Below are 262,299 nucleotides of genomic sequence, written 5' to 3'. Positions count from 1 at the left end.
TCGTTCATATTCCGACCTATGCAGGATGACGACAGCACCTCCTTTGTCAGCCTTTTTGATTATGATGTCAGAGTTGTTTCTGAGGCTGTGGATGGCATTGTGTTCTGCATGGCTGAGGTTATGGGGCAAGTGATGCTGCTTTTCCACAATTTCAGCCCGTGCATGTTGGCGGAAGCACTTTATGTAGAAGTCCAGTCTGTTGTTAGGACCTTCAGGAGGAGTCCACACAGAATCTCACTTTAATTGAATTGTCTTGACTCCCCACTTGGTAAGGCAACTCCCACCTTTTCATGTACTGCTATATACATCTTTCTCCTGTATTTTCCACTCCATGCATCTGATGAAGTGGGTTTTAGCCCACAAAAGCTTATGCCCAAATAAATTTGTTAGTCTATAAGATGCCACAAGTATTCCTCGTTGTTTTTGCTGATACAGACTAATACGGCTACCATTCTGAAATCTGACAACTCAGTAGCTTTAGTTAGGATGGACCAGAACTCTGGTGGGCTTTCTGTGGGGCTAAAGAGGGGAGCCTGTGGGATGGACAGATTTGTAGAGTGCGGGATTGATGCTGGGGCTCCTGGGTTGTGTTACCAAACTCTGTTGCAGACTCAGTGCACAACCTCAGGCCTGATCTACACTTAAAAGTTAGGTCGCTATAGACGCATGGGTCAGAGGTATGAAAAAACACCCCCTGAGCACCACAGCTATGCTGATCTAACCCCCAGCATAGATGCCGCTATGTTGACAGAAGAATGCTTCCGTCGATGAAGCTAGTGTTGTTCAGGGAGGTGGTGTTCGCTCACCAATGGAAAACCCCCTTCCATCACTGTAGTCTGCATCTACACTAGGGGGTTAGGCTGGCATAGTTACGGAAAACACAGTGTGAACATACCCACAGACAAACCTCATTATCATTCATCACTGTATCCATCTGTGAAATGGATCTGATAGGAGTGGGGTTGTGAGCCTGGTCTACACATATTTTGTGCATGCTTTAAGTCAGCTGGCTTCTAAACTGATTAAATTAACTCAGTTTAAGAGTGTCCACACTATGGGCCTGCCTACACTGACAAAAAAGGTGAATTTTTCAGTCGAGTTAGCTGAACATCCTTGAACCCCCTCCAGCAGTTTAACACCTTTAAGATGCTTTGAGCTGGTTGTGTTGTAATCTATCTGGCAAATGTTTTGTGGACAGGACTGAGGGGGTTACACTGATTTAACTCAACATAGTTAAAAAAGTCCACAAACTGGGACTAGCGCATCCCTTAATTATGAGTGTTTAGATGTAGTTTTGAGATTCTGAGCTGAAAGGCAAAATGTGGTTCTTATATTTAAACTAAAAATGCAGAGGTAGGGCCTGTAGAAATGGCTGAGCTCAGCAGAATATTGGTCACTGCAAGTGACCTGGCTGTATGGATCTACAGAATAAAGAAGTCCATTAAGATACGTGTTTGGCTCCAGTGGCCTGTATTGTCCAGCATCCCTCTTCGAGGACTGGTACTGGGTATGTTACTAAATGTACCAGGTTCTTAGCAGCACACATAGCACTTTTCCATGGGGCTCTCATCCAGATGCTCTGGGGGTGTAATGTCAGGGCAAGCTGCTGTCATCCCAGATCTCAAGAAGAACATGGTCCCATCTGTCTATGGGCACTGTCCACACTCAAAAGCAGTGCCCCACCTGGCAGACATTAGCCATCAGTGTGGCACACCAGCGGCTCCAGCAGTGATTCTGGGAGCCTGACCAGTCCCTACAAGTGAGCAGTGTGACCTCAGTTTCTGGGTCTATGACACCTTGCGAATGCCGCCTCAGGCACTTCAGGGTGGCTTTTAAAAAATTAGCAGAAATCTAATTTTTTTTCTGAACAATTAGTGAGCAACTGAACATTCACCCTGGCTCCCATTTTGAGATAATGGCTTGAAAAGACGCTGACACCAAGAAACAGATAAGAGTTCCCAGGGAATTTTGAGAGTTAGGCTGTTTCTCTCCCAGTTCTCACTGTGTCCTCAAAAGGTTAAATGAACCCCACTGCTTCTGGGAGCTGTAGCAGGAAGTGTGGAATAAATACTCACAGAGCACTGTGATTGCAACAGTGTAGTATAGTGTTATGATGGATGTGGGTCAAAACTGCAACCATCTGTCTCCCAAAGCAGATTATGTAGTGACAGTACACTGCAAGGTTGATACCTACAACAGTGCTCTTTTACTGGTTCAGCTAGCAATGGTGCAGTTTTCCAGGGCAGACACAGCCTGATTTGCGCAAGGTTATGCAGGTTGTCTAAGGCAGAGCCAGGAATTGAAACATTTCCTGACTCCCAGTCCAGTGTCTTCACTGCAAGACCAAGTTTCCTCTTGCTCTGCTCAGTAACTTAACAAACTTAAGGGCCAATCCTGGACAAGGAATCCTTGAGTAGAACAGCCTTTTGTTGGTCAGCCAGGGCATACATCAGTCGAAATGTGCAGCTGGAAAATACAGGCCCCTGCTGCATATTCCTCTTCCTCCTGCAATGAAGATGAATTATTGGATGAAGTCCTCTGAGCTGTATGATATGGTGTCAAACTAAATGATCATAATTGTCCCTCCTGGCCTTAATAATCTGTGGAGCAAGGATAATGGTTTTCCAGCTGGTGTGTGGTCATTTTGACATACGGAACTTGGTGCAACTATGTCCCTGTCAGGCCACATTTACTGTCAGACTAGCTGTTCGCCAAGTATCAGTGACTGAGTGGGTGTGTGACACATTTCTGTGGATGTTTATGAACATAAGAACGGTCATACTGGGTAAGACCAATGATCCATCTAGCCCAGTATCCTGTCTTCCGACAGTGACTAATTCCAGGTGCTTCAGAGGGAATGAACAGAACAGGCAATCATCAAGTGATCCATCCTGTTATTATCCACTACCAGCTTTTGGCTAGAGACAGCCAGAGCATGGTACTGTATCCCTAATCATCTTGCCTAATAGTCATTGATGGACCTATCCTCTATGGCTCCATGCATGGGAAACCATAGCTCCATATAGGCAGCGAAGGAGCAATAAGAGCTCCGTTTTTCATGCAGAGGGCGCTGAGAAGCAATGATGGTAAATAATGACCAGTGAGAATGAGGTGGCTTTCCAAGGATGTGCTCTGTGCCCGTGACAGCACATTGCCTGAGCAGCGTGTTTTAACACGATTCTGTGTTCAGAGTATGTGTGTGTGTGTACGAGGAGAGCTACGTAGGCCCAGCTCCTCAAAAGTATTTAGATGCCTGGCTCTCACTGATTTCCATTGGGCCGCATGGTTTTGCTGCGCTCAGCTGGACACATATGCATGAGGAGAACCAGAGGGTGTTGGGGGGTCTGATCCAGCCTGGCCACCCCCTGCCACCCACTCTCAGTCCCGTGGCAGGGGGTGAGCAGGCTGGCTCCAGCAGGACGGGGCAGGATCGGACCCCACCTGCACCTAGGCAGGAAGTGTGGCACTGTCCCAGTGGGGCTGGGGCTGGTGTGCAAGGCTGCTGTGCCCTGGCTCTCTACTTCCATAGCTCCCGCCACGTGGGCAGGACCCGCCCTGGCCCGGTAGCCCGTCCCTGCCGCGCCAGCTGATGCTTCCCCACACGTGGGCCTTGCCCTTTAAGAACCACCACTTGGCCTGACGCGGCACTGCTGAGACATCGCGAGATCCAGGCCTCTCCCTCTGTGACCAGTTCTGCCCCCTCCCGGCCCGGAGAACTACAAACCCCGACATGCGCTGCACGGGGGGCGGAGGCTGGTCTGAGGTAGTCAGCCAATAGCGATGGGGAGAGCGCGGCCCGACGGGACCAGCCAATGGCGAAGAGCGACTGGAAAGGCGCCGATTGGCGGAGCCGGAGAGTCCCGCCCCCTTTTCTCCTCCCCGCCCTCTCCGGGGTCCCTCGGAAGTGATGTCACAGGCCCCATGTGAGCGGATTGCAACACATGCAGCGCGGAGAGGGGGAGAGAAGCCGGTTTCCGACGTCAGAGCCGCCTCGAGCCCCGAGCCGCCCCCGCCGCCGCGCAGGGAGGAGGAGCCGCCGCCGCCGCCGGGGGGACAGGGCCTGAGGTGAGCGCCGCTCCGGGCGGGGTCGCGGGGCGCGCGGGCCGGGACTAACCGCTGTGCTCTGTGTCCGCCGGCCCGGCCGCCGCAGGGAGGAGGCGGAGGAGGAGAAGATGGCGGACGACCCCAGCGCTGCCGACCGGAACGTGGAGATCTGGAAGATCAAGAAGCTCATCAAGAGCCTGGAGGCGGCCCGCGGGTGAGCAGCAGCGGGGAGCGGGCGGGGCCTGCGCGGGGCCGGGGCTGAGGGCGCCGGGGTGGGGTCTCCCCGGTCCCAGCTGGGAGCGGACGGGCGGCCGCCACTCCCGCGTGTCCCCGGCTGGGCGGAGGCTCGGTTTCCTCGCTCCGCTGGTCCGGGGGCGGGCTGGTTTCCGCCGCTGGCCTGCGCGGGGCAGCGTTTGAACCGACCCCGGGCCGGGCGCGAATCGCTCGGGCCAGAGCGAGCCCCACCCGGGTGGAGGGGGCCTCGCCGGCGCCAGGCTTCCCGGGCAGCTGGCCCCTGAGGCTACTCCGCCCTGGGCGATGAGGGCCAGGTCGGACAAGCTATTGGGCCGCCCTCCCCTCCCCGTGCGCGGCTCCCGCGGGTTTGGGAGCGGCACCGTCGGGCAGCAGGGCGGGCAGTGAGTGAGGAGCCGCTGGCAGCTCTGCCAAGGCCCGGCACCGAGGTGATCATGTTATGCTCATCGGTGCTGGAGCCCTGCTGACAGGTTGGCGGGATCTGAACGCGAAGATGTCCCTGTGTGAGGACAGCCAGGGTGACTCAAAACATGAGGTGGAATTGATCAGGGTAATTAAATTTTTGTGTTTTGGGGTTTAAATCAGTGCGTCTTCCCCGGTGGACAAATGACCCCATAATAATCCCTTGTGGGTGTCCTGCAGCTTCTTCTGAAGAACTAAGTACTGAGCGCTGCCGTACAGGATACTGGACTGGATGGCTTCATGGCTTGATCTCATGTAAATTCCCTGTGTGTTGTGGCATTCTCCCTTAAACATCTGCATAGGCATCTAGATAAAGTTGGGGATCTAGAACAGTGGGCTCTCCGAATTGCCAGAAGTTCAGAAATGTGCAACATGTGATGCTTTGGGAGTCCAGATACAGAGACTCTTTTGATGATAACTGAGGGGAAAGGAGGTTTAAGTTGGCTGTGATACCTTAACTAGCTGCTGGCATGTACTAAAAGCAACTGGATACATTCTTGGCAGAAAGTAAGCTATCCTAGCATTAGTAGCTTGTAACTCGAGATGTGCACATATCACTGAGTAAGTCTGGCAGTTGCCATGTGGTATGCATTTTGGTCAGAGGTGGTTTGAGATGAAGTTCCTAAAAGCTGGCATTTTCTCAGCAGAGCTAAAATGCGGGGGAATGTTAGGTGTGTATAATGAAGTAACCATTACATGCCCACACTAAGCTAGAACACTGAATGTCTGTTCCAGCTCAGGGAGTTTTAAGATATTTTCCATTCCCTTGCAGTTGTTCCAGTATCACCGGGTGGGGGAGGGGGGAAGCTTCAGCTTTCTTTAGCAGCCTCTAATAATCTGTCTAAACAGGCTGTTGAAACAAGCAGGTGCTTTCAGTGTTTCAGTTGATTTCGGCTGAAAATAAAAACCTTTGTGTTAAAGGTTGGAGTATTTTAAATGCAAGAGGGAGAGTGAAGTGCTCTCTATAGAGACACAATGATAAAAGTTTCAGTACAAAAGCAAAGCATGGAATTGATTTTTCTTTTGGGGGGGAGTGGGGGGAAGAGAATTGCAGTGTCTTCCTCAAGGCACCATTGTGAACCTAGGAAATAGGTTTGTGTTGCAGTCGGTAGGTCTATGACTTGCTTCATTAAGCAAAAGCTCTCTACAGCTGTTTGCCCATGGAAACACCACAGCCCCTCTGTGTTTTTCAGCACTGAAGACTAATCCTGTGCATCTAAGGGAAGTGGGGAACCGTCTGAGTGCTGCCTTTCCTGGTGGCTGCAAGAGCACCAAGCTGAGCATTCCAGGGGCACAGCCCTCCTCTTGAATGGGGTGGAGTTGGGAACTCCTAATGGCCCAGTTGTCATGTCAGCTGGATTTTAAGAATGTCAGCTTCTAGTCTGGGGTTTGTGGAGGCTTGTGCAGACAGTCCTAATGCTGGGTTGGGTTTTACCCTAGATGCAAGGGTATGCTGGAGAAAAGTGGGCTTTTGTTCAGTTCTTCTGCAGTCAGCTAGGTAGAGCTTTATATACTTCCTCTACTTTCTTTGGTGTGAGTGACTAATGGTATCTTTTCTCTTTACTACCACAGCCAAAAAGTGATTGTCTTGCTGTAAAAGAGTGAGAACCCCTGACTCCCCCAAAAGCTGGCAGCTAACCCTTCTCAGAAGTATATGGTCACATTACATTATAAGCCACTGAGTCCGTCTGTGCCTCAGGCCCTTTCTCCAGTACTTTTCCTTAGCAATTTAGGTGCAAAAAAAAGAAAATTGTTTGAAGCTTCTTTGCCTGGATGTTGAAAAGAAGTCAGTTCTTCACTCCTTGTTTGATGATCTTACAGAGACAAGGTGGGTGAGGTGATATCTTTTATTGGACCAACTACTGTTGGTAGAAGAGACAACTTTTAGGTGTGTATAGTGAAGTAGTCATTACATACCCACACTCATCTAGAACACTGAATGTCTGTTCCAGTTCAGGGATCTGTAGGATACTTTTCCTTCCAGTTGTTCCAGTATCACCAGCTGATACTGAGCTATTCTTCAGAGCTGTGTTGATTTCATGTATGTTTCCCTGGGGGTGGTTATGGCCCTGGGTTAATGTGACTAAACAGTGTATTTTTGCTGATTATCTAGTCTGGCTCCATAGGAGCCTGAGCTATATCTACACTGTAGCCTGGAGCGAGCCGCCTACCCCAGGAGGAGTCACTTGTGCTAGCTGTGTGAACATTGCAGCCCAGACAGCAGCTTGGATGCTCAAGCCCACCAAACCCATGAGTCTGAGCTCGGGTGGCTAGCCCAAGTCTCTGCTGCATTTTTAATGCACTAGCCCAAGCCCTGCATGGTTGGGAGAGCTGTGGCTATTAGAGCTATTGTGTCACTAATGAAGACAGCTTGTATCTTTGAATTCAGAATGCAGTAGGAAACTAAGCAGGTATGGGGTGGTACAGGTGTGTGCTGGAGTTTCCTGTTAAACTGCTTGTGAAGTCAGCCACTGTGCTCTAGCATCCCTCTCTGTTTAGAGAGATGCTGATGATAGCTGGGCTGCATGGAACATTCGCTAGCCATCATGTACTACTAGCATTCTGGTGCTCAGTTTGAAAGTGAATCATAGAATAGAATCATAGAATATCAGGGTTGGAAGGGACCTCGGGAGGTCATCTAGTCCAACCCCCTGCTCAAAGCAGGACCGATCCCTAATTAAATCAAGTGTGTTGACATAAGCAGGGTTAGTCCAAAAAGATAGTTCTTTAGAGTTTTTGTTTGCAGTAGATGACTATTGCAAGGGTCAGTAGTGAGAGAACTCAGCTAAGCACAGAAACCATGAGCTTCAGAAAAAAGGCAGCGTGGAAACTAACAGAGTGAATGCAGTTAAGGGGGAAAGAGTTTTGCACAAAGGATAATACCCTCTAAATAAAGTGTTTTGGTGCAAAGCACCAGGCTGTGGACTAGAGAAATAAGGGACACGGTGGGTGGAGGAAGAGGAGCGAGTTATGTGTTGGCTAATATATAGTAAAATCCTAGTGAAGACAAGGTAGTCTAATTTAAACTTGTGCTAGCAGGTCAGGGAAACACCAGATCCTAGGGTTCATCTAGCTCTGCAATACATGCTAGAACTGCAGCTACCATGTCTTCATTAGGATTTTACTTTGGTTTGGTCTTCACTTAAAAGTTGTTGTCATAGCTACCCTGGTCAGGCGGGTGGGGGGAAAATGCACACTCTGACCGACACAGCTATGCCAACAAACCCTTTAGTGCAGATGTAGTTGTGCTGGCAGAAGGGGGTTTTTGTCAATGTAGCTAACACTGTTCAGGGCGGTGCTGTTCCTGTGCTGACAAACTCTTCTGTGGGTGTAGGCTGCACCTACGCCAGGGGTACGTTGATGGCTATGCTGGCATAGGCTCCATAGTGTAGACCAGGGGTTCTCAAACTTCATTGCACTGCGATCCACTTCTGACAACAAAAATTACTACACAACCCCAGGAGGGGGGACTGAAGCCTGAGCCCTGCTGCCCTGAGTGGGAGAGGGCCAAAGCCCAAACCCCACTGCCGTGGGTGGGTAGACAGAAGCCAAAGGGCTTCAGCCCCAGGCAGGGTGCCTGTAACTTGAGCACCTCTGCCCAGGACTGAAGTCCTCAGGCTTCACCACTTGGGGGAGGCTCTGGCTTCTTCCTCAGGCCCCAGCAAATCTAAGCCAGCCCGGTGACCCACTTTGGGGTCCTGACCCACAGCTTGAGAACCACTGGTGTAGACATGTTAACCAGAGGGTCCGAGACTGAGAGAGGTCTTTTAAAAACATGTTAACTAACTGTTATAAAGAGCCTAGTGTAGACAGGACAGGTTATGCTCTAATGTGTTGGTTGCAGGAACCCATAAGTCGATCCCTGATGAACACATTATATCTTATGCTGCTCCTCAGATGGGGATAGGCTCAGCAACTACCTAGTAGCTCGAAGTTCTTCAGCACAAGAGAATTGAACCAGTGGAACAGGTTTTTCCTGTCCTCAGGAGTCATTTCCTTTCCCTGTGAAGTTGGAGGACCAGCTCTGAGAATTCTAGGATGGGTGGGTGGCAAGCATGGTCCTGGAGAAACAGGGTGATGCAAAGGTTAGGGACTCAGAAGTGCATTAGTAAGGAAGGGTGGAGATGCGGTAAACAGTAACCAAAAGCAGTGTCCCAGTTCCATGTGCTGGGTGTAACTGAGGTGGGTCTAGGTCTGTACAGCACAAGGTAATAAGTAGACACATGATGGCAAAGCTATTCTGGCTCTTTTTTGACCACTTGTAAAATCTCAGTGAAATCTGTAGGGTGTTCCCGAAAGGGTTAACAAGTGAGTGCGATGCCAGGGCATACTTTTATCATGTCTATGGAATAGATGAGGTAAGCAGCAGGAATGTGGCCAGAAAACTGAGGGAATGGAACAGGACTCCATATTTACCAGATGCTGACTAGGCAGAGGCCAGTACAAAAGAGGGGTCCCACCAGAGAGATTTGGGGCAACATCCCAGACAATACCAGCTCCTGGAAAGGTGGTGGAATTCCTGTCAAGGTGCTGTCCCTGGACCCTGCTCTCTTTCTCTTCAGCATCTAGCTAGTTAAGTACCCATTGAATCAAATTTCTCTTCCCTTTGCTGCTGGAAGGGAACAGCTGTGGTCAGGGAGTGTCTGATGGTCCAAACTAGCCATGTCTTATTAGTTACTCCCCTTTCTCCCAAGTTAGATGAGCTGCAAACTGATCGTTGTAAAAGTTAATGAGGCAGACTCCTTAGGGAATGATGAGGGAAGGAGAGTAGCTATCTGCTTCTTATTGTGTGAGTGAGAGCAGACAGGGCCTGAAAACCTACGTACTTGTGACCCTGGTGACTAAACTATTACTAGCCAGTGGCAGACTGGCTGGGGGCCAGTAAGGTGAGTGCAGTACCCTGGAGAGAAACCCAGCCCCTAGTCATCTCCAGCTGCAAGGGAAGGGGAGAGTGCTGAAATTCTTACTAAGGTGCAGTGCTTGGTCATTTTTTTGGATCATCTTTGGCTATTACATTCTTACATAACTGACTCTTCACATTGTCCATGTGCTGGGAGAGGAGTTCTCTTTGAGCCTCCTGGCTGCTGCAGCAGTGGGCTGGTGTCTCCACTGCTCTAACTATTCCTATCCACTGTGGTCTGGCTGCTGCAGAGGGCAGAAGAGAAAGGGTATTGGCCACTGTACTCCTCCCTAGCCTCTTTTTATTTGGTTGGTCCTCTTTCATCCCTCCCCCTTTGAATAATTCCCCTGCATGCTTCTGTTGCTGCCCACAGCTTTCCCACTAGCCGTATAAAGCTGACACAATCTTTGAATTTTCTTGGTGACCAGGGTGGCTGAACTAGATAGCTGTGAAACTGCCAGACTCATTAACTTCAACTGTTGCTGCTTGGTAAACCTGAATAGTGGCTCAGTTTCTGCAAGCCATCTTGATCATGCTCTTATCAAGCTGAGGTGAAACGTGTTGCTGCCCCGTTTGGGGGGTGAATGGATTTTCAAACCCAGAGTAAGGGAGTACAAAGGAGGACTGATAGAGGAGCTGTTCTCCCTACAGTAAGGAGGAACGCTCCTGATGGTGCCTGTACAGCAGAGCCTAATGACATGAGCATGTTGGCCACCTAAATCCATCAGATAAACTGAGGGTATTGGGGAAAGGGAGATGATCATGAGGATGAATGCCTACTAGCCAGCAAATAATCTCCAACAACTGCATTCAGGACTGCTGAGCCTGTGAGCCCTTATGTGAATCCATCCTTACAGGGCTGGAAGAGAAGGGTGATGGAGGTACAGCTGTAGCAGCAGCTCTGCACCCGAGTAGAGGGATTCCCTTTCAGGGGAAATGGATCTTGCTAAATGCTGTTGAAGGGAAATAGATCTTACTAAATGTTGTTGAAATGGGGGGCAAAGCAGAAACTTGGAAGGAGTGTTGTGGGGGCTGATAGTGTCTGCAAACACAAGTAAGGCTGACAAATGGATGGGTAAGAGTTGAGGGCAGTAGCCGGTGAAGTGACTGTGGAATACCCCTGACCCTCTAGGATTGTATAGTAGCTTTACTGGCCCATGATAGATCAGGTTTCCTTTTCTTCCAAACTAAGTAAATAGCCTTAAAAAGAGGGGTTCACTTGGGAACTAAAGCAGATGCTTCCTTTCATAGCAAAAGGAGAAATTGACCTGTTCAGAAGCAATTCTGCACCTAATCCTAAGAACTAAACCAACCGGGGTGGGCCGGGGGGAGTCTTAGTGATCGGGATCATCCCTGTGAAGGCAGAGCCGTGCAGGCTCTTGAAGAGACCTGCTGGATAGCATGCATCTCCCTGCATGTCTTAGATGTAGGAAAGTAAACACAGTAAATACAGGTTTCAGAGTAACAGCCGTGTTAGTCTGTATTCACAAAAAGAAAAGGAGTACTTGTGGCACCTTAGAGACTAACCAATTTATTTGAGCATAAGCTTTTGTGAGGCATCCGATGAAGTGAGCTGTAGCTCACGAAAGCTTATGCTCAAATAAATTGGTTAGTCTCTAAGGTGCCACAAGTACTCCTTTTCTTTTCACAGTAAATACAAAGTGAGGTAAAAAGATTGAGGTTCAAAGTTGCATGCAGGAATGCCTGCAAAATAGCATACTTAATAGCTGATCTGTTTCAAAACTGGTTATACTTATAACTTAACAAAAGGTGGTACCCAGTATGTGTTGCAGAAAGCTGCCATTGTTTCTGAATTTTCCTCTGACCCATCAGGCAACTTACTGACCCATGTGGAATGGCCCAGTTACAGGAGTAGCCTCAGGCTGCCCATTGCTTTCCAGCCCTGTGCTACACTAATTGAAATCCATTCTGGGTAATGGCACGCTGTCAAAGCTGGGAGGGCTTCAATTAGATCTACATGCATTGTTTTGGTGCATGCTCGTACCATGCCAGTCTTGTGAGCTGGCAAGACTTTTTGGGCCCCCTGGAAGTTCACGTACCCTGCTGGCTCTGGAGAAAAGGCAGATTTAGTAGTTGGTGTGATATTGGCATGACGGGCCTCTTAACAAATGACCCATAACTTTTATTAAGTGGGGATTTTGTATGCTTCATAGCACTAACCTTGAACGGCTGACGTTACGCTCCTGTAAGAATGAATGGGCACTCCGTTTTGAGTGAGATGTCCCTTTACACTTTTGCCTAGTTCCTGTCCTGTCTGAGGACAGGGCTCTGGCTAAAGGAAAAGGTTCAGTAGGGGCATGCTGGCATTTTGTTGGTGTGTACGAAAGAGACAGGCTTGTCTGTTTTGATGAAGATAATAAAGAATATATCAAAATTCAGCAACATGAGTATTTAAACTACTTATCGAAACAGATCTTCCTGGCTGTGAATGGCTCACTCTATCAATAGCAGGCATAGCATAAGGCCTTGTTAATACTGGGTTATGCTGCCTCAACTACACTGGTCTAGTTAATGCAGTACAGCCCTCTGGATTGGAGAACAGGTATTAGGCACCTTTGTAGCAGTATAATTGCATCCACATGAGGGTTTGTACTGATATCGCTATTTCAGTAAACCTGCCCCTTCCCCCCCCCCCCCCCCCCCAAAACAAAACAAAAAATAAAAAACCTGACAGTTATACTGATCAACATCCAAGTGGAGGCCAGGCTTAAGAAGGAACAAGCTGCAGTACCCGTTCTCATTTTGCACACACTCTTCTGGCGCTCTCCCCACAAGCAAAGCCCTTGCAGCTTGAATTGGTATCCTCATTTCCATCTTGACCCTACCCCACCTCTGGATCCTGGTGAGTGGGAGCTGGAAAACTCACTCTGTCTGGTTGAATAGGAAACTTTCTCAGTCCTGAGTCTGCAGCCTTCCCTGAACGTTATCCACTTCCGCAGAATCTAAGCTTTCCTCTTAGTGTCCCTTGTGGTTGTGGAAAAGCTCCCAAAGGTGAGCAGGAGTGTAAGCAGTTCTGTCTTCCTGAGCCTGCACTGCAGCCATCCAGCTCCTGTGTTGTTGCTGCTTAGAACTCTACCGAAATGCAGCAAAGTGCAAACTGACCAGAGCCTTGTCCATTGGGTCTGGTTGCTGGGCATACCCCCGGGGTAGCTGTGAAACTCTGTAAAAAAAAATCAAATAGGCTTTACCTTGCTGCAGCAGGGCAAACTCTGAGCAACAGAGGCCAGCAGTGGACTGCTCACTGAGGAGAACCTGAAATCTGAGACTGGGGAAGGCTGGGTTAGCAGAGACCGCTCATGCAGCGAATGGAAGAGCTTTGGGAGGGGAGAGGATCACATAGAACAGCAGCCAGAGGTAGGAGGGAAGTATCTGTATCACAAAGGCTACAAAATTGTCTGGGAATGGCACCGTGATAGGAATCCCAGCGCTCCTAGGGCAGTGTGGTTTGACTGATCACCTAGGCACTGCCCCGGGCTATATAGCCACTTATTGCGATGTAATCCTGTGGACATTAGGTGACAAACTGTGCGCTCTGTGAGGGGTAGGTTTGAATGGAAAATGGACAGGGAGAGATTAGCAAAGTTAGAAGAGCAGGGTTGAAAATTCAGGGGAGGGAGGTGTAGAAGGCAACAACACATGGTGGGGAATAAAAGGGGTTTAAGGTGATGGGGAGGAAGGATGGATACTGGTAATAGCAGAGGAAAAGATAGTGCCAAGATGTGAAGGCAGGAAGGAAAAGCCTATCTAATGGCATGCCGGGGGGGGGGGGGGGGGGGGAGGGAGGGAACAGGCTGTATTTTAAAAAATGCAGTAAAAAGTTGACTGCAAACAGGACACAACTGTCATCCCGCAGCAGGACTTTGGGAGAAGAGTGTGACAGTATGCACATTAACTGGGGCTACTTTCCAAGCCCTCTAGTCTTCCCTGTCTCCCTCTGTGGGCTGGAGGGATTTGCAGCCCCTATCACAATCTGTCTTGAGGCTTGGTGGGGTGAGTGGGGAGGGAAACGGGACTCTGGAATGTCTGTGAGTGGCCAGAGGAGTGCAGGAAGGAGATAAAGGTACTCCCGTCTGCACAGTCTCAGAGCATGTCTGCTTTCAAGCATCAAGCTTTAGGCGTCCTCCCATGCACTGAACAGAGTAATCTGGAATTGTAACGTGGTGGGTTCACCTTTAATAAAACCCCTTTGCCTGTTCTTGCATCAGGGTTGGGGCAGTTCCAAAGTAAATGACTCCATATTCAACCTGAGAGAGAAGGCTTGAGTTAGGTCCCAACTATTAGATCTTTATCCACCAGTAACACTATGTGAGATTTACGTTACTGAAGGGAAAATAAATCTCTTGTTTTGGGCTGAGGGTCCCTCAGTCAAGTCTGCAGCATGTGAGAAGAGTTCTATGTCTTCTGTTTCTCCTGAAGGCTCACCTAAATCTGTTTAATAGAGATGTTGCTTAGCTTCTAGGGAGTTCTCTGAATAGTTACTGCTCTGGTAGATGAGAGAAGTGCATTAAAAGTCATACAATTGACTATGTTAACTATTAACCTTAAGGAGAAGCTTTAGACTCCATAACTTAAGTTACATATCATCACTAACCTAATTCCTGTCCCATTAGTCAGCTTTTTGGAATCTCTGTAAATCTCTCTGCCTTTGCTTACAGTGTCCTGCTGCTATGAGATCTCTAGGAGGTAGAGCAATGGCAATTGTCCTGTTAGTGAGATGTTGCAGGTTAGCAAGAGACGCTTTCTCCTTGAAGAAAAGATAGAGGACTAAAACTGACAGTCAGCATGTGCTCTCAATGTCAGTTTCCCTTGTTCCTAATAAACTTGTCCTGTTAACAGATCCCTTTGTGCTTGAAGCTAAGAGGCACCAATGAAAGTAGACTTCCTTACTTTATGGTTATTCTTGTGTTCTGTGTTCTAATTGGATTGCTAAACAGCTACTTCAGTTACATTGTATAAAGAGTGCTTTATGAAACCTGATGTTGGCCATCTTCGACCAGAGAGCCCATCAAAGCTATTAGCTGTTTAGCCCAGGCTGAAGGGAGGGCTAAATGTATGTTGTGTGAGCTGGCCATTCTTGATAAGGAGTGTTTGCAGAAAGACTGCTTAGGGTATGGCCCTTTTTTGGTAGCCAGACTTCAGGTTAAAGCGGGGGTTCTCAAACTTCATTGCGCCACAACCCCCTTCTGACAACAAAAATTACTACAAGACCCCACGATGGGGGACCTGAGCCTGCCCAAGCCCCGTCGCCCTGGGTGGGTGGTCCAAAGGCCAAGGGCTTCAGTGCTGAGGAGGGCTGGCTGATGCCAAAGCCTGAGCCTCGCCACCCAGGGCAGTGGGGCTCAGTCTTTGGCCCCAGACTCCAGCAAGTCTAACACCAGCCCAGGCGACCCCCTTAAAATGGGGTCCCGACCTACTTTGGGGTCCCGACTCAGTTTGAGAACCACTGGGTTAGAGCATGGTTTTGCATCCATGCCCCTCCTGACTAATAGGCATTGATGGATCTATCCTTCATGAATTTATCTAGTTCTTTTTTTAACCCCGTTATACTTGTGGCCTTCACAACATCCTCTGGCAAGGAGTTCCAAAGGTTGACGGTGCGTTGTGTGAAGAAAGACTTCCTTTTGTTTATTTTAAACCTGTTGCCTATTAATTTCATTTGGCGACCCCTAGTTCTTGTGTTCTGAGAAGGAGTAAATAACACTTCCTTATTTACTTTCTTCCCACTAGTCATGATTTTATAGACCTCTATCATATCTCCCCTTAGTTGTCTCTTTTCCAAGCTAAAAAGTCCCAATCTTATTAATCTGTCCTCATATGGCAGCCGTTCTGTACCCCTAATTTTTGTTGACCTTTTCTGAACCTTTTCCAGTTCCAATATATCTTTTTTGAGATGAGGTGACCACATCTGCACAGTATTCAAGATGTGGGTGTACCATGGACTTATAGAGGCAATATGATATTTTGTCATCTTATCTATCCCTTTCCTAATGATTCACAACATTCTGGTCACTTTTTTGACTGCTGCTGCACAGTGAGTAGATGTTTTCAGAGAACTATCCACAATAATTCCAATTACTCATAGTGATGACATACATTGAGTACTATGCTTGCTCTTGGCTTATTGGTCATGTGTATTGTTACCCAGCTGTGCAGCTAGGTTACTTGGATGCTGGCCTTTGTGTTGTCCTTAGGCTTAGGAGTTAAATATGCAAATGCTGAGTGGCTGCCATTCACCCTTGGGAGCTGGTTCTTTCTAAGGCAGCATTACACTCTTTTGTAAAGAAGAGCTTGCCTTCTGCAGTATGTCATGGAGCTGGATAAATATAAATCCAGGGGGTGGGTGTCCGAGACCCCTGTTCTAACTAGTCTTTCAGGACACGAGTTTTCCTCGTGTCATGTGTGTAACTGTAAAGGGGAGCTGGCCATTTGCCCATTGCCTTCCTTGCCTGTCAATTCCAGAAGTGTTTCTTCAAGCTTTTTTCTTCCCCTGCTCTTAACTTTTCTATTGAGCTATGCTAACTGTGCAGATGTGCTCCAGGATAGCTTGCTGCATGTCTTTCATATCTGATGCATTGGCAGTCAGTGTAAAGAACTCTCTGGGGTGCATCTGATTGCCAAGCTCTGATGCCTCTGGGTTTGGGAAAACTACACCATATGATGTCAAGGAAGCATTTGGAGTGACCTCTGTGCCCTGTAATCTTCCTTCACAAGGGTGCATGAAGCACTACCAAACAGCATGGTTCTTGCACAGAGCATCATTCAGGAACAGATCATGACTGAAACTGACTTATCTGAAAGATAGACACAGTGAGAGGTGGGAGTGGGAAACTGAGAAGGGGACAACTTGCTGTGCTTACTGATGAGTGCTTTGCAATCACTTCGCTATTCCCTGTGTACCCCTGAGGCCTAAAGATCTGAATATGCAATTCTGGCCTTCTTGCTTCAGTAATTCAGGATACATCTTGCTCCAAACTGACTAGCCTAATAGTGTAGTGCAGCTAAAATATTTTGAATTTGGAAAGTACAGTAATTGGTGGCAGAGTATGGTGGCAGAACTAAGTCTGCTAGTGAGTCATCAGTGTCTGAAGTATAAAAGTGTTCACATGGGTTACCAATATCTGCCTCACTGCTCCAGGAGCACCCTGGTGCTCCAGGCCTGCAAGGTTCCACTCAGAACATGCCCATACCTTGATGCTTTGAAATTCTTGGCTGAAAGGTGAATACAGCAGAGTGGCAGTAACTAATTCAGTTTCTGCTCCCCTGTGTGGGAGCTATGGGATATAGAGAGAGAACTTTACCCACCAATGAAGTGCAGTGACCATGGGCAGATCAGTGGTTCATTACCATCATACGTCAGTGCTCTGCAGCAGTACATGGGCAGCCAAAAATGCCATAGTCTGCTGGAACGGTAGGGCATTCATGGCAGCAATACGGCATTACCTAAGTTGGGATCTAGTAAGGAGACGAGCTGTGGCAGAAGTTTTCAGAGCAATAGTTGCAGCTTAGGGACCTCCAGAGGGGTGGGCGAAGGGAAGAGGCCAAACTAGAGGCTTCAGAGGGGAGTTGGTGGGTCTGACATGTTACAAAAGCCCAGCAGTGGCACCGGGCCTAGTTCCTGCTGGATGAAAGTATGAGGAGGTACATGACCTTGTTCTTCTCATGACCTCCTCTCCTCTTCCCCCTCCCCTCCCCGCAGATGTGCCATGCATGCTGAGTGCAGGAGTCATTGCTTGCAGCAGGCCAGCAGCTGCTCAGGGGAAGTATTGGCTCTGGGTAGCATCTCACTGAGTGTAAGCAGTCTTGCATCGGCTCCTTCACTCGACACCCACCTGTCTCATCCTTGTGGGGCTCTCTCCCACAGGCTGGAGTGGGGTCCCTGCCTAGACAAGGGGTTGGGGGAGAAGAGCCTTGTCACTTAATGTCTCTTGCTTGTCAGTTTCGGTGCTTGGCTCCCCAGCTTGCGTCCAAGGGTTGTGCAGCAGCTGGTGATTGTTCCTGCAGCTACCCTCCAGAACTCCCCTCCATGGGGGGACCATCTCTTCCCTGAGGCAGTCCTTGGTGAGACAGAGGAAGTGGGGGACCTTGGACAATCCAGATGATCCTCGGTGTGGCATCTTTGTTTAATGCTGCCTAATCTGGCACATGGGGCTGAACAAAAGCAGGGATTGAGTTTACAGGGTGAGAACTATGTTGTGGGAGACTGGGCCCAAGCTGTCACTTCAGTCCACAATGCTGTTAAGCATTGCAACTCCCTTCAGTGCTTCTAAGCTGCTCCAGTTTGCCACAGGGTGGAGTGGGGTACTACAGGGCAGCTGAGGTACTAGCTTTGCACAGATCAGAAGTGCCTTTCAGGGCAAGGAATTCCATTTCCTTCGAATTCCAGTTCTCCCTCCTTACACCCAGATCAACAGTTAGAGAAGGAGCAGATCGTACTTTTGCCACCACAATCCCAAGCAGAGGGTCCTTCTCTTTCCCAGCTGCTATCAGATACTTGATCCCAACTTCCTTCCACCTAGCAACTGGCCCTTTTCTCGGTAGTTGAGCAGCGCATTCCACGTGGTCCAATGAAGATGCTGCACAGAACGCTAGCACCTCCCGCAACCTTCCTTTGAAAGGACGCTGTGCAGAACATGGGGTGGCGCTTTGCATCTTGGTGCACTTGAGAGACCCACACAAACGGTAATGTATTGATGAAAGAGAACATGGGGCTCTTACTGAGTCTATATTGAGAGGTGCAAAATATTTGCCACTTACAGTGAGTAAATGCTCCAGATGACCTGGGTTTGAACTCAACCTGTATTTGGGCCCCATCAGTTGCTGCTTGAAACTCGCCCTGTCCAAACTGTTAGCTAATTTCTTGGCTCTCTTTAAATATCTGTGAATCATTTGTCTGCTGCTCAAGGGACATTTCAAGATTCTGATTACTTGGAATGGATCACATGGCGTTTTGCCTGTTCCTGATGGGCTGAGACCACCTCAGGAAGGGCCAGTTCTGTAGAAAGCATTTTCACTTCTCTTCTTGGAGGTTGTGTTAGTTCCTCTCTGGCAGCAGAATATGTCAGCTCCTTGAAGACTGAGCCAGGGCTTTCTATTATTGGGTGCGTTTCAAAGTGATGTTGGTCTATCAAGTCCTGAATGGGTTTGGGCAGTGGCTACTTGACACTGCCTCTCCTTGTTTCTGCGGCAGTGCTGGTGCCTATCTGGGAAATGATTACCCTGTCTGCGTGCTTCCCAAAACATGACTTTCAGGGTGCCATGTAGGTAGGATAGCATTGTCAGGTACTCATCCTATAATGCTAGGTGCAGAAAACAGACTGAACAGAATTGGGGCATTGCCTAGTTGAGGGTGAGTGTCGGTATTCAGTAAAATGGTATGTGTATAAGACAAGAAAACCAAGACTCTCAATGATTTTGGGACTTGTATATGCAAAATCCATGTTGAACACCCATCCAGCACTCTGAGCATAGAAATGTAGAGGTAAAGTAAAACGCCGCCAGAGCGGCAGCAGCACCTCTTCCTCCCACCCTACCATAAACCCTTTGATTCAGAGCCACGTGGTCAGCATGTGTTATACTTTCCCACTAAACACCAGTCCAACGCAGTCTCTACTTTGTGCTGGGAAGGTCAGCAAATTCAGGGTATTTCAGACCTTCGGGGGGCCAGAGCATCCCAAAGGAAAGGAGGAGGCCTTACAGGACTGCCAGCAGCTCCTGAGCAAGGGGATCAAGCTCAGGGGCCTCATTGCAGCTGTGGCAGTATGGCCTGGGGAGAGGCGAGGCAGCATCAGGTCAGAGTGAGTTTCCAGATATTGTATATTTGCAGAATCCTGCCTTTTCTGAGCCTTCCTCCCCCACTAATGTAGCATTCTTTGTTTTTGCTGTATTGGATTCTTGAATTTAATGGACACTTGCTGAGCCTCAAACACCTGGAGGCCAGTGGTGCCTATTGATCATTCAGAAGTGTGGGCATCTGGATGAACATGCAGTACTGACTGAAACTTTCAGTGCACAGCTTCCATCGGTCTCCCATTTGGCTATGGGACATGTGTCTCAATGAGGCATAACCTGTAAGTCAATTATGTATGGCAGTGGGGAGTTGTTCTGCCCAGCCCGTTGCCACCACATTAAACATGGAGGGACTTTGCTTGTATTCTCTAGTCACTTTTGGAGGGAGAAAATACACAAGTACATCCAGGAAGGCGATTCTTCTGATAGCAGTGTCTGGGCTCGACGGTTCAATAGAAAGTCTTCCAGCTACAGTATGTAGCTAGGATAACTTATCTGCACATCTTGTTTGTGGTAGGCTCTTTGCAGTCTCCTGCAGTTAAAGAAATAAGGGCTTAGAATAGCCCTTCGAGAACATTGCTCCCAGCTTTTATTTCCTTCAACTAAAGCAAGCCAACTCTGCACTTGACTGATAGCATTTAGTTATTGGAGAGACCAGATGGGTGAAGGTAATATCTTCTATTGGACCAACTTCTGTTGGTGAAAAGGGCAAGCTTTAGAGCTCCACACAGCTCTTCGCCAGCTCTGACTACTGACATTCCTTACGTTTGCTGATATCTGCTCATTACACCTTGTGGTGATAGAATAAAATGGTCTATTGTGGAACAGCTACTGCTCAGTTGCTTTTTCTGTGTATCTAACAAAGGTTCCTCTGATATTTCAGTGTAGGCCACTAACTCTTATTTTATGTAGCAAGGTTGGTTATAAACAGTTATCCTCCCTTGCCAGCATCAGGTCAGTACGGCAGCCTAGAGTGAGCCTTGTTCCTCAGATTTCCACCTGTGATCGCTGCTTGCTCTCCTAGCACTCTGAAAGGAGTGCTGAGGGAAGAATCGCTGTCACTATGAATGATCTGTGCGGTACCAAACCACATTGGAGTCTAGGGCAAGAGGCAGCCAGTTTGCTGAGGTGATGCTGTTTGGGAGGCTGTGTACACCCCTTCTGGAAGAGACTAAACTGCCAACTTGGCTTATCCGTTGAAACTTGAAAATGTGAAAACCTGTTCAGCTCTGCCTAGAAACCAAATCCCTTCTCAGCAAGATGGCCGCCTCTGGTAGGAAGCTCAATTGCCAATAGTAATTAAAGTAACCTTTTACAAGTACAGAAGGCAGCTTGCTCCAATGCAGTGTGCCACCTGTCTTGTGAACATTCATACGGTGGCTGTGCTCTTCCTTCAGACTGTCTAGAAAAGACACAGAAATGAGCACAGCTTGGAGTGGCAGCTCCCCAAGCTGGAAATTCAGCACAGCCATGCCAAACTGGTTGTCTAAAATGTCTGCTTTGGAAGTTCCACTATTGCTTCACACGAGAGCCCAGAGGCATTTTTTCTGGTCCTGCAGATTCCACAACAGCCTCCAGAGGTTGCAGTGAGATGGACGAGGCACTTGGGGATACTCCGACTGGGAGGTGCAAGAGGATTTTACGGGGAACAGGAATATCTTTAAGTGCAAGCTGTTGCTGAATGCCTCTGTGCCTGATCAGCAGGGCACAAATCTGTGCTGCTCAGTTTTTTCATTTTGTGCTTTACAGGAATAGCTTGGCCATGTAGCAGCATGATGAGTTACAGATATGTAATTGCTTTGAGACAGGAAAGCTGCTTTCCTGTGGTAAGCTATTGCTTTGAGCTGGCATCTTACTAGATTTCTAGTTTCCTAGGTCCACTTAGTATTAAGTTACAGAAGCTGATGGGCCTGTCTCTCAAAAGCATTCATGGATCCCAGTTCGGGTAAGTGAAACTACTTCAGAGCAAAAAAATCGCTCTGAACCCAGAATGTTAAGACTTACTGTGTTTGGGTTGTCTGTTGACCTTCCTTACCTTCCTTTTTAATGAAAAATAATTTGGCTGCTTTTACTCACTTACCCAGCAGATGGCAGCAGAATGCTCGGCATAAACTGCTGAATGGACCTGAATAGTCATGGTAGTGTCTGGCAGAAATGGCTCAGTAAACTGGAAAATGACACTTGAATAACTGAGCTGTCTGTTTTTCCATGCCAGCTTCAAGCTCAGACAGTGCAATGCCTTTCTAATGGCAAATCGCCTTTCTAATGGCAAATGCTGTCTTACATGATGCTGCAGGAACCGGTTAACACTGAAATGGCCTTCACTGTGTGAATGGTAGTGAAGCATGTCAAATCAGAGGAAAGCACCTAGCATGTTTCACATGAACTGGGAAGGCAGAATTCATTGAAGTGCTGGGTAGAAAGCAGAGTATTAATGCTAATCAAACTCTGGCTTGAGCAAAGCAATTCGATGTGCATTCTCCCTCCTCTTTGGGCGCCTTTGCTCTTGTATTGCTAACTGCAGTAGCAGACTACAAGGATCTCTGAAGCCGGTTGTCCCATTATGGCCGAAGATAGTGGGAAGATACCCACTGTCTCATATGTTCTAGTCTGTTTTGAATGTGGCCATGAGTGTTTCATTGCAATGGGGTTCCTTACTGCTATGTTGGGATAGGATTTACAGGTGGCATGGTAGTTTGGCAATGTACTGTGGTTTCTCCAATTCCCTTAATCATGGGTTGTCCAAACAATCTGTCACGCTAGCATGAAATTGGATGAGTAATCCAACATGCAGTGATGGCTCCTGTCTCAGGGAAGCCTGCAAGATGTGGGATTGCCTGATCTGCTTGCTGCCGTAGCTTATGTAGAGCTGTGAGGGAATGGTAGCAGGAACTGGGCAAGCTGTGCCAGTACCTATGTATCAGATCTTTGTCTGAAGCTAGAGTAGGAAGATCGGCACGCTCTAAGATAGTGTGAAATTCTAGGCGAAGAGGGGCTTGAGGAGCATGGGTTGATGGGGAAAGAACAATGAAGTTGGGATGTGAAGGGTGATCTCTGCCATTCACTGAAGATCCATCAGTTATGGATGATCTTATACTGGGCCAGGAGCACACTTATGGAACCTCCTAAATGCTCTGTCCATATTGTGTTCTACACCAGGGCACTTTTCTGCATCAGCCTATGATCTCTTTCCATCGCTGTTCTCAGTGGAGGAGGGAGAGAGAGACTTGTGTGAAATCTCCAGGGCTCTGCTGTTAAAAAGCAGTGCACAAAGTGTATAAATCTGCACATGGCAAAAAACCTTCTCCCCTGTTGGAGCAGGACTATTCTTAATTCATGCCACAAATAAATTGTTTTCAACTAATAGTGTGAACTAGGGAGATTTCTAGTCTCCAGGTGTCTCAGGGTGCTTTCAGAGGAGATATCTGTAGCTGTTTTTCTGAAGGTAGCATTCATTGAAGTTAGCTCCTATTCTCATCAGCCTTTCTCTTAAAAAAGAACCACCTGGGAGTGTTAGACCATTGTGTCTCCCACAGGTTCATGCCATTTAGTGAGGTAGCTAACTGCTTGAAAGAGTGGTACGAAGTACTCTGTGGCTGCTATGACCTGGAAGTCAGAGCTGCACTTGCAGATCCGTGGCTCACGTTCCCTTCAAGGAATAACTTGCATGCAAATGACTCTTCACAGCTGTTTTTCTGTGTGGTGGTTAGGGATATTTAAAACCAATTAGTCATTTTTAAGGTTAAGGACTTGTTTAAACTTATGCTGTTGGGTCAAACTTGGCCCAAAATGTAGGTCTTGGAAAACACCAAGGACGCTTGTTCATTCAAAGGCTAATGGAAATTAAGCTTTTCTTTTAAAAAACCTTCCCCTGTGTGTTTGTCGCTCAGTACTTTGGAGGACTATGCTAGTACGTGAGAATCTGAAGAGAAAGCTGATGAGAAAATGACACCTCTACTTTCCCTCCCAAACTGAGTTGCAAAAACCAATCTGGCTCTTAAACTGTTCTTGCTTGGCAAAGTCAGTAGTAACACTAATTATAGTTAAAATAAAGGGATGTCCAGCTTTTCTGGTAGTTCACTTGTTTAGATGCTACATGCATCTCTTGTTCGTCCCAGGCAGTTACTAATGGGTCAGTTTGAAAAAGAACAGGGGGATGAGGACTCCAGAAAAGAGGAGCCCCCTGTACTTAGCACTGACTCTCAAGACTTTGAATCTCATGATACTTGGTATCTGTCTTCAAACCCCAGCTCCTGGATTCCTGTGATTTTGAGAATCTCACTTTCATTTAGAAGTAAATTTTCAGCCCTTGTGGCTAGAGAAGTTCAAAGTAAACCCCAGAGGGCTCAACCCAGAAGACCAGATCAAAAAGAATCCCAATCCCATTTAAAGCCAATCTGTGACTCTTTAGGGGGCCTGTCTCATGATTTTTTTTTGGACTCTTGGAGTTAGCAGTGCTGAACAAGCAGATGTGCTTGCACAGTCTAGAAGCTGCTTTGCAATCCCATACCTGTTTGTTTAAAACTCGTTAGCTTGAAATGGCTTCCATGGTTGCGTGCAATGGGAAGGGGCTTGTGGTTACACTGCAAACTGTTATTTCCTGAGTCACTTTCACTTCAGACGTTTGTATAAAAACTGAAATGGAAAGAGGCGCAGAAACCAGCTTAGGATCTTCGTGCTCTGAAACTGTTGTCCTGTGAGAACAAATAGAACTGATTAAAAGATGACCCTGCAGTGAGAAATGTGGAGGTGTGACGTTTGTTTACATAGTTCTCATTAGCCTTCCAATGTCCACATCCTTTAGATGCAAGGTGACCAGGTTGGAAAAGCATGCTTCTGACAGATCTACATTGCTGACTCTACTTATTGGCAGGGGCTAATCCAAATGCTGATTTGTTAGCACACCAGTCTGCTAACAGTGCCACAGTCAGGGAGCCAAAATTCTTGTGTGACGAGTTTAGTCCTATTAGACGACAAGCAGTGAGTGGTGGAAGGAGAATGAGCACAGTGTGAATGGGGAGGTGACATGCCCATCTTGTCCTAGGGCAGTGGTTTTCAAACTATGGGTCACAACCCAGTATTGGGTCATGGAATGTAAGGCACTGGGTTGCAGTGGCTCTGATCAGCACTGCTGACTGGGCCGTTAAGTCCCATTGGCAGTTCTACCCGGCTAAGGCAGGCTAGTCCCTACCTGTTCTGACAACACGCTGCAGCCAGCAGCAGGTCAGGCTCCTAGGCAGGGGAGCCACAGGGCTCCACGCACTGCCCCCACCCCAAGCACTGGCTCCCAGCCAATGGGAGCTGGTGGGGATGGTGTCTGCAGACAAAAGATACACGGAGCCACTTGTGTGCCTCAGCCTAGGAGCCAGACCTGCTGCTGACCGCTTCCAGGGCGCAGCATGGTCCACGGAGCCAGGACAACCTGCCTTAGTAGCACCGCTGACCAGGAGCCGCCCAAGGTAAGCCCATGCCCCAGCTCCGAGCCCCCCAACCCAGAGCCCCTTCCTTTATCCTAAACCCTTCATCCCCAGCTCCGTTGGGTCATGGGGATCAACAGTTTTCTTAAACTGAGTTGACAGAAAAAAAAAGTTGGAAAATCAGTCCTAGGGCATTGTTCATACCAAAGACATTCTTGTATTCTCCCCACCCTAAGCAATATGTGCTGTCTTAATTTCTGTGATTAGCCCCATTTTTTTTCCTTCCTCAGCAATGGTACCAGCATGATTTCGTTGATCATTCCCCCCAAAGACCAGATTTCACGAGTGGCAAAAATGTTAGCGGATGAGTTTGGTACTGCGTCAAACATAAAGTCTCGAGTGAATCGCCTTTCAGTACTGGGAGCCATTACATCTGTACAGCAAAGACTCAAACTCTATAACAAAGGTAACACAGGGCCTGTGTGGGACTCCTGCTTGCTAAACGTTTCCCCAAGGCAAACTGTCTTTACTACAATATTTGCTTGGGCTGTTACAGCAAGCTGGCCAAAGCAGACCATAAGTTGCTGTTCAGTTGCATGTTGTCTATTGCTGCTTTGCACTAGTAAATTTCTCCCCTGCCATTAAGATGTTTAAAGCAAGTCACCCAGGGTTGGGGGGGAGCAGGGGAGGGACTCCTCCAATCCACTGCTTTGAAACCCTAGCACATTTTGTAAGCCTATGCAATCTCCAGCATGTTGGTACAAGGGCCAGTACAGTGGGGCCCAGTCCTGTCATGAGTGGGCTCCTGGTTGCCTTTTTCTTTGGCTGTCTTTGTGGGCCCAATTCTGAAACTTTAACAGTTTAAAATGGTGTGGATTCTTCAATGTTAAATCCATGCTTTCCTGCTTAACTTGGCCTTGGCTTATCTTTTAGCCTCTGTGTATGAAATGTGACACGGATGTGCAAATCTGGGGAGGAAATAAAGCCTGCCATCAAGGTGTACACTGGAAAAGGGTCTAATTGTGCAGCTCTTATTCAAGCAAGTAGTCTGACTCCAGTAGGACTGTGCACACAAATAAGAGCTGCGGGATCAGGCCAGCTGTCGGAGAGCTGCCATATAGGAATTGGTAGAGTTTTTATGGGGTGATGCTGTTTAACTCATTTCCACACAATAAATATTTGCCTTCTAGCTGGTTTAAGAGCTGGGTACATGTTCTTAACTTAGTCCCAGGGAAGTCTTTGTCGTCATAATGCATCAACTTGCCAATAAATAACTCTCCTGTTGGCAAGCTCAGTCCTTTTAGCTAGCTTCTAGAAGTGCATTTGTGCATTGCTCCCCATATAGCTATGATAAGAACACACAAATTAGTCCTTCAGGTTTCTTGAAGGAACAAGTGAGGTGGGGGTGGGTAGTGGGCTGGGGGGGTGGCAACTCCTGTAATAGTGTGTGGGGAAATTTGAAATTAAATCCATATGTCCTCAGATCATTGAAATCCTGGTGTTCATTGTCAGCAATACTGAATGTAATATTTGGTGATCTAAAATTATGGTACTTCGTGTCCTTTACAGTACCTCCAAATGGTCTGGTTGTTTACTGTGGAACAATTGTGACAGAAGAAGGAAAAGAAAAGAAAGTGAACATTGACTTTGAGCCTTTCAAACCAATCAATACATCGTTGTATTTGTGCGACAACAAATTCCATACGGAGGTAGGAGAAATCCTGTACTGCTCACAGGTCTTGCTGTAGCCAAAGCATGGTGATGCATTTCAAACAGCTGTGCTAGACTTACTAAATAATTCATATCGCACTTGTATCCAGACTCCCCAGAGCAGTAGATCTTAACGGGAAACCAGCCGCTCTGTGTAAATGCTGTGGGATGACTTATAACTGGCTTGTGTTCAGAAATGCATGATATTTGCTGATCGGGGTTTTCTTATGGAGAGATCCAAAGTTCTTATGTCCTTAAACTCTGCTGCAGCTAATCTTAATAACCAAAGTGGGTAATTTTGGCTGAGTTTGTATAATCCACAGGCTTTTCTTTGGAGTTGATGGCGGGACTTGTCTTGCACCAGAGTACTGTGACTTCATTCAGAGCCATGCTTGAAGTGAGGCTTCGTAAAAAAGAGCTAGGAAAGCTTGGCAGCAAGGTGTGCGTGAGAACTAGTGACATTAGTGCTAATGTCACTAGTTCTCACATGCACCTTGCTGCTAAGCTTTCCTAGCTCTTCTTGCTGGAGGAAATGGAGCAGCATGTTGGGTGAGGATTACCATGCGCTTGGGGCCGAGCCATTCAGGTTTATTAATTCAAACCTTTGAACCAAAAGCATGGCTTTGTTTTCAGTTACTATAAAAGCAATGAATGACAGATTTTATATATAGAGAAAAAGGTATTGATCATTACCTTCTCCTGAGGCATAGGCAGGTCACAATGGATTCTCCTTTGAGGGTCCCTCTTATCCCCCAATGGTTCAGCATATTTATACTTTTTCACATTATCTGACCATCCAATCAACATTAAGCATTCTTACATAACCCATATGTTACACATGAGCAGGCTTCAGTTTACATCACTTGCTGTCTGTGCAATTTTCATGTCTCTCTCCCAATTGGTTTACTTACTCGGATCATACCATTCAATGCAGGGACTTTTTGTCCGTATCTTGTGTTTGTTTTGTTGTACTGATTAACTTCCTCTTTTCTATGGGCTTCAACACACATCACCTTTATCCTACATAGCAGCTGTAATCATGACTTACACAGCTTCATAAGGACGAATTTAGCAAGCAACACTCATGTCAAGCAAAGACCAGGCTGAAGCCAGTTAGCTTAGCATAAGTATTACCCTGGCCTGCCTAAACTCATTACACTTCTAGCAAGCACCACTCTATCCTCTGACAGCAGAGGGTTAATTACTACTCTGGCAACTGCCCTACTGAGGTCCATCAGTGACTGAGGAGGCAGATTGCAGCCACCCTTGTGAAAACAATGTTGAGGTCCCTTCCACCTGGACCAGGAGGGAGCATGGCATGGCATGCTGGAACTTAAAGTCCTTCCTGGCTGTGTTTTCACTTTGCAAAGGCCTTAAAGTTCATGGTAGAGTTCTGGCTGCACTTTGCACTTGTGAATTGTACATGCATCTTTCTGAGGTATACTTACCTGGCATCTAAAATGAAAGCATGCGACTGAAGTAGGAAGTCAGTATTTGGGGGCACATATGTGTCAGTGGCTGGAGTCTCACCGCAGCTCTCCACTCAGTGTTCACGCTTGGGTTGTCGCATCGAATGGTGATAAGGTCCATTGCCAGCCTCATAGTGGATTATAAACACTCTGGGGCGGAGACTGTCTTTTTGTTCTGTTTGTACAAAACATGAGATACCTACTCCGATCCCACCTCTCCTTTTGGGGATATCCTACTCCTGGGAGGACTCCCAAACACCCCTTTGGCCTGCCAGGAGTTGCTGGCACTGGCGGCAGCTCCCTGCCTAGGTGGTACACCAGCCTGCTGTCCAGGAGGGGCAGCGCTGCTAGAAGTTCCAACTCGCACTCGGCTGGGGAAGACCATATGGAAGAAGGGAAGGGAAACCACAAAAAAGAATAAAAAGCAAACCCAAGGAAATGGGAAAGACCAGGAATACAAAGGCATGAGACATGGCAACTGCTCCAGCATACTGTGTGGGAACCCTGAGGTTTGAGACAGGAACAGTAGTCTGCAATCTGTCACAGACATTGGAGCCTCCAACAAAGTTAGAACCTTCGGCTTCAGTGGGCTAAACTCCTTCTGAAAAATGTAGCTGTAGCCCAGCAAATAACTTCTTAGCTGGCGTTGCACTGGTCAGCAAGAGAATGTCATTTACTTTGGAAAATTGTAATAGCTAGAAAGTGATATAATAGCACCTTGTTTCTTGACCTGTCTGCTTTGCCCATCTCCACCGAGTAGTGCTTAGTTCCAGTTTTCCTAGCTCTGCTTGTGGTGCAGAATCTGTATACCTATGAAAGAGCATGTTGTATTCTATTCTGTAGTGCCAATTGCCACTTATGACCGGATGCCACAATTGCTGGTCATTTTGACGGGTAAAACGGAAAGTGCAACACTTGACTCCTGAGATCCCAGTTTGCAGCTGGGATACAGGAGGTGGCACCTTAGTTTTGGCAAACAGAAGTGGATGGAGGTCATGGAGCAGCAAGAGACACCCAGGCTGAAGGAATAGCCTGAACAAAAGCAGGAGGCCCTTCCATTAGGCTCTATAACTAGAACAATAGAATCCATGGCAGAGCAGTGATGAAGGGGAAATCACTGGTGACCATTTGATACTTAATTTAAGAGTGAATCAGGAACACAGATTTTAGTCACTTACATCTTGGCAATCGTGAGATCTGCTAAGATTTCCTCAAGATACTTTATTGCATGTGTGAAATTGAAGTAACTTCCCAAAAGGGGTTTGAACTCTGAAATCTGTCTAAATAGTGGATTTATGATCACTTTTTGATACCTTGGCTGGAATGCTCTTCTTGGTCACACAATTTGCTTGGCTCTCTCCCAGTTAAATAGATTGCAATGTAATAGGCCACTACTACTACTACACCTCATAAATTAATAAAATATTTAGCTTGGCCCAGGTCCTCCATTAAACCTTTATTTTCCTGATATTTAGCTCAAATACTGGATTTTGGATAAAGGTGACTGATGCTTTTTGTTCCATCCATTCAGTCCAACAGTCTACTCTGGGAGACATGCAGACAGCTTAAGCCCTGTGATAGCAAGTTAACAGCATCATTTCTCCAGCATTCAACAAGCTGCTGAGAACTTGTCAATTTAAAATTTATTTCAGGAACCAGTTAAATTCTGAAACTCCTGAATTAGGATTGGGCAAGAAACAATCTAACTTCAAATGCTAATCTCTGCTCACTGGCTACTTTAAATAGTCCTCCCTGCTTTCCATAAACTGGAAGTGGAAGCAGTTTTTGGAAGGAGGCAATTGATAAGACCTAGCCAATGAGCAACCATTCTAAGGCTTGCTGGCTCAGAAGGGAACAGTCAACTCAGAACATGCTGGAGAATCAGACCCTGCTTAACCTTCTTCACTGCAGTAGGAAGGAGACATGAGATACCTGACCTTCCAATAGGTGTTGTGGCTGTGTCCCTCTTCCACCCATAGCAAATAAATCAATAGAACTGTTATTACTAACCACCCGTTAGTCTGTAAGGCTGAGCTTTTGTCACAGTTGTCATGGATTTCATAACTATCAACATTGTGAGTCTCTTGCTGGTAGACATGTGATAAAGTTGAAATTCCTTGATAGCGGCCGAGCTAAAGATTGGGCTGCATTGGTGACTAATAAAGTAAACCTAACAGCATTGCACTGATACAGCCAGATCAGAGGACTATGTGAGACATAATCCCCCAGACAGGAGTATTAGGAAAACTAGTTTAGCTTCCTCTCCACACATCCAAACAGAATAGGATTTTAACTTGAAGAGCTAATTTGGATACACAGAGGTAACCCTCCAGTTTTTTCTCCTGCTAAACCTGTCCCTTTAAGCAATGGACAGTTGGTCAATGGCATTGCAAATGGTGGGGACAACTTGTGTCTGACTCCAAGCACCGGCATCTTGCTCCAGCAGTGGTACCGGGTATAAGAAAGTAACTAAGAATCAAGAGTTTTCTCGGGTATTTTTGTCAATTTCATCTTGGCTGCTTCATAAAAATATCCATGATCACCAAACCATTGTTTCAGTGATCTGTACTGTGCCTGGTGTTCTCATTTAATGAACTGCTGCTCTGCTTAGTAATCAGACCGAAGTGCTGATGTTGGCTGATAGTGGTTATTACTAACCATGTTGTGTTCACATTTCAGGCTCTGACAGCACTACTGTCTGATGACAGCAAGTTTGGTTTTATCGTAATAGATGGTAGTGGCGCACTCTTCGGAACTCTTCAAGGAAACACAAGAGAAGTCCTGCACAAATTCACTGTGGATCTCCCAAAGAAGCATGGTAATCAGTAACAAAGATCTTAACTGCCTCGAGCAGAAAGGGAATGTGGAGGCAGGGAGAGGAATGTAAAGTACAATTAGTGATTCCAAGGCAGTGTGTAATTCCACACTCAGGAAGAAATATTTAGCTGACTTAGACAATGAAATGTTAAGAGACAGACACATTTGAAAGAATGGAACCAGTAGTGTCCAAATCCTGTAGTCCATTTCCCTGCCATCTTCTGTCTCATAAACTGTTAGCAAATCAACATGACCCATATAAAAGGACACTTTCCAGTCAAATTTGACCCCAAACTTGGTGTTCACAAATGAATTTTCCAAAACAAAGACCAGTAGCTCTTAAATTGCAGTTGAAAGTGCCTTTGAATCTTGCCCTGAAAGTGTGTGCATTTCAGACACTGGCCTATTGCATGAGAACCCCAGTGGAACTGACTTGGCCCCTTGTGCTGTCAAAGCAACAAAAAATGCCAAAAGGTTTAATGGTACTGAGTTCAGTAAACTAGACTCTAAATGTTCAGTCTGATGTAAGCAAGGATATTATCTTCCTTTTGTCTCTAAATATTCGTGAATTAAGTACTTAACCAGCAGTTGCTTAGTCTTAGTTGAAACAGAAAGACAGTTAACTAATTTTGCCCCAGCGGTATCCCCATTAAGGAAGTTTGCCCCAATGTAGCTAAACCCGTATAGACCCCTACTGCAGAGGTACTGTGCTAGTATGTAGCAAGGCTTAAGTTAGTACAGCATAGTCTGGTGACGTACCAAAGTAAACTGCATTGGTGTAAGCCTCACTTCTCCAGGAAGAGCTTGTGCCGGGGGGAACTATCAATTCAGTTATATTACTGCAAATGGCCTTAATGCGAGCAAATCTTAGCCATTCTTCAGTGTTTCCTTGTGACATGTTTTCATGTGGGAGACGTGTAGAAAGTCACCTGATGGGTGGGTCCTGCCTGTTCGCTCTTTGCTGTCTTGAGTTCCCTTATCTCTGCTTGTGATAGACTAATTTGCATCATATCTTGGGTTCCGTTGCTCTACACCCAGTTGGGGCCACATGCCAACAGGTTCTGTGGCAGTAGACCTCAATGGCTACATCCCATCTGTTCTCTCTGAAAGGTAGAGGAGGTCAATCTGCCTTGCGTTTTGCTCGTTTGAGGATGGAAAAGCGACACAACTACGTGAGGAAGGTAGCAGAGACGGCTGTGCAGCTGTTCATTTCGGGTGATAAGGTGAACGTGGCTGGTCTCGTTTTAGCTGGATCAGCTGACTTCAAAACTGAACTAAGTCAATCTGACATGTTTGATCAGGTAAGTGAAAGTGGACTTGCTGTGCTAAATGAAACCTACAGCCTGCCTGCTTAAGGACTGTGACTAATGTCCTCATGGTGCTAGTGGTGGCAGTGGCTCATGGCTGACACATGCTCTTCAGGAGAAACCCAACTAAAGTACCTTAATGTAAGAATACAATTAAAATGTAAAATTGTTGTATTCTGTAGGGGGGCCCCTTTCTAGAAACGGAGCTATATCCCAGTGACCTGAAAGAAGCTAGGATTTCACTTAGTAGTGGAGCATACCTGATGGGATGCTTGTCTTTTCTGGCTAAAAGTGGAATTCATGTTTTCGTTATATTCCAAAGCGAAAAGCAGAGGCTTTAGTAGAACTCAACTCCTCTAAACTTGATCTGTTTGGCCCTGCACTCTGAAAGTTGTAGTTACACACTGAATGTTCAGAACTATTTTGTTTCACTTCCATGCAGAGGTTCAGAAGTCAGATTACCAGTGTACCTTTTGTCAGGCATTTTTATTCTGATGAGTTTCTGAAGTAGTTTTATGGCAGTGCTGCTCAATAGGTTGGCTAACACTGACTTTCTTTGTATGTAGAGGTTGCAGTCCAAAGTGTTGAAACTAGTTGATATCTCGTATGGTGGAGAAAATGGATTCAATCAAGCAATTGAGTTGTCCACTGAGGTCCTCTCCAATGTGAAATTCATTCAAGAGAAGAAACTAATAGGTATGAATAGGCCTACATAGCTAGCCTCTCATGAGTTGGATACCCATCCTGCTTTAGTACTCACCCCAGTGCTGCTGCTGGATTCAGTGCACTAGCTCAGTCCTCATGTGAAAGTTGGGCAGAAGGGGATGTCACTGATGACCTCCATTCTCCAAGCACCACCTCAAACACTGCTTTCAGCTTGGAATAAATCCTCCACTCTCTTCTTTCTGCCTTGCCACAAAAGTGCCCTCTGAGCAGTCCTCTGAATGCATGTGGTGTGAAGTGAGACATCACAGCAGCTGGCCTGGTATCTGTCAGTCACATATGCTTCTTTTTGGGTCCACTCTGACACACTGAAGTGCTATCAGTTGCTGCTTTTGTCAAAGACCCCCAAGTTTGTCAACATATGGAGTACTGGAGAGGAGTGTGAGAGTTGTGGTTAGGGCACTGCACCTGGGTTCAATTCCTTTGCCTGCTACTGACTTGCTGTGTGACTTTGGGAAAGTCACATCAACTCTCCCTCAGCTCCCCATCTGTAAAACAGTCCCTTCTGGCTGTAACACATGGTTCATAGCATCCGAAAAGGAGTCCCCACCTGTACAGACTAAACAGCTCGTTGGATGTTACCTGCCTCGATAACAATATTAGACTGATGTGATCTTGTGAATAGCCTGCTAGGGAATGACTGGATCCTTAAATACCCATGGAAATACAGCTGGAGCTGATGATGGAGATTGCTCTCCCTTTCCTACCAGTTTGTCTCCATTGTGATCTTTCCATCCATTCTACCCTATTTTTTATCCTTTCATCAGGGTCAGCTTTAGTTTCTCAGGCCTCCTAGTACAGTCAGGGAAAACTCCTCCTCTGCTCTGATCTCTCCCATCTCCAAGAAAATGGGGATTAGACTTTTGCTTTTCTTTGAAATTGCAACAGAAATGATCCTCTCGTCACACACCAGTAGGAAAGCTTAGTAAGACCCACTCTGGGGGATTGTAACAGCAGCTGCCTTACGCTGAAGGGGAATAAAGTTTAGTGCCTGCGTGTGGTTGGTGGCTCGGTGTCAGGTTAGCCTCTCCATCTCACTTCACAGTGCTCCTGAGAGAGCTGCCTAGCTGGCACTGAGACTTCCAAGCTGAGGGCTCTGAGTGACATGTTGCCAGCTCCCTAGCTGGTGATGGATCATTCAGATTCTGCCTGGAATACTAGTGAGTGGCCTGTATAGCCAGGCACAAAACCGTCTCGCTTTACTGTAGCTTTTCTTCAAACGAGGCTTAGTAAAACTTCATGTGACATGATCTGTGTTCACGAGTGTTTCTCTGGTTTCTCTCCAACGCAGGCCGATACTTCGATGAAATCAGTCAGGACACGGGGAAGTACTGCTTTGGCGTTGAAGATACACTGAAAGCTTTGGAAATGGGAGCGGTAGAGATACTGATAGTTTATGAAAATCTGGATATAATGAGATACGTTCTCCACTGCCAAGGCACGGAAGGTATGTCATACTTCAGAGCTGGACTAGGAGCCTGGAGGGGATTAGCTGTTCAGTGTTCCTTGGGAGAACTCTGCTGTTAGGCAGGAGCCTGTGCTTTAAAACCTCCCTTTAAGGAGTTTTTCACAGAAATCCTATAGACAGTCACTAGCTTGTCACTTCCCTACTTGCATGATGATGTGGGAGGAGAAACAAGCAGAGACTGGGTGGGGTGGCATAGCAATGGTGGGAGGGGGGCTTGGCTAAGCAGGATATAGCTTTGTGAAATAGTGTTAAACCCTGCGTTGTGATTGCATTTACACTTCCATAATACAGTGGGAGATTGACTTGACCCTGCAGCATCTAGCCACCAGCCCATTTCCCTCTCTCCTCTTCCCCCCCCCCCCTTCCATCACCACCACCACCCACATTCCTCCATCCTCCTTTTGGCCAGATCCAAAATTCTCTTCCTGCCCCAGCAAGGGCATTACATGTCTAAAGACCTTTTCTGACTTGGCACCTCATGTGCTCAGAGCCTCCATGTGCAGTCTTGCACTGTGTGTTCCCAAACACAAAGGAAGGGATTCAGAGACCTTTAAGACCCCTGTGTTGCACTGGCTTCTGCAGAGTTTCTAGCCTGCTGCTAGTTGCATCAAATCTCTAACACTGTTTTTCTCTCTCAGAGGAGAAGATTCTATATTTGACACCAGAACAGGAGAAAGATAAATCCCACTTCACAGATAAAGAGGTATTTCAATTCCTCAGAATTGTAGTACACTCAGAAAGGATGATTATGCTGTACAGGTGCACGGCTTTGATTGACTCTAACTATGCTTAATGCTCCACACTTAGCTAATGCTCGAATGTTTCGCACCAAATTATGCTCTCTGGCTCCTTACAAAGTCTTGATTTGATGGGCTGCGCTGCAGTCTTTCCTATTCGCTTTGAATGTTACTCCAGATTCTCACCTTGTTGGCTTTTTCCTAATTGATTTCCTTGCTGTTCAGTCTTCATTCTCTGGTCAAATGAGCTTGAAAGGTGAAGTAAAAGGGACTAGGTGAGCACAACTGAATCTAGCTCTTCTGCTTGAGCACATATTCTTTTTGGTCCATTCCTCACCGCCCCGCACCTCGTGCAGCAGTTTACACCAGCGTGAAACATCGCCATTCTGATTGGGTGGCATTAGCACTGGTCTAAATGACTGCTCAAGGTGCAGGGCAATGGAGAATCGCCCCCTAGATATGCTAGGGTTGGTGGACAACTATCCACCATAGTGTGTGCATTTGGGGGTAATTCCCCATCCTTAACTAGAGGACCTTAAGTGCTTTTCCATACAACTTTCCCCTTTCCTTGACTTGTCATGGAAGTCAGGCAGGACCCTGTCCCCTTGGGAAAAACAGCCCTGAAAAGAGACTGAGCTGCTGCAGTTTGACCACATGGCTAGTGTAGCCACTTCCGTCTTGTTTTGTTTTGCTGTTATGGCTGCCATTTAGAGGGCTTGCCGAGGGCCCTAATAGTGGTGGCGGCACAAGGCTCTCGGCTGTCGTGAGAGTGGTCAGTGGTGGATAGACCTTTAAACCACTGATCCCCCTGCCTTAGTGCTCATCTAGGACACTCTGTTCAGGGCCCTCAAAATGAAGAGCATTCATGGGATGATTGTAGGGTGTCTGGTTAAAATGGCCACATTCATCCCACTGCCTTAGATTCCCTCCCCTGCACTCACTCCCAAGTGTGGAAACTAAATGTAGACAAGACTTTCCAAAACTTCCTCTTTCTGAGCTCTCCCTAGCAGGCCCAGCACCAGAGTCTCTCTTCAGGCCTGTGCCGCGGGCATGCCTGGATGCCCATCAGCTACATGCTTAAACAATGGTGTGCCTACAGAGCCAGGACTCTGACAGCACCAGCAGTCCTTTTGTTTGTGAGACCAGAAAGTGCTTATGAAGTTAATGTGAACTGGGACGAAAGAGACCCCTCAGTAGATGCCATGATAATTGACGTCAAAGAAACAGCACTTAAGCCGTGCTTGCTATAGTGACACAGGTACGGCGCTGTAGTTATGCTACTGTAGCACCCATAATGCAGACACTTCCTAGAGCAGTGGGGTTTTCTGTCGTTGTAGGAACTCCACCTCCTTGAGCGATGGTAGCTAGGCTGATGGAAGCATTTGTCTGTCGACATAGCTAGGTCTGTGTCACAGGTTAGATCTGCATAGCTGTGGTACTCAAGTGTGGATTTTTCACCCCTGAGTGCCATAGCTGTTGACCTAACTTTTGAGTGTAGACCGGGCCTTACTTTTTTTTTTTCTTTGTCTTTAGACTGGCCAGGAACACGAACTGATAGAAAGTATGCCCCTGCTGGAATGGTTTGCTAACAACTACAAGAAATTTGGAGCAACGTTGGAAATTGTTACAGACAAGTCACAGGAAGGATCCCAGTTTGTGAAAGGATTTGGAGGAATTGGAGGTAAATTGCAAGAGGAAAACCTAGGCTAAGCCGAAAACGTTGGCCCTATGTAACCTGCTGTTAATCTGGTTCTGAAGCCAGAATAGGAGAGGCTACATTCCCATAGTGTCATGTTTCTCTCTGCTCAGTGAGTCAGTGACTGTCTTTAATTATCTATGTAGTAAGGGCCCCATTCAGTAAAACAACTTTGTGTACGCTACATCATATAGCAGGGGATCTCAAACTGTGGCCCAGGAACAACTGGTGTTCCACAAAGCGCATTTTGGTTCTCAGTGGAGAGGTGGCTGGTCCCATGATGCTGGCTCCCCTTGTATCAGCTGAAAAATGACATTACTGCCCTATCACTCCAGTGCCCATAGTCCTAGAAGGATGAACTTCCTGATTATTGTTCACTTAAGCGAGCATTGCTAAGGATCAGGGCCTTCAGAGCACTTGGGGGCGGGAACTATTCTGTCAAATAGAACTCTGCTCATGATCCCCAGTGTCAGACATTTTACCTAGGCCCTCCTTGGCGGGAGATGAATTCAGAGCTGATGGGTGACTCTCAAGTGAAGGCCTAATCTAAATGATTTCATACTGCGATAACTGTCAGGTGATTTCTTTTATAGCTAGTTACACCTTTACACCCCACCTTGTGGACCCATTTATGCCAGTACAAAGGTTTTTTATACCCACTATAGCTTCTTCCCCTTTCTGTATGGGAGTGAACTATCCCAATATAACTGCATCCATGCCAAGGAGTTGTACTGCTTTAGTTATACCGGTGCAACTTGTCTGGGTGTACCCTGTCTTTTTAGCTGCAGAATGGATGGTGGGGTCACATCCACACTAGACTCCCTGCCCTGTACAGTCTGCCTCAGCCATATTCCAGGTGTTGGGTGGGGGAGAAGATCAGTCTCAGAAACTGCCAGCAATGGTGCTAAGTGGAGCAGGGTTTGACAGTTGTCTGTCCAGCTTGGGACTACCAAGTCACTTCACATTGCCACGAGTACTGACTAGCCCAGTGTCTTTCAGTTATGGGGTCTCCAGTGGACCTTACAAGGAAGGTCCCTCTGCTCTAGCTGCTTCTCTGTGCCAAGAGTTCTGTTCCTGGAAGTCTAGTGACTTGGAAGCATATGAAATATTTGGAAGAAATAAGTGTGACGGGTTGGATCACAGAAAACCCCTTGGGTACTGCCAACTGATGTGCTGAGACTACCTCTGAGCCCGTTTTCCCTGGCAACTTGGGACTTCAGTACCCTGCCTGGTTTGAGCCAGACACGCTAGCCTGCTGCAAACACAGACTCAGGTCTGAACAACATCCCCCAAAAGCTGCAGGCTTAACTGAAAACAGCTTAAGAAGTGTTCCTGTCTCCAACACTCAGATGCCTAGCTCCCAATGCGGTCCAAACCCCAAATAAATCCATTTTACTCTGTGTAAAGCTTATACAGGATAAACTCATAAATTGTTTGCCTCTATAACACTGATAGAGATATGCACAGCTGTTTGCCCCCTCCCTCCCCCCCCCCGGCCAGGTATTAATACATACTCTGGGTTAATAAGTAAAAAGTGATTTTATTAAATACAAAAAGTAGGATTTGAGTGGTTCCAAGTAATAGCAGACAGAATAAAATAAAACACACAAGTCTAAGCCTAATACAGTAAGAAAAGTGAATACAGATAAAATCTCACCCTCAGATGTTTCAATAAGCTGCTATCAGACTGGATGCCTTCCTAGTCTGGGCACAATTCTTTCCCCTGGTACAGCCCTTGTTCCAGCTCAGATGGTAGCTAGGGGATTTCTTATGACTGCAGCTCCCTTTGTTCTGTTCCACCCCCTTATATATCTGTCGCCAGCACACGGCTATGTTTACTTGTAAGTCTTCCTGTATACCTATCTACAGTCAGTTGCCCTAGTTGATGGGAGCCATCAAGATTCCAAACCACCATTAATGGCCCACACTTTGCATAATTACAATAGGCCCTCAGAGTTATATTTCATATTTCTAGTTTCAGATACAAGTGATACTATTTATATAGATAGGATGACCACACTCGTAGATTATAAGCTTTGTACCTTACAATAGACCTTTTGCATGAAGTATATTCTAGTTACATTATATTCACACTTACTAGCATATTTTCATAAAATCATAGAGTGCAACGTCACAATAAGAAGAACTTAAAATTTCTATAGCAGGGGTAGGCAGTTATTTTTTTGTCACGGTCCAGACTCCAGAGAAACGTTTTTCACACTGCAGTAATAATCAGTAAATAGATTTCATGGTCCATTGGCGGTCCGGATTTGGCCTGTGGTCCACCTATTGACTACCTTTGTTCTATAGCATCTTAATTCCACACAGACCAAATACTAGACTCTGTTTTAAAAAAAAAAAAAAAAAAAAAATTGTGGTCTCCATCCTCTATGGTGCAAGTCAGTTTTGAGGAGATCTACAAATTGCTGACTAGCCCGTACGTTAAATGGATCACAGTGTATTGTAAGATATATTTTGTACTGAGCCCTTTCTGGTACACTGTACTAGGAAGAAGCTAAAAGGTGTCTTGTTTTTACTAGGTATCTTGCGGTACCGAGTGGATTTCCAGGGAATGGAATACCAAGGAGGAGATGATGAATTTTTTGACCTTGATGACTACTAGGTAGTCGACCTGGGTCCGGCAAAACGTGCCTCCCCCCTCCAGCATCCAACCCAAGGAGCAAATGGTGGAAAACCCAACAGATCCCTGCCTTAGAATTGGAACATTTCCAGAACTTGATCCATAAGCATTGGATTTAAAAAAACAAAACCCTACACTTTGATTTGTCATAGTGTCAGTACAGCAGCAAACTACTAAGTTCCTGTATGCCACTTTGGACTAATTTAAAAGAATCCCAGTTTTTACTCTTACTCGATGGTGAAATTGGTTGCTCTTGTATTTTATGAAAATGATTTTTTTAACCGTCATGATACATTAACTGCTGTAAACCTTCTTCCTTCAAAAATTAATAGAAGTAAGATCATACTGGTTTGTTTCTTTTATTTTGATTGGAGAAAATCAGTTGCTGCATTTTGCAGTGGCATGACCCATTTACATGGCATTCTCAGCTTAGACTGCAGAAGAAGAAATGTAGTGAGTTATTGGAGACACTTTCTCTGTTTAATATTGGGAGATTAGAGAAGGCACTCAGTGACAAAGTGTGGCTGGAACATGCAGATAGCTTGGGGGGCTGCTTTGACGAGCCAAACTCTTACCTTAATCCGTTTCACAAAAGCGCTACTTGTACAAATTAGGAAGCACACTTCATTGATTGCAATGGAAATGCTACCAGAGTCTTAGCGGGCTTAATTTGGGAATTGAGTGGTGTGGCCTTCACTCTTTTCAGTCTTGACAGAAATAAACACATGATGTAAGGGAAGTAAGGTGGAACCCCTTTGGGTCTCTCTCTCTTTTTTTTGGTAAGATTTTCCTATTTTTGCTTTAGGACTGCATAAAATTTCCTTGATTATGTGAATTTGATTGTTGGTGAACCCATAAATGGAAGCAGGTATTTCACAGGAGCAACTAACAAGATGTGACTGTGATTAAACCCTTGGCACTGGTGGATTTGGAAAACTTGATGCTACTGTTGAACACTAAGGTACCCCATTGGGAAATCCCAGCTCCCCAGCACCAAGGACTTCATAATGGATCAGCAGGTGGTCATGTACATCTGAGACTGAAGTCTAGTCTAGCCTTAGAAGTGGGTTCAAACTTCTGATTATACCCAGACTCTCAAGCAATGTCTTTGTAATACCTGTTAATAGAATACATTTTGAAATTGTAGAAATGGTTACGTTTACCTAGAGCCAAAGGTTAAAATCAGCATTGGCACAAGACCTTTCTGTTCTCTTGGGATAGCAGTTTTCTGATGGGTACTCTGACACTTTAGTGCCTAACTGCTGTCCTTCACTGATTCTTCCTCAGTCACTTTTAGCATGTTGGTTGGAAGCCACTTTTTGTTCCCAAGTGGCATACTTGCATATCGTTCCAATAATCCTGTTTCACTTGAATGGAGGGGAGTGTTTGTCTTAAAACATAGCTTCTGACTGTCACACTGTACTCCTAGAGGTCCAAAATGACTGTCAATGTGAGCAATATAACTTGTACCGCTGTTTTATAACCCAGCAAACAGGTAGTGTTTGCCATTGTCTACAAGGGATGTTCCCATCAAAGCTGGGGTCTATGAAAGTTTCGCAGTTGGGTCTGCTACAGATTTGCACAAAACCCAAGCGCCAGTGAGTTTGCGGTCTTTGAAGCAGTATGTTTGGATTTTGCCATTGTAAATGGGTCTAATGTGACATGACAAGACCAGAAAAATTGGATGTAAATTTACATTTTTGAATATACTGCTTGTTGTTTCACATGATACATTTAGGGTATGCAGCTCCTTTTTGTAGTTTTTATTTTTACTATTTAAGTTTGGAAATGATGCCAAATTTTTGTATTTCTTTAATCAATGTGTTCTCTTTGGTGATATATATTGCATTATATATTGATGTGTATCAATATATACTGATATGTATTACACTTACACATACAAACACATTAAAAGGTGGGTGAGAAATCCTAGCCTTCGCATACTATATAGCCTCTGCAGAGAGATCCCAAGCAGTGATATCTTGGTGTTGTGATGTACAGAAATGGAGAAGAGTATTAAACCATATTTAAGAATATAGCATGGACTCTTGATTTTCTTTTACTAAAGTAATTACTCTTACGGGGGTGATGTTGCTTTACTGGCCTCATGAACTCTCAGCAGAGGCCACCTAGTCAAACAACCTTATTCAATTCTCAAACCTAGGTAGAGCATCTTGTTTCCATTTAGCGCAAAAGCTTCCCCGACTGGCAGCCCAGAGTGCACTGGTCTTTGTTTGGCTTCTCTAATGTTGAGCTGAAATGTAGAATATTAAAAGCATGAGAGGAAAAAACAAATCAAATGCAAGCACTCTGGAACACTGATAAATGCAGTTCTTAAAGATTAGCTGCTTGTTTGTGAACTGAGCGTGGTAAGTGTTGGGCAGTGCCTGGGACGACTGCAGAATGGTGGGTGGTCATCTTGTTGAATGAGATGCAGAAATCACATTCCTACTAGTCTTGTAGCAAAGCAAACTATCAATGCTTTCTAACAGCCTTGTCCTCTCTCACCCCTGTGTTAGTCTGAGTAAGGTAAATTCGGTTCAGGATAGTGCCCAGTACTTGTGGGCCATCCTGTTCCGTGGTCAGTGGTGTTCACTTTCTGTCCCAAATCATTACATTAAATGGGGCCTCCCCAGTAGGTGATCACATTTTCATTAGAGGGACCAATGATTGTAAAATAGCATAAGTACGCTTGGTTGAAAGGTGCTTTCATTTAAGCTTCCCTGTTTATGATATGCACCAGGAGTTTGTGTTGTACTCTGAGTTAAACTCTTGGATAACTGCAATTGAAGCTTGTTAGCATTGGCCAGCTTTGTTTTGATATTAGGCTGCATTGTAACTTTTGAGCAGTGCTATTGTCATGGGTTAGTTTATCGTACTGAAATGTGCTTTCCATATGGAAGATGAGCTGGCAGGCTGGGGTTCATTAGCCCCGACTGCTGCCCTGTGTGACTGATCTCCTCACCTGTTACAGAGCTCTGGGTGAGGTGAGGCTTGTTTTCCTAGCACAGCAAGGGTTGAAGGAACAGATACCAAGTAATTGACATGGTAGCTTGGAATAGTGGAAAATGGAATCATTTTTAATAGAAGATAAAGGGGAGAATGCATCACTGCTGTGGAACTTGTCTGATGGTGGAAGAAGACTGCGAATTTTTATACCATCAAGGAAGGGAAAGCAGCATGAGCTGAAACAGCACAAACAGCCTTCATTGTCAGGCATGGGATTGCAGCAGCCAGTTGGGTCTTCCCCAGATGTTTGACACACCTCCTGGCCAGGTGCAGGATTGGGCATTTCACAACTAAGCAGCTGGCTGTACTGGTGCTGAAATGATTCAGTAATGAGTGAGTATCTAATGTTTCTAAAGTGCATTGTAGTGGTAGCCTGAAACTTCTGGGGGACTTACATTGGAAATAAGAGATCACGTTGTAATCCTTAGTGATTCCTTGTCCTAAAAATACAAGCTACGTCTCCTCTAAGGGAGCTAGGGCTGGCGTCTGAACTCCAGCGTGGCAGTAACTTTTTCTTTACCACTAACAGCCATCAAATCTGGTTGCTAGACCAGCCTCTTGTGGCAGACTAATGGTGACTTCAGACTACTGGCGCCATGGTTCCTTTATATCAACACTCCAAACTATGCATCGCCGATCCAGCTAATCTCACTCATCCAGCTTTGCTGTTCTGCAGTGGGCTTTTCCTCTGCTCCGTAATCGCAGGCAGAGTCAGATTTGTGAGCTGCCAGTAAGGGCTTGGCTCCTGCTTCTGGAGAACTCTCCAGTTGGATCCTCCTCCTGGTGGCAGCAGGTAATTTCCAATCCCCTGATCCCAACTTGAGAGCAGCAGAGAGCCTATTAAACTACCAGCTTGGCTCCAAAATGGCTTCCTTCTCTTCCTGCAAAGAAAAATAACCACCTGACTTGCTGGGCTGCCTTGTTCCTCATGCCAGCCGGACAAGCCCACCACAAGGCACCTCTTTGCACTTATGGCCTGCTGTACTCCCAGCAGCCTTGCCAGGCAAGGAGACTTGCAACTTTTCTTCTTCTACCAGCTTATTTTAGCTCCTGCTCATTCTTCCCACCCACTCTTTGCTGGGAGCAATTTCCTGGCATTTTCCACCTGCGCCTGGCAACTCCGTAAGACAACGAACACTATCCCTGCTTCACCCTCGGCTACCCAGCAGAGCAAAAACAAGCAGGGGAAGATGCGGCTGAGATCTCAAGCGCAGGCATGTCAGTGCTGGATCAGCAGGAGGACTTGGTGGCCCAGTCAACACCAACTGCTCCTTGTGTCCTAGCTCTGTTAGGCCACCAGCTCTCTCCTGTATCAAACATACAAATGAGGTTCCCATAAACAATAGAACTCAAACCTGTGCCTCAAGTAGTGCTGTGTCTCACCCTCTGGTCATGCTGCTGCTGGTTGCCAATGCATCTCTGGCTGGGGATACGTGCTGTTCCTTATTGGTCCTCTCCCCATCAGCAGAGGTGACTGCAATAGCCCATGGTCACCTCTTACAGGCAACAGTATGCCTAGAGCTTTCACCTAATCCCTTCCAGCTGCCTTCCCGCCACAAACGTGCAGGGGTCACATGTGGCCTACTCAAGCCAGGCTGCCTCATGCTTCCTTGTGGGAGCTATAAAGATGGACTCCTACTTCACACATTCACCTACTCTTAAAGTAGTATCAAAATCCAATTTTGCCTGCATCCCATGTTCCGCTAGTGCCCTGGAGAACTTGGTGCTTGGGCCTGATGGTGGTGTCCTTAAATCAACCACTTATCTTCCAGCTCAGGGATGATTTAAAAGTCCTTGTCTTTTTCAGGTATGTGGGTCTAGGGAGACTCTGGCAACAGCATGGATATTTGAATAGAAACAAATAAGACAGGCTGTTCCACAAGGACACCTGACTATGCTAGTCTTGATCTACGAACTCTGAGTAACAATTGACTTCATAGCACAGAGTAGAAGAATCAAGATGAGATCAGCACAAATCTGTCAGGTCCTAGAAAATGTAGTGGATGGTCAAAAATGCAGCTCTGTGGAGCTGGGCAAAGGTCGCTTCTATACACACATCTAGCAGCCCTCCAGCAGAATAACAATCGGAAGGTACATGCGCCTCGATACAAACTCTCCAGAAGCAATTAATGAGCCAGCAGAATCAGGCTGCTGTAAGGGATTGGGATGGACTCCTATTCAAGTGGGTGTACTACCGTGCTGCCATAAGGCCATGACTCCTGTGACCCACAGGGATTCTCTCTACCAAAGGCAGGTCCAGAGCAGATTTGCTGGTCTCCCCTATGCTGGGGGTAATTGCTGCAGCCATCCGTGTCAGCCTTGCTGTAGCTCCAATGCAGCTTTGTTCTACAATCCCTCTGAATCTGTTGGGTGGCAGCATTGTTTAGTTTGGGGGTTCTCAACCTTTTTCTTTCTGAGGTGCCCCCCCCAAATATGCTATTAAAACCCTCCACAGCCCACCTGGGCCTCAACTACTTTTCTGCATATCCAGTAGATTAAAAGCCAGGGCTGGTGTTGGGGGGTAACCAGCAGGGCAAAGTTGCTCAGGCTTTGGCTTCAGCCCCGTGCGGCTTGGGCTCTGGCTTTCTGCCCTGAGCCCCAGAGTGTCAAACACTAGCCCTGCTGTCTGGTTTATTTTGGCAGATGCCCTGAAACCTGCTCACAGCACTCCTCCCCTCTTCTCCCCCCCCCCCCCCCCCGCCCCACCCCTGCCCGGCGGCCCTGGACACCTGGTTGAGAACGACTGGTTTAACTCACCAGCCAAGTAATATCCAAAAGTTGCGTATCCTCAGACTTGTGATCGCTGGCATTTAATCTGCAGAGCTGGCAATGCTTTGGAAAGGGACGCAGACTCGAGTCTGTTGGAACGCAGCTGAGTGTGTACACTTCCAGACAAAGCTGTGTAGAATCCTAAAGCTTAAGCTCACAAGAGACCATTAGACCCAGTGTAGCCTCCTGTATATCTCAGGTCACTAAAATTCACCCAGTGACCCCTGTACTGAGCCTAACCTGTTTCTGACTAAAGCATAACTTGTGTGTTTGGCTGAAGCATGTCTTTCAGAAAGGCATCCAGGCTTGATTTGAAGCCATCAGGAGATGGAGAATCCACCACTTTCTTTGTCCAGGATGACTAGCAGAGCGATTTACCTCTTGACATGTTGGGAACTTCTTGTAGAGCATCCTGAAAGAGCATTTTAATCCACTGTGAAGGTGGTAGAATCAGGCTGGGATCCAAAATCCTGTTCCTATCATCTTTTTGCATGGCTACCCTGTTGAAATGCAGAGATTTGAAAAAGTAACTTAATAGTTTGGCTCAGATCTTCCATCTGACCTTAAAATAACCCAGGTAGTTTTATGAGCACGTGTTGCTTATTTGCTTCTGCTAGGGCTGCCTCAATATGCAGAGAACTACTTTTGTGCCTAGCTGGGAATGCATCCTGATAATTCAGTAGCTAAAATTTGTGAAGGGCTTTAACTCATGCCTATCAGAGTACCTCTAATGTGGCATGTACCTTCTCATCAACCATCAGGCACTGGTTCCTTTACAGAATTGGTTAGTTAAGGTGAGTTCCTCACACTCTCACGGTTGTTTTAGATAAGGTAAACTGGCCATCTGCAGCACTTGTACACTGGCTCCTTTCCCTGGATGTTTGCATTTGTTTAATTGGGCATCAGATTAGAGATGTTCAGGCTTTTTTTCCACTTTAGTCTACTTTCAAACTACCTGAACCAGTCAGGAAAGAGGTCCATGAATTGGACTGGTTAGCTAGTCTGCTTACCGTTGTTTAAAAATGTCCCACATTCCAACTTCTTGTCCATCTGCACCGTCATTAACCACCTTACGTCCCTTCTGCTAAATCCATGTCCTCTTCTGATATGTTGCAACCTGGAAGTCTGAGAACACTTTTTTGCATTTGTATGTGAATTGTTTTGGGGGCCTTCTGTGGGAGGTGCTGGAATGGCATTAAACTGTATCCCAAATGTGAGAAGGAAGAGGGGTTGGACCTGTGAAGAAAAGAGGAGCCAGCTGCTGAGGGGATTACTAGAGAAGCTTCCATTAAGGGCTGGGTTGGAAGGAAGCGCACGGTACCTTGAGGTACTGGGGTTGTGTTAGGAGCAGAAGGGCTAAAAATGGATGTGGGGCTGTTTCTTGGGGTGTTTGGGATGGTGGTGGGGGAAGTGTTATGTATATGTGGGAATTGTTGCATCTCTGTAGGTGAGGTGTTGAAATGTTGGCAGCACAACCCTGCATGGTATTTAGGTGGTGTCAGTTACTGGGTAAGTGCACTCCTGTCCCCCCGGTCTCGGGCTGGTCTCAGCCTCAGGCTGGCATCTCAATTATTTTCCAGGAAGGGGTCTCTGTAGGTCTAAGCTGTCTGTAGCCAGCTCACACCCCGCCACCCCTGCAGGCTTCCTAGAAGTCTGGCTGTCATTCATTCCCTTAACAAACCATTTCTCCCTCCCCCTTCTCAAGGGCAGAATCAAAAGTTGTTTTGAGTCAAGTCCTAGCCTGGCAAAGCAAAGTTTGCCTCTTCCTTGGATATAAGGGCCTCAAAAGAAATAGGGGTACCAGCCAACCCCTCAAAAATAGTTTTTCCTTTTGGCTGGTACCCCTAAGTGTTTATCTGAAGGTTGCTTACCTAGATCCACCGTGCTACTTCCCTGTTGGCTTTCCCCACAGCCCCTTACTAAGGAAGATCAATGAAGTCATACAGGCATGTCTTAAATTAGATATATACTCACTTCACCTCCCTGCCCAGGTCAAATACCATGTTCATAAAACCAGTACGTCTTCCTATGCTTAAATTATTACATAGCCTCGTCACCACTGGCCCAGGACAATTCCCGTCCAAGAGGAGGATACATGTCGTAACTGGCTGCATAGACTTTGCAGCTGTTACTGGATCTGTATATCAGGGCTGCAGTGTACTTGTTCTGAGCTTTACCTGTGGGAAGCAAAAGTTCAGTGAAGGTGCAACCTCTCTGATTCAGCAGCTGTGCACAGGTTTGGTTACACACTTGTTTGAAACCCAGCAGAGGAGGGTTTTCATACCCAACCCTATGCCACAGCAGGTCTGCCCCTTGGACCAGCAGTAATCAACCAGTCTCTACTGCCTTTATTTCACTCAGAAGCTGTGTCTTGCCCTGTATAAGAACAGGTGCCAGAAGAGAAATTGGGAATATTAAGAGGGAGACATAAGGGGCAAAGCTCTGAGTCTGACCTGCTTTGGGGCAGCCTCATTCCGGGATGAAGTTCAGTCCAGTCCATCTCTGTAACTATCTCCTGCTGGGAAACTGTCTAGGACAGAGGTGGACAAACTGCAGCCCACAGGCTGCATCTGGCCCATCAGACCTTTTAATCCAGCCCTCAAGCTTCAGCTGGGGAGCAAGATCGGGGGCTTGCCTCGCGTCGTATGTGCCATGGCTCCGTGCAGCTCCCGGAAGCAGTGGCATGTGTCCCCTCTGGCTCCTATACATCAAGGCAGCCAGGGGGATCCACATCCTGCCCCCACCCCAAGTGTCGGTTCTGCAGCTCCCATTGGCTGGGAATTGCAGCCAATGAGAGCTGCAGAGCGGCATCTGCGGATGGGGAAACATGCAGAGCTGCCTGGCTGTACCTCTGTATAGGAACCAGAGTGGGGACATGCTGCTGCTTCCGGGAGCTGCTTGAGGTAAGCGCTGCCCAGAGTCTGCACCCTGACCTTCTCCTGCCCTCCTTTGGCTCCCAGCCTGGAGTTCCCTCCTGCACCCCAGCCCCGTCCCAGCCCAGAGCCCCCTCCTACACCCTGAACTCATTTGGCCCCACCCCAGAGCCTGCACCCCCAGTTGGAGCCCGCACCCCCTCCCACCCCTCAACCCCCCAATTTTGTGAGCATTCATGGCTTGCCATGTATGTACTGAGCAGAGGCAGCTGGGAGCGCAGGTAGAAGGGTAAGATTAAGCAGCCTGAGGGAGGAGAAGAGAACATTCCTTCGTGGCTGAGACAGCTGGCAGGCCTCTGTCTAGCCAAGGGCATTGTTGTTTCCCCCTCCAGTCCCAGCCTGTGTTGAGTTTTCCCGTGTTCGTGAGGCTGCGTGAGTTGCATGCAGCTGCCATAAAGCAATCTCCCTTTGACATTCCTGATCCCCACCCAATGGCAATTTTCCAGCCTGAATACCAGCCAACTTCAATATTTTCTTCTCAAAATAATGAGTAGGTAAGTAGGGCAACGCTGCCCGGTTAGGTCCGGTACCCTCTGCTAGCTGAGCAGAGGGGAACTCCCGCAAGTCATCCAGGTGGAGTCCTGGACAGAGACTCCCCTTTGCGGCAGCTGGGAAGTACTGTCATAAGAGTCAACGCCTCGGGAAGCTGCGCGGGCGAATACCAGCTGCTGTATGCTCCTCTGCTAATCGCTTCCTGGCCGCACACAGGAGACCGAGTGCTCCAGCTCCTGCCTGATACCAGTCGTCCTCTCCTGTGTGTCAACACCCTGCTGCCGGTTTGACCTGGTTGTCCGATTAAGTGGGAGGTGAGGCGCAATGGCTGGGAATGCAGGGCAGCACCTCCTCCACATAAGAGTCTCAACCCATCCCAGCAGCAGTCCTCTTCAACCCAGATTCATGCTCCATAAACACCCTTGGAACACCCAGTTTCCCCCATGCCTTTTGCATGGAACCTTCAGTGTTCTTGGACTTTTCCTCCTGTTGATTGTATTTCTGAGATATCCACAACGTCACGGAGGGGGGCCGTGAAATGACTTATGGACCTGCAGCTGTAGAATACTGCTCTGCAGATGTCATAGGTGAGAGAGAGAGAGAGAGTGTGTATTTCTAAGTCACAGAACTGAGTGGCTGCTGTGCGCCACTCATCCTCCCAGCGTGGCTTTGTTCTTGTCCGAGTTACAAAGTCGTCAGTAAACCCATGTGCAATCACACTGGAAACAATGTGTGGGGGGAGACCCAGGTGGGAGACTGCATGATCCTGCGCCGCAGTGGGGGGCATCTACAGCAAAACAAAATGGTGGTGAGAAGGGATGTTCCCCCTCCCCCACCTTGTGGTTGCACCTCCTGTGATACACAATCTGTGGCAACCAAATGTCACAGTGCTGGGTCTGATGTAGACAGCTCTCCTTGGCCCAAGCCTGATCCTGAAACTAGGGTCTCTGACCTCCATCCCCTGGGAGCAGATGGCATGTGGGGGCTGTGCTGATGGCTTCACTTCCCCCAAACACAACTTAATCGTAAAATATCAGGGTTGGAAGGGCCCTCAGGAGGTCAGCAAGTCCAACCCCCAATGTGGAATGTTAATGTGGAATCTCCCTGCATTTCACAGGAATCACTTCCTCTGTCTTGATTCAGGCCCCTAGAATGAAACTGAACTCGCGCTGGCCCTTGAAAATGTGTTCTGGTCATCACATGCCTTCCGCGGGTGTAATGATCTGACCAGCTGAGGGGTCTTGTGAGCACCAAGGAAAGCAGAGATTCTGAATCACAATTCAGTATGTTATCAGCAGTAATTACTTGTACTGCAGGAGCAGCCAGAGGCCCCTTTATTTTGCAAGGTACAGTACGAAGCCAGATGAAAATATGGTCGGGCCCCGAAAGAGCTTAACTGTTTGTGTTGTCCTTTATCAAATCAGTCTGCTCCTTGTTAATCAACTTCTGGATTTTCATGTTAGCTCAGATTGTTGCCAGTGCATTTTATATTGTAAGTTAGTATGGGATCCATTGGATTTAAGCATTATGCAGAACTGCCAGCATGCTTTGGTCACTGGAGAATGCTTGAAATACCCTGAAGGGCAGCGGAGAGGGTACTTTTTTTTAGGGACATTCAGAGCTAAAATGTTCCCTGCAATACACTGGAACAGGATATTGAAATGCGTGATTTTTTTCTACATTCTCTTTTCACGTGTTCCTGTTAAACCAATCCCTTTAAAGCTCCACCTCCCTTTTCCATGTCCCCTGCTCATAGATGAGCTGGGAGTAGGTGGTGTTCAATGGGGTTTGGCCTGAGGCTTGGTTTTTAAATGATCTAGAGCAGTTTAGTGAACCTGCACATGAGCGTATACATGTTAAGCAAAGCAATGGGCAGAAGCAATAACCTGGCTGGCCTGCTCTCTAATACCTTCTGGGACCATGGGGTAAAGGGAAAGGCAGATTCCATCCTCTCTGTTGCTAAAGCCTCTTCTGGTCAGGGACATGAATGACTGGATCTCAGATATAGACAAAGTAACAATTTACGTATCAGCCAAGTCTTACCATCCCAGCTCCCCCCTGCACCAGGCCTTGGCATCCTCTCAATCCACTCTGTTCTTGCTGCCCCCGAGTGAACAGCACGTCCTCATGACACTCAGGAGCGTCTCACGGGGGCTCAGTTAAGTCCAGAACTGCTGGAGGGAACTTCTGTTGGGTTGGTTGTTAAATAGAAATATAAGTTTTATCTCTACTTTGTTGGTAAGACTCTCTGGATAACAGCTGAACTGGCACGGTTGTGCCGGCAGAGCTGCCATGCAATGAAACCTCTCTAATACAGAGAGCTTAATTTGTCATGAGACTATTTAAAACTTTTGGTCTGATTCCCATTTACACTAAGGCCCCTTTACACCACAGCAGAAGTGTTGAGGGGCCTAGGGTAACTGAGAATCAAGCCCTTTGTCTTTGGTTTGGCTAGCCCTGACTGACTCATATGCCTCATAAATTGTTCTCCTTTGGCCCTGCAAGGGAGGCTGTAGGCCAGGGGTGGGCAAACTTTTTGGCCTGAGGGCCACATCCAAAACTGTATGGAGGGCCGGGTAGAGAAGGTTGTGCCTCCCCAAAAAGCCTGGCCTACGCCCCCTCCCACTTCCCACCCTCTCACTGCCCCCCTCAGAACCTCCAACCCATTCAGACCCCCCTGCTCCTTGTTCCCTGACTGCCCCCTCCCGGGACCCCCCCGCCCCTAGCTGCCCCCCTGGAGCCCCATCCCCTATCCAACACCCCCTGCTCCCTGTCCCCTGACTGCCCCGCCCCCTGTCCACACCCCCGCCCTCTGACAGGCCCCCAGGACTCCCACGCCTATCCAACCATCCCTGTACCCCCCAGAACCTCCACCCTATCCAACTGCTCCCTGTCCCCTGACTGCCCCCCGGTACCTCCTGCCATTATCCAACCCCACCCCCTTACCATGCTGCTCAGAGCACCAGGACTGGCAGCCGAGCCGCCTGGCCAGAGCCAGCCATGCTGCCACGCAGTCTAGAGCAGCGGGGCAGGCCGATAGCTCTTGCAGCCACGCTGTCCGGCAGGAGCTCACAGCCCAGCCACCCAGAGCACTGGTGGCACAGAGAGCTGCAGGAGATGGGGGACAGCAGGGGAAGGACCGGGGGCTGGGCTAGCCTCCCCGGCTGGGAGCTCAAGGATCAGGCAGGATGGGCTGCAGTTTGCCCATCTCTGCTGTAGGCTCTGCCACACAAGTAGTGTTGAAGAAATTGCATTTGGGCAAGTCAGTCTCTAATTTAGGAGGCTCTTAGGTTCCTTATTAGGGTGACCAGATAGCAAGGCTGAAAAATCAGGACAAGAAGTGGGGGGTAATTGGTGCCTATAGAAAACAAAGCTACGAATATTGGGACTGTCCCTATAAAATTGGGACATCTGGTCACCCTATTCTTTACTGACAGTTTAAACTGACATTTGACTGACTTGAATTCAGTTTTTTGAAAAGAGAAATAATTGTGAAGTGGGATGAGTCATGGAGTGAGGGTTTTGTCTTCAGTTGTTGTGTATCTGTTTTTAATATAGTGCTGAGGGTTCGGACATGATTTGTTGTTTTATCATTCAATTTCTTGATGTCTGTGGTTTGTGATTTGAGAGTTGGATGTTGTTGAAGCTCCATTGGGCAACTACAGAGCAGGGGCATTATGACCAAAGACCAATCAAAAGGTGGGAACAAGGAGACAGGTAAGCATCCAGTGCAGCCAGCTCTCTGCAAACCACACCAGCAAGTGCTTGGCAGAGCCCCAGTTGGACATGGACTACAGTTTGGAAGCTTATAGCAGGGTGTGAGCTGATCACTTGCCAGGCTCAAGAAGCTGTTTCCCCACAATGTAGATAATTGCCCCCATTGCCTAGCTGTAATGTGGGTTAATGCTGGTTTTGCAATCCCCTGAAACAACAGATGCTGGAAACAGGAGCACCGCCTAGACGACCGGACCTGGTGTGGTAAGTCCAAGGATCCTATGTAAATAATAACCATGATATAAAAACAGATTTGTCTCTAGACTGAATGGTTCCAATTAGCTGCTCTCATAGAGGAAGTGCCTCTCTCTTTTCGCACAAGTAGGCAATTTTTGAGCACTTAATTTGTTTTGCTGCATTCCCAAGGGCTGCTAAATTGGTCCTGGTCTCTTCACTGAGATGTAACATTAATAGATATGATTTTAATAGATTTTGATGGATTAAGCCACTTTGGAAAGGCTCCATGAAAAGCAGCATCCAGGATACAATTAAACAAAGGGATATAGAGGTGGATGGGGCCAAAGACACGGTTCTAAAAACAAGATGTTTCAAAGTGTGGACACCCACAAGAAAAGTGTCTCCTTTCCAGGAAGCAGGTGTCTGTCCCACAAAGCTCTTTTGTTGCTCTGTAGCAGTGGTTCTCAAAGCCGGTCCGCCGCTTGTTCAGGGAAAGCCCCTGGCAGGCCAGACCGGTTTGTTTACCTGCCGCGTCCGCAGGTTCGGCCGATCGCAGCTCCCATGGGCCGCGGTTCGCCGCTCCAGGCCAATGGGGGCTGCAGGAAGGGTGGCCAGCATGTCCCTCGACCCACGCCACTTCCTGCAGCCCCCATTGGCCTGGAGCGGCGAACCGCAGGCAGTGGGAGCTGCAATTGGCCAAACCTGCTGACGCAGCAAGTAAACAAACCGGTCTGGCCCACCAGGGGCTTTCCCTGAACAAGCGGCGGATCAGCTTTGAGAACCACTGCTCTATAGCACTCAAGGTTTGCAAATGTTGCAAGATACAAGCTGAACAGGGCAGGGGCAGCTTCGCTGAAATCAGTCAAAAGAATTGGGCCTGCTGTCTCCAAGCCAATTTGGCCCACAGCCTTGTGTTACTATTATAAATGATGGGACCCCCTTGCTGGCCAGCCAGTGCCTGGGATTTTCCAGACCTCTGATGTTCTTTGCTTTTGCTAACTCTTCTTGTGTGCAGCTTTCAGACTGCCGGGATTCCTGCTTTGCTGGTGAGGAGACAAGTCCCTCACCTGGTGGAATGAAAGGTCACTAATAGGGGTGGTGTTGCTCTTTAGATGGTCTCACTGGGGCCCCTTTGAGCTGCTCCTGTGGTGTAACTGGGCCCCATAACTAGTTTGTCAGAAGAGGGAGGCAGGGAGGGGCTCGGGAGCACGCTGCAGTGTGGCTCTTCTTGGCTCGCTCGACAGCCCTAAGATGGAGCAATTATGAGTAGGGTTGCCAACCCTCCAGGATTGTCCTGGAATCTCCAGGGATTAAAGATTAATCTTTAATTAAAGATGGTCATGTGATGAAATCTCCAGGAATTTGTCCAACCAAAGTTGGCGGCCCTAACTATGAGCAGCCCTGACTCATACATTCACAGCTCCTGACTTGTGCTGATATCATATAATTGTATATTCCTCCAGTGTATTTTAAGCCTGAATCTCTGCCTGGACTAGGTGGTAATGACCAGTCCTTCTGCAATGAGGATAAGTTAAGCTTTGTGAAACCCTGCTCAGCTGATGCTTCCCCAGGTGAGCAGAACCAGTCACAGCAGCTCCTGCAAAATCTGATGAAGTGAGCTGTAGCTCACGAAAGCTCATGCTCAAATAAATTGGTTAGTCTCTAAGGTGCCACAAGTACTCCTTTTCTTTTTGCAAAATCTCAGTTTCCTTTGAGTTTCTGCCATTTCCAGTTGCAAATTTTAAAAAAATAAAAATAAAAAAATGGAGTACAACCAATGCAGCAGGTGCTGCAGTTACGCGGCTCAGCCTATAGGGGGAGCTTCACTGTCTCCACTCCCCAGCAGCAGGGAGGTGCATCTGCCATTACTTTAGCTGCATCCTCCTGGCTCCATGAACCTTGGACTGACCTAAGGGGCTGGGCTCCTCTGCACTCCCCTCCCTTGGGCCAGGCCTCTTTCCTGCCCCCAGCCACATGAAGGTAAACCCCAGAAAGCTGCTGCTTTGCCATGCTACAGCCTGCATGCCCAGCTCCAGCATTGCCCACTCAGGCAGAGGGAAAGGAAGAAAAGAGATCCCAGCAACTCCTGTGGCCCCCTCCTTAAGCAAGGAAGGCTAGAGCAGCAGAGCCCTGGGCTTCTCCACAGCAACTGCGGCTGCAGTGCTGCCTGGGGCTTCGATGGGAACACAGAGGCGCTTGGCACAGGGGAAGAGACTAGGCCTGGCTGGGGAAGAGGAGACAGCTGCGAAGAGCTGCTGCTGGTCAGAGGGGAGAGCAGAGGAATTTGGTGGGGGGTGACTGGTGACTCAGTTAGGGTCTGGCTGAGCCAGGGGATTGAGCAGAGTGTGCATGGCAATGGTGTGTGTGTGTGTGTTATACAGGGTCAGATTTAGCTGTGCCCTTTCCCTTTAAGGATTGAAGGTCTGCTGAGGGGGCCAAAATGGGCAGCTCTGGTTGCAGCAGCAGAATTGGGTGTACTCCAAGGGTATGTCTACCCTGCAATTAGACACCCGCAGCTGGTGCGTGCCAGCTGATGGGCTCACGGGGCTCAGGCCAAGGGGCTGTTTAATTGTGGTGTAGACATCTGGGCTCGCCTTGGGGCCTGGGCTCTAGGACCCTGTGAGATGGGAGGGTCCCAGAGGTCTCCCAAGCATTACACTGCAATTAAACAGCTCCTTAGCTGGAGCCTGAGTCAGCTGGCGTGGGCCAGCCGCAGGTGTCTAATTGCAGGGTAGATGTACCCTGAAAGACCTGAGAAGCAATGGGGCTTATGCAATCTAGGTGTGTTTTCATACTAAGTTAAATAAAACTACAAATTTCAAACTGCCCCGCTCTGGGAGTGTAAAGTGCATTTTAACTCCTGTTGAATTGTGTGCATGTGTGTGCACATGCTTGTGAGAAAGTCAATGTCTGGATGTGCGTGCAGTATGTGTGGGGGCCAGTTGTGTGTCTTGATGTTTGGGATGGGCTATGAGATTTTTGCCCTGGCTGGTACATTTTCTTGCCAATTTTGCAAGACTATATATACAAATAAACTATAAACATTGGATGCTGATAGGGTGACCAGATGTCCCGATATTAGTCTTATATATGTCAACTATACTTCCGCCACCCCTCCCTGAAAAAAAGTGTCTAGATTTTTCACACTTGCTATCTGGTCACCCTGTATGCCGAAGTTGATCTTCGGTGACAAGCAACAGTTGGGTTTTTACTTGAGACTGGCTGTTAAAAGTCAAACACGTGTACAGGAATCCTTGGGGATACTTTAAAATAGCTGCTGAACATTGTTGCCTATTGCAGCTGATGGTTGCTGCAGATTTTACTTTTATATAAGCATCCTCTGGCGATGTGGCACCCAGAATTCACTTGGCTGGAAGGGAGGTAATTTGGAGGGGACTAGTCAGGTTGGTTTGGGGTCTCTTCAAGGTCAGGGATCCGCAAGACAATTTAGCAATTGCCAGTTGCGTTCCTTGCTCCCCAAGTATTTTTTGTGCTTCCTTCAAATGTTCAGCTAAAACACGGTTTACAGCAGATGCTCGCTTTTTAGATTTGGTTTTCCTCCCAAGCCTGCCCTTGGACAAATGGCATTTCCCAAGTAGACCGAGAGAGAATCATTCGTCTGAGTTGGAATTGGTCAGCAGCTGCCTCTGGATTGCCTCTTTTTTTTTTTTTTTAACATACACAGCAGCATTTTTTTTTTTAATTCCAGAAGTTCAACAAGCTGCGCTGTTCATTCACTTCCAAAACCAGCATGTATAGCACTAGATGACGTCTCCGTGCTGCTCTTGCCCTTTGTTTTTATCTCATTTCGAGGAGGAACAAGCCCCCGCTGCATCTGCTTTGTAACTGTTGGCCACAATTTATTTTACAAGCAGTTCTTTCATTATTCATTCTAACAATTGTATATTTATGCCTTTTGTGATCTTCTGCCTGGGGATTTAACCATCTCAAGAACCAGCCCAACAGGTGAACTATCCAGTTTCTCAGCAACTCAAGAAAAACTAAAGGTCATACATTTCCATGGCTTACATGCCAGTAAGCTTACTACAAAGCCTGCCTCAGTTCTGTGCATGAGTTAAAACCCATGATGAGATGTGGATGCTATAACAATAGTCCCACACAAGACAGGCAGTGGTATAAAAGCAGTCTCTGTGTAGAACTGTGTTGCCCAAACTCCCAAAAGCTGAGCTGCCCTTCAGGAAGATGAAACCAAGAGCACTCTGCTTCAGCCTGCCATGTGTTGGTAAAGGCCCTGTCTTAAATAAGCAGTCACTTACAGCAGATTGTGTCCATCTTCCTAATTCATCAATTATAAAGCCAGAAGTGACCACTGTTGTCATAAATATAAAGGGAAGGGATTAAGAAGCTCTGATACAGTACTATACAATCTTCTTACCTGTAAAGGGTTAAGAAGCTCAGGTAACCTGGCTGGCACCTGACCAAAATGACCAATAAGGGGACAAGATACTTTCAAATCTGGGGGTGGGGGGAAGGCTTTGTCTGTCTGTGTGATGCCTCTGCTGGAGACAGATCAAGAAAGCAAGCAAGCAATCCAGCTCCTATAGAGTTAGTAAGTAATTTAACTAGAAAATGTGTTAGATTTTCTTTTGTTTTTTTGGCTTGTGAAATTCGCTGTGCTGTGTATTTTTTTTTTTTTTGGTATCTTTTTGTAACTTAAGGTTTTGTCTAGAGGGATTCTCTATGTTTTGAATCTGACTGCCTGTGAGATTATCTTCCATTCTAATCTTAAGAGTGTTTCTTTATCTTTTTTTGTTCTTCTAATAAAGTTCTGTTTTTTAAGAATCTGATTGGGTTTTAGGGTCCTAAAAACCCAAGCCTGGTCTGTGCTCATCTTGTTTGTTCTCAAACCTCCCAGGAAAGGGGGTGTAAGGCTTGGGGGGATATTTTGGGGGAACAGGAACTCCAAATGGTCCTTTGCCTGATTCTTTATTAAATCACTTGGTGGTGGCAGCGTACCCTCCAAGGGCAAAGAGTTTGTGCCTTGGGGAAGTTTTACCCTAAACTGGTAGAAATAAGCTTAGGGGGTCTTTCATGCGAGTCCCCACATCTGTACTCTAGAGTTCAGAGTGGGGAGGGAACCCTGACAACTGTGATCACCTAGTCTGACCTGCCCCTATGTGGCCCAGACAGCTGTGGTACCCACTTCTAACACGGATGTCCACTTGTCCACTAATCTCCCATCCCCCTACTTCTGAACTTATTGTCCCAATGCAGGGGCCATCTATGTCACCCAAACATAGGAATGCTCCACCGCAAATCATGGCTTCTCAAAGAACTAGGCTGCTCCGAGCAGGTGCAAACTGTACTATTACACAGCAGGACACAATCTACACGCATCACCTATATCCATAAATGGTCTACGTTCATGGCATGCTGTTCTGCCAGGCAATCCGCTCCTACTTCTGCACCTCTTCCAGTCATACTGGACTACCTTCTGGAGCTCAAACAATCTGGGCTTCCCTTCAGCTCCATAAAGGTACATCCAGCAGCAATCACAGCATTTCACCAGAAGATCGGTGACACCACTATCTTCACCCACCCTATCACAAAAAGATTCCTCAAAGGCATCCAGACCCTGTTCCCAGACATCAGACCACCCACTCAACCATGGGACCTTCACTTGGTCCTCACATGTTTGACACAAAAGCCATCTGAACTACTAGCATCCTGCTGTCAACTAGACCTATCTATGAAAGCTGCATTCTTAGTGGCAATTACATCTGCCAGATGTGTAGGAGAACTTGGAACTCTCATGGTTGACCCACCCTACACTATCTTTTTTAAGGCTAAAGTCATGCTCCAAACGCATCCCAAATTTCTCCCAAAGGTACATTCATCATTCCACCTTAATGAACCTATCCATCTACCTACCTTCTTTCCTAAACTGCATGCAAACTCTTTTTGCATTCAGGACTTCACCTAAACTTTTTATCTCAATCGCAGAGAGATCTAAGGGCAAATCAATATCCACCCAGAGAATATCCAACTGGATATCAGACTGCATTCGTTTATGCTACCAACTAAAGAAGATACATCCTCCAACTTCTATTAAGGCACACTCTACCCGTTCTGTGTCAACGTCTGTTGCATTCCTATGTAACATTCCCCTCATAGACATCTACCAGGCTGCCACCTGGGCTTTGGAGCACCCCTTTTCCAAACACTGCATCCTTCCTCAGGGACCCTTGACTAACACTCGAATGGCCAGAGCTGTGCTGTCCACAGCTTTCTCACCAGATCTGAAGTCCCTATCATCCTAGAGATACTACTTTTCAGTCACCTGGAGTGGAGCACCCACAGGGACCTCTCTCTCTCTCGAAAAGGAGGTTACTTACCTGTCCACTACCCACCCTCCTCCCCTCTACTTCAGAGTTTGGAGTGATCTCCATTGTAGAGAATGAGCTGAGGAGTCACGGCCGCGCACGCGCTGTTAAGGCACCAGCAGCACACGAGGCAGGCACTGCATGTGCACAGCCCATGTGGGTACTGCTGTACAAATCTCCGAGCGAAGGCGCAGGGACGCCCCAGCACCTGGAGTGGAGCATCCTCGGGGATGTTCCTCTCAAAGAACGTCAGTTACTGCACAGGTGAGTAACCTCCTCTTCTACTTCCATCTCTACTACTGACTTGCTGTGTTGACTTGGGAAAGTTATTTAACCACTCTGTGCCTCAGAGTTTCCATCTGCACAAGGTTAAGGCTCATCTCCGTCTCAGGGTATTGTGAGGCTTAATTGTTTGTTCAGCATTTTCACATCCCTGGGTGAAAACTGCTATGGAAGGGCCAAGTATTATTATTCTCTGAGGGCATTGCAGGCTCCTAGGTTGGGAGTTATAGTGAGAAGCCATGGATTGTGGTGCCCTCCGTATGCCCATGACATCCATGCCTGTCTTATCTGAACCAGATGTGCTCTACATGGGGCTACACCTTAAGACTTCAGAGACTTGGACTAACGTGGCTGCTTGCTTGTGAAGTGTGGCATCTCCATGAACACTGTCTGCCAGTTGATTTCCTGGTGAAGTTCTGTTTGAGTCTTAAATGCTTTGTGTCCTATCTACTTGGGAGGTCCCCTCTCCCTCTGTTTGATATTGGCCTCAGCAGGGGTTCCTCTAACAGGGAGGTGGCTGCTGCTAGGTATTTTCTACATAGATCCCAGGACTTTGGAACTCATTTTTAGCTTAGTTCCAAATAAACCTGAAACTCTTGCTATTCAGGACGCACTGCAAAACCCATCTGTTTCCTCCGGCTTTTGAGGAAAAGGGAGAGGAGTGTTAATTGTTTCCTATATTGTGTGGTTTAGCTGATTAGCTCAGTGGGTTGGGGTTGAGGCTTTTTACATTTTTATGCCCTTTGGGCCAGATTTTCAAGGACATCTAGGTGCCTAAAGATGCAGATAGGCACCTAGTGTGATACTCAAAAGCACCTAAGCAGGTTAGGTGCTTTACTCTCATTGACATCTATGGGACTCGGACACTTCTCTAAATCTCACTAGGTGCCTTGCTGCATCTTCGGGCACCTAAATCCCTCTATAAATCTGATCCTTTTGTGACTATATATTTTCTAAGTTGTGCAAAGGCCTAGAGCTCTGAGAAATAAATGAAAATGGGAAACACTCAGACAAGAGCTTGTTTAACATTAAGGGCTAAATTCATTCCTGGCATGACTCCACTAAAATCCATACAGTTGCACTGGGGTGAATTGGGTTTAATGTATTTCATCAATTGTTTGGCTATCGTGATGTCTCTTTTTTGTAACTCGCCCAGCTTCATCATATGTTGAAATGCCCTCTGTCTCTTCCATGCTGTTCTTTACCTTCCTACTTGGCCGCATAAGCCTCTAGTCCCTTGTTAGGCTTTTGTTTTATTTGACTGGGTTGGATTTTGATTTTGTCTTCCCCAGCTGGATCGTAAACACTTCCCTCTTCTGCACTTCATGTTTCTCGCAGGCATGAAATTCCATCCAATTTTCTCTAGCTCACTTTGCATTCCTTAAACATCTGCTTTCTTTAAGTCCAATGTGTGTGATTGACCATTCTGCAGACCCCTCCTTTACATTTCAATCTTGATATGATCTGATCCTTGCTGATCTTCAGCTTCTGCCTTGTTTATTATACCTGGCTCATCTCCATTTAGTGGACCAAATTCAGAGGCGATGTGTAAGGTGATGTTACTGAAACTCACCAGGGCTGTGTCTACACTTATGGGGGCATGTAAAGTACAAGCACTACACGTGTAACTACATGCTACAGTGAAAGGCAGGCTGTGTCCACACTGGTAGCTGCATACGGCAGTGACACCCACCAGTGAAAGGCTCCAGCACCAGTGAAAGGCTTCGGCAGCCCCCTTTGCTGTCATGAGGAAAGGCTGTGGCAATAGGGAGGCAGCAAGATGCTACATTGCTATTTTTTAGCAGTATAGATATGGGAGGCACTGCTTGGGAGTGTAGAGAGCCATGTAGGGAATTACACTCCCAGCTAGAAGTGCAGCCATACCCAATGTAACAAAGATTCTCTGTTGTGACAGTTTGGTGCAGCAGAGGGGTGTGTGTGGCGGGGGGGCATTAGCCAGTTACAGCTACCTGACATTCTGGCCATTTCTGCACCAGCCTCAGCAACATTTGGAGCAGCATGGGGGCTGGTCTAAATTCTTTTAACTGGCAATGATCCTCCTCAACCATCCTCCAGCTGGGAAGCACAATGCTGTGGCCACAACTCCACTTCATCCCCTATGTTGGGACCAAAAGGAGGGCTCAGTAGCATAGGAGCTGACTACCAGCTCTACACCTGCTGGGAACTCCCGGTTCCTACCTCACCCTGGGGAAATCCTGAACGGGGGAGATAGAAACAGTCTCTGACTCTTTCCATCTCCAAAGTAACACAAAGGGGACAGAGCAGGGCAGAGAATGTGGCCCAATCTGTTAATTAGGAGATCAGTACCTCTCCAGTTCAAGTGCAGATCATGTAATCCAAACAGGCACTGAGCACTGAATCCAAACCCCTCCTCCCTACCCCAGCCAGTACAGTATTTAATCTCCTCCTTCATAATACAGGTTATTATGGAAATTAAAGAGATGCTATAAATATGTAAAAGTACACCAAGTCTGCTAAAAGAGCTGGCATTCATTTCCAAAGTTTCCATCTGTTTGAAGGTGAAACTTGTGGTTGCATGCCAAAAGGGGCAGTGGGGATCTTACATCTCAAACTGCCTTGGATTTATTTTACTCCGTGGGCATTGGAAAAAGACTTGATGCAATCCAGCTTGCATTTGTTGCCACAGAAGAGATGTTTGATAGTCTTGGTTGAACACTGCCAGAGTCTGAGAGCAAGCATGTGAGCAAATCCAGGGCAATAATCCCATTGCAAAGTTTAATAGATGAAAATAATAACCTGAAAAAAATAGCTCAGACATAGGAAAAAAAATACGCTGGTGGTTTTTCTTTCTCTTACCAAGATCCACAGGTGATTTAATCCATCATTCTCCTGGTGCTCTAACTGAAGACTTCACATGCTAAATTGCATTTGTTTTTCTTGTGTCCTTTTTCACCTGTCATCTGAGCTACTCCCATGAACTGTTACTGTTTTGCTTTGTAAGGTGGATATGCCTAGTGGGGGGAAATTGGCATATATTCTTCCAATCCGTCAGTGGAGTCTCTCTCAAGAGGTGGGTCACATAAACATCTTATTACATCTGGCAAGATGTCTTGGCCACCAGCTACACAGATGTTAAGTGGTAGCATGTGGAGTTGGAGGGATGAATTGCCAGTGCTGCAATATGAAGGATTTAGTACCATTCAACATTTTGATGTTCATTGGCTTCACTGGCCAGCTGAAGATTGGCCTGTTTACACAGCAAGACCATACAAACTGCACTAGAGGAACAGTGTTTTGAGGAGGGGCCTGCTCATTTTTGGCAACAGGTAAGACATACAAATCCACATACTCAGGGTCATTTAATTTCTAGCTTCCAACAAATCTTTCCCAGACCCTTTCCAGGTATGTCATGCCCAAATCTTGGTCAAATGAGCAAAGCAAGGATAAAAGGACTTTGTGTCCAGGACCTACACAGGGGCTGGGGAGATACTCCTTTCTCCTAACATGCAGGCAGAATCCTGAGTGACATAGCATCATCTACATGCTGACTACACACATAATTAGGACCCTACCAAATTCATGGTCTGTTTTGGTCAATTTCAGTTGTAGGATTTTTAAAATAGTCAATTTCACCGGTTGAGATATTTACATTTGAAATGTAATGGTGGGGGTCCTGACCCAAAAGGGAGTCATGGGATTGCCACCCTTACTTTTGCCCTGCCTGGGGAGTGTAGCGGCTGCTGGCCTGGCGCCCAGCTCTGAAGCCAAAGATGCAGCCAGCAGTAGCAAAGAAGTGAGGGTTGCAGGGTAGGGGAGGGGTCATCAATTTTGGGGGAGGGGCAGGGCTGGCCTTATGGGTAGGTGACCACCCAGGGCCCCATGATCAGGAGTGCTGTGGTTCCTTCCCCTACTCCCCCTCCAGCCAACCAAAGGCCCCTCTAACTCACGAGCACTGGGCAGAGCTGGGCGCATCCCAGCCAGGGTCTTCTACCATGTGCTGGGCAACAGCTGCTAGTCCCAGCGGGGCTGGGGAACGATGGGATTTCCTCTTCCCCTGCATGGCCGCTCCTGCGCTGAGTCAGACCTAACTCCAGGAACCTCCCCCAGATGCAGGAAGCTCTACGGGTGCACTGCCTTCAGAGATAGGTCTGACCCAGCTACAGCAGTGGCCCCTGCAGGGGAAGAGGAAGTCCCATCCCAGCCAAGACTAGCAGCTGGAGCCCAGTGCACGGTACAAGCTCCCCTTCCCTACAAAAGCCAGATTTCATAGTCTGTGACGTGTTTTTCTCAGCTGTAAATTGTGTAGGTCTCTACACATAATGTGACCAGTGGATTCCACACAGTCATAAACTCATTGGCTATATCCTTGCATTTCCCCTACTTCCCAAATCCCCCTATGCATTTGTTGAGAGACCCCACCGTGGCCTGCAAGGGGGACGTTATACTCATGTATGCTCTCTTGATGGCTGGAGCTACCTCACAGAGCACAACGGCACTGGTTCCACTTATCCAGGCCTTCTGCGACCCTTATTCAAACTGAAGCAGCAAGCACTTTATCACAAAGGAGCTTTTGTTTTGCACATTGCACCAACACACTCCTTTCCACTCCAGAAATCCTGGCTCTGTGCTGTAAATTCTTCTGTGTGGAGATTCCTTGTCAGAGAGGGATCAGTTAACCTGCAGGAGCTCCATTAGACATCAGATAATGTGACACAGTTGGAACTAACAAGCACTGTTGCTGTGGCTATTGTGTGCATTATCCTGTCTTTTATATAATTTCAGTTCTGCCTGGTAAAGATAGGGAAAATGTCAAACAACTGGTCACGATTCATTTTCTGCCAGGCTTGGGCTTTGCTGATTTATCCAAGTAAAGTCCAGTGTTCTTTTGATTCCTCCTCACTCGCAGTAATCTGTCTCCTAATCTAGTTACCTTATGTCATATGAGATCTGTATGAGGAACGGTTGTTTATCCCTTAGTGTCTGGCTGGAGTTACTGTATCTATTATTAGGCACTAGTAAGAAGTTATTAAAAATCTGTTCATTTTTTCAGTGCTTTAAAAATCCATCAGCACCCCATCACATTTCAGATAAAATATATTTTCCCCTAAGGTGGAAATAAACATTTTGATCCTCAGAGTGCACTTGTCTCTGCCATTATAATAACATTTATGATATCATCCTTTCACCAGCTATATGTTTAAACAATTATTTTTCTAAACAGGCTCATTTGCTATGTAGCTGCCCTTGTATTCTAGTGTGGTAACTTGTTACTGCCCATTTGGTGACCTCTGATCCTTATCCAATCAGCAATGCATGCAATACAAATAGCAGGGGCAGAATTCAGTGTTTATTTTTGTATAATTTTGAGTGATATCTATATTTTAACTATTTTTTTCTGATTTTTATCAATTTAAATTTTCACAGTGGGGGAAATTCTGAGGGTAGAGTGAATCAATAATTATTTCATGGCAGGCGACATTGAGATTCAAAAAGATCAGGTTTATACCTGTGAAAATACAAATTCTCAACATCACATGTGAAAATATACAAAGTAAATATCCTTAAATCAAACTCTAATTTCTCAAGCCGCATTTTTCTTTCTTTGCCTATCTGTAAATTTTGATTTTTATTGATGGAAATATTTTTTCATTGGTTTGCGTGTGTACAGTCATCAATGTTTATTGCTATTTACCAATAAAGATCTAATCCTTCCAAGCCGAAATACAAATCATAGGGCCTGTATTTTAGAGGGTGAAATAATTAGACTGGGATTTTCAAAGGAACCAAAGGAAGTTACATATCAGCCAGTGCCCACTGAATTAAGCCTAACTGCATTTCTATTCTCTGTAAAAGAGTTTTAGATCCTTCTGGAATCTTAAATTTCCTACACCAAGAAAGCTACTTAAAATTCCATGGACAAACCACTTAGTATCAGAGTCCACATACACTAATGAGGATTAATATGACAAAACAGAGGTGAATTGGCAGATAAAGTAGCTGTGTCACTTAGGAATGACAAGTCCCCCGTTCTCTAGCCCTGAATTCCATTCTCCCAAGTACCTGCATGGAGTTTCACCATTATTTTGGTCACTTTGCCACACCATGTAGAGGGAGGTAAAACAATAGAAATATGTGGTGGGCCATGCACTGGCAAAAAATAGCTAAGCCGGGTGCTCACCATTTCGCACAACTGTCTTTTACCCATTTAATACAATCTGCATAGTCCTTTGACTGGCCTGGTGGTGGAGAGTGATGGGGGCAAGGCCTGTGTTGGGGGAGGAGACTCCTAGCCACTAGTATGCTGTGCCCAGAACAAGTCCAGTAAAAGTTATGCAAAGTTGACAGGGCTTTGAAACCGCATTTCCTTCCTTAAACGGTTTGCGATTTCAGTCAACGGCAGTATGATTAGTAGGCCAGACTAGCTATTGTGGGGAGAGAGGTTGGAGATGAACATAGTGAGTCCTTCTGTGTGGTTAGCTGGGGATCCCTTGCTTTCCCTAGTTTTGCTGGTCCCCCCAACACACACTGCTTGCCCTGTTTCTGATTGTCCTCTCTGCATGTCTTTGTGTATGAGAGAAACACAAGGCCTTTATACTTATGTAGGGAGAAGGCACAAATGATGATGATGGATAACTGAGCTGGTTGAAAAATTTCTGCTGCATCAGTTTTCCTCAAAAAATGATGATTTGACAAAATCAGTGTTTTGTGGGAACATATTGATTTTGTCCAAATTTTTGACAGTTACCTTAACATTTTGTTTCGATAACGTCAAAGCGCCGTGTTGTGACAATAGTGTTTCAACTTTACTCTGATACAGTCACAACACAGTGCTTTGACTTTCTTTGTGAATGCCCCACAGCTTTGGAATTCGCTTCCAACTTGGTTTGAAATAGCTCAAATCTGATGACCTTCAGGGTACATTGCTAGGCTCATCTCTTTTCCCAGGCAGTTGAAAATAGGAGTGGGTGTGTGAATGTGTGTGTGAGATTATAATTTTAAGGGTGGGAATTGTTTGAAGGAAGGGGATTTTTTTGCTGCATTTAGGATGTATTTTTGTTGTGCATGGCTAGGTACTTTTAGTAGCATTTTTATGCATCTAAATACATAAAATAAATTCCTCTTGGAACCTCCTGTGGACTTGAAGCAGGCACTTACATCACTAAGGAAAAGAGTCTGCACATGCTATTTTCACTTGTTCATACTCTAACCATTTTTAAAGAAACATTAATATAGTAAAGCACACATTCCTCACTGAGGATTCTGCACTGGCCAAGAGTTAGATCAAATCTCTTTAGGGGTGTTAGTCAAACAAAACTAGGAGGGTATAAAAGCATCTGAAAAGAACTGTTGACCAAAAACCGCTTTCCCCCCACACCAATAACTCAAAGAACATGGAACAGTTTTTGTTTAGCCTTTTTTCACACACACCACAGCACCAAAAACGACATTCAGAATTAAAGAGAAATATAAAAAAATTCAGGCCCAAAGATAATTGTTAGGAAAGTACTTAGAATGAAAGTTACTAAGTCAGTTGTCATTGCCATGGCTACAGCGTCATTAATGGTACACTGTTATAGCAGATTGCTATTTGTGATTTTTTTTGCCCCTAATTTCCAATGCTTACAGCTGCACTGTGTCCCTGCTGCATCATCAGATCTGAGCCTGTGTGACCTTGGTAACCCAAAGCACCTGAGATTTAATCACCACTGCTTTGTCTCCAGACTTATTAACATACTGTCCCTCCAACCGCCTTTTCTCAGCCAAAGTCTGCAGATGCTTGAGCTGAATCTGTCACTCTGCATCACCATGATGGAGCTGGTAGAGGATGATCCTGGCTCTTTGCTAGCAGGCTGGGTGCCTGGAAATGGAATGCAGACATTAAAGAGTTTGGCAAATGTTTGAAAAAGCAGCTCACTGCTAAGAATGCTGATTGCAGTTATTTCGATGGAGCTTTCTGGGACACCATCCTGTGGTCAAGCAATTTAATCGTTCCTTGTAAGTGTGGTTTGTGTCAGGGCAGTGCACCTCCTCTTTTTTGAGCTGTTGTGTTCGTCCCATTGTCTGTCGGTCTGCAACTAACCTAGATAGAAAGTTTCTCAGGGCAAGGATCAGCCATTGGCTTTTAGAAGCTGAGCATTCTCAGTACTCAGTCAATAATAATATTGTAACAAATCTTTGGCCACCTAGATCTTTATAGTTGACCCTATGCTGCATACCAGGGTCACTCAGAACTTAAGAGCAGCAATGGGAATAGAATTTAGATACACCTGCTCCAAAAGTACAGGCTGCTACCACTTGAGCTAAAGGAGAATCTCCATTGGATGTTAGCAATATAAGGTCTAAGACACATATTTAAGCATGCCTCATTTCATACAATAGAGGGCACTGGTACACACACAACAATCAATGCCTTATGTACTGCCCTAATCAGACAGTTGGTCTTCAAGAACAGGCATTGCACAGGAGTTCAGTTCTCAATTCTAACATAAGTGTACTAAATTCTTTTAATCTAGGACTCTGACAACCATGGCAACTTGGAATTTCATGGCAAGAGCAGGGATCTAATTCAGAATTTCCTCCTCCAAAAGCACAGGTTTCTACCATTTGAACTAAGGAGCAATCTATCAGCTTCTAGCAGTATAAAGTTTGACAGAAGCGAGCATTTCTAACTCCATCCAGTAGAAGGCAGTGCTGCACATACATACTAGTCTGTATGTTACTATATGTAAAACATGGGCTTTACCACTGTAAGTTGTTCAGTTTATGGGGAATCACCTTTCAAATCTATATTTGGTTGTGGTAGCAAGAACTGTTTTATTTAAACAAGACAAGTTTTAGGGTTTTTTTTGTTTTGTTTTGACTTCTGAATTACAGGGTGAATTGAAATGGAAAGCATTATTACTAAGGAAGCAATAAGGATGACAATGAAAAGGTTAAAAGAATGTTGGGAATTTAAACATGAACCCCAGTTATGTTTGGTTAAAATAAAAAATAATTATGGTAAAAATAGTTATGGTAAAATAATAGTTATGGTAAAAATAAACTTTTATTAAAACCTCATATCAATAGATTTCTAGGTCCAGGTTCAAAACTCTGTATAGAAATGACAGATATCTCAATTACTTTCACTGCAGCCCTGTGGAGGAAATTCATCCCTCGGCAGAGGCCAGCAAAACATCTAAGTTAAGGCTGATTTTGAGGGCTTTAGTGGTATTTATGTGATCCATAGTGTGGCGAGAAATTTCGCCTCAGTTGCCTGAAATGCAATGGTAAATTCCACTTCCGAGGGAGAATGAGTAAGCATAACTCCATAGAAATACACTGGAGCCCATAGGAATATATAGCGGTCATCCATAGGTCAGTTAAGAGAAACCCCATAGGAATATATTGTAGTCCATAGAAATACATGAGGCTTCCAGACAGGAAGCAGCTAGGATTCATCTAACGGTCAGCTAAGAAAACTCCCATAGGAATGCACTGAAGCCCATAGGAATGAATAGGGATGATAGGATTGCATCATTTCTGGGTGATGCAATCAAGGCATAGGATAACATCACTTCCTGTGGAGGATGACTCATCCCAATCCCATAGAGATACATTGTAGCCCCATAGAAGTCTATGGAGTGGGCCGAGCTACGGAAAGCTGAAAGCTGATTGGCTGAGGTTGGGAGAGCAAATCGTATAGAAGGACGACAGCCAGCAGGCTAAAGTTCTGTAGGGAACGGACCGGCAAGAGAGTGGAACGCTGCCAGACACCTGTAAGAAGATGCCTATATAGAAGAAGCTAGCTAAGAAGAAACATTGGAACTCTGCAAAGAAGGAGCTGCCTGCAAAGTAGCAGCTGCCCACCTAAGGTTCCAAGGTTGCCCCTGGCAACGGCTGCTTCTACCACCTGGCTAGCAGAGGCCACTGCAGCAGCTATCACAGCCACCCAACAGGCTCCTGCTGTTTCTGCCGGAGGAGCCACTTCTACCTCAGGAGCAGGAAGCCTCATCAGACTGCAGCCATTGCAGGAGATTGCTACCGGCGCCCCCTAAACATCGCACTCAAAACATAGACCGAGCAGAAGGACCTCTAAGACAGTTCAGAGGGATTGTTAAAAAACCCTTGTAAGTCCAATCTTTTTTATTTAGCATCCTAGCATGTATGGGTTTTGCTTTTAAATAAAGCTGGGTGCCTGTGGTCTGAGATCTCTCCCTACTCATTTAGTAACTGCCAGGCCAGTGCTTACTGGATGTTTAGTTTTACATGTTTACTATTGAATGTTAGTTAATATATTGTTATGTTTAATTGCTATATTGTTATAAGGTATAGAGTATTAATTGAATGATTATATTGTTATATGCAGTAGAGATAATTGAAAATGTAGTGTTGTCATTTGCTGCGCTGCTTCATTCCTTTAATTGTAACTCTATTATCTCTGTCTCTACTCTTTTACTGTACCCACTCACTTCTAAATAAACATTTTTGTTTTCAAAGAATTTACTGCTTGTTTACCTATTCTTGATCAGAGGGCTGTATCCATGTCCTTTCAAGGGAAAGTTAGCCAACTGCGGCTTTTCCTGGAAATTCCTTTAGGCGGGCCACAACCTTAATTACCAGAATAGATTAATTAAAAATAAAAGATTTTGAATTAAAAGCAGCATTTGTATACAAACATCATTGGCTTAATTTAATTGAATAGAAATCTTCCGGTAACAATAGACCCTGTGCTAGCCCTCTGCACACACATGAATTTCACCCACTGTTGGTGGGATGCCAATAATGATAATACTGCAGTGGGTATGAAAATGATGCTAGCAACAAGTTTGCAATCATGGTGAAAAAACTTATCCTAAGTTTCTGAGTGGATTTCTAATGCAAGCCTATATGTGACATCTGCAAACCTATTACTTGCAAGGGTAACACATTTTATGCAGACTGTCTCCATCCTGAGGACTAAAGTCAATCATCACTCGCCCTATAGAACCAGGACCATGCAAAACTCAAATGCATACACAGGGGATGAATATAAAAATACTCACAGAATGGGACATACCTATACACTCTCACAGAATGGCCATGGGACATACCTACCATAGATTTAGGGGACAGTTTCTTTCACAGTGTGGATGTATAAGGTGGACTGAGTTAACTATTCATAGCTTTTAACCCTTCATTCCTGACTCATAAATATTTCTGTATACTTTTAATTGATTGTCACTGGTAGAAGGTTGCAAAGCTCAGCTAGTAGCAACTACAGTGTAGTAGTATTTTTTCTTACTTATATATTCTGTCACTGCTTTTTCTCTCACCATGGGCTTTAGTTGTTTTACATGGTAAAAAATCAATGAAAAGAATATATATGTCAATGAAAACAATTGCCTTTAAACAAACAAATATTACAATTAAGAAACTGAAAGTGAAACTCACTATAAACAAGAAGTGAAATTGATTTTTTTAAGGGGTATAAATGACAAATAACATCCCATTACCCTATGTACAGATGGAGCTAGCAGTAACCTCAATTTCTTAATCTCATATCTTAATACTTTCCAGCTGTACTGGTGTGTGCTTAAGTCTTTAAGGAATCTGGACGTAAAGCTCCGTTGTATTGTTTCAACTGTCATTTTGGATAGAAGAGAAAACATTCAACTGTACCATTAAGATGAATATCAGTCAAAACCCTTACCTGAAAGTTAGGGTTGCTAGAAAGGTAGTGCAAGAGTTACAAAAAAGAAATGCCAGGAATGTTACAATTAATAAACCGTACGTTGTGAACAGGTATGGAAATGGTAATTGAATTCAGCAACTAGGGATAATGGGCACTAATTCTCAGTTACACTAAGGCAGCTTTTCATCCCTCTGGCAGTGGAAAGGGGGCAGAAATGGCATCTAAAACCACTCCTTTGTTTAGGGGCTTCCCTGGCTGGCATAAAGCTGCTCTCAGACCACAGTAATGGGGGCTTATAGTCATCTTTGTGTTCTCCACTGCTGCCCCAAATGCAGCAAAAGGCAAATTGGGACTCAGGCCAAACATACCACAATTCTGAATTAAATACGAGAATATTAAACTGTGTGAAATTATAAGTGTGACAGGATCCTCCTGGGGTGCACCCTGGGACTGTGGGATTGCTGTGCCCTCTGAACTCTCTCCAGCCTGGGCTGTCTCTCACAATGCCTTACTAGTGACCAGCAGCAACTCCTCCAGGTGCTGTTATCACTCAGCACAACCACATGTGGAGACCCCACACCCAACTAGATTGCATGAATGCTCCCAGAGCCACTCATGAATCACACAGAGATGGATTTTAAAAGATGGATTTTAAGTGATATTAAGTAGTAGGCAAAAAGTGAGACTTGGTTACCAAAATAAAATATAACTATACAGTCTAAACTCTCAACCCTATTAGACTGGGCAACATCTAGATAAAGCAGTTTTTCTCACCCCACTGGATATTGCAGTTCACAGTATACCGATTTCACCTTTGAAATCTGTGCCAGTCCCCTCCATTGGAGTCTCAAGTCTTCAGCATCCTTGTTGCTTACAGTGTAGGTGGGTGAATGAGAAAGGCCAAGCATGGGGTCCCTGTGGTCTCTTTTGTGCTTGGAGAATGCAAGTCCAGGAATGTCTGGGGGCATTGCTGAGTCTCCAGGCAAAGTTGAGCAATTCCCCTGGTGTTGCCTCATGCAGGTGAGTCATTGAATTGTAGCTCACTTGCTGGACAATGGCTATTGACACCCCACCTGGATATTGGTTACTCTCCTTGTTGTTGTCTCTGGGAAGTTAATATCTGGCATATTCCCCAACTTACAGTATGTTTTAGTGACAACCATACAACACATTCACATAACTTCATATGCATTGATGATATACATATATGGATAGAGAAATGACTTTCAGCAGGTCATAACCTTTTCCTTGGTACCTTACAAGGCAAGCTTTATATGTTAGATCACAATTATATAAGAATGAGGAATATGGGGGTTACAGGGGGCTCCCCCAACGTATGTCATAATAAGGGCCTTATATCTTTGAGTGACCTGGATGAGCTTTTCTCTGTTCATTTTATCCAACTGCCAAAAAAGTGGCTAAGCTTGGGAGAACCAAGGTAGTTAGTGCAGAGCAGGGTACTGGAGGGACTTGGGGCAACCTGGGGCAGGAAGGAGAGTGGAAGGCAGCCAGATGGGGTGGTGGTTGGAGGGGGTGGGAGAGCTTTAAGGCATTGAGTAGGAGGCAAATGAGAGCAGTCTCATCCATTTTATTTCCCATTATACCCCTTCAATCCATTCCCCTCTGAGACTCTGCTTCCCTCATTCTTTTCCCCCTTCAGTAGAGGTTAAAATAAGGGGGGCAGTGGAGGGAGCATAGATCCCTCTCTCCTCGATGGCTGGTGCTGCTGAAAGTCTAAGGAGAGCCTTGCTCCTGTTTCAACCTACTTTAACCACTGCCCCTTTTTAAGCGCTTTTCCTGTTCTGTTCCTAACCCTTAAGTTCCTATTTCTCTTTAGCTTCTGCCCCTACAATGGTGTTCCCTTCTGGCAAGGGTTGGAGTGGCAGTTGGATGTTGCCAACTCCTTTCTCTATCCTTGCTGGCAGATCCATACTAGCTGGGCTCCAATACTAGGAGCACTGAGAGCGATGGAGAGGTGCTACAATAGCCCCGACACTCAGGAGGAGTCACTAAATTGCAATCCTGCTCAGTTCCTGAAGCCCTGCTGGGTGCATGAAAGACACTGCACTTGAAACTGGAGTGAGCACACAGGGACTATAACATCAAACCTTATGTAATAATTTGAATGTTCTCAAATGTAAGAGCATACAACTACACTAATACAGGAATTTCAGGTCCCACCCAGAAACTGTTCAGGCCCAAGTTTGAGAAAGTCTGATGTAATTTTCACTTAATCTTCTTATGACCCCCTCGAGGCTATATTCAGTGAGAAAAGTCAGAGCACAGTAGTGCTCTGGACCTACCCAGTTCCTGCTCCCTATGCCAGGTGGCTGCATGGAGGTAGTTTCTGAAAGGATCAAAGTGAGGGAGATCTACTGCGTTTAAGTTGGTGTCAAGGAGATTTGAGTCATCAGAGAATAGGCCTATGTGAGGATAAAAGACTATTATTTTTATTACTTATATAGTAATGTAGAATTGCATATTGCTTTTTAACACAGTTAAAGATATAGATCCTGCTATTCAGAGGTATTGAGCACTTCAACTGCTAGCCAGGTCCCAAGGTCCAAAATGCTTGCAAAATAGACTGATTTGAGTACCATGTGACGGGGTGATACACGTAGGGAGGGTAAGAGTAATGGAACTGATCCTATGACAGTGCAATCATGTGGCAAGCTAACAAGTTTTAGGGAGCTTGATATTAGGGTTGCCAACAGGCCCTTATGACAAGGGACATCCCTTATTTTTTCATCTCTGTACAACAAGATCCGGAGTTGCTGAGTGTTGCAAAAAGCAGCAAGAAATGAAAATATAGGTGAGTACTGCTTATTATTAATACTAATACCATCAGGAGAAGTGGAGTGGGGTGCTAAGAAAACAGTCCCTTATTTTTAAAATATGTTTGCAACCTTACTTGGTATGGCCACAAGTTGCTAACCCTGACCCAGAAACAGTCAGGGATCCTGCAGCACCTAATAGCCATGGTCCTGGGGGGGTCTCTGTTCCACACGGCATGTTATGGAGTGTCCTGCAGGTGTCTCTCACCCAGGTGCTGGGCAGGCGGGTTTGTCTGTGTGACAGACCTGCCCGGGGGATGGAGAACGCAAAGGGGGCATTTCTGGTGTGTCTCAGGGAAGCATGCACAGGCAGGTGAGAGGTGCGCTCAGGCCCCAGGCATATCCCCTGTCACCCCCACTCAGGCTAGAGAGTGCCCTGCAGGCCTAGCAGCCTGGACGGGTTGAAGGCACGTGAGGCTGTGACCCCACTCCATTCTCCATAATAGCCTCTGGCCCAACTTTCAAAAGACTCCAACTCCCAGCAAGCACTACGATGGCCTCCTGGCCCAGCTTCCCCGGATAGCCTCTGGGCCCGATACCTGCTGGGCATTGTAGTCCTTTCCTCGCTGAGTGGGGAAGGGGCCGCGGAGCTTGCCGGGAGTTGTAGGCTCTGTGGGCGTTCCGGTTCGAGTGGTAGGGGGCGTTGGTGCGGCGCTTCCTGTTCCGGGAACGCGGCGCGGGTACGCCGCGGCGGCTACAGCGTGCGTGCGTGCGTCCGTCCGTCCGGCGGGCGGGGGAGGGAGCAGCTGGCGGTGCGGCGGCGGCCCGAGGAGCCAGTGGGGTTTCGGTTCCGCGCTGCGGGAGGCAGGCGCGGGGGGGGGAGGGGACGAGGAGCCGCCCGTCGCTATGGAGCCCGACTCAGTGATTGAGGACAAGACTATCGAGCTGATGGTGAGTGACCCCCCCCCCGCCGAGGCCCGCCGACCGGAACAGCCCCCCCCCCCCGGGGGCTGTTGCCGCTTCCCCAGGTTCTCCTGTAGGCCGGGGCTCCCCTTCGTTCCGCCGGCAGGAGAGCGGCGGGGCGGAGAGGGCCTGTAGGTTCCGCGCTGAGCCAGGAGTAGGCCCCGCCGTGGGGGGAACGGGCCTAGGCCTTGGGAGCCGGGGGCGCTGGGACTAAAGCCCGCCGCGGGGGGGCTCCCTCCTACCCGCCTCGAGCGAAGGTGACATTTGAATTCGCCAGGTCCTTGTGGAAGGTGCGAGATTGGGATCATCCCTCTGCCCCCCCTCTCTCCCCCAATGGCGGCTTGGTGAGCAGGGCTGGGCTTTGAGAGCCCCCTGCCTTTCCTAAGGTCAACAAACGAGCCTCCCGCACCCTTCCTGGCATCCCACTCTAGTCCCGCTCCTGTCCTCTGGCCCCCACATTCCCCCCACTCCTATTCATTGTTCCCCAGAATAACCTCGTCCTGTCAGTCAACAAATAAGCCACTCCCCCCCAAAAATAGACCCCCCCCCCCAACCAGGCTCTCAAAGCCTTCGTTATGAGAGCTATTGGAAAGGGCCTGTGATTGGTTTTATTTTTTTAGGATTTGACAAGTAGTTTAAAAGATTTACTGAATTCTACAAATAATTGCTGATCTGCATGGATTTTGCGGGCATATGTTAAAAAAATGCTAACTAAATGCTTTTTTAAACAAGATGACATTCAGAATTTAGTCATTGTCCTTTTTTGTTCGTGGAGATCCTCCTGAGATGCAGCATCTTGTTTTTTAACTTTCTCTTGAGTATAGATTATAATGAAACAGTCTTTGCTACCTGGTCTTTTTGAATCACTTGGTTAAATAGATTACCAAGTATGTAAAGGGGTTTGTCTTAGAATGTAAAAAAATTATGCCTTAGCATTCAGGTCTGTTTCAACCAAATATATTTTGTAATTAATACTGTATTTTTACAGTGATTAGTTTATATAAAATCTTTTTGGAGTTATTTTTACTCCTTAAGCCTGAAGTTTTTAGTTTGTTTGAAATGAGATTTTTTTTATTTCAGTGAGCAAGCATTTACTGAGTTAATTTATATTTTACAGTAGCAGCAGTAAACCTTTTGTGAATTGTTCAATGCAGTAAATAATTCTCCAAACTGTAACTTAACAAAACCTGGGTACTACAGTTGATGTACCACAAGACTAAATGTTAATGCCGATAAATTTAGGTTGCCAGAAAGTTGGCTGTGGGGAAGATGGAGGGAGATTTTTTTTTATAGAAATAGTAAGAGCAGTCACAAAACATTAGAGGAATTCCAATAAGATCAATTTAGGGGGGGAAAATATGTTTTTAAATTAGTTGCTGGGGAAGATTAGAATGCGTGATCAAGATTAATATTTTCTGTGTGCTAGTGTGCCTGCACTAAACATTACCTATTAATTAGAAATTTAAATGTGATGGTGCATAGCTGTCCTTGTTCTGTTTTTGTACGTTGCCTAGCACAATGGGGTCTTGTCCATGACTGGGGCTCCTACGCGCTACACTCGATAATTGCCTTGTTCTGTTCATTCCATCTGAAGCATCTGCACTGTCCACTTTTGGAAGACAGGATGCTGGACTAGAAAGACTATTGGTCTGAGCCAGTATGGCTAATCTTCTTTCAGAGATACAAATAATGTAGATAATAAGATCTCTCTTGCATGCTTTGACTGACCATTGGAATTGTGCTAGGTGCTGTATAGGCATAAGATGACACAAATTGGCATTTTTTAGGCACTTCCACATGCTGTTAGTAATCTAGTTGGAGAAAACTGCCTGGTTTGGGAAGCCTGTGAACTCCCTTTATAAAATTTCACAGCATGGCTGAGCATTGTTATATCTTGTTCTTTTTACTAAGTAGCAGAAATTCGAGAGCTTCTCTGAAAGTCATTTTACTGTCATGCTTTCTGCATTTCATTAACTCATTGTTGCTGATCATGGAGGTCTGTAGTAAATAGCTGTTCTTAATGAACTTACTTCCTTGATCCTTACTGATTTAGTGGTGCCACATTTTAATGTTGATGACATCAGAATCGCCTTCATGTTAATGGCTTGTAATGTTACAAACAATAGCTGGTGATACCAGTCAAGGCATCAGTTGGAGGAAAAATCTAGTTGTTCAGGAATGAGTTTTATGTAGATACAAGTAACAAATAGGATTGCATATAAAATATGCAAGCTGAATTCTAGTGGCTATTTTATGTCATGTAATGGGTGGTTACTCATGGTGGTTGTGTGCTAAAATTTAACGTGTCTTTAAGCCAGGTAGGTAGAGTTCTTTTGCTTAGCTTTCTTGGCGGTCTTTTGACTTCCTCATCTGCATTTTAATAATTTCTGTTTTTGCTGTGTTGCTAACTAACAGAAGCAAATAAAAATTTTGAATGATTTAATTGTGGCAAACCTAGTTATGATCACTTCTGGGAAATGGGGGGAAAAGCAATGATGGGATTTTTAGAAAATACTTTAAAGAACAAAAATCAAAGCTTCTTTGTGTTATGCAATAGGAATCCAATAAAATGTATGGATACTTTGGCTAATGTATGTATAGACTTGCAGTGCTCGTAAAGAGTGAATGTGTGGGGCTAAAAGCCAGAGCTTCTGTTTTCTATAAAATTAATAAAAATAAAGTTTAACAAGATGAAGAGAAAAAAATTATTTATATAGAAAACAGTTTGTAAATATGGCTGTATTTTTACACTTACTTTCAATGCAAATAAAGGCAGTATTAAAACATACTTTTGTTCCTGAGCTAAAAATTATACTGAATCTACACAGTCTCATAATCATTTTTTTCACAACTTGATAATGTCTTGCCTTGTTTCTCAAAAGAGATATTAGGCTTAGGAATCTGTGGAAAACTGGGAACTGTTAAGTAAGCACAAATGGAAAGCACTATGTAGAAAAAGAAGAATAGCCAAGGCCATTTGAATAGAATATGCAAGCTTTTTTTTGTCAACTGTTCTTAATGTTAGCCAGCATCTCTAAAATGGAGACCAATTTAAAACACAAGCTTTATTTCAGCACTTTTGCGTTTTAGAATGTTTCTTATAAGTGAAATAAGATACAAGCATTAAGATTATAAAGGCAAGCTTTTTTGTGCCTCCCTGTTTGGTATAGCAATTAGCATTTTGGTTACTGCATCAAAGGCTGGGAATGAATGTGTTTGACTATATGTGTGACTTTTTTTTGTTTTTTTGCAAATGTCTGGTGAGTGTTCTCAGTAGCAACTGGAATGTAATTCTGAGTGAATTCAGGGATAAACAAAAGATAATGTATCAATATTTTAATAGCACGAGAGTTTCAGAACATGATGTTCTAGCTTTCAATTGTTCCTTAGCTTGATTGCATTTATTAAAAAAAATGTGAACACTAGTGTGACGATGGTTCTGTTTGTAAAGCTAAGTGTGAAATATTTTAAGGTTTCTAAGTTGCATCTGTTATGCTCCAAATAAGCTTTAGTGAGTGTGCTGCCTATGCTCATTTATTTAAACATTCTATAGGGCAGCTTGTATTTTAGATAACCTTATTTTACTTTTGCAAATCTTTCCACCTTGACTTTTTAACTTTACTAGTACTTAACCTCTGGTGAAGATGGTCGATCATCTGGCAATGTTACTTTGGGGCTTTTATGTGGTATTAGTAGCTAAGGTTGAATAGCCTCTTTTTGCAGGCATGGAGTATGTTACTTGAAGAACATACTCTGGAAATATGAAACCTGGAAGTCTAACTTGTTTCTAGACTCTAGCAGATGTGCCATCTGGACTATGAAAATTAATCTGACACAATTGCTACAACTATAATATCAAATATCATAGTAAAGTAGTAGTTACCCAGTTTTGGTGAAATGCATTGTATAGACTGGACAAATCACTAGAAAATACACAGTGAGGAAGTAAGCAGCACAGATAATTGACTAGAGTGGTCCCAAAGGCTTTTTTTCTATCCCTAACTTTCCATGAGCACATAAAAATAACACTTTTGAATTACACTTTGTAAAGTTAGATAAACTTAACCTTCCTGCCACTCTCAAGAAATCAAATTATTTTCTGCACTTAATCCTAAGAAGATATGAAAACGAGCAAAATTTTCACCCATCCCTTTTGATAAATGGTATTTTTGGCTCCAAGTTCTGAATGGAATTTAAACTCTGAATATAATGTAACATTCAGTTTCATTATCCTTTCAGTAAAATCCATTCTGTGGTCTTTGACACTACTAGAAATATATATTCATCAAAGATGATTGATGACAACTTGTGTGTTTTGTTTTCTGTTTAAAAGTGTCCTTTCCATTCTGCTACACTGTTTGTTTTATTACCATGTTTTTTAATTGGTAGCAGAAAATTTATTGGTGACTTGTGATTTCCAAGGAGGCACTAGAGGGGAAAATATTGTATATCTAATATAAAACAAAATACATATTTGTCAGATTAATGGTGCACCATAAGATCTGGTTACAGGTGGGAACACAAATTCTTATCCTCAGGCCTTAGGTATCTTGGTGGATCCATAAGACTTGTTTATCAAGGTAGGCAGCCAAGCATGTTCAAAGATTTTTCAAGTGCTGATCTTGCTGTCTTCAGTATTTCTACAACACTCTTGGTGTGCATGTCACTTTACAAACACAGATCCCTTTTACAGTCTAAATTTAACATAACAATGGAGTGGGAGGCTTATAGAAGGACAAGGATTTTCAGTAAGATTAATTTAAGATTTGAAAAGCACCTGTTTATACCCTTCTTAAACATGTGTTTTGAAAATGGATCTATGAAACACATCCTCCTTAACAAATTACTTTTATTGCCTGCAGCTTCTGCCCATCTAATACAAACAGCCCAGCATTTAAGTGCCTCAGTGTAAATAATAAGTGAACTACAATTGAAGCTCCTGCCAAAAACTCTCCTCCTGCTCCTGGAAAAGCCATGCAATGTGTGCTGAAGGTCTTCAATCCAGAAGGCAACTGAATTCCAGAATCAGGTGTTTCACATGAGCACACCTCATCAGCAGCTTCTTCCCAACCAGGTGGGTGCTAGCTTAAGCTACCTGGATGATCACAATTGGAGGAGGTAGCTGTGACCCAAACAATGTAGGACTTAAAAAATAAAAACCCTTCAAGATTCCACCTGGAAACTAATCTGCAACTCAGGCAGCTCTCAGAGCAGCACTGTAATGTACTATCTGTACAAAACACTGCTAAGCAAGTGGGCAGTTGCATTCTTCACCAGCTTAAGTTTCTAAACGGTTTTAAGGTGCAGTCCAGTGGCATGGGCCTAGGGATGTGCAGGCTGCTGCTTCCCGCAGCCCCCATTGGCCTGGTGCGGCGAACCGCGGCCAGTGGGAGCTGCAATCTGCCGAACCTGTGGACACGGCAGGTAAACAAACCGGCCCCGCCTGTCAGGGGGCTTCCCCTGGCGGGCCACGTGCCAAAGGCCTGATCTAAAATATTGGTTGTAGACCTGATGGACACCACCACAGTGTTGCTAGAACTATGGAGTTACATGCCAATGCATTCGTATGATCATCTTGCACTTGTATTATCTGAAAATTTCAGTTGGACTTCTCCTGTTTCTAAAACTGATTGGAAGTGCATGGTATATCTCTGGGTACCTTGCATATTTCACAGACAATGTTGATTGTATCAGCATCCTTAAGCAGGATTATTCTAAGCATTACTGCAGACTTGAACTTCTGGTATTCATTGCATGATCTTTCCTGGTTACTTCAGTGCAGGTTGTACCATGGATGGGGCTTGTGGATATGTTTTGAAGGTTGAATGCAGCACCCTGTTTTCTTTCCTCCTTTCCTTCCCTGTCCTCTGAAACACTCTTGCTACCTGATGTGTCAATGCGGCATTTGTTCTTTGATGCATATTGTTTACTGCAGTAATGTTATCGACTTCAGAAGTCACTGTTGCACTGGCATCTTGACCTTTTAATCTTAGACCTTTTTCCTACAGTGGTACGTTTCTTACTGCTTTTAAGCATTGTGGCATGGTGTGCAAAGTGAAACTGCTATTGCTTCTTACTTTGCAGCTCAGAGGTTCTAAATGAAGTAGATGGTATAGTAAGGATGCCAACAGGAAAGGAAAAGATTGGGGAGAATAAGGTAGCATAGAGGTAAGGGAGTGCTGCTCTAACATGGAATTTTTTCAAAGAAGGGAGTGAGGAAACAAATGGAAAGAGAGAAGTAGGAATATATACGAAGTAATTTTAAATGAGTGTTTATTAACATACTTCATTATGTTCCTGCTTTTTCCTATAGTGACATTCTTTTATACTGATGTTACTATCTATGTTTTATTGTTATATTCTCTAAGTTCTCAGTGTGACATTTGCAGCCGAGTATTGTTAGTGGCTCATTACTTGTAGAAAATATCCACTTCTCTGAACTTTTCAAATTTGAATGGAGAAAAGATTGTGTCAGTGGGCACGACCATACATTTCCACTTAGTTCTTTCTCTGATGGGGGGGACACACTTCCCATATGCACCCATGTTAGCATTAAGGACATTTTATTAAACTATGGTAGATCGTAAACATTTTGCAAGCCTGTGGCATAACAAAATCCTTCCTCCCAATTTGTAATCTCCCTGATGTGACTACTCTGGTTAACCTGCTTTGCTATACTGTACAGCCCATCATATTCCATGTAGTGTTTTCCACAAGTTATCTCCCAGTGTTTTAGTAGTAGATGACCTGTACCTTCTGGTGCTAAAATACTTGAATGCATGTCATACTTAAAAAAATAATTGTTTTGAGAAAGGAGTAACTTCATAAAACTCAAGTAAATTTGCTTCCAGTAAAAAGAAGCTGGGGAAATCGAAGACACCTGTTTATTCACACACAGCTATAGCCCTGGCAGTAGTAATCCAAGCTTTTCCACACAGTTGCACTTGTGCTTTAACCATCATCATTAGGGGTTAGAAGGTATTTCAGCTACCAATTTTCACCCAATAATTTACAAATAAGGGTGAAAATTGTGGTGGTCTTTCTGATGTAGGCACCTGTTCACTAGGAACTGAGAACAAGGGTCTTTTTTTATATAAGCTGCTAAATTGCTGTTAAGGATCAATTTTAAGTAACTGATTGATTTTTTTTTTTTTTTTGAATCGGTGACCTAGAGGTGAAAGGCTCATGATATTGTGTCAATTCTGTGAGCCATACAGCTGCATCAGTAATTCTAGTTTTGATAAATTCTATCCTTGAATATTAAATTCTAATCTCTATGGATCTTTATAACTTGTATGTCATTTGTGGATGTACACTTTTCTGCGGTGATGGCTGAGATGACTTCATTTTATTAACAACTTACTGAGCTTTTAAAAATATGTAGCAATGCCAATTGAACATAACATTTTTAGTCTGTGGCAGCAATTTTTACAACATGTTAATTTTAATCTTCAATCTTTGTATATGGCAAAAAGTTTCAGTTTGGTTCATTGAGCGTTTATAGTTGATTAGAATTGTTAAACAAGAAGATTTCTTTGCCCAGACAACCAAAATTAACAAAATTAACAAGGAAAATTTGACATTCAAATTGGGTCTCTATGAAGCAGGTTTTCACTTTCAAAGTAATTGAGACCTATGCTGCAACATATTTACACAGAACTTTTTGGAGATGCTTTCATGGTGACTTGGTCATTCCTTCTCATGACCTTCTGACTCTATTGTTGCTTGGAGAAATGGTTCATTTAGTTATTTTGGGTGGTTTTCTTTCTACCTGAGAAGCTATGTTGTGCTCTTCATGTTTGAGAGTCATATGCCTAGACATCTTGTGGCTTGCTTAGTTGTGATGTACATGGCAACTACTGAGGTCCTTTTGAAATCATAGATTGGACGTAATGTCAAACTCTCAAGTCCATTTGTCATCTTGAAATGTTATTTTGCAGCAGACTTATTGATATGTCTGCAGTATGTAACAAAGGAACACAGAGGTGCAGAAGATCCTTTCTCCGGTTGGTTCCAGGCAGTATCAGATTTGATAAATTAGTGGTACACACAACTAATGTGAATGATGGCAGTTTTTCTCCCCTCTTTCTCTAAAGTCCCTTTGTTTTGATGTATGTGGCACTTCCTGAGGAGATACTAGAACAATGAATGCACTGGTGTGTGGGAGGGGTTGATGAGGAAAGCAGAAATATTGGAACATATGGCCCTTCTGTGGCCCTGACAGTATCTTCCCAAGTTCTGGAAAAAGTTTTCTTTCCTAATGTGGGGATACATAGATACTCTAAAAAATTATCTTTAAAACTTTACTTTTTTGAGCAATATCTGGACCAAGGGAATTCAGTCTCTTTAGGTTACAGATCCACAGTCAGTGGTGCAAGAGGCTCAATAAGAGATCTGCAGAATTCATCTTCTAGTGGTTGTTCTTGAAGGCTTCCTCTAATACAAAAAGAACAGGGAGTACTTGTGGCACCTTAGAAACTAAGGTGCCACAAGTACTCCCTGTTCTTTTTGTGAATACAGACTAACACGGCTGCTACTCTGAATCCTCTAATATGGTGGTTCTCGAACTTTTGTGTGTGTGTGGACCACTTGAAAATTGCTGAGGGTCTCGGCGGACCACTTAGTGATCTTTCCAAATGTTTGTACTGTTAGCTAACTATTACAAAGTGCTCTGGATAAAAGCACATTATATATTAAAACAACCCCTTAACTTTTTTTGTTCTACAAATCACACAACTCATATTTTAATATCAGTAGTCTTACCTTTCTAATGTGATGTGTGCTCTCTCCCCCTCTGTGGCAGCCACTGAGCTGGGGCTGGGAAAGAGGGCGGTCTCTCTCCCGCCACAGAGATGAGGCTGGGAAGGAGGACCATCTCTCCCTAGCAGCCGCAAGCCTGGAGCTGGGGAAAGTCGCCTCTTTCTCTGCACATCCCAAATTCCCCCCACGCCTCTTCTAACCCCACTGCCCCCTACCGCCTATTTTCCCCCCAAGGCCAGCACCTCACCTTACATGTGCTATGCCTGCACAGCTCCACTAATTAGGTGGGTGGCCCTTCATTCTCTTGTGTGTGGCTGCCCAGGTGTGCACCTTAGAGAGAAGTACCTGAATGGAGCTCACGGACCACTGGTGATTCACAGACCACAGTTTGAAAACCTCTTCTCTAATAGGTTTGCCACTTAAACCCACTTTATAACCTGAATATACACCTAAAGGTAGCATATGAACTGCCTTTGATTTTAGGCTTTGTCATTTGATTTTGGCAGTATAAAGGACAAATTTTTCTAATAATTATCTTTATTAAGAGAATTATTTATCTTACCGTACAGTCTTCTATGACTAGTTTTTCAGAAAGACGGTGATACTACAAATATACTGAATTCTGGTGTGATTCAGATAAGAGAAGCTGTTAAGGTTACCTGTTTCTAGGGACACTCAGGAAAAATTGAATTTGTTTTGGGACTCAGAAAAAGGCCAAGAATCATTATAGTAAAATGGTTCAAAACGTGTGTGGAGGCAGTTTAGTAGAAAAACATTTTGAGAGAGAACCAGCATCATGGGTTAATAAGCGATGTCTGTTTTGGAAACCTGTAAATTAACCTTCTGTTAATTAATGAGACATATTCCCTGGGTGTAAATGGTAGTTGAGGCTTTAGCACATGCTTCATTCTCTGAGTTATAGTTTGTTCTCATCCCTCTTAATCTTGGTAAAGAGATTTTTTTGACCTAAAAGCACTTGTTCTGGATTGGTTGATTCAGGGCATGGGAAAGAGCAATTTCTTCTCTGTAAATTAGTTTCTTTGTCTTAGATCCACCAATCCGGTGACCCCTCTAAATTTAGTTGCTACTGGAGTCATGGTAAGCTGTATAGGTTGCCTTGTCTTTCTAACAGCATTAGGAGTACGTAATTGGGATTTCGTTCAAGAAAGAAGTAGGTACACCAAGCTGAAGATGATTGGCTGCTCTCTTTTGACAGACAAGTCTGAGAAGGAAACCCCATTCGAATCCCCATTCATTCTGGATTGGTGGATCTGGAGCTCAGAAACAAAGTTTCAGGTAAGAAATTACCCTGTACTATATCTTACTGCTTCTGCTTAGTTGCATTTGTCTGAAAGTTCAACACTTTGCTTTTTCTGCATTATCTCCCTGAAAATATTAGAGGATGAAAAAACGTTAGCTATTTACCGTCTGTGTTTTAGTTTAAAAACAATAAATACGTTTGGTATATACATGTATAACTTTTTAGCAAGTTACTTTTACTCATGGATACATTTTTAGAACAGACTACAATCCATAAACTTTGTATCTCCCAGTGAAATAGAAAACCATATTTAGGCATGCATGGATGTTCAAAGTAGGTAGTATACATGATAACAGCTGGAGTAAAAAAATACTCTGGCTTTTTTGGAGGGGCTAAAAAAGTTGAGACTTTCAGGACCATTTTTGTTAGGCTCAACAATGTAACAATTAAGGCTTATCTAGCCTATGATTTTTAACCATGTACTATCGTGTTCTCTACAATTTACAATTGTTAATTTATACAAGGAAAAAGTGTTTTTCTTTGTGTGCAGTACAGTTTCTAATTGTGCATGTATTGACGAGCTAAAACACAATTAGAAATTCTAGTGTAGATTGCATTTGTTGTATGACATTTTTAAACTCTTAATAAAAGTTACATTTAGAATGTAGTTAGTTTATAAAACACAAATGAGTCAGTTTGAATGATTGGCTTTCATGAGCAATTGTTGTTGATTTTACAGTAGATTGGTATAAACAAATTGCTTTTGCTCAGTTGTAGTTTAAGTGACCTACAATAGATTTCTCTCTCTGAGAGAGATTGAAATATCTCTAAAATACTACAGTGTTACATTTTTTTTTTAAACAGCCCTCAAAGGTATTTGTGTGTAGTAGGGAGGTGGGGATCTATTTTAAGTACACAGGAGATTGCTGGACAGAAAAAGGGTACTTGTTTTAAGTTAGCAGAGGCCTTTTACTTGTGCTGCCATCCAGCTTTACTCTCACTTAAATTACTTTATAGACTTCTCTTGACAAGGTATTCCATATATTTCCAGTGCTCTTCATCCTCTGTCCTCTCATTAGTGTATAATTCCTAATGGTAGTAACACTAAACTCAGCGTGTTGAGGACAACACACCCCTTGTTAGCTTTTCAGGAGTCTCCCGTTTCCTGTATTTTTAGATTTACATCTAATTTAACCTTAACTACCATCCAAGTTTGATTCTTCTGAAGAGAATCATTACTTGTATTTAAAACAGTTCTTAAGTTAATCAGTTTTTAATATAGAAGTAACTTTTGTGGTTAGGTCTTGTGCTCTTGTGTGGTGATTCTTGTTTTGCTGAATTATACACTCATTTCCTTGGTCTGTAGTCTTTTATTTATATATGAAAAATTGTAGTGAGGTTTAACAGATTAAAATATAAATTAATGATTTTCCTTACTGGCGTCTGCAGCTTTTGGGTTTCATTTTATTTTGGCTGACTTGGATCTTATTTGGGTAGGACGAGGGAAGTCCTGGGTATGTTTCTTTCTGTTGTATCATCAATTTCTGAACTATGGAGGACAAATTGAAACTTTCAGGCTAACCTGAATTTAAGAAATATTTGCTGCTGTTTGAAATTGGAGAAGATCACATGTTGTGGATTTTTTGGGTCCTATGTACCTCTGTGGCTGAACCTAATTCTGGAATTACAATGGGAAATATTTTAGAGTAGCAGCCGTGTTAGTCTGTATCCGCGAAAAGAAAAGGAGTACTTGTGGCACCTTAGAGACTAACCAATTTATTTGAACATAAGCTTTCATGAGCTACAGCTCACTTCATCGGATGCTTATGCTCAAATAAATTTGTTAGTCTCTAAGGTGCCACAAGTACTCCTTTTCTTTTTAGTGGGGAATATGCTACTGATGGCATATTTGGTAGTTATCTGTTTTTTTTAAAACCATGAAAATTCAGCAGTGAACTTGATGTGGTTTTTGAAAAATGAAGAAATCAAAATAGGGAAACTACATTTCTGGTTGCCTTATGCAAACCATTTAAAATAAAAATTTAAAAATTGAATCAGAAAATGAGCTACTCTTGCAAATCAGGAATACTTTAGTCACTTGAATGGATTTTAATACACATTTATTTGTATGAAATTCAATTTTTGAAAGATAAAAAAGGACTGTTCATATTGAAGTGAGTGGCGCTACTTGCTTTGTAAAGTTAACCACATATACAAGTGTTGAGGGTTCAGGGCCTAAGTTTTGTCCAGTATTTAAATCTTTAAAAATAAGTGTTTATAAAACACAACACCATTGGAAATGCTTTCACAACTTTTTAAAATTACAATGTGTTTAAACTTTTTTCTGCAATATTTGAAACCTGAAAATGAAACCCTACTTTATAATGTGCTAAACTGAGGCTTTAATTTGACCAATTTTGCAAATGTTAAATACACTCTACCTTGTCTGCAAGACTGTTGGAACATGTTAGTTATCAAATCTTAGCACACCTTTAAATCATAACATAGACAAGCCCATTGATGAGAGATCCTGAGCCTGCTCTTTAACTCTACCATAACTTTTAAGACCATTTTCACACACAATTTTCTAATTGCCTAACTGCTATGCAGTAAGCCGTTGCTAGGTCATCTGACAACTCCACACTTCCACTTTCCACCTCTCATCTTCTCTTCAGATCTGATACACTGTTAGGATGATCTGCTACTGTTTCCAGACAGGTAGGTGACACTACTCTTTCTGGTGTGAGAGAGCGTAAGGTACTGCTGTTCATTTTGTCCTTCCAAAAAGACTATTTTAATGTAACACAACTGATTTGCCAGTCTAGAAGGGAACATAACTTTTTTGAATTTTCAGAACACTATTAGAGTTGGGGGTGCATGTGTGTGAGGGAAAGTAAGTTTAATTTAGATGTAATATATGTTGGAAAATACAGCTTTGTCTCAAGATTCAGTTAATACCACTTAGTGACATTGATGTAATTGTATTAGTGTTTTCTCTGGTAGTCCTCTTGGGTCTTTATGAAAACAAGATATTGCATCTCATGAGTCTTTTCCTGATGAACAAATTAAAATGGAGTAAGATTTTTTTTACGCTCAAGGAAAAGCACTTAAATCTCTTCCCCCACTGAAATTATATTCCTTTTGTAGCAAATATGTACTTTGGTCTTCAGGAACAAAGTGGGACTGTAGTTTTGATCACCCTTCTGTGAATTCATATTGTCCTGTGTTGAAGAACTGTTTGGTAATAGGGAGAACTTGTCTAATAGATCAAATTACTTTCTACTTATAGCTTACTTTAAACTAACTTATTAATGTTTTTGTAAGAATCTTCACAAAGTTCAAGGAAATTATACACAGATCTTGAATGACAATTGGAAAGCTGTATCACTGAGTTGATTTTTGAATGCTTGTCATTTGGTTTAACTGGACTATTATCTAATGGATGAGAGACTCAGTGATCAGTTTCTTGAATCTTTTTAGCACTTTAAACAATAAAGAAATGACAAATTTTCACAAAGTCTTTAAGATGAATTTGGTTGATTGCAACAGAGTAGGTATGCGCTGACTTCTGAGAAACTCAGTCTTAAAGCATTTTAGTTAATCTCAAGTACTAAAATGGCAAAGTAAATTGACTCTGTTGTACAAAGAGAGTTTTCTTGACTTGTGAATAAAATGAGAAGGTAACTAAGTGCCCTTCCTGAGTTGAACTAGAACTTTGATTTCATAACCACTGTTCCCTCTAAGCTGTGCGCGTGTGGACACACACACACATCCTAAACCCTGTGCAGACGGCGAAACGCCGTGTGCACAAAAATTTGCACAGAAGAAATTTTTTGCGCACATGGCCTGTCAAAAATTAGAGGGAACATTTGTTCATAACATGCATTTGGTACCTCACATGTTTTTGGAAATATTGCCTGAATACCATGTTTACTACATTCGATTTAGAATGTAGACACTTAGAACTGGATACACCAGTTCCATTTTGTTTAGGAGTAGGTGGTAATGTGATGCCACTATTCCAAAATATACTTTCTGGGGACTATGTGCTTACATTGCATGTGCACATGTGGCTTTGATATTAAAGGGGGAAGAGGTACTGTTGGTCTGACATAAATTGTCATGGATTTTAGAACATTTTAATAGAAATAGGTTGCACAAGACATCCTGAACTTTGTGTGTATATTTCAGTGCACAGCATAAAAAAATGCATCATTATCAAGCCAAGCTGCTACTTGTGAAAACACAGTTTATAAGCATACTTTTCTAATAGAATTTGCACTCTCCCACCACATGCAAATCTTCAAAATACTTCTCAATACCTACTAGTTCTGCTTATGACTATATTGGGTGAGTCATGTAAGTAAGGTAAAAATGCGAGATAAGGTCTGTGTGATACCTCAGGGGATTGACTGCAGCTGGTGACTACTCCCTGCTGGGTGTAAAATACTGAAGGCCCTTGAATAGCATTATCACTTTACAGTTTGTTCTGTGATTTATTCTGCTTTTTTGGGAGGGGGTGGAGAGGGGTCTAAACCTAAATTAAAATGCGACTTGTGATCGTGGAATTTCTTTCAGAAATGGCCATGTCTTGTTTTCATTCACTAGGACAAAGCTTTCTTTTTAGTGTTCCTTGTTAAGAGGACTAGGTGTAGACTACCAGTGAAGATGTCTTCTCTCTATCCCAGACCTAGAACAGTATTTTAAGTAGCAGCAGTTAACCCATGAGTCTTAATTTTCCAATGCTGAGTGCTAATGCACATATAAGCGTTAAAGATTAGCCGAGGCAGCTCCAGTTCCACGAGTGTTGAGGTTAAACCAAAGCAAATTAAACTTCACCAAGTTACAGAAGACTGTGATAACATGCATCTCTTTTGTATCCACAAATCAAGGGAAAGCAAAGGCTTAACTTTTTCCTACTGTAGCTTAATGTTGCAAATATGGATCTCTCTATGGGGAAATCCAGAATACTAACTATTGATTGACTAATTCATTGGCACAAGAGAGTGGGCTAGGGATGACATTTCAGACTCTGGTTTTAAATGTGACTCTTAACATAACTGAATGGACTTTTGGTTTAATTTTCTTAAACTGTAAAAGAAATTGACAGCTCTAGAATGTGGATAGATTGTGTATAGACTGTTCATGTACCTATAGCTTAAAAAACCCAAACCTCTAAAAATGAGGCAGTGTGCTTTACCTACTATTTAAACCTCATTTGATTTGTTGTGTCTTTATCTTTGTCATTCTAAAATACCAAAAGATCATGTCCATATTGGACTAAGTCGGCAAATTCTCATTTTTAAAGACAGAGCTGTTCTTTTTGGCATAGAAACAAATGTCCAAAACCCTAAATATTTTTCTGCACTCTGGTACCTTGAGAGCTTAATTGATTAAAGTGTGTGTACTTTTAAAAGAATCATCCCCAGGTTGGGACCTTCAATGCCAAGTTTATAATACTTATAACATCTTAAACAAAAAGGAATTATAATAAAAATGTTGATACCCTTAACTGTAGCAGTGTAATGTTACCACAGTTGGATACAGAATGAGTATTGGTTCCACTTTGGGGGACACTTTTTTTAATATAACATTTTCCTTGAGCTATCCCTGGGGGATGTTAATAAACAGACTGATAGTTACGAATGATTGTAAAAGTTTCAGAAACATTTTGATCTTCCACTTCTAGATGAATTTTAATTTTTGACTTTTGAATCCAAAGGTTTCTTGACTTGGAGAGTTCTTTAACAAAAATAGCTGAAATCAAAATAGCAACACTGTTTGCATATAACCGCTCTAGAACTGTTGGTGCCCTAAACAACAAAGCTTACAAGGGAAGCAGTTTTCATCCTCCCCCTTAAGGATGCCACAGACAAATTCTGGTATATATGGAATGAGAGAAAATTTCCACATCATGAATCCTCACCTGAGAAGTCCTAACTGCCCACCTTTCAAGACATCACGAGATGTTCCAATCCTGTTGTTTGCTGTGATGGGTCGTAGGGCAGCAAACACTTCTACAGGTAGCCTAATTTTATATTAAAAAAAATTAAATATTAAGATCTTAAAGTGCCCCTTCTGGTGTCAGACAGCCAAATTAGTTGATTATTGTTTATAGGAGGTTAACTGATTTTAGTCAGAGTGAACTGAATGTAGATCATTTTAGGAACATGGGACTTCTGAAAGATCAGAACAATGGGTGAGCAATGTATTTTTCTGTCTCTGATACTGATCTATATCTGATGCTTGAAGAATAGTATTGAGGAAAAGGGAACAATCTGTGAGCCCTATTACCCCCAAATAAAATAATTCACCTGGAAAATTGTGTGACACTGTATTTAGGAGTGTGTGACTTCCTGACCAACCACCACACACAAAGGTACTCATTTTATGCCTTGAAGCATGAGATTTGATTAGCCTTAGCTTAGCCTACTTAACTCCAAATGTTGGTCATCATATCAGTTTCACTTATAAATGCATTTACAATTTGATTGTGACCATCTGTCAGTGAATTATGCAGAGGACCTATATGCTGTCAAGTATTGACTTGAATATAACATTTTTCAGCCATTAACTCTGAGTGACTTCCAAGCATAAAAGTGTCTGACCAATTTGTGGCATTGCTTTGTAATAAATATTCTATGAAAACCTATCAAACTGTTCTCCTTTCAGTCTAGTATCCCTAGTTTAGAATCATAGAATCATAGAATATCAGGGTTGGAAGGGACCTCAGGAGGTCATCTAGTCCAACCCCCTGCTTCTACCGCCTCCCTAGGTAATGCATTCCAGTGTTTCACCACCCTCCTAGTGAACAAGTTTTTCCTAATATCCATCCTAAACCTCCCCCACTGCAACTTGAGACCATTACTCCTTGTCCTGTCCTCTTCTACCACTGAGAACAGTCTAGAACCATCCTCTCTGGAACCACCTCTCAGGTAGTTGAAAGCAGCTATCAAATCCCCCCTCATTCTTCTCTTCTGCAGACTAAACAATCCCAGTTCCCTCAGCCTCTCCTCATAAGTCATGTGTTCCAGACCCCTAATCATTTTTGTTGCCCTTCGCTGGACTCTCTCCAATTTATCCACATCCTTCTTGTAGTGTGGGGCCCAAAACTGGACACAGTACTCCAGATGAGGCCTCACCAATGTCGAATAGAGGGGGACGATCACGTCCCTCGATCTGCTCGCTATGCCCCTACTTATACATCCCAAAATGCCATTGGCCTTCTTGGCAACAAGGGCACACTGCTGACTCATATCCAGCTTCTCGTCCACTGTCACCCCTAGGTCCTTTTCCGCAGAACTGCTGCCTAGCCATTCGGTCCCTAGTCTGTAGCTGTGCATTGGGTTCTTCCATCCTAAGTGCAGGACCCTGCACTTATCCTTATTGAACCTCATCAGATTTCTTTTGGCCCAATCCTCCGATTTGTCTAGGTCCCTCTGTATCCTATCCCTACCCTCCAGCATATCTACCACTCCTCCCAGTTTAGTATCATCCGCAAATTTGCTGAGAGTGCAATCCACACCATCCTTCAGATCATTTATGAAGATATTGAACAAAACCGGCCCCAGGACCGACCCTTGGGGCACTCCACTTGATACCGGCTGCCAATTAGACATGGAGCCATTGATCATTACCCGTTGAGCCCGACAATCTAGCCAACTTTCCACCCACCTTATAGTGCATTCATCCAACCCATACTTCCTTAACTTGCTGACAAGAATACTGTGGGAGACTGTGTCAAAAGCTTTGCTAAAGTCAAGAAACAATACATCCACTGCTTTCCCTTCATCCAGAGAACCAGTAATCTCCTCATAGAAGGCGATTAGATTAGTTAGGCATGACCTTCCCTTGGTGATTCCATGCTGACTGTTCCTGATCACTTTCCTCTCATGTAAGTGCTTCAGGATTGATTCTTTGAGGACTTGCTCCATGATTTTTCCAGGGACTGAGGTGAGGCTGACTGGCCTGTAGTTCCCAGGATCCTCCTTCTTCCCTTTTTTAAAGATTGGCACTACATTAGCCTTTTTCCAGTCATCGGGACTTCCCCGGTTCGCCACGAGTTTTCAAAGATAATGGCCAATGGCTCTGCAATCACAGCCGCCAATTCCTTTAGTACTCTCGGATGCAACTCGTCCGGTCCCATGGACTTGTGCACGTCCAGCTTTTCTAAATAGTCCCTAACCACCTCTTTCTCCACAGAGGGCTGGCCATCTATTCCCCATGTTGTGATGCCAAGCGCAGCAATCTGGGAGTTGACCTTGTTTGTGAAGACAGAGGCAAAAAAAGCATTGAGTACATTAGCTTTTTCCACATCCTCTGTCACTAGGTTGCCTCCTTCATTTATTAAGCGGCCCACACTTTCCTTGGCTTTCTTCTTGTTGCCAACATACCTGAAGAAACCCTTCTTGTTACTCTTGACATCTCTCGCTAGCTGCAGCTCCAGGTGCGATTTGGCCCTCCTGATTTCATTCCTACATGCCTGAGCAATATTTTTATACTCTTCCCTGGTCATATGTCCAACCTTCCACTTCTTGTAAAAGCTCCCCCCCCAGTTGGCTCCTCTAGCACTTGCACCAGGAAATTGTCCCCTACGCTTTCCAAAAACTTCCTGGATTGTCTATGCACCGCTGTATTGCTCTCCCAGCAGATATCAGGAAAATTAAAGTCACCCATGAGAACCAGGGCGTGCGATCTAGTAGCTTCTGCGAGCTGCCGGAAGAAAGCCTCATCCACCTCATCCCCCTGGTCCGGTGGTCTATGGCAGACTCCCACCACTACATCACTCTTGTTGCTCACACTTCTAAACTTAATCCAGAGACACTCAGGTTTTTCTGCAGTTTTGTAGCGGAGCTCTGAGCAGTCATACTGCTCCCTTACATACAGTGCTACTCCCCCACCTTTTCTGCCCTGCCTGTCCTTCCTGAACAGTTTATAACCATCCATGACAGTACTCCAGTTTTTCAAGAGAAGAGTTTTTTCAATCTCTTCTCTTGTAAGTCTTGTCATACTTTTAACCCATTTTGGTGCTCTCTCTGGAGCTTTGGAATTGCTGTGCTAGTAGCTAGGAGTATGAAACTGTTTTCTGCAGTAAGAAACCTGAGTTGACTTAGCGGTGGAAATTTTCCCCCACACTCTGGCCAATGATCCTGTTTTAAAGTGCTGTACCCGTCCTATTGTGTTTAGTGTGTCTCATGTAGAGATGGCTCTGCTGCAGATTTTGGGGTGCATTTAACTGTTAGGTGTTTTTAATAAATACAGAGCTATATTATCTGGGCACCAAATAGAAAATTAATAGTTGTCATTAAGTACGTCTAAGATGAACTCTGCTCCTGACCCCAGAAAAAAATGTTTACTTCTCCTTTTTTCCTGTGGTGGACAAATCTGACATGGTCTGAGATAAAGCCACCAAATTCACTTTTACTGTCCGTTATGCATCTTCCTCTTCAGTCCTCCCTTTCTCCATCTCAGTTTGAGATCATCAGTTTTAGATCATCATCTAAGGTCCTGTTGGGCTAAAATGTGGAAACTACCAGCTTAGATCCAAATTCTTACTAGAAAGCAAGAGGTACAACAACTTCATGTTCATTACATTGACTGTGATAGGTCTTCTGTGCCTCCAGTTGTAGATAGTGGGTTGTTACACCAGATCAAAAAAACAACTTTTTTGTTCTTTGTACTGAAGTGCATAAATATTTCACTTGTATTTTCCTGTTTTATTGTGAAATCTTATGTGCGCTATTTGAAGCTGTCTCATGTTTAGTAAAGCATAATAGTGATATAGCTAAGAGTCTTCGTTTTTCCTTTATAAATCCGTTTATTCTGGAGTTTGGGAGAAAAGGTTCCCATGTGGCTTAAACTTGGCATGAAAATAAACAATGTTTCTGCCGAATGGTTTAACTAACTTGAAAGTTTATGAATTGCATATGGCTCTCCAAAACTTCATAGTTTTTCAGTCATTTAATTAGGGCATTTTGCAAACACAAATGTAGTAAATGATCTAGAAACTGGACTGACTTTCTTTAAATTAATTGAGACTAAAGTGACCAAAATATTTTAAAACTTTGTATAACTATAACTATTGTAAAACTATACCTGAAATGTTTATGAACTTGCTTCAATCACTAGCATACAGTGACATGCTTCATGACATTGAAGTATATATGGGTATATATGCCAAAAATCAGCTTTCGAATTAAATTTTTTCCCTCATATAGGCTCAGATATATAAACCACTAAATATACCCACACTGTGATTAAAAAACCTATGGCACTGAGTCTCAGGGCTCAGATCAACTAACTCAGGTTCATGGGGTTTGCCCTGAGGGACTATAAAATTGCAGTGTAGATTCTCAGGCTCTGAGACTCCCAAGAGTGGAGAGGGCCTGAGCGCCAGACCGAACCTGAATGTCTACATTGCACTTACATAGTCCCGCAGCCTGAGCCAGCTGACATGGGCCAGCTGTGGTTGTGTGCAGTTCACCAAGCTACCTGAGAATTTTTTGAGAAGCCACTAAACCAGAGAGTGGAGTTTCAGGTGAGCTGCAAACTTTGTGTTAAGTTTAATACCCTACATCTTTATTAGAATGAATGTTTAGATTTAAAGATTGCACATTTTTATTCTAAATTATTTTTGAAAATTTTAACTCACTTGCCAATATTTTCTGAGATTAGGATTTTGAGCTTCCCCTACTATAGCCAATGAATCGCTTAAAACAGTTTGGGAAGTGAAGCTTTAGGTGGGGGTACATCAGCTATTGTGGGGCAGATAGGCTTCTAGACTTGAAATTTGGTAGGTAAGTGAAAATCACTTTTTTTTTTTCAAATTTTAAATATGAACTTTGCAAAAACTAATACAAGTTTATATGATTATGCTTGAGTATTGGAGGCAAAATAATTTTACCTTCTTTGGAGTGGTAACATTTGTAGTTTTACATCTGTAAATGAGATGTATGCATCTACTCAGTCATATCTTTTCAGGCACAGTTCAAATACATTCAGAGTAGAATAGAAAATATGAATAAGTTCTGAGGTTGGCCATAATCATGGTATTTTTGGCCTTCATAGTTTTTATTTTTTAGCACAGTGTAAAGAATTTTAATTTTGAACTGAAAAACATAAGGGAACTTATAAGAAAATATGGTTTTAACCTCTCTTGCTCTGGATACCCCTTCTAAATTTTGGCACAATAACTGTTTTTCAAAGGTTTTCATCTGTGGCCTCATAATGGGCTGCTTTAACTTCGATGTACTAACTAATTTGGCAAGTTTTTAAATGAATGTGACTTGGTGTTTATAACAAAAGCTAAATAGGGCACCTGTGAATGTGAAAAGCCATTGAAAATTAGGACTGTGCCGATCGTAGAGTTGGGTTTACCTGCTGCTCAGTAGTGAATAACTGAATCCTTTTGATTACTTTTTCTATATCTTAAGTGTACTGGTAAATCCTGAAAATTAACTCTCTGAAATATGGCATAATGAGATTCCAAAGTTTTGTGTGACTTCCACATCACGTTGCCCCAGTTTGCAAGTAAAAACTCTTTTCTAACCACCAGTGCCAACAACTTGGAATCTGGTAGTTGAGCTTGTTCTTTCTGCCTTGTCATTACCAGTAATCTTCCCTCACTTATGCCTATGGTGGAACACTATTTTTTCTCAGTAACTCATTCAATGAATAGCAGCACATGTATAACTGAGAGCATAATTTTGCCGTGCAGTTTATACTTTTGTTTAAAAAAAAAATTATATTTGAGGAAGAATAAAATTCAGCTCTTTTCTTGGGCTTCGTTTTATTAGAAAATGCAGTCAAATTAGACAATGACCTTGAGTGGTTGTATTAACTAACATGATGTTTAAAGGAGACTTTGCGGTCCAGTCTAAACAGGGGCAGGTTGTGTTTGACATAATCAATGGGTGGACCTAAAGTCTGACTTAAGTCTTGTGTAATACCATGTTAGTTTAATCCAGTGCCTCAGGTTTGTATTCTGATGACTCCACCTTTTCTATTGAAGACAAGCCCATAGTTCTGTGTCCTAGGACAATGCAAAATTTAAAAAGAATTCATAAAAATTTATACTAAATCAAGTATGACTGAGTACACACATGAAGCAGATTGATTAAGAAGGTGCCACTTTTATGTAGTCACTTTTCTGACCATAACAATGCTCGAATGCAAGATTCTGAACTAATTCAAGAGCAGAATATGTTGAAAATGAATTGTGACAATTCTGGTACTGTGTTTTGTAGGCTATAATATTCAAGTAGGTGCTAGGAGCGAGCAGTTGTGTAAATCAACTCGTTAGGCTTTATGTGACAGAGGGATAACATATTTTAAAAGAATCTTCCGTAGTTGTTTTGCTGTTGGTCCCTAATCGTTGATTAACATAGAAGAAAACAAATACGTGTCCACTTTAACATACTAATGAGTTGCCTGCATTAAGTGATTTGTGGCATCTAACTGCTTCTTCTCTTCCTTCCTTTTTGTCACCCTGCAGTGTTCTGTGCCAAGGTCTTTGTGGCTAGGCTGCTCCAACCTGGTAGAGAGCATGTGCGCACTGAGATGCCTGCAGAGCATGCCCAGTGTCAGATGTCTCCAGGTGCCTTTCTTCTTTCTTGTTGTAAATGTGTTATGCGTATACTGTGAACATTGTTAAACTCTCTCGGGGCTCTGTTTAATCAAATTAAGTCTGCTAAACGTTTTTTGTGCATCCTTCTCTGAAATCTTCTACCTAACTTCTTCTAGGAATCATTAAGAGAGCTCTGTGTGAACTTGATTATTTTTTCAGTGGGGGGTGGTGAGCTTTTGTGTTTATTGCTTGAAGTTGTGATACAAATAGTATAGTTGTGCATGTTGCCTGTTACATTTTGCTTTTTCATTTTTGGTTTAAAAACTTGTTTTAATGAGCTTTGCCAATTATTTTAAAAACTACTTGCAATGTTCTAAATGGCCTATCATACAATTTTTGATTTTTCATATAGAGGAAGAGATTTTTATTAGTGTGATCCTGGTTACATCATTGTTACCATCATTGTGCATGTTTGAATACAGAACAGTTTTGTTAGCAGACAGTCCTAGAGCTGTTTTGACTTATTTATTTATATAGTTCTTGATTTAAAAAAAGATAATATGGTAAAGATGGGAGCTCCTATAAATGCAAGACCAATAAATCTTAAATTCCTTTGCTCTTCATTTGTAGTAAATTGTGTAAATCAATCCTGCCTAATTTATAGGCAGTGACTGGATGGGGGGGAGAATTTCTCTTTACGATTGTTTGGGCAGAGCAAGTTTACAAAATAGCAAATTAAAAAAAAAGTAGTTTGTATTTTTGGTATGAGTGAAATGTTTTGAATCCACAAGAAACATAACTTTGAAAAGAAATACAGAGCATATGTAGTAATTTCTATAATATTTTCTTAAGTACTATACACTAATACATAAAATGTTTAATAGCGCAAATATATACTGTCAGTATCTCTCCTCTATCTGTATTGTTAAAATATTAAACAAGAGCAGAGTTCAGTGGTGCAACCTGTTTCATGTGCACAGGAATTTAAGAACAGAAGGAATTGCTTTTGTGAATAGAAGTCCTAGCAGTTCAGGTTCTCTTTGAATTTAAGTGAACACCCTTCAATGAAATAAGTCTTTCTGAAAATGACCTCTTATTTCAAGAAACCATCTTTTTTTAGTTCTGGTAGATTTGAGGTTCTCATTTTAAAGTTTCAGAATGCTTCTATCTCAATACAAATGTAAACAATAATAGGAAAACTCAAGTATCACTTTTTCAGAAGACTTGTGTTTGAAAGCATTGCTAATAAACTAAATGTAAAAGTAAGAGAATTTTCTTCCCTGCTATGTGTCTAGGGTTGGATAGCATAATCCAAGATGGATTAACATTGTAAAATCTAACCATAGGTTGACTGAAATGGAAATTCCAGTCCGTAGTGTTACAGTGCTTGTGTTATTGTATTCATGATTTGGCTTTAATACAAGCCAGTCTCCACCTTATCCCATACCCATGACACATCCTGAAGTAGGAGGAAATATTTTTTGTACTGTTAACAGCAGGGGTTCTCAGTTTTTCCATGTGGGACTCCAAAACCAGCTGCAGGTTTTCGTCATAACCATAGTCCTTCAGTTACACCCACAATCCATTGTGGCTGTGAAGTATTGTGGAATTTGGTTCACAGAAAGAAATCATGGTTGGTTTTTTGAAGGGGCTGGTAGGCAATGGTGAGGGAGATGAAATCTGCTGGGTGGTATAAAGTAGTGGTGGGTTCGGTGGCCTATACTGTTGTTTTAAGGCTTGTTAGAAGGTGGTAGTGAATAGGTTTAGGAAGTGGTTGACTGCTGTGAGCAGTGGGGCTGAGGCAGCTGCCTGTGTACCACCTTTAAATAGTATTCCTCATAGTTGGTAGAGCTGCTCCTCTTCCCTTAGTTCACCAGCTTCTGAGAGGCCTTTGATATCACAACCCTCAGCCACCCTCGCGACCCACTTTGAGAAGTTTGGGTTTCAGAATGGGAAGGTTGTCTAAAGCAACACTTACCCTACTGGACCCTTTAAGATATCAGTTTGCTGGGCTGCAGATCTCAAGGAGAAACTATTGCAGGATCCCCACATGGTGCAGAAGTAAACTTTCAGAAATACAGCCCAACCTAGCTGATAAGTTCAAATTCAATGTTATTTCACACAGGGTTTACACCCATTCACTCATAGCAGACTTAAAGTTCAGATACTGCGAGGCATCCTTTACCATTGAGTCTCAAATAGCTTCAAAACTATCACAAACTCTTTGTAATCAGCTCTTCAGACACTTCAGTCATTAGTCAGTATGTTCAAAAAATCAACTTAGCCAAGTGGTGTTCCCCATAATTTAATTAAAACGATTCACAATATTAATACAAGAATACATATGAGATGTCCAGTGGATATCATTACTAGTAAATATACAAAAGAGATACAAAATCAGAGCTATTACTAGATAACCTTTCATAGTGTCATCTGACAACTAGATGGTATGGTGCTCTATAAAGTCTATAGATAGAAATTTAGACTAGAGGAGAATGTATATTAGCTTGTGCAGTATATTCATTATATTGGACACTCACTTTGGCCATGTTTCCTTTTATGCTATAGTTTACCATTAAAGGAGCACGTTAAGAAATATACTGTATATTGATTGCCACATTGGAATCTGGAAATCTGTGCGATATCATTGATGTGACATGTTATAATTATGCAAGTTACTAGCTAGTGAATCTGTGATGTCTGGACATACATCATGAAGCCCTTAAACATTTTCTCAATTTGTGATACTTAGTATTTGTGAGCTCTCATCTGAGTTTGTTTTAATTTTAGCTGCCATGTCAAATAGTCATTACATGTAACTGCAGTGAAATGTTAATGTCAGAGCACAACATGCACAGGGTGTAGTATCCGTTAGTCTTAGCAGATGGCACTAATAAGATCCAATAATGTCTGAATGTTCAGATTCCATCTCCACTGATGGGATTATTGTGAAGTTGGCCAGAGTGGGTTCAGTATTGTATGCAGGGATAGAAATGGTTTTTACAGTGTATGATTCCTGTTTCAACTCTGGAGATCTACTCTGTAGAAATTCCTCCCTGGCATTAGTCCTGTATGTTGCAGCTTCTGAGCTTGAGCATTATCTCGGTATCTTTCTGTTTTGGATAAATTCTTTTGACAGTTTGTGTAGAAAATGTGTGGTATAATTTAGTGGGAGCTGTAAATGGCATAAGATTTGGCAGGGTCCTGTTTAAGGATCACTGACCATTCATATTTGACCCAAAACATAAATTTCTGGAAAAGTCGTGATTTTGTAAAAGCTGGCAAGTGGTATGCATCCAAAAAAAAAAAAAAATAGGACATTTGTTTTTAAGGAAGTAATTTCCCTCTGATGTCTGCAACCCAAATACTGCCACACTGGGAATCTGAAAGTGAAACTGACTTTGTCTTCATTCTTATGATAGCAGACACATTGATTGTCCTTCACTTTTTCTAGGCTAGATGTCTAAGTTGTTTTAAAAATCAGTATTCAGGTAAAAAGAATTAGAGTATATACACTAGCTGTGCTTCATGTTCCCACAGGACAAATAAAAGTAGGGCAGTGGCTAATGCAGTTTCAGAAGGAGAATTAAAAGTTACACAGGTAACTCCTATTTGCATTATGTGCACAAAAACCTCCTGCACAGATGAGAGAATTGACCAGAATGAGGAAGAAGTGAATACTCAGTGGCGTGTGATTGAAGAATGACTTCAGTGAGCCCTCGCTGAATCTTTGACCTTTTCAAATTGTGTAACGCTTCAAGAGTAAAGTATGATCAGCTTAAAAGATGAATCCTGAGATTAGATTTACTCTGACCTTAGTTTGCATAATGAGAAATGTCATTAGCATTCATAAAATTATCCAAACCCTCTTCAAATCCAGCCAAAGGATTTGACCAAAAGTCCTTGAAGCCAGTGAACTGGATCTTATTCTCCAAATGAGAGCTGACCATTGTTCATCTATTTGCTATGCTTTTTTCATGCAGGCAAATTTATTGTTTTTCATTGCTGTGGCATGCTAGTCAGGCATCTTCAGTCTGTTGTGGATTTTCCAAGTTGACTCAATCAGTGTATATGGAAAAAAAATATTTTTTGCCAACATGCATTATTTTGCATTTCTGCAAGCTGAATTCTGTACCATGCTACTCTATTGCTCAATACATTTAAAATCATTTGGAGAGTCTCAGTCACATTTACTAAGTGAAATATTGTCATCTGGCGCTTATTATTAAGATGGGTATATTAGAAATGCCTTATGTAAGTACTTGCTTGTTCGTTATAAATATTGGGGCCCCATTTTCTTGGCCATTTTACAAGTTTAAAATAGACTGTCCGTGCACCCAAAATGTTTACCATCTAGAGGTGTTATCTTGGAATTGAATCCATACAGGTGGACCCTTGCACCTGTGCAAAAAAAACATGGACTTCAGTTGTTCCTCTGACATGGATCTGATTGCAGTATCCAGGACCTAAATGAGAGATTAGTAAACTTAACCTACTTGTGTTGAGCCACTAGTTCTATTTCTGGTTTTATAACATAGTTGTTAATGTAAGAACATCCAGAATTTTGGGAGTTTATCTCAGTCTTGAAATTTTTACCTGATGCTTCCCAGTCAGGGAGAGAAAAAGCTGATGCCATGCTTCTCCAAAGCCGTGCTCCTGCATTGTAAAGGGTAAAATATTGTGTACTGTATTTAATTGTAACTCAGTTTTCTGTTTCATTATTTTAAAATAATCTGACTTTACAAGGGCTAGTACAACAGCAGCAAGACATCACAAGTATTCAAATTTCAAGAAATATATTTGTAGATTAGCAAGAGCTCGTCAAATAACACAAAAAGTACTTAACTGTTCAATCAGTATTCCTTCCCACTCCTATGCTCACTGTGCAGCCACACACAAGGTTTGGAAACTTAAACAGATGTTTCAGAGGGCTAAACTTACTAGCCATGAACAGATAAAGAATCCAGGGAGGGCCAGTGCCCATGTGAAAAGCCAGCTTGCCTCTCCAATATCCCAGAAAGGGGAGGGTGGTAGGATCTTCTCTGGGGTCTCGGTGTGGATCCTGCTCAGGTGCTCCAACTTTTATATCAGCCTCCAGTGTCTCCAATATTTTATCCCTTCCAACAGGGGATCTCCAATACAGTACCCCTCCCCATACCTTAATTTTTGGGTTTTCCCCCCTGACAGTGGGTTAATTGTCTGCCTCACCATTAATTGCCTCACAATCTGTGGGACTCGTTACCACGGGATGTTGTGATGGCCAAAATTATAGTTGGGTTCAAAAAAGAACTATAGTTCATGGAGGGTAGGTCTATCAATGGCATATAGTGTATTTTGTAAAGCAAATGAAAACTTAGTAGTGTGAAGATTCAGTACCATCACTCTTAAAACAAAGTAGAGAGAGTCTGCTTTTTTGTTAAACAACAAAGTGCAATTTAGTATTCACTTGCCTAAGCTCCCTTTTGGTATTCTTTCATAACAAAAGTAGCTTCCCAAAATAGTAATGTGGTATTTGGGTCTATTATTCAAACACCAAATGTCAGTACAGATAATGGAACTTTTCATATATTAACAAATATTCTTTCAGTTAAAAATGAAATACTGAGCCTTTCATTTGTGGCTGACAAAGTTGTATGAACATTAACTCTCACAACATACCTTTGAGCTAGAGATATGTTATCAAACCAATTTTAGGCAGACCAGCTTAGGCACACAGAGGTTACATGGCTTGCCTAAAGATACACAGTGAGTTAGTGGTAGGTGGGGAACAGAAACCAGTCCTCTTGACTCAGTCCCTTACTGTGTAATTAGACAGGCTGCTTCCCTACAAACCCTCCCTCCATGCTTAATATCACAAGTTAGAAAGTGGTAATTGGTGGTCTGTCACAGCTCAGTTTGTGCGCCTTTTCCAAAGTGTTATTTTTGTGGTTGTGCAGTTTTAAGAAATAGGTTTCTATGAACATCCAGACAACTGAAGGAAAACTTATTAAAAACTTCCAGAGGCAGTTTCATGATTAGATATTGAATTAGGACATAAAGTTCAATCCATGTCATCACTCAGTAATACATATCCTGGCATCATCTTCTGATTCTAGTTGATAAAGAACCAGTCTTAAAAAAAAACTTAATCAGGTGGATTGAATATGCGGTTAGAAGCCAAGCACTAGTGAGTAGTAATTTTGACTCTGCTAATGATTTCCTCCATGGCCTCAAGCAGATCATAAAATATTTGTTTTTCATTCTGATAGGTAAGAATTATCATTCATTTTACACATCTTTAGGGGTTTGTGAGAGTTAATATTGAAATGCTGATTATCATTGTTTAATATTGATAGCAAGAAGATGTAATCAAATCTGACTAGAATGTTCAAATATAAATCTCAATTAGAAGGCCAAAAACTAAACCAAAGCTGCATGACCCTCCTAAAGTTGATGTAGCTGTTGCCTCGGTAGAGGCATTTATTTCTTCAGAAGGCAGATTATTAGATTTTGTAACAATAGCGCCTCTCTTGCATCTACCTGCTTTCCATCTGAGCTTAGATGGAAAGTATTTAAACACCTACCTATCAGTAAGAATCAGACCTGAAGGCACCGCTGTTTTAGATTTTTTTTTTTAGCTGCTGCTTCTGTATCCAACTTATTCCTAGACTCTGTTTCGCTTCCAGACCAAAAGCAGTTAATGAAGCAGCCAGAAGACAGCTCTGAGATTAGGACGTGATAGGCATGCATCCAGGTAGAATATCTGTGGGGTTTTTTTGTTTTGTTTTGTTTTTTTTTAAATAGGCTGAGGATAGGATTACCAGGGAACTCCTTGACAAAGTAGTGTGTTAAGGTGGCAGATGAAGGTCTGTCCCATTTTCCAGGCAACAGGGGCGAATTTAGATCTTACAGAAGTAAGCAGCCCTTCTAAGCTACGTTTTAAAATTCCACAGATCATAGGTGCTGTTCCTGAGGACAGTAGACCAGGACAGGTGGTAGACCCAGCTTCAAAAGATGACCATTTTGCAACAAGAACAGTGGGTAATGCCCTCCATCTTTTAGAGGACTTGGGGCCTTTCTGGAACAGATTCTTCTGGTATTCAGAAACTCTGCCTTCACCTTTTTGGTAAGATGGGAGATGTACAGCCTTTGCTGGCCATTTCCCATAAAATTTCAAAGATCTACAAAACAAACATGTTCCGTTTCCCATCTTCCCAGATAAATACTTCCAAATGGGTTTAAATTCATCAGTCTTGAAAAGGGAATGCTACCAAGAGACCTGTTCATCTTTCTTTTGGTTCCAGGCAGTCTGGCAGAATTGAGCAGTTGTGGTCCTGAAGTCAGTGAACAAATATTTCAGGAAAGTAAAATTTAGAATGGAGAGACTGAAATTCTGGAATGGATGCTGTCTCTCAGGACATATATCTAACACCTCTCAATAGAAGGGAAAGTATCAGAGGGGTAGCCATGTTAGTCTGTACCCCCAAAAACAACGAGGAGTCCGGTGGCACCTTAAAGACTAACAGATTTATTTTGGCATAAGCTTTCATGGGTAAAAAACCCACTTCTTCAGATGCATGGAGTGAAAATTACAGATGCAAGCATAAATATACTGACACATGAAGAGAAGGGAGTTACTTTACAAGTGGAGAACCAGTGTTGACAGGGCCAATTCAATCAGGGTGGATGTGGTCCGCTCCCAATAATTGATGAGGTGTATAGACAACGTTAACATAGATCAAAGTCCACAGATGATCTTTACTATAGTGGGCAGTAGAAATCTTTGCAGCATAAACTCTTCACATTCACAAAGCAAGATTTGATTTGACCTGCAGTTATCTCCTGAGATCTTCAAAGGGCCTTTTCAAGTCAGGACTTTTAACTCTAATCTGGTCACACGTGGCCTGCATGTTTGAATGGGGGGCTCATTTGTCTTAATTTATGCTGCAGGTCTGCTGGCTTTAGCAAGAGGCATCCTGGAATATAGATCACTGGAGCTTGGGGTCATCTGTCTGGCATTCACTAAAAGATCACTTGAAACATCACCATCTTTTGGTGATAATGGGCAATCCTTCCTTATGGCCTTTGAAAGAATGAGGGCATGAAATCCTCTTGTCCGCACAAGAAAGCAGTTTTCCTGCTCAAATGAGCGAAAAGATTTTTCTTACACATGGAAGAAAAGCTCAGTTCTATAGATGATTGTTAAGTAGGCAGGAGGTAGAACCACCTGAGCCTTCCCTAGTGACATTTTAAATGGCTAACCTAGGAATTCTGAGCTCCCAGTTATGCACCTGTTCACATCCAAGCAGTCCATCATGATTCACAGGTTCTACTCCATGAACAAGAGGTAGTCGCTCTGTATATCCTCTCACAGTGCTGGCCCAATAGCAGTGCTTTATGCTATTTGCTGTCCTGTCCAGAACAGTGTGGAAAAAGTTACGGTCTTGGTGATTATCTGAAATCCAAGCCCAGTATAATCACTATATATTGCCCTTCCAGCCAATCTTTGAAACGCTGCTTTTGACGGTCTTCCACAAGGAAGCAGAGACTACTGTTATAGTAGCTGTCAGTCATTAGGTGAAATAAGGAGCAAATTAGTGAATATAGGCTACAGTTTTCTCAGAAGTTGTAACTGATTTTAATCACAGGTCTTCCTATGAGAACCATTTTATGATTGTAGTTGTTAAACTGTAGGAACAGCATGTGGAATTAGATGATACATGCGTCTTTAGTATGTTTTCTAGTGCTTTGCCCAATAGTGCATCCACCATCTCTCTTGAGAGTGTTCAACAGTCTAATATCTCACTATAAGGATATCTATTTATGTTCAGTTGAAATTCAGAATTTCTTCTAGTTTCTGCCTTGTACTGACTTAAATCTTCCTTCTTGGAGTATACATGCTTCAAATAAATTGGCTCTATCCCAATCCCATAATAATTGTTTAGCCAAGATCTAAGTAGTTCTCTTAATCTTTCTGCCTCTGTTCTTTTTAGTCCTTTGTTTTGAACTCCATCTAATTTGTCTGCCTCTTTCTGGGACAGAGATATCCAGAACTAAAGGTAATGAAGATGCAGTATCACCAGAGTTGTGTATAGAGACTATTTACTTCCATGCCCTGTGACATGCCTTTGTTTATATGGCCCCAAATTGCTTTGGCCTATTTTTGGATAGATCAGGTTGCAAAATCATGTCTAATTAGTCCAGTGTTTCCCAGTCCTTCAGCATTATTACTTCCCAGTTCTCTTACTCCCAGCTGTACTTGTCTGTTGATTCTCTCCCCCCTTCCCCTCCCCCCCGGCCCCAAAATCTGGATTTCCTTACCTTATTCTGGGCAGAATCTCCTTTTGGGGGGGGGCGGGTACCTGTATTTCTGATCTCAGTAGGCCTCTGTTGTCCTCATGCTTTTAACACAGATTTCATTAACATGCATTCAATCTTTTAAATTGTTGCTGAAGATGTTAAATAAGTTTGGATCTCTCAATGATCTCTGATAAAATACTAGACAACTCCCCTGGATTTGGTATATTGCCATTTACTACTGCTCTCTGTTTACGGACCTTCAGTTAGTTTACAGTTCATGAGTATATTTGTGCCAGTCAACTCAAACTAATTTTGCATGTAAGATTTAATGAGCTAATATCAAATGCTTTATGAAAATCTAAAAATATGCTAGGAGTCTGGTGGCACCTTAAAGACTAACAGATTTATTTGGGCATAAGCTTTTGTGGCCAGTCCTTGCTTACAGACAGCCCCCCAACCTGAAGCAAATACTCACCAGCAATTACACACCACACCACAGAAACACTAACCCAGGAACCAATCCCTGTAGCAAACCTCGTTGTCTACTCTGTCCCTGTATCTACTCTAGTGACACCATCAGAGCACCCAACCACATCAGCAACACCATCAGAAGCTCATTCACCTGCACGTCTACTAATGTTATATATGCCATCATGTGCCAGTAATGCCCCGCTGCCATGTACATTGGCCGAACCGGACAGTCCCTACATAAAAGAATAAATGGACACAAATCGGACATCAGGAATGATAACTTACAAACACCAGCAGGAGAACACTTCAATCTTCAGGACATTCTGTACCAGATTTAAAAGTAGCTATACTTGAACAAAAAAAACTTCAGAAACAGACTTCAATGAGAAACAGCAGAACTAAAATTCATTTGCAAATTTAACACCATTAATTTGGGCTTGAGTAGGGACTGGCTGGCTCATTACAAAAGCAGCTTTGCCTCTCCTGGAATTGGCACCTCCTCATCTATTATTGGGCGAGGACTACATCCACCCTGACTGAATTGGCCCTGTCAACACTGGTTCTCCACTTGTGAGGTAACTTCCTTCTCTCCGTGTGTCAGTATATAATGCCTGCATCTGTAATTGTCACTCCATGCGTCTGAAGAAGTGGTTTTTTACCCGCGAAGGCTTATGCCCAAATAAATCTTAGTCTTTAAGGTGCCACCGGACTCCTTGTTGTTTTGGGGGATACAGACTAACATGGCTACCCCCTGATACTTAAAAATATGCTGTATCTTTGGCAATCACTTGTCTAATTACTTTGGAATTTTCAAAAGCAGTCAAGTTTGAAGTTTAAGAATATCTGTGTATATTATTTATCCAGAAACTCTATTTATAATATACACAGTGCTGACTCCATTTTCTTGTAGTTGGACAATTCACTTTTCGTGGTTTTGTGTGTGTGTGGAGGAGTTGGAAAAACTACAAGTGACTAAACATCAGATTATTCTAAGGCTAGGGTTTCTGTAATAGAATATATGTTGTAATTTTGCATCTTCTGACACCAGCTTTTTTTACTATAAAAATGTTGAAGTAGTCTAATTGCAGCCCTTGCAGTCTTCAGTTACTTTTGCAACCTCTTGGGCGGGGTGGGCTGGGGTGGGAGGGAAAGTACTTCTTGATGTGTTGTGTAATTGTCTCTTGAGCCTAATCTGTTACTGTGTGTTTATACTCATTTAATAAACAAACGTATAATGTAGGATTAACAAGCTCATACGCTTCCTTTGCCCTTGGTCTCAGACATTAGATCATACTAAGTGCTGTCAAAGCACTTCCTTCAGTGATTCTTTAAACATTTTGTGATTCTTTTCACTTAGGACTTTAATTAAATAAATCTGTTTATTTTTAAGTAGAGGAGAGTGGTTATTTGCTCTACTTGTCTTACCATGTATCTAGTGTGTCCTGCTGCCCTAGCATCTTACTGTGAACTAAAGCATCCTCGTCAGTATATTTCCTGACCAAAAGAGCAGAGGTGCTGTTCTGTGACTTTTGTTTTAAAGTTAGGAAGCCTTTTGTATTAACACTTGTATAAATTTTATATCTCAGTGTTCTCCCCAATGCTCGTTAAGTTTACAAATATCCTTACTGGGACAGTGGCCAAATTTTGACCATTTGAGGGGACTGTGTCAGTAACTCGTTAGGCAACTGAAAATCCCACCTAATTTGTAACAAACGGAGCAGATTGCATTCATCACCCTCTGTGGTATGCAGATGGAGCAGATAGAGACAACACACTGGGATATAAGATGTGGCTAGGTTGCTCATATATAAATATGAGCATTTCCAGATGATGTGTAGTCTTCATTGTACAGCCATCTTACAGGTGGTTGTAATTACAATTGGTTTTGTTAGGGGGTGGGGTTTTTGGTTGCCTGGCAAACTGCTAATTTGTAAATTTCTGGACAAAGTCTACCTATCTCACCTGATGTATGTAGTTGTAAATTTACGAAGAGTAACACTTGCACAGGCAGAACCAAGGGCCTTTCAGTGGATCTTCATCCTGCTTGCAGCTTTGAGAGCCAAACCAGTCCTATCAAGGATCTATCAAGCTGTCTCCCTCTAAACAGCCTTCCAGTTTGCGCTGCCTTTGCAGCTGTTAGTGTGCAGACAGACCTCTTTGCTGCCTTAGAATTCTTTAAAATTTGTAGTAAATTCATTTACCAGTTCAATAGCTGTTTTGTCATCTATTTGCATGTAGGGCTGTTTTGTGTAGAATTATGTGCCTAGGGCGAGACTGTTTCTTTGACTCCCTACTGAGAAACTTCACTGAACTTCTCCCTTCTGCACCAGCCATTTTTCAATGTTCCAGGCCAAACAGAAGAATAAAAATAAACCAAAGATCTGCTTAAGCTTATCCCCTTTCATAGAATGAGGTTCTGTCCATTTTCTTGCTACTAAGACCTAGGGCTTTTACCTTCTCTCAGCCTGGAAAGGGCATGTCACTGAATCTGAAGAAGGAAGCCTCTACAGAAAAATGTACCCCAGTTACTTTCTCAAGCACAGATCAGTGATCCATGGGTAGTTCTTCAAAAGCAACACAAACTACCATAACCAGTTCCGCTCCCATTGATTGCAGCTCCAGCTGATCGGTGTCCTCAGTTCCAGCAAAAACCCATCCCATCCCCCAAAAGAAGAAGAAATTACAAAGCAAAACTAGCCCAATAGACTTAACAGCTAGTGTGTAAGAGGCCTTCCTTTCAGGCCTGTCAACTCTCAACCAGTAGTGTGCCAGTCAGTGTATTGCTTAGGATCCTCTCAGCCAGACACTCAAATTCACACCCTCCCCAGCCTGAATCAAGATTTACTGGAAGAAGGAGGTTCTGACCATCTGGTCTAGCCTCATATTCAGTGGTGGTATCATGAGATTTTCTCTCCTAGGTAAAGCGCCTTGTTTTTGAGATCCTCCTCAGTAATCCAGAGGCATCTTTTTCTCTGGTGTATGGTCAGATCACCAGAGATTTAAAGGACCACCCACCTAAATCTTTTGACTCCATTGAGGAAAAATTAGTGTATCTTGCATTTCTCTTCCTTTATAAATCCAGAAAAAGAATCTTCAGGTGCCCCAAAATAGTAGAAATAATTACAGGGCCAGTTGCCGGAGAAAACTGGTATAATGCTGTTTCAACCTTGGCATTCCACAGTGTGACTGGGATAACTAAAACTGAGGCATTACCCAAAGGGGAAAGTGCAATTTATAAAATCCGAAGTAGGTTATCATTGTTCTTTTGGGGCCTTCTTGTGACAAACTGCTGTGCAGGTCACAGAAAGGAAAACCAAAAGTAAAAGCACTAGGAAAAATATGCGTACTTATCCTGAGAGGAAGTACAACTCTGTCATGAGAGAATGAAGAAATGCAGAACAGACTGTTTGCAGGTGTATTTTTAGACTGCTTTGCCCGGGATTGCTGGTCTGTCACTTCCACAGGAGAAATGAAGAAGGAGCAGAAAGATAAGGCAGTGAAACAATGAAAGAAAAAATTTCCTTAGGATTTGAAATTGGACTCATACATTACCCTGCATACACACTGGCCGATGTCCTACCAAAAGAACCCATGACAGAAGGATGGAATGCTCGTTTGGGAGAAGGTAGGAAGCAGCCTTGATGGCCCTACAAGCATTAATAGTGTCAGCTTGCTGTTCTGGGGCCATTCGTGGATGGACAGATGCTCTTTTGGAAGCCCTACATTGTAAAGCTAAGAAAATTCAAAGGACTTAAAAGGTAGTCTGTTCCAAAGTTTCTCTCAACTCACTGGATACACTGCAGTTCTTGCCATGTAGAGCTATCCTGTATGAGTGATTAAGATCCTGGGAAGGAGGCAACTGCACTCAACTCCGAGCTGTATCAAGTATATTAAAGCGGAGAGGTTTTTGGGGAGCTGCTTGACTAACTGGTGGTGGAATCCTTCAGTAAGTTCAGAGATCTTTCTCAACCTAATAGAATATAACAGAGACAACTGAACAAACTTTTGTCGAAACCCATCAGCCAAGTATGGTAAAACTGATACAGCAGAGGAAGGTTTCTCCAGATGTGAATTTGCTGGACAGAGTACTTTCATGACTAAACAGTCTGACTCCCAGAGTTTTCACTACAAAGTGGGAGAACAACCTGTTCCTCATGGAAAAGAAATGGCTTCTCACCACATCAGGCAAGTGAGTTTTAGAAACTATCCAAAAAGATTTAATAGAATTGGTCAGGATCCTTAACATAAATTTGTTCCTGTCTCCAGCCTAAAAAAATAAAACCTCACAGAAGTGATCAGATGTGCATCAGCTTCCTTCACACCACCTTCAGATTCTTCATCGATGAGTTTCCTCAGCACAAGATAAGCTGTAGTCTGTATCACATCCTGTTTTAGTGCCCTAGTGATCAGTAGAGCAGTTCATTACCTCACATTTCTGAACAAGCATGTCCCAAAACCTTGAAATCCAAGATGGAAACACTCCAGACTATCCTGGTGGCCATTGGATAGGAATCTATAGTTTCTGTGCATTCCCATCTTAGTTTCCATGGATTTCTGCCATATGCCTTCAGGAAAAAGCATTTCAGGGCCGGGCTATATCTTTTGGGTTATTTCTTATCCCAAAATGTCTATATAAAAGACCTCACTGCCTTAGCGGTCTTCCTAAGAAGTGTTTAGATGTTAAACCTCCCCTGGCTGAGGAAAGGGAAAGTGTGTAAATGGGGATATGATCCACACTTTGGAAAATAGTTGCTTTCCAATAAAAGCCAACTCAGACCCTTGCAATTATCCACCTGGAAGCCTGGATGGACATGATCATTCAGTCTTAATGCAAGCACATATGTTTCTCGGTGCAAGAGAGGCCGTGATCTGCATCTCATCCTGTTTCTAGTGACTGTCTAGGAATTCTCCATTGGACCAGCTTGTATCTCCATGGCCTTTACAGGCGCTCCTTCTATTACCATCCCAGTGTATGCTTTATTAGTCCATAGCAAGGATTAAAATTCCTGCAGAGGTAACTAGATCCCTCTGCTAGTGGACATGATTTGGCCAGTCACTGTGATATCAAAGTCTGGAGGGCTGGGGAGCTTGTTTTTTTTATGGGGCAGGGCAAGGGACATGCCTCCGTGAAAGAGGAAAAAGATATTATTGTACACTGTTAATAAAATCCCATTGTAGAACGTGTTGAAGAATTTTTAATTTTCAATAGATATTCGGGAGGAGTGGAAATGATTGAGTTTGACATGTATATCCTTTCTTCAGTTACTCTGAAAGCAATACATTCCATTACTGTTTGAGGCTGTCATGATAGGCATCTTAGAAATACTTTGTATAAATTCATGTTTTTTCCTTTTGATTTCTTAAGTGTTTTTCTAGCTGTAAGTTTGCAAGTTTTGGAAAAACATGTTAATGCAGTTAGACCTACTTCTAAAAATAATAGAAGAACATGTCTGCCGAGAAATGCCCTTTAAAGAATTCCTTATCTAGTCAGGTGCTTGTAGAGGAGGAAACAGTGAGTAAAAATTAAGTCAATAAGGGGGAAAAAAACGTTTCTACTCTTTAAAATCAAGGCCTTTGTATTTAGTTAATAAATAAGGAGATAATTTAACAAGTGTCTGTAGGGAATATGAATGTGATGAGGAGAAAAAATTATGTTTTGCACTTGGGTTAGGCTACTGAACACACAGATTTATTAATGATGACTAATACGTAAAGTTTAAAGAAATGGACCTGATCTTCCCTACTTTTGACATGGCTGTGGAATCTTTAATTGTAGGATTGTGTCATGGTAGTGGGATTAAAGTTGGAGGTGAATGTATTTATATAGATCATCTAGAATTAGTGTACTAATTGACAACTTTAGAGTATCAGAACACTATGTGGGGTGGGCTAGGGGCCCTGTTTTTAAACTGAAATTTTAGTTGGACAGAAAAGTTAAATTCTAAATATTGCTTGTATCAAAGAAAATTAAGGTTTAATTAAATATTTTTAAGTGGTTTCCTTTGAGAATATTTCATGGAACTCATTGCAGAAAATATTTGTTACTGAATAACAGTGGATTTAGTTTCTCTGGTTTTATAAGATGTTCAGCAGCTATTACTTAAAGGCCTATTCTAGTTGAAGAACAAAACTAGTGAGACAATGAGCCAAATCCAAATAGCTTGTCATTTGTGTATGACTGTGGTAATTGCATGCACAGTTGTGCACAAAACTGGGAAAATCATACCCTCTGTCTCCAGCATATAACAATCTGTTGAAGAGATGAGTAACAATAGGAGTGAAAAATGCATAAAATCCCAGAAGGATATTTCTGTAACATCACCAGAATCCAAAGAACCATGCAGGACATTAAGCTCAGGTGAATGCATCAAAAATTCGGTCTGATATTCAGTCTGAGTTTCTCCATACCTTTGTCATGGCTGTAAAAGTGCCATAGAGATGACAAAGCCATGTCCCACAGAACTTTTCCAAACTGAAAATCACTCTGTAAACCCAAGCTGCATATATTCAATCCCAGAACACAGCACCATTTACTGAAAGGAATAACCCTATTTCACAGAAGATCATCCCCCAGATCAGGAATGATCTCCTGGTCCATCAAGAATAAGTTAAGAGCAGGACTATCAATCCTTCCAAGAAGCTGCTCTGTTCACAAACGTAGCAGTTGTAGAAACAATGACATAATTGGGACAGCCACCTGTTACTTCTGGCCCTGTCATCCCTGGATGGTAAGAGTATAGATAATACCTGGAACTCCGAACAGGTGGTCACAAAAAGAAAAGGAGTACTTGTGGCACCTTAGAGACTAACCAATTTATTTGAGCATGAGCTTTTGTGAGCTACAGCTCACTTCATCGGATGCATACCGTGGAAACTGCAGCAGACTTTATATACACACAGAGATCATGAAACAATACCTCCTCCCACCCCACTGTCCTGCTGGTAATAGCTTATCTAAAGTGATCATCAAGTTGGGCCATTTCCAGCACAAATCCAGGTTTTCTCACCCTCTGCCCCCCCCCCCCCCCACACACACACATACAAACTCTCTCTCCTGCTGGTAATAGCCCATCCAAAGTGACAACTCTCTACACAATGTGCATGATAATCAAGGTGGGCCATTTCCTGCACAAATCCAGGTTCTCTCACCCCCCTCCAAAAACCACACACACAAACTCACTCTCCTGCTGGCAATAGCTCATCCAAACTGACCACTCTCCCTACAATGTGCATGGTAATCAAGGTGGGCCATTTCCTGCACAAATCCAGGTTTTCTCACCCCCCCACCCCCATACACACGCAAACTCACTCTCCTGCTGGCAATAGCTCATCCAAACTGACCACTCTCCAAGTTTAAATCCAAGTTTAACCAGAACGTCGGGGGGGGGGGGGTAGGAAAAAACAAGGGGAAATAGGCTACCTTGCATAATGACTTAGCCACTCCCAGTCTCTATTTAAGCCTAAATTAATAGTATCCAATTTGCAAATGAATTCCAATTCAGCAGTTTCTCGCTGGAGTCTGGATTTGAAGTTTTTTTGTTGTAAGATAGCGACCTTCATGTCTGTGATTGCGTGACCAGAGAGATTGAAGTGTTCTCCGACTGGTTTATGAATGTTATAATTCTTGACATCTGATTTGTGTCCATTTATTCTTTTACGTAGAGACTGTCCAGTTTGACCAATGTAAATGGCAGAGGGGCATTGCTGGCACATGATGGCATATATATCACATTGGTGGATGTGCAGGTGAACGAGCCTCTGATAGTGTGGCTGATGTTATTAGGCCCTGTGATGGTGTCCCCTGAATAGATATGTGGGCACAGTTGGCAGCGGGCTTTGTTGCAAGGATAAGTTCCTGGGTTAGTGGTTCTGTTGTGTGGTATGTGGTTGTTGGTGAGTATTTGCTTCAGGTTGCGGGGCTGTCTGTAGGCAAGGACTGGCCTGTCTCCCAAGACTTGTGAGAGTGTTGGGTCATCCTTTAGGATAGGTTGTAGATCCTTAATAATGCGTTGGAGGGGTTTTAGTTGGGGGCTGAAGGTGACGGCTAGTGGCGTTCTGTTATTTTCTTTGTTAGGCCTGTCCTGTAGTAGGTAACTTCTGGGAACTCTTCTGGCTCTATCAATCTGTTTCTTCACTTCCGCAGGTGGGTATTGTAGTTGTAAGAAAGCTTGACAGAGATCTTGTAGGTGTTTGTCTCTGTTTGAAGGGTTGGAGCAAATGCGGTTGTATCGCAGAGCTTGACTGTAGACGATGGATCGTGTGGTGTGGTCAGGGTGAAAGCTGGAGGCATGCAGGTAGGAATAGCGGTCAGTAGGTTTCCGGTATAGGGTGGTGTTTATGTGACCATTGTTTATTAGCACTGTAGTGTCCAGGAAGTGGATCTCTTGTGTGGACTGGACCAGGCTGAGGTTGATGGTGGGATGGAAATTGTTGAAATCATGGTGGAATTCCTCAAGGGCTTCTTTTCCATGGGTCCAGATGATGATGTCATCAATATAGCGCAAGTAGAGTAGGGGATTTAGGGGACGAGAGCTGAGGAAGCGTTGTTCTAAATCAGCCATAAAAATGTTGGCATACTGTGGGGCCATGTGGGTACCCATAGCAGTGCCGCTGATCTGAAGGTATACATTGTCCCCAAATGTAAAATAGTTATGGGTAAGGACAAAGTCACAAAGTTCAGCCACAAGGTTAGCCGTGACATTATCGGGGATAGTGTTCTTGACGGCTTGTAGTCTTGCTACAGACAGCCCCGCAACCTGAAGCAAATACTCACCAACAACCACATACCACACAACAGAACCACTAACCCAGGAACTTATCCTTGCAACAAAGCCCGCTGCCAACTGTGCCCACATATCTATTCAGGGGACACCATCACAGGGCCTAATAACATCAGCCACACTATCAGAGGCTCGTTCACCTGCACATCCACCAATGTGATATATGCCATCATGTGCCAGCAATGCCCCTCTGCCATTTACATTGGTCAAACTGGACAGTCTCTACGTAAAAGAATAAATGGACACAAATCAGATGTCAAGAATTATAACATTCATAAACCAGTCGGAGAACACTTCAATCTCTCTGGTCACGCAATCACAGACATGAAGGTCGCTATCTTACAACAAAAAAACTTCAAATCCAGACTCCAGCGAGAAACTGCTGAATTGGAATTCATTTGCAAATTGGATACTATTAATTTAGGCTTAAATAGAGACTGGGAGTGGCTAAGTCATTATGCAAGGTAGCCTATTTCCCCTTGTTTTTTCCTACCCCCCCCCCCCCCCCCGACGTTCTGGTTAAACTTGGATTTAAACTTGGAGAGTGGTCAGTTTGGATGAGCTATTGCCAGCAGGAGAGTGAGTTTGTGTGTGTGGTTTTTGGAGGGGGGTGAGGGGGTGAGAGAACCTGGATTTGTGCAGGAAATGGCCCACCTTGATTATCATGCACATTGTGTAGAGAGTTGTCACTTTGGATGGGCTATTACCAGCAGGAGAGTGAGTTTGTGGGGGGGGGTTGGAGGGTGAGAAAACCTGGATTTGTGCTGGAAATGGCCCAACTTGATGATCACTTTAGATAAGCTATTACCAGCAGGACAGTGGGGTGGGAGGGGGTATTGTTTCATGATCTCTGTGTGTATATAAAGTCTGCTGCAGTTTCCACGGTATGCATCCGATGAAGTGAGCTGTAGCTCACAAAAGCTCATGCTCAAATAAATTGGTTAGTCTCTAAGGTGCCACAAGTACTCCTTTTCTTTTTGCGAATACAGACTAACACGGCTGTTACTCTGTAACAGGTAGTCAGTATATCCTATGAAAGTTGCCATTCACTCTTAAATATACAGTCCAGCCATTCAACATGAGACTTTTGCAGACCAGCCTGCAGTCACTACTCTCCCTTTTCTAAGTTGGTTAATGAAGAAGCTGGCAAAAATGCTCGATTGCCACCTATTAGCAGCTGTTATTTTGGATCTTTGTCAGACTCCAGATCAGGACATGGCACAGACAGCAGTTGTTGATCTAAATAACATCCTCCTGTTCATAGTCAAGAGAACTGTATCCCTCTTCATCTTGTTGGACCTCTGTGGCGTTTGATTCCATTGTGTCCAAAAAGCTCTGTGATAAACATAAGCTCCTTGAAATGATTCAAACTGACCCCAGAGATAGGCTAACTGTTCATCGACCTCCAGAGCCTTCATCTCCAGAGTCTCAGTGCTTACTTTTACCCGTATAATTCAACATCTTTCTGAAACTGATGGGAGACTTGGTGAGCTGACTAGGGCTGAAGGGCCTGCAGTATGTGGGCCCCCATCATCTAGTTTGTATTAAATCTAAAGAGTCCAGTTACCCAGCTTTAAAACCTAGCAAAAATCTTCACTTGAATGAAGAAAAACCAGCTAAAGCTGAACCCAAGGAAGATTGCAAATAGGGCTCTGAAGAATTAGGAGCCTCTGTAACATCGCCCACTGTTGGCATCTGTCCTTAAATTGTCAGTCCACGGCTTTAAAGTCCTTTAGGAATTTTCTGTGTTTTTGGATGCCCAACTAGCCATGACTACAAAAGTATACTTACAGTGGTGACTGGCCAGATTGCTGTGGCTGAGAGGAATATCATGGACGGGTACAACTCAATGAGTGAGCTGTCAAATCTATAATAGACTAACATAAAAAGTCATAAAACGCTGAAAGAATATTTGCTCTAACCTTATTACAAGAATCCAAAGAACCATGCTGGCCGTGAAGCTTAAGTCTAAACATGTCTTTAGAGAAAAATGGGATTTATAGGAGACATGGCCCTATTTTTGGAACAGCCAACTGTTTCTAGTTTTTTTTATTGTGCATTATTCATATTTCACTCTTGATACTGTTGCATCTTTATATAGACTTTCCTGTCCACTTCTATTCCCACACTTGTTTACTCTAACAAAAGAAATTTTTAAAATGAACAAATTAAAATGAGGGCTAGCAAAAAGGATTTGCATTCTGGAATTTGGTGGATTGTATTGGTTTCTCTAGTTTCCACAGTACATCCCAAAGGTTGGATAAAGTAATTATAGATTCTTATCTCTTTACATTACCAATTTAAACTGCCAGTCACTGGGAGGAGGGGGAAGGAACAAGAACAAATATCAGCGGATGCAATTTTGCTTCATAGGGAGACGGAGAGGGGTTGTGGAGGAAAGGAGTGCAAATATCTGAGCCTGAAAACTGGGAAGAACAATTGGGGTGTCTGTAAAGAAAACAGTCTTGAATATATAGTTAAAACTGTCGCTGCTTTGACTTTTCAATCCAGGAGTATGCAGTGAAATTTTGACACTGAATACATGTGGTAGTTTTGATGTGACTGCGAATCACTTAAATTATCTTTTGTTCACCTGCTTTTTTTCAGAATGCAGTGTATGTACTTGTCACTCAATTCATTTGCTTAGTTATATGCTTGTACTCCTCTTTTATTTGTATTTTTCTCCCCATCAGCACCATTTTGTTCATGGGCATAATAAAAAAACTGCTTCAGAGATCCTGGCTTTTTGTAAGTTTTATAAAATGGAAGAATATGATCAAAGGTATTTTGATAGTAGGTATACAGAAATTAAGAGAATCATAAATTGGGAAAAGAACTGTTTAATAGTGATCTGGAATAAATATATATATGGTTTTTTACTTTGGTGAATTTTGTGCCTGTTTAATTGGGGAATTTATAGCACCACCTTAATACAGGCAACCACTGTTCAATCTTCTTTATACAGCATTCCTAAGCCACACACGTTCTATCCTGGACCATTCTTGATTGTGTATTTTCTGCCAGTTGGGAGACTGGTGGTTTTGTGGACAAGTGGGGTTTAAAATGAGATCACTAAGCTCATTTTCACATATAAACCTGAACCATGGATTCAGCCTATATCCCCCAAGAGGACCTTGGAAACACTGCTCACATCTTCAGCTAAGGCCCCTTAGCTTGCAAATATATTTACCCCTGATCCTGACCAATATATTTCCTAAATTCGAGGACTTAGTTACTTGCCTTTCTGCCTCCAAGAGAGTAAGAGGATGTTGAACTGCACTCTGCTTCAACAGATTTATGTATTGCGTAGGAGGGACTGCCTGTTCTTTCTGCCTCCTTGGTTTAGATATGCCTTAGTATGGAAGTTCTAATAGAATTTAGACTTAAAATATGGAGGACTTTTGAAAAGCAAAATCTCTAATAGATGCATCTGAAGAAGTGGGTTTTTTTTACCCATGAAAGCTTATGCCCAAATAAATCTGTTAGTCTTTAAGATGCCACCGGACTCCTTGTTGTTTCTCTGTAATAGAGTATATCTATAAATCCATGTGAACCTCCTCCAAAGATTGATGTTATTTTTGTCACGTTTATTGGTAAACAACCAATAAGTATAATCAGCTTTTAAATTAATCGAGTACTTCCCCATCAGATTTCTGCTCTGCTCTTTGTTTTTTTAGGGAAATTAAAAGGTTGCTGAAAACTGTTAAACACACTTCCTTTTGCTATTCAGAAAGCATTTATTATAAAATACTAGTTTTAAAAACTTAAGTTTAATTTTTAAATCCTTTTTTTGACAGATAAATCTTACGCTCATCCTACAGAATGCATTTTAATTTCAAGCCAATATTTTAAATAGGCGTATATAAACGGGCCTGAAACTAGGAGGAGGAAAAGTGTGCTTATGGAAAGGAGGCATAATTGGCAATCCACAACTCAAGTCCCATTTACTACACTAGTTTGAATTCATCCTTTATGCAGCTGATGGATTTAGTCTTTCCTGAAACTAAATTGCCACATGCATCTAATGGAAAGATTGTTTTCCACCATAGTGCTTTGCTTAATACTTAAAAGGCCTGTATTTTCTGTTTCTAAAGTTTATTGGAAATTATATGGAAAAATTAATTAGGTGAACCACAGGAAGCCAGGTTATCAGATTTGTTTCACACAGGAGAACTGGGAATAGTATGTTGAATTCAATAAAAATAATTCAGGGAACTAAATCTTGAAATAACTTTGATTTTTGTAAATTGCCATGTCATATCCTCTCCCCTTCTGAAATGTAGTTGCGTGATGTGTGAAGGTAGAAAATCAATTTCATAACTAAATATTCCATTAATCTTCGATACCATTGGTATTTACTCTCAATTGTGAAGCTAATGCTTTGCTTTAAAACATTTTATTTTATGTGGAGTATGATACATTTTTCCATTCTAGGCAACAATGGAGTATTATTATTTATTATTAAGTTGTACATCCTTTTTACGGAAACCTTTCTAGATAATTTTATGGTGCCCATATAACTAAGGAATTTAATTCCAGAGAGAGCTTGACTGTCGATCATTAGACAATAGTAGCAAAGCTTTCACAGGGTGAGTTTATGATTAAATGTCTTGTTTGGATAGCTGATTAGAAAATAATCTTTATCTTTTCTTGGAAGTATGCATGTTGTGTGTGTGACAGGCTTTAGTCACATAAGAAACGATGAGTGTCTATGAATTTGAGAACAGAGAATTATTGCTTAGAGTTGTGCTGGAGAGAAACTGCTGTGGTAGCTGCTGATGCGAAGCAAATGTGACCTGCTGAGATTCTGGTACAGTATTGTTAGTGAGTATCATAGGCTGGCCATTTACATCTGGATGCCATTAGTATTTAAGAGTTTTCTGTGTTGAGTCAGCTCTTTTTAACCTTCAGTTTGAGCTGGGCAGCAGGCACTATGAAAAGTGTTAGAACTAAGCTTAAAAAAATTAACCTTAGGTATCTGGTAGATTTTAAAATAATTTTCCCTTTGGGAATAAGGTGATTCTGCATGAGACTGTAATGCTTTGTTTTGAGAGGTAGGGATGGAAAAATACATTTTAAAAGGTAAATTTGTGGTCACATGTGGGCAGTATACCAAAATGTATGTAGTCTACAAGTTTTGCAGGTCTTCATGGCTCAATAATCAATTGTGCAGGGATGACTCAACTGCTACAGTTCTATAGTACAGTACTGATTGTCCTTGTGCAAGATAACACCATATTAATGTGATAGAAACAAGCAGTTTGAGCCCTGAGCTCTCTACTCCAGCCACTCTGAATATCACGTGTGTTAAACCACAGTTCTTGTATATCTGAAATACCGTTATGTATTGAATGTGTTAGGCTTGATCCTGCAGTTCTTACTCAGACATATCTCTTTTGGGAAGTAATTAGGAGATCATTTTTAATCTGATAAGGGACAGTGTCAACTTGAACTCTGATTTTTTTTTCAATGAAAAAATAATTTCAGGAACTATACCTGCTTTTGGAACCAGCTGCTGTGGTTTTAATACCCATGTTTCCCTATCTTTTTAAATGCTCTCTCTCCTCCTCCTTACTGAGTGAAAAATGCTAGCAAGCTAGAAACTAACTGAATATATAGGGAAACTGACTATATAAAGTGCTGTAAAAAGCGCAATGTTAAAAAAAATTCTCTAATGTTAAAGTAATCATAGAATTGTAGAAATGTGGGACTGGAAAGGACCTCGATTGGTCATCTTGTCCAGTCTCCGTCTTAACACTTGAAACAATAGTAAACAAAAATTTTCTTTCAAGTTGATCTTGCCCCTGTTTAAAGCCATTTACCTACTCTATTACTCTAGTCCAGGGGTTGGCAACCTTCGGCACGCGGCCCATCAGCAGTAAAGTGCATCTTATTAAAAATGTTACTTTACAGGTTAGCATGTTTTTTAGCTTTTAAAATTCATACGCCAAAATCTAGAGGTTACTTCTGTTGTGGCTTTAAGTGGGACACAGAGTGAGGTATCTGTAATCTTTTGTGTGAAAGTTTCCAGTCCAGAAATGGAATGAACACCCTGAGAATTTCTTAGTTTAAGTGAACGCAGCAATAGAGGTTCATGACTAGCCTGTGGATACATCTTTAAAAATCAAGTAAAACAAAACAAACACAGTTGCGCCCTTTTTACCACCGTAAATTTCTGCACTAATCATTTAAGGGGATCTCTTGCTCCAGTATATCTGAAACTAACTGGGGGCAATATTTGAAAGCTTTCCACTCAGATTTTTAAAGCACTAAATTTACCTGTTGCTTAGTACAGTATCTTAAACTTACACGTGGCAAGAAATGATCAAGTATGTTTTAAAAGGTTTTTAATAAATTATATTTGGCATTTTTTGAGTCTATTGCTGGCAACAACAATTCTTCTAAAAAGGGACAGTGGTGAAAAAATGCAACGACCTGTTTACAGGACTTCTGAAATGGACAGTGAGGCATCAGGCTTACTAAATATTGAATCAGATCTGCAAATTCAAATGTTTACAGAAAATACGAATATTAAATTGTTAGTGACATATGGCAAGAGCTGGTATTCTAGAAACAAAGTTAAAACATACAATGCTAATTACCAGATATCAAAGCACAGTGAAATTAAACAGATAACTTGTTAACATTCAAAAATGTGTAAAATACCTGCCCACATCCCTTTGACTTTGGGTTAGGATGAAGAGAGGGCTTGCAGATACCAGACTCAGTTGAGCTCAGTTCAGAAAGATAAATGACTTTTTCAAAGCAGAGAAACATAATGGCCAATATTTTGAAGTCCCTGTTGATTCTGAGTCAATGTATGGGTGCCCAACTTTTGAGACTCCCTAAAAAGGTCTAATTTTTGGAGGGTGACTGCCCAGCAGAACTTCCTGAAAAGCAGGAACTGTTAAGATGTCTCAAGTTGGGCATCCCAAATCGCTAATCATTTCTGAAAATATTAAGCAATGTTGTCAGATTTTAAACAACTTCATTCGTATTGATAGTTAAGGCCAGAAGGGACTGTTATGATCATTTAGTCTGACCTGCATCACATGGACTGTAGAACGATCACCTAATATGTCGTGCACTGAACCCACAGCTTGTGGTTGAATTAGAGCCATGGTTTTCAGTCTGTGGTCTGCGGGGCCGTGGACTATGACTAAGATTTCCAAAGGGGTCTGCACTTCTGTGACGGGTACCACTGAGCCCCCCCTTGACCCACCAGCCTGGGCTCCCTTTCCACTGTACTGCTGTGACCTGCCTGCCAAGCCCTTTTACAGGCTCCAGCCTGCACTTTCAACAGCACACATTCAGGTAGGGATACACCCAGCTGCAGTTACATGCCGATGCTGTGATCAGCTCTGCATGGGGAGGCTCCAGCTAAGGAACTTCCCAGCTACTCAGGCACATGCCCATCTTCAGAGTGTAAACCCAGAATTATACTGTCTTGCTCTGCACAGGGAACTGTACAGTGTAAGCTCATGAAATTTGCCTCCTCCCTCAATGTGGAGAGAGAGAGAGAACTTTCTGCGCTGAGTTATGATTTCCACCCACACTGGTTTTCGTCGTCATCATCATGTTCCTATTACGCCTCTGGCATTTAGGGCAGTGACGAAGCTCCTACACTCCTCTCTCTTTCTGGCAGTCTTTCAATGGTTCCCCCGCTGTGCCCCAGGTTTTTCAGCTCTGCTTCCACAGCTCTTCGCCATGTTTTTGGGTGGGCTCATTTTCGCTTGCCTTCAGGTGTCCATCTTATTGCAACTATGGTGATGGAATCAATTTCTATCCAAAGCACATGACCGATCCATCTCCAACGCCTCCTGGCAATGATGGTACTCAGATTCTCTTGGCTGCACTGTGTCAGTAGATCTTGGTTGAGATTGTTCTGTGCCAAAAGATAACAGAGGATTTTTCTGAGGTAGGTTGTATGGAATGAAGACAGTTTGGACATGTCATACTTTCTCATTCCCCAGCATTCTGCACTATAAAGTAGTGTTGAAAGTACGCAGCTCTGATAAATCTTGAGTTTGGTTTTGGTGTTGTATTTGGATGATTTCCAGACTGCATTTAAGCTCCTGAAGGTGTTCCTGGCTTTATTGATTTTGTTCTGGATGTCCTGGCTTGTTCCACGGTCCTGGCTGATGGTGCTGCCCAAGTATGTTTCTACATTGGAACATAATCCTCTATCCTTACTGGTGATGGTGAGGCAATATTAAAGGTCATGATATCTGTCTTATTGCAGTTGATTTTCAGTCCAATTTGCTGGCTGAATGCATTGAGTCGAGTTGTTTTTCTTATATATGGTGTTGGGTATGTGATAGGAGAGCGACATCATCTGTGAAGTCCAGGTCTTCAAGGGATGAGAAGAGGGTCCATTTAATACCTCTTGGCATGTCTTCTGTTGTACGCCGCATTACCCAGTCGATGGCAGTGTTGAAGAGGATTGTAGACATGACACACCCCTGACGTATTCCTGTTTTGACTTCAAAACTGTGCTCACTGTGGTCAACACTGCTTGTAAAGTTGAAATAGAAGCTTTTGATGTTGATTATATGGAAAGAAATTCCATGCGCCATAGGCTGGTCCTGTGAATGCTGTCAAAAGCCTTCTCAAAGCCTATGAAATTTATGTAGAGTTCCGTTGCCATTCTAAGCACTGTTCTGTTATGTTTCGTGGAGTGAAGACTTGGTTTGTGCATCCATGCCCTTTCTGAGAACCAGTTTGCTCTTTTCTGAGAATGCTATCAACTGCCTCTGATATACGCTGGACTATGATCTTACACAATACTTTGCTCGGCACAGATAAAAGTGTGATACCACACCAGTTAATACAATCACTGAAAGTTCCTTTCTTTGGTATCTCTCACTGTAACCCCATTGGTCCACTCATCTGGCACTTTTTCCCTTTCCTAGACTGATGTAAATAGGGGGGCCAGGATAGATACAGCTAATTTAGGATTTAGCTTGAACAATTCTGCATTCAAGTTATCCTTACAGGAGCTTTCCCATTTTTAAAGGATTTGATGGCTTGAATGATGTCTTCCTTAGTTGGGGTTTCAGTGATGATATCGAGATCACCTTCTGCCTCCTGGATGTTTGCTTTCTTTTTAGGTGGCTCCCTGTTCAGCAATTCTTTGAAATGCTCTGTCCAGCACATTTCTTGTTTTTTCGGTTGTTAGTAGGTGTCCTTGTATGTTCCTCATGAGTTTTGTTGGCGTCTGCCTTTTACCACTGATAAGCTGCGTCATTTTGTAGATGGTTCCTTGTTCACCACGAGCAGTTGCATTCTCTGCTTGTGTTGCCAGATTATCAATATAATGCTGTTTGTCCGCTCTCACAAGGCATTTGACCTCCCAGTGTGCCTTGCTATACTGCTCGTGGTATTTGTCCTTTAGCTTCTGGGATTTTGTTCCCAAAACTTTTTTCTTCAGGGCTCATCTGGTTTCTATGGTGTTCCATGTGCTGGGTGTAATCGGCTCCTTCCTTCTCTTCTGCCTGTAGCCTGGACAGGCTTCACTGCTCTGTTTATAAATTGCTGTTACTTTGTCCCACTTCTTGTGGATCTCCTCAGCTGCATTCCCCTCCTCTTCATCAAGGTCTGCAAGTGCTTGAAACCTGTTCTTTAACTGCAGAACGAAGGCTTTTTGTATTACAAAGGACTTTAGCTTGTCAATATCATAATGTCTATGTCCCTTGTTTGGTGGACTCATACTTCTCAGTTTTAGCTTGATGGAGGCTGTCACAAGGTGTTGGTCGCTGCCAACATCTGCACCTCGTCTCACTTTTACATCTGTCAATGAGCATTGCCATTTGTCATTGATCATGATATGGTCAATCTGGTTCTTATCTCTGCCATTTGGAGAACACCATGTCAGCTTTGTGAATTTCATGATGTTCAAATAGGGTTCCACCAATGACTGGGTCATTGATATTACAGAAATCAACAAGCCTTTCTCTGTTTTCATTCATAGTGCCACACCTGTGTCTTACCATTGCTCTGTTGTTTGTGTTGTCCTTACCGACCTGGGCATTCAGGTCTCACATGACGATAGGTTGTGGCGTGGTACTCTCTCTAACTCTGCCTGTAGCGCAGGGTAGAATTTGTCCTTTACATCTTCATCACTGTCATTTGTCGGAGCATAACACTGAATCAGGGTGATATTCTGTTTCCCTTTCAGTCAGGCTCTATAAGTCTGCTGTTGATGGATTTCCTTTCAAGCAGGGATTGCTCCACTCCCTTCTTCAAAAGGATGGCAACACCCTCCTAGTGTTGTCCATCATCCCGTCCAGAAAACAGCAGAGTTTCTCCCGAGGCTGTTGTTGATCTTCCTGATCCCGTCCATCTGCTTTCACTGACACCCAGGATGTGTAAGATGTAGCATCTCATCTCTGCTGTGACGTGAGCTAGCTTCCCTGCTTCGTACATTGTCTGTATGTTCCAAAAACCAAGTTTGGTTTTTGTCTTGGTGTTGAGCACTTCAGTCTTCATGCCAGTGACTTCCTTTTGGCTTTCACCACTGGCAGTCATATGGGTCATTGACTCCTGAAGGCCATCGCACACAGTCATTGTTGATTTCTCCATTGCAGTTTCCGTAACATATTTTGTCTTTTTTACGGGACAGGGTTGTTAGCCCTGTGCCTAACCCCCAACCTGGAGGACCAGGGTGTCTGTTTTTTCTGGCCCCTCCCCCACAGACCAACCCGGCATGGTTGAACCTACTAGGAGCAAAAAGCCCCCACTAACACAGACTCTGGGGATCATTAGAGCAAGCAAGCTGTCCCACCACGACAAGGCATGGACACCAGAGGACAGGAACTGGTTTTAGACAAAGCAAAAACAAGTTTATTAATGACAAAAGATAGATGTTAAGTGATTATAAGGGATCGCAAACAGATCAAAGCAGATTACCTACCAAATAAACAAAACACACCAGCTAAGCCTAAAATACTACACAGATCGGATATGAATAGCAAATTCTCACCCTAAATGATGATACAAGCACGCTGAAGATTTTTAAGGGGCCAGCTGCACTTGCTTATAGCTTAAAATTCCCAAGTGTTCCATTCACAGGCTAAAAATCCCTTTAGCCTGGGTCCAGCACATCTCCCAGTTCTGTGTCTCTGTTCCGTAGGTGTTTCCAAGAGTCTTTGGGTGGGGAGTCAGTGAAGAACCACAATGTCACTCCCCTTCCTTAAATAGCATTTGCATATGGCGGGAACCCTTTATTTCAAAGCTTGGTTTCCACACCAGTCAGTGGAAGAACATTGGTATCCCAAGATGGAGTCCTGAACCAGGTGACCTGATCACATGTCCCTTTAGCCATAACTCGGGGACTGTTTGTAGCCTCCTCAGGAAGCCTTTCTCTCTCCTCCGCTCCTCTCCCCCCCCCCCCCCCGCGCGCCCAGGAGATAAGCTTCTTCTAAGGCCTATTGTTTTCTCTAGACTGAGTGCATTCTGCCTAGTGGGCGTTCCCTGTGCGTAAACACAATTGTAATAGATACATAGACAATATTCTTAACTTCAGATGAAAAAATGATGCATGCATACAAGTATGATAATCCTATTCAGTGAATCATAACCTTTTCAATATCTCACGTGACCTATCTTGCATAAAATACATAATCATGTCATAATGTCATCATAATATCACTATGAAGAATATGGGGTGCAGTGTCACAACCTCCATTTGAAATATTTTAGGGGTGGTCCACAAATGAAAGAGTTGAAAACCAACCACTGAATTAGAGACTTGCTTTCAGAAAGACATCTAGTTCTGATTTAAAATGTCATGTGACAGAGAATCTATCCCATACCTTGGTAAACTGTTTCAGTGGCCAATTATTCTGTAAAAAACGTAAAATAAGATTAAAATTGTGCCTTATTTTCAGTTTGTTTTTCTAGCTTTCACTTCCAGCCATTGGATCTTGTTTGTCCTTGTGTGTTAGATTAAAGAGCCCTGTAGTGTCACACATCTTCTCCTTTGTGGTATGAAAGACCAATTGCTAGTCTGAAGTATAACTTTTCTATAGCCTGCCTTTGGGACAAATTGTATGGTTGCTGAAAGTTAAGGAGCTGATAACTATACTGAAATAGAATAGGTTTCAGAGGAACAGCCGTGTTAGTCTGTATTTGCAAAAAGAAAAGGAGTACTTGTGGCACCTTAGAGACTAACCAATTTATTTGAGCATGAGCTTTCGTGAGCTTCATGATGAAGTGAGCTGTAGCTCACGAAAGCTCATGCTCAAATAAATTGGTTAGTCTCTAAGGTGCCACAAGTACTCCTTTTCTTTTTGAAATAGAATAGATTGCCAACCAGTGCTACAGGATGGCATTCACTCCTTAGGAAATTCTTTGCCAAAACATTAAAAATTCTGCGCCAAAAAACTAAACTCTGCACACAATATTTTAAAATTCCGCAAATTGTATTTGTCAACAAATGTGGAGGGTCCAGCATGGAGAGGGAGGGAGGGATAGCTCAGTGGTTTGAGTATTGGCCTGCTAAACCCAGGGTTGTGAGTTCAATCCTTGTAGGGGGCCGTTGAGGGATCTGGGGCAAAAATTGGGGATTGGTCCTGCTTTGAGCAGGGGGTTGGACTAGATGGCCTCCTGAGGTCCCTTCCAACCCTGATATTCTATGGCAGCGGGGAGCACAGGCTACTGGCTGCCCGGTGATGGGAGATCACCCTGAGGTCGCCCCTCTGTGTCAGTCGTCCCCCTCCCCCGGGACACAGACTCAGCAGTGAGGCGGCACCTGATCCTGACACGGCGCAAGGGCCAGGCTTTCCCCAGAAACACCCCAGGGCCCTGCCCCTCTGCACCAGGCACACCAAGTGTGGGCAGGCAGGCTCAGCCCAGCAGGATCCAAATGTGAGGGGGATCCAGGTGTGGGATGAGAGGGTTCTGTGTGCGGACAGCTCAGTGTGGAGCTATGTGTGGGAGGGATCTGGATGCACAGAGGCTTGTTGAAAGGTTCCAGGTGCAGGGGCAATGGGACTCTGCAGGGGAGTCCAGGTGAAGGTGGCTGGGGCTCAGTGGGGGAGTCTGGGTGTGGGGGGCTCAGGCTGCTGGGGCAGTGGGCTGTGGTGGGGTGGGGGGCTCAGTGCAGCTGATTGAGGCTCAGTGGGGTGGGAGTTTGGGTGTGGGAGGGTTAATTGGGGTGGTACAGGTGCAGCGAGGGTGGAGCTCGTCAGAGTGGGGGTTTGTGTGTGGGGGGCTTGTCAGAGGGTCATCTGGGTGTGGGTCTGGATGTGGGGGGGGCAGACCTTGGTGGGTGGGTCTGAGTGCGGGGGGTGGGGCTTGGCAGGGGTGTCTGTGTGAAGGGGGGTCTCCAGATGTAGGGGTAAAGCTCAGTGGAGTGGACGTTCTGGTGCAGGGGGCTTGGTGGAGAGGGTTATGGGGGAGAGGAGGAGGAAGGAAAGCTTGGCAACGTGGATTCCAGTTGTGCGGGATTAGGTGGAGGGGGGAGCATCTTGCTGCATGGTGATCCTTTTCCCTGCAGCTGAGGAGCAATGATGGGGAGGGCATGGAGCTTCCTGCAGCTGCGGGAGGTTTCTGGGGGTGGATGTGACCTGGTCCCGGCTGCTCTTTTTAGGGGAAGAGCAAGTCCTGTCCTCCCCTAGCCCAGCCAGGACTAGCAGCTGAGCCTGGCGCAGAGTTGGAGCCACCGGTGGGGGCGTCCCCCACTCCCCTGCAGTGTTTTACCTCTCTGCTGGCTGCTCTGGGTCCCTGAAAAGATGCCCACGCTGCTGGGGAGAGTCATTTTTCTGCGGGGAAGTAAAGAAATCTGTGGGGGATGTGAGTTCTGCGCACACACAGTGGCACAGAATTCCCCCACGAGTATAAACTTCTTGCATTCTTGCTGCTCATTGCTCTGAGGAAGGATATCTTCCTCTATCACCCAGTATAACTTTAAAAAGAATGATTTTTCAGCTCTCCCGCTTCCTAGTTTGGTTTCATTAGCCCCGATAGAGAGAGGTTTAAAATAACTTTGATTTGGTGATGAGTTGGCGGGTGGGGTGGTGGTGAGGAGGGGAGAGAAAAGGGAAAAAGTGGAGGGAAAGATTTTAAAATATAATGTAAACTAAAAGGACTGATTGTAGCACTGGGACTAAATATTGCTATGCAGCATTAGGGTGAGAGAGAAGGGGTGTGGGAAGAGGGGCCATTGCTCAGAGGATTGGGAGATATAGGGGCAAGGGAGAAAGAGCTCAGCCTGTATTTCAGTACAACTTGATAATGATCTTTAACTCTGACTGTATCCTTTATTTAGCCCAGGACTTGGAACTCAACTGTGAGAGAAAAACTAACCAATTAAACAAGAAATTCAAAAATTTGATCCAATGAAGCCAGTGTAAACCCCTAATGCACACTTAAAAGCCATTTAGCATTTGCTTGTCTCAGTTTAGGATAAATTGGCAACTAACTTAAGTGGAAGATATTAACCAGGGTGGATAAAAATCAATGATTTAAAAAAAAATCTGATTTTTTTGATAAAATGTTTTTTGAGGAAAAAACCCATCTAAAGATAGTTTTAATTAAGATAAATTATAGCTCAAAGATATCTGATCATGGAATAGGGATTATAAATTCTAATTCTATAGTATGAGACAATATATTCATGTAATGTTTAAGAAAAGTTTTATAAAGGAGTTCCAATAGTTCATGGATTAGGGACCCAATCTTATCAGGTTCCAGCAGCTTCTGTATAGATTATTTAGGTTAATCTTTTTATCTACCCAATGGGACTCAGTACTCAGTCAAGAAGATACCATCAGAGATGCTTAGTTTTGCAGTTCTCAAACTGTGGATTTGTGTCTCCAGAGATAACATGCTTGTTAACAGCAAAAATGTTTAAAATAAATAATATATAGAGGTGAGAAATAACAGACCTCCACCCTATTGTCCCTCTGCAAATTTGTGTACATCTCTCTCTCTCTCTAAAAGTTCAATGTATAGAAGATTGTTGGGGGGTGGAATAGATCTGGACAAGGAGAAGAAGTCTGGAGATAAATGTGAGAAGAGATGGACAGGCAGTAGAAACAAAAGTGAAACTGTTTGAGCAGCATATTCCAGAAGTCTTGAGGTCTTTGAGTGTAGCCTTCATTGATTTGAGATCTACCATACCATTCTCTCACTAGAAGGAAAAACCTATAATGGCAGCAGGCCCTAAAAGAGACTCAGTTTGGGAATATTTTAATGAAGTTCCCCTACCTGTGAAGAATATGTATGAAGGTTTAACAACCAACAAGAATGCACTTTTGTGTCAAAATCCATGATTAAATTGAGTCTTCCTGATTATTGATTTAAATCAAATCCACCCTGATATTAACCCAATGAAGCTTAGTACTTTTGTCTTCAAAGTGTCCTATAAACAGTAACTACAAACAAATGAATGGATAGAAGCAAAATTTTAAAAACAATTGTCATTGACTTATTTTACACCGTATATTTTCCCCTTCTCAAGGAGGGAGTCTTATCTTAGTCTTCACTGCCTAAAAAGGGTGGGGGTTTTTTACAACAAGATAAGTAACCCATGTTAATTATCGCTCTGAAAAAAAGTAGTGGAGAGACAGGCTCAGGGAGTTTTTACTGCTGCATGGCCTAGGAGAGTCAGCACCCCACTTCCGCCCCCGGCATTTAACCTAACCAAGCTATGTTGCTGTAAAAACTGTCTGCACCTCATCTCCTCTAGGATTTTACAGCAAGACAGCTAGTGTGCATTAGTTATTTTGCTTTAAAAACACCTTTTTTGGCATTGAAGATATAGCCTTATTACTTCATTACTGATTATTGCTAATTGGATAATTCCTTGTTTTTTTCCCCCCTCCAACTGTAACTAAGATAGAATCTCTGCCCACTTCCTTCCACTGTAGCCTGCCATTAAATGCAGGAGTAAAATTCTTTCTGCCAAGACAGCAAGTGAATCACTTCATTGATTGGTATAAACAAATACTGGCAGATCTCCATTCGTGCCAATAGTTACCTATTTCTAACCTTGAGGTTGGAACTACTGCAATAGTAGAATTTCCCTGCAAGGTGGCATCTGTGGACTTCGAACATAAGAACGGCCATACTGCGTTAGACCAAAGGTCCATCGAGCCCGGTATCCTGTCTGCCGACAGTGGCCAATGCCAGGTGCCCTAAAGGGAGTGAACCTAACAGGTAATGATCAAGTGATCTCTCTCATGCCATCCAGCTCCACCCTCTGAGAAACAGAGGCTAGGGACACCATTCCTTATCCATCCTGGCTAATAGCCATTAATGGACTTAACCTCCATGAATTTATCTAGTTCTCTTTTAAACTCTGTTATAGTCCTAGCCTTCACAACCTCTCAGGCAAGGAGTTCCACAGGTTGACACAGTGCTGTGTGAAGAACTTCCTTTTATTTGTTTTAAACCTGCTGCCCATTAATTTCATTTGGTGGCCCCTACTTCTTAAATTATGGGAACAAGTAAATAACTTTTCCTTATTCACTTTCTCCATACCACTCATGATTTTATATACCTCTATCCTATCCCCCCTTAGTCTCCTCTTTTCCAAGCTGAAAAGTCCTAGCCTCTTTAATCTTTCCTCATATGGGACCTGTTCCAAACTCCTAATCATTTTAGTTGCCTTTCTCTGAACCTTTTCTAATGCCAGTATATCTTTTATGAGATGAGGAGACCACATCTATATGCAGTATTCAAGATGTGGGCATACCATGGATGTATATAAGGGCAATAAGATATTCTCCTTCTTATTCTCTGTCCCTTTTTTAATGATTCCTAACATCCTGTTTGCTTTTTTGACTGCTGCTGCACATTGTGTGGATGTCTTCAGAGAACTATCCATGATGACTCCAAGATCTCTTTCCTGATTAGTTGTAGCAAAATTAGCCCCCATCATATTGTATGTATAGTTGGGTTTTTTTTTTCCATTATGCATTACTTTACATTTATCCACATTAAATTTCATTTGCCATTCTGTTGCCCACTCACTTAGTTTTGTGAGATCTTTTTGAAGTTCTTTACGGTCTGCTTTGGTCTTAACCCATTTACTCTAACCATCCACAGGAAAAAGAAAAGGAGGACTTGTGGCACCTTAGAGACTAACAAATTTATATGAGCATAAGCTTAAGGAAATATAGTAACAAAAAATAGGGCATTTCCTCTTCCCTTGTTTTCATACACTTGAATTAAGACCAGTGCTTTAGTGATCTAAACAAATGTATAGGGCCTTGTGGGCCTATTTTCCTGTGCCTGAGAGAGTTCATTTCTGTGATCTTAAGTGAGTTGGGGTTACTCACCAAACACTCCTAAAGAGCTTGATTTATTTTAACTGAAAGATAAAAGACCATACTAAATCAGCAAGTGAATTTATAAATGCAAAACATCTTGTAGAAATAAACTTTTCACCTAGCATAGGTATTTAGTGTCTTCTAACTGAATATTTGAATCAGCCTACTGTTGGTGGTTTGCACAACTGTCAGTCCACTAAGCTATTTGAACAGGTTCTCCTATACTTAAAGCAACAGCAGAAGCTATGAGTATGCAGAACTGTAGTGATGGGCTCTGCATCTCTGGCTTGAAAAAAATATTTTGCCCTTGTGTTCTTTCCTAGAAAAAGCCAACATTAAAGTTGCCAAGTCAAGCGCTCAGAAGTTAGGAAATGTCAGAAGAAAGGTGACCTTTGAAGTAAGGTGGGATAATCCCCATTTTACAGATGGAGACCTGAGGCACAGAGGCTAAGGTTAAATTAGAACCTGTGAAATGTTTTATTGATAACTTTTCCAGCATCTTACAGAAGTGCTGTGGCAGAGGCAGGGTTACAATCTAGTTCTCAGGGTAGAATTTAACTGCCTTAACCAGAAGACTATCCTTTCTTTTCCAGCATTCCCCCGTTCTGTTCGCATTACACCTTCTAACTTCTGCAGCAAATGACACAGGATTCCTACAGGCAACAGTCCAATACAGTACACAGTCCTGTGTCCGTCCTTTGTACTAACATTGCAATCTTATTGCTCTTTTAACACAATGGTTTAAATGTAATTTCTTCGTTTTCAAAAAACAAAGTAAATTGAAAAAAAAACCACATTCCCATTTTCTGGAACCATATTGACTCTCATAGTTCACACCTTGTTCTGATCTTTAAATTGACGACCCAGACCTCGGGCCAGTGGAGTTACTGGTAGCAGTAACAGTTCTTTTCCACTATGGGGACCAAGCACTAGGGGGAGATGGGACATTTTGCTATTGGGATTTACAGCTCTTTGTGGACAACAGAGGAATGGTAAGACTAAAGCTTTTTAGAACCTTTTGCTCCTTCTAACCCCAGATGTCACTGCTTTTGTCTCTCCCAAATTACCCCTTGTCCCCACACACATGGCACCTTCCACCCTCTCTCCCTGCCCATCCCTTTGCGCTTGAGTCAGGCTGCTTCCTTCTTCCATGCTTCCTGAGTCTAGTGAGTCCACTTTCTGCCTGGTCAGGCCTGGTGCTGCAGCAGCCCCTGGCGGACAGGAGGTTCAACTGAAAGGAAAATTGTGTTCAATCCATGTAGCTCAGGGATAGAGCATGCTCAGTCACGACCTGAGGATGAATCATATGCAGTCCAGTTGGCATGTAGAGGCTGAGTGGGGATGGAGCATGCTCAGTGCAGATGGAATCTTTGGTGCCTGTAAGCCTCTGCTGATCATGTTAAAAACTGCAATTTTTCAGGGTCTCATAATGGCTAAATTTCAGAGGATTTTCATGACTGCAGAAAGCATGTCTAGGACACCAGGGTGGCCCCCTGCTAAATTTCAGATCCGTGCTTTAAAGCATGGAGGTGTTAGAGCTACTCAGTTTAAACTGTTGTGAGTGTTTTTTAACAGGGACAAATCATCTTCTTTCCTAACCTCATTCTAGGAAATAGCTGAACCTTTTTTTTTGAGACTTTCCGTAAAACTTCAGACAAAGACACCTGACATAAAAATCTTTTTAGCCAGAACAATTATTTTGGCAAAATTACAAACAATTGAAAACAGGATTTTGTGATGGAAAGTATTACGCAACCTTAAATTTAGGCATTGCTATCAGCACAATCTGTAATTACATACACAAAGCTAGGTTAAGAGTGTTTAAGATTGCAAAGTCACACACAGTAGTTAGGAAATGCCAAAATTATGTTTTGGGATACCTTTTTTCTATCCCCTTGTGTATGTTATCATAGTCTTTAATTACATGATTGCATTCTAGGTTTTTTTCTGCAGGTCCCCCGTCTCTATCTGTGCAGGGGATGGACGGTGCTTAAGAAATACGGTGACTGTACAATATTTCTTATCTACTTTATTCCTTGTGTGACACGGTGCACTCTTTATTGTACACCATCGAAGAAGCCTTGCAACATACACAATGATTAATTTCCCCATGAGCTTTTCTGTGGTGCTCCTTTCTGGAGTATCTGAATGCTAATCCTTGTTTTAGGGATAGGGACAGTTGAGTTCCAGCACTTCTGAAAATCAGATCCCAGGTATGTCAAGTTCAGTGCACAGAAAATGAAGAAACAGTGGCCACCTGAGAAAATGTTGATTTGTGTGTCTTGCTTAGCATCACATAAGAAGTCTGACAGAGTAAGGATCATTTCTGGATGGCATCTGACTGCCTTAATCACAAGACTATCTTTTCTCTTCTTGTAGTCTCCTTCCCCATTCTCTTCTCTCCTTCCAACTTCCAGACCATTTGAGGCAAGTGTCCTATGGACATTAGCCAGGTTCGCCCCACAAACCTGATTCATTTGCTGAGCACATGCGGCTTATGTAATGAATGAGGCAGGGGTCTGGTGGGGGGAAAAAACCAAATAACACATTATTTTCATAATGCATACATACAAATGAGCTGAATTAAGGTTTCATGACCAACCTTAATTCTGATATTTTTGAACTTCCAGGTATGAAACTTACTAAGTGTCTTAAAAAGGAAAAGGCATAAATTTGATTATGTTCAGCTGCTATACACATCTTGCATGATTTGAAATAAAACAGTGGATCGCCTATGCATGAGAAGCCCTATTTTACAGGCAACAAAGCTGGTGATGGAGGGATAGCAGTTTGTTTGAGAGGCAGTGTGGATAGGTGAGTTGGACTTGGGTCTGTCATATTGGAGATTTGGGTTCTAGTTCTGTGTTGCATAACTTCTCAGTGGGGTATGAGGCCTTCATCAAAAAGGATTGTGAGAGTTCAGAATTATTAGTTCTAATCAGAAGAAGTGAGCCTAGAACTCATGGTCGTCTGGTTTTCAGTGCAGGCAAAAGAAGACTTTGATAGGGTGTAGCAACATTAGGATTTGTTTTGTCTGTGTCCTGCATGGGGTGAGTGGTATCTGAAATGCTGAAGTGAGGTATACCAGCAGTGCTATAGAATGTGGGTGTGGCATGTTGCCCAAAATGGCACTTCCTTTACCCCAGGTGTATCCTTCTGTACATTTCAGAGTTCTGGGGGTAGTGGAGCTCTTCAAAAATGTCACAAGTATGTCTGTAATATAAAGTGTCAGAAACCCTTAATACAGGGGTTTCTGCCATCCCCCTTACAATAAAGTGGACTGATACTAACCACATGGTTAGATGAACAGAAAAAGCAATGGTTAAACATAATCAAGATTTTGGAACACTTTCATTTCTAATTATTTTTAAAAAATTAGTCTTAGTGTGTTAATCTCGGGGAAAACGGGTTGGAAATCTATATGCAACTTTGACATATGTTGTACAATATACACTAGAATAATAGTATTTTCTTATGTAATTGGTACTTACGTTATGCCTACTCATATAATTACTTTTGTCATCAACAATTACTGATTATGGTTGGGAAGATTTATATACGCAGGGCATATAAAAGAAAATGGAAGATGTTCTGAAATCCTGATTACGTTTAATGATTGCTTTTCCTGTTAATTTATGCAACATGGTTACTATTAGTCCAGTTGATTGTAAGGGGGATGGCAGAAACCCCCTGTATTAGATTTCCTAACACATTGTTACAGTGTGAAGTTTTTCCAGATGTACCCGGGAAGTGAATTGGCTTTAAAATTTTGGCATGTTCAAAAAGTTCTATATTTAACTAAAATTCAGTTTTATGCTATACTAGGTTTATAATATAATTCATTACTGTGCTTTTCATCTGCATTGGTTTTTCTTTGTTTCCCCCTTTTCTGTTTTATTCCCCTTTTTTCTCTCTCGTCTATAAACAACTCCAGTTGGTTAACTTTGTAATTTTATGGCATCCTCTTGTAGTTGTACCAAGCGTACTCAGTTGCATGTTTCAGGGCATAAATTAATTGATGCATGGGTCTAATAATGACTCTTGTATCCACCTATACTCAAAACATTGTTCAATTGGTTACATGATTATGGGGATTTCACCAGTTTGTGAAGCATCTGCTATTCCCACAGTTGGAATTTCTGGCTTGATGGGCAATGGTCTAACCCACTTGTACAAAATTCTTGCCACTTATCTAGGAGTTGTAGATTTTATTGATAATCTAAACAGAATTAATAAAAACTTATCAACTTTGTGGGAAGGGATGTATGTAAAATATTCATGGTAAATTTTGTAGAATTTGTCAATTTTCTAAAGCATGTTCTTTTCAATATGTTTCCCGTGTCCTTTTTTCTCATTATTTATGTTCCTCCTCTTCCTTTCCATATAATATTTTGTGGAGTTCCCACACCCATGAGACATCAAAGTTTTGCCTTCCAGCTCAATAACTCTTCCATGTCACCTGTCTCTGTTGTTCATTTGTACAGTTTGATCCTTATTGCTTAGCTGTGTGGAGCTCAGAACCTAAACAGTCAAATGTGCCCTAGGATACTTGCATGCTGTTGCAGTTTCTGCATTAGGGGCCTAGGGATCCATCTAAGGGTCTCAAGGCTCCACAAGTTTCTGTAAGGATTGAAGAAAATAGGAATTAAAGGGATAGATTGGAAAACTAGGAGTCAGAACAGGGCAAGGAAGATCAGGATTATGAGAGAGGATGTAAGTATATGCTTTAACTCCCTATTGTGGCAATTCCACATGCATTCTAGTAATTTAACTAAAAGATTCATAGACAATATTATGCATATATTAATACTGGGATAGTCTCTAGATTCCAGAGGAACTCAGTTGTATCGTTACCACTGCCTATTAGTCCAATTAGTTAACACATTCCAATAGCAGACTTCTATGGATATAACATATTAGCCAGTGCATTCTAAACCTCTATCCTAATAAACCAGGCACTGTTTATTTTTAACACATGCTAGCTGATTGAGTTGAATCCTAGAAATTTCTGTGTAATCAGCTATCATATATTAAAATATACTCTCCCTGGGCTCTACTAAAGTTTATTATTACATGTTAGCTAACATTCCCATAACATAGCATTGAAGTGGGGAAAGGCTAAATGTTAGCCAAGTGCAAATACAAAGCCAGGGAGAGAAACACAACTTTATATTTCTTTGACTGTATTACAAACTAATTGTTTTGAAGATGGCAGTGTCCTTGAAAAGGATCTGCAGATTAAATACATCACTTACAGCATGCTCCACACTATACAAGAGACAGGTGTCAAGACAGTCTCTGCTCTGGGGAGTGTACAGTCGAAGATTTATTATAACTATAATTTTTTTATTTCTTGAATAAATGGGGCTGTGGAGTTACTGGTTCATTTTATGGAAGACAAGGTGTAAGTGAGCAGAACAACCTTTTAGTCACTGCTTATTTTTCTTGGTGGTAAGGGGAGTGAGGAAAAATGACTTCTGAGCCATTTGCGTTGAGATGGGGAGGGAGCAAGAAACAGGGAAGTAATGGGAGTCGAGTCCAGGTGGGATGGCAGCTCAGAATTGAATTATTTGGGGAAACAAGACTGATTCAAGTATGCTGGAATTTTTGAGGGGAGTGGCAACATTTTATCTTTCACCTGGGCTGGTCTGCTGAATACACCAACCCCAAGTCATCAGATTAAAAGAGCATTCAATCTTCTTTTCATTTCAGTTGTTTGTGGTCCGTTACCAGTGAGTTTTTTATACTGTGCTAGCATGTAAAACTAACCGTTCTTTTTTTACATTTATATTTCACCTTTAAAGGGAGATGATCTATACTCTTCTTTTAACAGATGCAGCTAATTTATTCCATTGTTAGTAGTTCTTAGGCATTTGCACCTGTACTTCCTGCAAAATTTCCACTTCATGAATATTTTTGGCTTTGTTTTTATCCTTGAGAACTCACTGGGCTTTTGTTAGTCTTCCAGTATCACTTATTGGTATGGATGGGCAGAGTACCAGTAATTATTGTCAATTAATTTGTGCTCCTTCTGGATGGTTGTGCAGTAGCAAATAGAATCATGCATAAAAAGAGGTGTTTACATCGGTGACAGTACTGCTGCATTTAAAAACCAGAGAACACAATCCCAATGAGATGATAATTTTAAAACATGAGGCAAAGGTGTGTAGCTTTTTCAAGTGTAATTGTGCTTAACATATGTATGTCACCTCGAAGCGTATGAAAATTTTAAACAAATATAAATAGTACTGCCTCTGTCTGTATTTGGACTCCTTCTCCTCCACTTTTTGCTGTATTTGTCTCTGCTGCTTACATCATAAGCAGGTGAGTTTGCTTTTTTTCTTCCAGTCATATTCCTCTTGCTGGCAATTCACAATGTAATTCTTCAAAAGTGGGATACGCCATTTCTCTGTAACAGGAAGCCAGGCAGGAGGGACTCAGATAAGTTTGAGGGAAGCTTACAGTTAAAAGGGGGGTCAGTGAGTGTAGCTTTATGGGTGATGCTGTTTTATTTTTCTAGTAAGCTTCCTCCTTTGGTGTTGAAATAAAGCTGCATTCTGTGATTTGCTATTATCACAGGACAAAAACTGTATAGAGGAAGAGGGAAGGGTGGTAAATGTGTTCAGAACATAGCCAGTACCCTGGAAGGGGGGGTGGCTCCTAAGCAGTTGTGTGTACAGTTTCTATCAGAGAGAGTTCATAATGGAAGAAGACCCCCCCCCCCCCGACCAAAAAAAAGAAAGGCAGGGAAGCAGGATAAAATATACACTTGGAAGTAGGTATAAAAGTCATCTTAATTCCACGTTTTTCCCCAGAACAAGTGATATATAAAGGAGAAGGGAAGAGAGGTAACATCAAAATATACACATCTGTAGAAATATTTATAGTTTTCATTTTTAAAAAAATACACAGCTTTCCCTGACAGCCCCTTTACCAATCCATTATCGATTGGCCAATTTTTTGTAGGTATGAGTGATGGAGGGGAGGAGAGGGAATGGGTGTGTAGGGTGAGTCCAGTGAATAGTGATTGCAGAGGTCTGAGGGGAAGCAGTGAGTAAGTTGGGATTCATGAGTGTGATTTGTGGAGAGAATGCATGACTGTTTCAGTTTTAGTGGCAGAATCGAGTGAGTGAATGTGGGCAGGTAGTGGAGAAAAGAAGATATGAACTGAGGGAAAAGGAAAGTTTGAGGGGAGGATGGATGTTGAGGGAGGCGGACGTCAGGTTTTCCATTTAAAAAAAAAAAGGGAAGGGAAGAAAACAGGAGAAAGGTAAAGAGGGAGAAGAGAAGTTTGAAGTGAGATACATACTGGTGAAGATGGAAGGGAAAAAGATATCAGAATTCTTGAAAGGAAAATAGAAGTAAAGGGAAATGGCAGCTGCCAAATCTCTTGGGACATTAAAAACTGTAAATGGCAATCAGCTACAAAATAGTCTGTAGAGAACAATCTTGCACTCCTGATAGATCTTTTATGTCTAATATATGATCTAATATTACATGAGTAAGAGGGTGTACTGACTGGATTTTTTTCACCCTAGACGTATGTATTTTGACTTCACATCAGAAGCTGCTTGTTTAATCACTTCAGCAATTTTCCTGTTCACCTGAGGGAGTTTAATTCTAATTCATAAATGGACTTATTCCCCATTGAGATAATTAAAAAGGCTAGATGAGAGCCTGTTGATGGAAACTGAAGAGAGGTCAGAAGTGGAATGATCTTTACTGTAAATGGAATCCGTGAACATACTCTAGTTCATTGGAAATCTTAACATTTATGGTATCTAGATTTTATGTGACTAGAAATCTCTTGTAATGTTTGATAGGAAAATAAGGTTTTATCTTTTTTAGATGTGCTTTTCAAAAAGTTTGCACAGGCATGGAATTGCCACAAAATTTAAACACATGCAGAGGAAAATTCAAATAATATTTCTGTTTTTTCCTAGAACACATCAGTAATGGAGGATCAGAATGAAGATGAATCTCCAAAGAAAAATACCCTATGGCAGGTATGACTGAGGTTCCCAAGGGAAGGCAGTAAATGATATATAGATAGTTGGCATTATTTTCAATATGTCTGCCTTTGAGAGAGCTTACTCCTGCTAGTTGAATGTCCCTCTTATACATAGTAGACTTGATGCCATCGTATATTTAGCTCAGAGTGGAGTCCTCAGGTTGAAGATGACAGTGATGGACAATTTTATACATGACTTGTTCTTTCCAGATTTTTAAAACTTTCTTCACTCTACCTTGAAATGAGATAATTTCAGCATCAAAACACAGGTTTCAGTACGGATTCATAAAATAGAGAGAGACAGTGCAATGGCCATAAATGGAAGGAACAAGGTCTAGCATTGTCCTACCACTGCAGGAAAACTGACTGTGGTGAAATAGGCATAACAGATATTGTTCTCTAGAGGAAGGTGTGTGTATTCCAAGCTTGCTGCCTTTATGCTCTGAAACACAGTATCAGGAAACCTCTGGATTTAATTTGATCAATTATTGCCAGATAGTAATCGGTCATCATCTTCTGAGAAGTTCAACCTGCTATATGGAATGCGGCTTTGACTAGAGTTGACTCTAAAACAGTCACATGGTCTCAGCCTGAGAGACCAGCAATCCGTAAATCTATGGATTTATTTCCCAGTAAAATAAACAGTCAAAATTGCCTGTCCATAAAACCTTGTCCTTTTAAAAAAACAAGCAAACAAAAAAAACCGATTATAGGGCAACTTCTCCTTGTGTGCTGATGTTTTTATATTTAAACAGTCATCTCCCTACCTATGAACTTTACTCCCTGTACAAGAGGAATAATCCAAAGGATGGTGTGGTGTGTGTGTAACTATTGTCATGTATAAAGAAGAGGTAGATGAATAAAATGTAGAATGTCAGTAACAAATGCTTTTTGAGATATCACTGCTCAAACCGTAACCTTTCAGACTTTGTTACACACCATGTGCAGGATGTTATGCTTTTTTTCTGTGAAAAAGTAAAGGGAAGAGGAAGACTGTGATATGTGTGGCTGCTTGGTTACATGCTCCTCTTCAATTCTATTCTCTTTATTTTCCCTTTCTGGGTGGTGTTTGTGGCCATGTTTGTATCAAATCTTCCCTGAAAACAGTTGAGGTTACAAGCAATCCCTTACTTGTTTAGTTCTTTCCTCCCTTATATTTACTACCCGTGCAATTTTGGGGTCTTGCAAATTTGAGGTTTGCTCAACTTGTACACCAGAGCAACACCCAGCAAAGAAAGGCATGAAACAACCACTCTGCTGGTTTAAGTGGTATTTATTCTTTAGTTTCAAGAGGCTTTTGAAAACTTAAGGAATCCTAGAGCAAACTGAAATTAGCAGTATCACTGCTTTTCCTACAAACTCTGCAGACATACCCTGAAATGCTCTGTGGATCAATTTGCACATCTAAGGGTATGTCTACACAGTTGGCATTGAAGCGCAGCTGTGGCAATGCTTTAATGTGGCTGTGTAGTCGGGGCTCCAGCTCTCCCAGCACTGCAATAAAACCACCTCAGTGAGGGGACTAGCTACCAATGCTAGGAGCATGGCTCCCAGCACTGTAGCACTATCTACACTGCCACTTTACAGCACTGAAACTTGCATCGCTCAGGGGGGTGTTTTTTCACACCCCTGAGCAAAGAAAGTTTCAGTGCTGTAAGTAGCAGTGTAGATAAGGCCTAAGTGTCTGCATATAGCATAGTGGATTAGTGCGTAACACTTTTAGATCTGGAAGCTCTAGTTTCACATTTTCAGGGTACTAGTGAAGCTTAGCCTGCTTAGTCAATATACTATAGTCAATATACTATAGATCTTAGTGGAGCTGTCCTGTTTCTTGCTATCACTCTTTCTGCCTAAACTGCACGATGTCTTGTCATCCTATAATAGTGCTTATTAAACACTAGGTGGTGGTGTATGCACAGTGATGGTTAGAAATTCTTACCAAATACTGAGAATGTTTGGTACCAAAAAGTATCATGGAAGTAGGCAGTATGGTCTTGAACTTTCTTCTATTCTTGAGTGAAAAATTTAACATCTGTATTGTGTAGTGGTGTGGCATCCATGGCAATATCTGTTACAGCACCCAACTGGAAAATTAAAAACCAAGGTCCCATTTAATGGTCCTAGGTGTTGGCATTTGCACACTGTCAGGTGGCAGGAGTGGACTGTCATAAGGAAAGGATATATAATTTACAAATTCCTGTCAGTTTTAAATAATGGGGCAAGAAATGGGCAGTGCAATTTTTAATTTCTAATTATTATCGGCACTTCATATCTTTTTCCTGATTTGTGTTGTATAATTACATCCATCGAAACCAATGGAAGTTGTGGAAGGAATACAGCAGTAGAAAGTTGTGGTGTGAATAGGAGAGCCTTTCCCCTATGTTGAATGAGCACTTCAATGTTACTTTAAATAATTGTAAATGGGAAGAGATTTTTAGTTTTTCAGTGTAATTGATAATTTATAATTATATAAGAAAAAAAACAATTTCAGTAATCTCATCTATGAAAGCAGAATGTCCAAGTTAATCTTTTTGCATAAATGGCTTTTATTATAGACTTTAATATTTCATTCTGTTAAGATGCACTTCCTTGCATTCTCAGCCCCTTTTTCAGAGTTCAGGTTACTCTTACCTGACTATACATGCTGATATGTAAGTATTAACTTTTATATCTTTTTTAAAAATAGATAAGTAATGGAACTTCATCCGTGATAGTCTCAAGGAAACGACCATCGGAAGGAAACTACGAAAAGGAAAAAGACTTGTGTATTAAATATTTTGACCAGTGGTCTGAATCAGATCAAGTGGAATTTGTGGAACACCTTATTTCACGAATGTGTCACTATCAGCATGGACATATTAACTCTTATTTGAAGCCCATGTTACAACGGGACTTCATCACTGCTTTACCAGGTAACAAATGTATCTATAAGAATTGGGAGATAAGTGTATATTTTGCTATAGATAAATGTAGATTATAAATCATGTACATTTTTCTGGACAGACACCATATTTTTATTTTTGCCTGTTGAGTAAATACATACGAGAATAACTTGTCAGCCATTTCTGTGATTAATTGAACTGGCCACTGGATGCCAGTATTGTTCCACATAAATACAGTTTAACTAGTATGTTTTAAAGAACAGTCTGTGTTTTACTTGGATCTGAATTGTTGTAAAAGTTGCTTTTCAAATGCAAACTTTATCCTAGATTTCTTTTCCATAGCAAACCCTTTAAAGTAGAAAATACCATTAGCCTGCATGGCTTTGATTTGTGAAGCCTATACTGCATTTTTTGTTTTGTCCTAGGTTTCTCAAATATTTTTTAAAAGTGAACTTAAATCTGTCTGCTTTGATAAGCTAGTCTATACATTTGGCTTTCTTGCTACTGACTCTTAATCAAAAAAGTTAATTGTAAAATTTTTATACAGTTCAAGTTTGATTCCTTTCCTCAGTATCTTGTATGTTAACAGACTGTTCATACCTATGCATACTCTATGCAAGTCCACAAAGAGGATGGAGCCCTATTGTTCCAGGTGCATATAATCCCTGTAGCTTTAGACTTTTTTTGTGCTTGGCAGGCAACTTATATTTCCATCTCCTGAGCAGGAGCAACAAGGAGTTGGTTCCCTGGATTTTGTTCTGATTTCTGATAGTGAGAGGCAGCTACCTTTAAAAAAAATAAAATAAAATAAAATAAAAAAGAGCGAATTCAGCATGTGGTGTTTTATGATGATTAAAAAAAAGTAGATACAATAGAATCACTGCAGGATATGTTGGATATGAGAGAAACCAGTTGTCTTTTAGGAATTCAAGAAACCACCTGATGTAGGGGACCCTAATAGTTGATGTAGTTTAACCAGTAACTAATGAAACATTGAGACATTATCCAGAACCTGGTCTACTCAGCCATTGGAAAAGCCTGCTAATTTAAATCCAGGCAGTCATGATGAAAGTGACACAAGTCAGTCAGTCAAAGAAATTTGCTTCAAATGCTCTGTTAGTATAACATTAGGAGCTGCTCTACCTAACAGCTGTCAGTTTTCTTTCTTTGTAATCTTGCGCCTCTCCTAGCCTTCCATGTTCTCCTGTTTTCCCGTATTTGTATATTCTCTCTCCCTTGTTTGCTTTGACCGTCTCTTGTTCTGTCCTCTGCACTGAGCAGTCATAAAAACAAGAGCTAGAATACCAGATTGTTATGCACATCATTGTACTTATTATTTGTCGGATGACACCAGCACAACATACCATGATTTCTTTGATGTTTGAATCAAACAGGCCTGAGCTACTGATAAACTGATAGTGACAGGCAGCTGATTGAATTGATGGAGTGCTGAAAGGGCAAATCTGTCAGAGCTAGATGACTATAAGAACGCAAGCAGCGCTATTCTTGTTTTCCTTCTGTCTATCCTTTTCCCAACTAAAATTGTAACTGCTGCCCTCTAGGCATGCAGAATATTGTTAAGACCTCAGCACCTCTGGGAAACCTGAAAACCTAGTAAGGGACACCATAGAAACTGAGAGGAAAGGAGAAGAGAAAAGACTCTAGGAGCCAATGATGTATTATGAGATGGAATCTAGTTTTGATTATAAACATTCATGTTGGTATTTTACTTAGTTACTTATACATAATTCACTTACTTCAAATCTTCATATAAGGGTTCATGACCGAAGTGGTGGTGTTTTATATGACAGTAGTGGCTAACAGTCCCATTTGAGATTGGTGCCTCATTGTACATACACAACAGTAAGAAACAGTCCCTATCCTAAATCATTTGCAGTCTTGAGACAAGACAAACAAAGGGATGAAAAAGCAGGTATTATGCCCATTTTACAAATGGGGAGCAAAGTAGTGAAACCAACCAGGTACACATCCATTTCACATTGCTGTTGCCTGCATTTTTTTCCACGGGGCAGAGAGAATTTTCTACTTGTCCCAGAGGTGCCAGCTCATATTTAAAGTGGACACCATTCTAACAGGCAAGGTGGGGGTCTGGGCTTCAGCAGTTGCGGACAAAGTGGGAGCGAAGAAAAAAAGGGAAATTTAAAAGAACTGGACAAGAAAAAAATACAGAAGGAAAAAAGGTAGAATATGAAGGGAAGGGGGAAAGATGAGATCAATATTTTGAGAATTCAGCTTTATACAAGATTTTTCAATCTGATTTAATTTTGGGTTGCTTCTTTCTAGTGAATTTCCTCGCTTTTTCTGCAGAAATGACACCGCTCGGCTTTTAGATACTGTAGATCTCCTGCCCCAGTATCTTTTTTTTTAACGTGGGTATCTGCTTTATATTTTCCTTGGAGATGTTTAAAAAGTGTGCAACTTAAAAATCAGGCCTGCCTGGTCAAGGCATTTATGCAGAGTGGTCTTCAGTTAAGAAAGTGGATTTTTGAACAAAAGTTTGAGTTTGCAGCTGCTTTACTTTGAACTTCAGTGTGAAATCTAGATACCTGTTACCAGGATTTGTAATGATCCAGATCACTTATTCATATAACAGTCATATAAGTCCTCTTATTTACATATACACATTTATATTTATTGTATATATTATATTAAATACATTAAAATATGTCCTCCAATGTTTGACTTTCTATTTCTCATTTTCCCCATTCTTTCCAAAAATGCCATAACAATGCTTATATTTTCTGGTCAGTTGCAGCCAAAGTTATCCTGTCAGTTAGTTTGCTGGATTGTATTAAGACGATTTAAAACATTTGCTGCCAAGGCTTTTACTATCCATAAAACAATGTACATAAAAAAAATCTTCCTATCAGGCAAATATTGACCTTGTGAACATGAAAATTAATGTACATTTTGAATTCAGACTTCTGTTGGAAAATGCCTGACATTTTCAGAAAATAAAGGTGGCAATTACATTTAGAAATGTTAATAAAATGCTAACTTCAAGTCCGTTTCGTTTGAAGATAACATTCCTCTAAGGAGTTCAGTGTTTCCACACACACAGTGATCAGCTTTGCATAGTTGCTCTTTTTTTCAAAAAATGATTGTTGATGTTTCTGACAGCTGTAATGCAGACGTGATGTTGAATGAAGCAGCTTTATGGTATAAATTGCGCTTGTCCTAGGTTTTAGCTTTTTTTAGTGTGATTGGAGAAAATCTCATTGTTTTACGTATTCATTTTTAGATACAGCATAAAAAGTGAAAGCTTCATTGGGAAAAAACAGGGTTGTTTTCCTTCTTGATCTTGAATTTGGCCTTCCTTTTATCCTGTAAAATCAGTTTTGTATATTGCGTTTACTATAAGCTTCTTATACAACGTTTGTTTTGTCATGCACAGGAGAACTCTATCTTTTAAATCTAGCAAGCTTTCCTTTTTGAAAGTATATCAGAATATATATTGGGGAATACTAGAAGAAGTGTTTTTATACTAAATATATATGGCGGGGGGGGGTAATCTACACTTAAAGAAATCTAGTGGAGGTGGCATAGATGATAGAGAATACCCATCCCAGATATATTGACACAAATGTTGGAATCCTCTAGCTTTGTAAAAGGCAGGTTTGACAAAATCCACACCATTGGTTATTATAGATTAGGCACCATACCTAAATACCTTTAAAAACCTGGTCCTAAATTTTTAAAGGACTGTTTTAACTTTGTCATGTAGAATTGTATTCTCTATATGTAAAGGGTTTTTACTAGCCAATTGAAGACAGGTTTCAGAGGAGCAGCCGTGTGAAATTAGTAGCAGCTAATTAAAGTGTCTAAAAAAAAAATTCATGACTTAAACTCAGTTTATTTTACTGTTATGTATTGTGAAAATGCCTAGCATTGTGATGTTTGTTTTTACCCAGCTCTTCTGGAGATATTTTAAAAATTGTGTACTAGGTGTATAGGGTATTTGTCTTGGATCTGTGCAAACATACTTTTTTATTGTCATATCACTGTGTGAAGGTTCTTATCCAATCATTCATTCAGAACAACTTGCCATTTTAAAATTGTTTAGTTTTTGCTTATTAGAGCCCCAATCCTGCAGATTTCAATGTGTGAGCAGATCCCTACATCCACAAAGTTTCCCACTGAGTTTTGTGGAACAAATGGAGCGCAAGCCTTCATTTTATGCATTGGAACTTGCAGGATCAGGGCGTATATGCAAATTAGTCTTTGTATGTTAAAATATAGATTCTTCTTGATGCAGTGTTCCAGCTGTAACATTTTACATTGCTGTTCCTTATGCTTTATAGTTAGAGGTAAGGATGTTGGCTTAGAGAGCTGCAATTATGTGCTGTGCTTGAACCTGTGGTATGTGAAAGCTATTGATTCAAACCATTTTAACACTTTCTGCAAGATATAAACTGTACGGCATTGTTCAGTGTTAGGGCATATATTGTATGATGTTTCTTCTTCTTTTAGACATTTTATTTTTATCCTCATTCTTGGAGACAGATTAATTCTGTAAGAATTTAAGGTTAATTCCTTTATTTCTGTAATTATTTTAAAATAGGAAGTTGTTATACTGAATACTTGTCATTTAAGACATTAAAGTCTTTAACTTTTTGCAATTTGTAGTAGATTAAGAATCAGAAATAACAAGTACAAAATATTTGTTTTTCTTGTTTAATTTATCCAAACAAGTCAAACTAAGTGCAAACCTCTCTGAAACTTTTAGTCTTTCTAATCACTTACATAATCGAAGTTAATCAGATCAATTGCAAACATTGCCATTTTGGTTTCAGTTGTACAGGAAATAGATTAAAAATGACAGAATTGCATAAGGGATTTAGAGAAATTACTTGAAATTTATTACAGTTTGTCTTGTGCCTCGATACCAGAGTACAAGGAGTGAATGGCTTGAAATAAGTATTAAAATTATTCTGAATCTGTGATGTACATGTTCCATCTTCAGAACGTAGTTTGCAGTGCACAGCATCTTTTGTGAACCTTTGATCTCTGAGAAGAGCTGTAGCAAAAGGCTCACGGAAAATTAAGCATATCAAAAAGGACAAGTGTGCACCCTTGTCTCATCCATGTTTGCAAGGGAAGGTTTTCTTGCACTAGGGTTTGGATTAAAATGAATATATTTAACAAAATTAGAGCCTAAGATGGAACTGACGGTTCATCTTGAGTGAATGGCCAGCTTTATAGAAACATTCTTTGCATCCAGAAAAATTGTTGCTGCTGTGGAGAGATGAGAATAAGCTAAACAAAGATGCACAATAATTTAACATCTGTGCCAGATGCTTCTGGGCTCTGATTTAATCATTTGAAAAACATATTTATACTAGAACACTTACCAGACATATTATAAATAAGCTGTGCAACCCTTAGGGTAAGGAACATTTGGTTAATCATGTTACATATGGATACATTTTCAGAGTCCCCCAAAGGGTTTTTATCTCTTACTTGTCACTCCGTATTTGTTTTCTGTAAAGATACCCATCATAACCTATCCCAGCTCTTGGATGTGATCAAGTTAGAAATTCTCCAGGTTCAAAATTCTAAAGCTGTTGGCTCAAGGAGACGTCTTGCATCAATCCAGCAATAGAATGTAGAAATGCATTGTGCTCCAACTGCCATTAGAAAATCACTAGGCATATACATTTAGCTGGAAAAGAGAAGACGGGGGATAAAACAGTTTTCAAGTACATAAAAGATTGTTACAGGGAGGAGGGAGAAAAATTGTTCTTCCTAACCTCTGAGGATAGGACAAAAAGCAATGGGCTTAAGTTGCGGCAAGGGAGGTTTAGGTTGAATTTTAGGAAAAACTTCGTAACTGTCAGGATGGTTAAGCCCTGGAACAAATTGCCTAGGGAGGTTGTGGAATCTCCATCATTGAAGACTTTTAAGAGCAGGTTAGACAAACACCTGTCAGGGATGGTCTAGAAAATACTTAGTCCTACCACTAGTGCAGGGGACTGGACTAGAAGACCTCTAGAGGTCCCTTCCAGTCCTCTGATTCTATAATTTCAGTTGGCTGTTTGAAATCTGAGCCATGCTGTAGGTACAGTTGGGACCTTGTTGCTCATATATCACTATATCCATTATATTTAATAGGCAAATGCCAAACTGGTAGACTTCTCCCCACTTCAGTTTTTTAAGAAGTCACATTAAAAATCCTACAGCTGCTAACTGCAGAGGCTACCTAAACCTGTGATCAGTCTCCCATCTCAATTTTTTATCTACAACTTTTTTTCCTCCCTTTTCTGCTCAGGTATTCTTGAACTGAAACACTGTATAAGGCCTTACAGTTCAGTACAACTTTTTTGGGATGTTGGTAGGGTTAACAAAACGCTTACTGTAAAAACTAAGTTTTAGTAATCTGGAACTGAATGTTATTAAATGGGAAGTAGGTGCTAATTGCGAAAAGTAGAACCTGTAGGAAAGCTCAAACTCTCTCAAGGGGTGTTGACTGTTTGGTTACCACGGGCTGTGAGCAGGTCTCAGTAGCTCCTTAGCTCAGGGGTAGGCAAACTTTTTCGCCCAAGGGCCACATCTCGGTATGGAAATTGTATGGCGGGTCAGGAATGATCACGAATTTGGGGGTTGGGGTGCAGGAAGATGTGTGGGCTCTGGGCTGGGACCGAGGGGTTTGGAGGGCAGGAGGGGTATCAGGGCTGGGGCAGGAGCTTAGGGTGCAGGAGGGGGTCAGGGGTGCAGGCTCCAGGCGGTGCTTACCTCAAGTAGCTCCCAGAAGCAGCGGCATGTCTCCCCTCCGGCTTCTACTCAGAGGCACGGCCAGGCAGCTCTGCGAGCTGCCCCGTCCGCAGGTGCCAGACAATGGGAGGTGCGGGGGTGGCACTTGGGGGTGTGTGTGTGGGGGGGCAGCTGGCTGCTTCCATGCATAGGAACCAGAGTGGGGACATGCTGCTGCTTCCAGGAGCCACACAGAGCAAGGCAAGCTCTGGATCCCGCTCCCCGGCTGGAGCTCGAGTGCTGGATTCAAACTTCTGGAGGGCCAGATGCAGCCCCCGAGCTATAGTTTGCCCATCCCTGCCTTAGCTGCTTCCTTACTGAGCAAGACTGGAAAGATAGAAAATAATACTGAAGAAACTAAAGCAATTTTTGAGTTTTTAAACAAATACAGTGTGTCCTAATGTGGATTACTTTCCACAAATCACCCTTTAATATTTTAATGGGCAAAAGCATGGAAGAGATTGCAGGCCATGGTGTTATACCAATAAATTAAAAACCAGCAGGATCTTATTAAAGAGGAAAAGGCAAAATACCACATTTATTGTGCATACAGAAAGAATCATAGTAAGCAGTTAGTTATAGCTATAACATTCCATTCAATCTCATATTTATTCACACATTCATACACACACACACACAAGTTCTGCAAGGTTCTTATCATAGTTACCAGCCTTAGAGTTGCTCATGCCAAGCCACTGGCCAGGTGGCCTGGATGTGAGGAGGGAGCAGGGCCTTGTCAGATGCTCATCTGATGCTCCTGGAAGTTGGTTTGCAGAATCAGACCCCAAAGTTCTCACTTTCTAGAGTCCGTTTTTATAGGAATTTCTTCCTATGCCAGTCTATGGGAATTGCTTCATCATGCTGTTGCTGAATCAGTCAGCAGATAGCACATTCCTGACAGCTCCATGCTGCTAGATGTTATCTTGTTCTTTGGTTCTCCCATTCTTGGGGCTGTTGGGTGGATTCCAGTCTGCCCTTCTGGGGTCCTCTGGTTATTTCCACTTGACGCCTTCTTCAGCCGATGGACACTGGATTCTTAGGCTGGCACCTCCCTGATCATTCAGTTATTATCCACACCACGCGTCCATCCACATACATCCTCTATCTCTATTTTAATCACAATTGTTAATATAACAAAAGGGTGGGGAGTCTCTGGGAGCTGGTTCTGTTGTTACAGGGTATTGCTTTGAGTCTCTCTGTGTGAATTGCTTTGAGAACAGACTCTGTCTTAGAATGTACTAACGCAATTAGCAGCTTGCAAGTTTCACACACAGAGGGAGAGAAACAGTACCAAAAACCAAGAGACCTCTTAATTAGTAATACCCTGGAATTTAAACTATGGGGAATCAAACTCATTTGTGATTTTAATACAGAACTTCTTTAATATGATCCAACAATGGCCTGCACTGTTTAATTAAAATATCTGTAATTCTTCAAACTCTCAGTTGTGATTTATAAAAGATAATTCACCCTGAATGGATAGAGATGAAAAGATGTGTGAGGAAGTGAATGGCTGGAGTTGGAGGAATGAGGGGTTGAAAGTGGCAATTTTAAACTGCCCCCTCACCCTAAGGAGCCAACCTGCATTGTGGCCATTTCAGTCTCTTAATTGGGAGCTGCTCAGTATTCCAAATTTAACTCACTTTCTTATCTATAAATTGACTACTGGTTGACAAACTGCTACTGAAAGATCAGTAGGGGTCAGATAGGGGCTCAGATAGTTCACAGAACTTACTTTGAAGGAGTGGAGGGAGAATGCTAGCAAAAATAATGTTCAGATTGGTAAAGTATTTAACTTTTTCCCTATTTTCTCATTTCACGAGGAGGTATCCATAGAGGAAGGAGATATTGCAAAACTCCCATGAAACTACTTTTTACGTTGTATAAATGAGCCATATTGTCACATGGGTGACACATTACAGATTCTCCTGCGGTGGCGAGAAACACCTCTATCCACTGGGGAGGGAGGCTCATAAGCATTTGCTTCATTACTTCAAGTTGTAAGAGTCGAGACTAAGCAGAGCAGAAGACAAGGATTCTGCATTCTCATTAATCTCCTGCTGACCAAGATGCATATTTGAGCACACAGAACTGGGGAACTTTTCTACTTTCCGGCCTGGAATTGCGCTCTCTATTGGCATGGCTTCTGAGAGACTAAAAGCTGATAAGCTTGTTTCTGAAAAGATGTCTTGAGTTCTTGCTGCACAGGAGCTGATAAGAAGAATGTACACATTTGAGTGGAAAGGAATAGATAACTTTACTTACCCCGAATAAACTGCTTGATTACATTCCTCACCTTTTATCCTGTTATTACCTCACTGAGTGAAGGAATCATCTTTTATTCGATCAACTTTTGTTGGTGAGAGAGAGAGAGAAGCTTTGGAGCCACACAGAGCTCTTCTTCAGGTCTCTGTCAGAAGTTGGTCCAATAAAAGATACTACTTCAACCATCGTGTGTCTCATATCCTGAGACCGACACTGCTACAACTACACTGAGTCCTTCACTGCATGTCCTCCCTTATCCTTGCATGAATATATCAAAAGGTTTAGTTAATTAAAAAAAAATCTAAACAAACCCATCTGTAATGGGATGATGGAATCATTATGAAGTTTATAGAATCAACATTTTGGCCATTGTGCTTGTGAACTCAGTTTTTGGACATGAAAGATCATTTTTCCACGTGATAGTGACAAACTTTCAGTGAGTTTCAGGCTCCAACTTTATGCTAAGCTGTTGAGTGCTATGAACACCACTTCAGGTGACATTAGTTCCTGCTGATATTTTCTCATGCTTGCATGTCTGTCCTAACTACGGCAACAATCTAATCTGTTTTCATCCAGGGAGTGTAAATAAATTTCATCCACTCTGGTGTAAAATAAACTTACTACAATTATACTTCAGCTCCCTCCCACACAAATCTTTATTTTTACAAACCATGGTATGTATGCTTTGTTTACACTTCATACTGCTTGTAGTTTCTCATTGATGATGTGTGTGGTTTTATAGAGAAATCATTCGAGCTTTGTCATTTGTTGAGTGTCTTTAGAGAAAAGACAATTATTTGTGATTGTTCTGCTTAAAATACACATCCAAAAAGATTATCCATCTCCCACCCACCTTTCTGTAGAACTGAAGATTTGTTGTAGTTGCGTTGTTGTGAAGAGGCTGGTGCTTCATACCCCCTGCTGGATGCAGAGTGGCTTTTTAGTACTTTGAGGTGGTCTTAAATTTCATTTGTATGCAGGTGCACAGAATGATCTGTATGAGATATAGCTTCAGAGTACAATTACAAAGTATACCTTTTGTCTCTTGAAAGATTTGCATTATGTCCAACAGGATCATGCAGTTAAACTAGATATTGCTAGCTTACTTCCTGGATCTTAACTAAACTGTGTTAAGCCTTGATGAATTTCTCTGTAAAGAGTGATTAGGGCAGGGAGATTGATATGTGGTGCTGCTGTTGCAGTGATGAAAATTTAGAAATATCAGGAAAACATGTAGTTATGTAGTGCATGAATAACTCTCATATAAAAGTTCCAGGCAGTTTGCTCTGAGCTGTTATAAATTAATCCCATATTTGGCTAAAACTATGTAAAAAGATACTCTTAAAAACTACCTGTTTTTGAAAATAACTTGTCTGAAAGAATTAAGCTCCCTTTTTCAGACTTCAAAGGAAGAAGTTTAAGTAGTCTTTGCTTGGTACTGTCCATTCTGAATTTTACACCTGTGCGAATGCTAGGAAAATGGAAAATGTTTGTGGTCTCTGGCTTCCTTTCTCTTCAGTGGAAAAAGTGATAATTATGGTATGCTTTTCAAAAAGCAGTGGTAGAATGTTTAGTCTACAGGGTTTGTTCTTACAGGGTTAGGTTGTGGTTAGTAAGTACTGTTATTAAAGGAAAAATGGTATATCATTCAAACTAAAGGCAAATCTTTACTACTTCACAAAGGAGATAGGATATTGCCAGAGATTGTCAAATCAGTTTTGTTGCAGATACCATGTTACTTGCCTTTTACAGTTTTCAGGCTGATTAAGAAAGGCTTCTGATTCTTCTAAATATGCTGACTATGTTTCTTTTAGTATGTCAAATATTATTTGTACTGAAAAGACATTAATTCATAATAAAAGGTAATTACATTGTAAGAGTAACTGATTTCACCTTTGTGCCTTAATTAATAAAGGTTCAATGAAAGTTAAATGAATTTTACAATACTTTGCATGTTCTTATGCAAATCATGGATTTTTTTAGTCAGCATGCAACTTCGACCTCTGTAATAATATCTTATGTTGCCTTTGCCTAGAAAAATAAGGTCCCTTCTGCAGCTGTTTTGTATGTAAAAAAGTTGTACACTGTATTGAGCAAGTAAAATCCTGCCAAAGTTCTTTGAAATTTGTTTCTAAAATAACAAAAATCTGTGCAGTCTCATGATCTAAGCTACTGTTTCATATCCAGCTTTAGTCAGTTGCATGGAATTGACATCCCGCATTTGGGTTTCATTTTCATACAGAGTGATATTTACACATTGAGCTTTGAAATCTCTGTGGATTTTAATTGTTTTAATTTATTATTGAAATTAAACCAAACCTTCATCTGGTACCTATAATCACCAGCAGCTGTACCTTTTCACTGTTCTATATAAAACTACCAGAACATTCGGGGGGGGGATGTTTTGTTTCTCTGAAAAGTATACTAATAAATGCTAGACGAGCTTATTAAGGAAAATGTTTAGTTTATGGTCTCTTTCAGTTCCAAGTGTGTGTTTTTTTAAATCTGTAAACAGACATGAAGTGTAAAATGTGTATTTGTAGACTTTTGATGGTATTCTGGATCTGAACTACATATGTTTTTTAAAATATGAGTTGAATGAGAGATTCCTGCTTGCTGTCAGAGGTACTAATAATGGGCCTGTCGTAGTAGCTAGGCTTTGGACATGTTACTGCTGAATTCATTTGGATAAAGTACACATGTTCACATTTTTAGTTTGATTTGATATAACTAAATGTGGACATTACATTTATGAAAAAAGAAAAGGAGTACTTGTGGCACCTTAGAGACTAACCAATTTATTTGAGCATAAGCTTTCGTGAGCTACAGCTGAATGCATTTCCACTGAATGCATCTGATGAAGTGAGCTGTAGCTCACGAAAGCTTATGCTCAAATAAATTGGTTAGTCTCTAAGGTGCCACAAGTACTCCTTTTCTTTTTGCGAATACAGACTAACACGGCTGCTACTCTGAAACCTAACATTACATTTATGATGTGAATTACCTGTAAAAAAAATTGAAGAATCAAGGCATACTGGGCAAAATATTTCTGGGTAATTACACTCTACAGGTGGCTTTCCAGAGTGGAAACTTGGTGTATGTCGATAACACCAAAAAAATACTGCAGTTCTTTCCCCCTTCTTAAAAAGGAGCATTTTTTCTTAATATGAGTTAATTGAGTTTCGTTGTGTGCAGAGTAACAGTTAAATCAGGAAACTCTTATTTGTATCTAGTTTAATTTCATAGTGGATCCATAGACACACCACTATGTTTTATTGGTATTGGTCTATTAATACGCACCTCAAGTGTGTTGCAGCTGTGTGCTTTCAGTCACCTGAGATGTGGATTAATGGACCATGAAATGTGCATCACTGTCTTAATTCTGAGATTGGAAAGATGGTAGCTGGTTGGATCTAACTTCCATTCTAACATCTTATTTTAACTTCTTTAACTTTGGGTTGAAAAATAGTTTTGACCTAATTAGTACCACAACTACTCGGAAAGCAAAAGAGAATTCTTGTCAAGTCTGAATAAAATTAACCAACTATGTTTTCAAGTACAAGTTAGTAATTTTTTTTTACAGAGTTGTCTAACATTTGTATCTTAACTCCAAAATAACTTGTTGTTGCCCCTTCAAACTTTTTGAATAGTCAAATCTTCATGAAAACTCATGCTGTCTAAAATTATGATTGGACTAAAATGTTAGAAATGTATGGATAGTTTGGATTCTGCTTCTATTGAGATAAATAGTTTTTTGCCTCTGACTTCAGTGGTAGTAAGATTGCATGCTGCATGCAAGAGCATCTTCCCCTGAGTGTTCATTTTGCAGTACAGGAAACATTGTGGGCTTGGGGAGACATCACTGCAACGGTTCACAATCAATTCATGTGTGGAAAGTTCTCTCTTAGCTATAATGGCTAGAAACTTCATTGTTTAAAATGAAACTTAGATGTTGCAGAAGATGACACCAACTTGGTAGTGCACCCATGCCCAGGTTGCAGCCAGAGATTCCATCAAAAGGCTGGTTGTTGGTTTTTCTTTGTAGTTCAAAATTTAAAATATCAGGCTGTCTGATTTTTAGGGTTTATATTTCATTGACAACTGGAGTGTGTTGAAACTTTTGAATAATTTAAGCATTTTTGAGGTTAAGACTTAAAATTTCAGGAAGGAGACATTTTTTATGAAGCTTATAATGATTTTTTGTTCTTTTTCTACCCATTGAAATATCATTGCTCTACCAAATTTGAAACTTTAGGTAGCTTTGGACACTGACTTGTACAAGTGACAGTTTTCAAAGGTTCATATTTTTTTATCCCCATTATTTGAAAACTAGGCATGAGTTTTCATCGTTCAAGTTGACATATTAAAAATGAAGAGAGATGGATGTTGAGATGGAAAGATGGTTTCCTGACTACTGTTAGTTCCATCAGCTCACTTCGCTCTGATTTAATAATCTAATGATCTAGTCAACACACTTAATTTTTTTTAAAAGTCTTGCTTTCACAAGAAGATGCAATTAGAAGAAATTGCAAAACCAAAAACATTGTTTTAAAAAGTTTAAATTGCTAAATATAATATAAATATGACATCACTTAAAAACCCCAAGTGATTAAAAGAAAGAAATGTCTAAGGACCTCACAAATGTCTACCTACATAATGAACATAAATGTGTATTCTAATAAAGTACAAGGAAATGCATATTTCATCACTACATAACAAATTTCCTTATGATCAAAATGCTGTTCCATCTTTAACCTCAAAATTTAAACCCAACTCTCTTGTCTGAAAGCATATGCTTTCGCACCCCCATTCTCTGCGAGTCTAAACTTCTGACTGTTAGAAATTGGTACTGGATGATGAGATGGATCACTCAATAAATTGTCCTGTTCTGTTCATTCCCTCTGAAGCATCTGGCACTAGCTACTGCTGGAAGACAGGATACTGGGCCAGATGACCATTGGTCTGGCCCAGTATGGCCATTCTTATATATAAATTACATATGCGTGTACTACATATATGAGATTCGGATATAACTAATTTTATTGTACATCAACAGTTTTTAATACACTTTATATAGTTTTCTCAGATGAGTTTTTATACTTGATTATGTGAGCAGTGTAAAATGTATGAGGCTTTCGGTTTTTATATGCTTTGAGTTTTTGAGTGATAAGTCCACTGTTGTCATTTAACAGCCTTAACTAATTTTGAAAACCAAGCTGTTTTTTCCTTTTGGAAAAAGGCTCTCTGAATTTGTTCAAGCTCAGTTTTACAATGTTTGTGCCATTGAGAAAATAACAAAAGTGGCACTAGCCCCTTCACCATGGAAGGGGCTTCAAAATTAAATCATACTTCCATTATTGTTTTTATGTACAAGACAGCATAAGCACATTTGACTAGTAATAAAACATTTTCACATTTGATGAGCTCATGCTATTAAAATGTAATTTATTTCAGTAGCTAAAACAGTTAACTATAGCTCTACAGAACATAAAATAACTAAGGCAAATATTCCAGTTTATTTTAGGGAGCATAATCATTTTGTTTATTACCAGGAGATGGCAGTAACAGATAAATGTATAAGATTTAGCTTTTATGCTAACTTAATATGAACTTTCGTAATATATTTGCCCTGTCACTTTTTTCCATTTGGAATTATTTCTCTACGTTTGACATTTTGAAGGAAGATACATTTCATGCCATGTTTGAAAGACTGGCACTTGATTACATTGCTCAAAAATGTAAAGTAAATCAGTGTCTGAAGTGTGTCTGCTCTCACCTTTCTTCAGGTATATGGTTGAATAATTGCTGGATAAACTTCAATTATGCATGTTTGTTTAAGGTTAATCATAAAGTTACTAACACCCCTGCATCCCAAAGAGAAAAATGCAGTGTTCAAATGGAACCTATGTAAACCTTTACCTTTTTGTGTTAACTTACAAATTATTGCCTTTTTTCTTAACATTTTCTCTCCTGATTGAATGTTTGTGTTCCTGCTTGCAAGCAGATTTGGTTAGAAACTCCCCCGACCATAAGAGTTGAAGTCAAGATAAATGGTGTTCTGCGGGGCAAAAACGTAATTTTAAAAATGTGCCTGTTTTACCACTAACCCAGTAGTGTCCCCTGTAACTTATTTCAATCTCTTGTTCTTACCTGGTAATTATTCATCACCTGGACTATACATCCTACACATGTTTAGCAGTCTTGCATGATTTTCTATTAGCTCACCTGTTAGTAATTGCTCTCATGGGTGAGTGCAGTACCATTGCTGTGTGATTGAGAATGAGGGTTGTAATGGTAAAGAGAGCATTTAGCTTTTGTGGTAAACTTCATTAACCAGGGTTTGGAAAGTCCACTTGTCAGTGACAAGTAGGAAACTTTCTCAGGCATCAACTTTTGCAGAATCTAAGCTTTCATTTTAAAAAAAGTTCTAGTTCTTGTGGTTGTGAAGATAACCTTCCAATGTGAACCTAGCGTAACTGATGCATTATTTTTTTCCTGAGTCTGCAGACAGCTCCAGTGCCTCTGTTCTTTTGCAAGCTGCAGATGATAGAAAGTACCTTACGTTAGAAGGGAAAGATAACATTTCTATAGTTTACACTGGGAGATAACTGGAGTTTTGGAGGTACGGATTGACAAATTCAGAATTTTCAGATCTGCTGATTCTGTAAAAAGCTAATTATGTGGGCACCAGAATCATTTAGCTCATTTTAAAAATGACTTCTAGAGGCTAGATGGTCCAGCAGTTTAATGTATTTTTGTATTATTATAACTTAAGTTTAGTTCCCTCAGAACACTAGGTTATGTATGCACTTTCTGATCTATTACAACAAATGTTCTGTAGATTTCAGTTTTTACAGTTAATACCAAAGTTTTTGTATTTAGTGTTGTCGCAGGGTGTGATACAACTAAATTATCAGCCAAACAGAGCTATATCACCTTTTAATTGTCTGTGGATTCATTGCTTACCTAACCATTTATCTAAATATCACTGTTAGGCATGTTAACATCTTTACCCTGTATTTTTGTAGAATTACAGGGGTAGGGAAAACTAAGCAAGTAGTTTGGAGAGGCAGGTCAGTGAGTGGGACCTGGAGCAAGGGCTGTATAGAGGCTTTTGAGATGAAAACAATACAGTGGAATGGGAGCCTGGGAACCTTTTTGTTTATCCAGTAACCCCTATGTTACAGTATCGGGGTAAAAGGATTAATCGCCATCTCCAGCACTCCATTCACTTTGGAAGTTATTAATGCTAATGTAAAAAGTATTTTATTTTTCCTTTGTCTAATGTTGATTTGCTTGTCCTGTGTGTTGGGGATGGTTAGTATCCTGCATTGAGAATATGGCATTGCATTAATTTATTAGACACTAGATGTAGTTGTTCTGTATAAGTACTCTTAAGGTTATTGATCTGAGCTTGTTAAAAGGTCGACTTAAGCCACAGTGTTTAACTAGCAGTTTTCTACTGAAATCTCAAAAAAAATCTCCTGCACCTCCCACAGCATCAAATGAAAATGGTCCAGTCAGTACAGCTTTATTGCCTTCCTTATTTTTAGCCTGTGAAGGTGTTCTTACTGTTTGCTACAAATTACTACATTTGATTTCACTATATCAAATCAGTTATTTAAAAATAACTTTTAAAATGACCACTTCATGATTGAATTTTTTCAAAAAGTTAATGAAATAAGAGCAGAATCAAATGAGAGAATGGTCTTTTGGCAAAATTGTCCTAAAGAAAAGCAGGATTTAGAAAATTAGAATTGCAATATGTATTAGAATTAGTGGGACAGGTGCAGGTTGGAAGAACAAGTTTACCATAATGATCATGCGATAGAGAATACCTCAAATGTCTGCTTAAATATGCTGACATAGCTGGTGATATTGGTGCAGTCCTGATAACTGTTAAGATCCATAATCAGAAAGGGAATTGCCATTTTGGAGGCAATGAAAGTTGGGAACCGCCTACTGAAAAAGGCTTGCTTGTTTGAACTTGATGATATAGGAAAGATAGGACGAATAGTAAAAGGCCAGTATGGTTGCCTCAGGAATTCTTTAAGGATCTGAAAATCAAAAAGGAATCCTACAAAAAGTTGAAAGATGGATGAATTGCTGAGGAGGAGTACAAAGAATAGCACAAACATATAGTGACAAACAGGCTACAGCACAAAATGAGTTACACCTAGCAAGGGACATAAAAGGTTCTTTAAATACATAAGGAGCAAGAGAAAGATGAAGGCAAGTGTAGGTCCTCTACTTAGCAGGGAAGGAGAGCTAATAACTGATGACATGAAGATGGCTAACATGTTTAATGCCTCTCTTGCATCAGTCTTCACTAAAAAGGTTACCAGACACTGAATACAATTAATATTAACAACCAGGGGGAAGAATTGAAAACCAAAATAGTTAAAGACAAAGTTAAAGAATATTTAGATAAGTTACATGTATTCAAATCAGCAGGGTACTTGGAACTAGCTGAAGCAATCTCGGAAGTGTTAGCAATTATTTTATGTCGGGCAAATATAGTACCTATTTTAAAGGAGAACAAAGACGAACCAGGGAATTACATACTGGTCAACCTAACTTCAATACCTGGAAAGATACTGGGAAAAATTATTAAACAATCAGTTTGTAAGCGCCTAGAGGTTAATAGGATTATAAGGAATAGCCAACATGGATTTCTTCTTGACAAATCCATGCCAAACCAACCTAATTGCCTTCTTTGACAGGGTTACTGACCTAGTAGATGACACCATCTCTTCCCCACCCCCCCGAGCGATATAAGTTACATCAACTTAAGGGGTAGTGTAGACAAGCCCTTTGTAAACTAAGAAGAGGCAAATCAGAATTAGTTATCCTACTCCAGTCATTTGAATGACGTTTTTAAATACAAGACAATTATAATGGCTCATGGTTCATTATCTTGAGCCTGTCGTCATAAAGCAAATATTGAATGATTTACACTAGTAGCAATATTTATAAGAAATCTCTACAGCTAAACCAAACGCAAAAGCAGTCCATGACTAAGTCCAAAGACTAAGTTAAACTCAGATGTTTCAGTAAGATTAAGTGGACCAAAAATAAATGCAATGTTGAGGAATTTGATAGTTTGACAACCAGTTGAGAAACCTTAGCATCCTCTCTCCAAGGATATGGGTAACTATCCACAGGATGTCACCAGAGAATTATTTTGCCTTAGCTACTGTATCATAAATCCCAGAAATGGGTAACCCTCTTTATTTTGGCTTTATAAAGCCAGTATAATATTACAATTTAAATACCTCTAACTACAGAGAGAGAACAGATACTACTCCAGCATCATCTCTGCAGAGATAATTTATAAGCTTGCACCAGTGCTCCTGCTGGCAAAAGTGGTACTTCATTAGCAAGGTTATGGTTTCGTCAGTTATTTTTAGTAAATGGACAGGTTACAGGCAGTAAACAAAAGTTAATGGAAGCCGTCGACCTCTCCTTGACTTTTACTAAAAATAACTGTCGGGGTGGCCCTGACCGAGAGCCCAAGCACCGGGGTGGGGGATGGGAGGAGAGAATGACACATGACTGACAGTTCCTGCTGCTGCTCCGGGGAGGACAGCTCCAACTCCAGCCCTGGCTGCTTGGGGGGACGGCTCTGGCAATTGGGGAAGAGGGGAAGAATAGCTCTGGGCCCAGGCCCGAGGGGGAGCACACACAATACAGCTCTGGCGTCAGCCCACAGCTGCAGGGGAGAGGGGAACTCCAGCCCCAGCTGCAGCCAGTCCGGCGGAGGATGAAGCCAAAGAATTCACTGAGATCCATTAAAGTCACAGAATTGATGATTAAATCATATCCTTTACCATCAAATTCTGACAAACCTAAACTTCCTGGGCCAAAGAGAGACTTTAGCAATGCCATTTTTGTGACAATGGAGTCAAAAGAGACTCACAAGTAAAGGAAAGTTATACCAAATGAGAGCCCATTGGCAGAGCTCCCTTCTTTGGCTGCAAGAGATGCCAGAAGTCATATCAAGAAAATATGTTTAGCTCTGTATTTCTCAGTCTGTTCCCTAGAGTTCCAAGTTTCCAGATCAGTTACTCAAATATTGGCTTGACCAAGGAAGTTAATGCATTTATTCAGCGATTGAGAGAAGACGTTCTTCCAGGTGGCCGTTGTTTTCTAATTACACTTGCTGCTGTCATGCACTCTGCAGCAGATGTAATTATATTCTGAGAACATTAATTTCTAGTTTGAAAGCTCTGATTACTGGAAGAGGCATATTGCAATGGCTGCATTTTTAGACTATTGTTTGCTTGGACACACCTTGTAGATCAACTACATTCTCTTGCCAAAGTCCAAACACACAAATGTCCAGAAACTAGCTCACCTACTCAGACAGATGCAGGTCATTGTTCTGTACCATGTTCCCTCGTAACAGAACCCATCAGATAAGGTAATCTTTATTCAACAGCTGGACTACAAAGTTAAACTTTTAGGTGTTTTGGGTAATGTCAGTGATGCATACAACTCCACTGAAGTTAGTGGAGATGTACCCAATGGTTTTCCAATATATCAGTGTATTTGATTATTTATATGGGGTGCTGCAGGCATTCCCTTATGCATCTTATCTTTAGTCTAGATATTAATTTCTATCAAGAGTACTAGCTAATAAGCAGATTGAGCTCATTTACAGCTGAACAAAGGTAGAAACAATTTAGATAGCAGGTCAGGGATATATATTCAGATTAGTCTTTAAAAGAATTAGGATCCTACTTTCAGAAGAATATACCCACTTAAGCATCATTGGTGGATTGGTGAAAAGGCCTACTGAGAGAGGTCCATCACTCGTCCACTGGGAAATCACTATTAGGTCCATTACTCATTTCAAAGAGCCTGGATTTCTGCCATATTAAAAATAGCACTAATCAGAGAATTCCAGTATAGATACCTTAGATTTAGCAGATAGAATGTCAAATTGTAGCAAATAGTATATGTCAAGGATTTCTTTGCCAAGTGTAAAAGCTTCTGGGTGACAATTTCTTTCACTTGCTACTGTGCCTCTTGATGGCCTCGTTTAAACTTAGCAGTGCTGAAGAGCAAAGAAAATAGTATTAATTTAAGAAGAGATCTATTTAAAAATGTTTTTATAGAGTCCTTCACTGAACTGCATATTAATTAGGCAAGCTTTGTGGAAATTAATGAAAGGTGAAGGGAAGAGAGGAAATGGCAGAAGAAATGGCTATTGAGCAGTTTTAAATGATATCCATGCAATCCAGAATCAATAACAAAGCACTTTCTGAAGATGATGACGCAGATTTTGCAATTACCAAGTCAAATTAGGTTTATCCAAATTCTTCTATATAAATTATAGAATCACAGAAATGTAGGACTGGAAGGGACAGACAAAGGTCAAGTTGAGCCTCCTTAGCTTCTGAAGTAAGTTCAGGAGTGGTCATGCAGCATGTTCTCAGGTTGTGGTAATGTCTTAATGGAAGAGATGTGTTTTAACCTTGACATTAGAAAGTGTTCTCACAAGGGGTTCGAACAAGAAATTTTTTGGTGGCCTTAGAGTGCAGCCACCAACTCTTGGGGGTGGCCGCTCTGACAATTTTTCCTAAAATACTTATTTTACTTTGGGAAAAACAAATAAATATGCACATGTCGAAATCATTGTAATTTATGTAGGGTTTTTTCAGACTCAATAATAAAAATAATGTACAGTTGTCTCTATTCTTTATGGACCTAAACAGAATAGAAACAAAATAAGGTGCTTTGCACATTCTTCTCTTTTTTGTTGTTTCTTTGGTTGCTGTTTTCTTTTTAGACTTGCTAGCTAGCAAGTCTGCTCCTGTGAAAACTGATATTTGTATGTTTGTTAATATTGCTTTTCACAATAGACTTACTCAGCCCTGGCAAGCCAGGGGATAAATGAAGCTCTGAATAGAGAGGGGGGTAGTGAGGCAGTGGAGGCCATGGGTGATGGGGGGGTTTGAGCCTGGGGCCAGATCCCAAAGCCCCACAACTGGGGGATGGAGCCTGAAGCTCCGCTGCTGGAACCCAAAGCCCCATGGCCAGATCCTGCAGCCCAACACCCCAGGGCTGAAGCCAGAAGCCTGAGCCCCACTGTCCCTGGGAAAGGGGGGAACTCACACTGGTTGTCTGCTTCTCTGGTGTCTGTGGCTCCAGAGGCAGGCAGGGCCAAACCCCTACTGGTGGCCCCTGGGAAGGGGTGAATGCTTTGCCGCTCCCCACTTCTCCCTAATCACTGCCCAGGGGGCTGTAGCCACAAGAAAACCCCCTGGTGGCTGCGGTGACCAAAGTTGAGAAATGCTGCTCTACAGCATCCTTCCCAATACCTCTCCTGACCATCTCACAAGGATATGTCTGCATTTGCTCAAGAGGAATCTGATCATATACTGTGTTTACTTACTCTACATTGCCAGGGTAGGAGTTAATCATAAAAAGGAAGAATGGTAAGGGAAGAGAAATAGGAAATGTTTCATTTGTGTTGTCATTTAGCAAACTATAATATTCTGAAAAAGAGTTCAGCATTCCTGCCCCACATCTGTGGTGGAATTAACATGGAGCAGAAAAGGCCCATGATTTGAAGTCCAGGAGCTGCAGAATAATTGTTGTGCTATTAATGCACTGTGCTGATTTACTCGCATAGCCCAGCTTTCATAGAGTGGAATTCTGGTATGCAAAAGATGTTAGAAATAGAGGATAAAGAATTATTAACTTGTTCAAAATGTTGCTTCTTGTATCAATTTGAATTCATTGCTTCCTTACTAGTAGTTGTATTTTCTTATCTAACTCCTAAGCTTGATTTTCAGTGCAGTTGGAGTGTTTTTCTCTGGTTATTAGTACTTCATTTTCAAGTTTGATTTGTTAGATCATAATGCCACTTTATTTTCTTGTGCAGTGTTAGGTAATTTATTCATAATGATACAGCACTAAGCCTTTCTATAAAACAAATATTTGTGTTATTACTGCTCTAGTGCCTTAAGTAGAACCACGTTATCTTTTTCCTGAGTGTACATGCAAGCTGAGATCATTTAGTGGTTTACTGTCAAGACTGACATTTTTGATTATTTTTTTTTTTTTTTGTAGAGCAAGGCTTAGATCACATAGCAGAAAATATCCTTTCTTATCTTGATGCCAGATCGCTCTGTGCAGCAGAGCTGGTGTGTAAGGAATGGCAGAGAGTCATCTCTGAGGGAATGCTATGGAAAAAATTGATTGAGAGAATGGTGCGCACTGATCCACTGTGGAAAGGGCTCTCTGAAAGAAGGGGTTGGTAAGTACCACAGCAATATGTAAACTAATTCACCCAGCTTTGTAGGCTATTCGTAACAAGTGTCCCTAATCCAGTGTTCTGCCAAAAGGTAAATTTATGGTATTGTTACTCCTCTGAAATCTTCTATGGAAAAGTGTGGGGGTAAGGGGTGGTTAGGAAGGGAGGGGGTCATAAATGGTATTAAAAATCTGTACTTATTTAATTTGCTCCCTTTTTGGTCAGATATCTTGCTCCATTTCCCTACCCACCCCATTGCTTTTCGCTTTTGAGTTCTTATGGTAAATTTTACTCTGCAAAGTTTCACTTTAGCAGTTTTTTTGCATATTTATCCATATTACCTCTGAACTGTAATGTGCAACACTGAGTACAGAAAGCTACTCAATATGCTTGTTAGGTACTTTGTCAAGTGAAATTGACTCAATTCAGACTGCTGAATTGGAATTAATTTGCAAACTGGATACAATTAACTTAGGCTTGATTAAAGACAGGGAATGAATGTGTCATTACACAAAAAGAAAAGGAGTACTTGTGGCACCTTAGAGACTAACCAATTTATTTGTCTCTAAGGTGCCACAAGTACTCCTTTTCTTTTTGTGAATACAGACTAACACGGCTGCTACTCTGAAATCTGTCATTACACAAAGTAAAACACATATTTATCCCCCCCCGTCCACTGCCCACTGTTCCTGTCAGACGTTCTTGTCAACTGCTGAAAATGACCCACCTTGATTATCACTACAAAAGGTTTTTTCCCTCTCCTGCTGGAAATAGCTCACCTTACCTGACACCCATTGTTTCATATTCTCTCTATATATAAATTTCCCCACTGTATTTTCCACTGCATTTCATCCAGTGAAGTGAGCTGTAGCTTACGAAAGCTTTTGCTCAAATAAATTTGTTAGTCTCTAAGGTGCCACAAGTACTCCTTTTCTGAAACATTTCTTTCTTGGTAATACTTTGTTTCAGATTTGGCATAACTGGGTTTTCCCATCTTTTTCAAGTCTCTGAAAGTAGAGGGGGAGGTCCCTCAGTGTGTTTTTCCTCTCTAGCATCTTGCTTTAATGCGCTCTGTAATAGCATGACAATGAAACTGCTGACTCTGACTCAAGACCTGGCAAAGGTGGGAAACTCAGGAATCTAAAAAAGCCTGTCAAAATAGCAAATCCCTATTTACTGAACACAATGAAAGAAAATGATTTCCTTTTTTGAACCTCAGATATTTTAAAATACAGTTGTTATTGAGGTGTATAGCCCTTTAGACATTGTCTTTTGTGTGGGTTAAATGACTTTAAGGTATCAAAAGTATTGTTTGAGAATGTATATGCTAAGTTGTAGCTTAGTGCAGTTATCCATCGTGCAGGGATTTTTGGTTTAACATGTCGTACTGGAAAATATAACTTTTTGTTTGTTTGTTTTTTGTTAGGGATCAGTACCTGTTTAAAAACAGACCCACAGATGGCCCTCCAAATTCATTTTACAGGTCATTATACCCAAAGATAATACAGGATATAGAGGTATGTTTTCTAACACAACTTTTTCAAGCTAGTACATTTTCCTGATAGTTTTACTCTGATATATATCCTGAACAGTATGGTTTTTAAATATAATGTTATGTAATTGATTACACTATTTCTAGTACTAATTCTCGTTTGCCAGGAAAATGCGGTAAACATGCAGTAATTTATTGGATAGAGTAAATACAATATTAAGGTAACTTGTTAATGTCCACATTAGAAGCATGTTTCTTTTTCTGAAAGATTTTGGGACTTTTCAGAAATGAATTATGAAGTCTGACTTAATGGAATTATAATATTTAATAGTCTCGTTCACCCCCAGACAATCACATGCATACTGTAAAACCAGATTTTCTATATAATTTGATTATCCTAACTTTTTTAAAAGTCCAGATTTAAACTTCGAATATTAAACATTCAAATACCAAGATCTATTTAATATTTTCATTTCTGCCCTTAATTTTAAGAGACTCAAGATAACAAATATAGCTTTTCTTACAAGGAGTGCAGAATTTTGTTGTCTTTCTTGAATGACTGTAGTAAGAGTCTACAATATGGTTATAACAAAATGCGTTTTAGGCATAAAGATGAGGCAGAAATGACTTTCTTTTGTTTGACAATGTGATATTTTGCTTACCTTGTAAAAGAGCTTCAAAATTATGGCTCATTTACTTTTCAGCATATGTTTTTGACAGATTAAGGTCATCTTGGTGTTCACATACTAGAAGAAAAGCTCAGTCTTATCCAGTTAGCTATGTATCTGCCATAAAAATGTGTTACTTAGACCAAAAACTGTAATGCATTTATTTCAGCCAGGTGATGGACATAAAAGTTATTGGTCCAAAATTCATTAGTGAAGAAACATGTGTTTGTTGGTTAAGGCAGATGTGAACTAATGGAATCATTCTGTTATGGCAAATGTGACCTTGTGTGGCTGGCACTTCATGAACAAAATTACTCAAAACTCCAACCTGTCTGTAAAATTTAGCTGCCCCACAAATCAACTGTAACGCTCATTTTCAAATATATATTTTAATAAGCTACTGTTAACAATTCAAATGATTTTTTTAAAGTATAAATCTGAACATAAAATTAAAGCCTCAGCAAAACAAAATGAGCCACGATATTAGTACTTGTTGGTTGTGCACCATACTCCTTTACATACTTGTGTGGTGAGAGAGCTTGTTTTATCCTTTTCTTTTCTGCATACAAGTTCTTTCAGCATGGTTGAAGTTGATTTCCTGAAATAAGATCCTTCTGGTATTGGTTAACCCTTGCTTTGCTGTGATTGGCACCTGGCTTAGGCAGCAGGCTTCCTTCCATTGCTTCAGTTTTATTTCTTGCTAGAGCCCCCTTCTCCAGTAGTAAGAGCCAGATCCTGTTCCCATTCAAGTAAGTAGGAAAAATAGCAGGATTTGGGCCTAAAAATTCTGTAAGTGATTATTCGAGTGGAGCCATCTTAAGATTTGGGGTCATGCACAGATTCTTAGTTGGAAGAAGTGAGAGTAGATCTTATGCCAGTACTCTAAGCAGTAAAACACCCTGAAATGTATTGGGCTTATAGATGGAGGTAAACGCTGAGATCACATTTGAAAGTGGGCTGTTTGTTGAACGCTCTTTGAAGGAGGAAGGGAAAAGAGTTCCTCAAAAAAGATTGGTATCTTCAAAGGAAGGAACCTTTTGAATAGGTCACTCTGATGACCCCATTGCCGCCACCAGATAAGGAGGGAAACACCCTACAGCGTGTGTGTGCTTGCTCCCCCCCCCCCCCAGTAAAGAAAAAACAACAAAAGCAGTGTGAAAATACAAAGTGGTTGAGGCTGTCTTAAACGATGTAGTAATTAGACTGCTTTATATTCGAGTTTTTGACATTCACTCTTCCTATGTTGATCTATTGACAACTATAAATGGGGCATTTTTGTCGGAATGCCTTTGATAGTGGAAGTGTTCTGGAGCATTACATGCAGGATGTGCAGCAAGGGATCTCAGGCCATACACCTTTAAATACTTGTGGCGAGATGACTTGTCATATCCTCCTAACCTTCTCTTTATTACTTGCATCCTTTGCATCCATACGGCTATAAAAGCCACCCCCCCCCAGCCAAAACCCCAAAACCTCCCCTGACATCTATGATTTAAAAAATAAAAATAATAATAAAAAAAAAAATCCAACCTTGCATGTTTTAAGTGATCTTACAAAGTGAGGGGGAGATATCAGTGAAATCTATAAGTCGGATAGACATTTTCTTGTAACTGTACAAGTTTTAGAGAAAATTAAACTTAAGATTGTAAATTCAAAACAATAGCTTAAAAACCCACCTTAATAGATCCCCTGTACTTAATTTTTTTTTTATTTTTTTTGTCATGGAAATTTTTGAGAGTATACATCTTCAGAACAAAAAAAAAAAAAAAAAACCCAACACAACAAGCAAAGATACCAGGTGTTTCAAAATCTGGAAATGTAGACTCAAAGTTTTCTATTGAACTGTAACTCTTCTCCCATAACTGCCATTCAAAATACATCTGGTCCTGGCCTGTCACGTCTTTCATTAAATGAGGTTCCTCTGGAATCTGTGTAGTACTTGTAAAATGTACAGGGACAAGGTGGCTGCCTGTGACTGAGGCTTCTGTTGGAACAAGGATAGGTGAAAGTGATATGTGGTATGTAATGTGTTTCTCCTGTAGTCTCTTAATTATACTGAGTAGTTGGTTGGGTGTGGCACATTGTTTTGGGGGGCATATGTGTGTGGTAATTGGGCAACTGTTGGTGTAGCTGGTATGTCAGTGGGCAGAGAAATGGAGGAGAATCTGGCTTTGAAGGTGGTATTTTTGTAGTCGGCAATTGGTGCTTACGTTTATACACTGAATCTGGAATATTACCTTACCCTGTAGAAGGTATGGATTGTCTCATGAACTCACGTGAAACGAGGTGAGCATACAGGATCAGAGTTAAGGTGGTTTAGAGAACCTTAACTCTTTCCTTTCTATACTTTCATAACATTTTGGTGTTTTGCAGGTATCCTTAACTTAAAATGTCCTGGCCTTCTAATGCTTGGTATATGTAAAATAAAATATTCTATCAAGTCTTTCCCCAAAGTTACTGATACAAATTTAGAGCCATAATTCCATTTTAACATTGTCTTTTCTCTGGGACTCCCTAGGGCTTTGAAGAGGTGGTTTGATCAGTCAAGGGCTTTTTAAGTTAGCAGACAAAGATATGACAAGATCCAATGTCTGGAATCTGAAGCTGGACGGAGTCAGACTTAGAAATAAGGCATACATTTTTAACTGTCAAGGCAATTAACCATTGAAACAGCTTTCTTAGGGATTTTGTGGCTTCTCCACCTCCTGAAATCTTTAAATCAAGATTAGAGGTCTCTCTAAAAGAGATGCTCTATCTCAATGACAAGTTACGGGCTTGATGTAGGAATCACTGGGTGGAATACTAAGTCATAATATTATTCAGGATGTCAGACTAGGTCAGTGGTCCCCAACGCGTTGTCCGTGGGTGCCATGGCGCCCATCGGGGCATTTATGTGCACCCGCCATCAGGGCCGGCACCAAGGAATGAAGAGAAGAGGAGAGGAGCGCTTCCGGCAGAGAAGCCACCGCCGAAATGGCGCCGAGGAGCGCTTCTGGCAGAGAAGCGTCACCACTGAAATGCTGCTGACAAGCGTCGCTGCCCGCCACACTCTTCTGAAGGCATGAATGTGCTCTTGGCCACAGAAAGGTTGGGGACCACTGGACTAGATGGTCATAACTGTCCTTTCTGGCCTTAAGATCTGTACATTTATAAAACACTAGTCTGTACTCTTTACTGGCTGTCAGTGACATCAGGTGAATTCAAGGGGATGGCTACCACCCACCAAGCCCCACATGGGTGTTGGCCACATCAGACACTCACTCTTACTTAACATGCCATCTTTATTTGTCCAGGAAACTTAAGCTAACTACTCAAAGGGAGCCAGGTCTTTCAATTACAGGCTCTCACTCTGGAATTCTTGTCCATATTCAGCAAACAGACAAGCCTTTGTCCAGACTTCTAAAGATATGAAGTCTCTCTTGTAAAGCCAACTCTCACTTCCAGAATCCCAAGCATTCAGCTTATACCAGCAAAATTTTCCTAGTCTTGGTCCTGCAAAGTTGCTGATTGGAGGGGGGAAGGAAGAAGGGTTGAGGAGTTGTGCAACTTGGGATTTGTTCTCAATGCTCAAATGTTTCTTTTCAATCTAAGCCCTGGGAAATGTTCCCATGTTCCAGATGTTTCCATCCTGGATTAGGGTCAATGCTTTTAGTACCCTGAATTTCTTGAGCTAGTAGTCAAGGGTCGGATAATTTTCTCTCTTATAAGGTCCCATCATTTCTAATTCTTCCTCTCAGAACAGGTTGTTCACACAGTCCTTCAATTGGAAAGTCTGCAACAGAAAAAGCCAGCACTTGGACCCCCTTTCTTTAGGTATTGCTGACAAAAGGGAGGAGGTAGAGGGACAAGGCCTGATTTAATTTCATCACCTCTATTCTTGAGTTCTTCAAAAGATCATGCAGAAAACTGCTGTAAAAATACCAGACTTCATCTTAGGGGCCATTCAGGGTCTGAAGGATTTTTCTATCCTTGCTGATTTTTAGAAGTAGTGTTGCTCTTACTTCAAACCTTGTTCTATAATATCTACCTGTAATATCATCCTTTGTAAGCTTTGTGATCCCTACACAAAAGGAAAAAGAATTTGTTTGTGTGGAGATCATCTGAGTTGGTCCAGTTAACCTTGTACTTAAAAACAGTCCACAGATATTGTGGTGCAGATAAATTGTTTTAAATGGACTACAGTAATAGGCAAATTGCCAAATAGTAGGGTAAATTCTATAGTTTTGATACCACAACTCCAAATCCCTGGACCTCTTCCGTATGATCTATGAAGCTGGACCAATTTATCCCTTTAGAATTAGCACAGATATAATCTATTCCTCATGATCTGTCAAGAAGATTATTTGTACATGTTCTTCATATCCTGAAATACATGGGAAGGTCCTTCATCTTGCTTCTGTGGAGACTAGTCTACTTAATTATGATGAGACTATCAAATGAGATTTCCCTCAAAGAATTTAGGGAAGAATGTGGCCAGGCCATCAAATAGACTCCATGTGTTCTTCCAAAAGTTAAGGGAGTTCATATTTTTAAAAATACAAGCTAGCTTTTAAAACCTTGGACATAAGAGGCAAAACATGAAGAGGAAAGAGACTCTTCAATGCAGTCATTACTAAGGTTAGGTGGGGAAAGATCTTTACTGTTTTTTGCCAAAGCTCTCCTGTGTAATTTCAAAGGAAATACATTTTTGTAATAACATTTACAGTATTGGAGTGAGATGATTGAAAATTTGTTGAGAAATCTGGCCAGCTGTATACATCCAAGTTATCTTCCTTTTGAGTGCTTATCGTTAGTAGCAGGTTTTTTAAAGGGTAGTTAAGTTTCCTTAAATGAATCTATTGACAAATAGGGGGATGCTTGAGTGTGTTTTTAGGCATGTAGGATGTGCTCAGACAACAGCAAGGTGGCCAAATAAGTGTCTAGTTCAGTATATTTCTAACTTTATATTTTTCATGGTATCACACAGTCATTTATTAAATAGTGATGTTAATCTCAAATGGAAACCAAAATGTGTAATATAGCCTTTGCTGGATAGTTGTGTACTGTCAGCTGTTCTGTTTATTATTGATGCATAGATCATTGCAGTAACTCACACTTGTCCTCCCCATTTTCCTTGCCCTTGGGTTGTCAGGTGTTGGGTTTTTTAAAAAAAATCTCCCCTGGAGAGCTGGAAGGGATTGAATTACCGTATATACTCGTTCATAAGCCGAATATTTTTGGTAAAAAAAAAGTGACGCATCAAAGAGCGGGGGTCAGCTTATAAACAGGTCTACACCAAAATTTGATTATTTTAAACTCTATGAAATCATTGAATTGAATATCTAATACATTGTCTTTTTGTTTACCTGGAGCATCTGCAGGCATGGAGCGCCTCAGTTCCCTGTGGCCGTGGTTCGCTGTTCCCAGCCAATGGGAGCTACGGGAAGTGGTGCCACTTCCTACAGCTCCCATTGGCTGGGAATGGCAAACCGCAGCCACTGGGAGCTGAGGGGATCCGTGCCTGCGAACGTTCCAGGTAAACAAAATGTCCCAACCCGCCAGCGGCTTACCCTGATGGGCCGGGAGCCAAAGTTTGCCAACCCCTGAAATATAGGGTCGGCTTATGAAAGGGTCATACAGTTTTTACTATTTTTACCTATTCATCTTGGGGGTCGGCTTATAAATCAACGGGCTAATGAACAAGTATATATGGTATGTTGCTCAGGTATCACGTTACCAATAAATAAATAAATCAGCTATCAAACTTCTCTCCCTGTTGTCAAGACAGCATGACTTCTTATGTCTAGAAGGTGGCATGTTGATTTAATTTCCATATATTTGAGTTCTTAAATACAAGGTTTCTAGAATCCTTGCTGGGAAATACTTACCTTGATATCTGCTTCTTCAAAAAGGTAATTTGTGGTCTTTTCAGTTTGCAGTCCTTACCAGGGACAGTATTGCATCATTTGAGGAGCTGTCTTTATTTGGATGTAATTTAAATTATTTAAAAGTTTTTAAACTGATAGCCAAGCAAAGTGAAATCTGCATTGCCTCTGCTATCTGTTCAGTGATGCAAACAACAGACCAACAAAAGGTAGATTCATAGAAATGTAGGACTGGAAGGGACCTCAGTAGGTCACTAGTCCAGTACCCTGCACTGAGGCACGACTAAGTATTACCTAGACCAGGGGTGGGCAAACTTTTTGGCCCGAGAGCCACATCGGGGTTGCGAAATGGTATGGAGGGCTGGGTGGGGAAGGCTGTGCCTCCCCAAACAGCTTGGCCTCCGCCCCCTCTCACTTCCATTTCCCGCCCCCTGACTGCCCCCCTCAGAATCCCCAACCCATCCAACCCCCCCCCCCCCCCGCTCCTTGTCCCCTGACCGCCCCCTCCTGGGACCCCCCCCACCTCTAACCATTCTCCCCCAGGACCCCACACCCCCAGCCCGTGCAAGGTCCCCTGGAACTCCCATGCCTATCCAACCCCCTCTTCTCCCTGTCCCTGACTGCCCCCACAGGATCCCTCCGCCCCATCCAACCGTCCCCTTACTGCCCACCGGGGCCTCCTGCCCCATATCCAACCCCCCCCACCCCCTTACCTGTACCCTTATCCTTACCATGCTGCTCAGAGCAGCAGGACAGGCTTATTTGAAATCCTGGGAGGTGGGCGGGCACAAACCATGCTGCAGGGGAGGGTGGGCAGTGGGGGCGGGGCCGGGAATGAGCCTCCCTGGCTAGGAGCTCAGGAGTTAGGCAGGACGGTCCTGTGGGCCGTTGTTTGCCCACCCCTGATCTAGACCATCCCTGACAGGGGTTTGGCTAACCTGTTCTTAAACTTCCCATGACAGATATTCCACAGCCTCCCAAGGTAGTTTATTCTGGAGCTTAATTACCTTTACAGTTAGGAAGTTTTTCCTAATGTCTTACCTAAATCTTCCTTACTGCAATTAAAGTGCATTATTTCTTGTCTTGTCCTCAGTGGTTAGGGAGAACAATTTATCACTCTCTTCTTTATAACAGCCTTTTACATAGTTGAAGACTGTTATCTTTTCGAGACTACATTCAGTTTTTCTGTCTTTCCTCATAAGTCATGTTTTCTCAACCTTTAATCATTTTTGTTACTCTCCTCTGAACTTTCTCCAGTTTGTCCACATCTTTCCAGAAATGTGGTGACAAGAACTGGACACAGTACTACAGTGGAGGCCTTCTTAGTGCAAAGTAGAGTGGAAGAATTACTTCTTGTGTCTTGCTTACAACACTGCTGCTAATACACCCCAGAATGATGTTCACTGTGGTGTGTTGTGTTTTTTGTTTGTTTGTTTTTGTTTTGGAAACAGTATTACAGACTCATCTTTAGTTTGTGATCCACTAGAACCCCCAGATCCTTTCTACAGGCCTGGGCAGTTATTTCCCATTTTGTGTTTGTGCAGTTGATTATTCCTTCCTAAGTGTAGTACTTTGCATTTGTCTGTATTGAATTTTATTCTGTTTATTTCAGACCATTTCTCCATTTTGTCTGATCATTTTTAATTTTAATCCTACCCTCCAAAGTGCTTGTAACCCTCCTAGCTTGGTATCTATCTGCAGACTTTATAAGTGTACTCTCTATGCAATTGTCTAAATCATTTATGAAGATATTGTATAGAACCAGACTCCGGACAGATCTCTGCGGGTGCCCACTCAATATGCCCTTCCAGAATGATTGTGATGGGGGACTTCAACTACCCAGATATCTGTTGGGAAAATAATACAGCAGGGCACATAACCACCAAGTCCTGTGTTTTGAATGGTTTTGTTAGTTGTTTAAAAAAAAAAGCCTCATACCTCTCTTCATTCTGGTTAGGTGGTCTATATTAGACGTCTACCATGACATCACCCTTTTTTACCCCTTGTATCCAGAGACTTTCAACAGGTCTGCCTCCCACTTCTTTCTCAACCTCAGTGCAGGTGTATGCATCTTTGATATTTCTAGCACTCTTCTGCTTTCCAGAGGCTGGGGGTAGGTCTACTCACCAATACATTGCTGGTGTTCTGCAGTCCCCCATATTACTATCTCTCTCTGGCTAACAGGCTGTAACCCTCTATCTTGTAGTTTTGTAGTAATTTTTTCAAGCCTTCAGATAACAGCTTTAATATTTAGGTCTTAAATTCTGCAGAATTTAATGACTTCGGTCCTGATACCCACAAGGTAAAGCTTTTCCACTGTTCTAGTGAGTTGATTAGTGAATTTTTCAGACTCCCTTATCTTTTGCCATGTTTTGTCCTCTTCTGATCTTTGAATATGTAATGTAAGCATGATTTACCCAAAATTGAACCAGGGGCATGTCCTACTCAGATCTAGTTTGGCTTTCAGCATTATCTCCCTAATTTCTAGCCTTGCTTTATTGCAGACAGTTCTTGAAAGCATATCTTGATTATCCTGACCAAGATGGTTATTAAAGCAAGACAGGAAGCCTTTGATTTGCTCACAGTGAATGTTTTCTGGTACATTTTCAGCAAAGGTGATCTTTTTGTGTCTTTATTAAAACTTTAAAAAAACTTATTCTGAACCTAGATGTATGATGCATCTAGATAAGGGCATAAGCACGGAATAATAGAAATTCATTTTAGGGAACGTTACCAAGACACTTAAAGAAGTTTTTTATCAAGCTAGTTGTTTCTAGCTCTTGTAAAAGTCATCAGCCTACCTAGCTGATTTCATACTGTTTTTTATTTTTAATTTAATCTTATGTTCTACAGATTTACCTATTGAACCTTTATACCAGTGGACATGTATTTCTTCAGTTTATTTTACCGAAGGAGGCTATTGTGATAAAACAACTTTTCATTACTCACAAGGACAAATTGGATGCAGTCATTTTTCTAAGCTAATCCTTCCCTTTCCTCCTTGACAGTCTCACTTGTATTTTCACTTAATGGTTTACCCATGATAAAGTGTGAACTTCCTTGGTGAGTAGACCCTAAGCCATCAATTTCTACAGAATATAAGCTTATATTTAAAAGTTAAAAAATTCTCTTGTGCTTGTGAAGAGAACTTCAAGAATGTGACCTGATGCATGCATTTAATGAGGCTGCAGACAGGGCCATCCTTAGGAGGGTGTGGGGCCTCTGACATAGGTGCAGAGTTTTTATCTGGCAAGGGGTGCTCCCCCTGGCTCTGCACAGGCCCCACTCTCACTGCACCCCTTCCTCCAAGACCCCCCCTTCCCGGCCCTGCCCCACCCCCACTCAGCCTCTTCCCCGCTCCAGTTCTGCCCCCTCCCCCAAGCATGCTGCGCCCTCACTCCTCTCCCCTCCCCCTAGCGTCTTAAGATGCGGTGAAACAGCTGATCGATGGTAGGCGCTGGGAGGGAGGGAAGGAGAGGTGCTGATCTGCGGCGCCCGCTGGGGGGAAGGGAAGGTTGGAAGGGGGGCTCCTCACCTGTCCACCTCCTCACGAAGCACGCAGCCCCCCAAAGCATGGGGCATGGGGCAGTCACCCTGATTTGCCGTACCCCAGGGACAGCTCTGGCTGCAGGCATACAGCTCCAGTGACATAGCTGCTGCTTCTACCTTTCCTAAGCAGTAACTGAGTGAAAGTGACAACTCTGCTCATTTTCTCTTCTGCTCTTCAGAATCCTGGGGGCAGTGATGCAGCAAGGATTATATAAAATTAACTCTGCCGTTACGCAGAAAATGCTACAGGAGAGGGAGACACCAGACCTACTCACAGGAGTAAGATCCAAAAAATTGAGGCTGGGGTAGAGTAGTGGAAAGATTCCCAGCAGCCATGAGGTTCTTACGGCCCTAAGGCTTGGGGAACAGAGAGGACCCAGGGAATTATGGAGCACTCAGTCTAACTTCAATACCTGGAAAGATACTGGAACAAATTACTCGTCAGTTTGTAAGCACCTAGAAGATAATAGGATAATACACAAATGCCAGCATGGATTTATCAAGATACAAATCATGCCAAACCAATCTAATTTCCATCTTTGAGAGGTTACTGGCCTAGTAGATGGGAGGGGAAGCTGTAAATTTGATGTAGCTTTTTTTGTAAGGCTTTTGACACGGTCCCACTTGACATTCTGATAAGCAAACTTGGAAAATGTGGTCTAGATGAAATTACTATAAAATAGGGTACATTACTTGTTGAAAGACTATATTCAGAGTAATTATCAATGGTTTGCTGTCAAACTGGAAGGATGTATGTAGTGGTGTCTTGCAGGGATCTGTCCTGGGTCGAGTATTGGTCAATATTTGCATTAATGACTTGGCTAATGGAGTGGAGAGTATGCTTATAAAATTTGCAGGTGATGCCATGGTGGGAGGAGGAGTCACAAACACTTTGGAGGACAGGATTAGAATTCAAAAGGACCGTGACAAATTGGAGAGTTGGTCTGAAATCAACAAGATGAAAATCAATAAAGACAAGTGGAAAGTGAAGGAAAATCAAATGCAAAATGTGGAATAACTAGCTAGGCAATAATACTGCTGAAAAGGAGTTATAGTGGATTATAAATTGAATATGAGCCTACAATGTGATGCAGTTGCCGCCTCCCCCCCCCCCAAAAAAAAAAAGGCTAATTCATTCTGGGGTGGTTTAGCAAGAGTGTTGTATGTAAGACATGGGAGGTAATTGTCCCACTCTGCTTGGCACTGGTGAAGCCTTAGCTGGAGTACTGTGTCCAGGCCTGGGCGTGACACTTTAGGAAAGATGTGGACAAATTGGAGAGAGTTCAGAGAAGAGCTATAAATATGATAAAAGGTTTAGAAAACCTGAGCTGTGAGGAAGGGTTTAAAAAAGCAACTGGGCATGTTCAGTCTTCAAAAAAGTTGTTGTGGTCCAGGGGATCTGTTAGGTCTTCAAATATGTTAGGGGCTGTTACAAAGAGACAATGATCAGTTGTTCTGCATGTCCACTGAATGTAGGACAAGAATTAATGGGCTTAATTTGCAGCAAAGGAGAATTAGGTTAGATATTAGGAAAAACTTTCTAACTGTAAGGATAGTTAAGTGCTGGAATAGACTTCCAAGGGAAATTGTGGAATCCCTGTCATTGGAGGTTTTTAAGAACACCTGGCAAACATCTGTCGGGGTGGTTTTAGGGATACTTGGTCCTGCCTCAGAGTAGGGGTGGGATGACAGGTTTTCAGCTGCCATTGACACAAAAGGTTGTAATATTCTAGGAGGAAAATCCCTCCAACTGTTACTAATGTTTTAGCAAGTAAACTGAAGGAACTTAAAACGGTTTCCCCAGGGAAGCATGGAAATGGTACTGCCCCATGCCCTTCACCAGTGGCTGACTCCTATCTGTGCTGCAGGAGATACAAATTCACTGCTGCCTGTGAGGGTGAACCAAGTGCACTTTTTACTATAACACATATGAAGGTCAAAATATAATTAAGTCAAATATGTGTGTTATCAAACAAACAGTAACTTAGCAGGTGAATAATCTATATTTTTAACACATCCCATGAATAATATAAATATTGTGATGCTTAACCAGGAAAAAGAACACTTCTGAATCTGAAGCCTTTGCCTACAGTCAGGCGTTGCTTAAAGAACTAACAAGGCTCTATCATCCCTGTCTATCCTGGGCCGCTCTTTGCATATCCTCTATGTTAAAGCCCATTAGTTTTCTCTCTCTCTGTACTGTTCAACAGATGGATTCTTTCAGACATCCCTTTTTTCATGTTCTTCTATATGACCAGTCATACACCTGCCATCAGAGATGTTCTAGCTTCTTTCCTAGCATATCCCAGATATTTCCATCTTCCTTTCTGGGTAACTTTTGGAGATAGCTTTTCTAGGAAACAAAACCAAATCAACTTTTGATTTATTCTTTTTCATGATTAAAAGGAATGATTCCAAATTACCTTGATTGAAATTATCTGCTCTGGTTGGATGAGATTCTCCTCTAGTTTATTATCCTGTGAGGGTACAGTGTATTTGATAGGTACTTTCAGCTACCGATTCTCCTGTTTTTGACTTTGGTTATAGAAGTGTGTGAAACTGTGGGTGTGTATATGCTGTAGGAAACTGGTATTTCCCAGCATTTAAGTTTGTCTGGCTTGTAGTTCTGGGAACTGAGTTTAGAGGAGGTTTTATTTATAATTTGAAGCTTTATTGAGGGGATGTATATAAAAATTACAGGTAACAAGAGGCAGAGGTTTTGTAATTTGTGTGTGAAGAAACCTTGGATTTCTGTAGCATTAATTCCGTAACGTTTGCCGTAGTGCATAAAATGTAATAACGCCTTCCATACAAATACCTACCCACTTTGCATACACAGAATTTATTTTAAAATATCTGCTTAAGGAGGTTGCAGGTGAAATCTTTGTCAGCTTCACCTTTGAGTAACAGAAATTTCATATAGCAAGAATCTTTTATGTGGTTGCAAGTACTGTATTTAACATGCTCCTTCGTAGAGGGTGTTCCAAGTTGCCCACCCACTCAGCTGTATTTGTCATCTAAAATGTTATTTCTCTATACTCACATCTGTTTCCACTCTATTGCCAATTGTAATGCTGCTGTATATTCTCTGTGTATCGTGGCTACTTTCCCAGTATATTGAAAATTTATGCCGTGTAAGGGGATTTTACAGGTTCTCAAAAACATGAAATATTTTCCCACAGTAGCCACACCACATAATGTCTAAATGAAATGACATCTACTCTCAGAATTAAAATATACACCTGCACATGACTTACTGCTTCATATTGCTCAGACAAATGTATAAATAATATTTCAGTTTCCTTCATTTGTAGCCAACATTTACATATGGTAACCTTATTAAGTAGCTTCCAATGCTGAATTTTTGAGTATTGAACTAAATAGAAACAGTGACTGACTTAAAATGAATGTCTTTTCTTCTGTTTCCCAGAACATTAAATGATATTGCCCTGCAGTGGGCAGGTGATACTACCTTTTAAAATAAACAAACATAGCTAAATACTGTAAACCAAAAATTAAATGGCTACCTCTTCCCCCTGCAAAAAACCCCAAACCAAACAAACCTAAACAAATATTGTAATGCGCAATATAATCTCTGCCAGGCACACTACAATAGAGTCCCAGGGCTACATCTGGCATGGTGGTCAAAAACTCAATACATACAAGCAGAGCATAATTATTTAATGCTCAATGTACAAGTTGCTGACCAACAGTTTGAAAAACTTGGAAGCATTGGCTGACAGGTATTGCTGATCTGAAAATGAAAACTGGCTTCCTGCCTTAATTTTCTTGTAAATTTCACCAAAGGGCAAGGAAAAAAGTGGATGATTTGAAAGCATAGTTTGCTGTTTTGCTTACCACCATATCATCTTGTGTAAGCCAACTGTACCCTTCTGGCACTTCAGGAACAGTGTTGGTGGGGTAAATAGGTATGTGGTCTCCCTAGAATGCCTTATGAGCTACCATTGGACAGCAGCTTTTTTTTTAATTGGAAAATCAAATTTTGTCTTGATTTGTCCTTGAAAAATCAGTGTTCTGTTCTTGGATGGTTTTGCAGGCTTTTGGAGGGAACCAGAAGGAGGGACAAAACGTAGTTCAGAACTCTGATTCAGAGATGAGGTGCTTCAGTAGGAATGCCCTGATAGGTTAGAGGGGCGAGCGGAGATTATAAATTGAGCATAGCATCAAGATATCGATAAGTAAGATCTCCAGAACAAATCTTCAGTTCATCAACCACTCGATTCCCATTCACCTGTTTTTTCTCTTTCAAACATTGCAATCTGTCATATGACTTATCTGTTTTTCTGTGTGTTTACAAAGAATGAGAAATATCCCAATGTATCTGGGGATTCCATATGTTCTGTGATTTTGTTTTTGTTCCACTGCACTGATTCTTTTATGATTACTATTATAAATCTTCTAACCAGGATTCCTGATTTCTTTGAAATGGCTCAGCATGTGTCCTCTTGCCAACGTAAAGTTGATTAAAAGATAGAACGTAAATCTGCTTTTAATGTTAAATTGATTACAGCCTATTTGTTAAAATATACCAGATTTGAATTTTCTATTTCCCCAACAAAGCGTACACCACAAAATCAAAGTGAGAGGCTGAATTACTTCATACTTAAAAGCGAATTTTAGGAAGAACACATAGTGGATAACATCTGATAAAGAATTTAAAGGCAATTTCCCAATAGTTAGTTTTCATTTTTTATAACAGTCCATATTTCATGGTTTCATTTTATTTTTTTCTTGGTTTTCATCAGGGTTTAAAATGAGATATATAACAAAAACATTTCCCAAAGTTGGTTCCTAAGAAAAATAGCATCAGTTACTATATTTTGCTATTTGACATATTAGCTGAAGTTTTCAAAACAGATGTGACCTCCATTTTGGACTTTAAACAAATTTGTATTGTTGTTCACCCTCCCAAATGAGACTGCGTGTAGTGTGATGTCCATGAATTATAAAAGCAGAGGCTTTGTAACCTATATCAGATGATGGGATTGATTAAACGAGCAAACTGAATTTTTCCCATTATAAAAAGATATCTAAGTCAAGCATTAGAGATCCCGGTGCAAGATTGGTGGGTGTAACAATGAGGAAAAGTTATAGCTTTGTCTTGACAAAATGCAAAAGTCATAATTCTAATTAGTCCTATTTTACGTATTCGCTATTGGAAATTGAAAGTACGTTTTCCCAAAAGAACCAAATATGTCAGGGTTCATGGAGGAATTTTACTCCAGGTGAAAATCCCAATCATATTTTTGTCCAAGAAATCATGTTTTTAACAAACATACACAGCTTTATTCATCACTTGGTATAAATAGTTTCCCTCCTCTTTCTAGACTATAGAATCTAACTGGCGATGTGGACGACACAACTTGCAAAGAATTCAGTGCCGCTCTGAAAATAGCAAAGGTGTCTACTGTTTACAGTATGATGATGAAAAGATCATCAGTGGCCTAAGGGATAACTCCATTAAGGTAATATATTTCCTTCCTCTTTATTTAGAGAGATGAGCCACTGCCTCTGTCTTGGCCTTAGACTTGGAAAGGAGGCTGTCAGGTGCTGCTTGTTTCCTTGGGGCCCATCTCTCCTGTCTTTTTGTGGGACAGTGTTTGTGCAGCACTTTCTGAGGATGGCATGTTTTGCATGCTCTCGCAGGGGAAGCTGGTAACATATCGCTGCTTGTGTTTTGTCTCATGAATGGTGTGGGTTGCCAGTCATGGCAATTTTGACCAGATTGAAAATCAACACCTTCTATGAAATCAGATTTACTGTAAACAGATGGCTTGTGCCCCGTTGCTTGGCTGCATCCTATGGTTTTGTTAATGGTTTGGATTATTGCTAATTTCTGCTCTTTCCCTATGAAACAAAATGTTTCCTTATGAATGACAAACTTCTGTCTCATGGTTGGCAGTTTCATAGATCTGTCCAGCATGTGCTTGTCTCCTTGGCAAGGCAGGAGAACATAAAAACAGAAATGAAGGCTCAAGGTCCACACCTGGAAATTGCAGGAGAATGTGCATGCTGGAATGCTCATTGATTCTCTTTGCCACCACTGGTCCTCTCTTCACAATAGTGAAAGCCAAAATTTCGACCCATATCTTTGTTTTTGACAGATTTGGGATAAAACAAGCTTGGAATGTTTGAAAATATTAACAGGGCACACTGGGTCCGTTCTCTGCCTGCAGTATGACGAGAGAGTCATTGTAACTGGATCTTCAGACTCTACAGTGAGGTGAGCTTCAAGTATTAGCATAATGAACTCAAGTCTGGGGCAGGGGCACTCAAAACAAATAATCCACTGTGAGTACTAAAGTGTAAGGACCACTCCACAAAACAATATAGTACTGTGCCTTTAAAGGCTAGGCACATGATACAACTTAAGACCGTATGCGGTATTTTGTAGCATCCCCAAGCTTTAGAGTTGCCTACTTGTAGGATTTGAATTTCAAAAGTTTTGAAAGACTATAAACCCTCATGATTCAGAGCATAAGCCGACATCTGACTGGGATAGGAAGAAACTTTGATGTTAGGTGGGTTATTCCATGATTGCCCAATTTAGGGTTTCTTGCATCTTCCTCTGAAACATCTGACCACCACTGATGATAGGATACTGATGTTGGATCATTGGCCGTTCCTGTATTCTTAGGTTTAAAGTTTTATGTGATTTTAACGCTTAATAAAGGGGCTGTAGTGACAGCCCTGGAGACGGCAATGCTTGCCCCAGGTACAGCACAGTCAAAGTCATTGCAGGTTTCTTTGGCGTGTTCTGTGTTGCCTTGGCCTGGAGGAGACTTCATTCTCCATGTCCAATCAGTTCTTAATCTCTGAGAGGGGCATTTATGGTCTCTTTTGTGGTGTGGATGCCATTGCACTAAGACTTGAGGAGAGATTACCGTATCTTCGTTTCACATGAACTAGTGGACAGCCATGGGATGGCAGTAACTTCCAGTTGCTACTGACCTGGGCTTGAACTGGCATCTTTCATATAGGTGAAAGATTTGTATCTCATTACCAGTCCTCTGTGTAATCCATTGTCAGCCTTTGCTTGATTTGTGGCCTTTATACATAAGCCTCTTTGTCTGTTAAAATGACTTCTGGAAGCAAGCCATGAGACTTAGCAACTTTGGGCAGCCAGAGAGATAAAATGGTTGAGGAGGGCTGTCCCTCAGACTAGCAGACCACTCATCATTGTGAACATTTCCTGTTTGTAATGTGTGTAGTCATGTCAGTTAATTCAGGATAAATTTCATTTTTCTTCCCCCCTACCAGAGTTTGGGATGTAAACACAGGCGAAGTTCTGAACACACTGATTCATCACAACGAGGCAGTGCTTCATCTGCGTTTCAGTAATGGCTTAATGGTGACATGTTCAAAGGACAGGTCCATTGCTGTTTGGGATATGGCATCACCTACTGATATCACCTTGCGTCGTGTGTTGGTTGGCCATCGTGCTGCTGTTAATGTTGTAGACTTTGATGACAAGTATATTGTCTCTGCATCAGGTGACAGGACCATTAAAGTAAGTTAGAAGAAAGAGCCCTGCTCTGTTTACTCAGGAAACTGCAAATCAAAATGAATGATGTGTGCCTAAAAGTTTTAAAAATTCCACTTCAAAAAAACAGAGTTGTTGAATGTGTGCTTAAAATCCAATTCCCAAATGTGTATGTGAGCAGTTCTGTGGCTATTTCTTCATCACTCATCTATCACTTCCTGTTAGATGTTAAAGCCTTTATGCAAATAACTTGACTTGTAACATTTTTTGAGGCTTCTGTCATAAATGTTATAAATGTTAAGTTATAAAAAACTTAAATTCTACTCACGATTAGGTCTTGAAATTGGCTAGAAAATTAAACATGGTACTTTTCTGTGCTTTTTTTTCCAAATGATTTGTGTTTTCTATAAATTGGCAATCCTGTTCTAGACATGAAATTTATAGGCAGCCACCTTTCCCCATCATACCTTCTCCGCAACTAAACCAAATTTTGCCATGTTTGAGGGATTAAAATGCTGTGTTTGAAGATCACCAGATCATCGTAGTTACCCCAGACTTACTATACAACAAAGATGTTTCCATCCTTCCCTCCCTAGAACCACAACTGATTTAAACTGTGCTAAGAGCTTTTTGTGGCAAAGTTATGTCTGACACCTGCTAAAGGTACTGTATTCTTACGGAAATGACCCATTAGACCCTTTACAACGTTAAGTACAACTTCTTAAAAAAAATGCACAAGGATTCTAAACAATTCATTTAACATTGATCCTTGTGTTTCCACCCCCAAACGCTCTTCTCTCAGCCTCAAGTCAAGTGTGTCTGGTCTTGTCTTCAATAAGTGGTAGATTGTTGGCCATGTCAATGGTAAAAAATAGGTTAATGATATTCAGACTAGTCTTTGTGTCGAAGCTGGTTATTTTGTGATCTGATTACTAACCAGCCAACATTTAAATTCAATCAGAATTCTAAAATTACTTGAGCAATGCTTACTTGCTTTACAAAAAGTTTAAACGTTTTTAATATTTTAAATTTATGATGATTTAGTCAATTTGAACAGATTTATGTATTATAGCAGTGTTGGGAGGACCCAGCTGGGTTTGGAGCCCCATTGTGACTCACATTGTACAAATACAAAATACACCATGGTCCTAGCCACGGAAGAGCTTACAGTCTAAGCTTTCATTCAGCTTTCACCTCAAAGTACTTCTTCAGAGTCCTGATTTTTTTTAATGAAGTTTGAACATAAATTCTGTTTAACTTATAAAACCTCAAGCTCTCTCAAAATTGAATGTTTTTAATTTTCTCCACAGGTCTGGAGTACAAGCACATGTGAGTTTGTTCGTACTCTAAATGGGCACAAGCGTGGCATTGCATGCCTTCAGTACAGGGATCGACTAGTTGTGAGTGGATCGTCAGACAACACCATTAGGTGCGTGGAAGACAGTTGTTAACAGCATATTGGAGAGAATGTGCATTTGCAAATGTAAAAAAGGATTTTTTTCTAGGTCTCTTGAACCTGCCCTACGGTTTAATAGCACAGTAATCTTTTAGCTTTTGATATGTCTTGTCAACATTAGAACAGGCAACCATTGCTGAGGAGGGAACAGGTAATATATAACACATACTCAAGCAAGTGCAGCTCACAAACTGTTGGGCTTATGTCAGCATCTAAAAATGTAATTTACAAATCTTAATACAGTCTATTGAACTGAAGATCATTGGAGAAATTGGAAGTCCAATTAAAGCACCAGGTTATTTCAGTTACTACATATACCTCTGATACACATGGCTTTATGTGCAGAATAAAAAGGGAGATGGATTCAGCAATAAAATTAATTTATATTGAAATAGTCACAAGCTTCCAGCCTTTACTTTTAAAATGCATTTAATTTCGAAAATGATCAATACAATTCCGTGGGGCAGACTGACTAGGAATGTGTCTGAGTTGCAGTGTACTCCCTTCTGGGGACTGTGTACAGGGGCCTCAGATGTACTTTTTTGCAATGTAGTATGGTTTTAGTTTTCAGAGAACCAATAAAGATTATATTAAAATGGAAATTGCAGCATGAGTAAGTGGATTGGAGCGCTAGTGTCACACAAGAGTTTCTCAAAGATCCATTTCTTCTGTTTTCTTAAGGTTATGGGATATTGAATGTGGTGCCTGTTTAAGAGTACTAGAAGGCCATGAAGAACTGGTTCGATGCATCCGATTTGATAACAAGAGAATTGTTAGTGGAGCCTATGACGGGTACGTGCTTCAAACATGCTTTGAGAAAGTTATTCATGTATCTCCTAGTAAAGCATATTTCTGAAAGTTCTCATCCCTAACACACATAATGAGGATTCTATTTTGGTTTGCATCCTGCTGTCTAAGTGATCTGGTTATGACAGATCTACATGTAACCTGGGTGTCGCCCACTTCCTGTAGATTTCAATAATGCAGACTACCTATATCCTGAATGTAGCCTTTGAATATTATACTGTTTTATTCTGCAGCTCCTTCCAGTAACTTGTTTTAGGGCTCTTCAACTCTGTTCATAGGGGTGGGTAGGTAGCTCTAGGTCCCTGCAGAATTAAGTATTCTACTAATCAAGTTTATATGGCTTTGCTGTACAGCACAAGCTGGTTAGAATGGGCAAATAGCTTGTCTTAAGTAGTGTCTGTTGTGAATAGACATTTCACTTCACTTGGTTTCCTCCCCATAGACATCACTCCTTGAGAAACTCCCTACTTCCCAACAGGTCTGTCCGCCTTTTTACTAGACACCAGCACTGAAACTGTATTCTGAGGCGCCACGCACACTTTTGAAATTGCAGCAGCACAGTCCAGCAGAGAGGCTGTAATATTTCTGTTCTCTGATAGGAGCCTTAAAGTTAGTGGGGTGGGGCTGCTATGAGAGCATCAGGGAGCCGCCTGTAAAGGAAAATGGCCTAACATTGAGTGAATTCAAGGAAACTATACAGGGACATGGATTATCCCATTGCTTTTATTCTCCTTGTTAGCTTGTCACCTCTGGTATTGGGCTGAATTGTAGTTCAAGTGAACAGCATAGGTCTGTTGAAGGCAAGTCAGGAACTCCTTTCAACTTGAATTGGTTATTTTGATTCTACCCTTCTCTTGGGATCTGTAATCCTAAATAGATTCCCAGGGGCTGTTCTCCCAGCATTTCATCGGCAGTATGCTAGAGTTTGAGGTCTTCTCAGTTTTAAGTTCATATGCAAAATATTCCTCAGATGCAGAAATGAATAATCCTGTTTGTGCTCTTGTTTCATTTTATAGCAAAATTAAAGTTTGGGACTTGCAAGCTGCTCTTGACCCTCGTGCCCCAGCTAGCACACTATGCTTGCGTACATTGGTGGTATGTAAACATTGATACATTTGGGGTTTTGCACAATTATACTATTTTATATTTGGCAAAAGTGAACATTTTAATGTTAAATTTTATTGCAAATGCATCGAGTGTCTTGAGGTAGATAAGAAATTTAGCGCATTCTGCAACTTCTGCTCTGTTCCCAAAGCTGGGAACAAATGAAGAGGATTGGGCATGCTGCATTGTGCACTGAATTCTTATTGACTCTGAGCATAGAAGAAAAATTGAGCTGTTAAGCTCTTCTGGCTTGGTATTCTCAAATGGTCTAAAAATGTAATCAATATGACATTGCATCCAAATCATTCTGGTTCCTGGGGTGGTATTTTAATATCATATAAATATTGTACCACTGGCTTTAAATAAATGGACTTCTATTAAATGGAAACAATTTGGAATACTATCAGCCTTCCTTAGCCCTTTCTCCTAATTGTAAAAATGGAAAGAATAGATGCAGGAAGGGAGGGGATCTTGTGGTGAGATTACCATAGGAACTCTAATCATTTCAAAGACTACCACCATATTTTAAGTGGCTACCTTAGATTTTTTTTTTTAATTTAATAAAGGCTTTGATTTATGGCAATAATAGGGAAATGGGTAGCTTATTGTATTGGTCATTGAATATACAGGGCATTTCATCTCCAGATTCAAAGCTTGAACCTTGTCCGAGTCAGTAGTGAGCAGAAGTCATTGCTTACATGGTATCTATTTGATAGCTTATGTGAAATGATCTTGGCTTGTCCACTTCCTGCAGAAGAGCCCACAGCACAAAAACTGTAATTGGCTCCCTTATCAGCAGTCTTGGCATAGAGATCAAGTATGGAATGGGCAGGGGGACTCCACTGACCTCTTATTCTTTGAGTATAATTCAATTACTGTATGTATTCACTTCAGACTCTGGTCACTGGGTTATCAGTATGGCACCTTTGGCCAGCCCTTCAAACAGTTTTAAAAAGGTACAATGCCATCACTTACTATGGTGGATCAGCAGGGCCAAGCACAGACCTTTGCAGGGTCCTGTACTAGTGCAAAGTCCTGGTGCCATTTTGGTATTGCTGTTTCTGCGAAGAGTTCCTGGAGGGGCCACTTTTAAAATTCTTTCTCAAGAGCGCATATTGAAACACTAACTACTTTTACAAATAATTGGGCCTGGAATGGCTTAGGAAGTAGCTTATGGGGACTGCACAATACTTTAAGTAGCAGCACTATTTAACATACAAAATCTTTTTGTGCAGCAGATAAACCCTGACAGCTTGTCAGCACTAGCCAGTCTTTTTTTGTTTAAGTGGCTTACTCTCAGTTGGCAGTCTGTCCAGCTTACTTGTAGTTCTCTCAGCCTTTCTCTTTCTGGTTCTCAACTTCATAGTAAAATTCATGGCCTACGCAAACTTTATATTGAAGCCACTGTATTTGCTGCAATATTTAAATAGCAGTAATTCTTCTCAGACCTGTGTATGAACCTTGACCAGCAAGTCAAAACTTTCATTTCCAATTGTGTGTCCAAATGAGTGTTTGAGTATGAAATTAGTGAAAGATGATCCATCTCCTGGCCTACTAACTGAACTCTTACTGTTTATAGGAACATTCAGGACGTGTGTTTAGACTCCAGTTTGATGAATTTCAGATCATTAGTAGTTCCCACGATGACACAATTCTGATTTGGGATTTCTTAAATGTGCAACCCAGTGCCCAGAACGAGACACGCTCTCCATCCAGAACATACACTTACATCTCCAGATAACAGTCTGCACTTTACCAGCCTCATAAGGTAAACTCTTTAATGTCTCCTATACTTGTGTATTCACTGTCATTTGCCTGGTGCTGGTCATAGTAATTTATATATCAGCTGTCACTGAGTTCTCTCAATGTATCTGCTGTTGATGCTGCTGCTGTTTGGATCAGGAAGCCTTTGTGTTGTGGTATCAGGCTTTGATGCTTAAAGCCTGAAACATCATAGTATCTAACTCATCTTCTACATCTTCACTGCTGTTCCTCCTGCCTCTAATCAGGTAGTTGATGTACTAATTGCTATGTTTTTGCAACACATTTACAACTAGGTTGTTTAAAAAGATATTCAGTTGTCATAAGTCTCAAACTGAGAATCAGGCTGGATTTGATTTAAATCACGGCTTGTCTACATTACCCGCAGGATCGACGGGCAGTGATCGATCCAGCGGGGGTCGATTTATCACGTCTAGTCTAGACAGGATAAATTGACTGTCGAGCGCTCTCCCGTCGACTCCGGTACTCCACCAGGGTGAGAGGCGCAGGCGGAGTCAACGGGGGAGCGTCAGCTGTCAACTGACCGCAGTGAAGACCTCGGGGTAAGTAGATCTAAGTACATGAACTTCAGCTACATTATTCACGTAGCTGAAGTTGTGTAACTTAGGGTATGTGTACACTACCCATGGGATCGGTGGGTAGTGATCGATCTATCGGGGATCGATTTATCGCGTCTAGTGTAGACAGGATAAATCAATCCCCGATCACTCTGCCGTCGACTCCTGTACTCCACCGCTGCAAGAGGCGGAAGTGGAGTCGACGGGAGTGGTGGCAGTCTACCCCGCACCGTGAGGACATGAGGTAAGTCGACCTAAGATACGTCGACTTCAGCTATTCTATTCTCATAGCTGAAGTTGCATATCTTAAGTTGATTCCCCCCCCCCCCCCCCGCCAGTGTGGAGCAGGCCTTAGATCGATTTCCCTCCCTCCCTGCCCGCCCCCCAGTGAAGACCAGACCACTAGTCAGGAAGACTCGATTTAATCATGGATTTCTACATAAAAGTGCATTCTTGTTGGTTGTTATAACCTTAATATATTTTCTTCACAACTCAGAGATAGATGTAGGTTTAATTTTTTAGAAGGTACACACTGTAAATTTTTTAAGTGATTTATTTTGAAAACTTCAGATTAGTTTTTCAGCTATATCAGAAAATGATATTGCATTTACCAAAGGTAATTGAAGCGTATATTTATGAAGCCATTGGGAGATGAGCTATCTCTAATTCAACAGGTTAATCATTAATATTTGGAGGATTTTCTTGCCATGCTGTATTAGGAGGAGAACATCACCAGACAGACATTTAAATTGTTTTATTTAACTAAAACAACAACATTATGTATTCTAGATTTTTTTCTTCAACAGCAAACATATAATATTTTAGCAAAACAAGCATATGAATTTTTAAATTTAGTTAAACATTCAAGTTTTTTAAAATCAGGTTTGTTTTTGTTTTGAACTAAAATAGTTAAATGAAATTTAAAAAAACAAAACAAAAATTAAATAGACTGTCAGCCAGATCAACATGAGAAACTTAATATATTGGCTTCTGCAGCTAACTCAGTCGTCTTCACCTTCTTTTCCTGTTTGTTCATAATCTGGAAAAGAAAAACAAGCTTTCCTGCTTTTTCAGGTCCCAAACGATTTCTCAGTTTGGAATGAATTAGTCCAAAGAAAGAAAACATTCTTTCTACACCAGCAGAAGAAGCTACTGCTCTTAAAAGTGAGATTATCACTGCAACAGTCTCTGAATCCAAGTGCCTAAGTGACTTCCACCAGTTCACTGGTGTGACTTTCTTTACAACATCATCAGCAAACATATATTTCTTGAATGGTTCACCCTTAGCTCTGAAGTTTATTATAGTTGGCATTATGGAGGGATGATCGCTGGATGTCCATGTCATAGCCAGCTCTTCTTCAGCAGTTAAGGTTTGACTCGGGTACAGAGTATTGAGAATATTTGCAAGAAAACGAGCTGGAGATAAGTGCTTGTCTCATTCTTTTTTTTTAAATGCTTGTAATTTAACTCTGTCATTGCATATTTCTCTTTTTAGGATCTCACTCAGTTCGTTCAAGATTTCAACAGCATCAGTAATAAAACAGCGATTTCCCTGCCTTTTGTTCAAGGCTACAGAAATAGGCTTCAGGGTAGTCAGCATGTGTTCAACATTTTTCTTAAGCCGAATGTCGAGAACTTTGGCTGTGACAGTGCCATCTAATTTTTCACGATTTTGTTCACAAACTGTCATCAGATTAGGCCAGTTCTTGATCTAGTGCTCAAAACAGTCCACAACTGAGTTCCATCGCACGTCTTGTGAGAGAGTTAGCTTGGTTCCTCCCAATTTTTTCAGAGCAGCTGCTGCAAAGTGGTTGTTACGGAAGTATTTTGCAATTTCAACATTAGCCTTTGTTTCTGGAACACTGAAGTCTGAAGGAGGTGCATCAAATGAGCACTACAACCGTATGTTATTAGCTTGGGACTCTCTCCACTCTTCTAAATAATTTCTTTTCATCTTGGATACATTTGCAGCATTGTCTGTGACCAAGCTGCGTACTAGACGTTTGAATTTTTTTTCACCGTTTGTTATAGCTTTTTCTGCTACTTCTTGTAAGTATTCTGCTGTGTGTGCATTTCCTGATGTATCAATTGTTTCTGTAAGGAAGACATTCCCTTCTTCTGTTGTCACACAAGCACATACAACAGGATCATTGTGGACATTGCTCCACCCATCAAGACTCAGGTTAACAATTTTACCCCCTAGACCTTTTGCACACTGCTCAGTTTCTTTTTCATACACTTCATCCAGCAATTGCCTGCGACATCTGCTCTGTTGGGTGGACTGTATCTTCGTCTTAATGACTGAACCATGTTAATGAAGCATGGGTTCTTAATCATACGGAAAGGAGAGTTTGTTACATAAACAAACTGGGCAATTTTTTCATCAGTTACCTCTTTTTGTAATCTGCTGGTTCTTATTACAAACTTATCTATGGTTGTTTCTAGATGATGATTTGTTTTCCTTTTTGCTACAGGTGATATACTGTGGCTATGTGACATACATGATGTGACTAACACACTATAGAAAGTGATGGTGATCTTGAAGGTGGATAGTCTTCAGAATCCTGTATGTTGAGGATGGATTCTCCTGAACATAATAAGTCAATGCAGTTATTTAATTATTATTACCATACTGCTGCTCATTTAGTATTACTCATTGCATTCACTGACACTCGGTACTACTTTAAAGGTGAAATTGTAAAAGGAAGATGATGTGCCTATTTCAGCTCTTTATTTATCACAACTGCATCTAAAATGATAGTACCGGAGAGTAACAACTATATTTTTTCTTCAAACATGAGAATTTGAGAATAATCCAGAAGGAAGACAGGCAGCCCTTAAGAAAGCAGTATGTAATCAAAAAGTTTACAAACCTGAAGATCCTGCATGTTCAGACATGCTCTTTTCATCACCTTCAACGCAGCTTCCTCCTGAGAAGGAACACGTCTCCTGATGTTGTTTCATTTAGGCAACCAGGCCTTGCATTTCTTTCTTGCATTGTTTGTGTTTTGCACGCATGCCTGTCTTACCCACCGGTAGAGGAACTTCATTAAACTATTCCCAAACTGGGTCTCTTTTATGGCCTGCTGCCATTATAGGTTTTCCTTTCTAGTGAGAGAATGGTATGGGAGTTCTCAAATCAATGAAGCCTACACTCAGAGAGACCTCAAGACTTCTGGAATATGCTTCTCAAACAGTTTCACTTTTGTTTCTGCTGCCTGTCCCTCCCTTCTCACATTTATCTCCAGACTTCCTCTCCTTGTCCAGATCTATTCCGCCCCCAGCAATCTTGTATTAGTTGAACTTTTTGAAACTTTGCACTTTTAGAGAGAGGTAAGGGTTTGACTCTGTGTACACAAATTTGCAGAGGAACAATAGAGTGGAGGTCTGTTATTTCTCACCTCTGTACATTATTTATTTATTTTATTTATTTAAAAACATTTTTGCTGTTAACAAGCATGTTATCTCCGGAGACACAAATCCACAGTTTGAGAACTGCAGTGTTATCTTCTAGACTGAGCACTGAGTCCCATTGGGTAGATAGAAAGATTAACATAAATAATCTATACAGAAGCCCCTGGAACCCCATAAGATTGAGTCCCTAATCCATGAACTACTGGAACTCACTTACAAAACTTTTCTTAAACATTACATGAATATATTGTCTCATACTATAGAATTAGAATTTATTATCCCTATTCCATGTTGAGACATTATAGCTCAAAGGTATATCTTAATTAAAACTATCTTTAGATAGGTTTTTTCCTTCAAAAAGCATTTTATCATAAAAAATCCAATTTAAATTAAAAAAAATCAATTTAAATTTTTTTTAAAAAAAATCAGTAATTTTTATCCACCTTGCTGAGAGTGATGTTAAACCAAAGGTTCTAAACTGTCACACAGTTTAAAAGTTTCTACAATTTAAAAATAACCTATGTTTTTACCATTAATTTTAACGACTGTCCATCAGAATTTTTATTAGATACTTTTGGCAAGTATGCTGTGCCTCCTACCTGCACATTTTCTGGTTAGAAATGGGAGGAGTCTTTCAGAGCCTAAAGCTTATCACGTAGTGTGTGTGAGGAACCTCAGATCCAGTAACTAGACCGAGGGCACTGGGAGTTGGGACTTTCAGAAGTACTCAGAGCTGTCCTGATGTTGCTGTGAGTTTAACCCTTTATTTCAATGGAGAGCAGTGTAAGGCCAACATGAAGCATTTTTCAATATTCCAGACTCAGATTCTTTCCTGGGCTGTTCTGCTGACTCTGTGTGAATTTGGGCATGTCACATAATGCCACTTTCTACATTAGTAGTATGGAGATGAGAGATTTTTTGCAGAGCAGATCTGCCCTTTGTCAGAGAACATAAAGTGACCTGTACGCCAAGATTTTCTTTTACCTTCTTTGGGTGCTGTGAGCCTTAATGATCTATAGCACTTTAAAATGCTTCATGTGGAAACTGTTATATAATGGAGGCATGCTTGAGCTGTAGCTCACGAAAGCTCATGCTCAAATAAATTGGTTAGTCTCTAAGGTGCCGCAAGTACTCCTTTTCTTTTTGCGAATACAGACTAACACGGCTGTTACTCTGAAACCTGTAAATTACAGTAACATTGAAAAAAGTATTCTTGCACATAACAGGTCACAACTTTCTATGAACTTTTAGAGTTCAATTAGATTGTGCTCCTCATTGAGGCTTTTATCTTTCTGTTTCTGGGACTAGCCAGCACTGCCCATCAGTCTCCAGTAAACTGAGATGTATGCCATTTTGACAAATATTCATCATAAATGACAATTCCCTGTGATAACCACAAGTAATAAAAAAATGTTTTCAAAAGGATAAAATACATCATGTTAGGAAGAGTTTGAAGCCATCAGAAGAGACTCACATGAAGTTTGACTGTTTCCATTTCTCTGCAATAGTCAATATGTATTTAGTTGTCTAAGTATATTGGGTAAAAACTCTGCTGTAGATCCATTTGCTAGACCAGTGGAGTATTTTTCTTATGTCATTCATGTGGTTGCCAACAGTTGCACTTCATACTACAGACACCCCCCCCCACCCCCCCCCCCCACCCCCGGACTTATGCAATCGTTCCATTCCTGAAAGCCTTGCGTAACTTGAATTTTGCGTTAGTTGGAAACGTATACCTGTACATTACGCAAATATTTCCGCAACTTGAAAAAGCTATTTCTGGCTTATGGAACTTTTTCCGTCAGTGCGAATTTGCGTAAGTCGGGTCTTACATAACCCGGGGAACGTCTGTATATATAGTAGTGAATGTTGAGACTTGGAAACAGAGGTTGCCTTACCAGGTCAGACCTGAAGCCCATACAGTCCAATATCCTGTCTCTGATGCCAGTGGCCAGTACCAGATGCTTTAGAGGAAGATCAGAAACCTCAGAGTACAGTTATGGAGTAAGCTTGCCCATGGGGCAATTTTTTTTCTTGCTAGAGGTGATTAGTAGTAGTGTGGCTTATGCCCGAAATCATGAGGTTTTATCTCTTTTAAAAAGTGTTTTCCTATCAAATGTAACTGAGCAGTCTCGTCCATATAAATGAGAGAGACAAGGTAGGTGAGGTAATATCTTTTATTGGAGCAGCTTCTGTTGATGAGAGAGACAAGCTTTCGAGCTATACAACAGAAGTTGGTCCAGTAAAAAAAAAATTCTCACCCACCTTGCTTCTCTAATATCCTGGGACCAACACGACTACAACAACACTGCATTCCATATAAATGTCTCTTCTTGCTTTAAGTCTTGGTAAGCTCATGGCCTTGATATTTTGTAACCATGAGTTCCACAAGTTATTTCATTGTTTGCAGAAGACCTTTGATATTTTCTAGGGGGTAGTCATCTTGTTAGTGAAATGTCTTTTTTCTTTGCCTCATGAAATTCCATTTTGTGTTTGTTGAGATGTAAATCATTATAAATTGAAGTTCTTCCCACTTGCATGCCTCAGGAAAATGTTGGCAGCCTATTAAACTAATAACAGATCTCATGAACATTCCAAAGAGAGAGAGGCTGGTTTCTTCCATCCACCTGAACCCAGTGACCCATTTCCCTTCCTCTGGGGGTACCAGATTGGTCTGGAGCTCCCTCAACCCCCTGAGTGGAGGAGGACAGAAAGAGGGCCAGGGTAGGCTGGGCTTCCTCAACACCCAGGAGCCAGCAGTCCATCCCCTGTAGAATAACAGCCGTCTCCTGCTTCCTGTTACAGACCTGTAGCTCAAGGGGTAGCAGTGTGTGCTGCAGTGCTGAAGGCTCAGTGTTCAAGCTCCATTGACAATGCATGGCTATTAATTGTTTACCCTTTTCCTTAAAAAAAAACAAAACAAAAAAAAAAAAACCTCAAAGAAATGAGCAAATTTTTTTTAAAAAAGGTTAGAAAATTAGGTTGCAAATCAGTCACTCGAATTAAGAAATGTCAGTTTCATGGTTGCCCACACAATCTTTAATTATGCAGTCTCTAAATGGGAGTGGCTAATTTACCTTTCCTACACCATTCATTAATTTGAGTACATCTATCTTCTGTTAACTTCCACTCTAAATAATATTAATCATCTAAACACTGTAATATAGATAAAGTTAAGTGTTGGCTAAAGGATACTGTAGAAGTACATGAACAAGCTTTGAGAAATTAAGAATTGTGCTGCAAGACAGCTAAAGGTTAGCATGCATAAAAGATGCATAAAACTCCCTTATTGGCCGTTTATACTCTCCTTAAAGGAGAAGACCAAAGGTCTGAAAAAAGACCAGAGGTCTGTCTGCTAAATTCATTTTGTGTACCAAGTCGGTAACAAGCTTAAAAGGAATGTCAGCCTGGCCAGGAGAATGGGCAGTTTCAGAGCCCCTATTAGCTAGTTCCTTCAGCACTGCCCACCTATGGCTTACAGTGTTTGAAAATTCATATTTGTTTGAATTGTTGCAATATTACTGCAGTGCCTTCAGTGATGGTGTTGGCCTACCTAAAGTTGCCACTGGTTGTGCTTCTAAGGATGTGATCAGACTCCTGTTAAAATGGATAAAAACTACCATTGGCTTTAATGGGAGTTGGATCAAGCCTAAAGGAATTGCATTCGCCATAAACAGGACAACTTTCATATTACAGGTTTCATGGGTCATTATTTGGGAGACAGCAAATGCTAACCATGTGCTTTACACCCTCCCCAAACAATTTCCTTTTTTCTGATTGATTGAAGCCTTTAGAACAATCTACCTGGTGGGAAAACCTCACTTTCTTAGTGACAAAATAAAACAATCCACCAGCTGACATGTACCAATTACATATTTTCCCCACAACAAGGTATAGATAGTTTTGAATGGCTTAAAGGTTGTGCTGAAATATGATTGAGAGGGTTATATTACCTTCCAATCATGGAAGCACTATCATATTTTTCATGCCAGTCAGAAGTATAAATACATAGGCATCTAAAAGTCCAGTGTAGTTTATTTCAATCCACTCCTATGCATTTTAGTCCATTTGGTCAGCAGTGCACCAGTCTCATGACTTATTTTCACTCTTTCTCTTGCCCCCTCACTTGCAAACTCACTTTGATTACGGTAAGATTTGTTGCTGCAAAATGAACTGTTTTTGGCACTGTTAGCAACTTCCCTGCAGATTCCATACATTTAACACGGTTTGGAGCAGTTTATATGTCTGACTTGTCCTATTACACAGCGAACTGAAAACATGCAAAGCTGCATATCCTTGTAGTTGACTAGTCTTGGTAGTTATGTAATTGTTTCTTGGAAACCACACTGTCATTTTCCTGAATTTTTTCATAATCAGAAATCAAAAACAAATCTACATAAAATATATCACTGTAAAATATCCAGTATTTTGTTATATTTAATGGAACAATTGTATATGCTCCCAAACACTGTATGTCTCTGCGTTCTCAAAAGAAGCTTTGTACCCATATTTATAAGTCTCCGAATGTGTATGCCTCTTCAAAGTGAATCATTTTTGACAGCACTGGCAGGGGGTTATAAGAAAGTTTTATTGCCTTCTGTTGAATTCCTTTTGTTTGTTGTAACATGATAAAAATTGTTACCATATGATAGTCTAATATTCTTATATTTAAGCACTGGGGGAAAAAAGATGTTTTAAACCTTCAGCTATGAAAGTCTCATGAATAGAGCAGTTCATCAAAGTCTGCAGCATGTTTTTTGGGAATGGAAAGTGAAATTTAACCTTAGATTTAATTATTTTAAGCTTAATTACAGTAAGAATTTTCAGTTTGGAAAAGCTATTTAATCAAACAGTGTAATCATATAACTGTGTGAAAAGGTAGCTCTTGTGGAAATATTCTATCTGATTTGTGGGCTCATTTCTCAAGATCATTAAGTCTCATTTTCATGTATAAATATAACAAGTAACTGAACTTAATAGTCCTATTAAAATAGAATAAAGGATAGTTTACATGGTTAGATTGATTTTAAAAAAAAAGTGAATGGTTTCACAAGCCAATTTTCCCAATGCAACTGTTTAGACCTATGATTAAAAATTCAATCCAACCAGATATAACGTATGTATATTTGTAATGAAAATGGATAATATTTAGGTGACTTCTGTATAGTGTTGTGTGGTGTGGAGAAGAGGAGGGTTGTTTCCTGAGGTGTGTTAAGAGTAGGTTGAAATTCCTTAAGGTAAGTTTTAACCTTGAACGAGGCCTGTTGTGCCATCTACTACACTTTCTCCTCCTCCCCTGCCAGTCTTTCCCTAAAGACCTAGCAAAGACTTTTGTTTTATATCACATGTAAGGAAAAGGTCAGTTTAATTCAAAGTTGCTATGTTTATCGGGCCGAATTTTCAAAAGCTTAAAAGGGTGCAAATCCCAATCCGTTTACAAATCTGATTTAAAGTATGGTCCAGGTTCCATAATCAATAGAATTAAAATGATGCCCTATAGTGGTGGTATTGTCACCTCTTGAACCTCTAAGGGTATGTCTGCTCTGCAATTAGACACCTGTGTCTGGCCCATGCCAGCTGACTCTGGCTTGCAGGGCTCGGGCTAAGGCTCTCTTTAATTGCGATGTAGGCGCTTGAGACCCTGATCAATGGGCCAACTGTGGGTGTCTAATTGCAGTGTAGATGTACCCTGTACTGATTGCATCATTCTAAAGGAACGCTGGTCCCTTTAGCACTTTTGTTCTAAGGAGTCTGTGCTATACTGATTGGCATACTTAGACTCTTTATTTTAGCAGGCTAATGCCTTCATGTGCGCTCAGAGTGCCTAGGGGTGTTGTTCTGTGGTGGATACCAAATAGCTTCTGACATATGTCTACAAATAATAGATTATATTTGGCCTGATTATAGTTTCCATTGTTTCAGCTTGTCTTTATCTTTTTCAGGGTTCCACAATCTTGAACTACTGGATATCTGGCTACTACATGCCTGAAGATGTTGATTCGCAGCTAAAGTCAGAATTGGTTATAGATGCTGTGTAGATGCAAAACAGCACAATTCTGTATCTCTCTTAATCTTTCCTGCTCCCCTTCAATCCCCAGTGGTCTCCTCTAAGGAATTTACTGCAAATTCACTGACTTCAAGCAGATGAAAATCAGAAGCCTGCCCTTCACTGCAGTGAAAAATCCAAAGCTTCATGTGTAAATTGTCCATATAAACTGAACTATGATGGCTTGTTTTCCAGAAATAAATCAGAAGTCAAGAAAGGACTTGGCCTAATTTATATTGCTTTGCACTTTTGTCTGACTTTAAAGAAAAATATTCTCCAGTGAAATTTGGGTGCCAAACACATACCCAGAATGTACAGAGTTTTGCTTTCAAAGTCACCATGCTCCTTTCGACTTCCTGACAAATTCAGAGCCTGTTTTGTTTGATAGGGGTGTACATTGGACTATTAGAAATATTTCTGAATCTATCAGTAATATTTTTGGATTACAGTTTACTTGTTTCTGCACCAATAATTTCTTTTAATTTAAACATTACCTGTAAATCAGGCTAGATTATCTAAACTAGTTGTATCGCACCGTCTTTTTTTCTTTTAACTGTGCCCTGTAATACAACCGTCCTACCCTTCCTAATGTTTGGTACCGTAAAATCTTCCCATGTGTGCTTGCCTCAGAATTTCAAATACTGTATAAGCATGTAGATACAATGTACGAAACAGTTTAACCTCCAGGTGCTAGAAGTCAGGATCTCCTGACACTACACACTAATACAAAATGTGTTAGCACTTGGCAGCAGGACATTCTAACTACTGGCACTGAAGGGATTAATATGAATTACCTAGAAATATTTCTCTGCAAAAGGAAGTTTTCAGTATTCATTAGGATTTTTTTTAATGGGAACTACATATTTTAAAATGTAATTTCTAAACTTTTTAAAAATTAAAAAAAAGTTTAATTTATGTTCTGTATCTTATATTTTGTGCCGCAGTATTTACAAAACATCTTTTTTTTTTTAAATTGGTAGATTACCACACATGCCTACAGATGTCCTTCCATAGCATTAGTTTGGCTGCTCAATGGAAAAAATGCCATCAGCTAAAGTTAAATTTATTTAAATATGTAACTTGTAACAATTGAGGTGGGGTAGAGGCCCCTTCAAGGAAGTACTATGATGACCAGACTTAAAGTTGAATTTAAAATCACTTACCCATAGCTGTTACACTATGACCTTGTTGTGATGCCATGGTCAATATTTCTCTTCGTTAGTATGTCCTTATTAGGAAATGTCTTAGTAGTTCCTTCTTACTTTGTCATGGTTCTCCTGTCTCTAATTTATACAGTCACATTTATTTAATCATATTTTTCTTTGTGAAAGCAAGACCCTGATAAATGCCATCTTTATAGTGTTGTCCTATTAAGTTGCCATGTATGACTACAGTTTTCAGTAGTTTTCTTTAATGCTTAGTTTGAAAATGCACTAAAACCAAGAGTGTGTAAGATATACCTATTGTCCTGGGGGAGAAATATGTTGTCTCCAATATGTAGCCAGTCATTTCTCTATCATTTGTTGTGTATTTCGTTTTCTGTTGGCAGCACTTTTTGGTTTCAGATTTTCCCTTTTTTGGTTAAGGGGAGTTAAAGAATGTCGGTAACACTTTAGATGACCAGTGATTTAATACTAAACTTCCAGTGCAACAGCTATGGTTAGATGTCATCCACCTTTGTCAGGCATATTCAGAGTGAAGTGCAGAACAGATGTTACTCAACTGTTAGAAAAGTGCAACTTACAGTTAGTCCTCTATTCCATTGAGAGAGAGCTGTTGGGATCAGTGTTTGTTAGAAATTCCCTTTAACTTGTTACTACAAAGATATTTATTTCTTTGAGATCATCAAACCTCATGAAGTACAGAAGATATCATGTTTTGATAAGCGTCTGTAAGATCTCCTTTTGGTAAGCTTGACAGTAGTTTGTGAAAGTGGCTTACTTTATCCTTTTCATCTAATAGCTTTAATATTAAACTGTTTTTAAAAAAGACATCAGTTGCAGCCCTGAAGAAAAAGCTATTTGTTTATGAAGAATGGAGTCCTTTTTTATGCATGTGTAAGATTAAATTCATGTTTTTCCTTGGGAGATAATGGTATTTGAACATGCAGTCTCACCTTCTTTGATTGTGCTTTGTGTAACATAGCAGTGGACTTTGTGATTGGCACCCAAGGAACTTGGCTCCTGGGACTCCTGGCTGCACTCTGGACTTTGTTTTGCTAACCATAATTGAGCAATTGTACATTACTGCTATATTAATGTTTCAAAGCACTGGGATAGTCTAATTCTAACTTGTAATTATGTTTGCCAATGACCTGTTTGGAAAGTTTGTGTATGAACAGCTGATTGAAACTGTTAAATTGTACAGATATTGTTCATGATCTAAAGCTTTGTACCGTGGAATGTGCTTAATAAAAAAAATTGAACTTCATTTGTCCAATAAATTGCTAAGTAACATCATCTAACCCAATGTCAGTATTATGCATTAGTTAATCCAAGCTTAATGCACAGTTCCTTCAAATGCTAATTCAAAGCTAATGCTCTTAATACAATGTTCCCATACTTTATTGTATTATGTTATAAAAACTTTTCTAGCACTTCAGTGCTTCTAACCAATAGTATAATGATGTGTAGTAATTCAGTGCTGGCTTGCGAGTGGTGTGACGCATAAGACCGAAGGCCAAATACTTTAGAATTTGAAACTTTCCTATGGGGGGGGGGCACAACTGCATGGCCTGGAACGTGTTAAAACTTTTCTAAAATGTTTGTCTTAATTCCTTTGAGTTGTTTACTAGCTACAGATCAGCGTCTGACCGAGCTCAACGTGTTTATTCCTTGTCCAGACTGTTTCACAAGCAGCGCTTCAAGTGTGCTCATGATCAGAAAAGTGACTCAACATATCTGCTTTAGTAAGATTCTGCTCTGCCTCATGCATTGACAGAATTGTCAACTGAGTTCTGATGATCCGTGGTGACAATCAGGGACTCTAATCTGTACCACATTCTACTAAAGCTGTGACATCAGTAGAGAGAGGAGTTTGCTTGCTTCCAATTCACAATGTCCAATTGTGATGGCACTGTGACCAAAAACAACACAGAAGCCTTGTCCTGCTGTGAACCTTGTAAATTGGCTATGCGGTTTGGTGTGAGTGAGAAGGTGTGGGGAGAGAAGAGACACCTGGAAGAAATTATATACAAAGTTGTGGAAAGTTGGAAATTTAACCTGTATGGCTGGTCAATATTGGGTGTTAGTTAATTCATCACTGACAGAGGTATCTGTGCAGTTGGCATAATACTGTACAAGCTTCCTACCTATACTTGCACTCGGTACTGGGGATCACTTTTCTGCGGGTGGTGCCATTTTTTGGGTAAGACTGAAAACGAGAAGCGATAACCTCAGTGGTTATTAAAGGTACCATGAACCTTTTCCTAAAACTAGTGTCCTGGCTAGATCCCAGTTTTGCTAATTACATACCATCTCCCTAAATTTCCCCCTATAACTTTAACTTTATTCTTCATGTCCCATCCTGGTGACTGTTGGATAATGCTGTTCAAAATAACTTGACTTTCACTCTGAATACGGATGTGTTTCAATGAAAGGGAAGTGATCCCTATGTATATAATTTTGAATGTGTTTTTGCTCATTTTAGATTAGAGGTTCTAAGTAAAAGGTTACAAAACACTAATTTTTCTAAATCAGTCTGAAAGGCTCAATGAGTCACTTTACCTGACTAAGCCTTTTAAGCATGTGAGATTTCTTGTTTTGTTTTTAAAAAATCCTAGAATGTAAGACTTTCTAGGTGTAGATGCACTCAGACTAAACTTCTTCAAAAAGTTTTATATCTGGTTCTTACTAGGGTGGCCTTTGATTTTCTCAGCAGTCAGCACTATTTGTGATACAAAATAACATCAGATATTTCTGCCTTGTTCCCAGTGGAATTTTGTACTAAATTAGTCAAGACATACTCTTTGCTTGGCACACTCACACCCTTGTATGATCTCAGGATTCCTCTTGACTCCTTTTTCTTACCATAATTGAGAGTGATATGTTGTGCTATGCATGATGCAGCAATATAGCAGCAAAAATCGGGCTCAAAGCACAGGGCATCCTGCAGCCAAAAATTAGGAACATCTGGAAATGGGTGGAAAGGAGACTGAATATAATCCAGTTTCAAGGTCTGAACTAGCCTTGTCTATTCAAACACACACTTCATAGTAGACGTGGACTCAATTCTTCCCCCTCCACTTCTTCCCCACTTATTCCTTTGTCAAATTTCAATGTTACTGAGCACTGTGTATAATTGCCCCTTGATAACCTCTGGGAAAAAAACAAGTCTCAAATGTTGATCTGTTTTCGTAACTAGATCATTGTTAGATCCATCTGTTCATTGCTGGAAGGTTTTTTCAGAGCTCCTGATTAGTCCAATGTAAGAAACACCATTGTTCCACAGAGGAAAAGAAGGGTTTACTGTGAGAGTTCTGGGATGATGGTGTGGGTTTAATCTTGAAAACAAGGTCCCATCTGCTGTGTGTACATATTAAAGATCTGATGCCTGAAGACCAAGGGGCTTTCCCTGATCTCCTTGACCAACATTTTCTTTTCTACCTTGAGTGTGCTGTGCATTAATTTATCTGCTGATTAGCAGACAGGCACCCTGGAGTTGGCTGCATTCAGAGGCTGTGAATGTACATAGTTTGTAAAGCATTTAGAGATGAAAGGTGCTGTGTATATATGAATTGTATTACAATTGTATTGCGACCTAAGAGATTTTTGAAACTTGCAGGTGAAAACATAGTGCCCTCAGTGTCTAGTCCAGGGGTCGGCAACCTTTCAAAAGTGGTGAGCTGAGTCTTCATTTATTCACTTTAAGGTTTCGCGTGCCAGTAATACATTTTAATGTTTTTAGAAGGTCTCTTTCTATAAGTCTTTAATATGTAACTAAACTATTGTTGTTTGTAAAGTAAATAAGGTTTTTAAAATGTTTAAGAAGCTTCATTTAAAAATAACTTAAAATGCAGAGCCCCCACAGACAGGTGGCCAGAACCCGGGCAATGTGAGTGCCACTGAAAATCCGCTCGTGCGCCTCCTTTGGCACGTGTGCCATAGGTTGCCTACCCCGGTCTACTCTAATGGGGTTGTGAATTAGAACTGTAGGCTTCCAATTATAATCTCAAACAAAGAATATTTGGCATTGGTGACCGATGCTCCAATTGTTCATTTCAGTTTAATTCCCATATATCTCATTTCAAGTCACCACAAACTGAGGTTGGCTACTGTACAAGTGTAATTTTGAGCTAAATAATAGTGCACATCCCAGCAAGGTGCTAGGAAAAGGATCTTTACTAAGCTAGATTTATTTCAATTTGAGAGATTTTGATGAACCTCTCTTACTCTGGTAATGCAGATTTAAATAGGTCAGGGGTCTCAGTGACTGATTAGGGTTTGTTTTTTTTTTAAGGGTATAAATGTAGTGCCCAGAATGTTGTCCATTTCCCAGGGAAGCTCAATTGAGACCAAAGACAAAGGAAAAGATCCGTCACATCTGGAGGTCACTTATAGTGCTTATTTTCATGCGGGAGAGGAGCTGGGGATCCAGTGAGATGTTCAGGGCAAGTTGTGTATGAATATTTATTATAAAGTGGGAAGGGGTAAATTCTTCAGTGCCTGCCTGATAGTCCTTCCTGCTCATTAACATGGCCCTGACCCTAACCCATCAGTTTGATCTGTGCTAAAACAGCATCAAGTCTTTATATAGAATTTGATCAATGTATTTAATGTGACTCCCCTTTCTTATCAGAACTAAATAAACTAAAACCAGTGCTCAGGCTACATCTGCATGTGGGATTTTGGGAGACGATACATTTCAGAGGGGGAACCCACAGCCAGGGCTGCCTCCTCAAACTCTTCTAGGTCTAATAAATTGATCTAGTGTTGCATATGTACATGGAAGATCTCAAGTGTTCGTATAAATTCATAAATTTTGAGGCCAGAAAAGACCAGTGAGATCACATACCTGCATCCCATAGGCCACGGATTCACTGAGTAATCACCCAGTAATTTTGCTCATAACTTCTGTTTGAGCTGTATTTTTCTTCAAGTGCTTGCACAAGTCAATCCCATTCTAGGGTGTGTGTGTGTGTGTGTGTGTGTGCCCACATGCACAGTTGTTGGAGGCGTTTGCCTTAGCGGTATCTGTAGGGTCAGCTGTGGTGCCCCCTTGAATGCTGCACTCATGCGTCAGTTTGTTAGGCGCCGCCGACCCTACGCCTTCTCAGATCCTTCTTACCGCACACGATGGTTGGTTGGAGCACCTTGTCTTGCAGATCGCAAGAGCATTAGCGGTTCCTTTCAGCCTTTATCTTCTTTGTGTATAGTTTGTAGGTACTTAGCCAGCCATTAAGTTAAGTGTTAGGTTAGTTGATAGTTGTGAGTCCCGACTGGGACTTGTCCTGGAGCAGGGCATGCCTTGCTCTCCCAGCTTCAAACCATGCTTGACATCAGTGACCCCCACGACAGCTGCTTGAAGTGTTTGGGGGGAATCCCATAGAAAGGACAAGTGTCGAATCTAAAAGCTTTCGACCTAGAATCCAAAAGGAGCAGGATATCCACTTGAGGGCCTGCCTCATGGAGGCTGTGCTTTGTCCTCCATGGGAGCTCTCCCACTTGGACCCCATGCCGAGCACTTCAGCTTCGGTGTGGAGTGCACCACTGGCACTGGGCTCTGCCCCATACTGTTCCCCCTCACCGGTGTCTAAGAAGCAGCAAAAGAAGAGGAGCTCCCTGGCACCAGAAGGAAAAAGGGCTTTGGGCAAAGGACTGATGTCAGGCCATGTGCCTGCCCCAGAGCTTCACGGGGGTACTGCTGAGGTCAGACCCTCACCTGCCCCAGCCTGATCCGACTCCAGGGAGCGGCAGGGTTCCCCGGTCTCTCCCAGGGCCCTCATTGCGTGAAGCGGCCCTGGCAGCTAAAGAACAAGTAGGCCAACCAGCACCACAGGTGCTGCACCAGGCAGCAGGCTCTGCTAAGACCCCAGCATCTAAGGACAAGCTGATCATGCGCCTTCTCATCTGGTCATGAGTGGTCCCTCCATCTGGAAGTGGTCAGCTTCATCATCCACAAGTGGGGAACTCCCCAAGTGGACCTGTTTGCGTCCAGACAGAACAGGAAATGCCACTTTTTTTGCTCAATTCGGGGGATCGACAGAGGCTCTCTGTCAGACGCTTTTCTGCTCCCATGGTCGGGGGCTCTGTTTTATGCCTTCCTTCCAGTACTATTAATTCAGAGTCCTCATGAAGATCAAGCAGGACAGGGAGAAGGTGATCCTCATAGCACCAGCTTGGCTGCACCAGCACTGGTTTGGCACAGTGCTGGACCTCTCGGTGGCTGTGCCGTTACGGCTCCGGCTCCAGCCGGACCTACTGTTCCAAAACCATGGCAGTCTTCTGCATCTGAACCTGGCAATTCTGCACCTGATGGACTGGCTGCTGCATGGTTGAATGAGCAGAAGCAGCAGTGCTCGGCTGATGTCGAACAGGTTCTGTTGGGCAGCAGAAAGCCCTCCACCAGAGTGATCTACCTGGCCAAATGGAAGCGGTTTGTCTGCTGGACCTTAGATAAAGGCATTTGGCCTGAGTGGGCCTCGCTGCAGTTAATCCTGGACTACCTACTGCATTTCAAGCTCCAAGGTCTGTCCCTTTCATCTATCAAGGTCCACTTGGCTGCTATTTGGCCTTCCATCCGCCACTCGAGGGTGTCCATTTTTGCCCAGGACATGATGGCCAGGTTCCTCAAGGGCCTTGAGCACCTCTACCAACATGTCAAGGACCCTGTTCCTCTGTGGGACCCGAATCTGGTGCTGTCGAGTCTCTGGCTTCCTGCTCTCTCCTTCTTCTGTCCTGGAAGGTCGTTTTGCTGGTCACAGTAACATCCGCTCGCCGGGGCTCTGAGATTAGGGTGCTCACCTCAGAACTGCACTGTGTACGGTCTTTTACAACAAGGTCAAGCTGCGGCCGCACCCAACTTTTCTGCCCAATGTGGTCTCTCAGTTTCATACAAGTCAGGACATTTTCTTACTTTTCTTTTCCCCAAAGCCACATAAGTCAGAGGAAGTGCGTAGGCTGCATTCCCTAGATGTCAGAAGGGCACTAGCCTTCTACATTGAAAGGACCAAGCCATTCCGCAAGTCGACACAATTGTTTGTCTCTGTGGCCGACAGGATGAAAGGTCATCCGGTGTTCACTCAAATAATTTTTTCTTGGATCACCACCTGCATTTGCTTCTGCTATGATCAGGCGAAGTGATTGTCCCTACTTGATCAAGGTGCAGGCCTCTAAGGCAGCTTTTCTGGCCCAAGTGCCTATCCAGGATATTTGTAGAGTGGCCACCTGGTCATCTGTCCACACTTTTACATCCCATTATGCACTTACCAGCAGGAACAATGCTGGTTTCAGTAGGGCAATACTACAAGCCACTAAACTGTGAACCCTGAGACCACCTCTGTTGATACTGCTTGTGAGTCACCTAGAATGGAATTTACATGAGCAAGCACTCGAAGAAAAGAGCATTGATTCTCTGTCATGCCGTGTAAGAAACTGCTTTGTTGAGTCTCCCATATTTAATTAGAATCCTCCTTATACCCTAAAATAGGTGCTTCTCAACCTTTTCCATACCAGCCCCTCTCCTCCCCCCACACATGTTCGTTTGACAATAAGGGAAGGGCAAGGCACTTGAGACTCCCTCCCCTAGAACCATGATGGTGCTGCAGGTCTTGCTTTATTGGAGCTCTGTTTGTCTTGTGAAGGTGAGACATGGAGGCATAGAATATGGAATGAGAGCTGCTTGCTCAGAGTCCTTATGCTAACATGTCTTGGATATTTTGGCACTGAGTGTGCGCTGAGAAATAACCAAAAATAAAGAAGTGTAACTAGCGTGTTGGAAAGGCAGAGTGAGGGTAGGAACATCTGCTTAGGCACTAATGTGTGTGTCCACATAAACAAGTTATTCAAAGCAAAATGCAGCTGCATAAGCATGTGCAATAGCTAGAAAAACAGCCACTCTCCAAAGAGGTTGGTCGTGTAGATGGTCAGATTAAATCACACACCATTTTGGTTTGGTTGGTCGCCCTCTCCAAACCAGAGCTCTATCAATGGGTTTAACTCTAGGAATGGGTCCTAATTAGATCTAATTATGTGTGGTTTAACTATCATTCTCAATCAGTGGGATGTCTAGAATCCTGTTCTACATGGTAGGGTAGTGTATTAGGTTGCTGGAGATGGGTATGAGCTGAAGAATCAGTGGGGCACTTAAGGACACTGATGTATAATGTAGCAAGAGCAGGAGTTTTCCAAACTTTTTGCTGGCATGACCCCATTTCAATTAAATCTTTTCTGTCAGGACCCAAGACAGCATGGAGGACTCCATTTTGAATAGGTCACACCAAATGGAGGACAAAATGGTGTCCTCTGCACAGTGTGATCCAATACGTATGGTGCGTGTAAGGTCACACTGTGTGGAGGAAGCCATTTTGTAGAGCAAAATGGCATCCTCCATGCATCGTGATCTTGAACAAGGTCATGCTGTGTGGAGCAAAATGGCACCCTCCACACTAGGGATTGCTGTGACCCCATCTGCTGGTGGTGCAACCTCATTTGGGTTTGCGACACACAGTTTGGGAACTACTGAGCTAGAGCATCTCCTTGTCTTGGCAGGTGCAGAACAGAGCACTTTTGTTCTTCGTCTTCACTGAGTTATCTCCCCCACATCACTACCGCAGTGTATTTTTCTTCATAAATCTCCCTTTCTGCTTCACTGCCTTTAAATGTTTTTCCACTGAGCACAACCATGCTGCTCCTCTCCAATTCTGTCCTGCTTTTTCTTTCACCGTTAAAAAAAACCTTTTCCAATATCAGTCACGTCAGCATGGTGGTTATCTCAGCTAGGTGCAATGTCAGTCCGAGCAGTGCTGCGTGGACTACATTGACAATGGAGTCATGAGGGTGCTCCGGACATTTCAGCTGAAGGTGTCATCTGATATCTTTCCCAGGGCACCAGATCCATACCCTTCTGCCCAAATCTGGCTCACTACAGACTAGGGGCATGAAATAGATGTAAGAGAGCACTGCAGAAATGCGAAGAGAGGAAAAGGAATATAATTCTCTTTGTTGCCAACACTTGCAGAGTGTGAAGGGAAGGATTTGGTTTGAGACTTCATTGCTGGAGGAACTGCAAATTGTCTTGCTGAAGCATTCAATGTTGAGGGAGCGGGGATGAAGGCACACTCAACAAACTCTACTACTACTTGCTATATGGAAAGAGGCCACGACTTGGTGGACAACTGAGACAAACTGGACCGTTTTCCAGTCCTGTGCTTGACACCATGAGGTGACAAGAATATAACCAGTTAGAAACCATTGTTTTCACCTCATGCATGTAGTTGTCTACTGCCTACTGGTGATTGTACTAATATTGTGTTGGCAGATGTGGCAAAAGTAGCAAATCCATTCTCACCATTTCTGGCTACCCAGGCCCACCCTTATTTCTGGACAATCTCTAGAGAGAGTTCAGAAAAGGGTGGTTGGGACCCTGACAGCATTCCAGTGTAAAAGAGCAGGAGCTTACTGGTATGTTGTTATGGGTTTCAGGCCTTACCAGTTGAGTGTATCCCAGGGGTTCTCAAACTTTTGTACTGGTGACCCCTTTCACACAGCTAGCCTGTGAGCGTGACCCCCCTTATACATTAAAAACACTTTTTTATATATTTAACACCATTATAAATGCTAGAGGCAAAGCGGGGTTTGGGGTGGAGGCTGACAGCTCGCGACCCCCCCATGTAATAACCTCACGACCTCATGACGGGTCCCGACCCCTAGTTTGAGAACCCCTGGTGTATCCCAACCCTCTAATGCCATAATGTGTTCTAAAAGGTGTCATGTAATATATTAATAAAAAGCTCATATCCTACTCATCATTCATATGATTGTGTGGTATATGTACAGTGCAAATTCAAATTACAAATATATTGAAAGTTAGGTTCTTAGTTTCAGAGTAACAGCTGTGTTAGTCTGTATTCGCAAAAAGAAAAGGAGTACTTGTGGCACCTTAGAGACTAACCAATTTATTTGAGCATAAACTTTCGTGAGCTACAGCTCACTTCATTGGATGCATACTGTGGAAACTGCAGAAGACATTTTATACACAGAGACCATGAAACAATACCTCCTCCCACCCCACTCTCCTGCTGGTAATAGCTTATCTAAAGTGATCACTCTCCTTACAATGTGTATGATAATCAAGTTGGGCCATTTCCAGCACAAATCCAGGTTTTCTCACCCTCCGCCCCCCCCCCCCCCCCACAAACTCACTCTCCTGCTGGTAATAGCCCATCTAAAGTGACCACTCTCTGTACAATGTGTATGATAATCAAGGTGGGCCATTTCCAGCACAAATCCAGGTTTTCTCACCCCCCCCTTTTTTTTAGTGTTCTTTTTTTTAGGTTCTTAGTGTGTCTGCCAGACAGGGCTAAAATTAACCCACTCTAGACAAAGGAATGTGATTCTGCCACCTTGAAGGTATTTCCAAGGTACATTTAGAGACAATGGGAATATATTTTCATAGAAGGCAAATAGGATCATCAAGCCAACCAGGGGACAATATTGCAAGAAACAGATCAGTTTGCATTTTAGCAAATACCTGCAGGGGAAGAAGCTAGCATGAGATTTCCTTCAGGGGGAGACTCCATGTGCCTTCCTCACAGCTTGAATGAACTTTCTTTGGGGGATAACCTTCAGAAGAATCCATTTCAATGGTTCACTGGACTATAAAGAGAGGGGCAAAAAGCCCCAAAATATCTCTCAAATAAGAAAACAAATCTAGCACTTTGTGGCAGATCCTGACCAGAGCGTCAGCCATCTTGCTCGGAGGTAGATTGGTAAGGAAACTGTTTTGAACCAAGGCTGTAGCTTGTTTTGTTAAGTCTTAGCCACCAGAAAGCATTTTTCACTTTTATTTACTTGTAACCATTTCAAAATCTATCCCTTATACCTGAACTCGCTTAAAATTCTACCTTCTTTTGTTTGTTTTACTTTTAATCTATACCAAGCCAGTGCTGTGTTTGACTTAGTGATTTTTAACTCCAGTTAAAGTGGTAACCTGGGCATTTTATCTCTTCAGAAGTGCGATTGATGATAGACTATTTAAGTTTCTTACAAAGCGCTGGAAGCAACTACGTGGTTACTGAGCTTGTAGCAAAGGCAAAAAAGCCACATATGATCACAGACGTGAATTTTACTAGCATGCAAAGGAATTGAGAGTAACATTAGGTGTATGTGGAGGCAAAGAAATTGAAAAAGTTCCCCTTTCAGATAACATAAGTCGGCTAATCGATGACATGTCAAGTGATGGTGCACAGAGAAAAATTAAAATCAAGCAGAAAATTTGCATTGCAGCTTGATGAATCAACGGATATCAGTGGCCAGGCTCAACTTGGCTAATGACAGGTATGTTGATGGAGACAGTTTCAAAGACAATTTTTGTTTTGCAAAGAACTGCCAGGTCCTATGACTGGAGAGGAAATTTTCAGTGTGACAACAGCCTACCTTGAGGAAGGAGAACTTCACTGTTTGCATTGATGGGGCAGCCTCCACAACTGGCTCAGTGACGGGGTTTATAAGCAAGATCAGTGTACAAAACCCAGATGTGTTGGTGACCCACTGTTTGCTGTACTGTGAAGCTCTCATTGCCAAAACACTGCCAGAAAAACTGTCTTTAGTGTTAGATGGAGCAGTAAAGATGTTAGATGGAACTTTATAAAATCGTGGCCCTTAAAATCAAGCCTTTTCTCCTTTCGGTGTAAGGAAACGGAGAACCGGAGTTTACTTTTGCACACTGAAGTATGCTGGCTTTCCCATGGAAAAGTTCTCTCATGCTTGTATGAGCTGAGAGAGGAGATCAAAATGTTCCTAACTTTGGAGAAATCGTGTACATAGACTTGATCGCTGATATGACATGGTGAGGAAAGCTTGCTTACCTTGCTGACATATTCTGCTACATCAATGAAATGAACAGGAAAATGCAAGATAGAAATGAGCATGTTCTCACCAGCGCAGATGAACTGCACGGGTTTAGGTCTAAATTACCTCTCTGATGTGAAAAAGTAGCAAAAGGAACAATAGAAATGGTCCCCTTGGCAAATGCAGCAGATCCTGCTAGCAGTATTTTGGTCAAAATAATTTCTGAGAACTTAAAAAATGTGGAAGAAAAATTCAGTTAATATTTTCCTTCAATTAATATAGATTTCAACTGGGTCTGGGATCCTTGGAGTTTCTCTACAATGCAAAGTGTTAAGAAGTTACAATAACTGCTCCAGGCCAGCTTGCTGAATTAAGGATGGACCACACTTTGAAAATAAAGCTTTGATGATACGCTGTTGGACTCTTTTGGGTTGAAGGTGGCAGACAAATATCCTGTAATCTCTGACCATGCTTTCTCCATTCTGTTGCTCCTTTCAACAACATTCCTGTGCGAGTTAAATTTTTTCAAGCCTGACTTACATCAAGAACAAACCGTGTCTGAGGATGGTGGAATGAGAGCTCAGAGTGGCACTGTCAGCATTTCTTCCCAGGATTAAATGAGACTGAACATCAAGACAAGCTCAGATGTTTCATTGCAGGGTTTTTTGTTTATTTTTAATTTTTTTAATATACGTTGTAGTCCTTCATCACAGCCTGTGAGTCAGTGTGCAGCGCTGCTCTGTTCATCGAATTCAGGGCAGCATTTTGGAGTTCCATTCTGTGTCAGATAGTGCTAGGCTTGGATCCCTGACGTGGAGTTTGGCATCTGATGTTGCTCACTTCCAAAGCCATACAAAAGAAGTGGTGCCTCAAAGAGGAAAAGCTAATACCATAAGTCTTGATACATAATAATATCGTTACTTGATGTTTCTTGATTGGTACAACTTAAGACACCCAGGGCTAAAGGGCAGGTGGTGACACAACCCCATGATCATCTGGATTGCACCCCAGAATGTGACAGAGAGGTTACAAAGCTTTTCTGGTTTCTAGTGCATAGGCCATTGTGTTAATATTTATTTAATGTGTGTCAGCCATGCAAGTACCATTCTCGCTATGTGTAAGCAGACAGTACCCAAAGGTTCTACCTGCTTCTTAGCTCTTCTTCAGGCCTTGCGAGCCAGATGTGCTAGTTGAGAAGAGAAATTTACAGCTAACCATTTTCCATTTAGATGGGTTAACCTTTGCTGACTTATCTCTTTTCCTGGATATCCCGTTTATATTTAACTGAACTGCACTTCCCGACTATGCAGACAAAAATCACATGGACATTGGTGGGAGTTCAGCTGGAGTGAATACTGCAAGATTTGGCCATAACTTGATGGTTTTTTTCATTCATCCTTTCTCCTTTGTTCATATCAGATACTCTTGAATAGAAAAGTTGTTTAGGCATCAATCAATTCTTTATCTGGCTTTCATCTTACATTCATACCAAACCAGCATATCAGAGGCAAATTCGATACTGTAAAAATAACAACTGTTCCCTAATCCAATTGAAGTAGATCAGATACAGCAAAACTGACTTCAGAAGCAGTTGCCATCTTTCATGAACAAACACTGCTTAAAGTCAAAAAGCCCATCTCAGTCATTTCATGAACTATATTAAGGAAGCATCTGGAACAACCTATTTGTCTTTTCCTCCCTAAATTGCATAGAGAAGCGTGCAAACAAGCTTACAGGGAACATTACAGAATCCTCCTGTGCTGAAAGAATCTACGGGACTTTCCTTTTATCTGTCAACCTATCCCCCTTTGTAAACAAAGATCAGTCCTTTTACTCCTAGCTCTGGAAATGCTGTGACGAGAGGAAAATGTATAGGGTCAGACTGAGAGCAAATTTCCTTCAGTAACTTGCAAATGTGAACTCCCTTAACTCCTGTACACAGAGTGTAAACGTTTTGGAATGTGTTAGTAATAAGAGAATATCTAGGCAGGGGTTGTAGTCTGTTTTTTATCAATCATTACTCTGAGTTCATTTGCTCCTACACAGTTCTGCCTCCTGCTTGCACAAGCCTACCTCTCTCCTGGCTGGCAGGTTGTGACGATCGTGGGAGGCTGTGATCACAGTGAGTGAGGCAGTCCCTTGGGTGACTTGGGCAAAACCCATGGAGAGCTTGGCAGATGAGGACTGAAACCTGGACTCTGACCCAGTATTCCACAGGAAGCCAGTGAAGAGAGCAGAATCCTGGGGTGATGTGGTCTTGGCATGCTGTCCTACTCAGCAAGCCAACTGCTGGGTTCTGAACCAACTGGAGATTGTTTTTCAAAGGTTTAATTCCTAGGTACAGTGTATTAGTGATGGAGCCTGGAGATCGTGAATGGGCAGATCACTATGACCAAGTCTGACTGTAGCAGGAGGGGTGCTTTCTCCTGGTCTGGCATAAGGACACTTCTGGGGACAATGCCTATCTGTTTATCCAGAAACCATGAACGCTGCAGGTGCAAATGGCCTTGATGCAGGTGGCAGGTTCTTCAAAGTGCTTTCCTTTTTCCCTGCCAGCATGTGCTCTGGATTCCAGTCCAGCCAGCTGCCCTTCATTCATACTGCAAACAGGAGGAGGCTGCACCCATAGACAATGACAGGTTTGGAAGAAAGCAGCGCAGATTTGCGGCGCTAAGTGTGAAACTCAAGCTGCTGTGTCCAAGCTGCTCTATGCTCTTTCTCTGTATGTTGCTCTTTGTGTATTTGTCAGGATAGCTTTATCTCATCCCTGTTGCAATCGGTTCACATTAGGGGGCAAATGCTGTTTGACTTCACCTCAGTTGTTTCTGTTGGGCTCCAATCTTCTGGATCCCTTGTTCAGGCACTAAGTAGTTGAAACACGGCAATCGGAATGCTAAGAGTGGGCCAGGAGTAGAGAGGACACTGGCATACATGGTCTTCCCCCTTATGCCAACCAGGTAAGAAACCCCAGAGTCAAGTGTTTCCTCTTTTGACCTGAGCAGCTAGCCACATAGTTGGAGGGGTGGGGGGGGGTGGTGTATGTGGTTCCAGTTGGGAGGAGAAATTGGTGAGGAAGGAAGGTGTACCTTTGATGCAGTTTTATTAACAAAACATTTACTAAGTCCTGTTTCCCTGAACATAGGAAGCATCAAACAGGAGAGTTTCCTTGCTCACCTTTCCAAGCCTCTTTCACACACAGGCCTGGTGTACACTAGAAAATTAGGTCAGTTTAACTATGTTGGCCGTTGTTAAGAGGACCTAAGTCCCCATGTAGATAGCGTTAAGTTGACGGACCAATTCTTCCATAGACTTATCTATCATCTCTTGGGGAGATGAATTACCTATGCTTATGGGAGAAACCTCTTCCATTGGTGTGGGTAGTGTCCACACTGAAGTGCTACAGCAGCATCGGCATAGCTGTGCTGCCATAGCATTTTAAGTGTAGGCAAGCCCATAGTTAAAGTTCCTAACTGTGCCTTTGTTTTGGGCAGTGACCTGCACCTTTTGGTTTGGATTGGAGACCGCAATTATTCCTTAAAGGAGCTCAACTGTTTCTAGCACATTAAACTACCCACCAGCTTCTCTGAGGTGTATCGCAACCTCTAACAATAGTATGTGCTTCAGAACCAAAATGGTACATAGTGAGCTGCTTGACGAAGGGTGACTCTTGTGGTTTCATGAGAAGTAATGCATGATGTTGTGTCTGTCAAAATGGTCTCTCTACTATTACATGTTTCTCCCTTTAAGATTGTTGTGTTACTAGGCTGGATGTCAGTGCTGAAGAAGAAGTGGCCCAGACAACAGATTCTTGGAGGAGAAGATTGCAGTATGGCATCGTTTGGACACAAGGTATTGTCACTTTGGGCACAAGGAACATTTATGAGAAACAGCCAAGCAGTATATTTAAACCAGGATAAGTGTGTTCACACTGACAAATGCATTCCATTACTACATGGGGTGAGGAAACAGACTTAGTTTGGTACCTCATAAAAGAACCTCCTGGTACAGGGGCGCTGGAGAGGAGAACAGTAGGGCTCTTCCGGAGCTAGGTGCTTCACAGCTGCGCATTAGAATTAAAACACAATTTGTAAAATGTCCCAGAGGTGAGGCAAAGGAGGGCTCTGCTTGGTATTTGCAGAAACTGGAGGCACATCTCTTCATTAGCCACTAGTCTTGCAATGAGCATATTAGTGGAGATGCCATGGTGACTGTATGATGTCAAAGCACAGTCCTGTACCAGGGCAGGATGGTCTCTCTCTAATCCTCTTGACAATCACGCCCATGATGTGTGTTCAGAGGCATCACTGGGATTTTCAAAAATAAACGAAGGGCTCTGAAGCTGAGCAAAGTTAAGGTAAGAGCGAGACTTCCTGGGGAACTGCAGTGCAGGGCCTGAGAATGGGGGATGCAGTGTCCTTTAGCTCTAGATTTGAGTGTGCTACTGCACTCCGTTTGTTGAAATCAAAAGTGGTCAATACCATTTGGAGGCTGCGTGGTGATATAACCCACATGTTATCATGCAGCATTGAATTTGTTTTTAAGCCGAAAGAAAAGGAGAGAAGCAGTAGGGAGGAGACATGGAATATAGTTGAATCTTCTATCACCCAGCACACGTGCAGGTAGAGAGCAGGGTGAGGCAACATAGTAAGAAGGGCCCAGAGACTTCTAGAAGGAGGACTGTGGCCATTACAAGATATGCTGAGTACCTTTCCTCAAGCTACACAGAAAGTTTCCATTAAATGCAAGCAGTCCTGCAGGTTCTACACATTCACTATGTGAGAGCTGAGCCAATCAAAGCTCCAGAGCTGGGGGTGTATAAAGAAGCTGGCAACAGATCTGTACATTCAGCAATTGATTGACAAGGACCAAGAGACCTGTGCTGTAAAGGCTGCATTCCCAATCCCTGAACCACTTTGGATACAAGCTGAGGAGAGAGTCAGACATGAGCCAAGGGACTGGAATTGTGACTGGCTGAAGGGATTTTTGGCCTGTTGACTTGCTGAGGTGCTTGGAGGGGAAGTAAGAGGCTGTAATTCTTCTTTGAGTGATTGCTCATCCGTATTCCACAATAGGTGTTCGTGCTCACCACATGCACCGGTGCCGGAAGTTTTTCCCCTAGCAGTACCTGTAGGGGAGTGCCCCTAGCAACGCCTGGAGTGGTGCCTCCATGATGCGGTATAAGGGGCTTTACGCGCTTCCCCCACCCTCAGTTCCTTCTTGCCGCAAGTGAAGGTGCATTGGAACTACTCTGCTCCAGCCTTGCTGTAGCTCGTCCCCAGAACTGCTTGTTCATTCATTGTTGGTACCTATAGTTAGTTCGTTGTTTAGTTAGTTTATTTTTGCGAGAGTGCCTGGGCCGGGGAATGCCCCGTGCCTCGGGTTTTAAGTCGTGTGACACTTGTAGGCTTGTAGACTTGTAGACACTTGCCAGTGAGTGATCTGCATGCGGACTGTTTATGCTGTTTGGGGGAAACCCATCTCAGCAAGATTTGCAAGTCATTTAAGCGTTGGCCCAAGAGAGAAAGGAACATTAGGTTCCGGGCTATTCTGATGGAGTCAGCGTTGACCCTGGCTCCGGCGCGCCGCTCTGAGTCGGCAGCAGGCACCACGGTGTCAGTGTGCAGTGACCCTTCGGTGCCGTCGACTAGTTGGCACCACTCTCCGTCCACAGGACACACCAAGAAGGCTAGGAAGAGGCCTTCTTTGCCGCAGCACCAAAGTAAACCTGGGACAGAGGCTAGACCCATGTCAGGCAGCCCTCGATCCCCACTGGCCTCTCGGCCTCCAACTCAAGTTGAGTGGAGTAGCCTGGCCCATTTGGAGCAGGCCTCCCCAGATGTCCGGATGCCCTCCATGCCGGAGGCCTTGCAGGCAGCCAGGGATGTTATGTCCATGCAGGTACAAGGAGCACTGCTGAGGTTGGCCCCACGCTCCAGAGGCAAGCCACCGCTGGGATTTCCACAGTTGTCCACGGCTCGGTACTGGGCTCGGTTGAGGGAACATTCCCAACACTGTTCACCACTGGCACTTTGTCTGGTGCCACGGCACCTGCTGGAGAATCAGATGCCCTGAATGGGTATATGGGCCAAATGGGGACAAAGTCCTCACAATGCCCAAGCCAGTGATCACCTCCCTAAGGTGGTGGTCCTCCCCGAGAAATATGCTCCAAGGGGTCCCATTCAGGGGCAGAGCACCGTCGCTGGAACTGGTCCAACACATCCGACCTGGGATGGGGGACCCATGTGGGGAATGTTCAGACCCAAGGTCTGTGGTCAGCCCAGGATCTGACCCTCCACATAAATGTCAAGGAACTCAGGGCGGTACAGCTGGCGTGCATGGCCTTCCGCTCACAGCTGAAGGGCCGGGTGGTCAGGGTCCTCATGGACAACATGGCCTCGATGTTCTACATCAACAGGCAAGGCAGAGCCAGATCCTCTGACCTCTGCTGTGAAGCCCTCAGGCTGTGGGACTTTTGTATAGCCCACGACATCTGCCTACAAGCCTTCCATCTGCTGGGTGCCCAGAACGCGCGGGCGGATTGCTTAAGCAGGGACTTTTCCTCTCAGCACGACTGGTCTCTCCACCTAGAGGTTGCCCTGCCGTGGTCATTGCCGTTCCGCCTGGACTTGCTCTCCCAGGACCTGGGCCGCCTCCTCCACCCAACCTAGTGGCTCTCCACCTCATGGCGTGACTGCTCAATGGTTAGGTAGGGAGGAAAGGATGTGCTCAGAAGGGGTTCAGCATGTCGTCCCAGAAAGCAGGCGGCCCTCCACATGCCAAGCATCCTTGGTAAAGTGGTCTCATTTTTCCAGATGGGCAGACGAGTGGGGATTTTCCCCAGTGGCCACCCCAATCCATCTTATTCTGAACTACCTCCTTCACCTTAGAGCCCAGGGCCTGGCACCTTCATCAGTCAAGGTGCACCTGGCAGCCATATTGGCCTTCCATCTGCTGGTGCAAGACCAAACGGTATTCTCCCATGCTATGACCGGCCGATTCCTTAAGGGGTTGGATCATCTCTTCCCATATGTTAGGCCCCCAGTCCTGCAATGGGACCTAAACCTGGTGTTGGCCCAACTCACAGGGCCCCTGTTTGAGCCGCTAGCCATGTGCTCCTGGTCAGAACTCTTGTGGAAGGTGGCCTTCCTGGTTGTGATCACATTGGCTAGGCGGGTCTCGGAACTCAGAGCCCTGACCTCCAAGCCCCCGTACACAGTGTTTCATAAAGATAAGGTCCAGCTCCGCTCACACCCTTCTTTCCTCCTGAAAGTGGTCTCTGCCTATCACATGGGTCAGGACATTTTTCTGCCGGTCCTCTGCCCCAAGCCCCACGTGTCCAGTGAGGAGCACCACTGCCACATGCTGGATGTGAGACAGGCTCTGGCTTTTTACCTGGAGCAGACTAAACTGTTCAGGAAGTCCTCGCAGCTGTTCATTGCCTCGGCCAAACACATGAAAGGTCGGCCGATCTCCACTCAGCGGCTCTCCAACTGGATCACCTTGTACATCTGTACCTGTTATGACCTGGCAGGACTCCCTCCATCACCAATTATGAGGGCACACTTGACTAGGGTGCAGGCCTTGTCGGCTGCCTTTTTGGCCCATGTTCCTATTCAGGACATTTGGAAGGCTGCCACATGGTCTTCAGTTCACACATTCACCTCGCATTATGCGATCGTCTCCCAGACCAGGGAGGATGCCGGGTTTGTCAGAGCCATACTCCATCCCGAGAGTTTGTGAACTCCTACCCACCTCCAACAGATATAGTTTGGAATCACCTATTGTGGAATACACATGAGCAATTGCTCGAAGAAGAAAAGACAGTTACTCAAGGAGCTTGGCTTGTTTAGCTTAACTAAAAGAAGGTTGAGGGGAGTTATGATTGCTCTCTCTAAATATATCAGAGGGATAAATATCAGAGAGGGAGAGGAATTATTTAAGCTCAGTACCAATGTGGACACAAGAACAAATGGATATAAACTGGCCACCAGGAAGTTTAGACTTGAAATTAGACGAAGGTTTCTAACCATCAGAGGAGTGAAGTTTTGGAATAGCCTTCCAAGGGAAGCAGTGGGGGCAAAAGATCTATCTGGCTTTAAGATTAAACTCTATAAGTTTATGGAGGAGATGGTATGATGGGATAACATGATTTTGGTAATTAATTGATCTTTAAATATTCATGGTAAATAGGCCTAATGGCCTGTGATGGGATGTTAGATGGGGTGGGATCTGAGTTACCCAGGAAAGAATTTTCTGTAGTATCTGGCTGGTGAATCTTGCCCATATGCTCAGGGTTTAGCTGGTCGCCATATTTGGGGTCGGGAAGGAATTTTCCTCTAGGGTAGATTGGAAGAGGCCCTGGAGGTTTTTCGCCTTCCTCTGTAGCATGGGGCATGGGTCACTTGCTGGAGGATTCTCTGCTCCTTGAAGTCTTTAAACCACGATTTGAGGACTTCAATAGCTCAGACATAGGTGAGGTTTTTCGCAGGAGTGGGTGGGTGAGATTCTGTGGCCTGCGTTGTGCAGGAGGTCAGACTAGATGATCATAATGGTCCCTTCTGACCTTAGCATCTATGAAACTGGTGTTCTTCAAGATGTTGCTCACGTTTATTCCACATTCCGCCCTCCTTACCCTCTGTTGGAGTTGTCTGGCAAGAAGGAACTGAGGATGGGGGGAGCACGCAGCGCCCCTTATACTGTGCCATGGAGGTGCCACTCCAGGGGTCACCAGGGGCGCTCCCCTACGGGTACTGCTAGGGGAAAAACTTCTGGCATCAGTGCACGTGGCGAGCACGCACACCTATTGTGGAATAGACATAAGCAACACATCTCGAAGAACACCAGTTATGGAAAAGGTAACTGTCTTTTCTCCTCAGGCTCTAGAGAACCCCAGTCATCTCCACTCATCTCCAAGTTCCTCATCAATGCACACACATTCCACATGGCCTTTGAACACTTGTCTTCCCCATCATGGTACTGTTCCAAACCCATCAGGACATGTCCCTCACCAGGCAAATCGACTGCTTGCTGCTGCTGTAACTTGTAACCCTTTCCACCATGTGCCCCCTTGATTGTTCGCCTTTCTTCATCATATAGTATCTTAACTTAGCTTTTGTCTCACAAATACTTGGCAAAAACAATTATTGCTCTGAAACAATTCATACTGGAGAGTGTGTGACTTGCCATTTTATTTGCCTGTTTTAAAATGTTTCTGACATCCAATTAGGGAACAGAAGCAATACCAGGTGAGTTAGGTGATGGCTGGCAGTGTGTCAAAGCAAACAATTTGTGAAGAGACCCATGTTCTGAAAACTATTCTTCTAAATCCCTGGCAGCTACCTACAAGTAGTCAATGTGACTAAAGAAAAGCAGGATCGGTTTATGAAGAAACTGCAAGCCCCCAAAAGAACTTTATAACAAATAATAATGGAAATGAAGAGTTCAATCGTCTCCAGTCTCAGTGGTAAGGGTGAGCAACTAGAGATACAACCATTCCAGTTCTCGGGGGTGCAAAGGATGGGTATTAACATGAATTTTGTGGCTTGCTTGCTGTGGGTGGAAGAGGACAATTTAGGAATTGTTGGAAGTTTTGCTGTAGCCATGCTGGTCCCAGGATATGAAAGAGACAAGGTGGGTGAGTGAAGATCTTCTACTGCACCAAGTTCTGTAGGTGGAAGGTACAAAGTTTTGAGCTTTGTAGAGCTCTTCAGGTCTGGGAAGAAAGCACAGTGTAGGTATTGACTGGTACCCCACTGGAGACTCTTGACAACTGGGCAAGGCAAATGGCTTTGTCTGATACAGGCAGGAGTGCTAAGGGGAAGGAGTGACAATTGGACAGGCATATTCTCATAAATCCACACTCTTTAGGAGCTCACCCTGAAGCATGGCTAAGTGGCTGACATAATGACACTATTCTGAAAAAGGGGCCAGATTCCAAACAGGAAATTACAGGCCAGTTAGTTTTATAAGAGATGTGGGGAAAGCTTTAGAAACTATTTCAGGGATCTAATGGAAAACACCTGGGGAAGTGCAGCTTGGCTGAGAAAAGCCACCGTAGCTCCAGAACAGGAATGCTCTTGTCCCTACTTTGCTGGAGGGTATTGCAGCAAGTTCATACACAATGACTGGACATAAAGGCTACTGCCTGTTTGTCACAGCAGGTGGGGAATTTTCTGTCAATTTTTTTCAATGGAAAATGCAGTTTTCACAATATCAAAACGTTCTGCAGGAAAATTTCAGCTTTGCCAAAAAATTAGACTGATAAAAATCAAAATGGATTATTTTGCTTTCGACTGTGATTCCTCCGCTGTCTCATGCCCCATTCTCCTCTATGACCGGGACTCCCTGCTTGGACTATATCTCCCATGATGCACCACAGTCTCCTTTCTGGGAGTCGTGACCACAGTGCATTTTGGGAGATGTAGTCTGGCTGAGGAGCCTCACTCATAAGAAAATGAGGGCTTGAGGCAATTGAACTACACCTCCCATGGGGCTTTGTGGCAGCTCAAGGGGACACAGATTAATGTTGAACTAAGCCAAAATGAAATGGAATCAAATTTTTTCAGAGCTTAGGTTTCTGCAGAAGAGTTCAATATTTCAACTATATTTCAACTTTGTCCCAGTTGGGGACAAAAAAAGTCAAAATATTGGAATTTCCTGAGTGACAGGAATTTTGCCAGGCTCTACTATTCATCCTATCCAGGATCTCTTCCGACAGTACTTGCAAGCACTTTCTCCAGCACCTCTGCATGCTCAATGATTCATTCTTCATTCAGCTGATGAATCCCAATCCATCAGATCCCTTTAAACAATAAACCATAAAATTTTTAAACAATAAAAATACTGTACGAGCAAAAATCCTAAAAACATCCTGTATTCTGAACCAAATGTGGCTCTTTCTTTCCCTCTATTGGCTAGAGTACTTAGAGATTTTAAAATCTGCTACAGCCTTGAAAGTAAGAAGTCTGGGTGTTTAGCTCAAGCAGTAGAGGTTAATGCTTTTTAGATCTATCAGTCACAGGTTCAACTTGCCAAAATCAATGTCCTATGCAACATCAACATAAGAATGGCCATACTGGATCAGACCAAACATCCATCTAGCCCAGTATCTTGTCTTCAGACAGTGGCCAATGCCAGGTGCCCCAGAGGGAATGAACAGTGATTTATTTTGAAAACTTTTCAGATTAGTTTTACAGCTATATCAGAAAATGAATGATTGGTTATTTCATTTACCAAAGGTAATTGAAGAAGATAGTTCACCTCCCAATGACTTAATAAATATCTCCAATTCAAAAGGTTAATAATTAATATATGGAGGATTTTCTTGCCATGCTGTATTAGGAGGTGAGCATCACCAGACAGACATTTAAATTGTTTTATTTAACTAAAACAACGACATTATGTATTCTGGATTTTTTTCTTCAACAGCAAACATATAATATTTTAGCAAAACAAGCATATGAATTTTTAAATTTAGTTAAACATTCAAGTTTTTTAAAATCAGGTTTGTTTTTGTTAAAATTGTTTTGAACTAAAATAGTTAAATGAAATTTAAAAAAAAACAAAAACAAAAATTAAATAGACTATGTCAGCCAGGTCAACATGAGAAACTTAATATATTGGCTTCTGCAGCTAACTCAGTCGTCTTCACCTTCATTTTCCTGTTTGTTCATAATCTGGAAAAGAAAAACAAGCTTTCCTGCTTTTTCAGGTCCCAAACGATTTCTCAATTTGGAATGAATGAATTAGTTCAAAGGAAGAAAATATTCTTTCTACACCTGCAAAAGAAGCTAATGCTGTTCAAAGTGAGATTATTGCTTCAACAGTCTCTGAATCCAAGTGCTTAAGTGACTTCCACCAGTTCACTGGTGTGACTTTCTTTACAACATCATCAGCAAACATATATTTCTTGAATGGTTCACCCTTAGCTCTGAAGTTTATTATAGTTGGCATTATGGAGGGATGATCGCTGGATGTCCATGTCATAGCCAGCTCTTCTTCAGCAGTTAAGGTTTGACTCGGGTACAGAGTATTGAGAATATTTGCAAGAAAACGAGCTGGAGATAAGTGCTTGTCTCATTCTTTTTTTTTAAATGCTTGTAATTTAACTCTGTCATTGCATATTTCTCGTTTTAGGATCTCACTCAGTTCCTTCAAGATTTCAACAGCATCAGTAATAAAACAGCGATTTCCCTGCCTTTTGTTCAAGGCTACAGAAATAGGCTTCAGGGTAGTCAGCATGTGTTCAACATTTTTCTTAAGCCGAATGTCGAGAACTTTGGCTGTGACAGTGCCATCTAATTTTTCACGATTTTGTTCACAAACTGTCATCAGATTAGGCCAGTTCTTGATCTAGTGCTCAAAACAGTCCACAACTGAGTTCCATCGCACGTCTTGTGAGAGAGTTAGCTTGGTTCCTCCCAATTTTTTCAGAGCAGCTGCTGCAAAGTGGTTGTTACGGAAGTATTTTGCAATTTCAACATTAGCCTTTGTTTCTGGAACACTGAAGTCTGAAGAAGGTGCATCAAATGAGCACTACAACCGTATGTTATTAGCTTGGGACTCTCTCCACTCTCTCCTAAATAATTTCTTTTCATCTTGGATACATTTGCAGCATTGTCTGTGACCAAGCTGCGTACTAGACGTTTGAATTTTTTTTCACCGTTTGTTATAGCTTTTTCTGCTACTTCTTGTAAGTATTCTGCTGTGTGTGCATTTCCTGATGTATCAATTGTTTCTGTAAGGAAGACATTCCCTTCTTCTGTTGTCACACAAGCACATACAACAGGATCATTGTGGACATTGCTCCACCCATCAAGACTCAGGTTAACAATTTTACCCCCTAGACCTTTTGCACACTGCTCAGTTTCTTTTTCATACACTTTACCCAGCAATTGCCTGCGACATCTGCTCTGTTGGGTGGACCAGGGGCAGTGAGTTATATACACTCGTGGTGCCCGGGATCCGGCAATATTTAGTGCCCGGGGGCCCGACTCCACCAATGTTTGGGGCCAGGCCTCTCCTCCAGCCCTGTCTGCTGCCCCCCCGCACTTCCCCCAAATGTCCCCCGGCCCCAGAGCCTGCAGCTCACGCTGACTCTGCTCTGCCGGCTCCCCGAATCAACTGCTGCCGCAGAGTCCTAATGCCCCCCATTCACTAATGGCAGGGCAGGCTGCCCTTACCCTGCCCTTCCGCCCTAGCCCTGAGCCTCTCCAACACCCCTGAGCCCCCATCCCCCGCACCCTAATCCTCTGCCCCAGCCCTGAGCCACCTCCCACACCCCAAACCTCTCATCCTAAGCCCCACAGTCCTCACCCTGCACCCTCTCCTATCCCCAAACTCCCTCCCAGAGCCTGAACCTCCTCCCCCTTCCCACACACCCCCTCCTGCCCCCAAACTCCCTCCCAAAGCCTGCACCCCTCATCTCCTCCTGCACCCCACCCCTGCCCCAGCCCAGAGCCTGCACCCAGCATACAAACTCCATCCCAGAGCCTGCATCCCAGACCCCCTCCCCCACCCAAACTCCCTCCCAGAGCCTCAGGCAGGTGTGGGGCGGAGTTTGGGGAGGACAGGTTCTGGGCACCACCAAAATTTCTACAAACCTGCCACCCCTGGGGTGGACTGTATCCTGGTCTTAATGACTGACCCATGTTAATGAAGCATGGGTTCTCAATCAAGGAGAGTTTGTTGCATAAACAAACTGGGCAATTTTTTCATCAGTTACCTCTTTTTGTAATCTGCTGGTTCTTATCACAAACTTATCTATGGTTGTTTCTGGATGATGGAGATTTGTTTTCCTTTTTGCTACAGGTGATGTACTGTGGCTATGTGACATACACGATGTGACTGACACACTATAGAAAATGATGGTGATCTTGAAGGTGGATAGTCTTCAGAATCCTGTATGTTGAGGATGGATTCTCCTAAACAAAATAAGTCAATGCAGTTGTTTAATACTAAATGAGGAGTATGGTAATAATACTCATTGCATTCACTGACACTCGGTACTACTTTAAAGGTGAAATTGTAAAAGGAAGATGATGTGCCTATTTCAGCTCTTTATTTATCACAACTGCATCTAAAATGATAGTACCGGAGAGTAACAACTATATTTTTTCTTCAAACATGAGAATTTGAGAATAATCCAGAAGGAAGACAGGCAGCCCTTAAGAAAGCAGTATGTAATCAAAAAGTTTACAAACCTGAAGATCCTGCATGTTCAGACATGCTCTTTTCATCACCTTCAACGCAGCTTCCTCCTGAGAAGGAACACTTCTCCTGATGTTGTTTCATTTAGGCAACCAGGCCTTGCATTTCTTTCTTGCATTGTTTGTGTTTTGCACGCATGCCTGTCTTACCCACCGGTAGAGGAACTTCATTAAACTATTCCCAAACTGGGTCTCTTTTATGGCCTGCTGCCATTATAGGTTTTCCTTTCTAGTGAGAGAATGGTATGGGAGATCTCAAATCAATGAAGCCTACACTCAGAGAGACCTCAAGACTTCTGGAATATGCTTCTCAAACAGTTTCACTTTTGTTTCTGCTGCCTGTCCCTCCCTTCTCACATTTATCTCCTGACTTCTTCTCCTTGCCCAGATCTATTCCGCCCCCAGCAATCTTGTATTAGTTGAACTTTTTGAAACTTTGCACTTTTAGAGAGAGGTAAGGGTTTGACTCTATGTTCACAAATTTGCAGAGGAACAATAGAGTGGAGGTCTGTTATTTCTCACTTCTGTACATTATTTATTTATTTTATTTATTTTAAAACATTTTTGCGGTTAACGAGCATGTTATCTCCAGAGACACAAATCCACAGTTTGAGAACTGCAGTGTTATCTTCTAGACTGAGCACTGAGTCCCATTGGGTAGATAGAAAGATTAACATAAATAATCTATACAGAAGCCCCTGGAATCCCAGAAGATTGGGTCCCTAATCCATGAACTATTGGAACTCACTTACAAAACTTTTCTTAAACATTATATGAATATATTGTCTCATACTACAGAATTAGAATTTTTAATCCCTATTCCATGATGAGATATCTTTGAGCTATAATTTCTTAATTAAAACTACCTTTAGATAGGTTTTTCTTCAAACATTTTATCAAAAAAATCAGGTTTAAATCAAAAAATCAATTTTTAACCCCCCCCCCCCCAAATCATTGATTTTTACCCACCCTGTTCTTTTTTGAACCCTGTTATAGTCTTGGCCTTCACAACATCCTCTGTCAAGGAGCACAGGTTGACTGTGCATTCTGTGAAGAAATACTTCTTTTTGTTTGTTTTAAACCTGCTGCCTATTAATTTCATTTTGTGACCTCCTAGTTCTTGTGTTCTGAGAAGGAGTAAATAACACGTCCTTATTTACTTTCTCCACACCCGTCATGATTTTACAGACCTCTATCAGATCCCCCCTTAGTCATCTCTTTTCCAAGCTGAAAAGTCCCAGTCTTTTTAATCTTTCCTCATACGGCAGCCGTTCCATACCCCTAATAATTTTTGTTGCCCTTTTCTGAATCTCTTCCAATTCCAATATATCTTTTTAAAGATGGGCTGACCACATCTGCACAGTATTCAAGATGTGGGCATACCATGGATTTATATAGAGGCAATATGGTATTCTCTGTCTTATTATCTATCCTTTTCTTGATAATTCCCAACATTCTGTTGGCTTTTTTGACTGCTGCTGCACATTGAGTGGCTGTTTTCAGAGAACTATTCACAATGACTCCAAGATCTCTCTCGAGTGGTAACAGCTAATTTAGACCCCATTGTTTTATATGTATACTTGGGATTATGTTTTCCAGTGTGCCTTACTTTGCTTTGTATTAACTTTTCAGTTCACCTTTAAAGGGCTTCTTTAAGTGAGAGTTCAGGTTCTTGGTGCCAAGAATTCAGACATATGGCTACTGGAAGAGCAATAATCCACTAATTTTGAAGGAGAAATGAAAGCGATGTGTATAATTGGAAGCTTATCCTTGATGCTCATTTTAGGGTCCCATCCATAGCAATGACTGAAAGAATTGGCTGATCTTGCCAATGTGGGGAAGAAGACTGAGAGAGAATGTAGAAGGTTTTCCCTTCCAGACTTGGAGAACAAGCTGTAAAACATGTTCCCACTACTTGTTTATAGATTCTTCTAGTAGGTGGTGAAGTTCCTTAGCTCCAGCATGTTCATGTGAAATGTATCAACCTATTAATAATTTCCCTTTCATACAGCAGTGCAAACAAGGTGGCTTGCCTGCCAAGCTCCATAAACTATCTTCTGATCCCTTGCAGTAGCCAGTATGGTAAATCTGCCCACTAACTGGGTGGCCTTTTATCTTCAGACAGGTTTCAGATGGAAGTTTCTTAGTGGAAACAGCTTTTCTTGTCTGAACTCTTCGAAGAATTGCAGTTTCATCTTTTTCTTGGCAAAGTGTAGCGCAAATAAAATGAGACGTCTGTATCTCTTGTGTCTATTTTTTCCAGAGTTTTAGATTTTAATTTTTTTGAGAAAGCTTGGGGTATTTATTTTAATTTGTGGGAACATAGTGCTCACAATAAAAGAGAATTCCTTCTATAATTATTCTGTTGAGACAGGAGCTGGAACTACTCATTATGGTGGAATTGAATGTAAACACGCTCTCCTGCTTTTGCGATTTGATAATGAACGAAGCTTTCTCAGTTGAAAGAATTGGATAGGAAGAGCAAAGGGCCAAAGTGGGATCTGGCGGGGCCAGATCTGAGTGCCTCATCACAGTGGGGTGCTTTAGATTTCATAGATATCTATTAAGGCCAAGAGGGATCATTGCAATCATCTAGTCTGACCTGCATATCACAGCTCATGGAATTTCACTCGGTGAGTCCTACATTCAGCCCAACAACTTGTGCTTCAGTTAGCTTGTCTCTAGCTTGCATCGCTTGCTCCTGTTTCAAACCATGGGGAATGTGTAGGGTCTCAAATGCGGGTGGCTGGTGGCTTCCTATTGCTCTCCATGGCAAGAAGTGGCTGATTTAATTTGGGAGTCCTTGAACTCCTCATTCATGCCAGTTCATCAGATGCTACAAAGGGGAATATTCTTGAGGGCTGCCTGCCTTTAAAAAGTTATAGAAATTCAGTCCTCTTCCAAATGAGTGAGTTGGGATTTAAAAGAAGTAGGAAAGAAGCCATTGTGAGCATTGTGCGAGCAGCGTACTGTCTTTGAGAAACGTTGTCATTGTTACTTTTGTGATACACTTTCTTTCTGGGGGAGCTGTGGCAAGCAGCAGGGGAGTTTTTCTGCCTTAATCTCTCTAGCTGGAGTCAAATATGGTAAAAAGTTGAAATCTCAGCGATTTCTATAATCAGCATTGTCCAATGGAATAAAGTTCTGTTGGAAACATTTTGACCAGCTTTCTTGAATAGATTCAGTCAATTCATGGAAGTTCACAGCCTGGTTCTCCAAGGTGTTAAGTATATATTCTCTCCTCCTTCCATTCATGTTCAAGCAGGAATTAATTCAGGCCTGTGCTATCCAGGAGGTCAGGTGAAATGATCACAGTGGACTCTTTTGGCCTTATAATCGGTGTACACAGAGGTACACATGTGTCTTGGTCTTCTCTTTGCTAACTAGCTAACATTGGCGAGTAGGCTCTCCCCTTACTACAGGGAGCACTGAATACGGTGGTGATATTTATTTACAGAGGCCTCTGAAAAATTTTGGAGGTTGACCACTGCCCGTTGATCATTTTCCTAATGTAATGTCACCACTGTAAAAACACTATTTCCCTGGGGATGGGGGAATCCAGTTTAAAATGCAGGATCTTGTTGTACATGGGGTTCTGATATCAGTGCAATGAATGCACTAGTCAGTGGATGTGCTAGATGACCTAGCATGTCTTTCCTGTCTCTAAGTATGGTGAGTCTCTGATTAGTTTGGCATGTGTGTATGTGCATTTCATCCTGCAGACTGATTGTCTGTACTTCAGCAGTTCTTTAGACTTGGGATGGGGAAAACCGGTTGAGGGGAGGGGTTGGGATTGCTGGAAATGTGCACTGTTGATCCCAGATCCCTTTGGATTGGTTTGGCCAGTTCTATTCAAACACATTCTAACCACCTCTCCCTGACGTGCACACACCCGTGGTTCTTCTCGGCATGCACTCCAGGCCAGGACACACACCCTTGCTACAGCGTAGAGCAAACACCATGATAATTAAGAAGTGAAGGGAAAAGTCCAAACCACCAGGATTTGGCCTGAACTGCAAACATTTCTCTCTTGAATGGGAATGCACTGAGTCAGGAGTTAGGAAGCAAGACCCAGGGAACTGGTCAGGATGCTGTTGCCATTCTGCCTTCTGTTCTGTGGACAGAAAAACTTCTATTGTTTTTGTTTGTGGAGCCTCGATACTATGGTGATGGTCTCATGCTTAGCTGGATAGGTGAGCTTCTGAACATTGAGTGCTGGGCTGATTCAGGTACATCAAAGCAGGTCACCTATATTTGTTAATCCTTCCAGCCCGGCTGCTTGTTGTTTCTGCCCCATTGAGTGTAACATGCATCGATAGACACTCACCCATAGGTGACTTTCCCCACCATTTGCATCCCCTGTGAATTTGGTCCAGGGCAACTGGCCCAAGGAGCTGATGATCAAAAATCAGAGCACAAACAAAATGAAGGGAGCTATGGGTCATGAGAATGAGATGGAATCTGGTGGGCCCAACCGAGGTATGAAGAAGCGGGAGTGCAGTTCTCCGTGGTGAGCGTGTGGTAACCGTTTGCTTTGCAGAAATGCCTTTTTCATCAGCAGCTGGCCCAGGGACTGCACATTTCCTGTCCCCGGCAGAACTGACCATGGGGACCCTCAAGCTTTCTAATTCTAAGTGTGCCTTGCCCAGAGCTCTTCCTGGGGGTGAAGGTGACTGACTACCATGAAGAAGTTCCAGATGGTTCCACAGACCAACTTCTGTCTGTCTAAAACTATCCTGCTTGCAGGGCCCCATCACCCCAATCTGAGCTACAGAGGGTGACGCAAGCACATCGCTGTGGTGCTCTGCTTACTGCACTGACTCCCTAGCCAATGCTGTCCCCAGTGTAAAGGGCTGATCTGGACTTCATGGCCCACAATGGACTGTGTCTCAGCCATGGGCGGTGTGTGAACCATGGGCTTAGGGAGGGTAGCCCTGGTCTGTCCGGGGCCCCACTCCTCTCACTCCCTTTCCCCCACCAGAGCCACCCCAACCCACATAGGGCAGGTGGACAGGCAGCATGGTGGACCCTCTACTTGCCTGTGGTGCAGGGAGCCCAAGCAGCCCTCGGCCTATGTCCCCGCCTGACCGGACTATGGCTCCCTGGGTCCCTCGGTTCAGGCACCACTGGCCCGGGGCCCCGACCACATGGGAAGGAAGAGCTGCAGCAGAGCGCGGTGGGAAGCAGGCGAGGGTCTGGGGGTGGATTGTGGGTGGGGCCACGCAGGCAGTTTAGGTAGGCTTAGCCTTCCCCTGCCTTTGATACCCGCTGCCCATGGTCTCAGCTCTCAGTGACAGCTTCTCTTTCCATGACCATGGTCAACCATGGCAGCTGTGTTCATTAAAGATGCTGGAGCTAATTGTGTCTGAGGTGAGGTTCATCAGCTCAGGGGGACTGCGCTGTCTTGCCGTCTGGTCCATGGCTGTGGAACCCCATTGCAGTAGATTCACTGGGACAAGCTCTATGGTCAGCGAGATGCAAGGACCTGTTTCTTTACATCAGCTCTTTCCCTGTAACTGCCTTAGCCCTCAATAATGTGGCTTCTCTATGTGAGGGAAGGGTGGAGAACAATCTTCCCAACTCCATGGTTGCTTTAGTGAACATGTAGGCACTTGGAGAACACTCAAGGGGGTGAGAGAGACTTCCACAGAGGAGCGGAGCACCTAGCCACGCTGTACAAATGTAGACAAGCTGGGGGAAATAAGTTGGTTGAACTCTTTTTGAACCTTTCCATTAGGCCCAGGTTGAATTTGTGATCTGGGGGAAGGTTTGGTGCTGGGGGTGAGAAGTTGCTTTATTTTCTGTGAACTGGATCTCCAGTCTGTAGAGCCTGTTGTGAACTGGGATTTGGGCAGTCAGGTCTAGTGGTAGGAGTCAGGAAGCCAGTAACTGGAGCCAAGGGGTTGGAGCCAGAGTCAGGAATCCAGTCGGGCAGGAGCAGCGCTGGAGCGAGGCTGGGAACAAGGCAGGCACTGGAGTAATCGCAGCTGTACGAGTGCGCATTGAGTAGCCAGAGCTCGGTGCTGGTTGTTGGGCTTAAGGGCAGGCTTGCTGACTTCCTTGGCCAGTCAGGAGGAGTGGTCAATCTGGCGGCCCTGCTGCGGCTCGGCCATGCTCATAGGCTTCCTGGAGACTGGGCAAGCACAGCTGCAAGTCCTTACTCCTGACAGAGCCCGTCCAAATCGTACATTCGGTATCATAGTTTTTCTGTGTATCGCTAAGAAAACTAACCCAGTGGAGACCCCTCCTGGTTTCAACTGCACCATCCTGAGCCTGTGTTGGCTGGAGAATCCATGCAGGGTGACGGCAATGTAGAAAGAGAGAATTCATATCTACTCTGCTTACATCACTGCAGACTCCTTCTCTCAGTTTAGACTTCCCCTGTGTTATAAAAAATAAATCAATCTGCCTCTGCAGATGAGCCAAGAGGTGCAGCTGTCTGTGCGATCACATATGGTCATCCCAAGCCAGGCTGCTGCCAGCCCAGCTCCCTGGGGAGGTGTCATTGGCACATACAATAGCTGGCTGGGGGTGATGACGCTTTTGTGGCCGGTGCTGGGCAGAAGCAGGCTAGACGGAGACCACAGACTTGAACTCAAAGCAGGACAGGCAATGTCCTTTCGCCTATTTAGTGTGGGACATAGTGGAGCCCATCAGTGTGCGCCATGGGGAAATGGCGGATAACAGGATGGCTAAAGAGAATTCTGAATCTTGCTGCAAACTAGCTCTTCATTAGTCCATGGTGTCGAGCTGATTTCAGACTGGTTTTACCCTGACCAATCTCTACTTAGGCTACTCTGAGATCAGAAGCTGGCCTTGAATTTTTCAATGGCCTTTTTCTCGACTGGAGCAGTTATTTGATCCTTTATACGAAATATCATAGAGAATTCCCTACCCGTATGCCTTTCCCTGACCTGAATGGGTAAGGGTGAGCAGCCTGTGTGCTGATGCCATTAGTGAAGAGAAAGCGGTGACTGATGTGTGAACACATGACACTGGGAGCTGAACTGAGAATTCAGCTGCTTCCTTCGAACAGGCCATCTGGGCTCATTGTACCCATCCTAAATATTTGTTTTGTCAGACAAACAGCACTGTATGCACGTTCTGATTTTCCAGTCTGCTGCTCACAAGAATGTATAGCACGTGCTATTTTAGATTGGTTGCATGTGTGCACAAATGTACATGTGTATTGAATTGGAGTTACAAATAGTGAGATGTCAGATCATGGCTAGTTACAGCAAATAACGCCTCCTTGGGCCCCATTCTGCACCTCTGAGGAGCTTGCCTTGACATTAAGGAGAATTCTGCACAAAAAGGTGTTGTGGGATCAGATCCATTATATAAAAGAAATACCAGCAATTGGCTGTAGGGCTTGATTGGCCGTGGCTCCGCTGATGCACAGCTGAGAAAGCTGTGCCTTAATGTAATGATTATTCATCCTATTGGACAGCAGCTGTAGACTGGCATATCGGGGAGGGGATGAAGTGAGAACCCATGCTCTTCTGTGCAACAACTGATCCCTGCCTCAAGGACTGGACAAATATTCTAAGAGAAAGTTCTAAACTAGATCAGCTGAAGTTCTAAGAGGTGAAGATCTGTTGAAGTGACCCAGGTGTGTTCTGAGCCCGGTCATTGTAGAAGCCATTTTCATTCTCTCAGTCTTAGGGATCCCACCCCTGACAAACAGTGCTTTCCTCCCGAATCACATTTCAGGACCCACAATCCTTCCTTCACACGTTTTCCCAGACAGCAGCTTTCCAGATCATCTTAATGATTCCTGCTGCAATAACAAACAGGCAGCCCTGAGAATAACTTCACACTTAATGGCTTGTGCCAAGAATCTCGCCCCTCGGTTCTTCTTTGGGTGTTTTCCCTCCAATCCATCTGCACAAACAGAAGTGGGCCAGCTTTGCACCTCAGGAATGAGGAGATAAAAAGGCAATCATTTATTTTTCCACCAAAGTTAGAAGCATTTTATAGAATTTGCTAAAGTTTTTGTTTCAGGAAATTTCATCATGTCTCCAGGAAAAAAAAAGAAAGGTTTAATTAGCCTCAGATTTTCTAACTCCTTTTTCATTTTTGTAATATGAGGAGGGTGAGGTCATCTGAAGGTCACTGCAGTTAGTGTTGCTTTAGTGCACCTCTGTGCATACCTAGTTTCTGCAACAGTTTTTCCTTTAAAAACAGGCATTGGCCTGCTGTTGTAACAACCAGTTTCTTTGGCAAGCCATGCACATTCCTCTAGCATATGGAAATATTTTTTTAAACACGTACCAGCGTATGCTTCTTATAGGTGAAACTCTCCATCAGAAATGAAACAAATGCTTCCAGAGTAGTTTAGTGTTATATAAAATCCCTCCATCTTTTAACGGAAGGCTGCCATTTCCTACTAGCTAGATTTGAGTTGTAGTTAATGTCAAATAAAATGCTGCTGGTTATCCAATTAATAAATTGTTTTGCTTGGGTCAAATCTAATTTTCCCCGCTCCCAAGACTTCCGGCTGGCTTTTACTTGATTTTTTTCACAGCATCCATTGACAAATAGAAGATTCTTTCTTTCAAGCTTGGATTAGCTTGATCTTCTGGTTTAATCTGAGCAAAACCCCAAGTGCCAAACTGTATTAAAAATAATGCAACAAGCATTGTGCCAGGTGCTGTACAAACCCACACAGATGGTTCCTAGTCTAAACAGCTTATGATCTAAACAGACAAGACAGAAAACATTTGAGAGAAAGGAACCAAGGCACAGAGAAATTAAGTGACTTGTCCTTGGTCTCACTGGGACTATCCCATGGCAGAGCCAGGAATGACGCCCAGATCTCCTGAGTCCCAGTCTAGTGCATTAACCCCAAGGCCACCCATCTTCCTTACACTAATAATCTTTCCTTTATGCTGATCATTTTAGGGCAGCAGGACAAGGCGAGTCAATCACTGGTTGAAGTCAGTGCATCTTTTGTGTTGGCAAATTCTGCATGAGATGAGCTGAATAAAAGTTTGTGAGAAGAGCTGTGTCATTCTAACAGGTGTCTAGACATTGTTAATGACAGATTAATGCCCTCAGTAGGATAACAAGGTTACCTGCATATTTCAGTCTGAGATGGGGAAGAACTTGATTGAAATACAGTGATGGTTTTGTGTCGTCTTAGTATAGATGATATGCTATTTGTAGTGCCTGTTTGTGTGTATGTCTGTGTGTGAGAGTGAGCAAGCGCTCTGATATCAAGAAGTGCTAGGGTTTGTAGACTTACAACCTCGAGACCAAAGCCAGAGATGGGAGACTGGGCAGGTAACGCGGCCAAGGAGAGATTGAGACAGAGAGGCACCTCTGTATTCCAGACATTGGATTAAGAAAAGTGCAAGCAAGCTTGAAGACTCTGTCAGAAACCATACAAGGGGTCTCGTTACAAATAAACAACCATGGGGAAAAGCTGCCTGGCGCTGGGAGAGATGACACCACGCTATGGAAAATAGAAATGGAGGGATGGCCGGGACCCGAAGAGGTCATTTAGTCCATCCTCCTGTGCTGAGCCAGGATTAAGTACACTAAGCGATACTATGTAGCAACCTGCCAGTGGATCAGAATTAGACGCTGCTGATGTGGATGCTGGCTCAAACATAGAGCATACCCCTGTCCTGGGTGAACCTTACTGACAGATGATGACTGATACGGAGGTTATACGTTGCCAGCACTTGCACAGTTTGCCATGCCAATATGTGCCTATTGAATTAGACTGAAATTGTATTTCTAAGAGACCTGAGATCTCTCAGAATGTTCCCTTCTAATCAGCCTCATCAAACCAAGCTGGTCTCTGCACATGTATTAATACAAGATCAGGGTTGAAATTTTAATTGCACAAACACCAAGATATTAAATCATGGCTCCCACAGCGGCTACAGCTTGTGCCCCTTGTATACGTAGAGTGTTTGCATTTATTGTGTATGGTAATGAATGTTCTATGCTCTACATGCAGCATGTCTGAAGTGCCGCTGTTGTGGGACTCAGAGTTGAATCATAGAATATCAAGATTGGAAGGGACCTCAGGAGATCATCTAGTCCAACCCCCTGCTCAAAGCAGGACCAGTCCCCAATGTTTGCCCCAGATCCCTAAATGGCCCCCTTGAGGACTGAACTCACAACCCTGTCAATGACTTTGGGCCATCTGAGCTATGATGTTGTATTAAGCTAGTCAATCAATCTTCCTGCAAGCCCATCTGGATGCTCAAATGCAAGAGGAAAGTGCATCTGGAGAGATTTTGAACTGGAAAAGAGCCTCTTCTTCTCCAACATATGGAGTGAAAGGGATTTCATTCAAATTTTAAAAAACCTCATCTTCAGACAGATATTAAATCTAGCCTTTTTCAAACCTAAAGGTGACATGGAATATCATGACTGGATTCAATTCACTTTATACTGTATGGAGGTTAGGGTTTAAAATGTGGTTGTGTTCTAAAAAGTGATGACACAAAAAGGCACCTTCTTACTTAGCAAACCTGCCCGTGTGTGTGTGCGTGCATGCACACGTGTATGCGTTCATAGCCAGACTGGCCCTCTGTGTGTGTACACGTGTGTGTGAATTCACAGCCAGACCTTCCCTCTGCGCATGTGCACTCACATTTACAATCAGACCTGTCTGATATGTGTGCAGTCACAGTCAGACCTGTCCTCTGTGGGCATTCGCACTCACAGTCAGACCTGTCCTCTGTGGGCATTCGCACTCACAGTCAGACCTGCTTGGGGCATGTGTGTATGTGCCAGCGCATTCACAATCGAACCTGCACGCTCTTGCTGGATGTATTCAGACAGACTTGTCACTTCAGTGACAGAAATCCCATTTCCTCTTCTTTTTCGTCCTGGTAGCCCGGCAGAGCCAGTGCATTTAAGACTGAGGCCTGAATTCATCCCTGTGCAGGGACTGAGAGGGACACCATGCACCTCTTCTGTCCTGAAGCCACTGGGGCCGGGTTGGCTCCCAGCACCGCTCAGAGCCTCTCTGAGAGCTACCGTAGCATAGGCCCTGGTGGCAATGACTCCTCCTCCCTCCCCAGAATGCTTCCTGCTGGGACAGGCAGAACCAGTTTTATGTATGGGCTGGGGATATTCCCAGAGGGAGCTTTGACACTGATGAGGTGTAGGCCCCTGCTCAATTTCTCCCTAAAGAGAGGCAGATTCTGTTCCATTTCATACAGCAAAAGAATTGTTCACTACGTTCCAATCACCGACACCTGGGCAAGTCCACTGCAGGCAACAGAACTGCACAGGCATCCCTTAGGGCACAATGTGAAGGCAAGGGGCTTGCACAGGCATCCCTAGGGGCATAACATAAAGGCAATGGGGTTGCACAGGCATCCTTGGAGGCACAATGTGGAGGCAACAGGGTTGCACATGTATCCCTGAGGGCACAATGTGATGGCAATGGGGTTGCACAGGCATCCCTGAGGACACAATATAAAGGCAATGGGGTTGCACAGGCATCCCTGAGGACACAATATAAAGGCAATGGGGTTGCACAGGCCTCCCTGTGGGCCTAATTTGGCCTGTGGAACCTGTATGATATTTGATGCATGGAAGAGCCCTATTTCACTGCCTGAGCTCACCTTGAGGTTGTTGGTTTGGCAGTTAGAAAAGAAACTTTTATTGCAAATTGAGCCCATTTTACCTGTAAAAACCCAGACAAACAATATCCAGGGCCCCACACCATGCCATTTTTTTACAGACTCACTTTTTGGAGCCGGATGCAGGAATTGCTGGGAGTGTGGGAAGAGCCATATTTTGGGCTAGCAGGACATTGCTACATTGGTGATGGTGTTGTCCCCAATTTAGCTGCAATGTTGTGGGGCTGCATTATCCAATGACAGTCCTCCAGGGGGAGCCAGCACATAATTGTCCTGGGACAACAGCAATTGGGAGGTATCCTTGTGTAAGTAACCTGACTCCCCACCCCGAGCTGATGTGTCAGGAAGGGAATAGGTGCTGTGGTCTGCACTGGTGACATTACTGTTGGCAGATTCAGGAGCATTTCCTGCATCCTTTATATGGCTGTGGGGAACAGTTCCATAAAGTCGCTCCCTGGGGTCCTTTCTGATGCCTCTTGCGAGGCTCTCTAATTCCCCCTGGTGGTGTCCGCTATCACAGATGCAGAATCTGCCCTTTCCTCGCTCCTCCTCATAGCATGAACGCTGCTCTGTGCTCAGGTCCCTCTCTTTCCTCCACATCTCTGCTGCTGCCAAGATAATCTTCCTCTCATGCCAGGCTGGCTGTCCCCTCTCCGTCCTTGGTTTTCTGTTCAGGCTTCCCCTCACAGCACTGCCTAGTGCAGTCTCAGCTGGCAACTCTTTCCCTTCCCCTCCTGCTGCCCACTCCCCAAGCAATCTTCTCATGTGGTGGGACCAACCTGCCCTGAGGGGGTATAGCCTGTGGCCCAGGCACCACTTGTACCCCTCCAAGGCAGCAGTCTTGAGAGGCATATTGGCGTGTGATTATGAATTGGAAATGTGCCCTGAGTGGGCCCTGCGCTTTTCACCCTGAGCTGTCGGAGTCGGGCTCTCCCTGCGGAGCAGAGATCAAGGGCCGCTTCCCCTGCAGCAGCATCAGCAGCCCCCTGTGAGTCAGGGCTCGGAGCCGCTCTCCAGGGCCATCCCCAGCTATTTTGGTGCCCTACGCAGCCCCCCAGGTCTTCACGGGGGGGGCAGGCTGGCCCCAGGCCTCCATTGAGGGCTGGCCACTTCCTGTGGGAAGTGGAGTGAGCCGGCCCCAGCCTGCTCTGCTCCCCCAACTCCCAGCCGCGCCGGGGGTGGGAGCCAGGGGAGCGGAGCAGGCTGGGGCTGGGGCGCTCCGCTTACCATGAGGTGAGTGCAGGGTCAGGCCTGGCTGCAGTCTTCCGGGGCAGTATGCAGCGGTGCAGGGCATCAGGAAATGTGATGCCCTGCGCAGCTGCGTGGTTTGCGTACGGGTGAGGATGGCGCTGAAAAGCAGCTCTGGAGTCTTGGGAAGAGCAGACTTAGAATCATAGAATATCAGGGTTGGAAGGGACCTCAGGAGGTCATCTAGTCCAACCCCCTGCTCAAAGCAGGACCAATCCCCAATTTTTTTCCCAGATCCCAAATGGCCCCCTCAAGGATTGAACTAACAGGGTTAACAGGCCAATGCTCAAACCACTGAGATATACCTCTTCCTCGCCTTGGAGTGTGACTGGCTTTTCCTGAGCTTAGGGAGTGTCTAGCAGCAGAAGGCTCCCCTCTCTCACAGCCACCCAGGGCAGCCCAAAAGGGGATGCTAAGAACCAACAGCATCCCTGCTCCCCTGCTAGGGATAGCTTTCTCCAGCCGTTCTCCCAGCTGCTCCTGAATAGGGCTGGCAGGGGCTGGCACCTGAGGGGGACTCCCCCACTCCAGGCAGCAGGGGACTTTTTTGCATTAATGTGTTTGACCTGCACTCACTGACCATAGAAGCAAAAATACCTCTTCTGTGGTATCTTCCCAAGCTATGTCTCTCACCCCTGCCTCTCCTGCCCCTTGGTCAGCCCCACGCACAACCCCTCCCCTCACTCTCCCCAGGAATAGCCTGGCACAACAGGCCTGGCACTGCTCAGTGGCTCGGCAGCCAAGCCGATGGTCTATTACATGCCAGTGAGCGCTCCCCCCCAGTTCCTAAACTTTGCTCCTCGCTGGGATGCCAGGTCCTCTGAGTATTGTGGAAGGGTGTGAGAACTGCGGGCATTGCTCTGAAGTGACTGGTTGACTCATAGCAACTCTTAGCCAGATGGAGTGTTTCCTGGACATGATACCTTTGTAGGTGAGTGAAATGGGAGATGACACTGGAAACCCCACAGTGAAGTGCCTGCATAATATGCAGGTTAGTGCATGGCCCTTGGGCTCCCCAGCGAGGTCAAGAGCCTGTTTTCTGAGCTCAAAGACTAGCTTCCCTAGCTCAGGTGATGGGGGCTGGTGCTGAGGAGCCCTGGGAGGCTGTGTCATCTCCTCAATGAGCAGGAAAAAAACAAGGGTCACAACAGGAATATTTGCCAGCTAGAAAAGCAGGGGAAAGCAGCAGGCAGTTGCCAAATGGGTACTTCAAGGCTGCCACTGCTTGTGTCTGCCAAATTTAAAGGGCTGATTCTCAGAGAAGCAGGCTGGGGAAAGGCCTGAGAAAGCAGAGCTCTCCACCGGGCACTTCCACTTGTGAGCCAGGAATTGTAAAGGAAGGCGATTGGCATGGAAAGGGCTGAGTTCCTGAGTTTTTGAGGCCAGGCATGTGGTTAGCCAGCATGCCAGCCTGGAGCCCGATGTCTGAAGTAGCTGTTCTTTATACAGAATGTTTTCATAAGGGATTCTGAGAGGTGGTTTTGGCCTCTGTTGTTTGCTGCGTTTAAGGTACAGTGCTGCAGCCCCGTTGTGGATCTGTCCCCCATCCCACCAGAGATCCCTTGTTAATGTAGAGATACAGCCAGAGGTTCATTACGCTTGGGTTCAGAGCAAGGTCTCCTTTTTGCTGTCACTGTGCTTATTGCTCTGTAAAACAATATCCCTCTGGCATGATACCACTGGCCTGTGCTTGCTGCATGGAATGGCTCGAGAACACTGAACTGGGCAGAAAGGCAGAAATGTCCAACCATGCTCCAATACGATCACGTTTCATGGAGCATGGTAAGGCAATAAACTTCCAGGAGGGCTCTCTTGACAAGGATTGGAAAGAAAATTGGAACAAAGGAAGAACAAATCAGGTTCATAGCAAGGACTAGGTGGAGCATGGATTAGCTTTCCCTTCGAAATCACTGTCAAGGGCAAAGAAGTGTGTAGTTTTCCCCCCACGTACAGGGTCTAGTTCATCTCTGCAGATGCAAATTACAACAGGCTTGGCATTAAGAGTGTGGGTAAGAGAAGCACCAAGGAACATTGGATGCTGCTTCTAAAGAATTCAAACTGCTTGGGTCTGCAAAATGGGAAATTGCATAACAGCATCCACATGCACAACCCTCCCAATACCACTTCTTGGCCAACTTTTTCTATATTTCTCCTTGTACTAAATTATTTTAGTTGATGATGTGGAAAGTACCACTCTGGGAGGATGCAGGAGACAAGTATTCAGGAACAATCATTCAAATTCTGGGCCAATGTCTCCAGACTTTAAGCATGTGAAAAATGTGACTCAGGTGAGCAGTCCCACTGGGTTAATTGCATCAACTCAGCAGGGTGTTTGCAGGTTCAAGCCTTGTCCAGGCTTGTGCCTCTTTTGTACATTCACAGGGAGTAAATGAGTGTGAATTTTACTTGTGCCAGAATACACCCCTGTATTCACACCCTACACACTATTGTAATAATCCTTGTACAAAGTATGCCTTGTAAAGTATCATTTAAAAACTCAAACTTGCTGGTCAGTGTTGTCCTGATAAAATGTGTGGCAACATTGCATGTGAAGTTTTAAGTTCCCCCTGTATGATGTTATTAACAAATGTTCCAACCCCCACAGCCCTGCCCAGGCAGAAGGTGGCAAACAGGTCTGTCCCTAAATGAAGAAATATGTGCTTGCCTTAATTGGCATTTAAGCAGTAAACAGCGTCAGCAAGTAGGAAGGGAAACAAAGGTAGCACAGACAGGTGAGAGAAAGCCATCAGGGAACATTCTTCTACACAGACTCTTAGTCTCCTAGTACCCAGCTGGAAATGTTTTTCCAGAGGCAGAGTGAAACTAAAAATGAGGGACAAACACCCCAAGACATCCCCTCCCCCACTCCCTGACCATCGCATTCATTGCACCTAAAGAGACAAAGGACGTATTTGTTGGGCTCTGGTGGTGGGGTCCTGACCTGAGAATTTGATCAGTAATCGGCTGGAGAATGTGGTGAGAAACTGCTTGAATGTATTATAGTTTGTTAGGCATTAGTAAACATTATATCTTTATTTTTCTTGTAATCATTTCTGACTTTTATACCTCATTGCTTGCACTCACTTAAAATCTATCTCTTCGTAGTTAGTAAACTTGTTTTGCTCGTTTATGTAATCCAGTGTGTTTAAATTGAAGTGTCTGAATAATTATTTAAGGTAATAAACAGCATATTATTCCCTTAAAGGAATAATGGACTTAATATATTTGTACTGTCTAGGAGAGGGCTGGGCAGTACAGGACATACGTTTCAGGGGGAAAACCTGAGACTGGGGGTGTGTTGAGGACACCCTGCAGTACAACCAAGGCTGGTGAGAGTCAGGATGTAGCTGGCAGGCTGCAGTTACACACAGACACTCAGGGTGTGGCTTGGATGCTGGAAGGCTATTTGTGAGCAACCCAGGTGGGAGTTACTTTAGGAAGGCATTGTTTACCAAGGTTGCAGGGCAGAGGTGACATAGCCCCCAACTGGTCTCGACTGTACCCTGGTATGTCACTAATACTCATGGTGAGCAAATGTTAACCTAGCATGCTTGAGCACTTGCAGCAGAGATGGTGTATTTCATATGAGATGGGGCATTGGTTAACATGGCCGATGGACAGAATGCCACACAAAGCCATTGAATGAGCCCAGCAAAGATCTGGCTGCACCATTCCCAGCTAGGCCCCACATGTCTGCAGAATGACTTTGTATGAATGAAACGAAGAAAATGAATTTAAACTGTGTATATAGCCAGTAAACCTTACAGTAGCCCCATTTTTCCAGCAATGATGCCTCTGGAAAGCAGCAGAGAGGCGTGGCTCAGTGCTGATAAATCTTTAATTTCTTACCTCTGCCTGTTTCACCTAGTGTCTGGCCTTTGTTACCTGGAAGTTTTGTGCCAGTCCCACTCTCCTTTCTGCCTCTGCTCCCCTGACTGCTTGGGCTCCCTTGTCTTCCCTTGCGTGATTGGCCTGTTGCATATGAATGGAAGTCTTTTATTGAGTCTTGCTTTGTCAGAGTGTTTCTTTGGTGTAAAATGAACTGTGATCAAATTTCGAGGTGTGGTGAGTGTTCTGACCTGGATGCCATATGTCCATGAAAAAGGCGAATGCAGTCCTAGGATGTATCAGGCGAGGTATTTGCAGTAGAAACAGGGAAGTGTTAGTACCATTATACAAGGCACTGGTGAGAATATCTCATCTGGAATATCGTATGCAATTCTGGTCTCCAATGTTTAAGAAAGAGGAATTCAAACTGGAACAGGTACAGAGAAGGGCTACTAGGCTAGGGTGATCAGAGGAATGGAAAACCTACTTTATGAAGGGAGATTCAAAGAGCTTGACGTATTTAGCCTAACCAAATGAAGGCTGAGGGGAGATATGATTGCTCGCTATAAATACATCAGAGGGAGAAATACTAGGGAGGGAGAGGATTTATTTCAGTTAAGCACCAATGTGGACACAGGAACAAATGGATATAAACTGGCCATCAACAAGTTTAGGCTTGAAATTAGATGAACCATCAGAGGAGTCAGATTTCAGAGGAACAGCCGTGTTAGTCTGTATTCGCAAAAAGAAAAGGAATACTTGTGGCACCTTAGAGACTAACCAATTTATTTGAGCATGAGCTTTCGTGAGCTACAGCTCACTTCATCAGATGTTCATCTGATGAAGTGAGCTGTAGCTCACGAAAGCTCATGCTCAAATAAATTGGTTAGTCTCTAAGGTGCCACAAGTACTCCTTTTCTTTCATCAGAGGAGTGAAATTCTGGAACAGCCTTTCAAGGGGCAAAAAACCTAACTGGCTTCAAGATTGAGCTTGATAAGTTTATGGAGGGGAAGGTATGATGGAACTGCCTGCGATGGCATGTAGCTGATCTGCAACTGCTAGCAACAAATATCTGCGTTACTACAGAGAATTCATTCCCAGTATTTGCCTGGTGGGTCTTGGCCACATGCTCAGGGTCCAACTGATGGTCATATTTGGGGTTGGGAATGAATTTCCCACCGGGTCAGATTGGCAGAGTCCCTGGTTTGTTTGTTTTGTTTTTGCCTTCCTCTGCAGCCTGGGGCACGGGTCACTTGCAGGTTTGAACTACTGTAAATGGCAATTTCTCTGTAACTTGAAGTTGTTAAATCATGATTTGAGAACGTCAGTAGATCAGCCAAAGGTTACAGGAGTGGGTGGATGAGGTTCTGTGGCCTGCGATGTGCAGGAGATCAGACTAGATGATCACAATGTTCCCTTCTGGCCTTACAGTCTGAGTCATCCCTGAGGCTTAATGTTCTGAGCCCGATGAACCAAGTGAAGTAATTCCCTGTGAGTCCTAAGGGTTCAGCTAGCCCAGAAGCAAGGGTCTAACCAGGTGACCCCACAGCAGGTATATGAGCTCCTAATAAACACAGCCACTCCAGTCTGCTCAATGTCACTATCTGGTGGCGGATATGCCCAGCTGCCTGGCAGTTCTGACAGACTGTCCCTGCTGCTCCAGCCATGGCAGGTCACCTGGCTGTCCTGACAGCAGGTGATACTAGAAATGGTGGGGTAGTAAACACAAAGATGGAGAAGAACTGGAGGTGATGGGGAAGGTATCCCTCCTGTCATGAGAGTTGTAAAATTTTTCAGTTATGAGAGGCAGTACGGTCTAGCAGATTTGGACACTGGGGCTGAGAGTCAGGAGTGTCCAGTTTGGCGATCAATCTGCTGTGTGACCATAGGCAAGTCAATTGCTATGCCACAATTGGGTCCTGATCCTGACTGGAGACTCTAGGTGCTACCATAATACAAATAATATGGGCAGTGTTGCAGCTATTATTCTAGGGTTAAATTCTCTCTCACGCTCACAGACACACGGCATATATATATCTGCTGGCAAGCTGAAAAATACGAAATGAAATACCATTGTATAGGATCTGTTTACAGCTATATGTGTGCTGGTGCTGATCCATCAGCAGTTCAGGCCATGTGCTGCTTGGGGTGAACTGGGAGGGAGGCCCAGTTAGAAAGCAAGTTAGCAGAACATCAATTTCTGACTGTTGTTCTTGGACAGGATCTCTTTTGCCCTCACAGTTTCATTTTTCTCTTGCATCTTATGCCCACAGAGAGACAATGCGGGGTCCAAAGCCAGTTTGTCATTTTCAAGTGGTGAGGGCCAGGTTTTCAACAGAGCTCAGCTCCCATCTAGGAACCAAAATAAGTGGCTGAATTTTCAAAAGAACTCTACATGCTGGGTTCTGCTGGGTGCTTTTGACAATCTGGCCTAATTGTGGATGCCGAGTACTTGGAACCCTGCCCAATAGAGTAGATTCCAAAGAACTGATCTAAATGTCTGCTGGTGGCTTGTGGGTCCACTAGCTCCAAAGAGACAAATAGTTGTTTTGTGAATGTCTGTTGCTAGTTATCTGTATATTTCAATACATCCACACCATGTTCTTCTAGATTTAAGATTCTAATTTTTGCTGTGAGTGGAGCTGGCTAAAGTGTTTGAAATTGTAATACAGCATTTATTTGACAAATTTAGACCTTTTTACTGTTAGTTGGTTTCCTGCAAACACTCCAATTTGTGTGAATATGTTGTTCGGAATTATCTGAATACTCCAGGTGAAACTGTTTCAGCCTATGGGCTGTGGATGAACGGTTTGCTTTGATTAGCTTTTGACTATTTGCTGTTGGTCATTCAGAGTGTGCTATTAATGACTTAAGATGGGTGGTATTTTTTTTCCCTATATGACTGGATAACTGAAACAGCAGTGAAATCAGTGACACAGCTCGCTGTGTGAAGACTTCCAGTAGGAATGTTAGTGAAAACACACATTCACGTGAGACTTGGTGGGAGTTTTACTTCTTCCACCACCATCTCCACAGTTTGGAAGCTCCTGAACCCATGAGTGCATTTTAAATTTATTCCACATGAAACGTTCCAGTGCAGAAATTGACTGGGCCAGGCTCTTTCTTAGCCAGTGCACTGAAGGAGACAGGACTCCTAATGAGATTTCCCTTTAAAGATGCTAGTCTGCCAGCCCAGACGCATTTTGGGAAATAAGGGGTAACCAATCAGCTAGAAAAATTTCATTGCTACCACATGTTAGGCACATATCTAGTGGTCTTGACAAGGGTGGATGTAGACATGGGAAGTCGTGCAGGTTTTCTGTATCATGTAATGTTTAAACATTATCGGGCATCCAATTTGAAAAAATCATAAAATCACAAAAAGGGCCATAACTCATAGAAATATAGTTCAACTCTGACCAACATTGTCAGGAAGCTTCTAAATACAATTGATAATGCATCTATGTACTTAAAATAGTACAGTTTGGGAAATATTTAGCCCCAGGTGCTAGATATTATGCATTTTCCACAGCCTTTTTTGCCTTTGGATCAAGCAAAAGAGCTTAGTCACACAACAATGTGAGCTTGTTTGTATCATATAACACAGGGGTGGGGAAACTACGGGTCACATCTGGCCCACCAGCTGATTTAATCTGGCCCTCGAGCTCCCGCTGGTGAGCGGGTTTGGGGGCTTTCTGTGTGCGTGTGCTGCAACTCCGCACAGCTCCTGGAAGCAGCGGCATGTCTCCCCTCCGGCTCCAACGTGTAGGGGCACCCAGAGGGCTCCACATACTGTCCCTGCCCCAAGCGCCGCCCCTGCAGCTCCCATTGGGCAGGAACTGGTCATGCCTTGGTGTAGAAGCCAGAAGAGGGACGTGCCACTGCTTCCAGGAGCTACTTGAGGTAAGCACCACCCAGAGCCTGCACCCCTGAGCCCCTCCCGCACCCCAATCCTCTGCCTCAGCCCAGAGCCTCCTCCCATTCTCTGAACTCCTCGATCCCAGCTCGGAGCACCATCCTGCACCCCAAACTCCTCATCCCAGCCCCACGCCAGAGCCTGCACCCCCAGCCGGAGCTCTCACGCACCCCCTCTCCCCCGTGTCCCAATTCCCTGCCCCAGCCTGGAGCCCCCCCACACTCTGAACCTCTCGGTCCCACTCTGGAGCACCCTCCTGCACCCCAAACTCCTCATCCCCAGCTCCACCTCAGAGCCCTCACCACCCCCGCACTCCAATTCTTGCCCCAGCCCAGAGCCCCGTCCCTCACCCTGAACTCCTAATTTCTGGCCCCACTCCAGAGCCTGCACCCCCAGCCAGAACCCTCACCCCCTTCACCCCAACCCCAATTTCGTGATCATTCATGGCCCTCCATACAATTTCCATACCCAGATGTGGCCCTCGATCCAAAAAGTTTGCCCACCCCTGATATAACTCATCAAAATATTTGTCATTATTTGTACAATGGACTGATTTGGAAACTCTCTGTCTGCAATTTTTATGACGTTATACTGGTAGTTAGACCCTTACTCCCCAATTATAGAACATCTTTTTGATGCTGTTTGGCTGGAGACATAAGTTTAAAGCACACATGGTACAACCATAATTATCGTCTTACTATCACTGAGAACTATGACAATACATTTAAGCTGCTTATACAACAGTAATAACTCTTAGCAGAAGGACCGTAGAATGTCTCGTATGAATATATCATGTGAATTACAAATTATAACCACGTTCTCTTATGTAACCTCTTACATATAATTGAGCTACTGAGTGTCTAATGCAGCAACCCCTTCAAGCTATATTTACTCACAAAAATAGACACGGTAATTTGCAGATGATTGAAACATTTCTCCTCCCCCTCTGAACCTGTGACTGACGTGTTCAATGCTCTGTTGTCACACTGCCACAGCTGCAGGCATCAGCGCTCATACCAAATCTTCCCTACCGGCATTTGCATCTCCTTGTTGCCTAGGCATTCTCACAGCCATGCTGCACAAAGGTGAGGATGGTTTCTGGAGCAGTGGCAGCACCATCATGGGAGGCCCAAGCTGTCCCATGCTACTATCAGCCAACCGTTGTTGACAAGGGACGTTTGAAGATGCTGAATTGTTGCATGATTCCATATGTACAACTGATGATTTGCACGTTTCAGATGCTCCCTGAAGGAGTCCGTCGTTGGTGGCAGTTTCTCACTGTTTTCTTTTTAGAAAACAACTTGTAGCGCACATTATCCATGGTTTCTTACCACAGTACAATAAAAATACCAGGCTGCCTCTGTCCCTTCCTCTATCTGAGATGCATTGCTTCGAAGACCTTTCAAACTGTCTGTGAGCTGGGGATTCTCAGCTTTTGTCTTCATCTCTTTCTTTCCCATGCCACTGAAAGCTGAAGTAGAGTCACATCCACTGACCGCATGAATGTTTGGCAGAATGAGACACTTCGTTCCCAGCCCCATAGCTACTCTGTGCATGGGAATGAATCTCTTCTCTTTTGGCCAGTGCCAAGTTTTGAAATAGAATTAATCTATTTCCAAGAATAGAGCAATATCTTGGGCACAAAGATGTAACATCTGAGTCCAAGCTCCACATTAGTACCCTGTTTACTCCAAGCGTTTGCTCTGAATGAGCAACATGCATGACTCTGCTGCCTCATTATCTGCCTTGAGGTCTGGTACTGAAGAATGTTTGCCAGGCACTACCTTCACTGCTCGTGCAATGTTGTTAAACCCTCCATCCAGGTATACTTCATGACCAGGTGATAATGTCAGTTTACATTTCACAATGCAGTCACTTGGGAGAAAGTTGGCAATGTCTGATTTATTCTTTGAAGCTGATCTCATCTTTAAGTTTTCCTTTGGTAATGGAGTGGGGTTCTGAACTTCTTGTGTTTGGACATTTCCCCCTGTAGGCTCTCTCAGCAGATTTGATTGATTCTTCATTTGCATAATTGTCACCACCAACAGGTATATTTTGTCATTTTAGTTCAAGGCTAATGTTCAGCAGCTGATCAGACAGCGCCCCCAAAGTTTTGCACTTGACAGTTTCAGTGCACACCATCTGCAGATGTATTGTGAGGTCAATAATGTTGGCTCGTCAGATGCTGGTAACTCAACAGTTGACAGATTTTTTTCTCCAGCTAAGACAGCATGTTGCTCTTTTCGGTCTGTCTTAGAGATTCATCCAAGTTGAAGAGGGAAAGTGGACAGGTGCCAGCTCATATTTCATCAAACTCTGGTTATCAACATCTGGACTGGACAATAATTGTCAGCTTGTTGACTATCTCATGACCAATAGTTACAGTTTGTGCTGTCTGCTGCTTCTTTTGTTCAACTGTTTTGTTGCGATTACCAAATGATTTGAGATAAAGCCTTTTTATAGGATCAAAGATTTGCAACCTACTGCTTCATTTCTTATGTGCTATTCTCTCTGATCATGCACAAACTTTCTGCAATTTCAGGTGGGGGCCCAATAGACATTGCAATGTTCACAAGTGGCTGTCTTGTTGAAAGGCTCGTTCTAGGTTCAATGCTCAGAGGATTTGCTATTCTTTCAGTCACAGCTTTTATAATATCTTGGACAGCAGTTTCCTCTGCAGCCATCCACATTGTGGTAGCTTCTTTGCAGAGATATTTTGAAGGGTGCATCCCATATATTTGTTTTGTCATTGCTGTTACAGCTGCCTTAAAATGTGCAGTCAGGTAATGTTTGGTCAGAGCCTTATCTTTTGTGCAAAGATGCTGATGCTTCCCACAGTCCTTGTTGAGAAATTGCTCAATGGCCATCTCATGCCAGATGCCACTGGCGGGTCTGGCAGTCCAGTGTACTGCTTCCTGACTACCAACTAGGGCATGATATATATCTGACTTCTCCTCCAAGAAGTCTGGCTTCTGCTACATTTATGCAATCTCATCTAGCATAATTCACATGACCACATTGGGATATGGTACAAACAAGCTCATACTGTTTGTACCAGACTTTTGCCAATCTCAGTCAAAATCAGACTTTCTTTAAATTATGGACCGTTTTGTGATTTTTATGAATTTTTTCAAATTGGATGCCCGATAACGTTTAAACAATATGTAATACAGAAAAACTGCACCACTTCCCACCCCTACAGCCACCCTTGTGATGACCACCAGCTATGTGCCTAACATGGTAGCAATGACGTTTTTCTAGCTGATGGGTAACCCTAACTCATTAGTAAGACCCCTTTTCAAATCTGGTTGGTAGATTATGCCGACTCAACAAAAAGTTGTGCATAGTGATCTTTTGCATGTGAAATGTATGGCCAGGTATTCATCCTTGGGCTCAACGTGTGTTGAGGTGCTGTGTAGTAAGAATGTCTGCCTCCCCTTAAGCAACAGGAGTAGGAGCTATTCGGAGTGATGGATGAAGAGACCGGAGGAGCTGGCTTTATGTTAGCCCTTTAGATCGCCATGTCTCTGGAATGCTTCAAGGGCTAGCTGGCTGGCATTTGTGCTCTGTGTTCTCTCTCCAGCATTTTCAGTCTGTCTTTTCATCTATTGTGGATGGGCTTCCGCAAACTGACCTCACTCTGCTACCATTAAAAGTCAATGGGAAACTTCAGTAGGAGGAGCAGAGTTAGGTCAACACTGAGCACTTTTGCAAACCTTCCCCTAGATGTACCATCACAGCTTCCACTGCTGTCTTTGGGATTCTATTCCACAGATAACCACCTTCTGCTATCTGGGCTTTGCTCCTTCAGCTCCCACGCTCCTCTCCGCACCAGCTCATACCCTTCTTGTTTTTAAACCTATCACTCCAAAAAATGTTGTGAGCAGCTTTGTTCTTTGTCTCCCATCACACCATATCTATTCCAACCATAGCCCGTTTAACTCTGTTCTTGTATTAAACACAGACCTGACTTTCCTGTCCCCACTTCAAAACCATAGGCCAAGTTTGCCTACTGACTTTTGGAGCCTCAGTTTTTCTGGTTGCCCAACCTGAGACACACTAGAAGGGGCCTGATTTCCAGAAGGTGTCCATCGCCTGCCCTGAGAAAACCAGGCCCCTTTATGGCATCTCAAGCTGGGTGCCCCCAAAAGGACACACCTGAAATTACTAGTCATTTTGAAAGTCTTCTCTATAATATTAGATGCCCTTTATTGTCGTATTATGTGCATCATAGTGGTGCCTGGAGGCCAACTCAGATCAGGTTTCCATTATACTAGGTGCTGTACAGACAGAGTGAGAAACAGTCCTTGTCCCAAACAGCTGACATTCTAATAAACAAGACAGGCAACAGACAGGAGAGGCTCATAGAGGTGGGGTGATGTACCCACTGTCACTTACTTGTCCTTTTCAGTCATTCAGTTACATACAGGTTTAGTTCATTTTTTAAATAGACACCAGATTTTTTTTAACACAGAAGAAGTAATGGGAACACATTTTATTGCATGGTTTTTGATGGTGTGTCTGGTTTCTTTTACTCTCCGCTTTTTAACACGCTGTCTCAGTAACACATTGTCTTGACTTCTGAGTGGTCAGCAAGGGTTTGGATTCTTGGACTGGGCTATTTCCTTGACAGGAGTGGAGACAGACCCTTTGTTCCTCGTCTATTTTATTGACAAGTTATTTACACCCTCCAACAGGCATTTTTGTTGGCAAAGCTGCAGCAAAGAACAGGTGCAGAACTATTTTCAGAACTCCAGCAAGAGCAGCTTTGTGTCGCAGCGCCTCCAGCCAAGAGCAGGGTGTTTTCTGTCCAAAGTGTCCCAAGACTCTGAGAGTCTTAAATCTTCTCCAAACACATTCAAGCCCCATGGTATGAACACATGCTTGGCTTGTAACTCAGAAATCATTCCCCTCCCATGCTTTTGGCCACCTGGCTCTGGTGTTGAGTAAGTGGGTTGATCCCCCTCATTTAGTTGATGCCAGCCCGTCTGGGGTTGTCTTGCTAACAGAGTGGGCTGTTTTAGCTTATCATGCCTGAATGGAATTCCTGCCATTTAGACAACTCAGGCTTGATTTGGCCCCTGCATTGTGCAGTCATTTACACCATGCAAAGACAGTGCATGGTGGGTATAAAACATGACTATATATGATGCAAGGCAGTGGAGAATCCTATGCATTTAAATATTCCATTCAGGCCTTATGGGAAGGGGATGTTCAAAGAATCGTAGACTCATCATAGAAAATTAGGGTTGGAAGAGACCTCAGCAGGTCATCTAGTCTAATCCCCTGCTCAAAGCAGGACCAACCCCAATTAAAACATCCAAGCCAGGGCTTTGTCAAGCTAGGCCTTAAAAACCTCTAAGGATGCAGATTCCACCACCTGCCTAGGTAACCCATTCCAGTGCTTCACCACCCTCCTTATGAAATAGTTTTTCCTAATATCCAACCTAGGCCTCCCCCACTGCAGCTTGAGACCATTACTCCTTGTTCTGTCATCTGCCACCACTGAGAATAGCCTAACTCCATCCTCTTTGCAACCCCCCTTCAGGTAGTTGAAGGCTCCTGTCAAATCCCCCCTCACTCTTCTTTTCTGCAGACTAAATAACCCCAGTTCCCTCAGCCTCTCCTCATAAGTCATGTGCCCCAGCCCCCTAATCATTTTTGTTGCCCTCTGCTGGACTCTCTCCAATTTATCCATATTCTTTCTGTAGCGGGGGACACAAAACTTGATGCAATACTCCAGATGTGGCCTCACCAGTGCCGAATAGAGGGGAATAATCACTTCCCTCAATCTGCTGGCAATGCGGCTACTAATGCAGCTCAATCTACCGTTAGCCTTCTCAGCAACAAAGGCACGTTGTTGACTCATATCCAGCTTCTTGGCCACTGCAATCCTTTGGTCCTTTTCTGCAGAACTGCCAGTTAGCCAGTCAGTCCCCAGCCTGTAGCAGTGCATGGGATTCTTCTGTCCTAAGTGCAGGACTCTGCACTTGTCCTTGTTGAATCTCATCAGATTTCTTTTGGTCCAATCCTCCAATTTGTCTAGGTCACTCTGGACTCTATCCCTACCCTCCAGCATATCTACCTCTCCCCCCAGCTTAGTGTCCTCCATGAACTTTCTGAGGGTGCAATCCATCCCATCATACAGATCATTAATGAAGATGTTGAACAAAACCAGCCCCAGGACCAACCCTTGGGGCACTCCGCTAGATACTGGCTGCCAACTAGACATCGAGCTGTTGATCGCTACCTGTTGAGCCCAATGATCTAGCCAGCTTTCTATCCACCTTATAGTCCATTCATCCAATTCATACTTTTTTTAACTTGGCAAGAATACCGTGGGAGACCATATCAAAAGCTTTGCTAAAGTCAAGGTATATCACATCCACTGCTTTTCTCAGATCCATAGAGCCAGTTATCTCATCATAGAAGGCAATCAGGTTGGTCAGGCATGACTTGCCCTCGGTGAATCCATGTTGACTGTTCCTGATCACCTTCCTCTCCTCCAAATGTTTCAAAATGGATTCCTTGAGGACCTTCTCCATGATTTTTCCAGGGACTGAGGTGAGGCTTGACTGTTCTGTAGTTCCCCAGATTCTTCTTCTTACCTTTTTTAAAGATGGGCACTATCTTTTACAATCGTCTGGAACCTCCCCCGATCACCACGAGTTTTCAAAGATAATGGCCAATGGCTCTGCAATTCACATCAGCCAACTCCCTCAGCAACCTTGGATGCATTAGATCTGGACCCAGGGACTTGTGCATGTCCAGCTTTTCTAAATAGTCCTTAACCTGTTCTTTCACCACTGGGGGCTGCTCACCTCCTCCCCATACTGTGCTGCCCAGTGCAGCAGTCCGGGAGCTGACCTTGTCTGTGAAGACTGAGGCAAAAAAAGCACTGGGTACTTCAGCTTTTTCCGCATCCTCTGTCACTAGGTTGCCTCCCCCATTCAGTAAGGGTCCCACACTTTCCCTGACCACCTTCTTGTTGCTAACATACCTGTAGAAACCCTTCTTGTTACCCTTCACATCCCTTGCTAGCTGCAACTCCAATTGAGCTTTGGCCTTCCTGATTATATCCCTGCATACTTGAGCAATATTTTTATAGGCCTCCCTAGGCATCTGTCCAAGTTTCCACTTCCTGTAAACTTCCTTTTTGTGTTTAAAATTACCAAAGATTTCACTGTTAATCCAAGTTGGTCGCCTACCATATTTGCTCTTCTTTCTGCACATTGGGATGGATTGTTCCTGAGCCCTCAATAAGGCTTCTTTAAAATAAAGTCAGCTCTCCTGGACTCCTTTCCCCCTCATATTAGCCTCCCAGGGCATCCTGCCCATCAGTTCCCTGAGGGAGTCAAAGTCTGCTTTTCTGAAGTCCAGGGTCTGTATTCTGCTGCTCTCCTTTCTTCCTTTTGTCAGGATCCTGAACATGACCATCTCATGATCACTCCTGCTCAGGTTGCCACCTACTTCTACTTCCCCTACCAATTCTTCCCTGTTTGTGAGCAGCAGGTCAAGAGGAGTATGGCCCCTAGTTTTTTCCTCCAGCACTTGCACTGTTCCCAGCACTCTCCAAAAACTTCCTGGATTGTCTGTGCACTGCTGTATTGCTCTCCCAGCAGATGTCAGGGTGATTGAAGTCTCCCACAAGAACCTGGGCCTGTGATCTGGCAACTTCTGTAGGTTGTCCGAAGAAAGCCTTGTCTACCTCATCCTCCTGGTCTGGTGGTCTGTAGAAGACACCCACCATGACGTCACCCTTGTTGCTCTCACCTCTAAGCTTAACCCAAAGACTCTGAACAGGTTTCTTCAGTTTCATACTAGAGTTCTGAGCAATCATACAGTGCAAAAATTACATACAGTGCAACTCCTCCACCTTTTCTCCCCCGCCAGTCCTTCCTCAACAGTTTATACCCATCAATGACAGTGCTCCAGTCATGTCAGTTATCCCACCAAGTCTCTGTTGTTCCAATCACATTACAGTTCCTTGACTGTTCCAATTCTTTCTGCTTGTTTCCCAGGCTGCTTGCGTTCGTGTACAGGCACCTAAGATAACTAGCCAATTGACCTACTTTTTCAGTATGCATCAGGATGTCATCCCTGTTGCACCCTCCTCCTTGTGTTTCCTCCTAGTATCCCACTTCCCCACTTACTAAAGGAGACTGAAGAAGCTAGGTTCCCAAATCCCACTAGTTTTCAATGTGGTTTAGGTTCCTAATTCCATTAGGCCTTTGGAAAATCCTGGGCTGGGTCCGTATCCCAACCCTTTTTAACACTGGGAGCCCAATTCTTGGTTGCCCTATGGCCCTGTTGCATCAGCTGGCTGCCACAAAGGGATCACAGAGCCCACAGAACCCCACTGTCTGGGGAATACCCCTGGCACACGGAGCCAATACACCAGGTGCACAGCTGGTTCTGCTATCTCTGGCTCCCTCTGTGGGAGCTCTGCTAACAAGGGGGTACTATCAGGCAGGACAGAGTGAGCAGGGGGCAGGCTGAAGGTGGGAGCCTGCATAGCTGGTGTAGCCCAGTGTCCTGGTGATTCTGTATCCCTGCATTGGCCCCCACAGTCCACGAATAGGAGAAGCTTCTGTTCTATCCCAACACGGCTCCAGCAAACAACTGGATCTGTCTGAGAAGGTCTCCCTTTGCAACCCAGATACTTAGTTCCTATTTCTACCACTGTTGTCACAATTCCTCCCCAGCTTTGTCCTTAATATTGGGCAACTATTTGTACTGTCTTCTAGAGCTGGTTGAATCATTTTCCCTTAGAAAAAACTTTGGCCAAATTTTTTCAAACTTAATATTTTTGACTTTTGGTCAAAATTTACCATTTTATCATGAAAAATTTCAAAGTGAATGACTTCCATTTTTTTCAGACTGTTTCAAAAATGTGGTGGTCCATTTCTGTGGGTAATAAAACCTCTCCCCCCTTTTTTCCCTTAGTGGAAAAAAATAAAGTGAGAGGTTTTTTTCCTCCTCCAGTAAAACAAATCTTTTTTTTTTAAATTTGATTTGAAACTTTTTTTAGAAGAAAAGAGAAATTTAACGGAAAAGTTCAATCAAAACAAAAAATGTTAATGTCTGTTGATTTTTAACTATTGAAATATCCCTTACCTTTTTGCAACCAGTTCTACTCTTGTCGTTTAGGATTTTGCCTTGGGTACTTCCATTCCTGTCATCAGATCCTTCTGAATGTTGTCAATAAAGCAAGTCTAGCTTTGGGAGTTGGATTTCTTCATTAGCTTGTGCTTCCTCTGCTAGCTTGGCTGCAAGAGTTGCAGAATAAAATCTCCTTGAGTTACACACAAACAGTGTGGTTTGTTTTTTTGAGTTCGCTCATTGCACAAAATAAGGAATTCAGTGATATTTTTAGTTTAAATGATAGAAAAATAACTAGTTTGATTAAATGGTAACACTGTTTTTGCCAACTGATGAACTCTGAGGGCTTCCCTAGATACAATGTTATGATGCCCTAGCTTCTTCTGTTTCTCAAATTTGGGCCAGAAGACAATCTGATCTAGAGCAAAATATTAAATCATGATTGCACACTTCAGGTAAGGTACATAAAATAGAACTGGGAAGACCAAGTCTGGTACTCAAGGGAACATGCCCAATCCCCTTGTCTAATTTGAATGATTTGTGAGGAGCAAAGCTCCTTACATAGGGGATTGCACAAGTTTTACATGCAATTACCTTTTACTGCCTATACAAACTGCTGGAGCATTAACCCAAGCTTTGCCACGTAACATTCCAGATGCACGTTCCCTTTGAAAAGGCCCAGAATTCAGGCACTTATTTATAGCTGAGTGAAAAACAATGCCTCCATATAGAAGTCAAAGGTCATCGTGATTGGTGAGGACAGCACTTTTAGAGCCTACTTCTCAGCAGGCTATAGGACTGTGGAGAGGCCGTAGGGATGTTGAAATGTTTTTCTTTTTCAGACTTGGCAATAAATTCCTTGACATCCCATTATAAATTTACGAGTAGGTTCAGATTGACACGTCATTTTAATCCCAAAAGCCAGGTGGGGAGGGAGCATAGCTCTATTCTTTACAGTTCACCTGCTTGCATCCCCATGGATAAGTGAATGGGCCTTCGACTTTACTTACATATACAGGTTGGGATCTTCAAAAGAGCCTATGGGAGTTAGGCATCTGCCTCTGGTAAAATTCCAATGGGATTTAGGGTGCCTACCTTTGAAAATCAAGCTGCAATCTTTATTGTTCATGACAGGTTGGTTTGCCTCTATGGGGGAAAGGGCTACAGAAGCCAAAACAAGGGAATGAAAATGACTGGGAGGCAACATCTGACTGTAAATGATGGCTATGCACAAAGGGGAGATTTCAGGAAAGGTGGGTGTGGAGTCTTGACATCAGTGTGGTATCTACATTAGACTTTCTTTGCCAAAAATTTCCCACTATTGCTACCACTGTTTCAGTCCCATCAGTAGGTGCACTAGTGTAGAAAGGGTGCTAGGCAGCCAAAAGGAGTTTAAGTACCTTATCATTTAACCTTGCTCAGAGCAGGCCTAGCAATATGGCTGCCAGTGGCAGGTCTACAGTAGCGTTGCCAGTGGTGGAGCTGATCCTGTGGTGGAAGGTTATGGTCAAAAAACCCTACTGTTGATAAGGCCCAGGATGGAAGCTTTTTTAATAACTTCTTCAGTAAGAACTTGTTGCGCTTCTTCTGATCATTAGAACTGCCTGACTTCCTATTCCCACTAACTATGGTATTGGATCTTAGGGCTTCTGAGTCATATTTATCTTCAGGAATCCAATGTATAGACTCCACTAGTTCCATCTCATGGAGAATGAGTTTCTCCACCTCCTCCTCTGAAAACTGTGGGCCCCAAACCTTACAGCACTGAGTGCTTTCAACTCCTATTGACTTCATTTAGCATTGGGGTGTTCCATATCTCCTCAGATTAAGCTCCTGTTGCCCCATTATGTGCACTGCCTTCATGTATTTGTTGGCAGCTGCGGCATCACAAAAGGAGCAGCAGGCTTAGTGAGGTTCTGAGTTAGGTCTCAAGTATGCAAGGCTGTGAAAAACCTTAGTTACAGTGTTAAAGCAGCTGCTACAGCATCTCATGAAATTTGCACCTCAAGTATTGGGTGCAAAGTGCCATGTGATCTTTAATGACCAATTAGCAGTCAAGACCTTGAATTGATGCTTCATGACCACATGTGACAGACAGCTCCAGTGGCAATGTGACCCTTAAAACTGGTATTAACTCACTGAGAAGAAAAAGTACCATCCACTGGATAGTCATCCCCATTGCCTGGGCTTAGCATGGAGTTCTCCCTACCAAACACTGACCTCACCACAGCTTGAGGTGATCTGGCTGCAGACTGAACACAGTATCTCTCCCACGGAAAACTAAATACTAAAATTGATACAAAAAAGAAAACATTCATAACCCATCCTCTGGACCTGTTTGTATAAACTTTACAGGACATTTCACTTCATGTAAACTAAACAGACAAATAAATGGAGAGGGTGAGAGGTTTCTGTATGGTAGCTGGATACATACCAAAGTCACATGCCTAGCCTGTTGTCTGGTTTCTTTTTCCCATTGAACTGCAAAATCAACACATGCAAATATGTTTATGGGAGCAGGTCAGAAAAACAGCTGGTTGGTCAGATAAAAGAGGCGTGTTTGGGTCAGGGAAGCTGAGCATTTAACGGGACTGCATGTATTTAGACAGGGAGAAGCTAGAGCATGTTTGAAAATGCAGGTGTATAAATATCCCCGTTGGGTTTGATGGAATATCTGAAGTCTCTCCCAGGCGATGGCTTTGATGTGCCACTTTTCAGCATGTACAGTATGTTGCCTTGTGTGAAGGAACAGTGTGTAATTCCTGGAGATGATGTCTGACTGTGATAGCTAGTCCTGGAAAGGACTCTGCCTGGTGTATGTTCAGGAAAATTGGGTTGATGAGAATTAAGGACCTAATTTGCGCTTTTGTTCCTCCTGACTGTAGGCACTTAATAAAGTAGGATCCAAGTGGCAAAGTTTGGTTCTGGATCTGAGCTTCACCAGGTATTGGGGACACTCAGCCATGGGTTTTAATTTGATATCCGCTCTGGTGCTTGAGTCAAACGTGGAGTCTGACTGTTCAGCTCCTTACCCTGCCATTTGTGAAAGAAGGCTGCAGCTTGACTACATACATGGGGGGAAAAGTCTCAATTCTTAGGTCTGGATTTCAAGACTGATCATCATTTGGAAAGTCACCAAAAAAAAAAAATCTAACAAGCCTGGGCGTTTGCGGGAAGGTGCGGTGCACTTGGCAATATCTCATGCGAACAGCAGACTCAAAGCAAATATTAAGTTAGATGCCTCCCAGTAATGTTTTCCTCTTGAGTTTTGGCACTGCTGCCCAAGGGAAAAGTAAATCCCTCCATAGTAAAACAGACACACCTGCAGAGCCAAGACTAGAACCCTGGTCCTACAGCTGCATAACACAGACTTTTACTTAAGCTAAAGGGAGATCGCCATTGGCTCTGGAAAGATCCTTCTGGTCTTTCTAAGCAGCAAGCAGCCAACACAGGGCAGCGTTCTTACCAAAACATAAATTTGCTGCTGCTCCTCCTCCTGCTGAAGTATGTGGCTAAAACCTCCCGTTAAACACCAGTGGAGAAAAGGTCCATAACTAGAAGCAAAACAATTCGTTCATAGCTTTGTTTAATTACTACCTGTTTTCTTTGAACAGGGCTGGCAATTTAACTACATGGAAAGTCTGAACAAGTGACCAACTGTTTTTGAGCCAGAGGGACAAAAAGAACATTAGATCTGCGTTCACATTTCAAATCAGAGCCATTTTTAATGACCTGTCACTGCAGAGCCAGTTGACCAATTTTCTTCAGACTTTACTGACACATTCTCCTTGGCCTTCAGAGGAAATCTGACAATTTTGGGGCCCAACTAATTTTCTAAGCCAAAGACACTGAAAGGAAGGAAGGAGAAGCTAAAACCAGGGCTTTATAATGGAAATAGGATGTAATCTTAATGCCACTCCATAATAAACAAAAATATGTTAAGCTACATATTTAAAAAAACAACTCCCACACCAGGAATATAAAATATTACACTTGAGAAAAATGGCTACTCGAATATTGCTGCAGGAACCTTAACTTATTTGTTTCTTGGCTCTTCCAATTTCACTTGGGCTGCCTGAATGCTGCATTTAGCATAGGGTCAAAACTTGAGGGCTTTGCTTCTCCCTTGCCTAAATTTAAGCATGTTTGTATGGGCTGGAGCAGGGCCTCAATAAGGACTTCAGACTTTGTTCTGTTAGTATTTAAGACATGGTCCCACTCCTGCTTTCAATGGGAGCTGGATCATGGCCATGGTATTTAGGCTGCAGGGTGTAAATTTCTTTGGGGGGCATGGTGCTGTAGAAAAATGAGAACCTTACTTCTCCTTGTTTTCGTTTGAGGTGAGGGTGCTTGCTAGCACGTGCTAATGCAGTGTTTCCCAAATGGTGGGTCCCTACACACCAGCGGGTCATGGTTGCGGGGCCCTATGCAAACATACATTTTTTCCTAGCTTGGTGTGGAGGGGATGGAGGCTGGGAGAGTATGCCTCCATCCTCACTCACCTGGCAGCTCCTGTCCTGTGTGGCTGCCCCGGCTCTCCACTTTAAGCATTGTGACCTGGTGCACGGGGTCACAGTGCCACTCACGTTTGGCCCTGACACCCTGAGTCATGAGGGCCAAAGAACATGGCCACGGTCAAGGGAGGAGCTGCTATGGGTGGGCTCATGCTCCTCTCCCTCCACCCAGGACCTTGCCTCTGCACTGGGCTGCGTTCGTAGCCAGGGTAAAGGGTTCAAATATGTAATGATGGGTTATGGGGGGGGGGGGGGGGGGAGAGGGGGAAGGAGAAAATGCACTTGGTGGGCTGCCTTAATAAAAAAATTTAGGCACCAGAGTGCTAATACACATTCCTGCTGAGATGCTCTAAAATGGACCAAGGAAGGGACCGGGCTGTGTCTCACTTTGCTTGCTATAAATGGGGACTTAAGGAAAACTACAGCTTGTCATA

The 262,299-nt window shown here is 42.7% G+C and overlaps 2 protein-coding genes across 8 annotated transcripts; both read left to right on the top strand.

The window, feature by feature from the left end:
- Positions 1-3,910: 3,910 nt before the first annotated feature.
- On the top strand, positions 3,911-41,486 carry ETF1 (eukaryotic translation termination factor 1). Its single transcript, XM_048860757.2, has 11 exons — positions 3,911-4,065; positions 4,151-4,258; positions 25,173-25,348; positions 26,452-26,591; positions 30,741-30,879; positions 31,989-32,179; positions 32,752-32,881; positions 34,200-34,355; positions 35,015-35,079; positions 36,647-36,794; positions 39,350-41,486. The coding sequence occupies exons 2-11, from the start codon at positions 4,173-4,175 to the stop codon at positions 39,430-39,432; spliced, it is 1,314 nt and encodes a 437-aa protein (XP_048716714.1). The 5' UTR covers positions 3,911-4,065; positions 4,151-4,172; the 3' UTR covers positions 39,433-41,486.
- Positions 41,487-74,435: 32,949 nt separating this feature from the next.
- FBXW11 (F-box and WD repeat domain containing 11) lies at positions 74,436-202,860 on the top strand. Of its 7 annotated transcripts, XM_048860451.2 has the most exons (16): positions 74,493-74,590; positions 79,465-79,676; positions 84,579-84,658; positions 97,117-97,218; positions 140,938-141,000; positions 143,692-143,917; positions 166,004-166,190; positions 167,614-167,704; positions 183,109-183,246; positions 183,886-184,004; positions 185,042-185,291; positions 186,575-186,693; positions 187,402-187,512; positions 188,544-188,622; positions 190,211-190,399; positions 200,327-202,860. In XM_048860451.2, exons 4-15 carry the CDS (start codon positions 97,168-97,170, stop codon positions 190,370-190,372), a joined length of 1,596 nt encoding a protein of 531 aa, XP_048716408.1. In that variant the 5' UTR covers positions 74,493-74,590; positions 79,465-79,676; positions 84,579-84,658; positions 97,117-97,167; the 3' UTR covers positions 190,373-190,399; positions 200,327-202,860. The 7 variants fall into 7 exon arrangements, with proteins under 7 accessions (XP_048716406.1, XP_048716409.1, XP_048716407.1 ...); XM_048860450.2 differs by lacking the exon at positions 79,465-79,676 and having other exon boundaries at positions 74,481-74,590; XM_048860455.2 differs by lacking the exon at positions 97,117-97,218.
- The last annotated feature ends 59,439 nt before the right edge of the window (positions 202,861-262,299 follow it).

This window comes from Caretta caretta, chromosome 8 (assembly GCF_965140235.1).
Source record: "Caretta caretta isolate rCarCar2 chromosome 8, rCarCar1.hap1, whole genome shotgun sequence".
NCBI lineage: Eukaryota > Metazoa > Chordata > Testudines > Cheloniidae > Caretta > Caretta caretta.
The sequence above is the reverse complement of the archived record's forward strand: the minus strand, read 5'-3'. Positions and strand labels throughout refer to the sequence as shown.

What these genes read in the sequence shown, in the direction of transcription:
- FBXW11 (XM_048860449.2), top strand. Translation starts at nt 74,546, where the DNA reads ATGGAGCCCGACTCAGTGATTGAGGACAAGACTATCGAGCTGATG. An exon ending in CCAGTGTCAGATGTCTCCAG is followed by an intron (nt 97,219 to 140,937) that starts GTGCCTTTCTTC and finishes GTTTTTTCCTAG; the next exon opens with AACACATCAGTAATGGAGGA. An exon ending in AGAAAAATACCCTATGGCAG is followed by an intron (nt 141,001 to 143,691) that starts GTATGACTGAGG and finishes TTTTAAAAATAG; the next exon opens with ATAAGTAATGGAACTTCATC.
- ETF1 (XM_048860757.2), top strand. Translation starts at nt 4,173, where the DNA reads ATGGCGGACGACCCCAGCGCTGCCGACCGGAACGTGGAGATCTGGAAG. An exon ending in AGCCTGGAGGCGGCCCGCGG is followed by an intron (nt 4,259 to 25,172) that starts GTGAGCAGCAGC and finishes TTCCTTCCTCAG; the next exon opens with CAATGGTACCAGCATGATTT. An exon ending in GGATCTCCCAAAGAAGCATG is followed by an intron (nt 30,880 to 31,988) that starts GTAATCAGTAAC and finishes TCTCTCTGAAAG; the next exon opens with GTAGAGGAGGTCAATCTGCC.